We start from the raw sequence: 243,793 nt of genomic DNA, 5'->3' as shown, positions 1-243,793 counted from the left end.
AGTTGGAAAACACTGACTTAGGAAGGGAGTGAGTGACAGGAAGATCACTGAGCTGGAGGTTAAGAAATCACAATTGAAATCAGCTTAGTATTAACTCACTGTGAGAACTTGGACCATTTGCTTCCCTTTTCTAGGTTCCAGGCTGCCTTCAAATGTAAAATCATTTAGAATGAATGACCGTTTAGGTTTTCTCCCGTGCTGAGATTGTGACAAGGGTTTAAACTGGGGCTCCACTGAGTTATAAACACCGTACTATGGGAACTATGGTAATCGGTCAGGCATTCGGACCTATCAGACTTCACTTTTCAATAAAATAAAGGGGTAGCATCGATAGACTTTAAAGTCTGTCTCTGGCATCTTTCCTTTGATCTGTTCTTTAAGCTACCCACAAAGCTAGATTTCTAGAAATCATGCTCTAGTTCACTTTAGAAGATTCTTGAATGCAGCACTGGAGGCAAGGGTACAATGAAGTTTTGTCAGTAAGCTGTTCATCAGGTGCTTTGAAACCTGTCAACCAGGCAGGTTACTTCTCAGTTTTCACGTGATTTCTAGACATTAAAAGTCCCTTTACAACCCACCTGGGTTATTAGTTGAAAGAGAACGATGTACATGGTGTGCTGAAGGGAAGCAGGAATTAGCAGATTAGAGTACCAGGTTAAAAAACAAAGAGCCTGTGTATTTGTGGCGTCTGTAGATGACATCAGCTAGACAGCTTGTGCATAAAGTTTTTTGCTTTAGAAGTCCTTTGAGGACAGAGTGTGTCTTCTAACTCAAGCGTTTAGTGCTCAATTAGTATCCTGCACCTAAAAGGGTTATTGTGAAGGTGTGTTGACTGTGATGATCACATGCAAGTTGAAGAGAGAAAAATAAAACCCAAGCCATAAATCTTTTGAGTGCCTTAGCTTGGGTGATCTGTACTGATGTGACCATAGAACAGAGCACTTATCTTGTTTTCCTTCTGCCATTGAATCACCTCATGGTGTTTCCAGATAAGAAACATAAATGGCATCCATCACCTAACTGGAACATATACAGCTCATTTATCACAGGGCATCAATGCTCAAACAGTTGTTTTGAGTAACAAATTCAGCTCTTCTCGGATGAGTTATGATTGCACAGAATTGTTTTCCACTGAACAGCAGGGACTTCTTGAATGTTGTCAGCATTTGGAGGTAGTTGGAAGAAGGAGCTCTACTTAATGACAAATGGCTAACGATTCAGAATTTCAATGTGTACTGGGAAGATAATTCAACCTCTAGTTGATCCAAAGAATCTTGGAGTTGCTGGCAATGAGAAAAACCACAGAGTCTGCTTGAAAATATCAGGCGTGAAGGAGTTAACTGACTGTGTAAGCTTTATCTTATGTCCAATGGACTTGTGGTTTGCCGACTAAAGTCTCCAGTAAATGATTGTTAGAGACCTGTCATTGATAGCTGTGGCTGGTTGCTGTGTTTCAAAAGCCTGTTGATTCCTCTGCTAGAGGTGCAGTATCCTCTAGCCCTTTCCTCATCTCAGACCTACTTGGGTCTGCTTGCGAAAGGATCTATCAGATCAATAAACATGAATGACAAAAACTACAGCACCATCATCTACAACAGAGTCCAAACAGAGAGGGTGTACGAGAATTCAGACCCAGAAGAAAACGGAGGTCCCCTCTACGATGAAGTCCATGAAGATGTGAGGAGGGGAGACAACTTATATGTCAATGAGCTGGAAAACCACAAATATGACTCTGTGGCCGTGTACACTGTTGGGCATCAGGGGAGAACCTCGGCCTCTTTACAGCCAGAAACAGGAGAATACGTCCTGCCTGATGAAACATGTTCTAAGGCTCAGGACCCCCACCCAGGGGAACCCACGGAGGATAAGGACATCTCCTTGGAAGAATTGTTCTCACCAACCAAGGACCAGGAGTCTGACCCAGAGGAGCCCCAGGGGTCCGACCCAGAGGAGCCCCAGGGGTCCGATCCAGAGGAACCCCAGGAGAATGGAAGTGAGATGGAGGCAGACCTGCCTTCTCCTTCGAGCTTCACCATCCAGAATAGCAGAGCCTTCTCCACCCATGAGACCTCCCCTACCAGCTATTCTGCTGATGATGTTTCAGAAGGAAATGAATCGGCTTCCGCAAGCCCCGAGATTAACCTCTTTGTGAAGGTAAGGAATGCCCTGAAACAGGCACACCTGCTCCTGCAGATGGCATAACTGGTGCTTTATTTTGCTCTGAGTGACCAGGGAAAGATGCGTGGTGTTATGTTCCTTGGATGTCAGTATCTATTAAAGAGTAGGGCTGATGAAATGAGTCATTCCACGGTTCACCCAGAACGGCTCAAAATTACAAGAATTGGAAAGTACATTTAAAGTGTGTGTTTTATGATTGCTTCTCTGTACCATGGGCAAAGCCTTTTTTCAGAGTTCCCTTTTGAGGGTACTTGCCTCGTGGTACAGGGGTTGGGACTCCACCCTTCCACCGCAGGGTGCATGGATTGATCCCTGGTTGGGGAACTAATACCCTACATGCCATGGGGCTTGGCCAAAAAATAAATGAAAGTTTTAAAAATGGATGCTAAAAAAAATCCATGATGAGCAGAAAATCAAAATTAAAAAAAAAAGTTCGCTTGTGAGTGAGCAGAAATTGTTGCTCAAATCCTTTCCTTTGTGACTGACGTCAAGTGCCGTTTTTCTGTCTGGTTAAATTTCCTCCATCAACGTGATTTTGTAAAACAAAACTACAGTTTGTGAAAGTCAAGACTACAGTCAGGTACCAGTGTTTCCTCCTGAGCGTTTCTAAGTTCACAGATAGTACTTCATATATAGTCAATAAATGTTACCTCTGTTACTCAGCTTGCCCTTTCGACACCAATATAACTAAAATATCTGATGAGATAAAACGATTTCACTAGTAGTAAGACACTTAGCGTCGGTGTTAATGTTTAACCCGTGGGATATTTAAACAAAGAACTTTGATGATCTTTGTATTAGATTGATAGCCTAATAAAGATTATGATTATGAATATTATCAAGACATAAAAAGCATTTCAGGGCTAAACAGATCATCTTTATAGATCAAGATGATTTTTTTTCCCAACATTCCCCCACCCAAATTCATATTGACACAGTTCTTTAATGTGAAGACAGCATATTTGTAATCCTTCTACTTCTGGCTAACAAAAATAATTACTCTACAAATCTATGAAAACCCCAGTTTATACTCATTTCTCCCCTTTCTGGTTTCCAATTAACTCCTTTAGTGAAATGCACTAACTGTATGTATTGCTAATTTAATATGTAATTATTTCCTACTCTGTATTTTTTCCTAGTTGTTTTTGGTGTATAAATCATGTCTCTTTTGTTCAACCACAAGGTCCTTTTTTAAAATCACCAAGCAGAGTGTATGGTTTGTATTTAGGTACCTGGCAAACCTTGCCTGGGATTGTGTTGAGCATTTGGGAGGGAGATGGGTCTGTAGACAGAGCCCTTTCTCTCAAGAAATAACAATGTGGTATAAGAGACAGACTGGCAAGTTGTGAATTTTGGTGAAATAGAGGAGTGAGCAAGCAGAGTGCTGTGGGTATCCTGGGAGTGCCCGAGGGTGCACGAAGGAGTCAAGAGAGTCTCCACGGAGGAGGCAAAGTTCAAACAGAGGCATTCAAGCCGCCTTCCAGCCTTTATATCCACTTACCACCGTGTTAGTTTAAAAAAAAAGAAGCAATCTTTCAAAAGTGAGGACTGGGTATATTTTCCTCAAGACAGAGGCATCCATGTAACTTCCTGCAACCATCAACATCCTGAATCATTATTGTCCTGATCGTTGAAGATGAACTATCATTGTCATGATCTCCATCATTCCCGGCATATCAGACCATTATTTTTATATTTGGCAAAGTGTTGATTTCATCAGAAATTAGCCTGCCACCACCATTGAACCAAACAGAAATAGGAGGGAGCAGAAGTATTGGCATCTCTGACTGGTGCCAGCCACAGGAAAAACTATTTGATAGTAACACATGGTTTCTAAGTTCTTAAGATCCGTAGTTCCCTAAAGCAAATATTGGATCTAATTAACTCTAAGTTTGCTAAGGGGTCATACAATATAAAATCAAACTCAGCTCCTATGTGTGAACTCCTTTTAAGAGATGATACTCAGCATCATTCAGTGAGAAGGACAGGCTTAATCCCAGCTTCTCAACCCCCACCCCACCCCCACTGCAGTTCTTTATTCCATGCGGAGTGGAAATGCATGACATGAAGACAGGTGACTGGTCTTGCCCGGGAGTGGAGGGCATGAGGGTGACCAGCTCAAGCTCCATGCTCCTCCCAGCTCCAAGGAGTGGGTGCTGGAACCTCTGCATTGAACGGGGATCACCATCTTCCTAGCAGGCTTGCTGCTGGGGTTCTGGGGTTGTTCTCCTCCTGGGCTGCTTTGGGGTGGGTCACTTGGGCTGCTGATGTTCCATTAATGTTCCAGCTACTGTGAACCCAAAAGGCTCTTCACCCTCTTTTGATTCCCTGTATTGAATTCTTCTTGGACTTCCCAGGTGGCTCAGTCATGAAGAATATGCCTGCCAATGCAGGAGACATGGGTTCCATCCCTGTGTCAGGAAGATACGTTGGAGAAGGAAATAGCAACCCACTGCAGTATTCTTGCCTAGGAAATCCCATGGACAAAGTCTGAGCCTGGTGGGCTACAGTCCATGGGGTCGCAAAGAGTCACTGAGCAACTGAACACCTTGGGCTGCAACTATACCTGTTCTCCTTTGTGTGTGTTTCTACCTGTCTGGACAGATCAGAGAAGATGGAATGCAAGTTAATAACTTTGTATTCAACCAACCTCGTATTGAGGCTCAGCCACTTCCGGGTGTTGATCAATTAATTAAAATACATCATTTATTTATTCATTCAACAGATAGTTATTGGGCCAGGTTCTGGGTGTACAACAGGGAAGAAAACAAAGTCCAGGCTCCCCTGCACTTTGCATCATAGCAGGAGAGAGAGCAGATGGACACATAAAGAAGTAAATATAAAATATGCCCAGTGGACAGTGCCATAGAGAAACATAAAACAAAATAACGGGTATGTTAATTTCCTGCAGCTGCCCTAACAAATTACTTAGGAACACAGTGGCTCCAAACCACACGAATTTATTCTCCAGCATTCTGGAGATCAGAATCGGGAGTCAGTCTTGGGGGCTGAAACAAGGAGTCATCAGAGCTGGGTTCCTTTTGGAGATTCCAGGGAGAGTGTGTTCCCATCGCCCTCCCCCCCAACCCCCATCCCCCCTTGCTCCTAGAAAGGGCTTCCCTGGTGGCTCAGTGGTAAAGAATCCTCCCGCGATGCAGGAGATGCAGAAGATGTGGGTTTGACCCCTGGGTCCGGAAGATCCCCTGGAGGAGGAAATGGCAATCCACCCCAGCATTCTTGCCTGGAAAGTCCCAAGGACAGAAGAGCCAGGTGGACTACAGTCCACGGGGTCACGAAGAGTCCAACAGGACCGAGTACCTGAGCGCAGCACAGTACTCTTTAGGGGCAGTGTTCAAGTTTCACTCGTGGCCCACGTCACATCTCCCTTTCTCCCCAGCTTTCAGCTTCACCTTTATTTTTTTTTTCCTGGCCATGCTATGCAGCATGCAGGTTCTTAGTTCCCTGACCAGAAATGGAACCTGCGCTCCTTGCAGTGGAAGCATGGAGTCTTAACCACTGGACTACCACAGAAGTCCCCAGCTTCCCCTTGCCTTCCAGTCGGACTTCTCTGGTCCCTCTTATAAGGAAAATTGTTAGTTTGGGCCCGCAGGATAATCTCTTCATATGAAGATCCTTTAATTAATCACTTTCGCTAAGTCCCTTTTGCTACAGAAGTTTCTGGGAATTAGAACATGGGCGTGTTTGGGAGCTGTTGTTCAGCTTCCCACAGTGGGACGAGAATGATGCCGAGTAGGGAAGGGAGGAGGCAGTGTGGCCAGGGTGAGGTGAGCGAGAGAGGAAAAGAGAGATGGGAGTGGGCACTGGTCACCTCGGGGCCTGATGAGCCATAGAGAGAACTTTCACTTTTACTCTGAGTGGTAAGTGTTGGCGGAGGGGGGTTGTCATCAAAGGGTTCTGCAAGGAACATTCTGACTGCCTCTTATTGGTAGACTAGAGCAGAGAAAGCGCAGAGGCAGGGAGGACAGGCTGGGGGCGGACGGAAAACTAGGCAAGGAAAGATGGTGGATTGGACACTGGTGACATCAGGGCAGGGTTGAGGTGGTTGGGAAGAGAGAGCCCAGAGGTTTTTTTTTGCTGGTGGGTCTGTTGTGCAGCATGAAGAAGGGAAGGCGCCAAGGCTGACCCTAGGGGGTTAGACCAGAGCCACTGGGTGAACGGAGATGTTATTTCCATTTCACCTGTGAACTCCTTCTCCAGGAACAGGTGATCCAGAAAATGTGGATCATGCAGTCTTTCATATATTCCTCCCTCACTTCCTCCTTCCCTTTCTCCCTCTCTCCCTCCTGCCTTCCTTCCTACATTTACAACACACTGCATGCCGGACACTGGATATGAGATGAAAGCGGCACATCCCAAGTGCAACTGTCTGTTCTCTGGGGAAGACAGAGAAATACAATTCTTTTTTTTTTTCCTGGTCTGGACAACTCAGCATGTGGGACTTTAGTCCCTTGAACAGGGACAGAACTCATGCCCCCTACAGAGTAAGCCTGGAGTCTTAAAACAATGGACCATCAAGGAAGTCCAGAGAAACACAGTTCTTGAAAATAAGAGGAAACAAATAATTTCTTTGTAGTCACTGACTGAGATCCAGTGAAAGAAAGGTCTCTAGTGAGAGCTGCAATCTATGTCACAGGCAATCAAGAGAGACTGTCAGTTCAGAATTTGCTGATAGGATTATAAGAATTGTCTGATGCTTTCTGCTAAAATTAAAAGACCTCGAAGACATTGTTATAACTGTGTGTGTGTGTGTGTGTAACAGAAAGAAATAGAGAGACAAGAGGGACAGAGACTGGGGGAGGAAGGAAATAGAGATATAGATGGAGATAAGAGATAGACAGGAAGATGGAGAAGGGAAGAGAGATTAAAAAATTCTGGTATTTAATGCAAAGGGGAAAAAAGTATTCTGATTATGACAGTTGCAAAGAAAAAGGATACTAATGAACACCTTTTGTCCTGCACATTATCGATGTCATTGATTACGGAAGGCAGTGTATATATATATGTTGTAGAGTAGGTTTTGAAGTCAGGTTGTGTGGTTTGAACCCTGGCTTAGCAAATTAATTTCTGTTACGTTGTTTATCAGTTTTCTGTTTGGTAAAATTGGTGTCATAATGTTGTGTTCCTAATAGAGTAGTTATGAAGATTGAATAAGGGAATCCATGTAAATCACTTAGAACACTATCTGACATATGGTAAATGCTCTATATTTCAGTTCAGTTCAGTTCATTTCAGTCGCTCAGTTGTGTCCGACTCTTTGCGACCCCATGAACCGTAGCACGCCAGGCCTCCCTGTCCGTCACCAACTCCCGGAGTCCACCCAAACCCATGTCCACTGAGTGGGTGATGCCATCCAACCATCTCATCCTCTGTCGTACCCTTCTCCTCCTGCCCTCAGTCTTTTCCAGCATCAGGGTCTTTTCAAATGAGTCAGCTCTTTGCATCAGGTGCCCGAAGTATTGGAATTTCAGCTTCAACATCAGTCCTTCCAGTGAACACCCAGGACTGATTTCCTTTAGGATGGACTGGTTGTCTGAGTTATTATCATTTATTGTGATGAATTTGAGCCATCATAAAATAATAACTTTTATTTTAGGCACAAAGCCTTATAGTTAGTAGACATCGTAAACATTCTGTTTGCTGATCTTAAGGTGACAGTGTAATATTGTGGAAAGAGCAATGGTCAGGAAATTCTAACACTTTTTGGTCAATGATTCACTATGAAGCATTCCTGCGCCCCAGTTTCCTCACCTCTGAAATGCAGGCCCTTCCAGCTCTTACAGTCTTTGACCAGGGCATGTGGCTCCAGCTCTGTATCAGCGTCATGTGTCTGGCACATGTGTTATCCTCTCAAGGAGACTGTTTGACAATGATGAGGATCTCCCGATTTGGGTGTGACTGGCAGGGCCAGCAAGAAATCCACATGCCTTTTCACTCAGCTCACGCGAAGTCTGTTCCTTGGAAAGCGCGTCCTCAGGGTCTGTCTCTGACGAAACTCTCACAGGGCCCCCACGCACAAGTGTTGTGCCTCTTGTGCCTGGAGCAAAGTTGGGGAGCACCATTCACAGAAAATGTAAATGGTGCCCTTCTGGAGTCAGCCAACATACAGGCCCTAGCAACTGTTTCTTAAACTCATAGGCTGGTATCCAAAATAGAGTATTCAACCTAGTCCACAGGCTGTTAGAATGCTGTAATTAGGATGAAAAGTATTAAGCAGTATTTCTATTTGAGGTAAACCTAGTTTTCTTCAATGTTATTTTATGTATTTCATCACATGCACAATGTATTCTTGTAGTAGTACTTTACTATAATTTGTAAATGAATAAATGCATGTACATTGTGAATATATGGTTAAGTTCTGCATTGATAGATACGCTCAGTTTTTACAATCTTTTTGACTCACAGGGTTTCCATTCTTTTCTGTCACCGTCTGGGGTTTGAGACTCTTTCCTTGGCCAAGATCGGGGAGAATAGTTCCCCTCACCTCCCGGTTCCTTCCTGGCGGTTTTCATAAGCAACACACTGAATCCATTTGCTTTGGAGGCAAACAAAAATTCCCCATCAGAGTCGAGGAATTAAGAAATCCCACTGAGGAAATGAGGGACAGGCAGCTGGATTTGCTTATGGAGATGTGACTCAGGTGAGGCGCCATGGGGATGTGACAGGCCGTGGGCTCAGCAGACACAGGGCACTGTGGATACACACGTGTGTGCAAGGAGGTCTGTGAGGCTGGAGTGGAGGGAAGATGCCCATCGAGGCAGCACAGATGCTGAGGTTGAAGAACCAGGAGCACACTCTTTTCGTTTTTTAATTATATCTTTTATTCTCCTTCTGTCTTTTTGTTGTTGTTTGTTTGTTTCATTGGAGTGTAGTTGACTTACAATGTTGTGTTAGTTTCAAGTATACATCAAGATGATTCATATAGATCTGTTTTTTTCCCAGATTCTTTTCCCTTATAAACTATTACAAAATATTATGCATGGTCTTACATGGCATGCTGAGCAGCTTGGATTTTATCCTGAAGGCAACTGAGAGTAGCATGATATTGGAGGAGAATATCATGAGCAAAGCAATGTTTAGGGTGATGGATAAGCAAATTAAAAAGCATTTCCACTTAACCATGTAGGACAGGACCAAACAAACATCTACTTAAGTTTCATTTCGAAGATTAGGTGAAACTTTCAAATGTAAATATATTGTGTATAATGACTGTCTGCTTTTTTAGTTATTTATTCATTCAGCTGAGCGTCTGGATATATATCCAAATATTTATATCCTTGATTTCAACCAGATGAATTTCTGAGAAAAGCGACCGAGCATGTTGCTGATTTATGTATTATCTAAATGTGTGTCTTGGTACTTTATGTTTTGTTGGGGGAAAGTATAATGTGGATTCAGCACAAAGTTTTGATTGATGTTATTTTAGTATAGTTTGGACCTTTTTTCTCCAAAGGGACTGAAAAGTTAATGGCAGTCCCTGCATCCATACCTCATCCCACAACCTTGTGAGCTGTGTCACCAATTGTATGAACTAAAACTTCTGAGTAACTGAGATTTCTGCTTCTTTACCACGCAGTCAGTTTCACTGCCTAAAGTGTTCTCTCCTCTCCATCTTGGCCACCACTGGCCACGATCATCTTGGCCACAGTTATTCAACTGGTCACTCTGCCCCCAGACCCATCTTCCTCCTAAGAAGCCCCACACAGTCACCAGATTGGCATCTGACCACACCATTCCCTGTTTTTGGCTATGGAGTGGCTCCCCACTACCCCCAGGAAAAAGGCCGGCATGAGAGAATGTATCAAAAGGTCTTCATGCCCCATCAGGCTTTTAGCCAAGACCTCATCACCGACTACTCTTCACTCGCACTTTGCCTTGAAACTTGTTGACTTGTTTTACCCTGCACCTGCGTGCTCAGTCACATCTGACTCTTTGCAACCCCATGGACTGTAGCCCTCCAGGCTCTTCTGTCCATAGGATTGTCTCGGCCAGAATACTGGTGTGGGTTGCCATTTCTTCTCCAGGGGAATCTTCCCCACCCAGGGATTGAACCCGAGTCTCCTGCATCTCCTGCATTGGCAGGTGGATTCCTTACCACTGAGCCATCTGGAAGCCCTATTTTCCTGCACACTTCATGTCAGTTCATGACTCTGGGCCCTCGCCCAAGCTTTTCTTGGCCCCTCGAGGCTGGATCTCACCTCAGTATATCAGTCTGCTAACGCTGCCATAACGAAGTACCATAGCCTGGTGGTACACAGATACATATGTTCTCACAATTCTGGAGGTCAGAAGTGTCCTAATTTCCTCTTTGTACAAGGACACAGTCATATTGGATTAGGGGTCTGCCATAATGATCCCATTAGGCTCACCCTAAGGATCACGTTTTGACTCGATTACTTCAGTAAAAGACTGTCTCCAATGTAGTCACATTCTGAGGCCCTGGGGATTAGGATTCAACATACGAATTTGGGGAGATGTAATTTAACCCAAAACAATGTGATAATTATCTTTTTACCTCTCTTTCTCACATAGAAACAGGACTTCAACTCAACTCATGTTGAATAGTTACAGGTTTTGGAGCCCAACTGACTCTTCTCCCCTTTTGAATACATTTACCATTTGCACAACGCTTCCCCGGTGGTGCTAGTGGTAAAGAACCCACCTACCAATGCAAGAGATATAAGAGATGCTGGATGTCTTTGATACCTGGGTGGGGAAGATCCCCTGGAGGAGAGCAGGGCAACCCACTCCAGTATTCTTGCCTGGAGAATCCCAGGAGCAGAGATGCCTGGAAGGCAATGGTCTTTAGGGTCTCAAAGAGTCATACATGACTGAGTGACTTAGCACACACACACACCATTTACATGGTTGAAAATTTGAAAGGTACAAAAAATTGTCCCTTCCCTACCTCTCTCCCTCAGGCATTCCATTTCCATTTTCTGAGGTGGTTTATTCTATTCTATTTATTCTATTCTTCTATGCTTCCTGAAACATTTTAAACAATCCTGTCAAATAGATGTATGTTCATATATTTGAAATTATCTTTTTCCCCTTTTGTTTAATACAGATGGTATTATATTATATATCCTAGTATGTACCTCCTTTTTTGAGTGTCCATTTCGTTGGGACATAATTTACATACACTAAATTTTACAGGAATTGTAAGTGCACTCTTTAGTGAATTTTGAACAAATATATACAGTTGTATAACTGTCATCACAATCATGATAAGGGATATCTCCATAATCTAAGAAAATCCCCTCTTGACCCTTTGCTACGGGTCCCCTCCCAGCCACACCCTGAATCCTGGAAACCACACATCTTTCTATCATCATAGTTTTGCCTTTTCAAAAGTATTGTATACATTGAATTAATCTCTGTAACCTTTTGTGTGTGGTTTCTTTCACTTAGCGTAATGTTTCTGAATTCATCCATATCAGTACATACATCTTTAGGTGGTTCCTTTATGTTACTAAGTAATATTCCATTGTGTGACTGTACCACAATTTGTTCATTCATTCAGCAGTTGACGGACACTTGGGTTCTTTCCCAGGTTTTGACTATTATTAATAAAATGGCTATAAGTGTTCATATATAAGCTTTTGTGTTCATTTTGTTTTCATTTCTCTTGGTCAAATACCTAAGGGTGGAATTATTGGGGCATATGGTCAGTGAATGTTTAACCTTATTTAAAAAATCTTTCAAGTTCCTTTCAAAGTGGCTGGAAGAATTTATAAAAGATTTCTAATTGCTTCTTTCCCAGTACTTGATATTGTCCATCTTTTAAGTTGTAGGTGTACTGGTAAACGTATAATGATCTTTCATGGCAGCTTTGATTTACATTTTTTTTCTAATGACTAATGATGTTAAACATCTTTTCATGTGGTTACTAGCTCTTGTTGCATCTTCTCTGATGAAGTACCTATTCAAATATTTTGCTTATTATTGTTATGTTAGCATTGTCATATCAATATTATTGAATTTTAAGAGTTTCTTATATAGTCAAGATACAATTTCTTTATCAGATAAATATTTTTCACACAGTTTAGAGAGACTTTTCCTTTTCATAAGTGTGTTTTGAAGACTGAAATTTGAGATTATGATGAAGTCCTTGTATCGATTTCTTTCCTCTATGGTTTGTGCCTTTTCTGTTCTAAGAACTGTTTGTCTACTCCAAGGTCACAAAGATTTTCTCCTATATTTTCTTCTAGAAGTTTTTCAGTTTTAGGTTTTATATTTAACTCTAAGATCCATTTTGAGTTAATTTTCCATCAGGTTAAAAATATGGATTGCATCTATCTACCTATCTATCTATCTCTAACTCTATCACTATCACTCTCTCTGCACCTCCATCCTGTCTGTTATTTAGATCTGTGAATTCTAGCTGCCTTGGCCTTCTTTCTGAAATATCAGGCTCTGCTGTTTCCTCAACTCAGAGAGAATCAGTCTCTATTGGGGTCCTATGTCTCCAGTGTCTGAAAACCATCACTTCACATAGTTTGTCTGCCTTACCTGTTGTTTAAAGAAAGTTTCTATTGGTAAGTGGAAATCTGTTTCCTTTTCATCCATCTTGGCCAAAATGGAGGTTGTCAAAATTGACTTTAAGATCCTCATTTCACTTGAGTTGCTTCTCCTTTCTTTCAAATATTGGTCCCTTGAAGTCAAGTCTGAATTGGAGTTTGGAATATAGTCATAAAGTTCAACTAGACTAAAGTCTAATGATAATGACCTTAAAGTGATATTATGGGAGTTAGCTATTGCAGATATGTTGGCCTTCAGTCAAAAGCTGCTTGCTGACCTTCCATCTTTCCATTTTCTTTTAAGACTATGTTGTCTTTATTTTGCACTTTAAGTTCTGAGTAATGAGGGGACAGGAAAATAGATGTCCCAGCTAATCATTCATCAACAAAAGCCAAAATACAATGCTATCTTTTCATCTTTTAACTTCTTACCATTCAAGCCTCTGGTGATTCCATGAGTTCCCTTGAAAACCCGTAGGAAAAGAGGACTTCTCTACTCTTAAAAGGGAATGCTATTTTAAGCTGTCTTCCAATACCCAGGCCCGGAGAATCCAGGTTGATTTTGTGTGTAAATTATATTGTGTCCATTGGAAAATTCACTGACTGGCAGCTCTTCTACCAAATGACACTCCCTTAAAAATATGAGATGACTCCCTGTGAGTGGAACATGTTTTCAGCCCTGAAACCAAGTGTTCTGTGTAATCTTGTAGGGACAAAGATTAGAAACCTGGGCTCTAAGCCATGCCCCATGTTTATGCTTTATAAGCAGAGCTCTCTGCATCCTTTCATGAGCTATGGGTTTGTAAAAGTGCCAGCTCCTCATTATTGCCCAGCTTGGTGCACAACCGTAACATGGCAACAGCTAACATCAACAAGAGGATTCACTGTTTACGAAACCACTAATGTTCTGAGGTTTCAATGATAACAATTGCAGGGTAAATATGTAAGCTGGTAATGAATAACTGACATGAGGGCCTTTTGTTAATTGGTGTACTACTGCATGTTTTTTCCCATCTACAGAAGTATTTGTGTCCTGTTCTCTTATGGTGGCAAGAAAGGAAAGAATTTGGTGGATACTCTTTTTGTATTTATAATAGCAGCCGTCTGTTAACTGTCTTGGTTCTTCTAGAACTGTGCTGTTCAAAACACTAGTCACTAGCTCCATGTGACATTTAAATTTAAACTAATTTAACTGAAAAAAAAATTCCTAAAAATTCAGTTCCTTAGTCATGCTATCCACATTTCAAGTGCCAATGAGACATATGTGGCTACTGGCCACTATATTGAAAAGTACACCTAGAGAATATTTCTAGCATCTCAGAAGGTTGTATAAGACAGTACTACTGTAGGGTGACCTGGGTTCAGATGCAGCATGAAGACTCGTCAGCTATGTGGTCACAGGCCCTGCCTTGGGTCTTTATCCCCTTGTTTAAAAATAAAAGGTTCAGTGATTGGGTTTAGTGAAACAGAAGAGTGGTCCTACCCACAAAAGAAAGAAATCGCCAGTGAAAATTATTCTCCTCGATAAATAGTATCTGTGCTATAAGTTCATATGAATCAATTGTTTTCAAATGGCAACTGACTAGGCAAAGCTCTATAGCTCATTGTAGAGCTTGTGAATCTCAGTAAAGCTGTCAGCATCCACTGGCCACGCCCAGGCCCACTGAGGGTCTCTCTGTGGTGTTATCCATCAAAGCAGCAGTAACTTTGAGGACTGAAAATGTTGCCCCATTGGCCACTTGGACCAAGTAGCATTAAGTCTGGAAATTAGACACAGAGATCAAGGCACTTCTCCTCAGTCAAAACAACTTGCCATGTTAAAGCAAGGGGGATTATCTGGGGTGGGGCAAGGGGGCTGCTTACTGAGAAGATATGAGGGTGAAGGTTGAGTGATTTTCTTTAAGTGTAGTGAGCTCTTGATCCATCATAAACAATGTGTAGCTGCAAGAATGAGTTCAGGCCAATTGCCTGGTCCTTCCTGTGCATCCCTTTAATCCATCTCCAAACACACAGGCTGATGAGTCTTTTATGAAGCCTGTACTCCACACTTGGTGTGCAGGTGTTGTGAGCAATCGAAAAGCAGTCTAAGCTGGGGACCTTCACTGGTGAGGCTCTGCCCTGATGGCTAGAAGGAAGTATTAACACCCACTGTAAAGTATTTAGAAACTAACATGAGAACTGAGAGAGAATCAGTTGCAAGAATACGTGATACACATTATCAAATAAGCACCGAAGGCATTCAGAAATGGAAGAGGGCTGGACTTATCAGGGAGGGCTTTACCGAAGAGGCAGACTTGAAACTCTGAAGGAAATGTAGGCATGCAGGTGGGAGATGGGACCTGGAACCAAGGATGAGATGCTAGGCCTCAGCAATCACATCATCCTTCTCAATACTATGTCACTGAGAGGCCAGTTTGCTTAGTGGTTTCAGCAGAAAACCTGGAGCCAGACTGTGTGATTCTCATCCTGATCATGTCTCTTATTAGCTGTGTGGACTTAGGCAATTTATTTAACCTTTCACTGGATTATTATGAGGATGAAATAGGCTCCTATATGTAAAACTGAGGGTTTCTCAATATGAATGTGGGGAGTATACAAACATGAGGTCCATCACAGGCATGGAAATGGAAAATATCTTTATAGGGAACATTCAGTGATATAGTTTGATTGGAGCACAAGAGAAGCTGAAGGTAGAGGCACAGTAGAAGCAAAATTAAGCCTTGGGATTGTCCTGGAATACAGAAGGTCTGGAATGACACCTAGGACTTTTAGATAGCATTTCATCTGTAGCAGGGAGTATCTAGGGTTTTAAAACTAGGAACTTGCAAGGTCAGACTGTGCTTTGGGAAGATGATTTCAACAGCAGTAGGTTTTACAGGCAGCCTTGCCCTTATTATCCTGGAACAGAGAAGGAGGTAGAAACATTGGCAGATTACATACCTAGCTCAGAATCTCCCAACCAGACCTTATACCTGCCTTGTTTTACTGGCAAGAAAAGGACATGCAGTTTGGAACACAGACCCTGCTGGGATGCCCTTATGAAAACTCAATGTGAGGGGCATCTTCTCTGGACCTGCCCCCAGCTGAGACTTTCCAAGTATCAATCAGTCCCAAAGCACAACAGTCCCTTTTATTTAGCAAAAGATTTTGAATGGGAACTATTACCACCCCATCGACCAAAATAACTTTGGCCCATTTCTTGCTGACTGCCGGGTACAGAGCACAGCTACCTGATCTTGTATTTCGTGAAGGAGGCATCCAGTTCTCAGAGGCTGTAAATCCTCACATCTTATTAGAGAGTTCTTCAGGCTAAGATTACAGAAGGCAATGCCTCTCCCCTGGGTAAAGTTTTCACCAGCCCCTCCTGAAGCAATAGGTCCCAGCAGCCTCTGCGGACAACTAAAAATAGCCCCAGTATAAAACCCCAGCTCTCAGGACCTCTGGGGAGACCATTTGCCAAGAGAAGCGATCCAGCCTGTGATAAAGCATTGCCTCGGTCTCCTAACACATCGTAGGACAGATGGGATGTCCCCCGAAGTCACAAATGCCTGGTCTCAACAATTGCAGTGGTTCTTCTGGGTGGGATCAAAGCCTGCTTTCTAATTATGATGGACAGGGCTCGGGGATTACCGAGGGGAACTGCTCGGTTGTAGGTGAGAACAGTGAGGGCTGCCTTTCTCAGGGCCGTATCACTCGTCTATCCTCATTCTTTCATTCTTTCCTTCATTCAGCAAACATGGATTAAACGAGGCACAATTCCTTACTTTCTGCAGTGTCGCTTCTCAAATAACATCTTCACTCTACACAACAGAACTGTACTGCTCTCTTTCCTTATCCCCTGTTTGCTTTATGCTCCTGACATTGCACTTTGTTACGGCTGGTCTGCCCTATTATTAACAGAAGGTTGACTGGCTCCCAGGACAGGAACTTCACCTGTTTGGGGTCTTGCTCTTGCATGTTTGTGCTGAGTACATCACGTGTCAGGCGTGGCCCTGCCCTCTATTTTTTCTGTAATTCATCTTAGCTGGGTGTTGTCCTTCTGGATTTGACCTCTGCTTCTTGTTACTTCCCTCATGTTATCTCTCTCTCTCTCTCTCTCTATGTTTTGTCAAGTGAAAAAAACACAACCTAAAAATTGAGAATTATGTTTTATTCCATGGACTTTCTGAGGACTTAGGCCCAGAAGACAGCCTCTCAGGTAGCTCTGGAGGACTGCTCTGAAAAGATAAGGGAGGAGCCAGAATATATGCAGTTTTTGCAACAAGAATCAGGTGGTCAGAACATCAAAAGATGACCATTAATTTTAAAAAACAAAAAACAAAAAAAACTCCAGATACCTCAAGTGAATGAATTTAGTCTTTTTCTCTAGCCAGGCAGTTGCACGAGGCTGGGCTCACTGAAATCATTCCTTTGACATGCACCTTAGCTCTCTAGGGCCAGTATCTTGCTTTTCTCCATCCTGAGTCCTCTCAGGGCTGCAGAGGTTGATGGCATGACAGCTGCAACATCGTTTGTTTACTGATATGGCAGGCAGCATTTGAAAGGTTTCCTTTGTTTTCTGGCTCTTCTGTTACATTTTTCATCTTGACATTCTTAACTCCTCATAACTCTGGTTTGATTCTCTACTTGTGCCTTTTTCGAGTCTTTCCACGCTATCCTACGAGGGAAGAGAGACAGAGGAAGCCACTTCACAGTGAGTAGAAAGGAAGTGGATCTCCAAGAGAAGGATTGGGGGCAGTTCCACACGCACATTGGAAGCACCTTTCCCCAGCGACTCAGAGAGCTTCCTGGGGAGAAGAAACTCCCCAGGGAGCTTAGTTCCCCAACCAGGGCTAGAACATGTACCTCCTGCACTAGAAGCACAGTCTTAACCTCTGAACCCCCAGGGGAGTCCCGAGAACCTTCCATCTTCAGCCTGGAGGTAAACTCCACTGGGACAGCTGTTCAAGGATAGACTTCTAGTGAGTCACTCCAGCTGAGCCCCACATCACACCTCCCGCTCCCTGTGGATTTGGCCAAGTTCAAGCCCACAGCTTCTCTGGGGTCCTGGAAGAGCACATGGCCCCCACCTCCTCTGCAGCCCCCTTGGAGTCTGTTCTGTTCTGTACCATCAGTCACTGTGCTCCCAGCCGCCTTCTTACCTCCAGAAATTTGTCTAAATTCTATGTCCCTTGGTAGTCTTGTCCCATTTCCCTTATCCTTTTGAGATTATCCCTTCCGTGGATCTATACTGTTATTACAGCAGGATCTCAGGAAGGTCTGTGGGCAGAAACCTGTCAATAATATTTCATGCACAAAGGTTCTAAATATAGTTTTGAAACTATTGAATTTACAAGTGTTTGAATAGGGCTCTTTACCGCAGAACTTCTCAGCCTTTTCATTTGCAAATACATGGTGGAAAAGCTCTAAGAGAGGGTGCAGATGGAGTATTTCGCAATTATTTGACTGCAAGATTTTGTTTTTTTCAGGGAAATCACACCATGCTTCATGAAATACACTGTGGAAAATACTGAATTAATGTACTGGCATTATACCAGCTCTGGGACTGAAGTACATGAGACATTAACGATGTTTGCTGAATGCTCATGCAGAAGGGGGTTGAAAGTATGGGTCCTAAGTATCACCCTCACCCCTCTCCCCCAAGTTATAGATTTGCTTCCTGGTCATGATGCCTAAATTCAGAGACGGAGTCCAGGGAAAAAGAACCCTCAGGCTCAATTCAGACCAGCATAACTACTGGGTGCCTTTAGGCAAATTTACTTCTCTGAGACGCATTTCCATATCTGGGAATAATATCTTTCCTTCCTACTTTGTGAGGCAGTTGTGAGTATCAAAAGATAAACTACACGAGACAGTATTTATAAAATATAAAACACAAAACAAATACAGGGATTATTGTGGTGGTGAAATTCAGTTACCATGTCACGAGGGTTAGAACGTGAAAAAAAAAGTGAAAATGTTAGTCCCTCAGTTGTGTCCAACTCTTTGTGATCTGCCAGGCTCCTCTGTCCATGAAATTCCCCAGGCAAGAATACCACAGTGGGTTAGCTATTCCCTTCTCCAGGGGTCTTCCTGACCTAGGGATCGAACCTGGGTCTCCTGCATTGCAGGAAGATTCTCTACCATCTGAGCTGCCAGGGAAGCTCAATCATATGAGCCAGCAGGGAAGAACATGAAAAGGAAGATTTGCACATTCTCTAAACATATCCTGGGGCTGGTGACCTCTTCCTACATGTAGAGTCACGGGTCACAGCAGGAAACACTTAGGAAAAGAGAGAGAAATCCTTTCTTGTCTGTGCTGTGCCTAGTTGCTCAGTTGTGTCTGACTCTTTGTGACCCCATGAACTGCAGGCTGCCAGGCTCCTCTGTCCTTCCATGATTCTCCAGGCAAGAGTACTGGAGTGAGTTGGCCATGCCCTCCTCCAGGGGATCTTCCCAACCCAAGGATCAAACCCAGGTCTCCCGAATTGCAGGAGGATTCTTTACCATCTGAACCACCAGAGACGACCAAGGACACTGGATTGGGCAGCCTCTCCCTTCTCCAGGCAATCTTCTGGACCCAGGAATTGAAAAAACTGGGGTCTCCTGCATTGTGTGTGGATTCTTTACCAGCTGAGCTACCAGGGAAGCCCCTTCTCTGTCTGTATCCAGAGCTAAATCAGGATTTTATCCTCACTTTGCTGGTGAAGACCTTGAGGTAGAGAAACAGACTTGGGGGTATTTAGGTCCAGGGAAGATCATGGATCTAGGGAAGATCATGGATTCAACTTGCTTGTTTGAGATGCATAGAAACTATGATCCAGAGAGGTGAAAGAATTTGTCTCCAATCTCATGGAGATAATAGTAGTGAGTGCTAGCAAGCTGGTCTCCAAGTTCAACATATCTTACCCTGACAAACATTTATCCAGCCTCTGGTACAAGCTTGCCACTGCCCCAGGGACTGGGGAACCCACAAGTGGGAGCAAGGTTTCCACCCTGAAGGAGCTCACAAGTGCTCAGAGGAGAGAGTATCAGCAAACACTAGAGCAAAGGAGGGCTGTTCAGTTAAGTGTTCTAGGAGTTCAGAAAAAGGGCCATTGTTGATGGCTGGGACATTTGTTTGTAGTTGGTATTTTCTATTTTCAGAAATTCTACCCTCTACCTCAAAGATTCCTTAACGGAAGGATTATGTATTGTATACATACACACATGAATGGTGCTGCTGCTGCTGCTAAGTCACTTCAGTCGTGTATGACTCTGTGCGACCCCATAGACAGCAGCCCACCAGGCTCCCCCGTCCCTGGGATTCTCCAGGCAAGAACATTGGAGTGGGTTGCCATTTCCTTCTCCAATGCATGAAAGCGAAAAGTGAAAGTGCAGTCACTCAGTCGTGTCCAACTCTTAGTGACCCTATGGACCGCAGCTTACCAGGCTCTTCCATCCATGGGATTTTCTAGGCAAGAGTACTGGAGTGGGGTGCCATTGCCTTCTCCATGAATACATATGCTTTTATTTTATATACATATACAAATATAGATACACATTTTAATTTCACGTACATATATAATATATGTGATTTAGGAAAGCTATTCTTCTTATTTCTCCTTTTTGGTTATCTTTAGAAAAATTCCTTTGTGGCTCAGATGGAAAAGAATCTGCCTACAATGCAGGAGACCCAGGTTCAATCCCCAGGTCAGAAAGATCCCCTGGAGAAGGGAATGGCAACCCACTCCAATGTTCTGGCCTGGAGAACTCTATGGACAGAGGAACCTGGCAGGCTACAGTCCATGGGGTCGCAAAGAGTCAGACAGGACTGAGTGACTAACACCACCAGAATAGTTTGAGCTGGATACAGCTGCAAGTTGAAGAATCTGTTGTAAATGTCAAGAGAAGTTTCTTGACCTTAAAAAATTCCAAGAGAAATGGGGACCTGCTGGTGGAATCCATTCTCCCTAAAATATGTTTATTTCCACTGGAGCCAAAAAGCCCTAGAGCCCATGTTCCTTTTGTGGCAAAGAAATAGAAGAGAAAACACCCCTTTCCCTGGCAACAACGTTTATTTAGTATTGAAATACTATCCCTGTGTTTGGAAAGCCCTTGCATCTATTAGTGTTTTAATTTCTAAAGTTAACAGAGTGGCAAATTGGTTTGGCATCGGTTAGTAACTCTGCCCTAAAATGAGATGATTCAATCTCAGCAATTAGTGGGCCCTCTCTCCCATTAGGAGGCGTGATGACATGACATGGTTGAACATCTCAGGATGCCAAGTTTATTCTGTGTTTGGACAAATGGCATATTGTCTTGGTTTCCATTTTTTAAAAAATCTTTTTTATAAAGCCTCCCCCTTTTAAATTTATGTTGGAAAATTCAATTTAACAGAAGAACCAGGACAGGGCCTCTACATGGGCATGTGTAGTCCTCTACAGGGATGCACAGGGACCCAAAGAAACATGTAGACAGATTAAAGGGCAACTAAATAAACAGCCTGCAGACATCTACGTGGCTCAAAGATGGTTTGCTGTTGAGATACATGTGGGCAAGAGTCGTGGTTCAATCTCTTAAGACTGGGGATTCTTTCTGAAAGTATATCCCATAGAACACACATCCTTGACGTACCCCACCCAAAGATAGATCCTCTGGCTAAAGAAGTTTGAGGAACACAACGTACTCCTTCCTCCTCGTGCAAATCCACAGTGCACATCAGTCTATAAAAGCAGAAAAAAATCAGTCAAGAAAACTTGAACCTTGTTTAACCCAGCATTTTCCAATACTTTGGAAATAGTAACTATAACATCCCATATAGTAGAATCAATACATCTTAATCTTTCTGGCTAAAGCTATTGATACAAGCACACCAAAACTAATCAATGACAGAGAAAAGAACATTTAGTCTCCATGAAATCTATTTGAGATGATTTAGTCAACCCAGTGTTTTGTCTCTTAATAAAATTAGTTATGCCTATTCCTATGTCAGCTTTTGCCTGGATCTGAAGGCTCTGTTGAAAGTGGGTCTCATCCCCGGATCTGTTGGTTTCCAAAACCCATGCTTTTAACTGTGTGTTATTCTACTAGATATGTGGGTGCATTTAAACCTCTTCCCTCAGAAGATCATGTAATAGTTGGGCACTTTATTTCTCCTTCATTATCCAACTTCCCTGCTAGAAATGGAAAAAGAAGAGAGGAAGGAAGGACAGATGGAGGGAGGGAGGGAGGACTAAGTTCTTATAGAAGCATGGGTAGGACTTTACCACAGGACTACCTCTAAGAGCTTGTAACATATATTTCTTTATCATACTTTCCAGCAACTATCACAACTCCCTGGGAGATGTTATGCTTGGACATAAGTTAAAAACATCATTAGAAAACATCCCCAGGAAGGCAAAGATGATTATGAATTGAAATGGTCTATGGTGACTCTTGAAAGATTGTCCTGTGGAGCAGGTCCTAAGCCATTCCTCTCAGCCTTCATTTGCAAAGCAAAATAGTATTAATGTAATCAGCCTCTTATCTTTATCAAATCGGCCTTACCCTAGGACTTGCAGGGATTATTAATTCAGGAGGCCTTTAGGAAAATGACTTTGAACAACCAGCTTCTTTGTTTTCCTCCCTTGCCTCTGACCACTCTGGTTTTTGAATTCTCAAATTAAATTTTGTATGGCTTTTAGCATCATTTGCCAATCAAGAAGAGTCCATTTTTCTTGCTGTTGCGAGAAAAATATTTTTGCACCGAGGGTTAGGTTAGGAGCAAGGATAGATCCAGGGTTTGTGAGATCTGAAGCTTATGCAATCAGTCAGCCTCTTCAACAAGCAGCTCCAAGTTTACAAATATAAAACTAGGCACAGAAGTATTTATTTACAATGAGAAAGGAATTCAAAGAAATGAGAAGTTCAAAAGAAGCTGTCAGAAAGAGACTCACAGACTTCAAAAACAAATGTATGGTTTCCAGGGGGAAGAATGGGGGGAAGGGATAGTTAGGGAGTTTGGGATGGGCATATACACCCTGCTATATTTAAAACAGATAATCAACAAGGTCCTACTGTACAACACAGGGGACTCTGCCTAATGTTATATGACAGCCTGGATGAGAAGGGAGTCTGGGGGAGAACCGATCCGTGTACATGTATGGCTGAGTCCCTTCTCTACACCTGAAACTATCACAACGTTGTTAATTGGCTATACCCTAACACGAAACAAAAATTTTTAAAAAAGAAGCTGTCAAATACCACCGACATTTAAAAAAATTTGGAAAAGTAATCGTGCTTTAGTAAGTCCTTAACACACATCTGCAATACTTTTTTCTTTGCATTTTTCTGAGTACACACACTTTGCTTCCTTCTTCCTTTGACAACGACTTTGTAAATATCCTTCTTTTATGGGAAGGAAAAAAGATAATCTAATCGTTCCACCAGCACGATCAGTTGATATTTGATTTTTAGTATTGATAGTTGGAATGCAAAGATGCAACTAGTTGTAGAAGTACTACAGACTTACATGCTACAAATACATAAAGTCTGTTTTGGCTACTTCACCTTGAAAACGTATAGTGAATTTAGTATTGCATCTGCTGCTTTCTTGAGTACATTCCTGATGGGAGACGACTTCCGTTTGACCAGGCATTGGTGAGAACGAAGTCCTCTGTTTGCAAATTTACACAAGTGAGGACTGGGGCAACTTACCAGAGACGAGCTTGTAACTCTGTGCACCTCAAACCTTGATTCTCCTCCATCACCTGTGTACCTCTGATGCCTCCCCGGTTTAACTTTCTACTGAGTGAAGTCCTCAAAATGCCCATGGCCACTTCAGCATCACCTGGTACTGGAGAAAATGTAACAGAGGCGAAGCTGTCATGGCAAAACACTGGTCTTACCTAATTGCAGCTCAAATAAATATCTTACATTTGCAAATTAAAAAAAAAACAACAACACAAGATCAGGCGAACACTCCAGTAGGTCTTTTCAGAGCCTTGGAAGAGAGTAATGCAAGGAGGCAGGAAGGGAGGGTATCAAGAATTTTGAGTTTTGTTAATGTCACAATATCGGCTTCCCTGGTGGCTCAGTGGTAAAGAATCCACCTGTCAATGCAGGAGATTCAGGAGATGCAAGTTCAATCCCTGGATCAGGAAGATCCCCTGAAGAAGGAAGCGGCAACCCTCTCCAGCATTCTTGCCTGGAAAATCCCATGGACAGAGAATCCTGGTGGGCTATGGTCGATGGGGTCGTGAAAAAGTAGGGCATGACTTACCTCCTAAACAACAACAACTCAATAAAAACTGTGTGGGTTAGGTCACAGGGTGCTAAGGTTCTTCCTATACCAACCAAATATATAGACCCAAATTGCCTCTGCCCTGATCGTTCAACAATCACATACATGACAGCTGGCCACCACAGACTCCACACTTGCTCCAGACACTCGGCAAGGACGGGTGCCTCCCGCCCTAATCCGTGCTGTCAGGAATCAAGGCCTCCTCTACGAGAGATCTCACTGCCCTCTCTCCCCTCCCATCCAGGCTGTCACATCACATGGAGCAGAGTTCCCTGTGCTGTACCGAAGGACCTTGTTGATTATCCATTTTAAATATAGCAGTGAGATCTCTCACTGCTATTTAAGAAAATCACTGTGATTAAAACTCCCCTAAATGGTCTCTGTGTGAGTGTATGTATGTGTGCACTCAGTTGTGTCCGACTCTTCATGATCCCATGAACTGTCAGGCTGTCAGACTCCTCTGTCCGTGGAATTTTCCAGGCAGGAATACTGGAGTGGGTTGCCATTTCCTTCTCCAGGGGATCTTCCCCACCCCAGGATGGAACATTGTCTCTGCGCCTCCTGCATTGGCAGGCGGATTCTTTACCACCGTGCCAAATGGATTTTGCTCCAAATGGCCTTGCCTAGGGAATACACTCAACTGAAAACAGAAGACACAGTTTTCTGGCGAGCAGTGGGAGTCTCCGGTGATCACACTGATGACCACACGGGCTGATGTAAAACGTCTGATTGCGGGCCCGGCAGTCAGTCCCAGGTGGTCAGACAGTAAAGAGGCTTCTGACCTTCCACTGTCTTGGCAATGCTAGACAAGGGTCACAGGTTGTTTTGTGTTAATCCTTTATCCTATTTCCTTTGTTCCAGGGGTAAAATTTACGAGCCTGTCTTGCTGATAACTTTACCTTTACTAGGAAGGTTTGTAAGTGAGACAGAGAAGATGGCAGCAGAAGCTATCAGAGAGAAAGGAGCCTTGGAGATAGTCTTCATGGCACAGTGGAGGGAATCACAGTCCCAATGGGCAAAATTACAAGTCAGAGTTAAGAAAATTGGTACCCTTCTTGGGAAGTGAGGCAAGAATCCTCTCTGGAAATCAAGCCCACTTTGTTTCTTTACTTTCAATGCAAACTGATGTTCACTTAAAGTCTTTATAGAGAAGATAATTCAGGAGACTAAGGAGTAATTCTAGCATCGGCTTCTCAGCCCTATCTCCCATTCCCTAATCCCATGTACCTATCCCATAGTGTCTATACCTATCTTTACACAGTTAAGGTATAATATTAATAATACCAAACATTTATATTTATTGCACAATTATTCAGAGCTTCCAACGACTAGGGCATGGTAGAAATTTTCTGGATATTATTTAACAGGAAAGAAGAAGATGTGGAAGATAGTGGGATCTTGATACATACCAGTTGGTAATACGGTATGATATCAATTTTGCAACATGTAAAAAGATAAAAAAACTTTGTGTAGAACACAGAGAAGGAAGAGAATTGTTAACAGGGATTATATTTGCATAGTCAACTTATAAGCACTTGCCATTTTTTCTTCTTTATATCTCTAGTTTTAAATTATTTCCAATTTATAGATTGCTTAATTTTAAATATGAGATATATTCTTTGAAAAAGAAAATAGGATTACCTTAAATTTAAGTAATAATGAAATGAAATACATTTTATTTGGCTTAGTATTTTTTATTTAGTTTATTTTGTTTGATAGACAGAGAACCATGGACCCAATGGCATTAAGTACATGGACACAAAAGATCCCAGCATTGAGTGGTAGACTATCTTGTTGCCTAGAAGACTATTGGTTTCTTGGTGCCCAGAGTCATGGAAAATGGCCCCCTGGAGACCCCCACTCTGTGTGTATTTCATGAGGTCACACTCATTCAGTGAGTCAGTCCAGGGTGAGTCATGCTTCACACATCTGTGAGTGGAAGGAAGGAAAGGAAGCAAGAGAAATAATAATAACATGGTTGCTATTGTATTAAATAAATTTCAGGGTGTCAGGCCAGGTGGTAAAATTATAGAAACCAATGCTTCCTGAAAAGGAAGAATGTTGAATCAAGATTTTTACAACATTTAAAAAATATTGTCAAAATAGTTTATTTTCTGATCTCTTGAAACTGCCTGTTAAAAAGAGGCAGCTAATTACTCTGGCAAACTTTGTGGAAACTTGACACAGAGTCTTGGGAGTTGCATTAATAATGTAAGAGGGCATTTTACTCTGAGGCGAGCAGGGGTGGCCGGGTGCGGGGAGGGCAGGCAGCTGCCTCCCTACTGCTCTAGGTCAGCAACCTCGGAGTTATTTATTTATGGAAAGTGCGCTGGGTGCCAGTGGGGTTCTGGGGAAGCTGAAAAGTGAAAGTGAGTCACTCAGTTGTGTCTGACTCTCTGGGACCCCATGGACTGTAGCCCACCAGGCTCCTCTGTCCATGGAGTTTTCCAGGCAAGAATACTGGAGTAGGTTGTCATTTCCTTCTCCACGTTCCTTCCCGACCCAGGGATCGAACCCAGGTCTCCCGCATTGTGGGCAGACTCTTTACCGACTGAGCCACTGGGGCGTGACTTCAGGGGAAGCTGAGTGCCCAAGAGTGAAGCCGTCCAACTCAGCAGATGAATTCCCACAGCTTTGATGATTTAGGAGAGAGCTTTGCATTTGATTTTTCATTGTCCGGTGATTTTTTTTTTTTTCCAGATCCATTTTGAATTCCATCTGAAGATCTTGCAGTTTCTTTAGCTTCAATAGGATAAAACTTTGATTGTAGCTTTTATTCATTGTGTTGTAACCTTGGGAATGGCTAGAGATGTACTTTTATACCTTCAGTACCTCTGTGGTCCCTCAAAGACAAACCCTGTAGGATATATAGATGACTGTTTAATGAGAGAATCCAGTTCCCCAAAACACGCTCACTCAGGTCACCCGAAGGGATCTAGATTCCTAGCACCAACAAATAGGTGTGCGGAATGTCTCCATTTACATTTTACCTGTGCCCTGAAAGTTCATAACAATAATGAAGGCAAAGGATTCAGAATCACAGCATGAAATTTCCCAATTTATGTACATTTCTAGAGAGGTATATAAAGCATCTAGCCTGGTGCCTGGCACCTGGCACACGGAAGGTGCCTGGTATATGTAAGCCATCACCACCATCATTGATATTCTCATCACCATCACCATCCCACCCAGTAAACAGCAACCAGCTCTGTTAATGCTAATGAGGAAAATCATTAGGACTGATTTATGAGCTGGCCAGGTAGAGTCACAGGGCAGAAAATCCCAGTGAATTATACCTTTAAAAATATATTCTTGCCTATCAATCAGCAACTGTGCTCTTTGAAAAGGAAAATTGTAAAGCAAGAGAGATGTGCATCCAGAATTGTGTGTGCAGATTCCTCCTGATGGATATTATGTTTCTTCCCATCAAAAGGGGCAGGTGCTGGAGCTGAGAAGGTCTGGGATTGAGGTCTGGATTCTAGCTTTCTCTCTACTGCTAACAACTTTGCGACTGAACAACTAACACATAGCAGAGTGACCTTGGCCAAGCACCTTGTTCCTCTGGGACTTCTGCATCCTTAGCTGGGAGATAGAAACTTTGACTCCACACACTCATTCCCCTTGGGCGTGAACAGGCTCTGTTTTATGATGCACTATCTATTCGATACTTCACTCTTTTCATTTTCCTATTGAGAAAACAAGGGGAAAGTGATAACAAACAAGAAAACAGCGCCCTCTAGGGGTTTTCAGAGGCATGTCTGTATTGAGGATGGAGAGTAGGAAAAACACCTGGGTGGATATCCAGGCTCTGTCGTTCCTAAGGCCAATGTTATCTGCCTGTTTCTTAAGTGCTCCTTGCATCCCTGTTTCTATCTTGATGGAACTGAAATTGAATTTGTTTTTAAAAATTTGAAACATTTAAAAAAATTAAAACCATCAACAAAAACCCTAGATAAAATTTGGAGGTACAGAAACTCAAGTTAAGCAGGAAATTATTGAGAAAAAAATTAAGTCCAACTTAGAAAAAGAAAATATTATTTATTTCAAAGATAAGGAACATTTCAAGAGGAAATACAGTATTTTTCATGTTACCATTGAGTCAGCTAAGAAAATGTTCAGAATATTTAAGCAAGGTAAACTTTTAGTTCAGTTCAACCACTCAGATGTGTCCGATTCTTTGTGACCCCATGGACTGCAGCACACCAGGCTTCCCTGTCTATCACCAGCCCCCGGAGTTTACTCAAGCTCATGTCTATCGAGTCGGTGATGCTATCCAACCATCTCACCCTCTGTCGTCCCCTTCTCCTCCCACCTTCAATCTTTTCTAGCATCAGTGTCTTTTCCAGTGAGTCAATTCTTCTCATCAGCTGGCCAAAGTATTGGAGTTTCAGCTCCAGCATCAATCCTTCCAATGAATATTCAGGACTGATTTTCTTTAGGACTGGTTGGACTTGCAGTCCAAGGGATCCTCACGAGTCTTCTCCAACATCACAGTTCAAAAGCATCAATTCTTCGGCACTCAGCTTTCTTTATAGTCCAATTCTCACATCCATACATGACTATTGGAAAAACCATAGCTTTGACTGGACAGACCTTTGTTAGCAAAGTAATGCCTCTGAATTTTAATATGCCATCTCAGTTGCTCATAGTTTTTCTTCCAAGGAGCAAGCGTCTTTTAATTTCATGGCTGCAGGCACCATCTGAAGGATTTTGGAGCCCGCCCCCCCCTAAAAAAAAAAGTCACTGTTTCCACTGTTTCTCCATCTATTTGCCATGAAGTGATGGGACCAGATTTCATGATCTTAGTTTTATGACTGTTGAGTTTTAAGCCAACTTTTTCACTCTTTTCTTTCACTTTCATCAAGCAGCTCTTTAGTTCTTTGCTTTCTGTCATAAGAGTGGTGTCATCTGCATATCTGAGGTTATTGATATTTCTCTAAGGTAAACTTTAGTACTGTATTAATGCAATATTTAATTTTTTAGAAGTAAAAGTTTGAGGGGAAGTCCATTTGCATTTATATTTCTTGAGTTTATTACTCTTCCTGACATGAGGCAAAAAGACATGGTTCTTTCTCAAGCCACAGAATCATAGACCTGAACTAACCCTCTCATTGTATAAATTAGTTGGTTACTCAATGCTTCAATTGCTGCTCTAGAGCTTTCCATATTTTCTGGAACAGTATGTACAATTGGAATAGCAATGATTGTATTCAATACAAATAATAATAATCATTAACCCTCTGTGCCAGGCACTTTGCCATGTTTTACATGGAGCCCCTCACAATCCTTGCAACAGCTCAATGAATTTGCTACTTGCAAAGAGTTGGACAGGACTGAGCGACTGAACTGAACTGACTGACCACTTGTTACTATTACCAATTTGCTAATATTGTCATTACTATTTTATAAGTGGAGAGGTGGAGGCACAGAGAGATAAGTACCTCCCAATTTCACAACTTAGCAATATCTGTGGGCTTTTTACATTCAATCACAAACCTAACTCTAGGTACGTGATTAATTCAACTCTAGGTCTGAATTAATTAATTCAAATGAATAGATACATACTTAGATCAATGTGTATGTGTTAGTCACTCAGTCGTGTCCAACTCTGAGAACCCTGGACTGTAGAGCTTCCACCAGGCTCCTCTGTCCATGGAATTCTCCAGGAAAGAATACTGGAGTGGTTTGCCATTCCCTTCTCCAGGGGATCTTCCCAACCCAGGGACTGAATCCGGGTCTTCTGCACTGCAGGCAGATTCCTTACCATCTGCCCATTTAGATCAATACTACTAGGTTTTTTATGATCTCTGTTTTGGTGCTGGTGACGGGGGTGGGTCGAAACAAAATATGGTTTGGCTTTGAAAGCTCTTTCTAACCACTGTGAGAATAAAATAAGAGTCGGGATGAAGACTGAAAGAGAGGTGGTAAGTGGACTCCAGAATCAGCCAGTTAGGGACCAGTTATTTGGAGTGAGGTATAGTTTGAGTTCAATCATGACCCTTCCTAAATTAAGTCTGTTGAGCAAGAATATAAAAAGGGAAAAGCTTAATTCATAAGCCTTTATTGAGCTCTATGCACATGTATTAATCTTTTTTCTGTTCTTTTTTAGAGGCACACTGACTAAACACATGGTGTTGTGTGGGTCTAATATTGATTTTTTTAATATGCATATTTCCTTGTTTCACTTGAAATAGTTGCATAATATTATTCCATCATCTTGATGTATCATTATTTGTTTAGTCATTTCCCTGTTGTTGAGGCTTTGAGTTGTTCACAGTTTTAAATAGCAATGCTATACCACTTCCTTGTGACTCAGCTGGTAAAGAATACGCCTGCAGTGTGGGAGACCTGGGTTCAACCCCTGGGTTGGGAAGATCTCCTGGAGAAGGGAAAGGATGCCCACTCCAGTATTCTGGCCTGGAAAATTCCATGGACTGTATAGTCCATGGGGTCGCAAAGAGTCGGACACGACTGAGTGACTTTCACACCATTTCCAGATCATTTTTAATTTGGGAGATCTTTTCTGATGTATATTCCCAAGAGTTCAATTTCTGTATCAAAGTGTACCATATATTATATCTTCTACTATATATTACTAGATTGCTTCCCAGAAAGACTGCAAAATAAATTACAAGGCCAATAGCATTGAAATTTTAATACTTAATTTTTTCTGATTTATCCAAAGAAAATGGTAATTTTAACATTTTTTTGACCATACCACCATCATGACCACTATCCCCAACATCTCAACCACTACCATCCTCATCACGATATCCAACACAAGCAAAAACAGAACCACTACTATCATCAGCTATACTGATTTTGTCCCAGAGTAACTCTTGTAAGTATATGATAGCCTCTTGTTACTGATTAGAAAACTGATGTTGAGAGCTTAGGACCCTTGATCAAAGACACAGCTGAAAAGTGACAAGACCAGGACCCATGTCTACATCTGTCTGACTTCAAAGCCCATTCTGTGAACAGCCAATGCCTGTGCTTCGTTTAGTCTATGTTCTGTGGTGTTTCAAAATTCTTTTGCTTTCATTTCTTCAGTTGCTATTGAGTCTAAACATTTTTCCTTGTGGCAATTTATTGTCTGCATTTCAATGTGTGTAAACCCCCCGTTTATTTCCTGTGACTTCATTTTGAATGAAAGCTGAATACTGATCTTAAATAATTAAATCAATTTTCTATTTTCTATGGTAAGGATTTTCCTTCAACATTTATAATGTATAATTTTCTCACTTACTTTTTATCTTTTAAGCCCTTTTGCTTTTTTATATTCTTGTTGTTGTCCAGTCACTCAGTTATGTCCAACTCGGCAACCTCATGGACTGCAGCAGGACAGGCTTCCCTGTCCTTCACAATCTCCTGGAGTTTGCTCAAACTCATGTCCATTGAATCAGTTATGCCATCCAACCATGTCATCCTCGTTGTCCCCTTCTCCTCTTGGCTTCATCAGGGTCTTTTCCAATGAGTTGGATCTTCGCATCAGGTGGCCAAAGTTTTGGAGCTTCAACTTCAGCATCAGTCTTTCCAATGAATATTCAGGATTGATTTCCTTTGGGATTGACTGATTTGAACTCCTTGCTGTCCAAGGGACTCTCAAGAGTCTTCTCCAGCACCATGGTTTGAAAGTATCAATTCTTCAGCTGTCTAATTATATATTAAGAGTCAAAAATATTTCTTCCTTTTTGAATTAGAAAGAATGTGCTTATTCTCTTCTATTTTTCTTTTTATGTTAATTGTTTAACTTCAACCAAAATTTATTATAAGGTGTGAATCTATTGTGTTCTCCTCACTGTTACTTGGTTGCCCCAAGTATTAAATAATAATTATTCCTTGCATTTGTGTATTCCATTTGTCCATAGAATAAATTCTTATAATTTTATCTACTTTTGAAATATTTATTCTATACTATATTTTTCTTGCTTTTAATGCAATATCATATAGTTTTGGTAATTTTCACTTGTTTTATAATCTGAGAACTAAATCCTTTACCAATCCTTTAGGAAAAAATAAAATATTTTGATATTTTTTGTCACTGTTCTTCTGGAGGAATCTTAAAACCAGTATTTCAGATTTTATAAAATCTAAAACATAAAATCAAAAATGTTATGAAGACTTAAATTGTTATCATATGAATAGAGTTTGTTATCTTAAGGATATTTGGTTTTCCATCCATGAATAAGCTTTAATTTCTTATTCATTCATAGTATTCTTTTTTCTCTTGTAAGATTTTTTCCTTTCAAAGAAATTTTCTCATTTGGAGCTAAATTATTATCTAAGCGTTAAGTGGTATTTTTATCACCAGTGTGTGTGTGTGTGTGTGTGTGTGTGTGTGTTAGTCACTCAGTCGTGTCCGACTCTTTGTGACCCCATGGACTCTAGCCCACCAGGCTTCTCTGTCCGTGGGATTCTCCAGGCAAGAATACTGGAGTGCATTTCCATTCCCTTCTCCAGAGATCACCAGAGTATCTACTTTATCGCATTATTAAGTTATTCATTACCTAAGTATCAGGATACAACTAATTTTGGTGAATTTTCTTTTTCCCAACTAATCAACTTTTGCTGTAACTGCAAAATCTAGGGAGGTAAATGGTTCAGATTCTGAAATGGTTTTCTGTATTACTTGAAAAACAGCATTCAAATTAGTAAAAACAATGACATCTTCTTTAAAGCCAAAATATTTCAGAAAGGCAAGATCCCTAGATGAGCCATTCTGGGAAAGGGAGAGAGAAAGAGACTCCCAGCACATGGATACTCAGGTAAACAGCTCAGCCCACTGTAGCCGAGCTTTTATAACACAGTGATGAAAAGTAAGTGAAAGTCGCTCAGCCATGTCCAACTCTTTGCGACCCCATGGACTGTAGCCTGCTATACTCCTCTGTCCATGGAATTCTCCAGGCCAGAATACTGAAGTGGGTAACTGTTCCCTTCTCCAGAGGACCTTCCCAACCCAGGGATCAAACCCAGGTCTCCCGCATTGCAGGCGGATTCTGTACCATCTGAACCACCAGGGAAGCCCACAGTGAGGTGTGGAATTTTAATGCCAGTAAATTTCCCTTTCTCCAAGCATTGTCCGGGATGCCTATGTGCTGACTTTGGCAAGGAGTGGCAAGCAAGACTGGGCTGTAAGTTGGAATAGTTCCAGAGAAGGGCTTCTGAGGAGTCAACCCACAGCACCCTTGTCTGCCCCCTTTCTCTCAAAGATGGAGCACTGCTCCTGGGTATTAAAGGGACCTGGCCGCATGAGGTCCCACCTAGGGGGGCATCACCTCTCCTAAAGGCAGGGTCATTAAGTTTGGAGACTAGATTTTGCAGTCACAGCAAAAATAGATGAGTTCAACATCCATTCATGTATTCAACAAATATTTTGAGTCTAATATTTCCTAACTATGGATTCAATATCTGGGCTTCGTTTTTTTTTTTTTTTGTCATTGATAAAACTGACAGGGGGAAAATGAAGGAATTTTACCAGCTGAGTTCCTGGTCCCATTCACTTTAGAATTAGCAAGTCTGATATCTAACTTCATTCCTGGAGGAGGAAATAGCAACTCACTCCAGTATTCTTGCCTGAAAATATTCCCTGGACAGAGGAGCCTGGTGGGCTACCGTCCATGGATTCACAAAGAATCGGACATAACTGAGTGACTAACCACACACACACACACACACACACACACGTCTGATATCACAGAATGGCTACCCCAAGGGGCTGGATCAGTGGGTTCTGCCAAATAAAAAATGCAATTATTTGTAAGTGAGCCCTCTGAATACAGTCAATCCTGGACTCCGTCTGAAGGTTGACCTCTGTCTCAGGTCTCAGCCTCTAATCCCAAGGTTCATTGTCTCTAGCTTAATCTTCTCCGTACAATTTCAGTATCTTTCACCCACCCAGCAGTCTGCCTTTTGGTGAATCCTTGTCTGTAACCCTGTACCAGTCCTTCCTGTGATTCTCCAGTTGTATGGCCCCACTGTGCTTTCAGCCACCCAGCCATGACCCATTCCTCGTACGCACCCAAGATGAGCAAGAGCTGTTTAGCGACTAGGGGAGCCCTCTGACAGCTCTGTGGACGGTCCATCTGCTTACTTATTTAGTCCTTGCGTCTTCATTAATTTCTTAGTGAGCACAATCCATGTACCCACGCTCTCAGAACTTTCTGCTCAATGTTACAACTGAAGTTCTTTGTTCTTTCAAACTGGTCAAGCATGCCACTCAGTTGATAAACTGTGATCAAAAAGCTTGTGTTTTTGATTTTTGAACCACACTGAGGTTTGGATGTCCATATGCAGTAAGGATTTTTAGCACCGCTGTGAGTAAGGAATCAGGAGGAATAATTAGTAGTTGTCAACCAGAATGACTGGGCTGTTCTTTTGGGGGAGTCCCTTAGATATTCATGAGGGAAGCAAAGGAGATAAAATATAACATCTGAAAAATATATTAAGACCTTCCCAATATACACAAATATTGAATCATTGTGTCATACATCAAAATTAAGATGATACATGTTATGTGTAAACTATATCTCAATAATTTTTTTTTAGCGTCAAGACCTGAGGTTAGAGTTATACTAAGAATGGAAATTTTTTTTATATCCCCCCACCACTCTTGTTCTTCTGTAGGAATGTTAAAATCAGTTTTTCTGCTTTTATAGAATATACTGTGGAGACTTCAACTGTTGTCTTATTTTTAATTTTAAAGGGTAGGCAGAATTTGGAGGGCAGGGGTTCCTAAGAATATGACTTCTTAGTTTCAAAACAGGCTATCATAACTCTTGTACTGCAAAACACATACGGTTTATAAAACTTGAACCTTTGGGAATCCATCAATAAAATACTTGGTATTCTGCGATGCCACTGAATTTAATCAACATCCATTCATTTATTTAATAAATATATCCTGAGCATGATTCTAGCCCTGGGGGTGCTTCATGGGGAAATAGAAGGAACTGTAAGACATCACTCTAAACTCAACAACATTGCAATCTTGTTGGGGAGGAAGATTTACAGAGCGAAAGGAAAACTAATACTAGAACACAGTGTAGGATTAAACAATAAGGGTAAAAATAAATAAATCGCCAAAGGCTAAATAAATGAAACAATGAAAGTAACTCTGAGTTTCAAAAAGCATAAATCACCGTAGACCGAAAGGGTCAGAGAGGCTCCCTGACGAGGTGGAACTGGAGCATTTGAACTCAGGGAGGACACAGGCAAGCCTGTTTGAGTGGAAAAGACTCGTGAAAATGAACGTGTTGGTCCCTCTGTCGTGTCTGACTCTTTGCAGCCCCATGGATTGTAACCTGCCAGGCTCTTCTGTCCATGGGTTCTCGAGGCAAGAGTACTGGAGTGGGTAGCCATTCCCTTCTCTAGATATTCCCAACCCAGGGATCGAACCTGGGTCTCTCACACTGCAGGCAGATTCTTTGCTGTCTGAGCCACTGGGGAAGCCCAGATAAAGGGCTTATTAGGAGCTGACTCTGACTGCAATGCAACCAGCGGGTTGGTTGGTGCCCCCATCAGACAACTGACCCTTAGACTAATTGTGCAAACTGACCAGTTACGTCAGCCCAGGTGAGAATCCCAGGTTAGCCACAGGCTTGATGTAAGGTAAATCAATACTAGTTTTTCGAACACAATTCTGAGAGATTTAATGTCCAGAGGCAAATAGACCCAAAGAATGGTTGAGCTGGAGGCACTGAGAGGGGAGTTGAGGCCGAGTTACATCATTTAAAAGGAACAGAAGCATCAGCCAGGTGGTCATGAAACAGCACATTATTTAAACAATACATCTTAAACCACATGACTGTACTTGTCACTGAAAGTGCCTTTTACTTGAAGGAAAATATTCTGTTTCATTAGTTTGTCTTTATTTTTTCTTCTTCCAGTATTAGCCAATAAGTTGAAAATTCCTGCTGGCTTTTGAGGAAAAGGTCACAGCTCAGTACAAACTAGGAACAAGGAAGTGACTGCTAGGAGCCAAGAGATCCGAGTTCTTGACCTGGCTTTGCCATGGGTGCCCTTTGAAATCTGAGACCTGTCACTTTCTGGATTTGCTTTATACCCCACAACATGGTGACCACATGGACCGCCTTAATTGTCTTCCAGGGTTATTTGGGCTTGAAGTAAGATAAATTTGAAGTAAATTTTTTAATGTGTTGAGCACCTACTTCTAATCAAGTACTTTTACATTCTTTATGTCATTTAAAGCTGAAGGACAAGAGTCCACCTTAAACATGACTAGCCCTACTCATAGATAAGAAAACTACGAGCTGGAAAGGTTAAATGATTCATGCAAAGCCTCACAGCCATTGAAACCCCGGTTCTCCCAACTTTTCTGGTCACTCTTCCCTTTAACCCAAAGGACGCAGTTTGAGCCCTCACAACATGCCACGCAGCTGGGAGTTCCTCTTGCTCCAAGAAAGTCTAAGACAGAACGGTGAAAGGTGAAATGCTGAAAGAAGGTCTGAGACAGTCCTTGAGGTGGGATTGTCAGGTTCACACTGAACTGTTTGATGAAGCTACAGCAGAAAATGGGGGTGGGTTTCTAGGCTGTGACATGGAGTGCCCCAGCATAGGCTGCAACCACCTTTTTTTAATTCCCCAAATGTGTCCATCAGCTCAGCCTGAAACACCCGTGTTAGAATTGTCCCCTGGCTCAGGGACACCTGGCCGGGAGGTCTTACCTTCCTTCTGTGGAACTAAAAAGATTCTCTTAAAAGCAGTTGCTCCAACTTTGGCTGCAGGGTCTTCCCAGGTGGCTCAGTGATAAAGAACCTGCCTGCCAATGCAGGAGACATAAGAGATGTGGGTTCAATCCCTGGATCAGGAATATACCCTGGAGAAGGAAATGGCAACCAGTATTCTTGCCTGGGAAATCCCATGGACAGAGGAGTCCGGTGAATTATGGTCCGTGGGATTATAGAAAGTCAGCTAAGTCTTAGCGACTAAAACGACAACTTTGGCTGCATGTTTAGCTGAGGAGCATTAAGAATAATCTCAGTGCCCCAGACCACAACCTATATCAAGGACATCAGAGTCTCCGGTGATGGGAAATTGGAATAAATATTTTGACATGCCCTGAATGCATCCAAGTTTCAGAACCACTGACCCAGAAAACAGAAGAAGACTCTCCCCAAGGGCAAACCTTAGCGTCTAGTATTTTATGATCCAGACTCCCCAGAAACAGGGAGAAGTTGCTCTGACACCATCTCCATTAGTACCTTTGATTATTTGTTTGTTTCTGTTGTATTAGGAAGTGGAGAGTTGCAGTCCCAGGACTCTGTCCTTGGGTCTTCTCACTCTAAGATGCCACTGTTGCCTTTAAAACCTAATACATAGCCTCTTGTATTGTTGTTGTTATTATTCAGTTGCGAAGTCCTGTCTGACTCTTGGTGACCCATGGACTGCGGTACTCCAGGCTCCTCTGTTCTCCACTATCTTCCAGAGTTTGCTCAAATTCAGGTCCATTGAGTCAGTGGTGCTGTCTAACTGTCTCATTCTCTGCTGCCCCCTTATCCTTTTGCTTTCAGTCTTTCCCAGCATTGGGGTCTTTTCCAATGAGCTGGCTTTTTGCATCAGGTGGCCCAAGTATTGGAGCTTCAGCTTCAGCATCAGTCCTTCCAATGAATATTGAGGACTGAATATTTCCTTTAGGATTGACTGATTTGATCTCCTTGCTTTTCAAGGGACCCTCAAGAGTCATCTCCAGCATCACAGTTCAAAGGCATCAATTCTTTGGTGTTCAGCCTTCTTTATGGTCCAATTCTCACATCCTTACATGACCACTGGAAAAACCATAGCTTTGACTAGATGGACCTTTGTCGGCAAAGTAACGTGTTAGCCTAGCTTGTTATGATCATCCACTGGATTTATTCTCGAAGCTGGCTCTTCAGATGCCATTTAAGGATCAAATGTTGATTGTTTAAAATTTTATTCTTATTAAATAATTGGTAGCGATTAGTCCTTCTGGCTATTGTGATGGAATTCAGCACAGGAAGGAACATTCAGGCAAGGTGTCCCCCAGATGTGGATAAATCTACAGAGTAATGCATCCATGGATAGAAATTTAACTTTACAAAGTGATGCTAGTTGTCTACACTTTGGCATTTCTTCTCTCCAGGGTCTGTGTGGGACTCTCAGAGTCCAGACTTGAAGCTTCCTGGGCTGACACTGTCAGGACACAGGGTGGGTCTTCCTGCATGCTCAGAATAAAGACAGGAAGCTGAGAGGGGAGCTAGAAAGTTCCAGTTCCCATACTCTCCCCTCCTCTCCCCTTCTGCTGTGGGGGTTACAGAGCTTCAGCGGGCAGGAGAATCACAAGGGGAGATGGAGGGAGCTTATAAAACAGAGATTTCCAGGTCCCACCCTTGGATTCAGTGTTTGTGGGAGGGGCTCAGAGGAACCCTTTTTTTCTTTTTTCCAGAAGCTCCCTGAGTGATTCTGGAACACACTGTCCTAGGAAACTCTGTTGGCCCCATGCCCTTCTTGGAAGCCTAGCCTTTGTGCTATTTATTGCCATCAACCTGCATTGTCCTTTGAAAATGCAAATGTGATGGGACTGAGCCATTGGCTAAGTTCCTGTGTGCTGATGTGCTAAGAAGGGCAGTGGGAGGGTCTCCAGATGTGTTTATCCAGTGACCGAAGGAAAGTAGGATCGGCCAGTGTGACCGTGTCTGTGGGGGACGAGGGTCCCGAATCCAGGGCAAGGCTGTAGAAGAGGGAATTGGCGTCCCAGCGACAAACGTGAGGGACGAGGGACCCACATGGCCAGAGGGAGCTCTGACAGTCTCCTGACATGCCTGGAAAAAAAAAAATCAAGCAATGTACAAAGTAAAAACTGTAAAAAGTGAAAATGAAAAATTTCTCCCTCATCTCACTGTTCTGAAATAATCACTTTAGTTTTGTGTGTAGCCTTCCAGACAATAATGTAATATAAAATGACATATGTTTTTACAAAAACAAATACATGCTGTCTTCCACAATTTGTTATCTTTTTCTATTTAACAACATATCTTGGACATCGTTCCCTGTCACACTATCTACATCTTTTCTGTGATAGCCTTCATTATGTGGATGCAGCAAAATATATCCAGTCTCCTTCTGGTGGACATTTAGTTTGCTTCCAGTTTTTCCCTATTTCAGATAATGATGCAACAAACATCTTTGAATCGACACTGTTTACTCACATAAGAATTTCCTATCAGTGGCCCTGTTGGGTCTTTATATGACTCAAATTTGTTTTCAAGTTTGGTGGATAAAAGGCCCACCGAAAAAGATTGTACCAGTTTATACTCCCTACTCAGACTGCATATTTACCAACAATCTTTATGTGAGTCTTTAAAACATTTTATTAACTGAATAAGAGAAAAAAATCACTCAGTGCAATTTCCATTTCTCAGCTAAGTCGTAGGCCTTTTCCTGTATTTATTAGTTCTCGTGTTCCTGTTTTTGTGAGCTAACTGTTCAGATTTTCTACCCAGAGTCAAGGCTCACCTCTGTTTTCACACATTGTGTTTTCTTATTTTCACTATTGCATCTGTTGGCAACACTCATGTGTTGAAAAGAGTAAATGTCTTAGAGAAGGTGAGGGGCAAGGGAACCCTTTTCCACTTAATCAAGATATCAGGGCCTTCCCTGGAGGTCCAATGGTAAAGAATCTACCTGCCAATGCAGGGGACATAGGTTCAGTCCCTGGTGGGGAAAGATTCTACATGCGAGGGAACAACTAGGTCTGTGCACCACATCTACTGAGGCTTCGTTCTAGAACCCACGCTCCGCAACAAGGGCAGCCACTGCGCTGAGAAGCCCACACACAGCAACTGGAGAGTAGCCTCTGCTCACACTGCAACTAGAGAAAACCCGTGCACAAAAACAAAGGCCCAGCGCAGAGCAGCCAAAAATAAACAAACACAAATCAGAACCAACAGCTCGGTATTTAAAAAGCACTGTTTATATTACTTAAGGTGTAAGGCCGTTAAGAACCAGAGGAACATCTTACGTTCCGCAGAGCGCAGTGATGCCAGAAAATGCAAACTAATAAGGATTTGTTGAACAAATGGACAGATAGATCCAGACATAAGTCACATGCTGGGCATGAGGAAACAACGATAAGAAATGAGGAGACAAAGATAAGAAGCATCACCCTGCTTTCTGAAAACTTGAAGATCTGTTGGGACTGTGCATGTGTAAGGTGCTAAGTAAGATGATGAGAACAATATGAAAAGTGATGAACAGAGGGGTGAGATTTTTCCTGTACTTGAAGATCTTAGCTCTAGCGGGCAACAGACGCATAAATAGTTTCAATGGAGTAGAACAAGAAGAGAGATTTGCATAATGGGTTACAGAAGCACAAGTTGGAGGATGAGAAAGAGCTTGCTGAGTGAAGAAATGTACAAAAGTGTTAAGGAATGGGAGACAGGGAATAGCAGGTTGTGTATGTAGGAAATCAACCATTGTAGGCTTCCCAGAATCTTTAGGGCCTGAGGCCAGTTGAGTCCAGATGGGCAGGCAGGTCATAATCCATCACATTCTGGTCCATACTGAGCCCCTGGAAGATTTGGAGCAAAGGCTGGTGTGACCCTATAGGCCTTTTGATGGTTCACTCCAGCACTGGAAGGATGAACTTGAGGGCAAGGTGGGTGCCTGGCCAAGGTGGAGTGCACTTAAGAATATTCTATAACTGTTCAGGCAGGAGGCAATGCAGCTGTGGCCATGTAAATGAAAAATGGAGAGATTTGAGAGTAGGGATTTGGTGGCTAATTGGATTTGGGATGATGGAGGATTTAAACAAAAATATGGGTTTGGTTTCTGGTTTGGGTGACTAGATAGATGATGATGTCACCAGCCGGGAAAGAAAATAAAGGATAAGGAGAGGCTTGGGGGAAGATTATTTGTGTGGTGTTTTGGAAATGTTGACTTTAAGGAAACTGGAATGCCCATGGGATTTACGCAGCACAGTTACATATTAGCACGAGGCTGTCAGGGATGAGATAAATGGAGAGATCTAAGATCTGGGAATGAATGAAGGAACCCTGGATGGATAGGATGGATAGCCATGGAGTTCACACTAGGGACCTTCATGACCTTCACCCATAATTCACCCATAACCAGTCATCACTCCTGGAAGTTCCTTGTCCCTCTGACAGCCCATCACACTGCAGATTTAAAGTGAATTTGGTTCCAGATCCCTGAAGCTCTTTTCCTTTCTAAAAAGAGCGGAGGAAGTTTAGTGGTACATTCTTTGCTGTTGAAAGAGAATGAGCTGCTCATGGATCCTTGTTCAAGTTTCCTTCCCCAGAGCTCAATTCTGCAGCCCAGCAGCAGGTTGCTTCTGGTGAAAGGAAAATTGGGGTTCTCTTTTTTGTGAGAAGATGGGCTCCCCTGAGTAACAAGATTTGGAATGGGTGGCTTTTATCCTCGCCTGTCAACTATATCTGCATGAATTAATTTCTTGTTGAATATTTGCAAGTTTGAATGACCCAGAGCCTGACCTCAGGGGAGACATTGTATGGGATGAAGACAGCAGAGTATATCCCAGAGTTCCAGGGGCCAGTGCTGTCTCGGCCACTCTGCAGTGCAGGCAATTTGCACGACTTATCTTACCTGTCTGGATCTGAGTTTCCTGATCATGTTAAAATGGGGATAGTAAGAAACATACCTGTTCTGCTGTTCCTGACTGCTGGTATGATAAAGTAAGAAATGTTTTTGGAGGACCCATGCAAATGTTATCATTGTTTGATGATGCCTGAGGGAAAGCACTGAGTAGGTCTCTGTCCACAGTCACCAAATAAACTGCAGGAGCTACACTCATTATTTGCCCCTTAATTCATTTACTCAACACATACCATTTGAGTACCTGTTCTGCGTGAGGCTCTGTGCTCATTGCTGGTGAAAAGAAGAGAATGAACGCCATGAAAAGATATGGATAACATTCAGTATAAGAAGCCAATCTGAAAAGGCAGCTGTATATTGTGTGATTCCATCTACATGACATTTCTGGAAAATGCAAAACGGTGGAGACAGTCAAAAGATCCGTGGTTCCCAGAGGCTCGGGAGGAGGGAGGGATGAATAAGAGGAGCACAGAGGATGCTTAGGAAAATGAGACTATTCTGTATGATACTAGAGTGGTGGATACATGTCTTCATATACTGGTTAAAACCAATGGAACGTATCACACCAGGAATGCACCCTAATGGCAGCTATGGGCTCTATGTAGCATATGTATGTATGATCTATGTAGCGTCTCTGATTGTAACAAATGCACCACTCTGGCACAGGATGCTGATAGTGGGGAAGGCTGTGTGTGAGTTGGGGCAGGGAGTATATGGAAACTCTATACTTAGTGCTCGTTTTTTAGTGAACATAAAACTGTTTTTAAAAAGTCAGTTCAGTCACTCAGCTATGTTTGACTTTTTGCGACCCCATGGACTGCAGCACACCACGCTTCCCTGTCCATCACCAACTCCCAGAGCCTACTCAAACTCATGCCATCCAACCATCTCATCCTCTGTCATCCCCTTCTCCTCCTGCCATCAATCTTTCCCAGCATCAGGGTCTTTTCAAATGGGTCAGTTCTTCACATCAGGTGGCCAACATGTTGGAATTTCAGCTCCAGCATCAGTCCTTCCAATGAATATTCAGGATTGATTTCTTTTAGGATGGAGTGGTTGGATATCCTTGCAGTCCAAGGGACTTTCAAGAGTCTTCTCCAACACCACAGTTCAAAAGCATCAATTCTTCAGCGCTCAGCTTTCTTTATAGTCCAACTCTCACATCCATACATGACTACTGGAAAAACCATAGCTTTGACTAGACGGACCTTTGTTGGCAAAGTATTATCTCTGCTTTTTAATATGCTGTCTAGGTCGGTCATAACTTTTCTTCCAGGGAGCGAGCATCTTTTAATTTCATGACTGAAGTCACCATCTGCAGTGATTATGGAGCCCCCCAAAATAAAGTCTGTTACTGTTTCCATTGTTTTCCCATCTATTTGCAAACAGATCTTCAAATGTCATCAAATGAGAGGTGTAGATATGTGTGCACAGTGTGAGCAAGTTTCTTCCCTTTATATTGTTCTGATAGTTTGTCTTCATTTGCGGCAGGTTCATGCAGAGGGTCAGTACTGTTTATTATGCAGACAGAACCCCCTGCAGCCTTATTCACTGCAGGGTAAATGATCACCCAGTGGTGAGCAGCTCCGACTGCTGGGAGTCTCCCAGGATGGGGATGAGGGGTATTAAGCGGTTTCAGCATCCACTTAGCTGGATCCACACCATCCCTGAGACCAGATGGAAGGAGCAGAGGAGTTGGCCTTGACTGGTGAACGTGGCCAGACCATTTTGGCGTGGCTGTTTTGCATCCCTCTGCCCTTTAATTTGATGACTTCCCATGGGGAGCCGGGTGTGGTGAGGAAGACAGAAGTTAGGTCAGTGTTTGTCCCTTTGGGCCCTAAACATTGGGAGGCTCAGTTGAGGGCATTAAGTCTGGTGTCTAGTGACGTAATAACCCTGTGCTGTGTTGATGGAGGACCAGTGACTGGGTCCATATTCAGCTCTGTTTACTCAGAGACTTGATTTTATGAGAGGAAGAAGTAACAATGGTTGAGTTTACAAGATTCCAAAAGAGCAAGGTAAAAAAAAAAAAAAAAAAAAGAATGAGTTTCACTGTAATTAAATCAATTTCAATGCATTAAAAAAAAATCAGTTAGATAAAATATCAGCCTTTAGAAGTGGGTTTGTCATCTCCCCCATGACCTAGCCTGGTATGCATGTGTGCATGCTAAGTTGTTTCAGTTGTGTCTGACTCTTTGCAGCCCTACAGACTACAGCCTGCCAGGCTCCTCTGTCCATGAGATTCTCCAGGCAAGAATACTGGAGTGGGTTGCCATGTCCTCCTCTAGGGGATCTTCCTGACCCAGGGATCGAACCTGTGTCTCTTACACCTCTTGTATTGGCGAGTGGATTCTTTACCACTAGGGCCACCTGAGAAGCCTCCTAGCCTGGTGTAGATGCAGCCAGTGAGCAGAACCAAGTAGGTGGGATCTTGAAGTGAAAAATGGATATAGCAAAGGAGTCTTAAATTAATGTCTGTCTTTCATATAGAGGTGTATTTCAAACCTTTCCAAAGTGTATTTAACTGAGGAAATTATGCATCATTACAGAGCAATACAGACAGTGATTGGCTGCAAATCGATTGGACTGCAAATCCAGTCGATGGAGCTGTCATTATTTCTTCATGCTAGAACTTTGCACTGAATGAAAATCTCTGGGCAGAGTTTCTACTACAAGGTAGTGAAATTACAAAGGTTGCATAATGTAATTACTAGGAAAAAATGAAAATGTGACCCCACCATGTTACACAGGGATAGCATGGAGAATTTCAAGCTAGACCTTCAGTTCCTCAACATTAAATGCTGTGTTCTCTCTACCTCAGGGCCCTCACACATTCTGTTCCTTTCTCTCTTCCCTTCAGTCTTCACATGACTGGCCCCTTTTTATCAATCACATCTGGGCTTAAATGTCACCTCCCATAGAGGCCTACCTCAGGGACATCTTACAAAAGAGGCTCCCTCATTCCGCACTGTATTCTACAGCATTATAACCCAGATAATACTGATCAATTTTTATAACTATACATCTATTTATTGTTTATATGTTTATTCCATTTCCCACCATGAATTGCAAGACCCACCAGGCGAGGGCTATGATCAACTTTTCTGTTCCCCAAGGTACAGCCAGTATTTCCAAGAGTATTTGGTGTCTAATAAGTAGTCAATAGATAAAGGAACGTGAACGTGAAGTAACCCTGGCTGTGACTATTTCAATGGAAGAGGACTCATTTGTGAAGCAACTGGTGAAGATTCAAGTGTTGTCTGGTCACAAAAATGTAGACAATGAGCATCTTTTCTCAATATTATCAGATCTACTTCAATTCTATGTTCCTTGGGTTCCTTGGTGACTCAACAGTAAAGAATCCAGCTGCCAGTGAAGGAGACATGGGTACAATCCCCAGGTCAGGAAGATCTCCCGGAGGAGGAAACGACAATCCACTCCAGTATTCTTGCCTAGAAAATCCCATGGACAGAGAAACCCAGCCAGTAGTCACAAAAGAGTCAGACACAAACTTAGCAACTGAACAATAACAACAAAACACATTATATCTACTCAACTAGAAGGGCTGAAGAATGGGAGCATCCCCTGCACACACAGACACTTGTTTTAGGCACTGTGAGTTCTCTGGGACAGAGACTGGGTCTTTTTCAATAATTTATTCCCTGTATTAAAGGCAGTGTCTGGCACAGAAGGGCCAACAAAGGTGTATTTGCTGAATTTAACTAAAGTGAGATATTTGAAGTGCTTTCTGTCTTCTCCCTGGAAGAAGGAAATTGAAACAATTCAAGGTAATACTCTCGGATTTTTCTGTCCAGGCTTTGTGGGAGTAGGGTTAATCTTCCTGGAAGATTAAAAAGATTGCACAAGATTGGAGAAAATATATGACAAAAATAGAATTAAATCTTCCCCTCTGAATATAGATTAAAGAGAATCACTTATTACTGTGCTGCAGAAATAAATTTCTTCTGTACCTGCTTAGCTGTGACCAGGTAATTATGCACGGAAATATTATGTTCTATTTCTCTGAGTTCCTAAAGTAGAGAGAGTATATACAAGGAAATATATGGGAAGAAAGAAAATACTCACATACACACACATTCCTAGAATTCTAGGAGAGGAAATGACTTTTATTGCTGCTCCCACTTTTAAGACAGATGATGTTTAAAATAATAGTGTTATTTGTTCAGTCATGTCTGATTCTTCATGACTCCATAGATTATAGCCCACCAGGATCCTCTGTCCATGGTATTTTTCAGGCAAGAATACTGGAGTGGGTTGCCATGCCATTCTTTCCAGGCAAGAATACTCCAGGGGATCTTCACGACCCAGGGATCGAACCTGGATCTCCCAAGAATACTGGAGTGGGTTGCCATTTCTGCCTCTGGGGCATCTTCCCAGCCCAGGGATGAAACCCACAACTCCTGCATCTCCTGCATTGCAGGCAAATTCTTTACCTGCAAAGCCATCAGGGAAATCCTTAAAGATAATAATAGCAATTCAATTTGATCAATTCTGCTTATTTCCAAGAAAGAATTTGTAATTTTCTCAATAATATACTTTGCCTTTCAGAAAATAATTCTTTATGCAGCTTAAAGAGCTGATACGATGACAAGGAGACAATCAGATAAAGGATGAAGGCCTTCGAACATGGGTCAGGGTAATTACAGGGTACAAATTCCATTCTTTACCTGGGAGCATTGCTTTTTGAATGTTCTAATAGCTGATCTTCAGCGTTCACTTCTAAACTGGGCATTTACTTCCTTTTTCTGTCTGTTTCTCTCTTCCTCTCTCACTTTGCATTTAAATACAATAATAAAATAATTAAGTAGTGCTTAGTTATTGAGGGCACTAAAAGCAGACATTTGGAAGTCAAGCAGACCTCGATTCAAACCCCAGTTCTAGAGCTGTGTGGTTGGCTTCCTGACTGAACTTTGTGTATTTGCTTCCTCTTCTGCAAAATGGAATACTGATAGTAGCTGTCTTGTTAAGTGAAAGATCAAGTGAGAAACTGACTGTGAAATGTAGCACTGCCTTATGTACAAAAGAACTCGTCTGTCCTTTGTTTATGCGCAGTCAGTATGTTGGCTGCATTATGTATGTTCATAAATAGTATTATTAAAACTTTACATCAGGGTCTTTTCCAAGGAATTGGTGGTTTGCATCAGGTGGCCAAAGTATTGGAGTTTCAGCATCAGTCCTTCCAATGAATGGGTATTTTTTATTCTTGGTCACTTCTTGGTCCCTATTTCTTTTTTCAGCTTATGTCTGTGTGTCTCTTAAGGTTCCAGAGACCCCAAATCCAGTCATTCCTTACCTAAGATCAGCCAGTCACTGATCCTACCAATTCAATAAGCCATTTCTAAATCTCTATCAGCATTTCAACCTCGTCCAACCACATCATACTTCACATACTTAGTAAATCTTGGTGGTTAAGAAAATAGGCTTTAATGATGGAGAGACCTGGGTCAGAGTACCAGCTGTGTTGTTTATAATTATTTATGTGACCTTGGACAAGTTCCTCACCTCTTTAAGTCTTTGCTTCCTCATTTGTGAAATGAGACTAATAGCACCTGCCTTCGGTTATTATGAAGATGAAGTGAGCTGATAAGAGATTTAGAGTTCTCATACATGGTGGTCTCTTAGAAAATGTTAAATAGTATTACTGTTACAGAACCCTTTCTTGTGTTTCAGCTCAAAATTAGAATACTTATAAAGACTCCACACAGTAAGGCCCATTTCACTAAAGTCTGCCTTTGCATGATACAAACAGAAGTCCAAGAGGAGAAAAAGGCTGTGACTAAAGGAGGTGCCAGTTATTTATTTGGGCTTCCCTGGTGGCTCAGATGATAAAGAATCTGTCTGCAATGCAGGAGACCCGGGTTTGATCCCTGGGTTGGGATGATCCCGTGGAGAAGAGAATGGCAACCCAATCCAGTATTCTGGCCTGGAGACTTCCATGGACAGAAGAGCCTGGCGAACTATAGTCCATCTGGTCACAAACAGTCAGACACAACTGAGCGACTACAAGAACAACACACAGTTCTTTATTAACTGATTCCATCGACCATTATTTAATGAGCATGTACATTGTACTGGGAATATTATCAGTTTGTTTGCAAGTTTGTAACAAGGGGCCATTATGTTCTGTGGGTAGTGCAAAAGAGACACAAAAGAGGATTCTTGTCTTCAAGGAGCTTTTATTGTTGTGAGAAAGACATGACTCAACCCTGGAAGGAATTCCATGGAGGGATAGTGCAAGCGCTAAGACTGCTCATTGCTCACCTACACTGCATTTTCTCAAAGGATTCTAGAAAGAGCATGGCATTCCCAAAACCCTGGTGATAAGGATGAGTAATGAGTGAACCAATGGGATAAATGACAGCTGTTGACAAGGACTCCTGGCTTCAGCCCAGCCTGCTCCCTGGCCTCTCCCTCTGCTGTGCACAGGCAGGCAGACTGCTGTGAGGACAAAGATCGCTGGCAGTGTTGGGCGCACCCAAATGTTAGTTTATAAAGGAACAGAACTAGGAACCCACCCCATCCTTCCCACAGCCCAACCTGTGACCTCATGCAAGTGGAAGGACTCACCTCTCTCTGGCTACACTCACTTGGTCCTCCCACAAAGACACAATATGACTGGGGCTTTTAGCAGCTGTCATCAAAACCCGCCAGTCCCCTCAGCTTGAAACCGAAGCCCTTGAGATTGTCCAAAAGATCCTCTGCAGAGAATGTAAGGGTGAAACAAACCGATTCCTATGTAAATAGATACCTTGGGCAGAAAGAGTGGATTCACCTAAATATCATTAGTTACCTAAAGGTTTGAGCTTGAAACTAATGATATACCCTGGCATGGGGTAAGATATTGATATCCTTATAAAGATGATCGTTGTTTCATAAAAATACATACACTTTTTCTCTTGTAAATATAGCTAGAAGTTTATTAATTGTGTTAATCTTTTACAACACTTTTGGCACCAGGGACCGGTTTCATGGAAGACAGTTTTTCCATGGACCAGGGGTGGAGGTGGGGTTCCCTGATTTTCTTGCTTTGTGTTTAGCTGGCTACTCTTTTTCTAATTTCTTAAGACAGAAGTTTAGATTATTGATTTGAAACCTTTATTCTTTTCTAAAAAGAACACTTCTCATATAAATTTCTTTCTAAGTACTGCATTACCTGAATCTCACAAATTTTGATAGATTGTGTGTTCATTCGTGAGCTTCCCTGGTGGCTCAGTGGTAAAGAACCCACCTCCCAATGCAGGAGACCCAGGTTCAATCCCTGGTTTGGGAAGATCCCCTGGAGGAGGAGATGGCAACCCACTCCATTATTCTTGCCTGGACAATCCCATGGGCAGAGAAGCCTGGTGGGATAGAGTCACAAAGAGTCTGACCTGACTTGAGCAACTGAGCAGCAGCAGTGTTCGTTTGTAGTTAGTTCAAAATATTTTCTAATTATTTTTGAGGCTTCTTAACCAGTGAATTTCTTAAAATATATTGCTTAATTTTCAAACATTTAGGGGCAGAGCAGCAGCAGCAGCAGCATATATCTTCAGTATTGGTCTAATTGATTATTTTATGGCCAGAGAATATATGTGGTAAGATTTCATCCTTTTAAAAAGATTAAGGTTTGTTTTGTAACCCAGAATATGGTCTGTTAGGGTGACTGTCCCATGTGTATTTGCAAATGGCATGTATTCTGTTGTGTGGGAATGTTTATTAGGTCAAATTGTTTGATAGTGTTATTTTTATGTCTTCTATACTCTTGTTGACTTTTTGTCTTCTTCTGCTATCAGTTTCTAACAGAGGAGGGTTTTAGTCTCCAAATGCAATTACACGTTTGTCTTTTTCCTCTTTCAGTTTTATCACTTTTGCTTTATGGATCTTGAAGCTCTGTTATTAGGTACATACACACTGAGGGTTGTTATAGCTTTTGATGACTTGACTCTGTTTTCATTATGTAACATTCCTCTTTATCCATGATGAGTTCCTTTTTCTGGAGTCTATCTTGTTTGGTGTTAATACAGTGACTTTCTTTTGATTAGCAGTTGCATGGTATTTTTCCCCATCTGCTTACATTTGAAGTGAGATTCTGTAACAGCACATAGTTGGATCTTGGTTGGTTTGTTTTTAATCCAATCCAAAAATCTCCAGCTTTTTAGAAGTATTTATTTATGTGGCTGTGTTGTCAGGTCTTAGCTGCAGCACGTGGGGTCTTTCCTTGCAGCATACAGACTCTCTAGTTGTGGTGTGCGGGCCCCGGGGTCCATGTGAGGCCGTACATGGGCCCAGCGTGCGGCACACGGGATCCTCCCTGACCAGGGATCGAACCCATGTCCCCTGCATTGCAAGGCAGACTCCTAAACTCTGGACCACCAGGGAAATCCCTGATCTCCAACTTTTAGTTGCGTTTAGACCATTTAAATTTAAGTATTGAAATGGTTAGATTCAAGTGTGCCATTGTATGATGAGTTTTCTGTTTGCTTTCTTTTTCTCTCCTTTTAGATTATTTGAGTATTTCTTGCCATTACACTTTAACTTACATTTTTTTTTTTAAAACCATATCCTTTTGTGTAAGTTTTATAGCTGTTGTTTAGGAGTGGTTACCATATGCATACCTGACTTTTCTTAATCTGCTTAGAGTTCATAGTTTGCCACTTCAAATGAAGTATAGAGATATTACAGCTATATAAATTCCTTTGCCTTCACGTTTATGTCATATCATTGAATCTGGATATATTGAAAACCCAGTCAAATATAATTTTTTATTTTAACAATCATACAAAAATATGAGTGTTAAACAGATGTGCATGTAATCCTTTCATTGGGGCCATTCTCATCTTCACTGTGTCATTCCAGTTTAAGCATACATGCTGCTAAAGTAAGCATTGAATATGTTTTTGAAGTGCTTGCCTAATAAGGATTTATCCAAAACTTGCAACAAGTTTGTGAAACTATGATTACTAGAAGTTCAGTCTATATGATCAGGGAAGTGCTTTTCTCTGAAGAAAGTTAGAATTGCCTAACCAATTATACTTTGATGTAAAAGGGTAGTCATTTTATTAAAAAAAAAAAAAGAAGTGTTTTTATTGTGAAATGAAGCAGAATGTGAAATTAAAAACTAGAAATATGCCAGAAGTAGTTTATAACCAGACAGAATTAACAAATGTTGTTAAATGAAAGTTTATAATATCAAAACTATCAGTTATCTACAGGGATGTCCAAGTGAGAGGTATCTAGAAATTAAAAGGGAATGGTTTCATTTTTCAGTAGGTGGTAGATATTTGGAGAAGGTGAAATAATAGCTAAATCTCAGACTTCCTTGTGGTCCAGTGGATGAGAATTCGCCTGCCAACGCAGGGGGACACAAGTTCAATCCTTGGCCCGAGAAGGTCCCACATGTCTTGGAGCAACTAAGCCTGTGGGCCACAACTTCTGAACCCGCGTGCTGCAACTACTGAAGCTCATGCGCCTGGAGCCTGTGCTCTGCGATGAGAAGTCACCACAATGAGAAGGCCATGCAGCACAAGGAAGAGTAACTCCCGCTCTCCGCAACTAGAGAAAGCCCGTGTGCAGCAACAAAGAGCCAGTGCAGCCGAAAATAAAATAAATATATATATATATATATATATATATTTTTTTTAAAAAAGCTGACTCTGCTAGGTTTGGGATTAGGGGAAAATAGAGGTCATAACACATATTGTTAAGCTCATAGCCAAGAAAATATCCACATGTGTAAAGCATCTTCATTCAGAAAAAAAAAAAAATGCCCTCAAAGGCACTTTAGCATAAAATTTCATTTACCTCTGTCAATTACTATTGCAAATATTGTCCACAGTCCAGAATAGGAAAGTGATGAGTCTGTGTGGCATGCAGTGAAGGTAGCAGTCTCCCTCTGTAACCTTGTCTTTCCCAGAGTATGCAGTCACTGGCTGGGAATGTACAGCTGTGAAGGTGACAGCTAAAGGCTTTGGTGAAGTAAGCCTGAAACCGAGGAGGAGAGCAATTAAGCCTCACCTTGATTAGGCTGCAGGGTACCATGAGGGCTGCAAGTTGGGCTTGGTGACTGTATTCTTCAGTGAGCAGGAGATATTTGCACTTGGAGTTTATGGGGAAACAACCTGTCATAAGTGGTGGTCAGGACACCTTGCCATCTTCTTTACCAATCAGATACCTGTCATTCAGGAAGTTGCAGTTGTAGTTTCTTCTGCTCTGTGAGATCTTTCTTTCTGGTCACTCCAACGGTGATGAATAATCTCTTGACAAGCTGACTTACATAGCCCTTTCATCTACCCAATTCATGAGGCAGTCAGAGTTTTTCTTTACATGGGCATATGCTCCTGAAATAGATTTTAATCTCCATTAAGACCAGTGCAGTGCCTTTGTTTACCAAAGGGCCTTACCCAGTTTGGGAGTTTGAGAGAGGCGATTGGAGTAGTTGAGAGCATAGGCTTAGTCTGGGTTCAAATTCTGATTCCACCATTTCCTAGCTGAATGACTAGAGGCAAATTGCTTAAATATTAATAAATATGCCTCAGTTTCCCCACTTGTAAAATTGGGACAATAACACTGTCTATAAAGATGAAATAAGTTAAGACATGTAGAGTGTTTAGCATTTTTTTACCTGGTACCTAGTAAGTACTGCTACTTATTTTTATTAAGTGATTAATTTTTTTCTTAGAAAGTCATGGAACAAATATGTATTTGTAAGTCCAGCAGGACAGAGCACAGACAGGATCAGCTAGAGAAGGCAAAGAACACAAACAGAAGTTGACTAGATTCCAGATACAAAAGACTGAGCACCTGATTTTAAAAAGAAATGGAGGATGGAAATGTAAATTGGTACAGCCACATTGGAAAACCCGCTGGCAGTGCTTACTCGAGAACATTCTAGCACTCTAGAAACAAGCAATCCCATTCCTGAGTATACAGCCAACAAAAAGTGTCCACGTATTGTGAAGGGATGTTTGATAGAATGGTCATAGCAGCCCCATGGGAGTCATTAACCGAAAACTATGCAAATATCCATCAGAGGGCAAATGGATAAATAACTTGTGGCAACAAAAAAGGGTGGTTTCCAACTACACACTGCAGAATGGATAAATCTCACCAATGTAGTGGTGAACACAAAAGAAGCCAGACACCAAGGAGTATATACTGTGCTTTTTGTAAGATTCCAGGCAAAACTAACCTGTGCTGTTATTACAAGTCGGGATAATAAGTTAACTCCAGGTGGGTGACAGCCGTGAAAGCGGGGAGAGCTAGAGAGGAGAGACCAGGATGAGCTTCTGTGCAAGCAGCTAACATTTTACCTCTTTCTCTGGTGCTGGTTTCATGGATGAGTTCAGATTGTGAAAATACATTGAACTTACGTCCACTTAAGATATGAATATTTTTCCATATGCATATTCAGTTCAGTTCAGTCGCTCAGTCTTGTTGGACTCTGCGACCCCATGGACTGCAGCACACCAGGCTTCCCTGTCCATCACCAACTCCTGGAGCTTACTCAAACTCATGTCATCAAGTTGGTGATGCCATCCAACCCTCTCATCCTCTGTCGTCCCCTTCTCCTCCTGCCTTCAATCTTTCCCAGCATCAGGGTCTTTTCCAGTGAGTCAGTTCTTTGCATAGGGTGGGCAAAGTATATGGATTGTATAGTCCTTGGAATTCTCCAGGCCAGAATACTGGAGTGGGTAGTCTTTCCCGGCTCCAGGGATCTTCCCAACCCGGGGATCGAACCCGGGGATCGAACCTAGGTCTCCCGCATCGCGGGAGGATTCTTGACCAGCTGAGCCACAAGGGAAGCCCATGTGCGTATTCTATGTCATTAAAAAAAAAGAAGAAAAATAAAATAAAAATAGAAAACAAAGAAAAAAAAAGAGGAGAAAGCCAAAGAAAAAAACAAAATGAAAGAAGGAGAAAGAAAAACAGCCCAGAGGCTAAAGGACACGTATCCTGACCTGGCAGGCTCACCTCTCTACCTTACACAGCTCCCTGCCCTTCCCTGCCGCCTCCTCCCCCAGTCCCACTCTAACCTATCCCGCACGAGGATGGCAAATGCACAGTTTTCGGGGTCCTTCCGTTCTCTTCCCGGCTCCCCGTAGCTCCTCACCACTCTGAGCATCCCTAAGGCAGAAAAGGGGCTTTCCTGGTGGAAAGGGCTGGTAGGAGAGTTAACTTACAGGAGCTGATGCTTCATTAAATGAAACGTGAGGCTTAAAGCCATCTCTTTTTCTCTCTCATCCTCCCCCGCCTCCTCTCACACTTCCTCCCCCTTTATCTTTCCCAGAACATCCTCCTATCCCAGCGGTGGTGTCGCGGCGCGCCCCGCGGGGCCTGGGATGCGGGGCGGGGGCCGCTCTCGCCCGGAGCCCCTCCCGCCCGCCGGGTTGACCCCGCCCCGCGGCGCCGGCTATTTTGGGCGCGGGCGGCGGCCGCAGGATCGCCGCCCGCGCGGATCCTGTGACACCTCCCAACGCGCGGCACTTGTTGCTCCCGGGAACCTGCAACCCATCCCCGAGCCCACCTTTTCCGCCTCGTCCTCTGCCCCCTCCTGGCTTCTCTCCTTTCCTGGCGATTGCCCGGGACACCGATCCCTCAGGCACCGCTGTCACCGGCTGGGGAAATAGATTAAAGAAACTAGATAAATAAACGCCCTCCGGAGGCCGCCCCCGCCGCCCGGCGGCAGCAGCAGCGGCGGCAGGAGCGCTGGCCCGGGCGCCGCAGAGGTGGCGCCTCCCCGGCCCGGGACGCTGGCCCCGGGCGCCGACGGCATGACGGACACGGCGACGGCTAACGGGGACGACCGGGACCCCGAGATCGAGCTCTTCGTGAAGGTAGGTCGGCGTCCCAGCGCCGCCGCACCTGCTGCGCCTCCAGCCCGGCTCGCGGCTCACGTGCCCCGGCGCCGAGCGCTCTGCGACGCCCGACCCTCCCCAGGGAGCGCAGCCTCGCCCTGGCGGTCCCCGGGGTGGCGTTTCTGCAAACCCGAGCCTCGCTTCGGGGCTCCTGGGCGGGATGGAGTCAGGTGCATTCTGGCAGGTGGCTGTCTTCTCCGAGAGTTTGTCAAACCTGCCGCAGGACCGGCGATCACCCTGCCTAGGCGCGATTTTGGTTTGTCCTGAAGGGCATCTTCGGGTGCAGGATGAGGGCAGAAACCTGGCTGGACCCATGAAGCTTTCTTCTAAAAAGGCGGGGAGGTGAGGGGAAGGAAGAGGGAGAAAAGAAAGCATTACTAATAATATGATCTTTGGCAAAGTAGAAATAACATTTCTTAAAACCTCCTTTTTCTCTTTTACTCTGTTAAAAGAAAAGCAGAAGGGAACAAAGATTGTTCTTGTGCTGTGATCTGCAAGCCGGAAAGCAAACACTCCACTCGCCCACATTATTATTCGTGTCATAATCGTGTTTCCGCGGGGTTGTATCAGGAAATGCAAAGGGTGACCTGAGGCAGTCTGGGAGGTGGGGGCACGGGGCTGGGGGAATTCATTAAGTCCCCTCGCTCCCTGCGTCGAAACAGTCCAACGTCAACAGCTGCTTACACTTCTTTGCAACCTGGAGGAGGAAGGATGGAGGCTGATGCGCCGTTTCCCGGTTCTCCAGTGTAATAAGAAAGAAACATTTGATAGGTCCTCCAGAAGCCGAGAAACCTGAGCGCAGAAGAGTTGTCTCCAGGGCGGTGCGGAGTCGCCAGGACTTGGGGGAGGGGCAGCCGCCGGCAGGCTGCCTGAGCGCTGAGAACTTTCACAAAAAACCCCAAACATCTTAGAATGCAGGTTCCCTAGAAATATACAGGTAACTGAGAAGGGAAGAGAACTTGGTGCCTGTCGGGAGCCTCCTGGCTGAATTTAAGACATGTCTATCTCTCTTTATACATGGGGAAATGTATGGAAATAGACATGCCTTTTAAATTTGTTTTGGTTAAAGGATCCTTATCTATAAACTAAATAAACAAATAGATTTCGCAGGAAGTGTAAGATCTATATGACCCTGATAGCAACCTTTTGGTCTTCGGTAATTTTTATTTATCTTATTAAAAAATAATAAACCAGTTGTGACTTATCTTACACTTGAAAAGTACTCTCAGTTGGCCCAGCCTACCACAAAGTTTTGTTAAATATTTCGGCTGGGCTTTACATTTTGGGGGTTATTTTGCAAAATTATGTATAGACATTGCATTTGTTTTTTAGTGAGACAACTTTCCTGGACCTATTTCTCTTCCCCCAAATGTGACTTCTGTCTCCGTCACCCTCATTTGGTTTCTGTGACCCCTCTGGGAAGGATTTTCAGGCTCTCTGGCAGATCCAGGTAATGAAAGAGGTCATGTCCTCCCAGGCTGGGCAGTGTTGGACCCAGAGCTGGCCAGGGCTGCCCTGACCCCCAGCGTCCAGGCCTGCAGTTTAGGGAGCGAATACGGAGAGCTTTCACAGAGCAAGGACTCTTGCTGTTCTTCTTGAAGAAAGCTATTCTAGGACTTTCTCAGATTCCCTGGGAGCAGGTCGTTTCACAGTGTCAAGTTCCTGAAAGCTATTTGAAACACAAATTGACTCTTTTAGAACCAAAAGAGCCCTTTGCCCTGCTCCTGAGTGAGAAGTCCATTCTACCCGCACCTTCTGAGTTTCATGTTGGCAACTTGGAAGTTTTCTCCATTTGTATAAAAAGCTCACTTAGCAGCCCCCAGTGCCCACAGGAATTCTAAAGTACCTGTGTTGTCATTTTTTGTTTTTTTCCCTAAAGGAAAGCAATCCATGAGAGCCAGGCAGGGCTTCTTGGTCAGCACAGAAACCAAGTTGATGGGGAGCAAACAATCAGATAGGAAAGCTCTTTTGATTCCCCCACCCCCCTTTCTGAGCTTCTGGTTAGTAGTGATCATTTACAAGGGCAAGTAAAGGCTGAAAATAATTGTGAAATAAAGACACTGCCCAGGCAGCCAGCCGTATCCTGATTTATAGAATCAGGTATTTCCATGATTTACCATGTCTCGTAGCTGTAGGATTCCCATCAGAAGAAAGGCCTTGTGGAAGGTCTCAGGTATCCGAGGTGATTTCTGCAGGCCCAGCAAGGTTGGTTTCTAGGAAGCCTTCCAGGCAGTCTCTCCTCACCCAGTAAGTGTTGTGATGTGGTCATCTTCAACACTCCCTTGAAGGGACCCCCCCCCCAAAACCTGGCCTGTCCCCTGGGAAAAGTAAAAGCAAAAGTTAGTCACTCACTTGTGTCCGACTCTTTGTGACCCCATGGACTGTAGCCCACCAGGCTCCTCTGTCCATGGAATTCTCCAGGCAGGAATTTTGGAGTGGGTTGCCATTTCCTTCTCTAGGGGATCTTCCTAACCCAGGGGTCAAACCCAGGTCACCCGCATTGTGGGCAGACTCTTTACCGACGGAGCCAACAGGAAAACCTTCTGTGTGTCACTCAAAACCTTCATTACCGTGAGAGTTTCAAGGACTTACGATAGATTCTATGTCACATCGATTGGTGATCATTATCTGTCACCACTGCTGCTGCTTATTAATAATACTAAACGGTGGCATTTTAGGACTTAGGAAGCACATTCAAATACCTTATCTCATTGGATCCCCAGCTTCCTTGATCCATGAGCCTTGATTCACACATAAAAAGTGGTGAAAGCAAATGACATGTGGCTCCCAGGGACCTCTTGAGACATGTTGCTGAGAGAGCACTTTGCCAGCCGCAGTTTGCTCTCCCTGTAACAACCTCGGAAACTAAGGATGGTGGTTCATCTCGTTTTATGGTTGAAAAATTCAGGTGCTCAGAGAGCATCCGTGAAATGTTCAGACGTAGATAGCAGTAAATAACATTCAGATCCAGCCCTCAGCTAGCAGTTTAGACTCTAAATTTTTTATTCGTTCTCAAATACCCATATGTCAGGCCTTGTACCTTCTTTTGCCAAGTCAGCCTTTCACGTGTTTCTAAGATGACACTTACTGGCAACTTACAAATCCATTCTAATGTGCTAGTCACTCTGTTGTGTCCAACTCTTTGTGACCCCGTGGACTGTAGCCCTCCAGGAATTTTGTAGATCTCTGTCCATGGGATTTTCCAGGCAAGAATACTGGAGTGGGTTGCCATTTCCATCTCCAGTCCATTCTAATATGGTTATGCAATGCTATCAAGGCTCCCGCCCGTCCCTGATCTGTACTCCAAGTCTTTCCCTTCCAGGGAACATTTTAATGGGGACATTTTTTTAAGATTTATTTATTTAATTAAAAAGTTTTTTTTTGTTTGTTTGTTTAGCTTTGGTGTTTCGCTGTTGCTGCATGAGGGCTTTCTCTAGCTTTGGGAGAGGGGGCCACTCTTCATCACCATGTAAGAGCTTATCATTGCAGTGGCTTCTCTTATTGCAGAGCACAGGCTCAGTAGTTACAGTGTGGACCTAGTTGCTCTGAGGCATGTGAGCACATGGGATGCTCCTGGACCAGGGATTGAACCGGTGTCCGCTGTACTGCAAGGCGGAGTCCCAGTCACTGAACCGACCACCAGAGAAGCCATCTCATGGGGCTTAAACATCATGGGGATGTTTAAGAGATCATTGACCCACCGTTTTTAGTTTCTTCATCTATAATAAGAAAGGTTTGAGTCAGTCAGCTCTCATTCTCATTTCCCAACAAATGCGAATGGGGCAGAGGGGACAGACAACTGGGTTCAAATCTTGTCTCTGCCTCTTCTTGGCCAAGTCTCTGAACAAGTTCCATAACTTCTGTGAATCTCAGCATTCCCCCCTCTTCAAACAAGAGGGTGATTATAAATAAAGTGCCCTTATCTTTTATTGTCCAAACTCCTGAGGGAGAAAGGAGGTACTTCCAATAGTCAGGCTGGGACAGCAGGTGTCACCTGGGGTTGATGAGAACGTGTGGTCACCCTGGATATGAAAATACTGTCACCACAGACTGGCTGCGAGGATGCCACGGGAACAAATAGAGGAAAACGTTGTGTAAGCTGAAAATTGCTGAGAACACATTGACTTCGATAAGCATATGAGTCCCGTGGCAGATAGAACCTTTCTTGATCTGCAGGTCCCTGATTTGCCTTAGGGAACAATGGCCTGGCTGCTTCCTCACTCGCAGGGCTATTTTGAGAATAAATGAGATCATACACAGCTGGGACTTTGATCACAAAGGGAGGACAACAGGTTAGAGTTGATAGAGGCAGTGAGCGTGGTTTATTGAAAGAAAAAAGAACAAGGAAATAAAAGCAAAACAGAAAGTGATTTGGGAAGACAAACACAGGATGTGCTGTGTAGTTAGATCAAGGCATTCCTCCTCCCGTAGCGACACCTCCACCTTCAGTCCCCGTCCTAGACCCCAGAGGTAGAAAGTCACCAAAGCCACCCAGTTTGAAACAGACGTCTCTTGAGTTTCAACAGAAAACTAGTGGTTCTCAAATTTGGCTACATAATCAAATAATTTGGGGGAGATTTTTAAAACTTCATGGACGGAGGAGCCTGGTAGGCTGCAGTCCTTGGGGTTGCGAAGAGTTGGACATGACTGAGCGACTTCACTTTCACTTTTCACTTTTATGCATTGGAGAAGGAAATGGCAACCCACTCCAGTCTTCTTGCCTGGAGAATCCCAGGGATGGGGTCGCACAGAGTCGGACACGACTGAAGTGACTTAGCAGTAGCAGCAGTTTAAAACTTCTGATGCCAGGCTGCTCCCTGGTCAGTTACATCACAATTTCTGTAGGTGGGACCCAGAAGCAGTGTTTTTACCCCCACCCCTAGGCAACTCGGGTGGAGCTCTCGTGGAGAGTCCTGATCAGAGGCAGGTCTCTCAGCAGGCAGCTTTGCCATTACTGAGCTCGTTGGCTTTGCTAGCGGATGAATGTCTAGAACGTCTAACAGCCTCGGGTCATCGTGATCATTCTCATCAGGAGTGCTGTTGATAGAAAGCTCACAGCCAACAGTGCTGCAGTGAACAGATGCTGACGGACCATAAAGCCCTTATCTGCAGGACTCCAGAACAGTCTGTGTGTGGGGTCGGTCTAGTAAATAATGATCAATTCAGCCCCTGGGGGAAACAGAACGGAGGCCTGCTGATGTCTGATGGAAATGACTAGTCATTTCATTTATGGAGGGATCCAGAAGGCTCTGACAGTGGTGCAGAGCACAAGTCATGTCATGGCCACCCGTGGCGTGGTCATCTGACTTCCAGAACAGACCGGATCAAATTTTGTTGTGTTACCTCTCAGACCCCAGCTGCCCACTGGCTGCCTGGTCACCTGGCCAGTCATGGGTTTATCAGGTTTTGAAGTTCCTTTTGTCACATTATGCCACTGTTTTCTCCTGGTTTTGCTCTTTGGTCAGTAATGCAATACACAAATCCATCTGCCCTGCTATGTCAGCTGCGCATCCTTACCTGGTAACACATCCCTGGGAATACCGATGTCAAAGGTTGACGCATACAAGTCTCAGGTACCCTGGCAGGTGGTGACTGTGAGGACTGGAGGTCTGAAGATGTAAAAGCCCATGGCCAGTGGTGTCAGCCCCCGCCTCCCTGCTCACCTGAGCTGTCTCTCTAGAGTGGTCGGTAGCTTTCTCCACCCAGGGTAAAGAGCCCATCAATTCAGATAAGTCAAAAGCTTTTAATTCTTGACTTCTTTTGAAATTCAGATGCAGAGCCCATGTAGTGGTGATGGAAGATGCAGTAGAAGAATGCAGTTTTCGGTGCCCCTGAAGGTCACCTGCTATGTGAGCTAGGACAGGCTGCTTGACATCTCTGGGCCACAGTCGTCTTGCCTGTGCAATGCTGATCATTTCAATACCTGTTTCCTGGGGTTGCTGTGAGCATTGAACAAGCTGTGTAGAATCTGGGGTCTAAGTAAAGCCTCCTCTGCAGGCCTAGGATAGCCCCAAAAGCCAAGCCCTCGCACTTTCCTTCCTTAATGTGTCCCAGAAGTCACTGGTGCAGAGACGGAGTGATGGTGCCCGGAGCGCAGTGGTCTCTGGATCTGATCACCTCTGACGGGGCTGTTGCTCCAAGAGCCGGAGGCCCCCACCAACCACTGTCTGGAGGAATGTAACCCCAGGAGAGTGTAGATCGCTGACCAATGGTCAGATTCTTCCAGCTCAAGGGGTATTGATTCCTCTGGTAGTTGCTCCCACACAGCTCCAGGGGCTGGACTGCTGCTGCTGCTAAGTCGCTCCAGTCGTGTCCGACTCTGTGCGACCCCATAGATGGCAGCCCACCAGGCTCCCCTGTCCCTGGGATTCTCCAGGCAAGAGTACTGGAGTGGGGTGTCATTGCCTTCTCCGGGGCTGGACTAAGATGCATCAAATCACTGAGGGTGCTACACTGGCCCCTCCCTTTTCAGCTCCATGGGAGTGTTACTTCTGGGGTTTCATCCCCTTCTTGTCACTGGGTTCCAGGTGGAGCTTCCCGGGCTCATCCACAGGTGCTACAATTTTGACCTCTCAGCAGGAAAGAAGCTTCTGGAGTTCCAGGTCCTTTAGTTCCAAGAGGACCCCTGAAACCTCTATGCCATGTTCCCATTTGCTTGCAACCTTCAAGCTCTGCCTAGCCATGGCTACTGTCCTAGAAAACACTACACACGTATACATATTACCTATCTAGACTATAGGGAAAATGTAATAGACTCTCAATATCTGGTACCTTTAAGAACTGTTACGCAGGAGACACCCCCAGGTGTCTTTTTCATGAAGATGCAAAGTGGTTAATCATGGGTTTCCTGAAGGTGAGTCTCCACCCCAGGCATCTTAGATCTGACCCTGCTGGCATTCTGAGGGGTCAGCTCCAACTACCGGGGAAGTGTCTGCCAGCTCCCTGAGTGACAACCTACTTTGGAAACTCATATATTTATTCAAGGAATGTCTTAGATCTGAGATGTGAAATACTTAAGGGTAAATAAGATAGATAATCTGCTGTCAGAACTAAAATGAAAACTCTTTCTGGTAAAAAGCAATGGAGTTATTAACCTCTGGAAAGAGGTCCCCTCTGGTTCTGTTAGCACGGAGAGGTTCTTTGAGTTCTATTTATTGCAGTGCTCATGGTGAACAATGGCTAGGCCACTGGCGCTCAACCTTTGGGGCATAAAAAAGTCACTGCAAAGCTTCTTCATACAGGTTTGCCCAGCCCTGTCCCTGGGGATTCAGATTCAGGAGGTTGGGCTGAATCCCAGACATCTCCCCTCAGTGATCCTCAGATTCATCAAAGATTGAGAACAGCTGGCCCAGATTGTAGGTAAATAGGGTTGAACCTACTCAGGGGAGGATCCAAAGGGCAAGAGAAAGTTGACTCCCCACTGGAAGTATGCATTTCTTGGGATGGAGGCAGTTGAGGCAACTATGCTTATTCGAGTGAGTCACCCAGGGTTGACCCTAAATAAACCAGAAAAGGGAGGAAAGGAATGCTTTTGACCTCTCTTTTAAACTAGCTTCTCTTCCTCTGTAATTTTTTTTTTTATGATGTAGGAGTGACAAGTCATTTAAAAAGCTGGGTGTGAAGGAAATATTAGTAAGATAAAGAATGTGGGGAGTTAAGAGATTGGGAACAATCCATCAATCAGTTAACCAATTAACAAACATGTTTGTGGAACCACCTACTCTGTGCTAGGCTCTGTGGCAGCTGAAAGCTGGGAGGGGACATCAGAGATGATGGCATCTTAGCAGCCCATGAACTAGAAGCTGAGGAGTAAAAATGCTAACATCATGCCACATGCGTGGTAGGCAATGAAATGAGGGATGCATGTGGCTCAAATGAGGTCTCCTGGTCTAGTCTTGGGGAGGTAGGACCTGAGTTAAACTTTTTAAAAAATATGCATACATATATACATTTATTTATTTATTTGGCTGTGTCGGGTCTTAGTTATGGCATGCAGGACCTTCATTGAGGCACATGGACTCTCTAGTTGTGGCTTGAGGGCTCAGTTGTTTTACAACATGTGGGATCTTAGTTCCCCAACCAGGGATCAAACCCCCATCCCCTGCATTGCAAGGTGGATTCTTAACCCCTGGACCACCAGGGAAGTCCCTGAGTTGTGCTCTGAAGAGTAATGAGGAGTCACTAAGTGCCTGGGAGTGGGGTATACAAGGTGGGCTGAAGAGAGTGATAGGGAAGGGCACAGTGGGAAATAACATAGAAAGAAACACAGTGGTGAGAAAGGGCTTTGAATGGCAGCTAAGTGATTTCTGAGCCCTTGTGAGTAATGTGGAATAACCAGAGGGTTCTATCCAGAACAGGAGCTCGATTTGGCCCCCGCTTCGTTAGAATGGTTCCTATACTGCTTTGCACAATGTGGTGGGAAGACTAATGAGTTCAAAGTTAGAATACCTGGAGTCTAGGTCCTGCTGAGCTATGTGTGACTTTCTTTAAGGCCAGACTTCGTCTTCTGTAAGATGGGCTCAACGATCATAAAATCACAGAATTTTTGATTGGGAAAAACCTCTGTGGAGTCATCTGGTCTGACGCCCTCTTATCAGATAAATTCAGAGTCTAACATTTTGGGTTACGTGCTTTATGGGCTTAAGGAAAAGACGTGAGAAGACACAGGAGCTGCTGCTCTTCTTGCCTTTGCTCTTATGACTGTGTTCAAAGTGGTTATGAATAAGGAGAGCCTTGAGCGCTGGGAGGAGGCTTCTCCAGTGTTCCTTGCGGGGAGGCCATCATGAACCTAAGCCAGGGCTAAAAGGAGGAGCGTGCTGGGGAAGCATGATGTCGCTACAGGATGAGTCCAGGCCTTGGAAGAAGCCTGTGCAAACACAGGAGGGAGGCCCAAGCTTTGGATTCATGGTCACTTCACCTCTGGAGAGGCTGGTTTCCATGTCTGGAATGGTGGATGCTAGTGGTGGGCTTCACCATTATTGTCTAAATTGTAAGTGGATTGAGTGCAGATGAATGAATTGAGCTTCACGGTTCCTTTGAACTCAGAAACCTGATGGACCTAGGGTAGAAATAGAGCCATGAGGAATGGAGCTGTTGATAATGAGAGCAATCTTCAGGTTTTAGAACTGTTCTGTTTCGGATGACAGCGGGCTGGAGTTGAGGGCACATGGCCATTGGAGTGCTGGAAAACCAGAGCTAAGAATGAGAAAAAGGCCAGGCCAGGGTTGTGGACTTGAACTTGTGCTTCCTTCTTACCTGTTGAAGGAATGGGTTCCCTGAAAGTGGGAGCTTGGAGAAGTGGGTAAAGGCTGTACCTTAGAAAATGCCCATGTGAGAGGGAAAAACGAGGCACAGGAGCATTTAGCAAAGGTGATGACGAAGCAGAACGGAAATAAACGTGACGTCCCAGACGGAGGAAACCACATCAATGATGGCTGTAGAGGCAAGAAAGGGTTAGGACGTGTCTAGAAGAATTCAGCGTTCTGCTGGGCTGTGACAAAGCCTGTGAAGAGATGCGGGGAGGGTGGACAGTTTGAATCGGATCATGGGGCAAACTGAGTGATTTGGGTTTTGATTTAAAATGCAAAAGATTGCATGTGTTAGCCTCCTGCTTGTGGGACAACTGAATTTTAAAAGAGGAAGTACTTAATTATCTGTAGGTGGCCTGGCTGGCCCCAGAGAGGTATTCTGACCTAGGAGTTCATCTCCCTGCACCTTGGGTGTGTAGCAGTTGGTACTGGTTACCCTATACCCCATACCAACCTCCATGGAGCTCAAGGTGATGTCTTCCACTTCTATTTATCATTATTCTGCAGTAAGCAGGTAAGAATCAAGTATAAGACTAGAGATAACCCAGAAGATGTAGGAGGAAGGGTGTGTAGTGAATGGACTCCAACTGGGAATCCATTAGCTAGAACACAGAGGAAGTGAAAACCATGTCCCAGTTACTATTGCTTAAAAACTCAGTTTGGGAGGTTGGCATGGCAACTGATAAAGACTTCTTGACTCAGCCAAAGCTCCCCTCCCCTCCCTGCCCACCTCTGCTTCCTAAAGCTGATGGGAAGCAGAGGCCCAGGAAACACAGCAGGTGGGTGGTTGGGGGGAGGGACAACCTCACCTGCCTTTTATTCATTTTCACTTTTGAGTTCTTGGCATTTTATAGTCATATCATAAAATCTAGCATCCACTGTGTCTTTGTTTTTTTGCCTTGGAAACCAAAGGAGCCTTATGTCTATGGTCCTTTATCACAAATGCCTCAGATTTTTCCTGTGGAGATAAAGGGTTCTGGGCAGGGCTGGACCACAGGACTTTGGGGAGAGAGAGATGCCACGTGGGGAAGGTCATGTGACCTCTTCTCCCAGGAGTACTGTAAGAGTGTAGCAGAGATAGATCTGTCTGATGGGATTTCTATAAGGATCAAATGAAATCAGAACATGAACTCCTTTCGTAAATTAGAGCTTTCATTGTTTAAGACATTGTATTACTGGTCAGCATGTACCCATCACCTTGTTCACAAAATAGCTCAGTGCAGAGTTTGGTGAATGACCTCCCCTCCTCTGGCTCCTTCTTCTCTGTGGTCCTGCCCTCCCCCAAGGCTGCCAACTCCTCTGCTGGACTTTGCACTGGATCAACACAGGGTAAAGGATGGAGCATCACAGGGAAGAGGGGAGGATCACATGGAGAGTTTGCACGTTCCCTGCCTAGAAGTGGCCGAATCACTTCCACCCACTTTCCATAGGCTGGAGCATGTGTGTTATCCACTCTGTTTTCAGGAAAAGGTGAAGTAGGTTTGACAAACCACAAGCCCATCTCTACCATAGAAATGATTTATTTCCTTGTTTCCTACTGCTACATCATCTCATCAGCCCCTAAGATGGCATTCTGTCAGCAGCCCTTTCTTTCCTCCTGCCCACCATGGTTGATTGTTGTTGTTTTTTACTCTCTAAGTCATGTCTGACTCTTTTGCAACCCCATGGACTGTAGCCTGCCAGGCTCCTCTGTCCATGGGATTTCCCAGGCAAGAATACTGTCATAGGTTGCCATTTCCTTCTCCAGAGGATCTTCCTGACCCAGGGATTGAACCTGTGTCCTCTGCAATGGCAGGTGGATTCTTTACCACTGAGCCACGTGGTAAGCCCACCATGTTTGACACCCTGAGCTTACTCTTCCTGGAATAGTCTCTCTGTCATATCCACTCCTCTTCCGGCTATACCAAGTTTACCTGCTTCCACCTGATGATATTCCAACCAAGCCTTCGTTCCCTATCCTGGCTTGATTTCCTAGACTCTCCTAAAATGGCTCCTTTTGTGTCCATACAGTTTCAGAAGCATTTTTGAGTCTCTCATCTGATATCTCAGAGATGTAGATGATGCCACTCTAATGGCAGAAAGGTGAAGAGGAACTAAATACCCTCTTGATGAGGGTGAAAGAGGAGAGTGGAAAAGCTGACTTACAACTCAGCATTCAAAAAACTAAGGTCATGACATCCAGTCTCATCACTTCATGGCAGATAGATGGGGGAAAAGTGGAAACAGTGGCAGATTTTCTTTTCGTGGGCTCCAAAATCACTGCGGCTGGTGACTGCAGCCATGAAATTAAGACACTTGCTCCTTGGAAGAAAAGCTATTGGAAGAAAAGCTATGACAAACCCAGAGTTCATGTTAAAAAGCAGAGACATCACTTTGCTGACAAAGGTCCATATAGTCAAAGCTATGGTTTTTCCAGTAGTCATGTACGGATGTGAGAGTTGGACCATAAGGAAAGCTGAGTGCCAAAGAATTGATGCTTTCGAACTGTGGTGCTGGAGAAGACTTTTGAGAGTCCTTTGGACAGTAAGGAGATCAGACCAGTCAATCCTAAAGGAAATCAACCCTGAATATTCACTGGAAGGACTGATGCTGAAACTGAAGCTCCAATACTTTGGCCATCTGATGTGAAGAGCCGACTCATTGGAAAAGACCCTGATGCTGTCAAAGATTGAGGGCAGGAGGAGAATGGGGTGACAAAGGATGAGGTAGTTGGATAGTGTCACTGACTCAATGGACATGAGTTTGAGTAAACTCTAGGAGATAGTGAAGGACAGAGAAGCCTGGCATGCTGCAGTCCATGGGGTCGCAAAGAGTCGGAATGACTGAGAGCCTGAATAAGAACAATGTATGATTTTATCCTCAAGCAGTCCCTCGGAGAAAGGAAGAGATTTAATCCCCATGAGAGACAAGGTGACTTTCTGGGGCCTGTACTCCACATTCTTCTGCAGGAGCCGAGGGAGAAACCTGGAGGTCCTGACCCCAGGCTGGAGTGATCTCGACCAGAACAGGGTGTCCCACCCTTGTATGATCACATAGTCCACTTGGGACACTTTCTAAATTCCAGCACACACTTATGAATCAGGGTCTTCAAGGGAGGAAAGTGAGAGTGAAGTGAAAGTGAAGTCGCTCAGTCGTGTCCGACTCTTTGTGACCCCGTGGACTGTAGCCTACCAGGCTCCTCTGTCCATGGGATTTCCCAGGCAAGAATACTGGAGTGGGTTGCCATTTCCTTCTCCAGGGGATCTTCCTGACCTAGGGATTGAACCCGGGTCTCCTGCATTGCAGGCAGACGCTTTAACCTCTGAGCCACCAGGGAAGCCCCCACCTATTCCAATGGATAGTCCATTATGGGAGCACTGCCCATGACCTAACAAGGGCCTCTATGGACACCCTGGATCCAGGAATGTGAAGGATTGGGATAGGCACTGGAGAGAAATCTGAGGGTCAAGTGAGTCTACCAGCTGTTCCTTGGTCACCTCATTGCACATTATATTCCAGTCATCTTAAATATTGACCCTTGACTTTAGAACCTGCTCCATGGCCTATGGAATTAAAAGCAGTCATGGGTTTGTGGTTTTGGGGTTTTTTTTTTTTGGTACAGCTTTTCATCCCCATGCCCGGAATATAATGCATTTGAAGTGGAAAATGTCAGGAATTGATGGGGGGCCAGATGTCAGGAGGGGAAAGTGGGAGAAACAGAGGGGAGCTGACTTGATTTATGAAGTAGAGAAATCAACCCTCATTCCCCAGTCCTCTTTGGTCCCATGGTTGTCTCTGCATTTTCAAAAGTCAGAGAATACATTTGGAAACTGAATAATGATAGCCATGGCTGTGTGCTGTTCTGATTGTGTAGTGACAGCATTGGTCGCTCAGTTGTGTTTGACTCTTTGGACCGCATGGACTGTAGCCCACCAGGCTCCTATGTCCATGGAATTCTCCAGGCAAGAATATTCAAGTGGGCTACCATTTCCTTCTCCTAGGGATCTTCTCGACCCAAGCATCGAACCTGGGCCTCCCACATTACAGGTAGATTCTTTACTGTCTGAGCCAGCAGGGAAGCCCATGCTGTTCTGAAGCCCTTGCTTATTTAGCTCCTTGAATTCCATGGGGAAGGGACACTATTATTACTATTATTACTCCCAAGTTAGAGATCAGGAAAGTGAAGCTCAGAGAGACTGATCCCCTGTCCAAGGCCTCAGAGCTAGGACCCATCCCGAAGCAATGGAACTTTTGCTCCCTACTGCCTCATCGCACCCAGATCCTCGCAGCTGTGTGAAGAGAAAGTGCTTGTGCTGAGTCAAGAGATATTTTTTTAATGGCAACTGGAGTAGGATGCCCATGACTTTGCCTTCCCTTAACTCTCCGTAGGTCACAATGAATAGTCCAAAGCCAAGTCAGATCTCTACATTAGAAACCGGGCAATGATCACACAGGGAAGTCAGAGCTGCCTAGAGACCCACCTGTTCTCAAATCTTCTTCCTGTTTCTGCTGTCAGTCAACTCCTACCTTTTGATGTCGATCAGTTCCCACCTTTCCACTGACCTCTTTGCTTTCAGGTCTGTCCCCAGAGGTCCAATTTAAAATGTGTTACCCTGCATGGGCTATGTCTGGACACTGTAGCCCTTGCTGCCACATGGGTTCTCACTGCTTTATCAGATCAGGAGACAGGAGGAAGAGGATCAGAAGGAGGGGCAGAGGGAGATGAGGAGAGCAGCATGTGCATCGAGCTTGTTGTCCATCAGGCCGGGAGTAGAGGTAGTACCTGCTGTGTGATGTGTGTGGGTGGCTACCCAAGGCAGATCCTGTCCCCTTGCCAACAGATGGCCATTGGCCAAAGCGCCTCAGGATTCTAGGGTAAGCTTTGAAACTCATATCTGCAAGGAGGGACCCCTTATCTTGAAATAAACCTGTGTTTATTCCAGTTAATCTGCTCTTACTCCATTACAAAGAACTAGACTCCAACTTTATTGGAGAAGGAAATGGCAACCCACTCCAGTACTCTTGCCTGGAGAATCCCATGGACAGAGATGCCTAGCAGGCTACAGTCCATGGGGTCTCAAAGAGTCAGACACGACTTAGCAACTAAACCAGACTCATTTATAGAGCTACAGTAGGGTCCTCTAATGAAAATAATTACAGACAATTTGCCAGGGTACTCCAAACATGAACAATATTACATCAAAAGAAAGTTAACAGTGTTCTTCCTGGAATTCAGTGTGTTCCACTGAGTCCTCATGAGATTCCAGCAGCTTCTGAGGAGCCTGACGGTGCTTTTAATAAGAGGACACCGAGGCCCAGAGAGGTTAGGCTGTTATGTTGCCACACAGCAGTCGGAAGTGAGGAGGAAGAAATGAGCTACTGGCTGTGGTTTACTCCAGGGGGGCCCAGCCTCACGGATGCTCAGCCCTTTCTGAGTCATTCTAAGACACATGATATAGTCAAAAGCAGCAAGATGGTGGGAAGCTATGATAATAAACTCAATTTTTTGAGCATCTCTTGTGCTCCAGACATTGTGCTCAGCACTCCATTTATTTCAGTATCCTTAATGCAGCGAAGCCATGGAGTAGGTACACTGTGACTGATTTGCCAATGGGAAACCTAGGGCTTGGAAATGTTATGGCTTAACTTGGGGTCCCATGGAAAGTGGTAGAGTTGGGGTTCAAACCCAGGTCTGACTGACTACAACAGCACATCTTGTATGTTAGTAATGAAAAGTAACAAAATTAAAGCCAAACACGCTCACAATGCACTTTTCCATGTGGCAGCTGTTGAGTGAGGTTGACCAGGTGCCTGGCCCCGAGTCTGGAAGAGAGTAAGATACACAAGGCAGACACCATCGGCACAGACAGAACTTGAAGCCTGGGATGGAGGGGCGGGCAGGGCAGCCACTGGACATGCAGGAGAACTGGGACCAAGGGTAGGTACTCGGCTATGGGAGCTGGAGGCAAGGGGGCTGGAAGGCACTGAGCTGTTTTATGGCACGAGCAGATAAGGGCTTGGGTTTAAGTTCCGGGGTGGGTAGTGAGGTGGAGAAGGGTCAGAAGAAGCCATCCACATCTCCTCCCAGCAGACCTGTTGCCAGGGCAGATTCTGAGGAGCTGGTGATGAAAGGCCCCCTGTTTTCCACCCCCTTGGGACCCCAGGAGCTTCTTCTGACCAGGAGAACAAGGACACGCTGGAGAGAGCCAAGGCCTATCCCTCTGGCCCTGCTCCCACTTTAGGTCACTGTGAAGGGCACTTGGAGCTTATCTAGGCCTGATGCTCTTCAGAAAACATTTTTTGACTTGTGTGCCAAGAACTACATTATCAAGGGTGAGGCACCTTTCATTCCAGAGTGGAGATAAAGGGTCCTCAGAGGGAACGCCTGGCTGGTTAACACTTTGGGGTGAGGGAGTACCTCCTGATGTGTGATCAGACATCAGCTGAGGAGGACAAAGGAGCAGTTATCAGATGCACCTCACGGATGCAGGGCTTGTGACATGAGGGGAGGATGGTCTGCAAGGAGCTAGAAAAAGAAGCCAGGGATGGAGGACAACTATCACCCATGACGTGGCTCTGTCCCCTGAGCTGGTGCTGATTTCCCTCAGTTGGGTTCAAACAAGGAGGACAGTATCCAACTGGCACAGTTACCTTACTGGCACGATTACCTTGAAGTCACAGATTAGATAGAGCCTGTCCTCATAACTGGCTGTTTCCTACCAAGGAGCGTGTGTGCCATCATTTTATTATTGCTTCACACACACAGACGTATACACATGTATGTACATTATCATAATATTTATATGTAATATATAATGTACATACACATTTTTATATATCCACTTTTATATATATATTTTTATATATCCACTTTTCTCCCAGGGTTTGAGGTCCAAGACTGAAATGTGTATATCCATATGGTGTTTGACATATACCATATGCTCAACTGCTGATACTGCTGTATAGATCTGTATGTATCTTTGCACTTATTCCGTTTTTACTGGATATATAGTGAGTTTCAGCAATACAATGGAATTCAGGAAGGGTTCTATTTGCTTCTGCTTCCTGTCACTCTAGGCTTTTGGCCTGGTCATTAGGGTTTTTTCATCTCTAAAATGAGAGGATTGGAAGACATGATAGTCAAGGTCCCTTTCAGCTCATTGATTCTTGATAGATTCTTGGATAGTTTGATTCTTGGATAGATTCTCTGTGTACTGAGCTCAGCGTGAGGCCTGATGGAAGATTCCAAAGGGACCCTGTCAAGCAGTTTACTGTCTACTTGGTGAGGGGTCTTGGAGCTCCGTTAACCTAGATTGAGGTCAGCAAGCCTTTTCCATAAAGGGTCACATAGTAAATATTTTTGGCCTTGAAGTCCATGCAGTCTCCATCACAACTATGCAACTCTGTCACAGTAGCAAGAAAGTGGCCATGGACAATATGTAGTTGATGGCCATGCCTGTGTTTTAATAAAACTTTATTTACAAAAACAGGTGGCAGGCTGACCCCTGACCTAGGAGCCAGGCTGACAAGGAAATGAACTGCCCAAGGTGTATCGTCCAGAGTAGAGGTCTTGGCCTTTGCTGTCACAAGGTCAGGTTGGAGGGGCTGCCTTCCAGGGAGGTGCCCACGCTCACCTGTCACGCTCCTTGCCAATAAGTCTTGAGATCTGGCCACCCAGGGTGGAGCTGTAAGATGACACATTCTAAACTTCTACGAGGATGTTCCTGGGTGAATCCACGTTAGTAATATATCTATTCTTCATGTGATGAAATATTCCTGGAAACTGAGGCTCTAGACTTTGGTACCAGACTCAGGAAGAGTTTTCTGTGGTTGTGGACTTGAGTCCTTGTGCAGGAGAGTCATGTGGAAACAGAGCCTTTTCCCCACTCCTGCCAGCGTGTGTTGTGTCTCCTGCCCTGATCTTGGGGTGGTGTTCTGTCAAATGATCCCCTTGACGTTTACCGCTTGGCCTGCCTTCCACCAAGCCCCGTGCTGCTGACACACGCTGCTTCTCCGGGCAGTGCTCTGACATCTGTGAGCTGGGATGCAGCCACCTGGCAATGAGCAGGTGCTACAGGGTCTGCCCAGGCGCATCACCAGGTAAAAATACAATCATGACTGCATTTCCCAACCAATTCTGCACACCACGTGAGACAGGTAAGCCGTTCAAACAGGCAGGCTGGTCGACAAGGACTCGTACAGCTGCTCCAGGAAGTGAATCTCCTGAGAAAGGAGAATGTTGTTTTATAAGGCTAGCATTCCTAACAGTAAACACTTGGAATGGTTTCTGCCCTTGATTCCCCTAGGCCCTTGACCAAGACACTTGGCCTCTCTGGGGAATTTTTCAACTATGAAATAGATGGAACTGCATTCCGGGGCTGGCTGGATCCTGGCCTCAGTTCAGATTGTGTAAATTCGTGGAATCCACTTACAGTCTCTGGCTACTGTTGACTCATTTTGATAAACTTTCACATTGGCGCATTTCATTATGTGTGTTTGTGTGTCTGTGTATGTCTCCGTATGTATCTTTATGTCTCTGCATGTATGTCTGCATGAATCTCTGTGTCAGTGTGTGTGTCTGTGCATGTCTGTGTGTATCTGTGTGTGTATGTCTTATTTCCTCAAATTCAAAGACTTCTTTTTCAACAATTTCAGATACCATGGTTTGGCAGGAAATTGGTTCTTTCGAATGCCAGCAAAGTAATAACAAAGGCTACTTTTGCTCACTATTCATATGTTTATATTTTGGAGAGTATTTTCAGTGATTTCAGTATTGACATGTGTAGGGGACATTTGTCTTACTTTTTTGTGACTCTGCACCATTTGAGTATGCTTTTTCTGGGCCCTGCTTCTTTAAGGCAGAAGTCAGGAATTGACTTTCTAGCCCATTTCCTTTTCTGCTTAAATTAGCTACAGTGAGCCCTGTGGTTTGCTACCAAGGGCCCTTATCAGTATTTCCTTAGGAAGGATTGTGCAACAGAGTCTTCTTTTATGTCCTAATGATCTTATGACATTAATTATAATACCTAGTTTAAGTGCTTAGACTCTGCTGTTAGGATATTTAACACCAAATATTCTTTGATAAGTTCAGTGACTTCTTTGGGATGATTTTAATAGAGATTGACAAAAATGTAGATCTGGATCCTATGGAGTTCTTGTCATGAGTGTGGAAGCATCTGACTCACTGGAGAAGACGGGGGTCTAGTAGATCATGCTATGATTTCCTCCTCCCTCCTCATCCCCCTTTGTACCACCAAAGTAAAGCTTTTTCACTGAGTGGAAACAGGTTACAGTAATTCCTGAGAGCCTTCTTACTCCTCAGATATTATATGTGGTTTTGTTGTTGTTGCTCAGTTGCTCAGTTGTATCTGACTCTTTGCGACCCCATGGACTGCAGCACGCCAGGCTTCCCTGTCCTTCACCATCTCCAGGAATTTGCTCAAACTCACGTCCATTGAGTCAGTGATGCCAACACATGGTTTAAGTTACAACAAAACTGGGCTCTAAGACATTTGAAGGCAGAGTCATTGACCTTTACTTCCACACCCCTTGCAAGTCTTTGCACAGAATTAAAACATTAGACAGGGACTGATTTATTGTTCAATAAAATCTTGCCTCCTCTGGTGACCATACCTATAAAACGATAAATATGCTAGTGGTTCTTTTTTGTCCCAAATGTGTTTTGTTTCCCTTTAAAGTAGATGTATGAATATAGTGGTTTACAATGGCAATGCAAAAATTAGAATTTTAGGTATTTTCTTTTTATAAACAATCAGATTTGGAGAAGGCAATGGCAACCCACTCCGGTGGTATTGCTTGGAGAATTCCATAGACAGAGGTGCCCTACAGTCTATGGGGCCACAAAGAGTCAGACACGACTAAGCAACATACAGATATTTTCTGCTCGTGTGGTCTGTAAAATCTCTTCCAGCTCTGAAGATTTGGAGATCTAGAGACCAGATCATGCCCAGGGAGCTTCAGAACTTGCTACAGTTCCCTGGTTTTCTGATGGCTGGCATCCATTTCCTATGAGAATCCCTGGACCAGGGCTGCTGTCTGCTTTGGTTGTGATTGGTTAAGAGCGTTCTCTCTAAGTGCTCAAAATGCTTTGCAGGTTTCTCTCCCAGGAGCCAGCTAGCCTGTGGTATATGTGTGTGTGTGTGTGTGTGTGTGTGTGTGTGTGTGTGTGTGTGTGTGTGTACGGATGCACGTATAGGCCATGCATTCTCAGTGAGGGCAATATCTCTGCAAGGGGGATAAAATTAGGTCTTTGGGGGTGAAAAATCTTCCCCTTATGTAAAGCACAGATACACGCAGCATATAAACAGATTGTATATCTGTGGTATTAAATTTTCATGGGGAGGAGGTTAGTGAGGAAAACATTTCTAAGAAGTCTCCTTAGAGGAGGTGACAATGAAAAGCAGAGTTGAGAAACATGGAGATAGAGCAGATTTACTGACATGTGGATGTGGACATCCACATGTATACTACACCCACACGTGTGGCTATTAGGGGTAACACATGCTATAGCAGATTCACCCAGAAATTTGACTTGGTGGCAGGAGCAGGACTGAATTCTGTGTTCTTTGTGATGCTTTCTGCAACTAACAGTCTTCCTCCCTGAATGGCCATTCTCATTTTAACTGGCAGACACTTCAATTAACACGGCATACAGTCTTCAAATGCAGATAATCCATATTCTCTGTCACTCTCCGGAAAGGCTGCCTGTTAGGAATGATCTGGGTCAGAAATTCATCTCCCCAGTATCTGCTGAGTCCCTCCTTGGTGAGAGAGTTGCAGTGTCTTCCATGAGGTGTGCAAAGATGGAAGACAAAGGCCCTGAGTCAGGGACCCCAAGTCAGGGTCAGGGTGAGGGATGGAACTTACAAACATAAGCACCCCAGATCCTGTTGAAGGATGGCTGATGACTTGAATAGCCCAGACAGGGGAAGAAGCTTGCCTTACATCCTCTGAAACCCTGAATCTAATTTTCTTTTCCACCACTACATTTTATCAACCTTGTAATGAGGTCTGTCTTCCCTCTTGTTAATTATTTTTGTTATGATCATACCTTTTTTGGAAGTAGGTGATATATGCAAAATCCATAAAATAAAAGTCAAATTTTTAAAAATTTTGTTTAAAAAAACACATAGTTTCACTTAATACTTATGTTTGACCAGGCTGTCAAGCATCTGTCAAATCCTCACACTCTATCTCATGAACCTCCTTTACCATTATCCTGACCCTCTGTTCATATTCATCCCTGACTGCTACCTGGATGCTGTATGTCTAACCCTCCTTAGAGAACCCCTGGGAGGCCTCAACAAATCCCAGTGCCTGGCCTCGCTCTGGACCAATTAAATCAGAATCTCTGTGGGTGGGGCTTGAGCTTCAGTGTTGCTTTCATGCCTCCTGGGAGATTCCATATGCAGCCAGAACTGGGCATCCCTGGTTTAATCCAGTGAATCCTCAAATGACTGCACATGGGAACCTTCCAGGGAGCTTCTGAAAAATACAAGCCCCTGGGCTCCTTCCAGGAACTCCAGTGTTGAAATAAATCTGTATTTATTGTTGCCTTCGTGCTAGACTTTCCCATGACAGCCTCAGCCCCCGATGCACCCTGTTCTTTGCTTGAAATGTTCTTCTTCTTCTTTCCCCTTCCCCTTCTTAGAAACCAGCTCAGGATTATGTTATTTTAAAGAAACCCCCTTCTGATTGAAAAAGACTCTCCTGCATCCCGCAGGCTCTTGTAGCCTCTTTCTCAGTTAATAGAATATGGATTTGCAGTACTAGCTTTATGTATGATTAAAACAGGTGTGATTTCAGGGACACAAAGAGAAATCTTTGTGTTTTTCCAAGTGGTGCCGCTGCCCCTGGGAGACTTAAATGGTTTTCATACTTTAGTGTGAGTGAAGCATCTGAGTCAAATGTGGGGGGAGGGTGGGGGAGATGTGTAAGAAACAAGACCTCAAAGTTGGGGTGAGGTGCTCGTGGTTGTGAAACAGACCTGCCTGTGTTGGGTTGGTGAGCAGCTGCCCTGCATTGGGACAGGACAGGGGATGAAGGACATGGTCCCTGCTTGCTCCCTGTGAGGTGTTCAGCAGACGAGCCACAATTTCAGCAACCCCCTCACAGGGCTGCTGCAAGGATTACATGAGTTCAAGTTTGCCAAGTGCTTCAAACAGTGTCTGGCACGTGGTAAATGCTCAATAGACCTGGACTATTATTAGTGTGTGGCTTTGTCCATGACCCTGTGCTGCTCTCCTGTCTACAAAGCCCCATGACATCTCTCACTGAAATCATCTGGCCTTTACTCCTTCAACAGACACTTCGCTCCACGTTTCAGCTTATGTCCACAAAGCTTCATCGAGCACTTTCAGCCTCCCAGGTGGTCACCACTCTGGGCTCAGAAATGACAAAATGAATCAGGGTGCCTGCCCTTGATCAGACAGAAAATGCTAGACCCCTTCCATACCTGCAGGACGCTGGGAGATGGAGGGAGCCGGGGCCAAGGAGGAAGGCTGATGGAGTGGATCGCAGAGGTTCTAAGGGGAGAGCCGCTGCTTCAAGCCAAAGGGGGTTGGGGGAAGGCTTCAGGGATGCCTGTATTTGAGGAGAAGTCATGGGAAGAGCAGGGCTGGTATTATTAGTACCAACAGACCATGCTGTCTTTGCACCTAGAACTATGCTCAGGCATCATCTGCACTGTGGGTCCTCTTAGAAGCCCCACTTTATGGAGGGGAACACTGAGGTTTAGAGAGGTTGGTTGCCAACACTTGGTGTCTCAGAGCCATAGTCTTTGTGGTCTGCAGAGAGCAGTGAGGGATGGAGAAGACATTCCAGGCAGAGGGAGCAGCAGAAAATGTCACAAAGCAGGAGAGTGTAGGGCATGGGGTGAGGGTGGGGGTGCCCAGTGGGAAACACATTTTGGTTATGCCCAGGAGATAAGGAACATCTCCACTTAGAAAGCTTGGTTGTTTAGGTAATAGATGTTTTAAGGTTTGGTGTCAGTTACAGTGCTTGGGCAAGATGTGGGCTACCCCATGCCATGTCTGCCATTAATCCATTCATGCTGGGGGCTGGGGAATCAGGAGGGTTCTGAGTTGGGTGATGGGGTGGTGGCGAGGTACCCTACAATGGTGGCTGACCCACCAGTGCAGACAGGTCAATACTTGAACAACTGGTGTGGCCTGAATATCTGCTCTGTTTGCAACCAAGTCATGATAGTTCTTGAATATAAGAAAGAGTTACTGTTTTTGTTAATTGTTTTTGTTATAATCATTGCTAGTTTTGAATGTCCTTAAAACTTTTGGGGGGAGTTGGTGGGAACAAACTCAATAATATAAAATTAAGGGCTAATTTTAAAAGCCTTTCTAAACAATTAACAGCTACTATCTCTGCTTAGCTTTGAGTTACTGAGACCTCAGAGCTGTTGACCCTGACTCTCCCCTGTTGATGGGAGCAGGGGCTACTTGCAGGTTGCATTAGAAGCCCACCCTTTAAGGGGTCAGAAGTTGTCCCTCCCCCATCTTCTGAAGGATGATGCTGTCATTCTTTTTTATTTTAATTTTACAGAACCCATTTCTGCAGTGACTGCTTTATGTTATCCTTACAACATCCTTCTGATCCATTTTGCAGATGTAGAAACTAAGACTTCCCCCCCACAGCTGAGAATTAGCCCAACTTGATAGAGTAGGTCAGCAAACAAGAGCCAGGTGGCCACTGGGCAGCTCAATGGGGACCTGGGTGTGACCAGGGGGGCAGGGGCCAGGGGAGGGTCCGGAGTGTTGAAGTCTTCCCAGAGGCTACACCAGACACAGCCCTTGACAAAGGGACTGATGTGTCTGGGGAAGCTTCCTCTTCTGTCCTTCATTCCTGTACCCAACACTTCTATAGATGGAGAAAAGTGAATGCTGTCCTCCTTCCATCCAAGTCGGTCTCTAGCAGTGACTTTCAGAAGCAGTGGTGTATTTGTTTTCTATTGCTGTGTAACAGGTTACCACGAACAAGTGGTTTAAACCAATACTTTTTTTTTTTTTTTTAGTATCAGAGTTTCTATGGATCAGGAGTCTGGCTGCTTCACTGGATCCTCTTTTCATTGTCTCACTTGGGGCTTAGAGTCCTTCCCAGGCCCTCACGGGGGTTGACAGAAATAGGACTGGAGCTCCCAGCCCCTTGGGGCGCCTCATGGCTCCCTGCCACATGGGCTGCACATAGGCGCTTCACATCACAACAGCCTGCTCCTCCAAGGCCAGCAAGACAGTCTCTCTTCCATGAGTTTTTTCCCTGATTAAGTGAGGTCTGTCTACAAGTCTCTTTTGGTTAACTTACACTCAACTGATTTAGACCCTTGATTACACCTGCAAAATGCCTTCACCTTTGCTATATTCTGGTAGCTTGAAGCAAGTCCTAGATCCCATCCACACTCAAGGGAGGGGGCTGTACAAGAGCATAAAGGCCACGAGGCAGAGGTCATGGGGCAGTTGCCTTCGGGTCTGTCTGTCACAGGCAGGTTGAGCTGACTTTCCTCTACATGTAGTAATAATAGACCAGCACTTGACATACACCATCTTCTCATATCATCATGATTGCATGAGAAAGGAATCAATATAGACCCATTTCACAGAAAGGAAAACTGAGGTTTAGAGATCCAGTCCCTTTCCCAAGGTCACACAGCTCGAAAACACAGAACCTGGTCTTGAGTTTGCTTTGTCAGACAGCAAATCAATCACTCAGAAGCCTATGTGCTGTCTAAAGGTGTTGAGGGTCTTAGGTACTCAGAGAATGCTACTGCATTGGAAACTCAGGTTTTACTTGACCTTGCTAGATGCTCACCAACTTTTTGTTTCTTCCCAAGCTTAGAGAAGGTCACATCTATGACCTTACTACACCTGGAATGAATTTATTTTCTGAGAAAGGAAGGAAGCCCTTACTATGTGACATTTTTTTTTTTTTTTTTGCATATAGTCTCTTATAAACATTTTGTAGTGTAAATGTTGTTATTCACATTTTCCCTATGAGAAAACTGCCCTGCAGTCTCAGGGGGATTCTGTAATACTCCACTTACAGTAGTTGGGAGAGAGATATTAAACCCGCCATCTTTCTATCAAAGATAGATGATAGATTCTATCATCAAAGATAGATTCATTCCATTGAACACTCATGGACCAACTCACATGGCTTTCTAAAACAAAAAGGGAACAAAAAAATAAAAGTCAAGGTGGAAGTTTCCTTTTGTTTGTTTTAGACAGTTATATTTTTAGCCACTTCTTTAACTTGCTGACCCATTTGCTGGAATGGAAGCTGGTAACTTAAGCATGAATGGAAACCACTTTAAAAAATAATAGCCCAACACTGGTGCCACCTGCAGGGACACAAGAGGGTGAGGTTTGTAGAGGGGCGCAAAGAATCTACCTGGTTTTGCTTGATCTTCATCATACTTTTTGTTTGTAAAACAGACTGCGGCCTATAAAGGGTGTTTGTGTTATTTTATCATTGAATTGTCCTAACAACTCTGTTTCCAACCCCCAACTTTCCAGATGGGGGATGTGTTCAGGAAGAAACTCTGGGTCTTGGCCAAGATCACAGAGTATGTACAAAGGAGAGCTGGGTCTTCTGCCTAGGCATTTACAGCCAAGTTCCTCACCTCCATTCCCCTCTCATGAGCAAAGATGGATATTTCGGGGCGTGGGGGGCAGGGCGGCGGGAGATGTCATTGATGAAAGCTTGCAGATGTGAAATAAATCCCATCCAGATCCACAGAAATACCCCAGTTGACCCCAGAGCTCAGCCATCATCCTGTTGGTGGAACTCCTTAAACACTAGCCCAGGGCGGGTACTGTGCTACTGGCGCCAATCCTGAAGGCTATTGTGACTTGCCCTGGGGGATCCTTGGGGAATTTGGGTATCTTTAATGAGATGCTTAGCTTGCTCAAGCTAAGTTTTTGTGTATTTAATATCCCTCAGTTACAGAACAGGGCCAAGGCAGAGAATCCTTGTAGAGAGCAAGAATGACCTTTCTCATATTCCCATTCACTGAAGGCAGCACCCAAGATACTGGTCCAACAGTGATGTTAAGCACAGAAAAGTGACGGATCTGGAAAACTACTTACATTGATCTGCAGCTTAATCAGGCAATTTTTTTCTAATACAGTTTCCAAAATCTCAAAGGAGCCCTGACTTTTTCCAACCAAAATGATTCATTTTTCACAGAGGCAGTGTCAGGAATTAGGATATTTACAGAACAATACACCTTCAACAGGATTCAGCAGGATGTTGGGGACTACGTATAGGAGAACCTGGAAGGGGGTCTCTGAGGTCTTTCGATGACACGCAGGAGGGGGAACACAGTTCGTGTAAAATGACAGCTGGAAATCATCTTTGGGGGCAGGGAGAGTATCAAAGTTAAAGCTAATTATACTTCTGGAGGTTTGTGGGATCTTAGTTCCCCTACCAGGGATCAAACCCGGGCCCTCAGCAGTGAAAGTGCAGAGTCCCAACCACTGGGCTGCCAGGGAATTCTCCCAATCATACTTGTATTGCCTCCTCCTCCTGACATTTTGACAAGAAAGAAACAAGTTCAAATGGATGCCAAGTGTAGCCTAGGAGGGCAGACCAAGTCCCCCACCCACATCAGTACCTCCAGTTGGTAGAGCATTTCTAACCAGATGGGCAGGAGATTCACATTGCTGCCTGAGAGGGGTAGCCTCAGCCCTCAATACCAACCCCCTGAACTCACAGCTGGGGCCCTGTATACCGAGACTGGCCTTTGGCTTTCTCCCCAGTCGCTGTAGGTCAGACAGCCTCCGACCAGAGCTGGGGGTGTGAAATCACCCTGTAGAGCCTTGGGAGGGAGGGCTCAGAGCTGTGGGGGCAAGACTGCGGCCCCAGTGGGTCTGGAAGGCAGGACATCAAGCCAAGACGTTTACTTTTGAGACTTCAGATCTAGTTGAATTTTCTTTGCTAGGTTGGGGATATTTTTGGGACCCCATCATCCATTCTTCTTTTATATTTCTCCCTTTCTGGCACAGGAATGTCTATCCTATGCCTGTTCCACTCCTGTATTTTGGAAGCACATAATTTTCCTGGTTTCACAGATTCACAGCTAGATAAAATTTTGCCTTAGAATGAATCCTACCTGGAGTTGCTCTCATATCTGATTTAGATGATATTTAGATGAGACTTTGGACTTTAAACTTCAGAGTTGGTGCTGCAAGAAGTTAAGACTTTTGGAGCTGTCAGAGTGGAATGAATGTATTTTGCATGTGAGAAGAACGTGCATTTTGGGGAGCCAGGGGTAGATTGTTATGCACTGAATTGTGCTGCCCCCCCCCCCCCAATTCATAGTGTGAAGCACTAACCCCTAACTTGTCTGTAGTTGGAGATAGGACTGTTAGGAGGTAATTATGGTGAAGTGAGGTCATAAGTGCGGGTCACAAGTCCAATAGAATTGGTAGCCTTACAAAATGAGAAAGAGATCTCTCCACCATATAAGGACACAGTTAGAAGGTGGCCACCTACAAGCCAAGAAAAGAGCCCTCACCAGGAACCCAATCAGCTGGCGTCTTCATCTTGGGTTTCTCAAACTCCAGAACTATGAGAAGCAAGTTTCTTTTGTTTACACCATACAGTCTATGGTCTTTTGTATAACAGCCCAAACGAAACAGAAGCATTCTGTGAATCCTCTTCCGGTCAACTCATACCATCATCTAATAAATCAGTAAATACTGCAGAGACTATAGAAATGTGTACAACATGTTGCTTTCTCCAGTTGGCAACTCAGTTCAGCAGAAGAGGTAAGTAAGTGTGGATATATACACCCACAGCATCTAACTGATACTGTTAAATTCAGATGGATGAACAATGACTGCTGTCTGGCAGGGGCATTATCAGGACAAGTTTTGTAGAGTGAGAAGTGATGTTAGTAAAGGTCTTCAGGAAGCAAACTTTTTGCAGAGCTTCCTACATACCGGCGAGATTAATGGGGTCAAATGCTTGGGTGAAGTCCACAGTGCCACTCACGTTGCTATTCTCAGCATCTGCCATTGGCAGACAGTGGAAGAGTATCAGGTCTCCAGTTTCATGGCATCACAGGAGCCACATTGACTTTCAAGTAAGACACGACTGCCACTGATACGTATGAGTAGTTCATGGAAAATGACTCAAGTTAATGCTCTTCTGGAATTGTGTACCAGCAACATGGCTCCAGATTGTCTGTCTCTGCACAGGCCTCCTTGTTTTGGGTGAGGTCACAATTACTATCTCTTTGAAATCGGCATGATTAAGGGATGCCACCCATACTTGAGCTCCTGGCCAACATGCCTGTGGACTGTAGAGGAGATAGCATCCTTACAAGGCTCTGTACCCAATGAGTGAGCAGAGGGGGAAAATGTCAGCTCTAAAAATCAGAAAAGACCTCATGGCTTCAAGTATTTCCAGGTAGCAAGGAATTATTTTTTGGATTCTATTTTTTTTTTCTGGAATTCACTAAATCATATGTAGAACCTCATATATAAAAAAAAAGATAAAAGGACGGGCTCTCTGACTCACCCCCAACCCCAGAGGTCTCTGAAGCACCTGCACAGAACACTCAAACCCCAGGAACCATGGGCCACAATCTTCAGTTCAGTGCCTGCTCTTTCTCGTTGCAGATACCATTGCCCTCTAAGGCAGCAAAGTCCTTTCATCAGAATTGATGCTGAGCAGGATCTGTACTTGCCTGAGGTCACACAGCAACTCATGGGCCAAGATAAGATTGGAACCTGGGTTTCCTGACTCCCAGCCAGTGCTGTTCATCCTCTGGGTGACTTTGTCCAATGCTCACAAAGACTGAATGTTCTGGGTCTGCCCTTGAGACAGTCATGGGGTCAAGGTTGGCGATTACTGATCTTACTGCCCTCGTATTATGACAGTGCCTGAGCCACAGCCCAGTGGACATTTGTAGAAGGAAAGGATTTCTTGCACCCCAGTCTTCTCATCCTTGAAAACAAGGTATTATGGGAAACTCAATGAATTCTTCATGAGTGGCTTTGAGTGATGACTGGAAACAGAGGCACTCACCTCATAATTTTTTTCCTTATAAGTCCATTCTTAGAATCCCATTGAGTGGGTAACCAGCCTCAGTGATGGCAACAGGCCCTTGAAAGCCTCACCTGTAGTGAGTCCCAGGGGGAGGCCTCTTGGTGACAGTCGAATTGTGGTTGACTACACATGACGTCAGTGGCACCCCACTCCAGTACTCTTGCCTGGAAAATCCCATGGACAGAGGAGCCTGGTAGGCTGCAGTCCATGGGGTCGCGAAGAGTCAGACATGACTGAGCGACTTCACTTTCACTTTTCACTTTTATGCATTGGAGAAGGAAATGGCAACCCACTCCAGTGTTCTTGCCTGGAGAATCCCAGGGATGGGGTCGCACAGAGTCGGACTCGACTGAAGTGACTTAGCAGTAGCACACGTGATGTCACAGTTTATGGAGCACACGTGCTACTTTATCTAATATGTAGCCTTGAAACAAAACTGTGTGTGTGTGGGGCGGGGGCGGTGGGGAGACGCTTAGTCCAAATGTCATTATCCCCATTTTTCTGACAGAGGAGAACTCCAGAGTCACACATCTTGCCCAGAGTCACACAACCGGTTATGAGTGGAGGCAGGGCTGGGCTCCCTGGTTTCTACCCAGTGTCCTTTCCGCTTGAGTACAGTGAGTCTAAGGACAGGCTGGGCCACGTGAAAGCGTGGTGGCATCCTGTAGCTGAAGACGGTAGAGTCACAGGCCAGGAGGCCTGGAAGGTAAGGAACCAATACGTTAACGATGCGTCTGTCTTGTTTTTTTTGATGCCAAGAAAAAAAAAATTAAATTTGGTGAGGGCTGTGCGATTCAGTTTCTGCACTAGTTTTCCGTTTCCTCTACTGCTCGTCCATACTCTTTTAGAATCTCTTCCTGAAGGGCCAGATTTTGTTCCTCTCTGTGAGTCAGTCGTTCAAAAACCAGTTTTGTGAGGGCCTGTGATATGACTGACACTGTTTCAGGGGCCAGAGTACAGCGGTGAACGAAGTAGGCAGGGCTCCAGGCTTCACACGGCTTATGTTCTAGTGGATGAGACAAGACAGAAAGAAATAGATTACAAGTTATAGTCCATTTATATTATTGCAAAATACTTGCTATATTGCTCCCGTGTTGTACAAAATATCCTTGCAGTTTATTTTATACCTAATAGCTTGTACCTGTTAATCCCCCACTCCTATATCTTGCTCCTCCCCTCTTCCTCCTAGAAATGGAGTAGAACCTTTAAAAGTTGTGAATCACTATATTGTACACCCGTTCTTTACATGATATTGTACATCAACTAATACTTCAATAAAATTTAAAAAAAAATATATAAAGAGCTATGGAGGAAATAAGTAGGGGACTAATTTAGAGGAAACAGGGGCATAGAAGAGCATCTAGGAAAGGCTATATTTTAGCTCTGAACAGAGGGCTTAGCCCTTACTAGGTGCTGAGGAAACATTTGGTGAATGAATGCGTGTGTGTGCCTATAAGTGAAAATGAATAAGTGAATGGATGTGTGTATTCTCTTTTAAAATCAGACATGCCCTCAACCCACCTTGACCTCCCCGTTGCCTCTTGGCCCCAGCTGGTCCATACCTAACTCTTCCATGTGGCGCTTCACCCTCTCTCTGCCCTGTCATCCCATAACTCCCTGTGGGGCGCTGTGCATGAATGCTTCTTGTCCTGACCTCACGTATCCACTCCAACCCCTACTCAGAAGTATAAGGGACATCACTCTTTCCGGAACACTTAGGTGGCTTGGAGCATGACTGTGTGTCCCCCTTACGAGGAGGTGTGGCTTTTTACAGCTTCTCGGTAAGAACGCCAGTACAGCCCTACCCAGAGACTTTCTTCACTCCTCCCTTCCTGAGCTGCTATAGGAATTTTCCACTAGGTGAGGCTGGGCTGAGAGAGCCCCTGGTTAGAGGTCTGAGGATTTAACAGATTTATCGAGACTTATGGGCTCTCACTGAATATATGCTCAGCTCCTCTCTTGTATTGCTTTTCCATATTCCTCTCTGTCCCAGAATGTGTGGGCTTTCCCCTGGACAGTCCATAAAATTAGCCAACCAGCCTCAGTAATTCACCTTATCCTCAAATTATTTCTCGGTTTTTCCCAAGGCTGATTCCATCTCTGGATGTGTTGTTATCCTTTGCAGTTCTTCCCAACTCCAGTGGCTTGTCACTCGGACCAACTCTCAGATGAGAGATAAAAGTGTTCATCAGTGCAGAAAGCTAACCATTGATGTCTTAAATGTCCCTTATTAAAACCACTCAATCTACACGGCCAGGCAACCTGAGACAGAGTGGACCCGCGTCTGCATCTCCACATGTGAAATCTCTCCTGAGCTTTTGTGGATATAATGTTGTACACTCATCCACTGAAAGAACTGGAAAAGCCTTAGAGGTGAACTAGCTCTGCTCGTAAGGAAACTGAGTCCCAGGTGGGGGCAGGAGGGGCTTCCCTCAAGCCACCCAAACAGGTGGCATGGGGCTGGGACAAGAACAAAAGCCCCTGCTGGGTCTGTGGCCTGGCTTTCATTGCTCCAAGCTGCTACTTGTGCGGCCATCTCATCTCACATTCGAACTTTTCCCTGAAAACTCCCTCTCGTTGACTTTGCCGTCTCCCAGGGTCCTAGATCAAAGCCTCAGACTCAGTGTTCCATCAGATAGCGGGGCTTCCTTCAGAGCGGTCCCCTTGGCTGACACCCATCAAAGCTGAACAGGCAGGACTTCCCTGCGGGCCAGTGGCTAAGACTCTGCGCTCCCAATGCAGAGGGACTGGGTTCGATACCTGGTCAGGAAACTAGGTCCCATAAGCTGCCGCAACTAAGACTCAGCGCAGCCAAGTAAATAAACAGACAGTTTAAAAGAAAAAAGCTGAACAACTGTAGTGAGGTACAGCACCCCCCACAGTCCATGGTCAGAGAAACCTCACTGTATCACATCTGAGTGTCACCTGCATTCAGAAGACAAATGTCCTACATGGACAAACAAAAACTTCGACTCAGATTTGCCCACTACTTCAGATTCTCCCTGGTTGTAAACATAAGCCTTTAAGAAATGAGTGTTTATAATAGAAGCTGCAGTATTTAATTTGTTGAATTAAATGTTTCACCTGCTGTGGCTCCCTACTGCATTTTTTGAAGTCCAGAGTATTTTTAGAAATTTCAGAAATTGTATAGGACAAAAAGGTTCTACTTGTCTAATAAGTAAAAGCTTATAGTAGGAAATTGTAATAAAATTGAAAATGAAAATAAGGACTCTCAAGAACCTAAGATCAAGGAGTGTGTGTTTCAAATGTGATTTTGAGATTCTTGGAAGGCAAGGGGGAAAAAAAGAAAGCAACATCGGTTATAGAATTCTCTTTTTGAAAGTGGAAGAAGCCATCTAAATAAAATTCCCTAACACTGAATTACCTTGAAAAATAATTTAACTTTTTTCTATTTATGAAAGTAATTCATGCTCTCTGTAGAAAATTTGGAACAGATAAATATATAGACTATCACTCATAATCCACCACCCAAAGATAATTTCTGATAGCTTTTTTTTTCTTTCTCTCTCGCTTTTTTTTTTTTTTTAATATTAGGGATCATATAGCCCAGTGGTCCCCAACATTTTTTACACTAGGGATGAGTTTTGTGAAAGACAGTTTTCCAGGGACCAGGGCAGGAAGTCGGGATGATTTGAGGATGATTCAAGTGCATCACATTTTTTGTGCACTTTATTTCTGTTATTACATCAGCTCCCTCTCAGATGACCAGGCATTAGATCCTAGAGGTTGTTGTTTAGTTGCTCAGTCATGTCCAGCTCTTTTGTGACCCCGTGGACTGTAGCCTGCTAGGCTTCTCTGTCCATGGTATTTTCCAGGCAAGAATACTGGAGTGGGTTGCCATTCCCTTCTCCAGCGGATTTTCTCGACCCAGGGATTGAACCCTCCTCTCCTGCATCTCCTGTATTGCAGGCAGAGTCTTTACTGCTGAGCATTGGGGAAGCCCTGGAGGTTAGGGACTCTTGAGCTAGCCTGTACATTTAGCAGTGTGCTTTATCCACAGCATTATATCACTTGAGTTTTCCCTGAACATTAAGTATCCTTAGTGGCACTGGGTCCTAAGGCCATTTCTCAAATGATGCTTTATGTGGTGTGCAGGGAACACTGAAGAATATAATAATATCATCAATTGTTTAAAAATAGTAAATGCAGTAGAAAACTTTGTATGATGATTTCTTCCAGTGACAGCTGGCAAAGACTGAGGCCATGACATTAAAATAGAATTTAGTGAGGGTGATTTTTACCAGTGCTAATCTTGTGTGGTAGAAGTGTTTAATTAACTTTTGGCAATGCACTGTGATTCTAGACCAGGCAGAAAGCTGGAGGGGTAGACAGATTGCATACAGCCCTGAGCGCGTCTTCCCTAAATACCCCTTCCCAGAGGGACTCTCGATTCAAAGCTTCTTTTAAGGTTTTGAGTCAGGGAGTTGGGTCTTTAAGATACTAAATAATGCTTCAGTGAACTGGGAAAGAATGTGACTTGCTTAGAGGGATCTCTTCCATTCAAAGGGTCATTTTGGACTGGGAAAGGGGGTGAAAACAGCCCCTCAAGATATTGGCTGTATTCCCCATGTTGTATATACCATACATCCTTGTAGTCTATCTTACACCCAGTAGTTTGTACCTCCCTTTCCCCAACTTTTACTCCCCTTCCCCTTTTCTTCTCCCTACTGGTAGCCACTACTTTGTTCTCTGTGAGTCTACTTCTTTCTTGTAATGGTCACTAGTTTGTTGTATTTTTTAGATTCTACATATAAGAGATATCATACTATATTTGGTTTTCTCTTTCTGTCTAATATCACTTAATGCCCTCTTCTCCAAGTCCATCTGTGTTGTTGCAAATGGCCAAGTTGCATTTCTTTTTATGGCTGAGTAGTATTCCATTGTATACACATACCACATCTTCTTAATCCAGTTATCTGTTGATGGGCACTTAGATTGCTCCCTGTCTTGGCAATTGTAAATAATGCTTCTATGAACGTTGAGGTGCATTTTTGTTTGAATTAGTGTTTTTCTTTTTCCCCCAGGAATGGGATTGCTGGATCATATGATCATTCTATTTTTAGTTTTTTGAGGACTCTCAAAACTTTGCCCAAGATTACAAAACTAGTAAGTGGCAAAGCCCAGTAAGATTCCTAAGGCCAGGAGCTGACCTTTTGTTGTATGTAACCTTCCCACACTCTCCATCTTCCTGAGAACATCAGAGCTGTGGCAAATCCCAGGGAGAAATGCTGAGTGGAGACTCAGAGGACGGCTCTTGTACCCAGAACAGTACCTAATGCATTGTTAATACCTAATATGTGTCTAGTGAATGAATGAAATGAGCTATCCACAAAATAATTCTTATAAGAATGGCCACAAAAGGCTTTCCAGGAGGGGTGGGATCTGAGTTGGTATTTGAGAGTGGAGACCTAGGGAAAATGCCATCTAGAAGACACAAAGTGTACAGATAACAGGACAGATACAGCAAAACAAGTTCCAGTAGAGGTGGTGGGCAAGCGATTTGCCTGAAGGAGTGAGGAGAGAAAGAAAGGTCCTGAAAGGGGAACTCACTGATAAACCTGAGAAGAGAGGGCCTTCTTTGGCAGGCCAGTGGTTGAGACTTCTATTGCAGAGTTCATGGGTTTGATCCCTGGTCCAGGAACTAAGATCCTGCATGCTTCAAGGCACAGCCCAAAAACAGAAGAAAAAAGTGTAAGTTAAATCCCTACCTTGTACAAAAGCAAATGCAAAAAATAAAGTTGTAAAAGTACTAGAGAGGAAAATCCAGAAAATTAAAAAAAAAAAAATGAATTCCCTTAAAAACAAAATTGAGAGAGTGGAGCCCCTGAGAAGCAACCCACTAGATTTTGTCCTATTGTCAGTGAAAGGTCATCAGAGGGTTTGAATATGGCTTCTGAAGGGCCAAGGGAACAACTTAGAACATTCCAATATATCTGTCCTTTGTTTTTAATGTTACAGATGACAGAAGAAATGAACTGCAGCTGGACTGCAGATCTGGGGGGAGTTTGCTGGCTTGGCAGCAAGAAAGTCATCTTTCCAAAAGTCACATAGCCACTGTGATTCATTATAACTTGCATGCAGTGATAACAATGACAGTATGCCTGTCCGTAAAACTTGAAGTGGTAATTGATAAAAATGAAGTTTATAGTTCATTGATGAAGCCTGAAGGGCTGTGCAAGAAAAGAGGCATGCAAAATCCAAAAAACCCCAGGGTCAAAAATGAAGAATGGAGACAATGCTCTAATCCCTGCTATTCAAGGGTAGAATAAAAGCAATTACCCAATCTATTTATTTAAAATAAATATTTATGACAGATATTTTTTATCCATCATCATATTGCTTAAGCACAGCTTCCTTGCAAAAGACAAAGCTCTGAGAGGAAGTAGCTTCCTCTTTTGATATGTGGGCAGATCTATTTAAACTACACTGCCCATTCAGTCAAAAGTCAAGTGAACACAGCAGTACAATATGTACCTCGCATACACATGCCACACTTATAATTAATACCCCTTTGTTATTGTTGTTTTCCTAACTGCCTTTCATTTCTTCTAGTTATTTTAGGAAAGTTCATAGGTCTGAGCCACTGCAGTGTCCATCATTCATTTAAATAGAGTCACTTAAAAAGCGATCCTTATTTTCATTTTTGTATTTTCCATTTCTATTTTATTTTGGAGTATAGTTGATTAACAATATTGTGTTAGTTTCAGATATACAGCAAAGGAATTCAGTCAGACCTTTACATGTATCTATTCAAGTTTTTTCCCAGTTAGGTTATTATGGAATATGGAGCAGAGTTCCCTGTGCTGTACAGTTGGCCCTGTTGGTTATCTATTTTATTTATTTTTTTGGTCATGCCGTGTGGCATGTGGGATCTTAGTTCCTCAACCAGCGGTCAAACCTGTACCCCCTGCATTGGAAGCACAGAGTCTTAACCACTGGACCACCAAGGGAGTCCCGGTTATCTGTTTTAAATATAGCAGTGTGTACACATCAATCCCAAACTCCCAATCTCAATATTGAGAATCACTAGATTTGATCCCATGAAGGATAAAATTGTAAGATGATGAACCAAAAGTACTAAGAAGGGATTCTTTGAAATTTCCAAGCTGCTTGATATGAATAAACTCTTTCCACATACATGAATTTCTTTTTTTTCTTTTTTTAATGTTTTAAAATTTATTTATTTTAATTGAAGGATAATTGCTTTACAATATTGGTTTGATTTCTGCCACACATCAGCATGAATCAGCCATAGATGTGCATATGTTTCCTTGCTATTGTACCTCCCTCCCACTTCCCACCCTTTCCCACCCCTCCAGGTTGTCACAGAGCCTGGGTTTGAGGTTCCTGAGTCTACAGCACATTTCCATTGGCTATCTGATTTACATATGGTAATGTATATGCTTCCAAGCTACTGTCTGCATTCATCTCACCCTTATCTTCCTCCCCACCGCCCTTGTCCACAAGTCTGTTCTCTACATCTGTGTCAATGTTGCGGCCCTGCAAAGTGGTTCATCAGTACCATCTTTCTAGGTTCTGTATATAAATACACTATCCTTGTCTTTTTCTTTCTGACTTACTTCACTCTGTATAATAGACTCTAGGTTCATCCGCCTCATTAGAACTGAGTCAAAAGTGTTCCTTTTTATGGCTGAGTAGTATTCCATCGTATATATGTACCATAGCTTCTTTATCCATTCATCTGTTGATGGACAGCTAGGTTGCTTCCATGTCTTAGCTATTGTAAATAGAGCTACAGTGAACATTGGGGTACATCCACACATGTGAGTTTCTTAAATGTAAGCATCTATGTTTACATGTTCCTTTAAATCCTATTTTGAAAGTAGAAATGACACATATAGTGTTACCAACTTATCTGAGTTTGCCCAGGACTTTCCCAGTTTTAAGCTGTGAAGGCTCTGGAATACCCTCAGTGATGGGCAAGCTGGGATGGCTGGTCACCCTACACATTCAATAAGCAAGCATATAAAAAATAAGTCCAGATGGGAGATGGTGAGAATGGAAGGATGCTGTCCTAATCTCCCAACCAGAAGTAAACACTGCTTCCCTGGACATGTAGACCACATCAGTGGACAGTATTTACTGTTTATTCATTCTTTCTTATATATAATTTATGATTATTATTTAATAATAACAGTTTATTATATATTAAACATAATAATGATTATGATTATTATATTCATTTATTCATAGGTAGCTAGAAGCTGGAACCACTTCGTTTGACCAGAGCCCTTCCCACGCACATGGTCTCATTTGAACTCTAGTCGTCACTCTGAAAGGTGGACAGGGCAGATGGCAGAGGTTGGGTATGAAGGCAGCTCCCACTTTTAAGGGAGCATCTGGACCAGAATCTAGGATTTCTGATTCCCTGTCCAGTGATTTCCAATGGTCATTTTTATTCCCTTTGGCACATCCAGGCACTGATCCTTCACTTCCATAATGTAGAGAAACAGGTCATTTCTCACTTACAACATACATTAATCCAAAGACTTTGAAACACCTTTTAGTTTTACTGATTACCTTCTGGGTGAGGGTGTTAATGGTACTAACCCCCATTTCACAGGAAGAGAAATGAAGGCTCCAGCTGCCCTGGTTTAGACTATCCAGCACTTACAACTTGGAGACTGACAGTTAAAATATTATCTTGTTCTTTTTGATTTGGTGTAATTGGACGTTTGGTACCTTTGAAGATATTTTATAAATCAACAGAATGACTCTATATATATGTAAAAGAAATGTCTAGGGACTTCCCTAGTGGTGAGACTTCCCAGTGGCTGAGACTCCATGCTCCCAATCGGGCGGCCTGGGTTCGATCCCCGACCAGGGAACTAGATCACTCTCTTCGCTAGCCTGCTGAGTATGGGATGGGGTGACGTGTATCCTGTCACCTTTCTACATGCCACAACTAAGACTGGGCACAACCCAATAAATAAATAAATAAAACCTCTAGATTTCTGGAGACCCACAAAAAGCAAAAGCTTACCTGTCCAGTGAGAATCCAAGATCATCACCGAAGAAGCTCATGGTGCACTGGGGCTGCCATTGATATGTGTTGGCAGTTCCCCGTTGACCTCGCTCAATATGCATCTTAACTTTGGCACAAAGCCTTTGGTTTCAGTTGCACGTTGAATGACAGGAACCACATCTTAGGAGCTAGTTCATCCCTAGCACCTAAGTTGTTTTCTGTTTTGTTAAAACTGTTTTCTTTCACCTCTCATGTTCTCCTGTGTCTGCTTCACAACAGGCCAGCAGGCTTGAATTTGCTAACGTCTCAGATGCACAGGTCAACCTGCTATCTGAATGTGTGTCACCAGAGCTGTGTCCTTGGTCACTCTCAAGTCCCAAGTCAGAGCCTTTTGAAGGCACAAGTGCAAGTATCCAAGGGTACATCAGAGGGGTTCCCTTGATTTTTCCTTTCTTTTTTGTCCCCTCTGTTTTATTGTACCCTGTTTGTTTAAATTACAAATAGATGATCAGTATAACAAGTCAGACCCTGAAGATATGTATAGATCCAGATCTTTGGCCCGAATCTTGAAATTCAAAAATCTCTGATGCCTGAAAGTTCCTTTGTAAATTTGTGGCTAATTCATTTGGAGGCAAAACTGACCTAAATGTTTGGAGGCCGTTGGTTGTCTCTATGTGTCCCACTTTTTGCTTCAGGGGGGTTAATGGACTTGATTACAGGGTGGTGCCCAGAGCCTGCTGAGTGTGGGATGGGGTGGCATGTACCCTGTCACCTTCCTACATGCCAGAATATTTAAAATTTTCAAACATACCTGGCCAAAGGTTTTCAGATATTTCCTTGTCTGAGAACCATATAAAGAAACTATGAAGACTCCACTTTCCCTACCCCTCCCATGCCTCCTACTGGAGAAAAACTGATGTTATCAGTGTTAAGTTGGGGCTTCCCAGGTGGCACTAGCAGTAAAGAACCTGCCTGCCAATGCAGGAGATGTAAGAGACAAGGGTTTGATCCCTGGGTTGGGAAGATCCCCTGGAGGAGGGCATGGCAACCCACTCCAGTATTCTTGCCTGAGAATCCCATGGACAGAGGAGCCTGGCGGGCTACAGTTCATGGGGTCACAAAGAGTTGGACGTGACTGAAGCGACTGAGCACACATTGCAAACATCAGTGTTAAGTGCTGCCGTCCCTCTTTGACACACACACACACACACACATTTTTCATTTAAAAACAAAGCCCTGCATATGTGTTTTTATGTATCACAGGGTTTTTTTTTTTTTTTTTTAATAAAAAGGGATCATACTACTCACATCACTTTGTGACTTGCATTTTTTTCCCAACATGAAATTCTTTGCAGGATAAGACATAAGACTCCAATTCACTGTCTTCACTGTCTGTAGACTGTGGCATTAAATATGATCGTATTGCCCTATAGTCAACCACTCTGCTTTCAATGGGCATGTTGTTAGCAATATTTTGCTTTTGGGGATCAAATATTCATGATTAGAAAAGGACAACTTATCGACAGAAGTTAATTCATTTTCTATACATTGGCATGTTGCTTGGCCAAGAAACCTTTTCTTTCCATTATGCAGGTAGAAACCTTGTTAGTGGCTCTGCTGCTGCTAAGTCGCTTCAGTCGTGTCCGACTCTGTGCGACCCCATAGATGGCAGCCCACCAGGCTCCCCCATCCCTGGGATTCTCCAGGCAAGAACACTGGAGTGGGTTGCCATTTCCTTCTCCAATACATGAAAGTGAAAAGTGAAAGTGAAGTCGCTCAGTCATGTCTGACTCTTAGTGACCCCATGGACTGCAGCCCACCAGGCTCCTCCGTCTGTGGGATTTTCCAAGCAAGAGTACTGGAGTGGGTTACCACTCCCTTCTCCAGGGGATTTTCAGGAAGAAAATTGTTTGTTTGGTTTAAAAAATTTTTTTTGATATATTTTTTAAAGCTTCAGCATATTGGCTTTCTTGTTTTTCTTTACTTCTCTGTGTAAGCTTTCTACGCCCCAAGGGTTGCAGGCAGGCAGGTGGCCTGCACTACACAGCAATGGGCACCAACGTGGCACCTTCAGAAAGCTGAGGTCACCCCCGCCAAGGCTTGTTAGGTTTCCATAACTTCACCTCTCCTCAGAGGGTCCAACCTCTGACCAGCACCCCACCCCACTCCAGACAAAGAGGCAGGGGGCTCTAGGGGAATCAGGACCACACGGGATGATATGTTCAGTGACTCTAGGCTCTGCTGGCTCCTGCTGGACAAGCCACATCATGGAATTTCAATCAATAATTTAACCCTGGCTCCAGTTTCAGCCACAAGGTTTGCTTTCAGCACCAGGCTACCTTTGTTATACGCATGCAGGTCCCTCTCCTCTGCTCAAGGTCTGGAAATTTGGCTGAGATTCACTCACATTTCTAGAACCCAGTAGGGCCAGATACCTAGGTACAAGAGTAGAGGGTTTTTTCCTTTTGTAAACAGGAGTTATGGGAAATCCAAATGTGCAAAAGTGTACTTTTTTTTTTTGGTTTGTTTTGTTTTTTTAAAAGTGTACTTTTTTTAAGCGCAAAAAGGAAAGCTGGACATCACCGCTCTAGTGCATGGATCGTGAAGGTCTTTGCACTGTTGCTGACGCGGCCTTTGTACGTCCAAAGATTCTGAAGACCAGCCTTCTCCAACACCGGTAGACATAAATCACCTGGAGTTTTTGGTTTTAAATGGAGTCTCGGGTTCAGAAGGTCTGGAGTAGGTTCTCAGAATCTACATATCTACCAAGCTCCTAGAGGAGGCTGATGTTGCTGGTCCGTGGACCTAACTTTGAGTAATGTGGCTGTAGTCAACCTAGAATTTCCTCTTGTGAAGACAGCTATTCCCTTTAGGGCCATTGCTGGGAGTTCTGTGAGAAAGACAAGACGTTCTTAATGGGACTCAGTTGAGAGTTGGGTGCACATTCATTCCCTTCCTGTCGAGCTGTCAGGCACTGTGAAAGTAAAAGTCACTCAGTCATGTCCAACTCTTTCCTACCCCATGGACTGTAGCCTCTGTCCGTGGAATTCTCCAGGCATGAGTACTACAGTGGGTTGCCAGTCCCTTCTCCAGGAGATCTTCCCGACCTAGGGATTGAACCCGGGCCTTCTGCATTGCAGGCAAATTCTTTACTAGCACCGTATTCTAGCTTAATTTTGTAACTGAGTAGGACCCTATGGGGCCTTCCCAGGACAGGCCTTCCCGCACATCCTCTGCTTTAGCTCCTCTCTGAAGTACCTAGATAACAGTACTTGAGGCACATTGCCTGAGTTGTTTTGCAGATGTGAACACACCCTCCCCAACAACAAATGGAAGATGACTACTTGATGACCACGACCACATAGCCCCGGGCCTCCTAGAACCTAAGGACTGATAATGTTAACCCTTGTTACACCACTCTGTTACCTCACCATCAGCCAGTTAGAGAATTGTGCACAAGCTTATCACAGACCCTGCGATAGCCCCGGCCCCTACCTGGCCCTTAAATGTGCTTTGCTAAAACCCTTAGGGGAACTCAGAACTTTTTAGGGCCTGAGTCACTTCGCCTCCTTGTGTGGCCCTGCAGTAAACCTTTCTCTGCTCCAGACTCCATCGTCTCAGTTTGGCTTCATTGTACATGGGGCACGTGAACTTCCACCAACAACTTCTGAAGAAGGACCGGATGTGGAGTCATAATGTTAGTCTTATTATCCATCCTTTCAGGGCACTTGCATGTACAGTACCTCATTTGATCTTCACAGAGAACTTTAATCAGGAGAGCACCTGTTATTTTCCCAAGTTACACTTGAGAGGGGAGAGACCTTTGAGGCCAGTTCAAGCCATCTTTTATTCCCCTTTGGGTGAAAACTGAGAGAAGAAATGCCATGCTCAAAGCTAATTCCAGAGCTGCAAATGCGACAGAGCAAAAAAGTCTTGGATAATCACATCCTCTGCTCACATCACACTGTTCCTAAGATCAAATTGTTTCTCTTCAGTCCCACCTTATGTCTCCAAGACTGTGGTCTTTGCATATAACCTATATTTTTGAACAACTAGAATGTTACATTTGGCCCTGAACTATGTCACAAACTGAGAAGAGAAAAATGGTCATTCTCCTATGACTTGGTAAAAAGAAATCCTGTAAAAAGAGAGATGTGATAAAAGCCACTTGGGAGAACACAGAAGAAATTGATGCTTCTTATTTTAGCTTTGGGCTTCCCTGATAACTCAGCAGTAAAGAATCTGCCTACAATGCAGGAGACACAGAAGATGCCAGTTCGATCCTTGGGTCAGGAAGATCCCCTGGAGGAGGGCACAGCAAGCCATTCCAGTATTCTTGCTGGGAAAATCCCATGGACAAAGAAGTCTGATGGGCTACAGTCCAAAGGGTTTCAAAGAGCCGGACCTGACTGAAGCGACTGAGCACATTTTAACTTTGCCCCATTTCTTCTACCTCTCCATCAAAAGGTTATTTGAAGGGGTTGATTCTAAACATTAGATAAGATCCAGCAGTCTATCTGCTGTAAATTGTTGAAGGCTATTGCTTAGCATCATCTAGTCTAAACATAGCCCAACAATAGCAGGTTTCCTTCCTTAGATAGGTTTTACAAGTAAAGGGAAGCTATTGTGACTTTAGCTTGTCTTGGCCTCTAATGGTGGATATTGGGGGTTGGGATGTGGAGGACATGGCATTAGTAAAATTTTAACACACAGGTGCAACAGTTCTATGTGATACCTTCAAACTAAATGGAAATACAAATGATATGCTTTGGTGACTGTCTACAGTGACATGTGTCCATGGATTGAGCGATCTCTGTTAGAACTGAAAATGCTTCTTCACGTCCAAATGGCTGATTTGAAAGAGTGTCTCTGTGGATCTCAGTTGTTGTTGTTGTTGTTCATGCCAGGCTTCCCTATCTTTCTTTCACTATCTCCTGGAGTTTGCTCAAACTCATGTCCATTGAGTCAGTGATGCCATCCAACCTTCTCATCCTCTGTCGCCCTCTTCTCCTTTTGCTCTCAATCTTTCCCAGAATCAGGGTCTTTTCCAATAAGTCAGATCTCAGTGTTAGGATGCAGAAGCCAGAAACTGGGGTTTTGTGGTACTTGTGGACTTGAGTCCTGAGAAGCATCACACCAAATTCTGAGATGTACAGAAAAGATCCAGTAAAGGAGAAGAAAAACATCTGCAAAGAAAAAGAAAAGCTTCTGCACCTCACTTATTTTAGAGTTATTTAGGGGCAGTTTTGTATCTTTATGATGGCCACTATCAATATTTTCTCCTAGGCACATAGTGGAGAATTTGCATTACAGTTCTTCACAAGCAAGGGTCATTTCTAATTTCTTGCTGCCCAATTAATTCTGCTGAACAAGTGAGCATGGAGCGAAACAAAGAATTCAGAGCTAGACGTTGTCCAGTCATCTCTTCATCTAATGGGCGAGGTTGCAGAAGGTGACTCCTAAGGCCATGGCGTTCTTAAAGGCCTATTACCCTGCAGAACATCTGGCACCAGCCCAGAGGTTCTTCTGACTCCCATTGGCCAGGCAGAAGGTGGGATGGGTAATCTGTCTCTTGTAACTAAGATTTGTGATGGAAAATATGATGGGTCTTGGAACAGTTCCCTTTTGGGAGAGAAACGCAGACCCCCATCTCAGATTGTGGCTTCCTGGGTGATGACCTGGACTCGTGTGTGTGTGTGTGTGTGGTATAATTACTGGGGTCAATTTATTTTTTTATGGGAGTACAATAAATAGAACATTTCCTGCCTCAGGCTGCCATTTGGAAAAGCTTTTCATTTCCCCTTTGGGCCTCGGGGATTACAAAAGACAGACTTCTTTTCAATTACAGCTTGGCCTGTGCTTGAACGTGTAACTCAGCTGTGAGTGAGCTCAGACCAAGGATTTCAAGGCAGAGAAAATGAAATGAGGTCTCCTCGATGCAAAACCTGGCTCACTTTCTGTGTCTGTAGCTGGAAGATTGTAAACCCTCCCCCTACCCTGCTTTGAAGCAGGAAATAGAATCATCTAGAATGACAGTCTTCACAATAAGTTCTGCAGGAGCTGGGAGCTTATGGGACGGAAGGTACTTGGTGAATAGAACATTTTTCTCCTGCATGGTGGCAGAGAAGACCCTCCATCTGGGGCCATTGTTCCTTCCTGCTTCCACTCCACTCAATTCTATCATTCTTGCACTCCGCATATGACCAGAGCATCATCTCTTTTGCTGCCTCCATGTGGGACAGGGTCTCGTTCAGCCCTGCCCTCCCAGATCCAGCACCCAAGAGGCCCCCAGTGAAGATGCTGGTCCCGCTCCCCACCTGGCCAGGTGGCTGCACTTGCTTGGAGGTGGAGCTAAAGCCTCCTAAGTGCCCCCACAGCCAGTAAAGTCGGACATGGGATTTGATGGAATCCTGTATTGCAGAAGAAGTAAAGTTTCCAGCCATTGTTGGCTAGAGAAGGGTAGAGAATAGTGCCTGGGGAGAGGAAGGTAGCTGAGCACATCTGATCATGGGAGAGCTTCCGCCAAGAAGCAGGATTTCTGGACCCAATCAGAGTGCTGTCTCCTTCAGGGAGGACCCACCTGCAGACTTCTGTGTGGATGGGCAGCTGGGAAGACATCAGCTGGTGAGTGGAGCTCCTGGTTGTGTCTGTTGACTTGAGATTCTGCAGACATCTTCATCCAAAGTGCATTCCGCATTCCTTGAATGACTCAAGATGGTGCCCTTCTCCCAGGACGAGGACGGACCATGGGGAGGGACAGCAGTCACAGTGGGATGAGCAGGAGAGGGCGGCTCTGATCCTAAGGAGTTTGCAGGTTAGCTGAGCAAACAGGGAGCCAACGGATCAGGGAGGGCACCTCAAGTGTCTCCTGAGACGCTGGTTCCCTGTATCTCATGGGTTCAGGGAGCTCTTTTGTCAGTTTTCTGTTTTACCATGTTTCTTAGAGGAGTATACTGTCCATCCCTAATTTTAAGCTCCAACAGGCCAGCCCTGGTTATAAGTTAGAATCACTTTGAGAGTTTAAAAAAAAAAAAATCACTTGAGTTCTCTGTGTGTGCTAAGTCACTTCAGTTCATGTCTGTCTCTGGGCAACCTCATGGACTCTAGCCTGCCGGGCTCCTCTATCCATGGGATTCTCCAGGCAAGAAGACTGGAGTGGGTTGCCGGACTTGAGTTCTACCACAGATTAATTAATCAGAATATCTGAGTGTGAGACCTGGACGTGGCATGATTAAATGAGTATTAGGATAGACTTTTCAAGCTTTATAAATAATAATTTACTGACCTAAAACACTAATTTTGCAAAGAGTGTTCCAGAAGGGCCCTGGATTTACATGACCCTGTTTAGTAAATCTCATGATTCAGATTCGATTTTAGTGCCACGAGGCTTTTAACCTGTCTTATTTGACAGGTTTGGATAGATGAGAGCTGACTGAACCCAACAGAGAGGCCTGGTGACAGATTTTGTGATTTCTCTAAAGTCTTTGCAGACCAGTTTGTGATATGAAGATGCTCAATTTAAAACCTTCATGCAGGGACTTCCCTGGTGGTCCAGTGATTAAGACTCCATACTTCCACTGCCGGGTGCGGGGAGAGCCTGATTCAGTCCCCATGCCACGCAGCATGGCCAATAAATAAATAATATTGAAAAAAGATAATTGACAAAACAATTGAAATTTAAAACAAATTAAAAAAAAAAAAATCCACATGCAGACAACCAGAGTGGAGGGCAGGATGAGGAACAGTGGCAGAATTTCTGTCGTCACAGGATTCCAAACACCATTCTTTTTGTCAGAGAATCAGTATTGAGATATACCCTCATTCTGTATGACGATTATAGGCATTGTGGGCTCATTCCATGAATGAAGGGGGAATGGATGCATGATCAAAAGCTGGAACTAATTCCTGTAGCATCTTGAATAATAAAAAAATATGTCAAGGGAGGAAAGCAAAACTGACAGTGGGCTAATTAAGTTGAAGGCATGTTTCCTCCATTAGGACTGGTATCCTCCAGAGGAGGCTTAAGTGAGAAGACGTCGTCTTCAAATTAAACCCATGTGGGAAGGAGTTCTGTTTATTTGAGACTGTAGATTTGTCTTGCTCTCTGGTTTCCTGCACCGTGGTGCATTTCTGGTGGAAGAATTCCAGCGTTCAGATCTCCTGATCCAAGCGTGAAGAGCCATAATCAGGCCTAAAGAATAGCATCATGGTCCCGTTGATATTTGTGGCAAAGGTTCTTGGATATTCAGAGAACACAAAGGCTTCTACTGGGCTTCAACAGAAAACTGCCAGGAATCTGTCACAGACCTGATCCCTCAGCTTCATCCATCCATTTTCCTGGAGTTATACACCTTTGAGTCTGGTTCCTGAGCTACTTGAATACATTGTTTGGTGGTGGAACGTTGCTGTGCATGCGTCCATGGTTGTACCAACAGCTAACCAAACACGAATCACTTTCCGTTCTCCCCTTCATGGTCAGTGTGATCCTTCCCTGGCTTAGGAATACTTATCTCCAGCCAATGGACAGTGGCCATAGTTCTTCCTGTGTTTGCTTTCTCCATTGAATGTATTGCTCCACACCAAAAACCCTGGACATGGAGTTATTGTTGAATATTTGTGGCATCAAAGAGAGATCTCCTGACTCTTTCCTAAGGCATAGCGTTTCACAAATAGCGATGTTTAATAAGCTCTTCCTAAATGTTTGTCTTCTGTGCTCATGACAATAGCCAACATCATGTTTTTTACATATTATCATCGAGTCATGAAACAGCCCCTCGAGGTAGATGTTTCTTGCCCCCAGTTTGTAGATAAGGAGCCTGAGGGTAAGTGAGTATGTGAGTTATCTGCTGGATAATAAGCCACCCTAACTCAGTGCCTTTAAACAATGGAAGCATTTATTTTGTTCATGAACTTGCAGTTTGGCCAGGGCTTGGTGGGAATGACTCACTGGTTGTCATTTGGGTCAGTTCAAAGCCTGGGAATTAGAATTATCTGAAATCTCACTCATTCACGTGTCTGGTGGTTGAGGGTACTTGTCAGCTGAAACCTTAGCTGGGGATGTCAGCCGGAACCCTCCGTGGTGCCTCTTCATGGGCTCTGGGCTTCCTCACAACATGGTGGCTGAGTTCCCGAAGAAGACGCAGAGAGCCAGGCAGAGTCTGTCATTTACCTTTAATGACCCGGTCTCAGAAGTCACATATTGTGCCATTCTTCTGTTCATCTAGGCTGCCACAAAGGTCCACCCAGTTTCAAGAAGGAAAATACAGACTTTTCCACTGGGACTGAAAATTGTACTATAGCCACTTTGGAAAAATAAAATCTGCCACAGTAGCTGTTTGATATCAGGGCTGGAATCTGAACCCAGATCTGCCCAGCTCTACAATCAGCCCTTCACACTGTACCACAGAACTCTGTGAAGTCAAGGACACAAGCCTGCCTCTAGGGCAGTAGAATGTAGTTGTGTTAAATATTACACCCGGGGTCAATGTAGCAGAAAGAGTCAAACTCAGAAACAGAGGATTTGGACTTTGGGACCTTCTAAGGCTTGGTGTAGGTTTCTGATATGAATGAGAATCATTCTGTCTTCTGAAGCATGCTGGAGTCACTTGGAAGACTTATCAAGGCAATCAAGCTTGCATTTCTTTTTTTTTAAATTAATTTTTATTGGAGTATAGTTGCTTTACAATTCATGTTAGTTTCTACTGTACAACAAAGTGAACCAGCTATATATTTAATATACATATATCTCCTCCTTTTTTTTGGATTTCCTTCCCATCAAACTTACATTTCTTGTGTCCTTCCTGGGTTCCTAGGGTTTCATAAAATGAGATCCCCAAATCAAGTCACCAAGTCACATCCATGCTAGTTGAAGGCTTACCAATTAGATTATTGGACGGATAGATCATTTGATATTAAATAGCAATAATAAGACTATTACTAAATGCTTACTAATTAGTAAGTCTGATTTACTAATAAGAAAACCTCAGGTATCTAGTAACTGGAGACCTATTTAATTGAAATGAGGTGAATTCTACGGTAATACGTTAACACTGGACTGACAGGACGGGAGACAGAAGTAATGAGGAAGGATTAAGCCAAGCAAGCGCTGCAGCCTTTCAACATTCTTCCTTTTCTTCCCTTTTCCTTTTTTAAAAGCTCAGAGTAAACTGTATGTTTATGGGCCTAAAAGCCAGAGCTCTTGTTGTCTCAGGGAGGTTAATCATGTTCTCAGGACTAGATGAGTTCTCAAGAGCATACAAATGTAGCAGGGGACGAACTATTAGCTGAGAGAGCAAAAGCTAGGAAGAGGAAGGTGTCAGCAAAGAAATAGAAGAGTCACGTGTAGGACCTCTGTCAACTTGTGGGGCCCACTGCAACGTGGAGGGGTGGCATCCTTCCTTCAAAATGATTAAAAGGATTTCGAGACAGCAACCACAGAGCGTTAAGCCAAGTGTGGGGCCCTTCTGAGCTCAGGGTCCCGTGAATCCTCACCAATGGCACATGTGTGAGAGGCAGCAGGTGACAAGGCAGGTGGTAGAGGGCTGAATTTTAAGAGGAGGAGATAGACAGCAGTTCTAGTGACAAGAGAAAAGTCAAGTAGGGGTAAGTCAGAAGGAAGGAATGCAAGGAGAGAGGAGCGGAACAGAAAGAGGAAGGGAGGGAGGGAGAAGGAAAGGAGGAAACAGGGAGGGAGGGAAAGTGCTTAGTCCCAGAAAGTGGCTGAAAGAGAACAGTTTTATAAGAAGGTGTTAAAGGACTTCCCTGGTGGTCCAGAGGTTAAGATTCCACGCTCCTAATGCAGCCGGTCCAGGTTTGATGCCTAGTCAGAACACGAGAGCCTGCATGCTGCAAGTAATACCTGATGCAGCTACATAAATTCTAAGAAAAGAGGATGTTAAGTAGAAGCAGGACTGGCAAGAATTTTGAGAAACCAAGTCACTTGTTCGAATAGTTTGGACATGAAGCAATAAGAAGGAAAACACATAGAAATGGAAAGAAGGGGCTGGAGAAAGGGGGCATTGGCGAGGAGTTGGGCTGGAGGGGGCGGTTCTTTCTCGGAGGGTGTGTGTACAAACAGGAGGAGAGTAAAGGCTCGGTGCAGAGGCCATAAAGCTCAGGGCAGGCTGAAGGTCGCTCCCAGGAGGCCTTGAGCCCAGTGATATTACTCAGCTCCTTGAGTTATAGGCAGCCTTGGGCCCAAAGCCATTGTCGGAACAGACTGGTAACTCAGGTCCAGGGTATCTCTGGACTCTGTTCTCTTAGTCAAACACTTGAGCCAAGTAGCCTTCTGGGCATGGAGCCTACAAGTTCCTTTGGGAGGGGATATTTACATAACTATGTTCAGCTGTTTATAAAAACCATCTGGTGAGCTAAGGTGTTGATGACACATACTAAATTGATGGGTTACCTGTCTCAAGTAGTATTTTTAAATTCACCTGTTGTGATGTTTAATTTGCATGTGTCAGCTTGGCTAAGCTGTCATGCCCAGGTATTTGGGCAAATATTATGCTGACTGCTTCCAGGCAGATTTTTTTTTTTTTTTTTTGGATAAGATGCACGTTTATTTTTTTTATTTTTTATTTTTTTAAGATGCACATTTAAATGAGTAGACTTTGAGTAAAGCAGATGACCTTCTATCCTGTGTGCGGGCCTCATCCAGTCAGAAGAAGGCCTTAATAGAAATATGGCTGACAATGTCTGAGGAAGAGGGAATTCTGTCAACAGATTGTCTTTGAACTTGAACTGTGACTTTTCCCTGAGTCTCCAACTTGATGACATAGCCCATAAGGTTTTAGACTCACCTTCCTCCACAATCAGATGGAGACAATTCTATCTCTAACTCTATCTTTATCTCTATCTCTGTCTCTAGCTCTATCCACACAAATCCTGTTGGTTCTATTTCTCTGCAGAACCCTGACCAATACACCTGAAATTCTTCATATGACATTGTACAGGCAGCCTTCTGCATAGAGCTTATTTAGCCTTTGTAATCAACTTCAGATAAATGCTGACAATCTCTGAAGCCTCAAATGTACACTTATTGCCTGTTTAGGAGATCAAACCAGTTAATACTAAAGGAAATCAACCCTGACTATTTCTTGGAAGGACTGATTCTGAAGCTGAAGCTCCAATACTTTGGCCACCTGATGTGAAGAGCCAACTCATTGGAAAAGACCCTGATGCTGAGAAAGATTGAGGGCAGGAGGAGAAGGGGGCAACAGAGAATGAGATGGTTGGATGTCATCACTGACTCAGCGGACATGAGTTTGAGCAAACTCTGAGAGATACTGAAGGGCAGGGAAGCCTGGCGTGCTGTGGTCCATGTGGTCGCAAGGAGTCAGATATGACTTAGTGACTAAACACAGAACAACAATTGAATGAAAAATGCCTAGAGTGACCCCAGTGAGTTAAGCCTTATGTGACTGCTGGGAAAAAGAATGTTGTTTCTTTTAGGGTAGAGCTTACCTTCTTCAAGTGGGCCACAAATCACCAGGTCTCATCTCTATTCATGAGAGGCTGACCAACCAAATGATTGGAACGACAGAACATTTGGTATTAAAAAGATGATCATATAAGTCATACTATATGACTTATATGAAGAAAGTGGGCAGATCCAAATACTATATGGAAAGTAAATACTATAAAGAAAAATTCTTTCTCTTCCATTTGATATGAATCATTTTAGTGCTATATAGATGAATTGTTTTATATCAAAAGAAAGTCCTCTTCCTGTCGTCTTTGTTACTTCAACATTCTTTCCTATAAGAGAATAACTAGCCTAGAGAAAAGTTAGGAATCAAGAATTATATCCCCGGGAGTTCCCTGGTGGACTAGCGGTTAGGATTCCAGGCTTTTACTGTGATGTGGCCTGGGTTCAATCCCTGGTCAAGGAACTGAGATCTTGCAAATCACATGGCACAACAAAAAAAATTATATCCTTGATTCTGCCATGGGTCCAGGCTGTGCAACCATGGGCAAAACATCTAACCTTTCTGGGCCTATTTCCTTACAACCAAAAAGAAAGAGCTAGATCATATTATGTCTGAAGTCAACTCCAACCCCACTGCTATAGAATTTTTTTTATCTGAAACTTGAAAAGAATGTTTAACCACTTAAGTCCTAAGGGACAGTTTTCATAGGCTAAAGCAACAGAAAGTTGAAATGTGGCATTTAATTTCTTTGGAGAAAATTCAGGCTTCTTTCTTGACCTCATTTAGAACTGAATTTTGTGGGATTTTTTGTTTAAGCGATAGTCAAATAGCCTAGAAATCTTCCTGTTTGAGCTATCAGACATTTAAGCATCTGTTGTAGTCTGGGTCCAATCAGAACCAGAGAAAACCCACACAGTGGTTTTAGTGGGAGAAGTTTAACATAAAGCAATAATTAATTATGATAACAGAGTAACCATTACATATAAGGACACTCTATATGATATACTCTAGAGCTGAAGGGAATAGCCAAGGGGTGGCAGACTTGGAAGGGGTGCAAATCTCACTCGAAAAGGTGTGGTCAGCCCCACAGAAAGCATAGAAATTCACTCTTCTGGCAAGGCCAGAGGTGTTTTGGAATTGCTAGCCAAGCAATGGGCCACCCTCCTGAGTTCAAGAGGAAAGCAGATCATCAGCAATGGGAGCCTAGGTGAGCAGAAGGATCCAGCGACCGGTGGGTATAGGGGACCTTCAGGCCACATGGGGCTTGCAGAGTAAGTAGCAGATCTGTGAGGCCGCCTAGACCACAGGCAGGTTGTATGCAGGCGACGTGGGGGCTTTCACTTCTGTGTTCACAGGGCTGCAGAGAGGTTATCAGTAGGATGAGGCTGCAGGGGCCAGAGGGATCACTTCCTGGCCTGAGGCTGGAGACCTCACCCCTCCCTTCCCTCCGCCCACACCAGAGGCATCAGGAGAGCCCCTTCTTCCTGCAGGGTCCCTCCCATGCTCTCTCCGGGGAAATCCTACCTCTATGCTCACTTTAGAAATGCTGAAAGGAATTCCCACTGTTTCTCACCCAACGTTTATTGAAGGGTGCCTCTGGAGCTGGGAAAGAATAAATTGATAAGTGACACAACATCTGTCCAGTTTAAATGCCATCTCTCCTCATCCTGCTATTTCTTTTGGGGTCCTCTCTGAATCATTCGTCTCTCTTCTGGACCTTGGTGCCCGCAAATGACTTTTGGGCAATTATCAGCTTCCCTTTATTGTCTGGAGACGAAGCTCTATGTACATTGGTCTGTTTGTGGAGTGTCTTATTCCAACAGGTCTCAAATGTTGTTCACAGACTCCTGGGTCCCTGAGATCCTTTCAGAGCTCCTGGGAGGACACATTATTTTCAAAGTCATCGTTTCTCCCTCAGGTTGCTCTATTGTGGGTAAAATCTGCTGGGGTTTTAGCACAAATAAAGGAAGTGGTATAGAGTTGTCATACACGAAGAGAAAAAAAAAAAAGAGCTGGTTTCATTTATGAATGATTTTGACGAAGCTGTTAAAGTTATCTAATGTAATTAAAATCTCAGCCCGTGAGTACGTATCTTTTAAACATTCTGGTGGATGAAATGGGAAATGCATATTTAGCTCTTTGGCCACATTGCCAAGCACAGTGATTGTCTCAGGAGAAGTACTTGTGCAATTGAGCTGACCAGTAGCTTCTCTCACAGAACAGTTTTTGCCTGAAAGACAACCAGCAGACAAATTATGGTTTTTCCAGACATTTCCTGGAAAATGAAGGAAATGAGCTTGTCATTTCAAGACTAACAGCTGGCGGTATCCATTGCCAATAATAAAAGACAAACTTTGAAGAGAAAATGAGAATATTGGAAAATAGGTATTTGCCACTAGGAGTTTGACAACTTCTCCTTGCTTAAATTTTTCTGATGAACTTGGCGGCGGTATTACTGAATGAGATATTTTGCTGTCGTATGAGAAAATGTATGACCATTATGACCATTTGGAAGTCTGTGAAATGTTATTTTCAAAATGATGAATTTGTGATGTGACAAAACCATTCATGAGTAAAAGATCCATTCAAAATGCAAGATAGATGAATTTTTTTTCTTTTTAGGAGAATGGAAGAATTTCATTGATAGGGTTTTAAATTCCACCTATCAACTAAGTTTTAAGAAACTACCACTTGTTGAGTTTCGGTATGGAAAAATACTTGCAATTATCTGAAATTATTTGAAAAGGCTATTAAATTACTCCTCCCTTTTCCAACTATGTATCTGGGTAAGGCCAGATTTTTTTCATAGACTCCAAACAAATAGGAAAATACTGAATGCAGAAGCTGACTTCTCTTAAGTCAGTCAAAGATTTTGTAAAAAATATAACAATGCCACTCTTCTTACTAAATTTTTTCTAAATATATGGTCTCTTTATATTAAAATATGCTGTTTGTGTTAACATGTAATATATTTGGCATTATTATTATATTTTAATGAATGAGGAAATAAATATGTTTTAGCTTTAATTATAACACAGGAAATATCAAAAGCTATAACCCACATGAACAAAAGCTCTTTAGTATCCTCAACAATCTTAAAAGGCACAAAAGGATTCTGAAACCAAAAGAGTTTGAAAAATGCTGTCTTAAGCTGATAATTTTCCATTAGCTGCTTGATTTTAGAAAATTGCTGGAAGTTATAAGTGCAAAGATTGAGACTCAAGGTCACAGGGTGAATCAGAGGCAGAGGTAGGTCTAGTACCATAATCTGCTATAATGCCTTCAGCAACCCAAGTTTCTTTCTCAGGATGCTCTTTAGAGGGCCAACATAAAAATTTTAAGATACTCAAGTCATAAAAATGGAGCAATATCATCCTGCCCTCAACATTCATGCATTCTAACAGGCACTCAGTTTTAGGTACCTGGGCTTGTTGCTGCTGGAGGCAACGTGAATAAAACATTAGCTAAGCTTACCATATAGTGTGGGAGACTATGTCATAACATGTAATATGATTTAGTTGGCATACAACATGTAATATATAATCATACAACCCATATAATTGCATCCTGCCATTACTATTATATGTAGTATTACATAGTGTATAATGGTTTATGGTCTTAAAAAATATTTATTTTTATTTGTTTGATTGCACTGGGTCTTGGTTGTGGCATGCTTCTGTCTTCATTATGGCATGCAGAATCTTTAGTTGTGCAATGTGGGATCTCGTTCCCTGACCAGGGATTGAACCCAGGCCCCCTGAATTGGGAGTGCTGAGTCTCAGCCACTGGGGTACCAGGGAAGTACCAAAGTTTGTGTGTTATTACAGCTTAAGTGATATAGAATGTATTAATAATACAGTATAATATAGCAAAGCATAGTGTAGCATATCCACATACTAGTAAATAAATTTACTGTACCTAGGGAAGAGACAGTACTTTGGGGTCAGAGCTGGCTGGCAGTTGTGTTCACGTGAGGCCGTGGAAAAGTAGAATGATGAACTTGGGAAGTTTGCCAGCTGCTGTACACCATTCTCCTTTGACCCCACTGTTTGCATTCATTTCCTAGTGCTGCCAAAATAAATGACCTTAAACTGGGTGGCTTGTAACAACAGAAATGTGTTCTCTCACAGTTCTGGAGGCTGGAAGTCTGAAATCAAGTTGGTAGCAGGGCCATGCTGTCTCTGAAATCTCTAGAGAGGACCCCACCCTAATCTCCTCTAGCTTCTGGGGTCTGCTGACCATCCTTGGTGTCCTTGGTTTGCCAATACATCAATCCAGTCTCTGCCTCCATCTCCATACGACATTTTTATCTGTGCCCAAATGTTTAGGGCCCACTCGAATCCAACATGACCTCATCTTGCCTTGATTTTATCTGTAAAATTTTGCTTCCAAATAAGGTCACATTCACAGGTTCTGTGTGAACATGAATTTGGGAGGGAATGTTATTCAACCCAGTTCACCATGTTTTTGACTACCTCAGCCACCATTGCTCAGAGCCCCTTTGAACCACAGTCCATTGGGACTTTTCCACATACTTTTCAGGGCCTGGGCTCCCCCTGAGTCCCCCCAAGTTCTTGGTTGATGTTTCAAGTGGCTGCCACAAGCATACCACATTTAACCCATGAGTTTATCAAATGGTTTATATGGGGCACAGGACTGGTTAGTTGGGAAGGAGGAAAAGAGGAAAATGAACAACTCAATACTAAAAAATAATAACCCAATTGAAATACAGGCTAAGAACTTGAATAGATATTTCTCTAAAGAAGACATACAAACAGCCAACAAAAAAGAATTCTCAATATCAGTAATTACGAGAGGAAAGCAAATCAAAACCACAATGAGATCTCACCTCAGGATAGCGATTCTAAGAAAAACAAATGACAAGTCTTGGCCAGGATGAAATTAGCACCCTCACACACTGTTGGTGAAAATACTAAGTGGAGCAGCGACTGTAGAAAACAGTGTCGTGGTTCCTCAAAAAAATAAAAAATAGAACTACCATATGATCCAGCAATCCGACTTCTGGGGAGTCAGCTAAAATAACTGAAATCAGAATCTGAAAGAGATATTAGCACTCCTGTGTTCATTATGCCTGCGTGTGTCCTAAGTTGCTTCAGTTGTGTCCAACAGTTTGTGGCCCTGTGGACTGTAGCCTACCAGGCTCCTCTGTCCATGGGATTCTCCAGGCAGGAATACCGGAGTGGGTTGCCATACCCTTCTCCAGGGGATCTTCCTGACCTAGAGATCAAACCCATGTCTCTTATGTCTTCTGCATTGGCAGGAGAGTTCTTTACCACTAGTGTTACCTGGGAAGCCCTGTGTTCATTATGAGCTGAGCTGAAGCTGAGCTGAAGTCGCTCAGTCATGTCTGACTCTTTGCGACCCCATGGACTGTAGTCCCCCAGGCTCCTCGGTCCATGGGATTTTCCGGGCATGAATACTGGAGTGGGTTGCCATTTCCTTCTCCAGGGGAGCTTCCCGATCCAGGGATAGAACCCGGGTCTGCTGCGTTGTAGGCAGACACTTTACTGTCTGAGCTAACAGGGAAGCTCTAGTAGTATTTAAATAGCCGAGGTATGAAAATAGCCTAAAGTCCTTTGATAGATGAATGGATAAAAAAACTGATGTATACACACAGTGGAATATTCAGTTCAGTTCAGTCACTCAGTTGTGTCCGACTCTTTGCGACCCCATGAACCACAGCACGCCAGGCCTCCCTGTCCATCACCAACTCCTGGAGTCCACCCAAACCCCATGTCCATTGTGTCGGTGATGCCATCCAACCATCTCATCCTCTGTCATCCCCTTCTCCTCCTCTGTCATCCCCTTCTCCTCCTGCCCTCAATCTTTCCCAGCATCAGGGTCTTTTCAAATAAGTCAGCTCTCCGCATCAGGTGACCAAAGTATTGGAGTTTCAGCTTCAACATCAGTCCTCCCAATGAACACCCAGCATTGATCTCCTTTAGGATGGACTGGTTGGATCTCCTTGTAGTCCAAGAGACTCTCAAAGAGTCTTCTCCAACACCACAGTTCAAAAGCATCAATTCTTCTGCACTCAGCTATCTTTATAGTTCAACTCTCACATCCATACATGACCACTGGAAGAACCATAGCCTTGACTAGACGGACCTTTGTTGGCCAAGTAATGTCTCTGCTTTTTAATATGCTGTCTAGGTTGCTCATAACTTTCCTTCCAAGGAGCAAGCGTCTTTTAATTTCATGGCTGCAGTCACCATCCTCAGTGATTTTGGAGCCCAGAAAAATAGTCAGTCACTGTTTCCAATATTATGCAGCCTTAAAAAAGAAGGAAAGTCTAAAATGTGTAACAGCATGGATGACTCTCAAGGGCGTTATGGTGAATGAATTAAACTGATCACAGAAAGACAAATACTGCATGATCCTATTTATATGAAGTAACTAAAATAGTGAAAGTCATAATATCAAAAAGCAGAAAAGTGGTTGCCAGGGTCAAGGAGAGGGGAAAGTGGGGAGTTCCTAATAACAGAAATACAGTTTCATTTGAGCAAAGTGAGTAAGCATTGGAGAGCCGCTTACAGCACTGGATAGTCGACAATACTGCCTTGCACCCTGAAACATGTCTTAAGAGGGTAGATCTCATGTTAAGTGTTCCCAGCACAAGAGAAGGGAAGGGACGGTGAAGCTGAAAGAGAGGTGCAGAGACAGTAGGACAGACCCCTTGTGTCTTGTTTCTCTTGGTCTTTTGGCAATTTTTGTTTATTCCGTCTAGAATCCTAGCAAGACAATAGTGGACATGGGGGGAACTGTGACTGCCACCAGCCTCTACAGCCAGCAGAGCTGTGGCATATTGACTGCAGTCTGGGAGGTATCAGACATCCCCAGCGCCCTCACCTCCTGCTCCATGACTTTGGGTGACCATGCTACCTGTCTGGGCTGGGTCCTTAGGATGGAGTCCGCACATGGTGGCTAAGAGCTCTGGGTCTGGAACCAGATTGCGTGGGTACATCCCAAGGACTGTCAGGCCAGTGACGTCCCCTCTCTGTAATTTCCCCTCAGCTCCCATGTCTGTAAAAGGATGACACTATCTCACTACACAGGTTTCATGTGAGGAATAAATGCATTAATAATGTTATGTAAAACAGGAGTTGCCTGGCAGTCTAGTGGTTAAGACTCTGTGCTTCCAGTCCAGGGGCTTCAGGTTCAATCCCTGGTTGGGAAACTAATCCCACATGCCAGGTGATGTGACCAAAAATAAATAAATAAAAGGTTTGAATTAAACAGAAAGCTTGTTATTCATGATAATGCAATTAAATAAAAAGCAATATATGCAAAGCCCTTAGAACAATGCCTGACAATATAGATATTCATTGATACTATTAACATTATTATATGAATTTTGGGTCCAGCTAATAAGAATGCCAATATTTCTTTAGTTCCTGCTTCGATTCTCTTATGAGTATCCCCACTCCCACCCTCACCACCAGAGGTAAAAACAGATAAGAGTGTGTGGCTTTTGTTTTTGAATTCTCAGCTTGTCACTTACATCATAACTGACCCTGGGGAAAAATTCCTTTGTCAGGATGTTTTAAGGGACCAACAACCTGTCAAATGGGTGCTTCTTGAGAAAGATACTTTTAGGAACTGATGTCATCAAGTCAAGTTTTGCACCAGTCATTATTAAATCCATAGTTGCCTGTCTGAGTGTGGCTTTATCGGTAGCGTTAGCCCTGTGGTCAGGGTGGCACCTGCCCTATGCCCTCCACCTTTCTGATTTTCTATAACCAAGCCCGTGGTGTCTGAAACCCTCAGAGTGGATCTGTTTCCAGCACTAAGGAAAGTGAGACCTGAATAAGGATGGGGTTCCGGGTAGAGTTAAGAGAAAGGTGAAATAACTGTAATTTCATAGCAGTTACCTATGAGCAACACCAGCAAAGGCACCAGTTTTCCATTATAAACCTGAACCTCTGCTGGGAGTGATGGGCCAGGTGGAAATAAGCACAGCCTGAGGCTTATGAAAGAAGACATCCGCCCCCTCCCCGCCCAAACCCCCAGCAAACAAAGCTGCAGGGAAAAATAATGTGCTGAGCTTGGAGGGCAGTTTTTTCTCCTTCTCTTTTCAAAAAAAGAAAGAAAGAAAAGAAGTCTTAGTAAGCCCCCATTCCAGGATGTTGGTTGGATTGTTGTCAGCTTTTCAAGCCAGGCTATGGGCCTTTGCTCCAGACATCCTCCTTGTGGGTGGAGCCTGGTCCTTACGAGGCCACAGTTGCCAGGGTAGCCAAGGGCAAACTAGAGTGAGTGGGTGGGACTTCCCTGGCAGTCCGGAGGTTAAGACTGAGCTTCCACTGCAGGAGGCACAGGTTCGATCCCTGGTCAGGGAACTGAGATCCCACATCCCTCGAAGCTGAAACAAACAAAGACATCTGCAACAACAACAACAAAAAAACCCCTAAAGCAACAACAACAAAACCCAGAGTGAATGGGTGATTTCTCTCTCCAAGTACCATTTTGGGGCCAGTAAAACAGGCTCCTCTGTCCATGGGATTCTCCAGGCAAGAATTCTGGAGTGGGTTGCCATTTCCTTCTCCAGGGTATCTTCTCAACCCAGGGATTGAACCCGGGTCTCCTGCATTGCAGACGGATTCTTTACCATCTGAGCCACCAGGGAAGCCCCAAACAGAGTGAGTAGGTGATTTCTCCCTCTAGGTACCATTTTGGAGCCAATAAACCACTCAGTGAAAATAAATCACACAGAAATCAGTTCTCCAACCTTTTTTCTTCCTGTGTTTGCTAAAAATATACTCTATAAAATTCACATCTTTGCAGCCCACTCAGAGGTAAAAGTGGACTTGTCTTTCAGAGAAAAAAATTCTGTTTTGAGGAGGGTACTGAGAAGGGGAAAGTTGGGGAGTGGGAGTACGCAGGTCCTCAATAATGCTGTCTGCCATGATTATCTGTGTGTACCTGTCTCATCCCCTAGTCCACACATCAGAGGGTCCTAAGGTCCTGAGTAAATGCTTTTTTGAATCCTCTTTGTACAGTGCTTTGCACATGATCAATATGTAATCACTGTTCAAGAGAATAATTTAACAAATGAGTAGCTTATTGACACAAGGTCAAGTAGTAGTCAGAACTAAGTGGGACATTGATTAAAATCTTGAGCCTGCAGATTAGATAGAAAGAGGTCAAAATCTGAGGATCTATACTCATGACATCCTCACGGAGCAAGGACTAAAGGGTAGAGGATAAACTACAGAGGAACATACTTTGGCGAGGTTATTAATATAACTGAAGGAAAGCATTTCTGATGGCTAGAACTGTCCTCAGAATGGACTAGTTTGAGAGATATAAATTGCTGGTGAGTGGAACTATTCAAGCGTAGACAAGATGATTACTCAGAAGTATAGAAGTTGGTCCAACATTCTTGGTATCAGATTATGTGATGTTAAGGGGTGTCCTGGTGGCTCAGATGGTAAAGAATCTGCCTGCAATGTGGAAGACTCGGCTTCAATCCCTGGACCGAGAAGATCCTCCAGAGAAGGGAATGGCAACCCATTCCAGTATTCTTGCCTGGAGAATTCCATGGACAGAGCAGCCTGGCAGGCTACAGTCCACGGGTCTCAAAGAGTCAGGCATGACTGGGCAACTAACACTTTCACAACACTTTTCCTGTGATGTTAAAGGTCTCTTTTTTACTCTGAGATGCTAGGGTTCAGTGGTTTCAGAAAGTTATGAGTCTGCATAATCACCATGCTGGAAACTCACGTTCAGTTCCACAGGGTTTATTGAGCCCTTACCCTGTGCCCAGTGTCACCCTACATTAGGAAGACAATGATAAATATTAAAAGTCAACTTTAAAGGAAGGCTGGAGCATGGACTTAGTTCTGCTCAAACCGGCATCTAGCTGTTAGAATGCTATATGCCTTCTTGCTAATGTGCACAAGCCAACTCAGGACTCTTGTGCTTTTCTTTCTAGGCTGGAATCGATGGGGAAAGCATTGGCAACTGTCCCTTCTCTCAGCGCCTCTTTATGATCCTCTGGCTGAAAGGAGTTGTGTTCAATGTCACCACGGTGGATCTGAAAAGGTAAAGGATGGTGCATTCATGAGCAGTAGGTTTCGCTGTAGAAACAGAGGATCATCCATGAAGGAGGGTGACAACTTTCTAGCTGCCTCCTGCTCACACCTCTTTGGCCAGACCCCTAGTTGAAAGGGAGGCTGGGAAAACAAGCATCACCCTTGGGATAGAGCAAGTCCCAATTTGCAAGGAAGAGGGAGGGACTGGACACTGGGTATCGTGACTGAGTGTCTGGCACAGAGATGGGCATGGACATCTGAAAATCCAGAGTGAGCCGTTCCCATCATACTAATGCCCTCATCCTGGGGGACCCCAGCTAGACTCCAGGTGTGAGAGGTTGAGTTTCCAAGGAACTAAGATCCATACCATTTCTCCCACTATGTTCCCATCTTTAGAAGTCCTTAGTGTGAGAGCTCCGGATTAGAGACTGGGATGGAGTGTTACTAGTATTCTCATTCTGAAGTGCAGTTTTAATGACTTTAAAATTCAGGCAGCGTTCACCATCACGAGCCACACTCTTTCCTTCTTGCTTCTCTCCTCTCTCCTCTGCTTCCCCTTTAAATGGGGACTGGCTCAGATGCATTCTTCCGGGGTTCATCTTCCTCCTCGGTGAGCTTAGCCCACTCTCCCTGTCACCTTCATGTCAGTTATTCTGTACCTAGACCCCTGCCCTCTTCTTGCTGTTTCCACTTGCATTTTCTATCACCACTTTAAAATATCTGTTCTGAAACATGTACCTTCATTTTCCCTTTGAGTTGAAGTCCCCTCCCCCCAAAACCTGAATTCCTTTGGTCTTTCATTTTTCTAGGCACTGAAACATTTCCGGCTTCCTTCTTTGCTGCCCTCATTGTCCATCAGTAGCCCAGCACCCTCTCACTGGGCTGTTTCTTACGTCCAAGCTCTCCTGTCTATTCTTAAAGCCCATACTTGGTCCAGGTCCCACCACTGGTAAGTTAGACAGCGTCTTTGTTCTTCAAGCTGGTCTTCATCCATCCGGGTTCTCTCTGTCTGTCTCTGATCTGTCTCTGATCATCCTTTGTATTATCATAAGGATATTCTTCCTAAAACAATCCTTTGGGATATTTTCCGTAAAATAATCCTTTAACCATGTGGAGAGATGGTGCCCAACTCCCAGGACCAACCCTCTCTCCTGGGAAGCCTCCCCCTCCCACCCCGCTACTCAGGCATATCTCTCCCTCAGCCTCCCCCAGACTCACCCAGCATCTATGGTCCCTGCTGCCCGACTCCATCAATTTGCATCTCACCAGGTTATGATAGCTACAGTCCCAGTGCTTTACCATTAGCCTGCTTTCCCATTAAAAAATCACATAAAGTGTGATTTTTTTCCTTCGTTCTATTTGAGGAAACCTAGACACACATTTAAATGGCTTGTTTAAGGTGCCCATCTAGAGTTGGAGGGGCTTTCACCAAAAACCCCATCTCCTCGGTTCAGATACCATGCTCTTCAGGACTCATCAGTTATGAAGTTTGTTTCGTCATTCACGTGAGACCTTGAATCCCTCAAGGGCTGGTTGAGATCATGTTTAAGTTTCTTTGTATCCATCATAGCAGCTAATTCATTCATTCAGGGGCCCAACTAACCTCTGTCAAATGAATGAACACACACATGCAATGCAGACAGTGTCTGCGAGAGCTGACTTTTGTACAGTTGGGAGGATTGGCTTCCTTTAGTGGAGAAGAGGCGGTCTTTGGAATATCATCTGTGAGTGTGGACTTGTGTTTGGCTGTGGATCAGCCACCCCAGCATTCCTCAGAGCCTTGCGAGGCTCTTTGCTTTCTGTTATCACATCTAGTCCTGCCAACGCCCTTCAAGTAGGCCAGTTAAGTATCAGGACTCCAGTTTTATAGATAAGGAGACTTTCTTACTGGGAAAAAAAAAAAAATATATATATATATATATGAATTAAGGAACTTTTTAAATGCTTGATACAGTGAAGTTTAGCAATTCCCAGCAAAACTAATTTCTTATCCTGGCTCCATCATGAATTGAGTATCCTTGAACAAGTTACCCTCTCTTTCCTGAATCTGTTTCCTTACTGGTACAATGGGCATAGCAGTGGTGCCTTGTTTCTATCGTGAGGATCTGTGGAGGCAGGCCATGGACCACTTGCATTCAATGTTGTGCTGGCTGGTAGCAAGAACACCACCCGTGTCAGCTCTTCTTAGCATCATCTTGACCTCCAGTCAGGAAAGGAGGACTGATGTATATTAAATGATCTGTAAGTTAGACTTGGCAATAGGTAATTAAGTTCTAACTGTATAATTTCTTAATTGCTGAGAGAGTCAACAAAGAGACGGGGCCTCCCCTGACCAACATCCATGGGCAACGTGAATTGGACTGTAGCAGCCGCATGCAGTACCTCAGAAGGATGCCAGACTCCAAAGGCTATTGTTCTGCTGAGTCTTAGGAAAAAATAAATCATCCTTATTAATTTTACCAGGGCTTCCCTGGTGGCTCAGATGGTAAAGAATCTGCCTGCAGTGCAGGAGACCCAGGTTCGATCCCTGGGTCAGGAAGGTCCCCCGAAGTAGGAAATGGCAACCCACTCCAGTATTCTTGCCTGGAGAATCCCCATGGACAGAGGAGCCTGGCAGGCTACAGTCCATGAGGTTGCAAAGAGTCAGACATAACTGAACAACTAAAACTTAAATAATTTCTGGATCTTTAAGCCACAGAGAGTTCATTGCTAAAATATAAAATCAGTTGGATTTTTCCCACCCTGCTGAGAACCCAAGCATCATTGCCTTGTGTGTGTGTGTGTGTGTGTGTGTGTATGCAGGCTCAGTCATGTCTGACTCTTTGTGACCCCATGGACTGTAGCCCTCCAGGCTCCTCTATCCATGGGATTTCCCAGGCAAGAGTACTGGAGTGGGTTGCCATTTCCTACTCCAGGGGATCTTCCCGGCCCAGGGATTGAACCAATGTCTCTTGAGTCTCCTACATTGGCAGGTGGATTCTTTACCACCGAGCCTGGGAAGCCCATCACTGCCTTAGGTGAGCTCATATGAGCCACCAGGGAAGCCCTTAAAACACAGGAAGAGAAGGTAAAGAATATCCTTCCATTGTCTGAAAGGAGGAACACATAGGAAGTAAACACAGGGACTAAGGAAATTAGATTTTAGAAGCGCTTGCAGTGTCAATTGTCTGAGGAGTTCCAAGTGCCGCAGAAGGCAGCTGGAGAGTGTGTGCTTGGGCATGGACGCGGGAGGGACACCTTAATTGAAATTCCTGTCTTCCCCTCCCAGGCTGATTACGCCAGGAATGTGTTTTGTTACAGACTCCTCTTCCCCCTTATTTACTCTCTTGGTTCCTCTCTCTACTGTTTCCCCCCCACGCCTGCCTCCCACAGGGAGTGCTCATTCTCAGAGAGAGGGTTTGGGGTGACTCTGATGTCCCAGCCCTGCCCCGGGAAGTTTCCATCATGATTTCTCCTCCTCCTTCTGTTCGCTGTGCAGTCTTCTCCGTCCCCAGGTCCTCCATCCATCTGCTGGCCCTTCTCCCCGCCTCTTTGCTCCATCCCCACTCCCGCCTTCTGACTTGAATAAGGACCCATGTCAAACACAATGTCACTTCCTTCCTCTTGTGCAAACCTTGAAGAACACAGAATATCGTTCTTAGTGGAAAAGCATGACTGAATTCGTGAATATTCAAAGTTCGGGATTCTGCCTAATACATTTTTGTTAAGCAAATAAGTGAAGGACCTTTTGAAAGCAAACCCCAACTTCTGCCCTGGGTATTGGAAGCTTGGCTCTAGCTTAGATAGTCACCTGTGATCAGGCTCTGCTTTTTCCAAAGTCCATCCTGTCTTGCTCCTATTACTGAATGCCACCGGCCGGATTTCCTATATCACACCACGTTCTTCCAGAAACTTCACCCTTCTCTGCCCTACATCCCATTCCAGCTCTGTTTTTGCTAACGATACATAATGAACGATACACCCCAGGTCTCCATGTCCATGAAGTGCCCTGGTATAAGCCACCCCCTGAACCTTGCTCTCTCCTCTCTGCAGAAAGCCTGCTGACCTGCACAACCTCGCCCCTGGTACCCATCCACCCTTCCTGACGTTCAACGGGGATGTGAAGACAGACGTCAATAAGATCGAGGAGTTCCTGGAGGAGACTTTGACCCCTGAAAAGTAATGAGCTGCTTCTTCCCGGAGCTAATGACGGGGAGGGTTCCGTGTGCTTCTCTAGATCCCGGGAGTAGATTTCCAAAAGAGCCTCATCGACTCAGGGCTCAGGCCTCTCTTTGAAAAGAGAGAGTCCCATACAGCCCTCTTCACCCCCAGAGGGCTGCCTGTCTCTAGCCTGCCCTACAAAGCCCAACCCCCTAGAGCTGATGCCCCCTAAACACGCCCTCTCTCCAGGCCCCTCTGCCTGAGGTGGGGCAGAGGCTCCTTCATGGCAGAACAAGAGCTGAAAGGTCGACAAAGTGAAGTGAAAAGTCAGCCAGGAGAGAGGTAATCCCGTGACTTAAAACCACACCAATGTATGAATAAGATCCATAAATCTGACCCTGTCTGGTCGGAGCCCATAATTAAACATGAAAAAAAAAAATGTACTGAAAGCAGTTTGACTTCTGAAAATGAGGTCAGGGAAGGGAGAGACCAGAGCACTATGGGTTCTTGTTCTATAGGTAAGTTGCTCCTAATGGGAAAGAGGAGAGAAGAGCCCTGAAATCCTAAAAGCTGCTGGAAACTAGACATGTGCATTGTACCTGGATTGAAATCAGAGATTCAAACAATCACCTTTAGCAAAAAGAGAACCCGGGGCAATAATATTATTAACACACACAGAGGAAGACGTTAGCAAACTTAATCCTGCAGGCTTGTCCCTGAAAAGCTTTAAGCAAAGGTGTTGTAGAGTCCGTTTTCAGGTTCTTTGGGGGATGGGGGAATATAGGGAGAGCAGAGGATGGAAGCTCCTAGAAATCAACTAGGATGAGCCAGTTGGTGACATACCAGGTAAGACAGACTAGAAGGCTGGGCTCAGGCAGTGACAGTGAGATGGGAGCAGAGAGGCAAGAGGGATTTTAGAACATACTTAGTAGGTGAAATTCTAGCCTGGAGAACTCCGTGGACTGTATAGTCCATGGGGTCGCAGAGAGTTGGACATGATGGAGCGACTTTCACTTTAATAGGTGACATAAGTGGCCTGACAAGAAAGATGACTTTTTTGCATTGATTTGAAAGCTTTGTTTTTTACAGATATCGCTATAGCCCTCACTTGAAGCTGAAACATTCTCTCAGTCGTGTCTGACTCTGTGCGAACCGATGGACTGTAGCCCGCCAGGCTCCTCTGTCCATGGGATTCTCCAGGCAAGAATACTGCAGTGGGTAGCCATGCCCTCCTCCAGGGGATCTTCCAGACCCGGGGAGCGGATCTGGGTCTCCTGCACTGCAGTCAGATTCTTTACTATCTGAGCCACCAGGGAAGCCTGTATCATACCACTCCAGGTGGGACTAGAACCAACAATCCCTGGCTTAGACGGCCAGCGCCTCATCCATTAGGCCACTGGGGCTGTTACAGCCCTCAATGGTGTGCCTCGAAAGATAAGTGCTGTTAGCATCCTAATTTTGCAGATGGAGAAGCTGAGGCTTGGAGAGGTTAAGTAACTTGCCCAAGGTCACACATCTGTCAAATCACTGTTAAATTTAACTCCTCATTGTGATCTCATCAAGCCTCGATCATTTGTACATCCTTCCTAAAAGTGTTTTGTCATTCACATTGAGGATCTCCACTAGTGGCTCAGATGGTAAAGAATCTGCCTGCACTGCAGGAGACCTGAGTTCAATCCCTGGGTCAGGAAGATCCCCTGGAGAAGGAAATGGCAAGCCACTCCAGTATTCTTGCCTGGAGAATCCCATGGACTGAGGAGCCTGGCAGGCTGCAGTCCATGATATTGCAGAGTTGGACACCACTGAGTAACTTAACACTTTCAACCACTGTGATCTGATTAAGCCTCAATCATTTGTACATTCTTCCTGAAAGTGTATTCTTGGTCATCCCCGTTAGGACAGTTTATTTTCATACTGAGCATGGAAAGCTGCCTCAAGTCCAGAAGTCTTGAAAAATAAATGAATTGATTAAGTCAGCCCGTCAGCCTCATCTGGAACACCCAGCTTAGCCACACACATCTCTGAATGGGACACCAGCCAACCACTGTGCTGAAAGGACCCCCAGAGGGCTCAGGCTCCATCTTCCATCCCTTGGGACTTAACCTCATGGCTGGCGCTGGTTTGAGATGCAACAACAGAAAATAAATGCTATTTTCGACAACTACATAGAGTTTTGACTTTGCCCGGGAGACCCAGAGGGGAATGTCCACCATGAAGTTAGTGTTTTCCCTTTTAGAAGTAACACCTGCTTGTGGGAGTGCCTGCTTCTATCAAGGCCAGTAGAGAATGGGGAATTGGAACAGTTGGGAGGATGGATAGCCAGCCCAGTAGATGGAAGTGTGCAGGGCTGGGCTGAGTCTGGAGGCCCTAGGTCCACTCCTGGCTCTGCCAGTCATGCCCTGTGACCCCTCCATGGAGTCTCTTTCCTGCTCTCAGTGTCCACTGTCTCCCCTGGGAAAGGATGACCCTTCACACCCATCTTAGCCAGGCTCCCTCCACCCCCATCCAGCAGTGCCTTTGGGGGGGACTCTCCAGTCTACATCCCTAAAGGGACCAAAGGGCCCATGAGACCCCCTGAGAATCATATGCCCGTGTGTACAGGCAGATTCTTCCAGAGGAGGGCCGTCATCAGATTCATCATGGTATCATCAGCTACTGGAAGTTTTCCCTGGTCCAAATCGGGCTAAGCAGTGCAGGACATAGATGCTGCCTCTTCCCCTCCCTCTCCACCTCTCCTGAGTTCTGCTTCATCTGGTCCTCCGGATGCAGGCCTCCGGACTGCAGTCTATGTAGGAGCTTTGTACTCAGTCCATTCCTGACATATCAGAGACCCTATAATCCACCAAACCCGGGCAGCAGAACCTCAAAACTGTTAAAACGCACAACTCCAGAAGGCTACCAAGGTGGGGTCCTAGGGATGAGACCATCATCCATTGCGGAGCCCCCCGGAGTGTCCCTTCGGTGCCTTAGAGTGGGTCAGGCTGGGGCAGGTGCCTTAATTACCTCCCAGAAATGTCAGCAAGCCAGTTGTTCAGCCGCACAAGGAGAGACCGGCTGTTCGGCCCGCAGCGAAGTCATCCGCCTCGGCTGCCTTCCCACCGCCTCTAACTGGGAGGTCGGTTGGGCGGCCCGTGTCCCGGGGTCCCGGAGGAGGGCAGGCCGGCCTCCTGGTTCTCTAGGGGGCGGCAGAACCCCCTTTTCTGTTCCGCAAGCGCCAGTGGGCATGTGTTTCTCATCACACCACTGTTTGTTAAAGCTGCCAGAGAGCCAAGAAATTGTGCTTTTTCCCCTTAGTTTTATGTTTTAAAGGAAAAAGAAAAAAAAAACCACATACAAACACTCCAACAATCTTTTTAAAAGATTACATTTGGTTCCACAAAGCATTTGGTGTCAAAATGAGGAATCCAGGAGGTCTCAAGTAGTTTCTAAATGAGACTCGCTTCCATCCCCCTGGTTAGACTGACCCAGTTAATGCTCCACAGGGAATCATCGGGATTATAGTTGACGTGCTGGCCTTTGCCTTTCCTCCTGGTGGAATGGCCCGAGTTAGCGGGATCCATCAGTGAGGGTCAGGACCCCAGAGTCTGGCCTCCCTCCTACACAGTGCTTGTTGGATGACCTTGGGCAAACCTCGCCCCCTCTCAGACTTTCCGCATTCCCTCATCTCTGAAGATGCCTTTCAGCAGAAGTTCTGTGATTCCGTGAGTCTCTCAAAGCACTTTACCAGAGCTGGTTGTTGTTTAAAATAAACAGAGGTAAAAATTCAGGAGAGGGAACTAGTGGACTAGTTACATGTCTTGTCATTTAGTCAGTCAGCTGTCAGGCAGGTATTAACAGGGCTCAGAGCCAAAGTGGAACACACTTTGAGTTCATTATTTTGAGACATGTCTATGGATATTTCACAGTAGTAATAATCACGAAGGTTCTTGTTGGTTCTTTGGGAGGTGGAGCAGCAGCCTCAGTACCAAAGACAGGATGGCATAGTGGTTGAAAGTACAGCAGGTTCCCTACATACGAATAAGTTCCTTTCTGGGAGTGCTGTGCCCAAGTCCAATTTGTTCGTAAGTTGGACAAAGTTAGCCTAGGAATGAAACGGACACAATCGGCAAGATAGTACTGTACTGTAAAAGGTCTAAATGCTTTATACACAAATAATGCATAAAAAACAAATACAAAATAATAAAACATCTTTATTCTTACAATACAGGACCTTGAAAAGTATAGTAGTACGATGCAATAGCTGGCACTCGCTAGCAGTACCAGCTATATCACTGCTGCTTTTATGCTCACTTCCAAACATTCTGGGCTTTAAATAAAGATACTGTCCTCTATACATGACTATAAAGTACAGAAAAGCACAGCTACTTATAAAGGATGCATGCACAGACTATTTGTGCCAGACACGTGAACTAACTTCAGTTCAGTTCAGTCGCTCAGTCGTGTCTGATTCTTTGCGACCCCGTGGAGAGCAGCATGCCAGGCCTCCCTGTCCATCATCAACTCCCGGAGTTTATCCCAGCTCATGTCCATTGAGTCAGAGATGCCATCCATCCATCTCATCCTCTGTCATCCCCTTCTCCTCCTGCCTTCAATCTTTCCCAGCATCAGGGTCATTTCAAATGAGTCAGCTCTTCGCATCAGGTGGCCAAAGTATCAGAGTTTCAGCTTTAGCATCAGTCCTTCCAATGAACACCCAGGACTGATCTCCCTTTAGGATGGACTGGTTGGATCTCCTTGCAGTCCAAGGGACTCTCAAGAGTCTTCTCCAACACCACAGCTCAAAAGCATCAAGTCTTCAGTGCTCAGCTTTCTTTATAGTCCAACTCTCACATCCATACATGACCACTGGAAAAACCATAGCCTTGACTTGACAGACCTTTGTTGGCAAAGTAATGTCTCTGCTTTTCAATATGCTGTCTAGGCTGGTCATAACTTTCCTTCCAAGGAGTAAGCGTCTTTTAATTTCATGGCTGTGAACTAACTTACATGGTTGGATATGTGAACACAGGTTTGCATCTTTGAAAGTTTGCAACTGGCAGGTTCGTATGTAGGGGGCTTACTGTATGGAGTTTGAAGTCAGGGAGAGAGGGGACAACCTTCCACTTTTCAGCTCATTAAGAAATGCAAGGTCAACACTCAGGCTGCCAGGAGAGGCCCTGGAATCAGCAGAGGTCACCCCCTGAGGACGAGATGATTGTCTTCTCTTTTCTTCCAATGTATCCCCAATGTCAGGGACAGGGCCTAACCCCTGGCATGACTGCATGTTGGTTTAGTTGCATGCTGTTCTTTTGTTCGGGGGCATGGTGGCCTATGGTGAGTCAGTGAGACGTCAGTTGGAACTCTCAGCCAATCAGAGCATTTCCATCTGCAATCATATCTTTTCTTTTGCCACTATTTATAAAAAAAAAAATTGTTTTGATGAATGGCCAACTGTTTCGCTTCCCAGAATGAAGCTTAAGTGCATATCTAAAATGCATGCTTTGGAAATAAGATATCTTAAAAACAGAGTGGAGAGAAATTTCCATGAGTGAGGTCGCCCAACCTTTCTGGAAAGAATACTGGAGTGGGCTCCCATTTCCTTCTCCAGGGAATTCTTCCTGACCCGGGGATTGAACCTGAGTCTCCTGCATTGGCAGGTGGATTCTTTACCAGCTGAACCACCAGGGGAACATTTGACAAAGCAGCCATTGACAATATATACACACATGGATGTGGCTGTGTTTTATTTGTGAATGCTGAAATTGGAATTTCTTATTATTTTCACACATAAAAAATAATATCTTCTTTGGATTTTTTCAATCATTTAAAAGTGTATAAACTGTTTTTAGCTCCTGGGAGCCACATAAACAAATGTTGGGCTGGATTTGGCCCACAGGCCATAGCTGGCTCACCCCTGAGTTAGAGAAATTGCCCATCACTTTGTCACCTGATCACATTACAATCTTACTTCAAAGATATTTCTATAGATAAAGCACTATTTGTTAGCCTTTTAGAGAAACAAAAGGTACCCTGGAACCCGCTCATCTGCATATTTAAAATACAGTGTAAATATGGAGCTAAAATAAAAGTACTTAACATCCTGAATAGTAGTTGCCCCAAGTCTAGTTACCAAAATCTGTGAGGTTAATATTTGAAGATACACTTCTTACCAGAACAATCTTCAAGTGGGACATTATGCTATAAAGTCAAATCTCAATGACTCATACTATTTACAACACAGGATGGAACTAGCATAGTCTCCCTGGACACATGGCCTTTTGTCACCCAACTTAAATTTGGTACCACCCACTCATGTTTGGCCCACACTGGTCATGAAGAAATGGTTGGATGAGTGGAAGTCTGATCAAATAATGGCAGGAAAAAAACAACCAACAAACCCAAATATAAAATGCATTATCTAGTCCCTTCTGTTTTTATTATTTATCAAGCAAAACAAGGAGTACTTTGTATGTATTGATAATAATTTAAGACATTCAGTTCTAAGATTCAATGTGGGAAAGCCAAAATAGGGACGGATAATCCTAAATTCCCTCATCTTGGAAGGTTACCTAGCATTTGGTAGGGACAATCACTTTGTGTCTGCAGTCAGAGCAGATGAATTGATAATTCCCAGTGTATTCGGGGAGATGAGTGCAGAACCTGCGCAGAGCGCCCCCTGGTGGCGTCTGACAGCAGTTCCTTCATGGCGCTCAGCCCAGCTCCAGGGAGTGTTTGGCGGCTTGGGGGGTAAACAGCAGAGGAGAGGCCGCAGGACACGGACCTTAAGAGCTGGGCTTCCAAAGTGAAAGTACCTGGGTTGGATTCTTGCCTCTGACGCCTGGTCTCCTGAGCTTAGACAAATTGCTTAGCTTCTCTGCACCTTGGTTGTCTCCTGTGGGAAAGAAAGCTAATGACAGTAACAGTGGAATTGTGAGGAATAAATGATGAATCTGGCACAGAGTGGACACTCAGTACAAGTAAGCTTTTACTGATGTCAGAGAAGAGAGGAAGTGAGGGGATCGGTGCTCCAGCGCCCAGGAACCAGGTTCTCATGGCCCCTTCACTATTTATCATCTATGATAATAATAATGACCTCAAATGACCTCAAATAATAAATGACCTCAAATGGTCATTTAACTTCTCTGGTCTCCAATTGCTTCCCTGTAAAATTAGGGAGATAATGCCTCGTATCTGCCCAAGGGCAGACGGCTGGACCCGGTGACTTTTGGAAGACCCGTCCAATGGCAGTATCTGAAATTAAACAGCCACTCAACATGGTCCAGAAGTAGGTGGCCCTAGCTAATGGGTCAGTGAAGGAACAAAAAAAAAAAAACAATGAAAGAAAAACAAATACTTGTTAAAGATGTTTTGCTTCAAGTTATTTAAAACATTAAACCAGAAAAAAAAAAAAGAATTTTGTGTTTTAAACATAAAGTAGCCAAACAGCTGGAAGTCCACTCTTCACCCAAAGATCACAAAAGTCCACATACTTAGTGATTATGATGGTCAAGCAATTGCCCCTCCCCCACTTCCGTCCACTCTTGCCTGGCCATTCATGTAGAATGCTCATGAAATAATGTCTTTTGAAAATCAGAACGGCTTGTTTTGATGGCACCAATGGGGTCAAAGCCATGGATTCTGCTACAAACAAGTTTGCCCTCTTCGGACTCACATGCCCCCTCCTCCCACCCCAGCTCTGTGTCTGCTTTTTTTTTTATGATGACACCAATCATTGGATTTAGGGACCACACTAAATCAGTACTATCTCACCTTGAGACTCTTGACTAATTACATCTGCAAGGACTCTATTTCCAAATAAGGTCACATTCTGAGGTCCTGGGTGGACACGGGTTGTAGAGATAACACTCAACACATTACAGGCTCCAAATAGCAAGTAGGCAAGATCACTGAATATGTTTAAATGTTTCCCATGTGCTTCTCCTCTTTCTTGTTCCTAAAAGGCCACCCTCCCTGTGTGACTCTTCACGTACCTCTAACAACTGCCTTGCCCACGGGGTAAAATCCAGGCCCCTCACAGGCACTGTCGTTGAACTAGTGCCCACCCTCCCTACAGAATAGGTTGGAGAAACCTCAAAAGACTTACAGATCCTGCTGAAGACAAGAGTGTTTCATCATGAGGTGACTGAAAGAGGCTCTCCCTTAAAGGACCTCCGAGTTCTCACTCACCTGAGAACACATCTTGCCTTCCAGGTACCCCAGGCTGGCTGCGAAACATCGGGAATCCAACACGGCAGGCATCGACATCTTCGCCAAGTTCTCCGCTTACATCAAAAACACGAAGCAGCAGAGCAACGCTGGTGAGTGGCCCCCTTCCGCCCAGCCGCCCACCCTGGTGCCGTCCCCTGCCCAGGGCACCTTCAGATACTCACCAGAGAAGCACCTGGAACCAGTGCTTTTATCTGTTCATTCTGAGGCCTCTTGATGCAGTGGAGAGGGTGTTAGATGTTGCTTTCTGGCCAGTGCAGGAAAAGAGGCCGGTGGTCCTTATTGTGGAATCAGAAGAGGGATGCTGTTTGCGCTCTGAGCCTGCCTTGGTGCACATCATGATACACTGCGCACAGGGTCCTGCCTTGGCCATGCGTGGCTCGGTCGCTAAGTTGTGTCTGGCTCTTTGTGACCCTATGGACTGTAGCCCGCCAGGCTGCTCTGTCCATGAGATTTCCCAGGCAAGAATACTGGAGTGGATTGCCGTTTCCTCCTCCGAGATATCTTCCTGACCCAGGGATCAAACTGGCATCTCTTGCATCTTCTGCATTGGTAGGCGGATTCTTTACCTCGGCACTACCTAGGAATCCTACTGTCCGTTTATCCCCAGTTCACAACCTTGCTCTGTTCACAGAAGTCCTGATTAGAACAGCACATTGAGGCTGCTGTCTGGTCCCTAAAAGACTTCTCAGGGGGTTGACCAGGGGCCATGATGGGACAGAGCTGTCACCACTATGGTGACCGCTCAAGGCAGAGCCTGACCCTCTGCACACCCCACCCGCCTCCGCCACCACCACGGCCAGTGCAGAGAATGCCGGGAACCTCTTCTCAAAGCCTGGCTCATTTTCCTGCTGCTTCGTCGCTGCGATCCCATGGACTGTAACCCATCAGGCACCTCTGTCCATGGGGATTCTCCAGGCAAGAATACTGGAGTGGGTTACCATTCCCTCCTCCAGGGGATCTTCCCAACCCAAGGATCGAACCCAGGTCTCCCACGTTGCAGGTGGATTGTGTACCGTCCGGGCCGCCAGCCACCAGGGAAGGGCTCCTCCTCCATTTGCCCCTTAACTTCGGGCCTTGGCCACAGAGCTCAGGCTTGGTGGCCTCTGCTGCCTTCTCAGAGGGGTTTGAGCCCCTTGTTTAAGTTGACAGAATTTACTTATTTATTTTTGGCTGCACTGGCTCTTTGTGGCTTTTCAAGGGCTTTCTCTAGTTGTGACCAGCAGGGGATGCTCTTTGTTGCAGCTCTCAGGCTTCTCAGAGTGGTGGTTTCTCTTCTTGAGGAGCACAGGCTCTAGGCACACAGATTCAGTGGTTGTGGCCCCTAGGTTTAGTTGCCCTGCAGCATGTGGAATCTTCCCCGATCAGGGATCGAACCCATGTCCTCTGCACTGGCAGGCAGATTCTTATCTACTGTGCCACCAGGGAAGTCCTAAATTGGCAGTGTTTATATGTATGTGTGTGTGTGTGTATGTGTGTGTGTGTGTGTGTGTGTGTGTGTGTGTGTGTATATATATAAATATATATATATATATATATATATATATATAATATTTATTTATTTATTTATGGTTGCATCAGGCCTTAGCTGTGGCATGTGGGATCTTCGTTGCAGTGCACAGGCTTCTCTCTAGTTGTGGCGTGTGGGTTCAGTAGTTGCAACTCTCTGGTTTAGTTGCCCCGAGGCACGCGGGATCTTAGTTCCCCTACCAGGCATCAAACCCTCATCTGCTGCATTGGAAGGCATGTTCTTAACCACTGGACTGCCAGGGAAGTTGCATAAGTTGATAGCATTTTTAGTCCCTCATTTGACCTGGTCCTTTAGCTTGAGTTAAAGTGATTTGAATAGCACTGTCCCATTGAGAATGTGTGACCCTTGAAGAACTGTGTTAGTCCCTGGGAGGAGAAGGAAGAAGGATGAGGAAGTTTGCTGGTCCCCTGAATAGGAAGATGGAGCCTAGCCCTGAGCCAGGCAGAGCAAGGGTGTCACGAAAACTTTGTGAATGAATGAGTAAATGAATAGTGATTGGTTGAACAGCACTTCTGGCATCTTCAAGAATGAGTGAGAAATTGAATATACAACAGGTGATCATACAATGGATCCTGAAACCAGGTGGCCCATTGGCTTGGACCACCTTGGATCTTACTGCTCCACGAGCCCGGAGGAGAAAGGCACCTCTTTGGACCAAGGTGACCAGGAAAGACAGCCACGCATGAGATGAGAGAGAACTTCTGGCAGGAACTGTTGGTGCAGTGGGAAAGTAAAGGGTTCAGTGACAGCTCCTGCAGACCTGGGGGTGCCAGGCACAAAACTAGATTCTAGAAAAAGACACCAACCCAGTCTTTGAGGCCTGACTCGTGCAGAAGAAAAGGCTTACGTTTGCAACGATAACAGGACAAGAGGTGGGTGATGACTTCATCAAGGGGAGTCTGAAGGGCTGGTTAGTTGGCCTGTGAGCAGAGAAAAGAGTTATCTCCCAAGGGGTTCAGAGCAGCAGGGATTTACCTCTGGGTCATCTGAGAAAGCTTCCTAAGGGATTTCAACTGGGTCGTAAAGATTCAGGGGGGTCATTTGACCGGGAGCACAGGGTGGAGGATGTGGGGAGGGTGAGAAGACTCCAGTGACAGAGACCAGGAGAAGCATCTGGAGTTGGATGGCAGCCGGGGTGGGGAGGGGAGGTGGGGGGGGGGCCCTGGATTTTACCCTGTGGGCAAGGTAGTCATTAGAGGTACATGAAGAGGTACCATAGGGAGGGTGGCCTTTTAGGGACAAGAAAAAGGAGAAACACGTGGGAAATAGTTTAAATATGCTCAGTGCTCTTGCTTTGTGGCTCTTTGGAGCCTGTAATATGTTGAGTGTTGTCCCCACAATCCATGTCCACCCAGGACCTCAGAGAGTGACCTTATTTGGAAATAGAGTCTTTGCAGATGTAATTAGTTAAGGGTCTCAAGGTGATTAGTTAAGGTCTCACACTACTGATTTAGTGTGGCCCCTAAATCCAATGACGGGGTCCTGGCATGAAGAAAAGAGGACATACAGAGATTGGCGGGCGTGGGGAGGGAACGGGGAAAGTGTGAAGACAGAGCAGGGAGTGCAGAGTCTGTTTCTGCATCTGTTAAAATATACTTAGTGATGCTGTCAATTTCATCATCTGCCAAACAGGGCCATGAAGAACATATCCAAGGTTTGTCATGCACAGTCATGTTATTCATAATTAGATGCTTATGAATCCTTTAGCACAGTGCCTGACACAATGTAAATGCTCTTTAAATGTTCACTTTGATTATTCCTAAAGCAAAAATGAGATAAACACGAAAACTGGCATCAGAAACTACTGCTTCAGCTCTTGCTTCGTGAGCCCTAACGAGCATTCCAAACCTCCCAACCATTTAGTCTCTTTTTGACTTGTTTAATTCTGTTTCCCATTTCCTAGATGCATTTTCTTCCAATCCAAGGTAGGCAGTTGCTCTCTTGGTCCATGGATGTTGGAACCTGCGATGTGAAGGGACTTGAGTGTGGATTTCTGGTCCCTGAGGGAGTCCATGAGTGAGGAGAGGAGAGCTCTAGGGCCAGCAGGATCACCAGTAGGATCACCCATTAAGTGTGATCAGAGGGGACCAGAGGAAGAAGGAGCTGGGGAGGATGATTAAGAAGGACTAGCAAGTGAGGAAGGGGGCCCGGCGGTGGGGGGATCGTGAAGATGAGGAAGAAAAGCGTTACGACAAAGTTTGATCTGTGATATAAATCACCGCACAGCTCCTGGGAGACTTTGCTTCTTGTGTTCAGTTTTCTGTACGCCTCCTCAGGCAGCCTTCTCTGACTGTCTCTCTCATCTGCATCAGCCCGTTCTTCAGACCCTACTCAACAGACTGGCCAGGCTGACCAGGAGACGGGCCCTTCTCCCTTGGAAAGTGGAGGTGCAGCAGAAGCGGAGAGCCCACGTGGCCCAGGGAAGGGCGTCTTTGAGATGGGAGAGAGCGGCCCTTCATTTAGCTTTGGCTGCGGGAGTCCCTGCTCTGGGCCCCACACATCTGTCTTCCAACCTTGCAGGGAAGAGTTATGTGATTTGTTCAGCCTTGAAAGTTTATAGAGCTCTGAAGCAGGAGGATGGTGGGGAAGGGCAGGGAAGGCACGAGCTTCGTCCGTCTCTCCTTTGGCATGCCCAGTAACAAGCCTGGCGTTCTCTGCACTCCACTGCACCTTCACCCTGCATCCTGCCTCCGCCCGGCAGAGGCCATTTCCATCCACGCTGCTGGTTCTGTGCCTCATGGCCTTCCCTGTCTGTGAGTCCCCCTCCTGGCACTTCTCGCTCACTTTCCTCATAGACACAGCCATGGCACCCAGACCTCTGAGACTGGATGGCAACCCTCAGACTCAGCAGCTCCAAGTCCCCTCTCCCCCGGCCCCCACACTGGCTCAGCGTTCTGCCCACTGCGATGTCAGTGTGGCTTCTGGGGTGTGTCCATTCCCTCGAGGGGTTTCTTTGACACCTTGCTTTACCTGGTCACCCCTGCTCTTCTTGGTTATCTCATAAGATGACCTGGGCTTCTCTCTTTGAATATCCATCTTGCATTTTGCATTTCTTACCCTCAAACTGCTGTTTGAACATACTCTACCGAACCCCTTGGCTATCAAAGAACTCATTTTAGCTATTTACCGTAATCCAGGCATAAATACTATATTTTACTTTCTTTTTCCCCCAACTTCTCTTTTTCTTTCTGCTTTCGCCCTATCCACCTACTGGTTTATCTCACTTTTTGTACACACTGCAGGTTCCAGACAATCGACAGAGGAATCTCATGTGTGTTTTGTGTTCTTTATTCTTATTCACTCTTTTTAAAGTCCTTTGTTAATTCCTCCAGCCCTATCACATGTCCCTAGATATATTAATACCCCTGCCCCATGACTGTCTCATTTTTGGCTTGTGGCACATCCTCATGTACTTTTCTCCATTTCCTTCTTGGTTGGAGAGTGAGTGGACACGTACGTACCTGTGGACTAAGGATACAAATCCATCCGTCGTTTCTCCTGGTCTGTACATGTTTGCACATTCCTTCCTTTATCCGTCCACATCCACGGGGCTCTCTCCCTCTCGTAAGAGGTCTAAGAGTCCCAAACCCACCTGTTTGTGTCTAATCCAAACAGATCCTATGCAGCTTTTCCTTCCCACCTTTCCATATTCCTTTCTCACGTATCTGCGGATATGTGAGACTGCGGATCCCACCTCTTTCTCTGCTAAGTGCTCTTTTTCCAACTTAGCTGATTTTGGTCTTTCAAGACTCCCTTGGAATTCCCTCACCTCCTGCCGCCTCAAGTCTGGCTTTCTCTCTTATTTCCGTCTCTGTTTCCGTCTATCCTGGGGGCTTTCTTTCTATTTTAAAATGTATACTCCACTCGAACCAGAAAGGCTTTATAACCACTCACAGGGGCAACATATTCTAGAAGGAGGTGAGGAAGAAAAACAAGGTGTGTGTGTGTGTGTGGAGGGGTAGGGGGGGGTGTCATAAAACAAGCTCAGGGCGAGAGAGACAGCAAAGTCAACTCCCAGAGCCCTGTGCTGGAGGCGGGTGTTGGACCACAGCCTTTGGGCCAGATGAAGGCAGACCGGCCGCCCCAGAGAGTGACAAGTGTTCCTGACATGGGGCTGGAGATGCAGTCGCAGCAAAGCTGTTCTTGTCCTTCTCTTTGTCCATCCGGCTGTGGCTCCCTTCACGTCCTCCTGGAGTCGGGGCCGGTGACCCCGTGGCAGCGTGACACCTCTGTCTTCTCCCTCCTTTGGCTGCACCGCCCTCACAGTCCCCGCTTCACCCGCCCTTGCTGCACCTGATATCCATCTTCTTCTTCTTCGTCATCTTCTCTAGAAGACCCGGAATCGAACCCAGGTCTCCTGCGCTGCAGGCAAATTCTTTACCAACTGAGCTACAGGGAAGCCCAGGTTGTGTCCATTATGTGTGACTATTGTAGATCATGCTGCAATATATAGGAGGATGAAGATATCTTTTTGGGTTAGTATTTTTGTTTTCTTTGGATAGATACTCAGGAGTGGAATTGCTGGATCATGCTTATCCCTTTTTTATGAAGACTGATGGGCCTCTCTACTGAGTTTGCAAAGATGTACTCCTTCCTAACTATGGAAGACAGTGGGATAGCCTAACATACTCCTGCTAAAATAGTTGCCCTGATAAGAATTCTAACTTCCTAAGTAAAGTCCTAAGATCCCTCCCTTGGGTACCTATGATGTGCTGGCCCCAGGGATGTGTGTTTAGAGTCCCACACTTGGATTGAGTCGTCTCTCTAGCTTTTGCCCTTCATTAGTTGTAAGTATAGTAGCTGTATTTTCCAATAAGAAACAGACAAGTAACCAAAATAAACTTAAACTTTTGTTAAGATTTTGATGGTAAGACACAGTCTGATTTCAAAGATGTCAAGTGTGAAAAAAGTATGTATCTTAGTCTTGATGAAATATGGAAGGCGGTTCCCATAGTTCTTTCTTTATTTATTTATTATTTTTTTCCCATTCATTTTTATTAGTTGGAGGCTAATTACTTTACAATATTGTAGTGTTTTTTGTCATACATTGACATGAATCAGCCATGGATTTACATGTATTCCCCATCCTGATCCCCCCTCCCACCGCCCTCTCCACCCGATTCCTCTGGGTCTTCCCAGTGCACCAGGCCCGAGCACTTGTCTCATGCATCCAACCTGGGCTGGTGATCTGTTTCACCCCTAGATAATATACATGTTTTGATGCTGTTCTCTCGAAACATCCCACCCTCACCTTCTCCCACAGAGTCCAAAATTCTGTTCTGTACATCTGTGTCTCTTTTTCTGTCTTGCATATAGGGTTATCGTTACCATCTTTCTAAATTCCATATTTGGAACACATATGTGTTAGTATACTGTAATGGTCTTTATCTTTCTGGCTTACTTCACTCTGTATAATGGGCTCCAGTTTCATCCATCTCATTAGAACTGATTCAAATGAATTCTTTTTAATGGCTGAGTAATATTCCATGGTGTATATGTACCACAGCTTCCTTATCCATTCGTCTGCTGATGGGCATCTAGGTTGCTTCCATGTCCTGGCTATTATAAACAGTGCTGTGATGAACATTGGGGTACATGTGTCTCTTTCACATCTGGTTTCCTCGGTGTGTATGCCCAGAAGTGGGATTGCAAGAACAGTGTGGAGATTTCCCATAGTTCTTTTAAAATCTAACATTCTGTTACTTCCTAGAGGCTGTGCGTGAGAAATGTCAAACCCTCCTTTCTGCTTGACCTTGGGCTACCCTATTGGAAAGAAAATGAATTGAGGTCAATATTGCTTCCAGATCCCTCTGGGATGTCTGTCCTAACCCCATATCTAGTAAAGTGTCAGTTCTGCCATCAGTCTTTCCTGCCTGGAAACAAGTAGTGCTTATCTCTTAGTTTGAGGGCTTTCCTGGTGGCTCAGACATTAGAGAATCTACTTGCAGTGCAAGAGACCTGGGTTCGATCCCTGGGTCGGGAAGATCCCCTGGAGAAGGAAATGGCAACCCACTCCATTATTCTTTAAATGCAACCCACTCCATTATTCTTTCCTGAAGAATGCCATGGACAGAGGAGTCTGGTGGGCTACAGACCGTGGGGTCTGCAAAGAGTAGGACACGACTGAGCAACTAGCGCTCTCTTTGTTAGCTCCAGAGGTTGGCAAAGTTTTTGATCTTTTGGACTATCTAGGATGTCACTACTGCTCAGCTCCCCTGCTGGAACACTATAGCAGCCACAGACAATGTGGAAACACATGGGCATGGCTGTGTTCCAATGCACTTCATTTATGGACACTGAAATTTGAATTTCACATCATTTTCAGGGTCACAAAGTATTATTCTCTTTTGACTTTTGACTTTTTTCCCCAGTCATCCAAAAATGTAAAAATCATTCCTAGTTTGAGGGCAGTGCAGAAATAGGCAGTGGACTGAATCTCGATTTGGTCCTTGGACTATAATTTTTTAGTCCAAAAAGTTTGGGCTAAAATTATAATTATAGCTTTATAACAGTCCAAGCTCTGTTTTAGGTAGTCTCAGGCTACAATAGCAAGTTCCCTTAATTTCTATACCTCTCAGCTGCCTTGTCTCTAATATGGAGATTATAATAGTGTCTTATCTTGCCCTGTCTTATTGATTAAATGAATAAACGCACTGAAGCACTTCAGACAATACTGCTAAGTCGCTTCAGTTGTGTCTGACTCTTTGCGACCCTATGGACCATAGCCCACCTGACTCCTCTGTCCATCAGCTCCTTTGTCCACTGGAGTGGGTCATCATGCCCTCCTCCGGGAGATCTTCCCTACCCAGGGATCAAACTCTCGTTTGTTAAGTCTCCTGCATTGGCAGGTGGGTTCTTTGCCACTAGTGCCGCCTAGGAAGCCCCTTCAGGCAGTAGGCACCAAGCTATGGCTGTTACTGCTTCTGCTATTCATTTCAGGAGTTCTCCCCAGATTTGGGGGTGCCCTCCCTCTGGACTGGGCAGCGCAGCTTTCCGGGTAATGCAGAAGTGTGTGCTGCCCTCTTCTGGCAGGTGGAGGAATCCGCCCTAGAGACAGATAATCATGCTTCAATATAGGGAGACCGGTGGACTTTCAAGCATCTTCTCTGTGTTCCGGGACTCGGTTAAGCCTCAGCTTTAGCTGGGGGTTCCAGAAGAGTCTCGGTCTCCTTCGGGGGCTCGAAGCCACCTTGCTTTATCTGTGCCCGGCACCCAGAGCTGGGCAAGTGCCCCAGACCCCACGGATCCTCCAGAGGTCGCTGGCTGCCTGCTGATAAGCTCTTCGCCATCCACTGCTTCTTTTTCCCTTGCCTTCTCCCCCTCCCGTCACCTCTAGTCTTTGCTTTTATGAACTTCCTTGACCTAAAATAGGAAAGTGTTTGCAAGGAGTCGGAGCGGCCTGGGAGGGCTGTTAGCCCAGAACTAACAAGCCCGTTACTATCAAAGCCCCCGTGCTGTCTCCCGCAGCCTCGTGAAAGCCAACTTCTGTCGGGGGTGGGAGTGGAGGGTGGGGGGGCAAGAGGCGGGGTGGAGTGTTTTTCCAGATTCCCCAGGATGTGGTGAGCCGCGTTCAGAAGCCAGTGTGTGCATTTATTATTCCCAGCCAGCCATTTCCAGCGCAGGCCCTTCCTTCCTGCGCCTCTTCCTCCCTCCCGCACTCCGCCCCAGGTCAGAGCGGGCTCAGGCTGGAGGCCAGGCCTTCCCGAGGGGATGGGCACGACCTCCCGCATTCAGCCTCCCGCTCAGAGGTGAAAGCGAAAGCAATATGTCAGCAGTATTGGGAGTAGGAAAGTGCGTGGTAGTCAGCCTGCTGCAAGACAGAGGTCTTGAGGTGGCTGCGGGCTCCCAGATCTATTCTACAGGGGGACCCCGAGCTGTTCTTTTGGAGGAAGATAGCTGGTGGTCCAATTCAGGACGGGCAGTCACTGGGAAGAAGGCCTGAGCCCAGGCTGTTATCACAGGGCAGCTCCGGGGGTGGTCCCCGGACCACCGCAGGGCTGAGGATAACGAAGGGACTGTCTCCCCACTTCCTCACAAAGCAGTCACTGCTGTCTCATTTCAAAAAACGCCTCTGGTCATAAAGGAACCCTTCAGGCTGCCTTCCCTGGCCACCCTTGAATGCACAGGGCCAACTAGGGGTCTTTTGTTTATTTGTTTGTTGGGTTAACGTTTTGCTTTGATTAACATTCTTACAAGGAAAAACAACCTAGGCTCTGTGGGACCCACCTCCGAGGCGTGGAGTGCTCTGCAGAGGTGCTCAGCTGTCTTCTTACCCATGGGGGGTGGGGGGGTGTCCTAGAAGCCAAGAGCTGGAGGGCGGGGAGAGGGCAAGGAGCTCCTGCGGACCCTTGCCCAGAGCATCCCATCCAGAAAGGGTCTCGGACTTGGCTCATGATCGAGGCTGATGTGGCCCCGTCTAATTTCACAGATGCTGTGCCCCCGAACAAATCCTTGGGCAGTCATCAGGAAGGCAGTTGGGGCGTCGGGCTGTTGAAGCGGGCAGGCCCGGGGAGGGAGGAGGGGGGAGCAGGGCGGGAGGGGAGGGTCCTACCTGGGTGGGCGCATTCATTAGTGGAGGGAGCCGAGTTAGCTGTGTGGGCTCCCGGCAGCAGAGCCGAGACCACCAACACCATTCCATGTGCTGGAATTTCCCGCCGTCTGACCAGAATGAGCTCTCCTGGCCTGGCCTGGCCTCGGATCAAGGCCTGGGGAATAAAGGAACATTAAATGACTAATTCGAACATGAGGTCAGGGCTCTTTCACCTCTGGCTACCGTTCCTCCATCCTGTGCAGTGGATCCCTCTTGTGCAGTCTGCACGTGGGAACTCAAGCCGTCCCTCTGTCTCTCCCCCTCCATGTACACACACACACGCTCACACACACACAGCTTGTGTGTGTTCTCATATTTCTATGCACCAATAGGAGCCTTTACAGGAAGTCCCCTACATACGAAACTTCAACTTAACAAACTTTCAAAGGTGTGAATCTGTGTTTGCATGTCCAGTCACGTAAGTTCATTCACCTGTTGGGTGTACGTGGTCATGTGCATGCATCCTCTGCAGTGGTTATGCTTCTGGGTACTTCGCTGTACAGTACTATATAGACTACAGTATCTTTATTTCAAGCCCAGGATGTCAGGAAGCAAGCATAAAAGCAGCGGCAGACAGCCAGTTGTGTTAGTTGAGTACCTAGGCAAATCAGACTTATGAAGCACTCTCCAAAGAGATGGGAATACCAGACCACCTTACTTGCTTCCTGAGAAATCTGTACTCAGGTCAAGAAGCAACAGTTAGAACCAGACATGGAACAACAGACTGGTTCCAAATTGGGAAAGGAGTATGTCAAGGCTGTATGTTGTCACCCTGTTTATGTAACTTACATACAAAGTACATCATGTGAAATGCCGGGCTGGATGAAGCACAAGCTGGAGTCAAGATTGCCGGGAGAAATATCAATAACCTCAGATATGCAGATGACACTACCTTTATGCCAGAAATCAAAGAGGAACTGAAGAGCCTCTTGATGAAAGTGAAAGAAGAGAGTGGAGTGAAAAAGCTGGCTTAAAACTCAACACTCAAAAAACTAAGATCATGGCATCCAGTTCCATCACTTCATGGCAAATAGATGGGGAAACGATGGAAATAGTGAGAGACTTTATTTTCTTGGCCTCCAAAATCGCTGCAGATGGTGACTGCAGCCATGAAATGAAAAGATGTTTGCTCCTTGGAAGAAAAGCTATGACCAATCTAGACAGCATATTATAAAGCAGAGGCATTACTTTGCTGACAAAGGTCCGTCTAGTCAAAGCTGTGGTTTTCCCAGCAGTCATGTATGGATGTGAGAGTTGGAACATAAAGAAGGCTGGAGCGCTAAAAAATTGGTGCTTTTGAGCTGTGGTGTTGGAGAAGACTCTTGAGAGTCCCTTGGACTGCAAGGAGATCCAACCAGTCCATCCTAAAGGAAACCAGCTCTGAATAGTCATTGGAAGGACTGACGCTGAAGCTGAAGCTCCAATACTTTGGCCACCTGATGTGAAGAACCGACTCATTGGAAACGACCCTGATGCTGGGAAAGACTGAAGACAGGAGGAAAAGGGGACGACAGAGGATGAGATGGTTGGATGGCATCACTGACTTGATGGACGTGAGTTGGAGCAAGCTCCGGGAGTTGGTCATGAACAGGGAAGCCTGGTTTGCTGCAGTCCATGGGGTCATAAAGAGTCAGACATGACCGAGTGACTGAACTGACTGGCTGACTCCAAATGGAACTCTTCTGTATGTAGGGGACTTACTGTACACAGCTCCTTAAATACACAGGGTCACAGATCAATTAACCTGAAACAGAATGTGCTTGCATGTAAAACTGTATTAGCCACAAGACATGATGGGGGTCTCCCAGCATACCATTCGGGGGCGTTGTAGTAGGTTTATATGGTGACTTCATTCATAGTCCCCTCTCTGTGGTTGGAACATGGCTTTTGAGAGAAAAGTCCCCGTCTTCTCTGTTGACTCTTGGTGGGGAATGGCCCTGGGGAGATGAACCTGTAGAATGGCCCTGGGGAGATGAGCCTGTAGAATGGGTTCCCCATTTGTGGTAGATCTGGGGCTGAAAATGACAAGATGTAAAATCCAGGTGGTTGGGCCAAACCTTCTAACCAAAACTTCAAACACCCCAACTATGAACCCTCCTTGTCAAATCTGTCTCAGTCTCATCCAGGCAGGATTCTGGGCATCATTCTATCCATTTTACACAAAGAAAGCTGAAGGGTGGATAAACTGTTCAGAAGACATGATGGAGCCAGGGACAGATGCAGGACCAACCAGGCATTTCTCAGCTTTCAATTTTTTTGTTACAAATGAGTGATACTAAAACAAGAATTGAAGCCAGAGGTTAAATTCAGTGTGATATTTATCAGCAGGTTAGATAGGATAATTTATTAAAACAAAATAATGTTTCCACATAGAGATTTGAGTTTAAAACCTTTAGCTTTCTTGAAAACTCTGCTCTTGAACTGTCTTTCCAGAAGGTATCCCAGCCCAGCTCCAGCCTATTGGTGAATTTAGCCTGAGACGCCTCATCAGCTAAATAGATGCATATGTTTAAGACTTAAGAGAGAAATAGCACTTCATTTTGTTTGCCTCATTACCCGGACCATTTTCCAAGCTGAATGGACATCTGAATCCCCCAGGGGTCTTGTGACAATGCAGATATTAATGCAGCAGGTCTAGGGTGGGGCCTGAGAACTCCCAGGTGGTCCTGATGCCGCTGGTCCAGGAGGGAGCTTTGAGAAGTAGGGTCTAGGCAGCAGTCTCCATGGAGATGGGATGCCTGTATCTCATTCATCATCATTATCCCCAGAGCCCAGCTCAGCCTCTAGCCCAGAGCAGGTGCTCAATATACACTTGCTGAATGAATCAATAAACCATATCTTAAACACCCTGAGATGCTCCGATCCTGCCTGCTTGTTTACTGAGAGAGGATGAAAGGGCTGACCCTGCCTCTCCCATGTCAGGAGCATCTCCTCCAGGATGCTTCCTGCCCCAGCGCATCCAACACTCACCTTTAAAGCCTATCCCATTCTCCTGATCATCCCTGACACTCCCAAGTTTCCATTTAAATTTGATGATGCTCTATGGCTAGAACTGTCGCTCAGCTGAGAACATGTAAGGTTTATATAACCTCTGTTATATTAAATCCAGTCTCATGGTAGGGAAAAAAAAAGAACTTCATTTAAAACCAATCAATAAGAGTGTAAAAATCTGAACAGTTCCCCTCACGAACACTGTCAGTGTGGTGGTGGCGGTAGTGTTGGCTTAAATGATATTTTTCTTGTCACTGTCAGTTTTGTAACTACATTCAAGGAACATTATATTTGGTGTTAAAGGTGAAACGTCATGAAGAATCAGCAGAGTAAACACACCAGACTGAATTCTAGTGTTCTTCCAGCCAGAAACCAGGGGGCACCTTATTTTTCTAGGAACCCCTGGTCAAAGAAGCATTTAGTGATCTGGATCATAGTAAGTCATGGGTTTATCTGTGCCTCCGGTCCAGAACCCCTTCCACTCCTGAAAGTTCCAGGGGAGAGCATCCCACTTCATGATTTCTCAGGCCCCTGCACCCAGGTCTGACTCTGATGGTCACATGCCCATTGGCGTTTGCGTCCACAGTTATCCGTGTTTTCTTTCCCTGGTGGGGATGTCAAAGCAAGCTTTCTCAGCACTCTGCCCACGTCTGGCCCTGGTCTCTGTTCTGCCTGTGTCACTTGGCAGAGGGGTGCAGGCTGGTGGTGGCCTCTGCTTCTCGTTTGGCTCTGATGATGTTGCAGGAGGGCACGCCAGGCCAAACAAATGGAATCCCTGCATCCATCCTCCAGAAACCAAACGCTCTCATCACGCAGAGAAAGGAACCATCATAGGTTCTCTGAGGACAGGAGGCCCGTTGCATAAGCATAGGGAGATGTATAGAGTTACATTTTAGTGCCTTTCATCTTTCCTCAAACCCTACTGAATAGTTTGTTCTTACAACGAACACATGTTCAGTACCAGGCACTCCCCAGGTGCTAAAATAATAATGTAATAATGAAATATTGGCAATATGTGTACTGGCAAAGATTGTATTTGGCTGCATATAATAGAAACCTGATCACAGAAGCTAATAAAATATTTATGCTATTTTTACATAGTGAAAACCTATGTAGCATTTTCCTATATGCCATGCTCTGCTCTAATCTAAGCAATTTTTATAAATGTTTACTTTTTAATAGGTGTTTGCTTTTCTCACATTACAAAAAGTCCAGAGAGGAGAGAGTTCCAGGCAGCTGTAGTTCTTTAAGAAGTCATGAATCCAGCTTCTTGGAGCATCTGATTCTCCATCTTTGAGTGTGTGACTTGCATCCTCATGTCACATGATAGTTGCTTCACTTCCAGACATTACATCTGAGTTCCAGGCAGTGCCAGCTGTGTCTTGTCTTTTCTTTCTCAGAAGCATAGCCATCAATTTCCACTTGTATATCGTTGGGAAGAACTTGATCATTTGGCCTCATATAGTCTAGGTGTATGGAAAAAAAATAATTGTGAGCCAGCTTGTTGCTACTCTGAACAAATCTGTGTTCTCTTGGTAACAGAGAAGGTAAAAGTGAACTCTTGCATATAATCCACTTTCAACTTAAGATGATTTAAAAAAAAAAAACTGCAGTGAAATTATCTGATCTAGTCATGCCAAAAAAAGGCATACTATTTCAAATTCTCCCTTGGGCTTGACTAAATCTGAATCACTACCCCACTTAGATTTTAGGAAACAGAAGTATAAAACTGCATACTTAATCTGAGACACTCTTGGTTCAAACTTTAGAAGATGTAAGACTCGTGTAGTAAAAGCTGTTTAGTAAAAGTTATAATGCTCAGGGGAGAGCTTCTCCCCCTAGAATGTAATCAGTGTTGGGGGACAACAATGGGCACCCAGAGATCTGCTCTGAGTAAGGGAGAGGAGGGTGTAATTGTGCAGAATCTGGGAATTTCTGCAAAAGTGCCGGTCATCCGCAACCCCTGCATCAACTTAATCTCTTAAATTTGCCTCATTGCATGACTGCTAAGCAGAAGGCTTACTCTGGTGCAACTGTAATCATGGAGGCAGAGTCAGAGTGAAAGGACCAGCTGAACACGCACGAAGAAACTCTGTCTGATTCATCCGGTGTGACTTCCTCAGGGCAAAGGACCGGTCAAGCACAATGTTTATCTGGCAGTCCTTTTCCTTGCAGCTCTAAGAATTTATTAGGTGTTTTTTAGCTTTGGCCCTTACATGTCAGCGTTATCACACACTGTACATAACAACCACAGACTGCATGCCAAGCACCAGCCCGAGACTTCTGCAGGTGTTATTCACGGCCACCCTGTCAGGTGTACCGTGCTGTGATCTGTTCTGCAGATGAGGAAACTGAGACACAAGAGGTTAAGCTAGTACGTGGCCAATCTGGGATACCAACCTAGGCAACTTGTCCTGTGGTCTGTGCCCAGTATCTTTAATATAGTCCGTTATGGAAAATGCTCAACTGGGTTGTTTAACAGGGGTTTCCACTTTTTTTCAGACTGAGTTGTTGAATAAGGGTTGGGTAGGTCATTTAGGAAACTGGGATCAAATCAACTCATAAAACAACAAATACTGATTGAACAACTACCGTGTATATGTCGTTGTAAATGCCCAACAATCCCAGCTTCACTGCTGAAGTCCTAATTCAGCAATCCATGGGGGACTAAGAGTTCCAAACCTTGCCCATAGAGGGCGCTCCACAGATACCTATTTGACAAAGAATGGACCAACTATATAACCTAATATAGGATAGTCACAAAATGACTAGAACCAACAATTATTTAAATAGAGAGCTACGATGGCACTCTGGCCGTTTTTAAAATCGCTAATGGCTCTTATGTAAAAGATGTTGCTGTTTGAGGATGAAGAAGGCAGAGGGCGGTTAAATAATTTCAGCCTGTTTGGAGGGGTTTGAAAGTTGAAAAACAAAGTCTCTAGGTCTAAACTCTGGAACAGATGACCGAGAAAGTTATTCTCCCCCTTGAGAAGTTCATTCCAAATGTCTGAACATCAGCACTCCACCGAATCTATGGCCTGATACTTAAAATTAACCTGTCAGAAAGTCACCGTAAAAATACTCCCCGTTTTCAGCCTGATGCAGTCCACCGCATAAACTACAACCAGCATTAATAGCTTCAGTCAGCATTTACGTTGCTCTTCCTATTAGCACAATGGGGTTTACAACCATTTATGAGTTTCTGGAAAGCCTAATAGAAAACACACATAGAACGTTCGCTCTACACGTTGCGGGAGTTTTCTTTGCTGAAGGAGCAGCCAGAAGGGGGCGCCACATCCCCATCGCAAACGTCCGGGCCAGGCTCCCTAATGGGGACCACATTCTCTGCGGGCGGCTCCAGCTCGTTTTTTCCCCTCCCTGGTGAATTCCCGCAGTTTTCCTCTTCAGCTGGCTCTCTCTCCATTCAGTGTTTCTCTGTCTCTCGCCTCCTGTTCATAAATAAACATCTGGGGTATTTACATGGTACAGACTGTGTTCACACAAGGAAACCTATATGTGAAGAGCTAAGTGATAATCCTTCTCTTCAAATTTACTGTGGCTTTTAGGAGATGCAGCAGATGATTTGAATCTGGAATTGTCTCTGTGATCCATACCTCCCTTCATACTTTAAAATCATAGCTTATAAAAGGCATGTTGGATTGTCCTAAATGCTCTACCACGCCTGTGTTTTAAACACAGCCTAATAAATAATTTGTTTGAACTAACTCCAGGAGATAGTGAAGGACAGGGAAGCCTGGCATGCTGCAGTCCGTGGGGTCTCAAAGAGTCAGATACGACTTAGCAACTGAACAATGAATAGTAATTGGCAGAGACTTGTATTTCTTAGAGAAAAATATTTGTTGTCTTTGTTTATTGTTATTGGGAATAATACTTCGGAACAAAGGGCAAACATAAAGTTGATTTGTGGAGCTGTATAAATCACAATGATCCCCTACAGGGCTTGAGGAGGAAGCTATACAGAGTCTGTCGCTTCTCAAGGAAAATCCTTTGGCATTCTTTAGAAATGTATCAGAAAATGCCTCGTTCACTAGGTGATTCTCTCCACCAAAGAGAGGTAGGAAGCCTGCAATGATGACCTAGATCCCAATCCACCATCGTGGTTAGAGCTGAATCCTGCCTTGGGAGTAGAGAGTTATTTACTGGCCTTTTATTGGAAGAACCGTAGGAGTCTGTCATTTCAACTCTCTCCCATTCAAGGTCCCAATCCTTTCTAGAACCGGGAAATAATACTCATGGCAGCCTGAGCTGCAGACTCTTCCCAAGCCCAGCTGACGCCACGCAAGGGAACAGCAGGGGTCTGCTGAAGTTACTGGTGTTTTCTCATAAACCACTATGTTTCTACCTTTCCTGTTTTCACCAGCGCCTAGAGTCGAGGGCCCGGGATCTGTTTCCCACCTAAAAGCCTGTCACACACCAAGCCAATCTGACAGCATCTTCCTCCCCATGAGGCCAAGTCCACTCTTCGCTGGTCTGATGTGAAAGTGAACGTGGATTCTCCAAACTATCAGACCAAGAAAATTTGACACCCGGAGAGAACAAGGCTAAACCCAAAGAGATGATCCAGGCGACTTGGGGTCCTGAGCATGTAGGAGAGTGAGGGAGTGGGCTTCACCCTCTGAGCTCCCCTAGTTCTCCTTGCACCTGGGAAGTTTTGGGATGATCGGATGAGCATCACTTCAGACACCCCACTTCTGTTGCTCTTAATCTTCACTCAGTCTCTCCTTGCTCCATCTTTTCATAAACTTACGTTCCAGAGCCGTAATAATGATAATATGATGATGATGATGATCTTTAAGTTCCACCATGCACTGGATTCTGTAGAAGCAGTGGCAGGATTCAAATCTGCGCAGGTCTCCTGAACACTAGAATGCTGGGCATCCTCCTTCTGCCTGACATGGCAAGCCTTCTTGGGGAGCCTGGTGTGGGGCTGACACCCTCTGACCCAGACTCTGTCTGTCCTTTCCCTGATGATACCAGTGACCTGCCAACAGACAGCCCAGGCACCGCAGAGAGGGGCCCACCACACATGAAGGAAAGCCAGCCCTGATGCCATTTCCACCTCAGCGTGGCCTAAGGACCCTCCATAGATACAACTGATATACACGTGCCAGTGCCAAGTCACCTCAGTCGTGTCTGACTCTGTGTGACACTATGAACTGCACCCTACCAGGCTCCTTGTCTGTGGGATTCTCCAGGCAAGAATACTGGAGTGGGCTGCCTTGCCCTCCTCCAGGGGATCTTCCCCACCCAGGGATTGTACTTGTGTCTCTTAAGTCTCCTGCATTGGCAGGCGAGTTCTTTACCACTGGAACCACCTGGGAAGTGTGTATGTGTGTTTGACTGTGCCGGGTCTTAGGTGTGGCACACAGGATCTTGTCTTTGTTGTGGCATGTGGGATCTATTTCTCAGACCAGGGATGGAACCAGGACCCCTGCATTGGGAACGCAGAGTCTTAGCCACAGGACCACCAGGGAAGTCCCAGAGATACAGCTTTAAGAGACAAGAGAGCGTGGGGATCAGCCACTTCTTACCTGCTCTGTGTTCTAGAAAGGTCACTGTGGATCAGAGGGTATGGCCCCCAGTTTCTGCCTGTTTTATAATTTTACCTCTATGGGATCATCCATACTCATGTAACCCCAATATAACTGGGCAATCTTACTCTCTTTAAGGACTTTTGCAATAGAAACAAGCTACACGATTCTAATCCCCAAACCTGGAAGATGAATGTGGATCTTTACAGAGGGTGTTTTCAGTGGGAGGGAATTACATTGTCCATCACAAAGCTGAAAGTCCCAAATATCCCTTAGAATATCTTTGTCCTCAAAATTGTATTCTTTATGATAGCATCTACATTTCTGCCCACCTGGTCTGTACCTCCTCTTCCCCCACCGCTCACAACTTTCCTGGACCATTCTGCTGTTTCAGCCTCCTCCTCTCTCCTTGATCTTTGGCCCTTAGACATCTCACAGGAGCAATCTGACCTCTCTGTTTCTAAAGAAAACCGTCTTCCTCCAAAAGGCAAGAGGGAAGCAATAGTACAGTCTATTTGATTTTTTTCTTGTTCCCACCATGTTTTCATTCATGCTTGAAACTATCAAATATCAACAAGGTGTCGCCATCTTCGTATTTTCTCTCTGAGAGTATGTGATAGCCAGAAGCATCTCTGCTGTGGTCTGCCTCAAACCACAGCTGCATATTTCTTTTTGCATCCTTTATATCAACATGCTCTCAAATGACAAGATGAAAAGTAAAACCTTCATTCAGGCTCAGATGGTAAAGAATCTGCCAGCAATGTGGGAGATATGGGTTCAACCCCTGGGTGGGGAAGATCCCCTGGAGAAGGGAATGGCTACCCGCTCCAGTATTCTTGCTTGGAAAATTCCATGGACAGAGGAGCCTGGTGGGCTACAGTCCATGGTGTCACATGAGAGTTGGACGTGACTGAGCATACACACACAGTTGAAGCTAGGACATGAGGAATGGTACCCTGACAGCCACACTCTTGTTAGGGGGTAAGGGGATATGAGAAAGGTCTGCAGCATAGAGGGAAGATGGAAGTCCGAGTGGGCCCCCAAGCAGCTGTGGGTCCGTCCTTGGCACCCAGAGATGGCCTTGCAGAGTAGAAGTTTAAATTTTGGAATCCAACAGCCCCTGTTTTAAATCCTGGTTTTGCTCCTAAGTCATATAATAAGACTACTATTTTGAAAACATTTTTCTCTTTGTCTTCCTGGGTACATGATTCTAATATGTCCTAGGCATCAGCTTCAAGAGAGATCAGGGTTCTATAGAAGGAATTCTAAGAAAGAGAAAAAAAATTGAGTGCTTAGCTTCTGTTACTCAAAATAGCATTTGCAAAAGACAGTAGCCTTGCAAGCCAAGCTATTGTCTTAAAATGTTCTAAATGGCCTTTATTTCTCAAAGTTAGCACGGTTAAGAAAGAGGCCTGGAGGAATCAACTCTCAAGGAGGCTTGCTGCTCTGTGATTGATGGAATCTATGACACAGGAAATGGAAATGAGACAGGGGTTTGGAGGATGAAGGAGGAGAGGGAGCCAGAGACGTGTCTGGAGAGCCTCATGGGGCGCTGTGCTCGGGTATCCTTCCCAAGGAAAGTTCTGGACAGAGGCTAGCATCCCATCTCTTACCCCCACCGGAAGGTCAATATCTCCATGGTAACTCTGGAAGGACGTGAAGGGGTAGCATCACTGAGGAGGGACACAGCCCCTGCGGTAGGCAGCCCACATCTTCCACCCAGCAGACCCCAGGACTTCCGTCTCCCCTGTGCTGGGAGGTCCCAGGAGCCTCCTCCACCACCCCTCCCCATTAACTCAGGGGGAAGAGCCAGGGAGAGGGAGGCTGTCTGAGAAACTGAGCATTTTTATGCCAGAGAGACTGAGAACTCTCTAGAAGGACTATTTGGATCCTTACATCAACTAGGTTCTAATCCAGAATGGACTAAATTAAAGCTGTTGTTTTCCCATGACCCAAGGGTTGGGAGCTTGTAAGGAAGACCAGAGTGGTTAAAAAAAAACAAACCAGGTATGTTCTTCGTGGTCCATCCCAGGAGTCGTTCGAACAACCTGCTGTGTGCCTTGGATGAGACTGAGACTCAATTTCTTTATCTGTTCAATGGGGATGAATAATAGCTCTCATCTCAATAGCTTCGCTGTGTAGTTAAATGACCAATGGTGTAAACATCCCTGGTCCACTTCAGAACATCAGTGTTTTTCTTGCTGGTGCTGGGGAATCGGTTTCGAGCAGAGAAAGGAACACAGCGGGCACCGGTACTGGGGTGTGGGACCATCTCCCAGTGACCACCGTCTTCTCCATGGCAGAGGCGAACAGACCCCCATTCAGGCTGCAGACGACGGTCAGAGGTGGACCCCTGGCTCTCCTCTATCTGCAAGCTCACATGCCAGAGAAAATCCACATACGAGAAACTGAGAACAGAGCAATCTGGCCCACAGTCCTTTCACCTGTGACATCTGCATGGCTCCAAGTGAATTTTGAGCCCCCAGGGGTCTGCACGGCCCTTTTTGCTCCTCGGTACCCCCGCTGCATAAAGCATGTCAGCGCAGCACGCCTCAAAGCAGGGCTCAGCCGCGCTTGCAAGAGCTCATTGGAGGCTGAGTCTTGGCTCCCTGGTCTCCATTCAGCCTCCATGCCCGGGTAAAAGTATATTATTTTCTTAGCTCAAATTGCCGTTTCCAAGTCATTATTTCTCTACAGCTAGAAAACAATATTGGGTCTTATGTAATATCAACCTCAATGAATCTGGAAGTGATCATGGAATGGGTGGATTTTTTTTTCCCTCCTTAAGAAAGAGAAAAATAAATTTGAGATTGTTTGCATATGGCTGAGAATATTTATGAACTATTCCCCTTGTTTCCTCATCACATATTTTACCCAGTGCGTTTGTGTGTGGTACGGAATAAATCTTTACAGGAAGGGCGGGGTGGAGAGGGGAAGAAAGCCATTCAAGGGCTGGAGATCCATCAAGTGCCTGGGACGTCAGTGGTCGGGGGGTCTTGGGGTCTCCTGGCTTCAGGCTGGCTTGCTGCTGTCGAAGGGTTCCCCCCCTCCTCACTTCTGCTCCCCCTTTCCTCCCCTCAGAGGAAGTCTTTTGGAGGGAGAGTTTCAGATGCCAACACGGAAGGAATTAACATCATCTTGTCGCTCTGTTTTCTTTCACATCCCCTTCACTCTCACCAGAGCAGAAAGATCAACGGTTTCACAACCTGGGTGCCGTCAGCCAAAAGAGATCATTAAACTCTATGGAGGCCAGATTGAGCCAGAGTCAGGGGAATGAATGAGCTGGCGGGTGGAAGAGCAAAGAATTGGCAGAGAACGTATCAGTGCTGGCCTTTGTCATTCGGTAACACAGCACCGTGTTGGCATGCAAGCATGTGTGTCTAGCTCCCCCCGGCCCTGCCTCTCAACACGGCTTGTCACCGAGAAGGATCCCAAGGGAGGCTCAGGAACTGGACATTCGGTCAGCAAGAGAAGCCAGGCTCCAGCTGTTAATTTCTTCCTCTAGGTACTGGGGTTCAGAATTGGAGCTTAGGCTCCCTCACGCTCTGCTGTACCTTGGATTATTGAGGGATATACTGACCAATAGCTCAGCTGGTAAAGAATCTGCCTCCAATTCCTGGGTCAGGAAGATCCTCTGGAGAAGGGATAGGCTGCCCACTCCAGTACTCTGGCCTGGAGAATTCCGTGGACTGTATAGTCCATTGGGGTCGCAAAGAGTCGGACACGACCGAGCGACTGTCACTTCATCGCTTCATTTCATCCTGACCAAGGGCGTGGACTGAGGAACAGAGAGCAGGATGATTGCCTGGTTTGCCAACACAATGGCAGTAACTGTCATTAGCTGATATCCTAATAGGAGCCAGCTATCGCGTGGCTCACTTTCCCGGCATTGGCTGAGTTAATCCTCGCAGTGGCCTCATAAGAGATCTTTAGTCCTGTAGTTGAGATGAGACAAGTGATACTCAGAGGGGTTGAGGAACTTACCCATGCCCACACTTCAAAAGTGGCAGGATCGGGGACATTTTCAGGGTTTGTGGAGTAGAAAATCAGTACAATAAATAGGGAATTGGAAAAGTCATGTTCAAGAACTTGGAGTGTTAGCCTCAGCAGCATCAGTAAACTCACCCTTACGTGTGTGTGTGTGTGCTCGGTCGTTTGTCTGACTATGAGACCCCGTGAGGTGAAGCTTGCCAGGCTCCTCTGTCCGTGGAATTCTCCAGGCAAGAATACTGGAGTGGGTTGTCATTTCCTTCCCCTGGGGATTTTCCCAACCCAGGGATTGAACCCACGTCTCTTGTGTCTCCTGCACTGACAGGTGTATTCTTTACCACTGTGCCACCTGGAAAGCCCTACAACTTACCCTGGGTGGAGGTCTGAATTTAAACACAAGATTAGTTCTGTCATGTGGGCCCTTCTCTCTGCTTCATCTCTTTTCTCTACCGTGATTTTCTCCAATTCTCACCTTCACATTCCTGATCAAAAATGCACAAACAGGAATGATGCAACTGACATACACAGGATGTCCTCAGAGCATCCGGACATGGTGTATTACATGATGGGTCATAGTTGTGACGTAAGGAGGAGAAGGGGATGATAGAGGATGAGATGGTTGGATAGTATTACCAACTCGATGGCCATGACTTTGAGCAAGCTCTGGGAGTTGGTGATGGACAGGGAAGCCTGGCGTGCTGCAGTCCATGGGGTTGCAAAGAGTCAGACTTGACTGAGCGACTGAACTGAACTGAAGGCAATGACCCTGGCTGTTCTCAAACTTTACCCATCCACCTTGAGAAATTGCTGGAGAGAGAGTTTTAAATTTATCCAGAATCATCCTCCTAAGGAGCTTCAGTTGCTGTTCTAAGACTCTCTTACCAAATTTCACGATGTTTCCAAGACTGGCACTCAGGCAGTAACCAGCTCAGGGGTCCAGGGCGATTTTGGAGTTAAAACCTGCAATGTCTCCTACCCCATCTATGTCTCTTTCCCTCAGATGGTATCAGCTCATCATATTTCAACAGGAATTCAATCTGATTGTTCCTTTTTCCATTAGAAGCAAGATTTTGTTATCATCTCCATAACTGAAAGGGGCAGCAGGATTTGTGGAAGCAAACAGGCCCAATATAAATCACAGCTCTTTGGGTGGGGGTGGGGTGGGGTGCTAAGAAGTACTGTTGGGTATCCACCCTCTGCTGGTGCTCTTGAATAGGCCTGCAGTCCCATCCCAGTCTAGACAATTACTAAGGGGAATGCGAGCATTTTTCCCAGCCCCGCTCAGTCTTTTTCTCCCAAACTGGAAACACAAAGCAGATGATGAAGTCCAAGTTCAAATGCTGCACCAGGGAGAAGGAAGTGTTGGGAAACCACATCCAACCTCCAGCCTGTTTTCAAACATTCCAGTAAGTGTTCAATGGCCGTATCTTGGGCTGGTGTCATTTCATTGTCTCAGACAAAGGCTTTCTATGAAAAGACAAACATGGATTATGTGAGGAGGGGCTGACAGAAGGCACATTTGGGAAAAATCTGAACAAGAGCACAACCCTCTGGGCTCTTCCTCTGGGGGCAACTCCTCCCTTTCATCTGCTGGAATTAACATCCAGACTGATTCCCATCACCTCAATGTCGTGCTCTAAACCAGAGTCTGGAAAACACCGCCCTGGGGGTAGGGGTTGGGGGGGCGGAGTGGTGGGACTGATAACACAGATGCAGTGGCCAGTGACTCGCTGTCTCCTCTGGCTTTGTTCCCAGAGCCTAAGTAGACAGTTTCTAGGATAGAGAATGACTCTGAGTGATGGCGACATCCTATAGCTGCTCCTTTGAGTATTTTGTTCTGTTCATATATATATATAATTTTTAAGTTGATATGTTGTATTTTCCTTTTTATTCAGTTCAAGAAATTTTCTTCCAGGGAAGTCTCTGTTCTGTTGTTATATGTAAATGGATTATTGGCCAGATAATCACTGGGGCAAGGCTGGAAAAGTCTTCTGCCGTATTATCTCCCCTTGGATGTTCCCTCTTTGAGGGACAGGTTTCCATGCAGTCACACATTTCTGGGGGAGCCCACTGCCTGTGTTATTCACCCTTCCATTTGGACTGCCCTGGTGGCTCAAACAGTAAATAATCCACCTGCAATGCAGGAGTCCTGGGTTCGATCCCTGGGTAGGAAGATGCCCTGGAGAAGGGAATGGCTACCCACTCCAGTATTCTTGTCTGGAGAATCCCATGGACAGAGAAGCCTGGAGAGCTACAGTCCATGGCGTTGCAATGAGTCAGGCACAATTCAGTGGCTAACACTTTAGAACAGCCCCTCTAAATTAAACTCAAGAATGCCTCCTTGATATCCACTGGTTCTCTGAGGGCAGCCCTGGACTTGGGTACTCACTGTCCTATGTCCTGTCTTCCTGGAAGCCTTGACCCCTTTCCTTCTCTCATTGGGTTAGCCAAGGCTAAGGCTTCCCCCAAATTTGGTGCCTATCTCTGTCCTAGGATGTCTAGATAACTGTTATTTCCTTATTTAATAGCCTTTTCTTCCTACAAAATTATTATATGGGCTAATTGCAGAATATTGGCAACATTTGGATAAGCAAAATAAGAAAATGAAAGTTGATAATTATTATGGTATCTCCTGGAGATGAGAACTATAAAGGCTTTCAAAGATATCCTGATGGTTGTATTTCTGTGTTTACATTATCTTTTTAAAAAATGGATTAGCAAGTGTTTACTGTTTGGTTAAGGTTCACTTTTTCAGGCTGCTTAATACTGCCCTATGATGTGGTGTACTGGCTGTCAGATTCTCTTTGGTGTGTGTTCAGTTCAGTTCAGTTCAGTCACTCAGTCATGTCTGACTCTGCGACACCATGGACTGCAGCATGCCAGGCTTCCCTGCCCATCACCAACTCTCGGAGCTTGCTCAAACTCATGTCCATTGAGTCAGTGATGCCATCCAACCATCTCATCCTCTGCCATCCCCTTCGCTTCCCACCTTCAATCATTCCCAGCATCAGGGTCTTTTCAAATGAGTCAGTTCTTCACATCAGGTGGCCAAAGTGTTGGAGTTTCCGCTTCAGCATCAGTCTTTCCAGTGAATATTCAGGACTGATTTCCTTTAGGGTGGACTGGCTGGATCTCCTTGCAGTCCAAGGGACTCTCGAGAGTCTTCTCCAGTACTATGGTTAAAAAGCATCAATTCTTCGGTGCTCAGCTTTCTTTATAGTCCAACTCTCACATCCATACATGACTACTGGAAAAACCATAGCCTTGACTAGATGGACCTTTATTGGCAAAGTAATGTCTCTGCTTTACAATATGCTGTCTAGGTTGGTCATAACTTTTCTACCAGGGAGCAAGTATCTTTTAATTTCATGGCTACAGTCACCATCTGCAGTGATTTTGAAGCCCCCAAAAATAAAGTCTCTCACTGTTTCCATTGTTTCCCCATCTATTTGCCATGAAGTGATGGGACCGATGCCATGATCTTAGTTTTCTGAATGTTGAGTTTTAAGCCAGCTTTTTCACTCTCCTCTTTCACTTTCATCAAGAGGCTGTTTAGTGTGTGGGGAGCACTAATTAGAGAGGAGGGACAGGGTCTGGATACGCTTCTTTACCCTGAAGTCCCTGTGGCTGCATCCCATGGTAAGGAGGTTGACTAAAGACACTTTCCTTGCTGTTCCATGCCAGCCCTTGAGCGAGGCCTGACCAAGGCTCTGAAGAAGCTGGATGACTACCTGAACACCCCTCTGCCAGAGGAGATCGATGCCGACACTCGCGGGGATGATGAAAAGGGCTCCCGGCGCAAGTTCCTGGACGGGGATGAGTTGACCCTGGCCGACTGCAACCTGTTGCCGAAGCTCCATGTGGTCAAGGTAAGAGCGCTCTACCTGCGGGTGCCCCCAGGTCCAGTTCCATCGAAGGCCCGGGTCTCTCACAAGGATGAGACAAGGACAGGGCCACCTGCTGATGGAGAATCGGAGTTTGAAAATCTCGTGAACAGGGACCCAAAGTCAACCTCTGCTGCTTGCTGGCTGTGTAGCCCCTCTGAGCTCCAGTAACACAGGCATACATTGCTTAACCAGGGCTGTTGGGAGACTAAATGTGGTCTGAAAATGCCTGCCATGTTGGAAGGGCTTCTCTGGTGGCTCAGTGGTAGAGAATCTGCTGCCAATGCAGGAGACATGGGATCGATCCTGGATCCAGAAGATCCCCTGGAGAAGGAAACCGCAACCCACTCCAGTACTCTTGCCTGGGAAATCCCATGGACAGAAGACCATGGTGGGCTCCAGCCCTTGGAGTCACAAAAGAGTAGGATATGACTTAGTGACGAAACAACAACAATCCTATTATATGTAGTTACATATAGTCTTATCACTCCAAAGACCTCTTCCTTACCTTTTCATCATAGGTTTTCACTGGCTACCCACTACCCCACGATCTCTATTAAGCATGCTCTCATATGCGTGTTTTCTTTGTGGGCAGACCCACCTTCTGATTTCCTGTAGCCACTCCTTGGGACAGGCAGACAGCATCTTCCTCTTCTACCAGTTGAAGAGCTGGAGGTTGCAAGAAATGATAGTGTTGTCTTGCTACCATTGCACTTCCCAATCATGACTAACAGAGAGTGTAATCTTTCCTATACAGCCTCAGGATACAAGAGATGGGAAGAAGAGGTGAATTCTGAGGTCATCCCAATCTCCCGCCCCAAAGTGGACCCCTTCCTGTGTGTCTGTGACAGGCTTTAGTGCAGCTGTGACTACACATTTCTGATGACAAAGAGCCCTCTGCCTACCAAGCCAACGCTACCATTTTGGACGGCTCTAGTTGTTAAGAGCCATCCTGCCTTACATGGGGCCCAAACCTTGCTTGCTTGGTTCTCTGGAGCAACACAGAACGGGGCTGCTCTCTTCATCTCATTTGAAGACAGCAGTTTTGTCCCCTGCATTTCTCTTAACTGGGCTTCCCTGGTGGCTTGCTAAGTCGCTTCAGTTGTGTCCGACTCTGTGCGACCCCATAGACGGCAGCCCACCAGGCTCCCCCATCCCTGGGATTCTCCAGGCAAGAACAGTGGAGTGGGTTGCCACTTCCTTCTCCATCCCTGGTGGCTTAGATGGTAACAAATCTGCCTGCAATGTAGGAGACCTGGGTTTGATCCCTGTCTTCGGAAGATCCTCTGGAGAAGGAGTTGGCCACCCACTCCAGTATTCTTGCCTGGGAAATCCCATGAACAGAGGAGCCTGGCGGGCTACAGTCCATGGGGTCACAAAGAGTCAGACACTACTGAGCAACTGAATAACAACAACCATAACATATACATGTATATATGGTGTTTTTCAGATTCTTTTCCATTATAGGTTAGTATAAGATACTAGAGTATAGTTCCCTGTGCTATACAGTAGGGCCTTGTTTAGATATTTTATTAATATATATAGTAGTGCATTTATGTTAATTTCAAACCTCCTAATTTATCTCACCTGCTCCCACTATCCCCTTTGAGAACCATAAGTTTGTTTTCTAGCATATCCTTTTCTGACCCTCATCAGTCCAGAGAAAAAGACAGTGGGATCCTAGAGCTAGACTGCTCTCTATTTCTACACGTGTTGATATCTTACTGTCTCAGTCAGACAAAAAGCTCTGTGAGGATAGGTCTTCTCCAGGCCTAATGGTGGGTACATAGTGGCCCTTTGATTAACACTCATTGGTTGACCATTTGATCACCTAGCTTGTGATGCTCAGTTGCTTTCCACCCGTCACTAAGGAGAATCAGATGCAATCATTTATCAGCTGGATATCTGCCTGTTGGTTTTCAGCAGATGTCCTGAGCTGGAAATCAGAACCCTGCATTTATAGCACACACCAGTTGGAGTTGAAACATAGGCTGTGCTTGCCCTGGTGCTCCCAAGGGATGCATCAGGGCTGGAGACTGGGAGGGAATCATGCTCGCCAGGGTTGATGGGCAGAGCAAATGCAATCCGTTCATACGAAGACACTTTGGGGTTCAGGGCCAAGCCGATGGTGATTGGTAAGTCTGGCCAAAGTGTATGTCTTTGAAGTTATTAATAACTGCATGCTAACCCCACCTCCAAAACATCCTTTATTCCCTTTTCCTGAGGACGAAGTGGCACCATTATGGGTGATATGATTCTATCAGTAACACTATCAGAGTGAGGTCATGAGAAGAATGCCATTCTAGAAGTCCAGAGACTCAAGTTCTGTCGTTGTTGTTGAGTTGCTCAGTCATGTTTGACCCTTTGCCACCCCATGGACTGCAGCATGCCGGACTTCCCTGTCCTTCACTATCTCCCGGTGTTTTCTCAGAGTTGTGTCTATTGAGTCAGTGATGCCATCCAACCATCCCATCCTCTGTTGTCCCCTTCTCCTCCTGCCCTCAATCTTTCCCAGCATCAGGGTCTTTTCCAATGGGTCAGCTCTTCGCATCAGGTGACCAAATCATTGGCGCTTCAGCATCAGTCCTTCCAATGAATATTCAGGATTGATTTCCTTTAGGACGGACTGGTTTGATGTCCTTGCTGTCCAAGAGACACCACATCTAGCAGCAGGAGCTGGGACAAGTCGTCTCCTCTTTGGGGAAGTCGTTTTTCTCATCTCTAAAAGAAGAGGTGTGGATGATTATTTTCCTTCTCGCCTCTTCCCCTCTCTTCCTCCCCATCTCTCAGTCACACGTGGTTGGACCACCTAATCAAGAACCGTATGTCCAATCAGGTAGACAAATGGACCTCCCAGGCCCCATGCTTCATCCTCCGGTTCCTCCAGTTCCTTCTGGCCCTAGACTCCCAGTTACACCTATCCTTGAATGATGTTCAGTGTGTTATTCACTCGGAGGAGCCGGAGATCAGAAGGAGGATGACCCACAAAAGGACAAAGGCTGGGCCTTGCTTCCCATCTCCTTGGATTTCTGCTGATCCAGCTTATCAGAGCCCAGAGCCCTGGCAAACCTCTGAAGTGCAAAAAGCATGAAAGGAGAGCCAAGTCAGACCTCCAGTTTGGCTTCAGACGCCAAGACTTAATCTGGGCTGGGGGAGCTAACTGTTTTCATATGAAAGCAAATTCAGAACATGAGCATGGAGGTTCCTGCCGACGTCAGAGCTTCTCCCGCGCGCATCCCCTCTCTCTCTTTCATTGGCTTTCCTTCAGCTTATCTGCATCCTTGGAGGCCGCATTGCTCTGGCCCTGCTGCTCGCTGACAGGCTGGTTTGAACTTTCATTGTCTGGCTGACTCCTATTCTCATCTCCCGACTCGAGCCAACATGTGAAGAAGGAACCAGCTCTGGTCAAGCTCAGGGTGTACGGATCCGGGCAGGGAGGGGCATGTGGGACTCTTGTTGCCTCCCCCAAGACCCTTGTTCCCCACCCCACCCCCGGACCCTCACGTGGTACAGGGACCTGTTCAGCCCCTGAAGCAAACAGGAAGGGAGCTATACATATAAACACAAATATATATTCGTATGTTGCGTCTCTGTTGTTTTCAAGCTCAAATTATATCCTTTAAAAACCTGAAAATGAATTCCAGCCCCAAGAGACTCAAGGCCGCCCCATGGATCAGTTTTTTTTTTTTTTTAATGGATGTCTTGACCTTATTATGGCTCTTTTTCTTTCCTTTTCTCCATTTTTTAAGTTGAAGTATAGTTCATGTGCAATATAAGTTACAGGGGTACAACAGTGATTCACAGTTTTTAAAGGCTCTCCTCCATGTATGGTGGTATGGAAGTCATTCAGTCTTGTCTGACTCTTTGTGACTCCATGGACTGTAGCCCACCAGGCTCCTCTCTCTGTCCATGGAATTCTCCAGGCAAGAATACTGGAGTGGGTTGCCATTCCCTTCTGCAAGGTATCTTCCCTACCCAGGGATCGAACCTGTGTTGCAGGCAGATTCTTTACCATCTGAACCACCAGGGAAGCCCATACTCCATGTGTAGTTACTATAAAATACCGATTATATTCTCTGTATTATACAATACACACTTATAGCTTATTTTATACATAGTAGTTTGTGCGCCTCTTAATCTCCTACCTCTGTTTCGCCCTTCCCTTCTGGTAACCACTAGTCTGTTCTCTGTATCTAGTTTTCTTTTTTAGATTCCACATGTAAATTGTAACATACATTATTTGTCTCTCTCTGTCTGACTTATTTCACTTAGCATAATGCTAAGTCCCTCCATGTTGTTGCAAATGGCAGAATTTCATTCTTTTTCATGCCCGAGTAGTATTCCATTGTGTATATATATCACATCTTCTTTATCCATTCATCTGTTGATAGACATTTAGGTTGCTCCCATGTCTTGGCTATTGTAAATAGTACTTCTATGAACATTGGAGATAATGTATCTTTTCAATTTAGTATTCTCATTTTTTTTTTTTTAAAGATACCTATTCAGGAATGGAATTACCAAATCACATGATGGTTCTGTTTTTAGTTTTTTGAGGAACTTTCATATGTTTTCCATAGTGGCTGCACCGATTTGTATTCTGTGGGCTTTTTTTCATTCTCTCTGGCAGTTTCAAGCTACTTCCCTCATTGGACCCTCCACCCCTGCATAGATTTGCTCCTGACCCAAGACAGCCTCTTCTTAAGGCTGTGGGCAAGCCCAAGGCCCCTTTGTCTTGCAGTGAAGAGAGGGCTTTGTCCAAGGACCCTGAACCCATCACTTGTGTTCATTGGCCACACCTATCCTGGTGGCTTCGGTACTGACCTCCCCAAACCAGTTATTTTAACTGAGAGAATTTAATATAAAGAAGTGCTAAGTACCTAAGAACTAGGGAGGCAAAATGTACCTTTTGGTTCCTTCTTCAGGGCAGGGGGCAAAGGGAAGAGTTTGGAATGGTCAAAACTTGAACTATACCATAGCCAAGACATGAAACAACCTAAATGTCCATTGACAGATGAATGGATAAAGAAGATGTGATGGTTCTCAATGAATTCTGACATTAGATAATGTTTCTTCAGCACTTAAAGCCAGCACCTCCCCCAGATCACTTTATGTATATTAACTAATTTACTACTCCAAAATAGGTCATCTTATTATCTCCATTTTAGAGAAAAAGAATTTGGGGGTCAGAGAAATTAAGTAGCTAGTCCAAGCTCACACAGTTGTCAAGTAATGGGGTCAGGATTACAGATCCAGTCAACTGGGATCCAGAGCCCACACTTTTAACCACTGTGCTACTGTGTCTTTCAATACAAACACCACTTCCCCAGAAGGCTCAGGTCCACAGCCCCGAGTGTGGCAGATGAGGGAGAGAACGGAAATCACCATCTGTTCACCTCCACGTACCCTGAAGCTCCATGTGCATTCCAGCATCTAACTTGCATGTTTTTTTGCTTTGTATTCCCTTCTGTAGATAAGGCTGGATGGGGGAAGAAAAAAGTTGTCTATAATTCTATCAGTCAGACATATCTTCTGCTAACAGATTGGTGTATATGCTTCTGTTCATCATACATATTTCTCCTAATGCTTTATACTGTGCTTCCGATTGAACAGTCTCTTGAAGCGTTTTTCAAGTCCCTGCAATTTCCTCTGCAGCATCATTTTTCATGACTCTCCAGTATGCCACTGTATGTATATGTGACAACTTATTTATCCATTCATGTGTTGTTGGACATTTGTGTTGGGTACCTTTTTTTGCTATTTCCAAATAGTCCTGCAGTCCTATTTATAAGAAGCTAAACCTTCTTGTACACTCACGATGTTTCCTAAGGAAAAGAATACCTAGAAGCAGAATTACTAGATCAGAGGACAAATCATAGTTGCTTGGGAAAATGTAATACAACAAAATAAATAAAACCGCACAGGATAAATAAAACAAACAGTGTTGCATTAAAAAGGCAGCACCATCATCTTGCACAACAAGCGTCTTGCTGCTGGCCCCGGGGGACACGTGGAGGGTCTCCCCGCTGTGCACACACGGGGCCACGTCACTGACACTTCCCGGTGATCTATTTCACGCTTTAACACCATCTCTATTGCAGATTGTGGCCAAGAAGTACCGCAACTACGATTTCCCGGCTGAGATGACGGGTCTGTGGCGGTACCTCAAGAACGCCTATGCCCGGGACGAGTTCACCAACACCTGCGCGGCCGACAGCGAGATCGAGCTGGCCTACGCGGACGTGGCCAAGCGCCTCAGCCGATCCTGAACTTGGCCGTCTCACCCCATCGCTGCTGCAGAAGGACTCCACCGTCTTCCTGAGGACTCTGGCTTCACACACTCCTCTTCCATGCCGCCTCTGGAAACTTCTGTCTCCATCAGGCCACATCTCACTGGCATCATTGGAACCCCCCCCTCCCCCCGCCTGCTGGCTTTGACCAAAGTCAGCGCCAGCCCCCTCTGGTCAGACAGGAATCCTGCAAGCAGAAATGAGAGAAACGGTCAAGCTGTCAGCCTTTCGGACCTGGACTGGGTTCCATGTGTTTGGGGTCGGTGCCGGGGGGGAGCCCTGTCTGTGGGATTGTCACTGGCCCCTTTTGCCAATATTGAAATATCTCTTCAGATGCATTAGAAACCTGCAACATGCTGTCCTTGTCCACCCTCCTCTTTGTCAGTAACTCCAAGGCCCAACGCCGTCTTAGTTCTTATTAGAAAGAGGTGCAGGGCTGTGTTAGGGGAGGCGAGAGTGGATGGGGCAGACGTGAGTCTGGGCACCTGGCAGACACACCTCGTCACTCACCACTTTCTGGCACTGTATCACTTCGGGCACTGAAGGCCAGATTAGACAACTACTTCAGACAGCCTCAGTTTTCTGCAGGGCTGGGCGCAGTCTGATGCTATCACGTACTTGGCTTGATGCTGATCTCTATTCTTATCTGTCTAGGCCTTGCCAGGAAGGGAAATTAGCATGCCATTCCAAACAGGGGTGACTGGGAAGGGGAGGGGAGGGGAGGAGTGTTGATGCCAAAAGGCCCGTGGGGTCTACCAGCCATGGGGTTTGCTTGCTTATGGGAGTGGTTTCATTGGGGATTACATGCCTGGGTTTGACTATGTTTATCCATGATTGAATTTTGGTCTCTGAGAAAGCAGATGGGAGTGGGGGTGGGTGGGGGGATGGATGCACGAGGCTAAGAAGACCTTTGTATGAGGCTCAGTGTTCCCTGGGAATCTTTTAGATAGATCTTTTCTCTTATGATCTAAGTCTCGAACCAGTGATATCGTGTAGCTGCCATCTTCATAGCAAAATACCAACAATTGACCAAAAATGACTCTCCAGCTTCTTCAAGTTGTTCCTGGATGTGGGTCTGCTAGTCGGGTGCTCTCTGATTCAGCTTCAGCCTCTGACATGCAAGAGATACGTTTAGGAGGTGGCTTGATCGTGGAACCTTAGGAAGAAAGTCCATGGGCCTTTCTGATTGGGAAACCATGTGGTTTAAACTCGAAGAAAAAATACATAGGCATCTGGGTAACTTTTCCTACCATCTGACTCAAATGCCCGATGAAAAAGAGGAAGCTGTTTTTTAGCTAATATTTCACTCTGTAGTCATTCTCCTTGAGTTTCACCTCCTTAAAAGCTTACCCTGCCTGAACCCAGGGACCTGTGCAGAGGAAACGAAGAAAAATGAGCTAGTCATCAGGTCCCTCTTGCCATGAATGCCTTGGGAGAAAGCCCATCTGCCGCAGACCCTCACCGTCAACAATCCTTTCTTCTGTGTTGCCTGTTGATGGAGGCCGAGGCTCCCAAGTGCCCGAAAGTCCCAGGACTTGGCTCGCTGCTCAGTGATGGCAGGACAGCACGGGGCCTTCCTGTAGAAACATCACGAGGTTCTAACCCAAGTAACATCTGGACCTACCTGCCTCCAGGGATCTCTGGAGAGAAAGGGGATCCAATGATCAGAGCAGAGGGGAAGAAGCAGGGGGTCTCCTTTAGCCCAGGGAGGAAGATGCCATTTCTCAGTGGGGCATCCTATAAGCCCGAGACCTTTCATTCAGAAGCAGAGAGAATTGATTCATTTCCTCCTCTAAGGGAACCTTTGCAGGACTCCCTGATAACTTTGTCCCTGGAGATGTTTGAAAAGGCGAACTGATGAGGAAACAGTCCTTCTGACAATAGGGGAAAGTCCCACGCTGGTCTCATGGGAGATGAAAGCTTAAATGATCCCAAAGGCCTGTTCATTAGTGTGAAATCCTGTTGTCCTCAGAGATCCTTCCCTGAACATCACAGCATAAGGACGATGATCTAAGAGGCAGTTGACTTTCCCGAGACCCAGAAAGGTGCTGTTCTTGAGGTATGCCTGAGAAGCACAGCCAGTGAGCGACAGTGTAAATGGCAGGATGCCCAGGCAGAGAAGCTCCCCCAGGCGGAGTAGCACCCGAGGCAGAGTACCTCCCACTGAGGAGTTTTTGAACACTGAGGACACTGGATATTCAGAATCCAGCAATTGGCAAGTCTTTAAACACAGCCTTTAAAAACAAACAAGCCAAACTAAATCAATATTGTTGGTTCTAGCTGTTCCTTCTGTGGTTGACTTAGTTTTACATCAGTAACCATGTTAGGGCACAGGGGTGGGGTTGGAGCAGTTATATGACCCACCGTAACCATTTAACAGAGGGAGAGGAGTTATAGATGGATGACATTTCCTGGTACTCAATCCAGGAATATCTTTTCATTGCCACAGTAGATTATCATATGATGCAACCGACTATTGATTTAAAGCTTAAATGTCTATGACAGGTTTATCAGAGTATTTTTAAATAACATTGCCTGAGATGATTCTTTTCCAAAGAGATTTTTCTCCATATCCTTCAGTCTCCCTGGGTTTTGGCCATAACCTTGTCATGTCATCTCCCAACCACACTGTGTAAAGGTCCTCTGGTGTCCCCAGAATCAACTCAGGGAGTATTGAAGGTCTGCAGTTTGACCCTGAACTCCAGAGTGTTGAGACGGGAAATGGCCCTTGTTATTCGTCTGGCATGCATATCAATACCTCAAAAAGCATCTCAGTGGCAGTAAGAGGGGATTTACCTGGGTTGAGATTCTATTTTACTATAGATTTATTTCTCTCCTTTGGTTTTCACATCACTTTTTTTTTTTTGGTGGGTTGGCATAGTGTGAGGCAGAGGGAGAAATAAGAATCACATTCAGAACAATTGTGTTGAATTTACCCATCTTCTCAGTTCTGCCTGCCTCTCAGGTTGCCCTGAGAGGGTGTATTGGATAAGATTTTAACAGCTATAAAAGATGAGCTGAATCAGTAAAATCCAGGCTGGTCCAGCACATAGTTCCTTCTGTTGTGCACCTTTATTACCTGACACTTCAGAATCACCGGTATGAGTTTGGCTGTCTTGTTTTGAACAAATAATACAGTTACCTGGCACCAAGCTCATGAGTTGAAAAGTGAAACCCACACTCCATTGGTCTGTTTGACCACAGGTCTCAAACTAGTTTCGTCTTCCCAAGAAATGACACTGTCTTCAGTGTTCATTTATCTTGCTGGTGGGGCCATGGAAATGCTTGATCTTTTCATTAGAAAGAGGCCATGCCAAGAAGGAGTTTTCCTGAGCTGAATTTTCTAGCATTTGTCAAATGAAACAACGGAAATGCTTCGTAACACCTGTACCCACTGGCCGCTCTGCAGAAAGACAAGACCAAGCATCTTAGAATTGTTGTACAATGGATCACATCTGGAATGGACCCTGAAGATCTAAGATCCTAGAAATCAGCAAGGTTCGGACAAACAGAATGAAAAAGGAGGCAGTGTCAGGAAGATACAGGTCTACCTAGTAAGTTTTCCATCAGGAGAAAACAGTGAGAGTTTGTGTCTGAAATTAAGTTGGTCTAGGGGCAGGGGACATCCAGTACATAGGTCTTTGACTCCTATTTCCAAGGGCCAGGAAGCCAGTTCAGCAGCAGAGGGAACCAAGATGCTGGTGACTTCTCCTTGGAATGAGCAGCATTAACCCATGGTTAATGATTCCCAAGGGATCACTTCCTTCTTTTAATAATAACATTTAAAAGCCTCTGGAACATTAGAAAAAGAAGTGTGCATGGGAAGCATCCTGGTTCTGATGGGAGGCCCGAAGTGTTCACATCTTGGCTTTGGGACCCTCCTAGCACACACGGCCCATTGGTTTCTACCCACAGCTCTTGGTGTGTAATCCAAACAACATATGCCCTCCTATGAATACATTATCCTCTCCCTTTGTCATTGTTCTCCTCCCAGCTTAGTTTCAGGATCCTTTCATTTTGTGATTAGGTATGATCCAAAGTGTGCATAGTCTTACTTAATGTTACTTAAGGAAATGGATCCAACGTTCCCCTCCTCAACCAAAAAGAAAATTAAAATTGCCGCACTGTAGAGCTTGGGTTAATCTATTTCTATAAAAGCAATCTTTTTTTTTGGCAACATATAATTTTAAGGATACAGTCATCTATGGTATTTATGTATAGACATTTTGCAATACTGACTATGCATATGCTTAAAATATAAAGTATCTGACTGATGTTTGAACTTGTCTTTCTTTCCTGACCACCTGGCTATCCCATTTTATAAGCTGGAGAGTTAACTAATTTAGCAAAGAAGCCTAGCTTTTATAAAAGATCAAACATTTCACTTTATAAAAACACTCCCAATGATGGTCACTTGATTTTTCTCAAGACCTTTAACTGTGGTGATAAAATAACAGGACTTGCTTTCAAGCCTTAATAATGTAAAATTCCTTTTTAATGAAAACATTACTGAGTGTTTTCCTCATGAATCTGAACCAGTTATAAATTTGTTTTCCGGTCTTGATTGGTATTGACTAATTCAAATAAAGTTGGTTTATTTTCAAATAGTACAAAATCGATCATCAGATGTCTTATTGAAGGTGGGGATTTCCTATGCCATTTGAAAAGAGTATGAAATACTTCTTTTTTCCAAGTGTTATTTGATTTTCCCATTACAGAAGAAAATATGTTCATTCTTCTTAAAATACAAAAGCAAATAAAATTTTTTAAAAATGAAATAAGGAATTCTCTGGCTGTCCAGGCGTTAGACCTTGGCGCTTTCACTGCCCTGGTCCATGTTCAATCCCTTGTGGGGGAACAAAGGTCCCACAAGCCGTGTGGCGCAGCCAAAAAAACATGTAATAAAAAGAATGAAACAATGCCATTTGCAGCAACATGGGTAGACTAGAAATGATTATACTAAGTGATATAAGCCCAATCAAAGACAAATGTCATGTGATCACTTATATGTGGAGTCTGAAAAGAAAAAAGATACAAATGAACTTATTTACAAAACAGAAATAGATCCACAGGCATAGAAACAGGCCCACAGAAAGCAAGTTCATGATTACCGAAAGTGTAGGGAAGAGGTATAAATTAGAAGGATGGGATTAGCAGATGCACTGTGCTGTGCCTTGCTTAGTCCGATGCTTTGCAACCCAATGGACTGTAGCCCACCAGGCTTCTCTGTCCATGGGGATTCTCCAGGCAAGAATACTGAAGTGGGTTGCCATGCCCTCCTCCACTAGTGTATATAAAATAGATTAAAAGCAAGGACCTATGTATAGCACAGGAAACTCTACTCAGTATATTGTAATAACCTATAAAGGAAAAGAATCTGAAAAAGAACGTATATATAACTGAAGCATTGTGCTGAACACTTGAAACTAACACAACCTTGTAAATCAACTACGCGTGGCATGGCGTGTGCACCCAGTCGTGTCCGACTCTTTGTGACCCGTGGATTGTACCCCACCAGACTTCTCTGTCCATGGGATTTTCTAGGCAAAAATACTGGAGTGGGTTCTGTTTCCTTCTCCAGGGGATCTTTGCAACATAGGGGTTGAACCATCATCTCTTGCCTCTCCTTCATTGGCAGGCAGATTCTTTACCCACTGAGCCTCTGGGGAAGCCCATAATCAACTACATTTCAATTTAAAAAAAGAAAAGAAAAAAGAATAGAGGAATAACAGAAGGAAAAGCAAGAAGCATTTGACCCAGCCATCTAAAAATGGATTTTTATTTTAGCAAGTCTAGAAATCCTATTGTAGTCCAAGGGTCAGGTGAAAAAAATATACTGATGTTCCTTCATGGGTCTCATTTCAGTTTCCTACCTGGCTTGTACCTGGGGATGGGCCAGCAGTGGCAGTGCAGGGGTGATTAATACTTCAGAATACTGGCTTCCCTGCACTGAAAGGTCTCTCTTGGCCCTCAATGGCTCCACCCTATCAGCCTTCCTGACCTGAAATTCCCACCCTTACTATTATGTCACTGACTGTGGATTAAGGTCTCCAGAATCCTCAGGAAGATTTACCTAGAGTCAGCACATCACCCGAGGAGTACCTCTGTGAGCATTCACGTTGCTGGATGCTGCAACGCTCTTAGCAGTACCCTATGCACTCTATGCTGTGACAGTCTTCTCATCTCTTCGGAAGGGATCAGACCCTTGCCTCAGGGGATGAGTCCTGGCAGGAAATGCAGCCTGGAGCTCCGAGAAGATGCTGTTGCTGGTCCTCTCTCCATCTCGACCACCCCCATCTTCCTCTGGCCTCTCTGATGGGCTCAGGACTCTACTTCCATCTCCCGCCCTCCTCCCCACCCATCCACTCCTTCCTCATCTTTCTGTGACTCAGGTGAGAATGGTTCTAACCTCAGGTTCAAGGGTGAATCATAAATGGCCTGAGCCTGTCCTCCTGGCTGTGGTTGGTTTCAGAATGGGCTGTCGACCAAGTTTCCCCCAGTATTGTGAGGGGAGGTTTGTTCAGGAGATTCTTAGAAACATTCTTTAGGAAGTGAGTCCCCAAGTCACTGCCTCTGGTGCTGCCTCGGGATGTGGGTGTGCCGTCCGGAACTGCTGCTGCTCTCTGGTGACCATGAGGGCCGAGCCTCAGGCAGAGGCAATAGTACACCAAAATGCGGCGAGAGTGGAAAGAGCCTGGGTCCTTGATGGGCCCAGAGCTGCTGAATGGTCAAACCCTAAAATTGGTTCCAATCTTACATTTCCTGTCCTCTAACACATCCGAGACTGTCTGAGGGTGTTCATTGTTTATTGTGTTGAGTGGCCAAAAACAACCTACACGATACATTAGCCAAGTTTGCTGTTGTTGTTCATAGCCAGTTAGATCAATAGTTGGCTCACCCATTGTTTGAATGCGGAGGGTCTCCTCTACAGGTTGCCCAAGAGCTGGGAGCATGGGTCTTCACCTCTTTGTACCTTGTTTTCTTCCCTATTTGCTATGATGAAAGGGCATGCAAGTGGCGATCACTGTGCTTGGCATTGAGGAGAACGGAGCCCTGCTCCAGAGAGATTTCCAGAAGGTGAACTTGAAGTGAGAGCATCTCATACACTTCAAAGATGTTGTGCGCTGTGTCTGTTTTACTTTTATGTCTAGTAGCTAAGACCCCCAGAGTCCTCAGTAAGTTTCGCCTTGTGGGAAAAGACATGGGTATCAGTTTGGAGAGGTAAGAAGCTGAGGATTAAAAACAACAGTCAGAATTTTAATCATAGGTCCATCACTAACTTACTATGTGATTTGATGCAAGGCCCCTTTTAAGTCTCAATTTCCCCTTGGTGGGATTGGGAGTAGGTTACTAAGTCCTCTTGCCCATGAGACTAAACAAATCCAAATGATGAAGCTTGGAGCAGAGAAAGGTTTATTGCAGGGGCAAAGCATTTTTAAGAGTCTCATGCTCTACCGACTGAGCTAGCCGGGCTTACGCAAAGCATGTTAAAAGCCAGGTGGTGGCAGGTGGTGGTGGGAGGGTAGCAGGGTGTGTGATCAACTTGTGCCCAGTTCTCTGATTGGCTGATGGTGAGTTAACAGGGCGGGGTCACAGGGTTAACTTTATCAACTCTTAGGCTTCAGGGGGCTTGGAGTTCTGTGCTCAGGGTCATCAAGTAGTTAATATCTTCCATTTGGTGGTGGGGGCGGGGGGAGGGGGGGAGCAGGTTTCACATCTGCAAAACAACTCAGGAAATTTGCATCAGATACTATTATCTATTCAATAGGTTCTTCCCCAGGGGCTCAGTGGTAAAGAACCCACTGGCCAATGCAGGAAAGCCAGGTTTGATCCCTGGGCCGGGAAGACCCCCTGCAGAAGGAAATGGCAACCCACACCAGTTTTCATGCCTGGGAAATCCCCTGGACAGAGGAGCCTGGCAGGCTACAGTCCATGGGGTCACAAAAGAGTTGGACACGACTTAGTGACTAAACAACAACAATACAACAGGTACTTCAGAAAGGAGCTAAAGCAGAGGATACAAGGAAAGCCTAGTCCTGGGAAAGTCCCATAGGGTCCTGCTCTGTTACAAGAGGATGAAATCCCTGATGCAGAGTATTCATGAATAATACAGTGCTATTTCAAGTGGAATGACATTTCAGCCAATTGGTATCTTCAGTCTGTTGGAAGGTTTCACTGTGGTCGTTAATAGAAACAGGTGATCACCAGAAAGCACGTAGATACTAGGAATTCACGTGTGGAGTCGAGAGGGCAGGGCTCCTTCAAAGTTGTGTGTCTGTGTGTTAGTTGCTCATTTTCAACCCCATGGACTGAGGCTCACCAGGATCCTCTGTCCACGGGATTCTCCAGGCAAGGATACTGAAGCGGGTTGCCATTCCGTTCTCTAGGGGATCTTTTCAACCCAGGGATCAAACCTGGGTCTCCCATGTTGCAGGCAGATTCTTTACCATTTGAGCCACCAGGGAAATTTCAGGCTATCCTGGAGTTCATATCCATACCAGTCTCCTATCTTTCTTATCTATATTGAATGAAATCTACTTCTAAATGCAGAGTAAATTCCTGTGGGCCCTGCAATTAGTTTCATTGAGCTGCATTTATTTACCCAGAAAGTAAAGCAGACTGAAGTTTTGAAAAGACTTTCAATATAAAGTACAGAAATTTTTTAAAGTTTGAGCTTAACCCATCTTTAACTCGAATATCTCAATATCCCAAGCCTTCAAATCAGTGAATTTGTTATAGGACTTGGAGTCTAGATCACACAAGATGCATAATACAAATATAATAGAGACAAGTGTAAAATCAAGTCCTGGTCCACCTGGGGCTTGGTTTATGCCATTTTGTAGCTACTTGAAATTGTTCCCTGTGTGTCAGTCACTCCTTATAGCTCCCACTGTAAAACTAAGCTCTTTCAGGGACTGAACATAGGTTATTCAATTTTTATGCCATGCCTCTCCTGTCCAGCACTCAGAAAATAGTAGATGTGCCAAAAAATCAACTATACTCCAATAAATTTTTTAAAAAATTTATCAGTGGTTGATTGGAGACTCATGAGACATATTCTAGACTTCTGGTTCACCTTGGATCTTACTTTTCAATTTCTTGGAACCCCTGACCCCTCACTTTATCATCCTTCTGAAAATGGAGTGATAACAGAGTCTAGGTCAGAAATGCCTGTCTGTGTTTGTTAAAATATGCTTTCAATATACATCTGAAAAATGGATCCTTCTAATACAGTCTGTATAGCACTACTCTGTCTGTCTGAAAAGATTAAAAGTTGTCTAATGCATATTGAATTGCATGGTTGTGATTAGATAGTGATTTAGCCATTTTCTCAAGTTGGTAACAAAATTCTGCCTTGACTTGGTGTTATGTTTAGAAATGTATTAGAAGCTTTGCCATGAAGGCAATACTGGATACTATAGCCATCAATTACCTGGCTTAATATGAGTTAAACATATACTTTTTTCTGAGTACATGTTCATTGATAAAATTTAGAAAATACAGATAAACAAAATAAAAGAATCTAGAAGAACACCTATAACCCCTCTACCCAGAGACAACCACCTTTAGTTTATATGTAATTATCTTCCTAGACTTTTTCTAGTGAGATTGAAACATAAATGTGAATAACATTTCTAACAAAAAGAGAGCTACTATTGACAGCTGAAACTAATGTACTTTCTTGTCTCTAGGATAAACAATTGTGGGTACAACATATTTTCCTGTTTCTGTGCCAAACCATACTGGAACTAGGCAAAAATAAACTGCTATTTGCTCCAGAAACTACTGGCTTACTTATCAAGATCAACAGTTTGCTCAACAATGTGTGCTTCAAGAACTTACTGTGCCCATCAATCTAAAGCTGTTATAAATCATTCAATCCCCACCAGCTCTCTACCTGGTAAGACCCATCTTGTAATCAGTCACTCAGCTCTGACTTAAAGCACTTAAATTTCCTCCTCTAGCTTCCCCTTCCTGCTGTATTACCAAGATTCTGTGTTCATCTTTATTGAAATAAATCTAATAAACTTAGCTTTTCCTGATCAACAAGTTTTTCCAGTGTTTGTTTTGGCTTGCTTTTTAGCATATATCAATAATCTCAGATATGCAGATGACACCACCCTTATGGCAGAAAGTGAAGGGGAACTAAAAAGCCTCTTGATGAAAGTGAAAGAGGAGAGTGAAAAAGTTGGCTAAAAGCTCAACATTCAGAAAACTAAGATCATGGCATCTGGTCCCATCACTTCATGGCAAATCGACGGGGAAACAGTGGAAACAGTGTCAGACTTTATTTTTTTGGGCTCTAAAATCTCTGCAGATGGTGATTGCAGCCATGAAATTAAAAGATGCTTACTCTTTGGAAGGAAAGTTATGACCAATCTAGACAGCATATTAAAAAGCAGAGACATTACTTTGCCAACAAAGGTCTGTCTGGTCAAGGCTATGGTTTTTCCAGTGGTCATGTATGGAAGTGAGAGTTGGACTGTGAAGAAAGCTGAGTGCTGAAGAATTGATGCTTTTGAACTGTGGTGTTGGAGAAGACTCTTGAGAGTCCCTTGGACTGCAAGGAGATCCAACCAGTCCATCCTAAAGGAGATCAGTCCTGGGTGTTCATTGGAAGGACAGATGCTGAAGCTGAAACTCCAATACTTTGGCCACCTCATGTGAAGAGCTGACTCATTGGAAAAGACCCTGATGCTGGGAGGGATTGGGGGCAGGAGGAGAAGGGGATGACAAAGGATGAGATGGCTGGATGGCATCACCGACTCGATGGACATGAGTTTGAGTAAACTCCGGGAGTTGGTGATGGACAGGGAGGCCTGGTGTGCCTCATGGGGTTGCAAAGAGTTGGACACAACTGAGTGACTGAACTGAGCGACTGAACTGAACTGAACTGATGGACTGTAGCCTGCCAGGCTCCTCTGTCCAAGTGATTCTCCAGGCAACAATACTGGAGTGGGTTGGCATGCCTTTCTCTAGGGGATCTTTCCGACCCAGGGATTGAACCCACATCTCTTCCGTCTGCTGCATTGGCAGGCGAGTTCTTTACCACTAACACTACCTGGAAAGGACTTTGCCTTTTTTTTCCCAGAGGGTGGGGATGGGGATTGTGATAATTGTCAGCTAATACTCTTTATACAGTTTCTTTCAATGTTTTTCTTATATATCAAGAACATCTTTCTAAGCCCCTTTTCATCTACAACATCCTTCTTACGTATCATAATCCATTTAACCAGTTTCCTATTATTTGGTCTCTAAGGCATCACTAATTTTTTTACTCATACTCAATGCTATCATGAAGTCCCAAAAGGGGAGATTCTCTGTTAGCTCTATTTCTTTTTTTCTTAAAATAGATTTCTGAAGGTGAGATTGCTAAATCAAAAGTTTCAGTTGCAGATCTTTTTTCTTTTTCAGTTTCAGATCTTAAGGCTTCTGATATATACTATTGCTAACCTTGCCTTCAGAGTGTTTCACCTTACTCTCTCATGGGAAGAATATGGGTGCTTCTAATTTTACACCGTCGCCAGTATTGAGTTGTAGCATTTTTCAATTTCTCAGTTTGAGAGGTGAAATATACCTGACGGCTGTTTATTCACTTGCTGAAGATCTCTCCTAAGTGCACAATTCCACTTTCTTTACTGACATTAGGTGTCCTCTCTTTCAGAGGGGAATGTGTTTATTTCCTCCTCTGCAATTCATCTGCTGTGTACCCCTGAGGCTGCCCCTTCATGAAATGAGTTGAGTATAAGCTGGTTCTTGGGGAAGTTGTTGATCCCCTTTGGACTTCTTGGTATATTTTTAAAGTAGAAAGAAAAAAAGGGTGTATAATTCCTCCTTTAAACAAAGCACACAAAAAAATTTTTAAAAATCTTTACTTTAGGCCACATAAGATTAAGCCTTATGTGTACACCCTGCCAGAATAGTCTTAAAGGTATTGGGAACATAACATGGAAAAGTGTGTGTGTATGTTGATGGTGGGTAAAGACAGGGTCCTCTCTTATAGCTTCAGAAGCATTAATATTGGACATCTGAAGTGCTATTGTCTATTAGGAATATTCCACCAGAAATTCTCACTATTCATTGAACTTCAGAATAAAGTTGGGGCCATTCTTAAGGAAGATGAGTGTGGATAAAGTGAAGAGAGAAAAAGGCAAGTTGGCAGGTCCCCCACTGAGATTTATAAAAGTGTGATAGGAAAGTGGCAAGAGAGAACCTGAAATCCAAGTCTGTATTTCCATAATGCGTTCGTGCTCTGTCACTAAGTCGTGTCCAGCTCTTTGCAACCCAGGTGGACTGTAGCCCACCAGGCTCCTCTGTCCATGGGACTTTCCTGATAAGAATACTGGAGTGAGTTACCATTTCCTCCTCCAGGGGATCTTCATGATCCAGTGATTGAACTTGTGTCTCCTGCATTGGCAGGCAAATTCTTTACCACTGAGCCACCTAGAAAGCCATATCTCTAGGGTAATGATCTCCAAAGTATTGTGACCTCTAAAATAAAACTCAAGAGGTAGACAAAGCTTCAGTCTTAAATCCTAGATTAGTTAATGGAGACTTTCCTTTCACTCCTCCCACATTCTCACGACTCCTTGAGCACAGCCCCTTACCACAGTGTCAGTGATTCTCAGAGGAATACTCAAAAAAAAAAAAAAGAAAGAAAGAAAAAAAAGACCAAGATGACACTATCTGGCCCTTGATTTGTCAAGATGCCATATAACCTGAAAATACAAACTAGGAGAAAGATGAGGATGAAGAATGGGAACCATCATGAAACTCTAACTGAATCACTATATAAATAAAGACCAAAACAAGGCCAAGTTCAACATCTAAAAGAGACAAGGAGCCCAAAAGCTATCATGTGGTTATTTAATTCTAGAAAAGGGAACTATATGAGAGTGTTGAGGGGGGTAATGAAAGGAGCAGTTAAAATGTAAATTGCCCTCTAGAGACTATTTTAAAATGCTTTTTTGGAGTACCTTACAAGGAGCTCCAAAGTCAATAATAAAAGACCCTATAAAGGCATCAAGGCAGAAAGCCAACTAGATAATCAGTGAGACCAACTGACCCAGGGCTGCCCTGGGAGATGAAATGGAGAGAACATGGAGAGGCAGTTCTTTTTCTTTTTAAGACGGGAAAAGTGAAGGAAGACATGGGTATCCTCACTTCCTCCTTTAAAGATATTGTTATAAATAGAGATAATCATAAATAAGCCTAGTGGACTGAGGGCAACAGCTGGCAACAAGAGGCATCTTGATGGGGAGAGGGGGAGTCATTAGATACAATTTATGCTTAAAAATGAGAATAAGCTTCCCTAAGAGGAGCTGAACCCAGAGAATATTGAATTCTGAACTATTGTTAGTAGCTGCTTCTCTGAAATATAGACCCAAGGCTATTGTAGCCCCAAAGACCAGCCAAACGCTGGACTTCACAGTGGAAGTCTTGGGTCCTTGGAACAGCCTTGGCCATGGCACAACAAAGCCTTTCTTCTCCTGCTGCAAAACCAGGGTGTGGTTCCTCCTGTCTACAGTTCCCATCGCCACGTCCCACGGACTATTAATGATGGTAACAGCCACCATCCTGAAAAATGCCTACTCTTGGGTCCTCATGTGCTGGTTATTTCATCACTTACAGCATTACTGTAATGAGTTCAATTTTTCTTTTATGGATGGGGAATCTGAGGCCCAAAGTAGTTAAGTCATTCATGTTCACAAGCCAGTAGGAGTTAGGATTTCAACCCAAAAGACTAATATCAAGTCTTAGAGGTGGGGAAAGAAAGTCGTGTCTGACTCTTTGTGACCCCAGGAACTGTAGCCTTCCAGGCTTCTCTGTCCATGGGATTTTCCAGGCAAGAACACTGGACTGGCTTGCTATTTCCTTCTCCAGGGGATATTCCCAACCCAAGGGTTGAACCCAGGTCTCCCACATTGCAGGTGGATTCTTTTACCAGCTGAGCCACAAGGGAAGATGGGGGAAGACAGAACAGAACAAAAAACAGTCATCCTTGATTTGAAAGGCAGGGATGTGACATGTTCAAACCCAAAGTAATGAAAATTGGTATGGGTTGATCACCAAGTAGAAGTGATAGGTAACACAAAGTATGGGAAACCCTGAAGCAGTTAAAATTAAAACTACATGGTGTAACAATGTATCTTGGAAACTTTGGTATAAGTACATAAAAAGCTATCTTAGTGCAGTGCTTTTTGTACAAATATACTTTTATTTGTTGGTTTATTTTTAAATGTTTTTAATTTAAAAATGCACATAGTAGAAGTCATGTACTTCAAAAGTCATTACAACGAAAAATAGACCACCTTGCTTCTCCAAATATTCTCACCTCCTTCCCAGAAGCCACTACGGTGACCAACTTCTTATATTTCTGCTTCCAGAAATTTTCCATGTGTATACACACATGCTCACACACAACATAGAATATCAAGTTCTTTTTAATAAAAAATACAGGATACCTGGGAGGATGTGTGTATATCAAATTTATTTTACCAAAAATTGGAGCACAATGCTTTTTTATATCACATTTTTTACTTTATATATCTTGGAGAGTTTTCCATATCAATAAATATTTCACATTCTCTGGAATATCTGCATAATGTTTCATTATTTGAATGTAACTTAATTCACTTAACCAGTTTACATTTAATAGCCATTTAGGTCATTTCCAGCCTTTTGCTGTTGAAATTATCCTATAGTGAACTTCTTTGCGTGTATCTTTGAACATGTGTGAGAAATATTTGTACGGTAATTCCTTGTAGTATAATTATCAGATGCTGGGGATGTGCATCTAATTAATTTATTTTAATTGTATTTCTTATTTTAAAGAGAAAACACATTTGCATGATTCAAAAATTAAAATACTGTAACAATAAATATTGAAAAGTTTTATCCCCTTCTCCTTCTCTATCATTATACTTCCTTCAACATCTGCGAGTAAAGACTTTATTAGTTTCTAGTGAATCCTTCCAGATTGTTTTTCATTCTGATGCAAAAATGCAAACATTATCATTTTTGTCTCCTTTTTTCTTACCCTGAATACATACTACATATATTGTTTGTATCTTATTTACTTAATATATCCTATAGATCTTTCTATGTAAATACATAGGTTTTTTTTACAACTATGCATTACTTCACAGTGGAGATATTCCATCATTTAACTATTTCCCATTTGATGGACACTGGAGTTATTTCCAAATTTTTGCTTTTGCAAACAACACCATAATGAATAAGCGTGTATATATCCTACTTTGCCAAGTCACTTTAGTCGTGTCTGACTCTGCCACCCTATGGACCATAGCCTACGAGGCTTCTCTCCTGGGGTTCTCCAAGCAAGAATACTGGAGAGGTTTGCCATGCCTTTCTCTAGGGGATCTTCCTGACCCAGGGATTGAACCCACGTCTCTTATGTTTCTTGTATCAGCAGGTGGTTTCTTTATCACTAGAGTCACCTGGGATATCCCATGTACCCCATTTTATACCCATACAAATGGTTGTAGGAAGAAGCATATAGCATGCTATGTGGTGTGTTAGTTATGTCTGACTCTTTGCAACCTCATGGACTGTAGCCCGCCAGGCACCTCTGTCCATGGAATTCTCCAGGCAAGAATACTAGAGTGAGTAGCCATTCCCTTCTCCAGGGGATATTCCCAACCCAGGAACTGAACTCAGGTCTCCTGCATTGTAGAGGTTCTTTACGGTTTGAGCCATGGGAAGCCCATATAGCATGCTACTTTGATGTAAAAAAAGTAAAGGAAAATAGAATTGTGTATCTGCATTAGCTGGAAAATTTATAATAATTCCATGGAAGAATAAATACAAAACTACTAATAATGTTCCTTGCTGGGAAGGATAAGAATTGACCAGAAAGGGAAAAGGTAGGAAGGAGATTTTTTTCTCTGTACAGCTTTTCATATGTTTTATTAATTGAATTATGTGACTATGCTACGGTGCTGCATACCAATTTTGAAAATTATGTCATCTGTGTCAAAATCTGTTTATGGCAGGTTCAGATGAGGTCACAGGGTTTATTTTTGAAAGCAGACCATTCACAGTATCTTTAGGCTCCTGAAGCAAGCTTATAGATAGCCATCATACTTCTCTTCCAGATTCATCCCTTATTGCTCAACCTGGCTTGTAGCATAGCCATCTGTATTGATTTCCATATGCTTTCTCCTCCAGGTGGTTATTTCAATATTGCTAGCATTAGCCCCTTTTCCTAAAACCCTAGGAATATTACAAATGCCAGCTAAGAGAACCTTCTACAGAATTCAATGAAGAACTGTAATCGACAGGTAATACCCTGTATCACATGTAGACCAGATCCAAGGGCAGGTGAAGAGAGGATGCATGGCTGTGATGAATCCCTGGGCAACCTGGTTTACATGGTCCTGCCCCCTCAGCCCGTGTGTGACGTGCAACCGGGCACTACTTTGTGCTTCACGCTCCACGGGTGCCCCTGGGGAGAATGCCACCTCCCTCAATCCTCTTCTCAGCACCCCTACTTCTGTAAGCACCCAGTATTCTCCCACCACAAGGATCTTCTGGAAATGTGAGGACCGCACACTATAAACTGGCTCAGATGGTAAAGAATCCACCAGCAATGCAGGAGATGTGGGGTCTATCCCTGGGAAGATCCCCTGGAGAAGGGAATGGCTACCCACTCCAGAGTTCTTGCCTGGAGAATTCCGCTGACAGAACAGCCTGGAGAGCTACTGTTCATGGGGTTGCCAAGAGTCAGACACTACTGAGTGATGAAGTATGCATACACTATAAACTGGTGCTGCTTTGATAGTTTTTCTCCAACCATGCTGTCTCATCAACACGTCATGCTACGATCTGCCCAAGGTATTGGGGGATTTCAATTCATTAAGCTTCACTGATCACTGATCAATTTTCTCCCTCTTCCTAATCCTCCCCCACTTCTCAGAACACTTCCTGTGACAATTAGGTCCTCAGTAGCTTCCCTGCCCCTTAGACAGACAGCCCCCTTCTAAACTCGTATTACAATTTCATTATGCCTGAGTTTACTATATGTTATATTACATTATACCAGATTATCTCCTTTTAGAATTAAAGCCGAAAATAAAAAAGTCATTGCCGCTCTTAGAGGATGAATCCAAACTTGAAATGACAATAGATTCAATAAATCATGTGAATACCAACTTTGCTTTTTCACAAATCCATGAGGTATGGGTTGAAGTATGCTCCCCCAAGAGACATGCCGGAGTCCTAACCCCAGTACCCATAAGTGTGACTTTGTTTGGAAACGGGGTCTCTGCAGATGTAATCAGGCTAAGGTGAGGTCATACTGGATTAAGATGGGCCCTAAGGCAAGGTGACCAGCAACCTTATAAGAAGATGAAAATGTGAACACAGACCAACATACTGGGAACACGGCCATGGAAAGACAGAGGCAGAAGCTGGAGAGATGCTGCCACAAGCCGAGGAACATCTGGAGCCAGAAGAGGCAAGGAACGATTCTCTCCTACAGGCTCTGGAGGAGTAAGTTCCTGCCAAGGCTTTGATTTTGGACTTCTGGTCCCCAGAACTTTGAGGGAATAAACTTCTGTTGTTTGAAGTCACCCAGACTGTGGTACTCTATTACAGAAGCCCCAGGAAATGAAGAGATCATGTATTTGTTCATTTCTAAACACTTATATGTGTGCCCCTTTCTGTTTCCACAAATTCCAGCCAAAACAGGATGCCACGTAAGCATCTCAAGCATCAGCTAAGAGCATTTTCAAGCATCACTCAAGCATCTTCTGAGAGGCTGTCTGCTGCATCAAAGATGGGATGTTTGCATCCGGTGCTCTGAAGTCTGAGACCAGGAGGCTTGTTCGCACGACCTTGCTGGAAGCCACCTTATAAGCTGTGGAAGGTGTCTGCACTAAACGGGGCACTAGTAATGCCCCAGGAAGTCTCAGGAGGTCAGAGGTCTGGCTCCATGCAGTTATTTCATGCATCATGCCACATCCAAAGGGTTTCCCAACCTGTTGGAGCCCTGACTCCAGGCAATTTGGAAAATGTGTCTTCCCTTGCTTCCCTCAAACTCCTCCCATGAGGATGCACCCCGCAGCTTTGTCCACCCCAAATACCCTTGAGCTCTGCAGTGACAAAGGGCAGAAAAGACCCATTTTGCCTGCAGAGCACCTGGAAGATTTATTTGGCAGGTTCTTCCTTAGATTTCCTTTCAGGGGATCACAGATTTAGCCCTTGTGGGGCCCTTGGCGAATCCTCAAAGACAAATCAAGATGTGCCATTCTCCTGCCCCATAATTATGTTATCCAATCACTCCCTGTGAGCTGCTGATAAAAGGAAATCTACTTAGTAGGTGCTTGACAGGTGGCTTTAAAAGGTTTAAATTGCCACCTGAAGCTGGGCTGATGAAAGGGGTCTGTGCAGGTGTGACTTGGGCAGAAGAGGACGGGACACAGTTATCAGGGTGGGGCCTCTCGGAGCACACCCAGCCATGGAGGGGATGAACAAGTGTCCTCACTGGGTTCACCTTCGTTACTGACCTGGATGCTGAGCATCCAGAGCAATGGGCGGCACCTGGGAGAGGCGCTGGGGACTCTGCTTCCTTTGGTCATGTGGTACCACCTCGAACCACAGACCAATCCATGTCAGGACTTCTCCTGATGAAACCCTAAAGAGCCCTTAATGATGGCTTTAGAATGTCAAAAGGCTCAGCTCACGTGGGACTTAATCTTTTGGATTCCAGCCAACTGGTCCTCCTCCTAAGCAGCCATCTTCAGTAACGTTCTCCTACTTTCATTGTGTGAAAATCTGCAGACATTCTTGTGCTCTGTTGGTTTCTTTAGGTGAGGACTTTTTATCCCTCACAAAGCTCATGTTTTTATTACGTTTTCAGAATTTCGAGGCTCTCTCATCCCTCTTGGGCTATCTCCACATTTGAATGTTCTTGACACAGCATCCTATTTGTTTTTCTCTGAGCTCCTCCACTCTATCTTCCTAACGTCTGCTGCCAACTTCCAAGAATCCAGTGTCCCCTTGGTTTTCAGGGGCTCTGGAGTGGGAGAGAACCTTTCTCCCTGAGTTTTCATGAATTTCATTTTATCAGCCTTCCTTTGGTATGAAATTAGTTTCTGGGGATGTCCAGAGAGTGGCAGTTCCCCACCTTTTCATGTTTTCTTTGTCAAGTTTGTATCCCCAGTGGAACATCTTCCACACGTGTCCATTTTGGGGGGCTGAATACCCCCCAGCCTTTCAATCACAGCAGTTTCTTGGAGAAAAATGATCTTCTGTTGACCTCCTGGGTATAACATGAGTGAAATATTTAGGGGAGGGTGATTATTCTTGGTAGTGGGCAGGGGTGGGGTGGGAAGTCTCTCAATAAATCTTTCAAGTGAATTGTCTTTTTTTCCCACTCTTGATGAAAATTTTGAGGTTTTTTTAAAAAACTTATTTCATGAGACACAGCATTTTTCATGTATTTTTGACAGTTTATCACATATGAACAGTTACAAGTCATTATTAATCTCTGGAGAGATGAAAGACTGAGTTTCACCAGTAATGGCCAATACGCCCTCTTTTCCAAAAATTGCCATGGTTGAGCCTTAAATCTCATTTCTCACCCATGAGGCCATTTTGTCTTCCCTAGTTACTGGGCATTGGGATCCACATGTACCAGAAAAGGGATCCAACTGTGACCATCAAAAACCAGTATACCTCCGGGCTCAGTGACATAAAAGACGAATATTCCATTGAGGACACAGCCCTGCTAAAGTGGCTAAATCCTGAGTAGCTTCATGACTATTGCATTCTCCTTTGCCGGACACTGTTTCTCTGCCTTCCTTGTGCTGGGGGTGTCCATGTGACTAAATTTACAACTAGAAGGAAGGCAATTCTTTGGGGGCTGCCTGGGAGAATTGTCTTCCATGAAAAACGGAATGCATTTTTTTCAAGAGCTCTTTTCTTCCAAGTCTTGCTAGGAATCTGGTGTCAGGGTGCAATGCTTGTCTAGATAATTTCAATTCTAGACCGTCTGCTGCCTCTGTCTCACTTATCCCACTCTTGCCTTTATGTTGCAGTCAGTGACCTTAGAAAAAATACCTATGTGATCATATCACTTCTTTCTGTGGAAAAAAAAAAAAAAAGCCTGGCTTCCATTGCCTATTGGATATCTCCAAATGCCTGCATTAAAGGATAAGGCATATCACCTGTGAGAAATATGCCTGGTTCATGGATACCATCTACTGACATGAGGCAATAGCTTAAGGATGAGAAGCCAGCATGACGAGGAATAGCCAAGTGGAGGAACAGAAGGAGTTGACTTCTTATTACGAGAGATAATTAAGTCACCTCTTTCTATTGTTGCTGTTGCTACTGCTGAGTTAGACCCTTCAGGGTCTGGTCCCAACCTAACTCATCAATCTTCGTCCCGATGCATCTTGCCCTCTAGCCGCTACAAGCTGCTTACGCAATCCCGCGCTGTTTTCTCTTTATTCATGCTCCTTTTCCTTTCCAGACTGCTAGCCTCTACTTCTGGTCCAGACACTTAGATACACCTCTCCTTCATGATCTGTTTCCGATGTTTCCTCTGTGGGAAGCCTTCAATGACATGCACAATCTCCTTGGGGTACTTTTTTTCTACCTCAGTGGCCAGCCGTTTAACTGCATCTGTTTGTTAACACCCAGTCTTCTCTGTAGGTCTTCCCAGTAGCTCAAATGGTAGATCCCCCGGAAAAGGGACAGGCTACCCACTCCAGTATTCTTGGGTGTCCCTGGTGGCTCAGATGGTCAAGAAACTGCCTGCAATGCGGGAGACCTGGCTCCAATCCCTGGGTTGGGAAGATCGCCTGGAGGAGGACATGGCAACCCACTCCAGAATTCTTGCCTGGAGAATCCCATGGACAGAGCAGCCTGGCAGGCTAGAGTCCACAAAGTCGCAAGAGAGTCGGACACGACTTAGCGACTAAGCAACAACATAGCCGATTAACAATGTTGTGATAGTTTCAGGTTGTGATAGTTTCAGCAAAGGGACTCAGCCACACATATACAAGTATCCATCCTCCCTCAAACTCCCCTCCCATCCAGGCTACCACATAACTTTGAGCAGAGTTCCCTGCGGTGTACAGTAGGTCCTGGTTGGTTACCCATTTAAAATACAGCGGTCTGTACATGTCGATTCCAAACTCCCTATCTCTTCCCCCTATTCCTACCCCCTGGCAACCAGAAGTTTGTTCTATAAGTCTGTGAGTCTGTCTCTGCAGTGAACTAATATTACATTAGCCTAGGATATTCTAAGCTGTGTTAGGCATCTTTGAGAAAGGAATATAGTGACATTTCTCAATGCCCTGCTTCCCATTCCACCCCCTGCTGTGGAAGCCTTTTCTCTTGAAGCTTCCCCTTGGACTTGGTTCTGTGGAGCACCCTGTGGCTCACTCTGACCCACCACAGGCCCCTCACGCTGCAGGCGGGAATGCACTTCCTCGGGTCATAGCACCAAACCAGCAATGAGGCTGTCTGCCTCCCGGCTCTGTTCCTCCATTCCACTTCATGGCTCCATCTTGATTTTCTCCACCACTTCTGGCCACACCACTAATTTAGCACTTTGCATGGTTGGTCGTGTATGCACTTATGTCTGGAACTAAATTATAACTTTCCACAAAGGAGGGGCCATCTCCACACTCTTCTCATCTCCTCCCGATGGTGTGGAGAATCAAGCATGAGGCCCAGATGCTCTTACTGAAGAATGAATGGTGGGGAAAGGAGTGAGAGAGGTGAAAGTTTATCACAGTATTTTGAAAAGTGAGCATATGTTCCTCTGGGGACTAGGATAGATGCACTAGTATTCTTTTTTCTTTTTCTTTTAGCCACACGTAGAGGTTTGCAGGGTGTTAGTTCCCCAACCAGGGATTGAACAGTGAAAAGCAAGTGAAAGCAAGTCCTAACCACTAGACTGCCAGGAAATTCCTACTGTACCATTATTCTATGTACCACTGAAAAGGGAAGTGCTTTCTGTCACTTCACCATATTACTTTACTGTTATGGATTGTAAGGAGTATCCTAATTTCAGGGATGTTAAAAACAAACCTGTATCTTAAAATTAACAAAATAAGGACTTCCCAGAATTCACCTTCCAGTGCAGGGGATGTGCTTTCGTTCCCTGCCTGGGGAGCTAAGATTCCACATGCCTCGTGGTTCAAAAAAGGCAAAATATAAAACAGAAATAATATTGTATCAAATTCAATAGAGACTTTAAAAATGGTCCACATCAAAAATTTTGTTTAAATTAATGAGCAATGACATTTCCTCAAGGCAAAACTCAGTTCTACAGATAACCTCACTCCACTGTAAACACATTTCAAAATTTCCTGAAGCCTCAGAGTGGGCAGGGAGTGGGAGAAGGGAAGATCTGGAGTCACAAGGCTAAAGAAGGACGGTGGAGGGAATTCTGCCAGAGGCCAAGGTTGTGAGTGCCTTGAGGTTTCAAGGGTGGTGGCCATCACCATTGGGTGGGCTCCAGCTGAAACCCAACAGTCAGGGCACACAAATGGCATCAATTAATCTGAGATCGGTAATGACATGTTTGCTTTGGATGGAAGGGATGCTATTGTGGCTTCCATGCACTGGTTGAGTTGCTGTGGACGGAGGGAGGGGAAATGTGTGTTTTATGAACAGCTGTGCCATGGCCCTTGGATGCTAGCCAAGAGGGTTGAAGTGAAGAAGTGAAGTGAAAGTCACTCAGTCGTGTCCCATCTTTGAGACCCCATGGATAGCCCATGGAATTCTCCAGGCCAGAATACTGGAGTGGGTAGCTATTCTCTTCTCCAGGGTCTCTTCTCAACCCAGGGATTGAACCCAGGTCTCCCACATTCCAGGTAGATTCTTTACCAGCTAAGCCACAAGGGAAGCCCAAGAATACTGGAGTGGGTAGCCTATCCATTCCTGCTCCAGTGGGTCTTCCTGACCCAGCAATCAAACCAGAGTCTCCTGCATTGCAGGCGGATTCTTTAGCAGCCAAAAGGGTTACTGGGTGTTTTTTTTTTGGTAGTTGGGAATCTCTGGGTTAAAAGTATTTTCTCAAAGAACCTCAAAAAACAAACAAGCAAAAAAGCCTACAAGTAGTAATCGCTCATTCTAAACCTGTGAATCGGAAGATAAGGCTGACATGCCAGTGGCCACAAGGTAATACCCTAGAGTTGATCTGAACATCTTCACTTTTTTTTTTTTTTTTTTTAAATGGACGTCTTCTTTCTCTGGCTGTATAAACACTGGGACTGGGAGAAGTCATTTCCCCATTGGCAGAACACTGTTCAAATTCACGAGTTTGACATTTCAAACCAGACCCATGCCCTCAGTGGTCAGGTTGGTTTTCCTTTGGCCAAACACGACCTTCTGCACTTGGACGGGGCAGCCCGGGGTAGAAGGGCACTGACAGGGCTTCTTAAAAAGGGTACCAGAACAAGCTAGGAGAGAAAAGAACTCGTTCCAGAGGGGTATTCATGATTAAGTGCAAATGAATCTGAAACACATGGATCAAATTTCCCTGAAATTACACAGTTTTAAAAATTAAAGGGGGAAAGGGAATGGTTTTCCCAGTAACCCCAAAACATCTGAAGAAGCAGCACACACACTCGGGCACAGGAAAACAAACCCAGCGATGGTGTCTGAGGCCTCCTATAAATGCAGGCTCCGGCTGAACTCACACTTCCTTGGTGAGTGAGGCTCATCGGCTCAGAGGGAGACCCTGGGGCTGGGAGCCCGTCTGCCGCTGAAATGCCCTGCAGTTTTGAAGAGGCAGGCAGGGCAGCCTGGGCAAAAGCCCATTTTCTGTCGGTTAAGCCTCTCCATTAGTTACCTTTACCTTTATGAATGCTGCTAAGATTCGGGCTTTAACATACATAACTTTAAATCAGTAATATCCTTCATGGTCCCATGATTTGTTGACTCCATATGTAACCTCTTGGCCCGTTCAATTGGCTCCAACTCAAACCCTGTAGTTCCTTTACTTTCAGCTCTCTTTGTGTTGGGAAGGGGCATGGAACAGAGGAAGGAGCCGGCAGGAGAAAGGAGAAGGAGCTAGAGAAAGAAGGACAAAACGGAATTCTTTCTACTGAAATTTCTCAATGTGGAACTCATTGTCTGTACTGGCTTTGAGGCAGAAAAAAAAAAAAAAAAAGCTAAGAGTTTAAATATTTGGTGAAGTCTAGGTTTCTCCCTGCACCCGTCCCCCCACCCCCCTGCCATTCCCTCTTGTAAAATTAAAGCTGAAGCTAGCAGTTCACATCTCGCTCTTGAAATGTCATCAGCAACACTGCTATTATTCTGATGTTCTGGGCAACGCCCGTCGGTTCCCGGCTGCAGCTCAATTAAGCGGACTCCGCTTCTCTCGGATCTAGCCTGACAGCTGCATTGAATTTGGGTTCTTGGGGTGATTTATCGGGCCTGTTGATGTACAGCCGCCTGATTTAGGAGTGCAAAAAGCCCTGGAATGCACCAAAAAGCAATATATGCATTATTAATAATAATAATAATAAAGATAAATGTCAGCCCCAAGTGACTCTGGTGGCCCTTGCCACTCCATTTAACATTTTAACGGTGGCATGTGGCCCCTGCGTGGCACTTGGTTCTGTCTGGTGCCTTCAAGGAGACTCAGGAAAGGTTATTTGTCAAATGCTGGGTCAGAGCTAGGAGGCGGGGTGGGTATTTTTAAAGCTCTAGGTCAGCCCAGCCCAGCTGCATTCCTGTCCCTGTCATTGAAGGAGCTGAACTTTGTCACATTATTAAGCTGTCAGCAACACCAGGGCGTTGTTTAGATTTCTGGTGGGAACTCCTCACACATGCTCCAGGGCTCCATGGGGATTTTATCAACACTATTGTAAAACATGCACAAATGAGCTATGCTGGAATTGCCCTGGGAAGACCAGGCTCCCTTGGCCTCGTCAGGCAGCAGTACTAGAGCCAGGCTCTCCTGCCACCCACTGCACCCTCCCCGGTGCCCTCGGCAAACACCCACGCACGGTGGGTCCCTCGACTCATCTGGGTCCTTCCTCCCTGAGGGCTGACGGCCGAGAGCCCTGCTGTGGCCTCGACCAGACTGGAGGCTGAGAAGCTCTGAGTTCAGATTCGTGCAGATGGCTGAATTCCACCATATTCATCCAATATGGCTGTGGTTCAAGTCCATGTTCAGCCTCCCTGTTTATCCCTCTTTCCCCACCATGGGTCAGGTCCCCCCCTCACCTCTGAGAGCCAAACGTTCCCATATAGTCCATCTTCCAGACTGGGAGCTGGGAAACCTCTGGATACAAACTAGGGAGGCTGAATGGTCAAGAATTATGGGGTGCACTCTCTCGGTAAGGAAGGGATGCATTCACAGGGGGCTGGAATCCAGAGCCAGGCTTCACATTTTAACTCTCAGCCGTAAGACCCCAGGGAGGAGACTCAGGGCTGGGGGTTTCCAGCAGCCCTCAAATCACATCACTGCACGCAGCCCACATTTCATGTCTGCATGGAGCTGCCTCCAAAGGGTGCATCAGGGGGTGAGGAGAGGGGCATGGCAAAATCTGAGCAGTGATGGGGACCCCTGTGAGGATGCTCCAGGATCCCTGAGGTCTTTATAAAGCTAGGAAAAAGCATTGCCCCACCACAGTCAACCCCACTACTGGAAAAGAAGAGGGGAGGATAGCCCAGGACTCTTGCGATCCATTCATGTAGCAGACTAGTCTTGCGTGCATGCTCAGTGGGTCAGTCGTGTCCTACTCTTTGTGAGCCCATGGACTGTAGCCCACCAGGCTCCTCTGTCCATGGGATTCTCCAGACAAGAATACTGGAGTGGGTTGCCATGACTTCCTCCAGGGGACCTTCCTGACCCAGGGATTGAACCTGAGTCTCCTGCCTCTCCTGCATTGGCAGGCGAATTCTTTACCACTGAATCACCTGGGAAGTCCCCACGCTAGTCTCGAGCAGGGTGAAAAAACCCTGTTCCCCACTGCCTCTGTGACTTTGGGTCACCACCATCTATACAGCGGATATAGCAGCAGCAAGTGCCTTGTGGGCTGATGTGAGGACCAGATGAGATAATGCAAATCATAATGCTGATTGCTCTCCAGAACATAACAGGCAGCTCTGCCAGGCTGATTTTTCTAAAGAAAGCAGAACCCGCTCCCTGGTGTTCCTTGGTGAGTCTGTTTATTTCTGCTCTGACTTGCGGCTGCTGCAAATCCTGGGCCTGCCTATGTTGCTATCCGGCTGCGTGAACTTGGGAAGTGACCCTCTGGTCAGTAAGTTAGGTGCACTCATGACTCAGTCCTCCTGCGATTCTTTCTCAACTTACATGATCAAAACCAGAGCGAGGGAGCCAGAGCCACTGTTCAGAACCCCGGGGCCACATGGGGCTGAAACCGTGTAGGCAGTGACACTTGCACAACCAAGCACCTCACACCTAAGTGAAAACACATGGCCACTTCCCCGCCTGTTTCCAGGGCACACACCACGTGGGTGGTCCTCACAAGGAAGTGGAAAAGATCGTATACCTGCTCAGATGATGTTTTTTTTTTCCCCATATAAAAGGAGCCCTAGATTTTTCTCTTGACCGCCCACTGCTGGCAACATGGTCCATCACCTGGCAAAGAGTTCCCCAGGGATGGGAAATTTCTCCTAACAAGGTCCCTTGTGACCACTGTGGGGAGCTGGTTAACAACCTCATTAGACTGGGTTTGTCCAGGCTTTCAGACGGATGCTCTGGGCACATCAGAAGCCACAGGCCTCTCCCGAGACACGGAAGGCATTGCGATTTCCCCTCCTTCTGAGTCTGCGGTGGTGGATGTTGTTAATGACAATCACAGATGGTACCACATTCATTAACAAGCAAGGCCAGCAAAAGACAAATTGTCACCTGTGGACACCCCAGATGCTGGGATGGGTCACTGACACATCACGATTCAGACTTAAGATATATTTATCTATATTTGGCTGCGCTGGGTCTTCGTTGCTGTGCATGGTCTCCCTCTAGTTGTGGCGAGTAGGGGTTGCTCTCTAGTTGCAGTGCATGGGCTTCTCATTTGGTGGCTTCTCTTGTTGCGTAGCACGTGCTCTAGAACAAGCGGGCTCAGGAGCCGTGGCTCATGGGCATAGTTGCCCCAGTGCATGTGGAATTCTCCTGGACCAGGGATCAAACCTGTGTCCCCTGCATTGGCGGTGGATTCTTAACCACTGGACTACCAGGGAAGTCTCAGATCTAGGATTCAGATGGAGGGACACAGAGCTACTCCTGGTTCTGCCATCACATAACCCTCAGTAAGCTACTTCTCACCACGCCACCTCCTCAATCCAGAATGGAAAGAATGAAGATGTACCTGCCCTCCTTAAAGGGCTCAGGAGATGAGGAATAACTAGAAGTGAGCTTTTAACAGTACCCATCTCCAAGAGGATGTAATAAAACAATACACCTAAAGTTCTTAATACAGAGGTGGGCATGCTATAGGAATTCAGTAATTATTGGCCATTGTTACCATCATTAATCTGTCTCCTTCCTAGATGTAGTTAGTGTTGGATGTTGAGCTGGATACCATGAAAATACTACTTCACTTCATCCTCATACCTGACCATGCCAGTATTCTTTTGCTTATTTTACAAGTGAGGAAGCTGAGGCTCAAGAAGATGCTTCCCTTCCCCGCCTCAGGGCTTCTAGATGGGGCAGGAACTCATACCTAGGCCCTCTAACTCCAAAGCTGGTGCTTTTTCATTTCTAACTAAATGAAATAACCTAACACTAACTGATATTTTCAAGGTCACAAGAGCAATTACATACTGCTGGCAGGTAATTGACATATAGACATTTTTGTGCCAAGGGTGCTCTTTGGGAAACTTTGTAAAATGTTTTGGAACCTATGGACCTGGGTTTCTCAAAGCCTGGAACTTCACCACTTCCAAAATCTGCATCAGAATCTCCTGGGTGCTTACTAAAAGTTATGATCCCTGGACCCCATTTCAGATTCCCTGAATAAGAATCTCCCTGAGTTAGGACCACATCTGCTATTTGAACAAACTGTCCAGGTGTTTTATGAACCATAGGTTGGTACCTGCTGCCGGAGGGGGTGGCATTTCCTCCAGAGAAGGCTCACATGGACAAGCTCTAGGGCAGGGAGAAGAATTCACTAAGGACCCAGGCAGACCTCCATGAAGACAGGAGAACAGACAGGAAGCACAGGGTAAGAACCTCTTGGATCTATTTAATCACTGTCAGTCAGAGCTCTGTAGGAATGTAGAGGTTGAGAAATTTGTTCAATGATGTGAGTTTTCTCAAAGGAGTCATGTTGGGGAAGGAGATAAAGTGGGAAGGAACAACTTTTCTGAGACTTGGCTTATACTCATCTCTCAGTCTTAGGCTTTGTTTTCAGTATTAATTCCACTGAAAATATCACTGGGGAAGTCTGACAACTTGGAGGACAAATGGGCTAAAGACCCTTTATTTGTTTTCATTGATGTGTAATAGATTACCACAAAGTGTGGAGCTTAAAAAATCAAACATTTAGTATTTCATGGCTCCGGTGGGTTGGGAGGCTGGTCACAGCTCAGCTGGATCCTCTGCTTCAGAATTTCTCACAAGGCTGCAAGTAAGATGTCATCTGGGGCTGTGGTCTAATCTGAAGGTTTAACTGAGGAAGAATCTGCTTCCAAGCTTATGTCACTGTTGACAACATTTAGTTCCTTACCAGTTGATGGTTGAGGATCTTGGTTTCTTGTCAGCTATTAGCGGAAGACTTACAAGAGTTTCTGATCAAATGAGGAACTTCCTTCAGCAAAGTCCACAAAGGGGTCTGCTACCAGGAAGTGACAATCTTTGTAATCTAATCATAGAAATATACTGAGATCATATAATCAAATCAACATTGCTGTATTCTGTTGACCTGAAGCAGTTCACTCAAGGGAAGGGGATTATGGAAGGCTGTGAATATCAAGACGTGGGGATCATTGGAACCACCATATTGAAAATTTTCTCTCTCAACCAAAGTGGGTGAAACCCACTGTAGAGAATCATGGATAACACAAATCATGATGTGGGCAGGATTATATGAATCCCTATATATATCATCTCTCAAGTTACTTACTACATTAGCTAGTCACCTCATACTTATTCATGAAATATTATTGATGACAGTCTAGAGGTAGGTGTTTCCAGACAAACTCGATGTATAAAACAGGGGCCTTCCCCCAAGAGGACTTTAATCCAGGAGGAGAGATAAATTATTATAATACTTGTTGTTAAAATTCTTCTTGCTGAAATCCTCACTCTGAAGCCACTTCTGGGAGTGAGAACACAGGACCTTCTAAAGGTTCCTATTAAATGCAAATATATCATCCCCAGACAGAGAACACAAGTGATATATTTCAACGAGATTTGGCTGACAGTCACAGAACAGGTGGAAGCAGAAACACCAGCTCAGACATGGTGACAGACTGATGGGGGTCAGGCCTTGGGGGCTACAGAAGGGCCCCCTTCTTGACTGGGGAAGGGGCTGTGGTAGCAAACCCTGGAAAGGTATAGGCAAGCACTACCAAAGGGACATTCTTCACTGACAGTTCTGTTAGCAGTGGACTCCAGTCTCAGCCAACAAAAAGTTAGCAAAGAAAGGTGCTTGGTAAAATGTAAAATCGTTTAACCAATACTCTCCACTTCCAAGTATTATTAATGTGAAAGGAAGGATAAAAATAGGGTCATTCATTACTTTCATGCACCTAACATTTTATTTTATTTATTTTTGGCTGTGTGGAATCTTTGCTCCTGAGTGTGGACTTTCTCTAGTTTCTAGCGGGGGCTGCTCATCATTGTGGTGCATGGGTTTCTCATTGCAGTGGCTTCTCTTACTGTGGAGCATGGGCCCTCAGGTGCTTCGGCTTCAGTAGTTGTGGCCTACAGGCTTAGTTGCTCTGAAGCATACGGGATCTTCCCAGACCAGGGATCAAACTCGTGTTCCCTGCATTGGCAGGTGGATTCTTAACCACTGGACCACCAGGGAAGTCCTACACCCAACATCATTGTATTGAATTCTTTCTCTGGGCAAAGCATGGGGCCTTGTCTCTGCTCCCATGCAACTTTTTGTGGGACCGCAAGTTAGATAATTCCATGCTTCATGGTAATAGACAGGGACAGTTACCCTATGGCTCCCATGGGAGTCCTGCCAAGCAGGATAAAATATGGCCTCAGCCCTCCTTTCATGAAGCTGTCCAGGAGAGAACGATGAGAGAAGCCAGCCTGACATTTATAAGGTGGGAGCCTCAAGTGAAAAGCGCGTCCTGGAAAGATAGCAGGAAGAGAGAGGTACAGAGGTTTGGAGACAGTGGTTGATAACAATGGCAAAAGGGCAGCTCTTTTGAGGGATTTTCACATGTGCACTCAACTCTAGTGGTGGGGGGAGATACTGGGATGAAGACGTGAATGAACTATCTATTGGAAGGAAGCCCAATGTCAGGCCAGACAGGGTATCAGGCTCACTCCAGGTCAGAGTGTCAAGAGGGACAGGTCTCCAGCCAAGGCTGCTGAGGAGAGCCCACTGCTTTGTGATCTCCAAAAATCACTGTTGGAGGAAAAGAGGAGAATGTTTGCAATGCAAACACCTGACGCTTGTTCTATTATAAGTCTGAATTTGTTAACACTACAAGATACATACCACACACCTAATCATGTTTCTGTTTTGCTTTTACTTTTAAGGACCTTTTTAAAAATTAAATGTGGACAATTTTTTTTTTAAAGTCTTTATTTAATTTGTTACAATATTGTTTCTGTTTCATGTTTTGGTTTTTTGGCCCTGAGATATGTGGGAATCTTAGCTTCCCAACCAGGGATCGAACTTACACCTCCTGCATTGGAAGGTGAAAGTTTAACCACTGGACTGTCAGGGTAGTCCCCAGTCATGTTTTAACCTTGCCTATCCTGGTCCCATCACATCATGGGAAATAGATGGGGAGACAGTGGAAACAGTGTCAGACTATTTTTTTGGGCTCCAAAATCACTGCAGATGGTGATTGCAGCCATAAAATTAAAAGATGCTTACTCCTTGGAAGGAAAGTTATGACCAAACTAGATAGCATATTAAAAAGCAGAGACATTTCTTTGCCAACAAAGGTTCATCTAGTCAGGCTATGGTTTTTCCAGTGGTCATGCATGGGTGTGAGAGTTGGACTATGAAGAAAGCTGAGCGCCGAAAAATTGATGCTTTTGAACTATGGTGTTGGAGAAGACTCTTGAGAGTCCCTTGGACTGCAAGGAGATCCAACCAGTCCATCCTAAAGGAGATCAGTCCTGGGTATTCATTGGGAAGGACTGATGCTGAGGCTGAAACTCCAATACTTTGGCCACCTCATGCGAAGAGTTGACTGATTGGAAAAGACCCTGATGCTGGGAGGGATTGGGGGCAGGAGGAGAAGGGGACGACAGAGGATGAGATGGCTGGATGACATCACTGACTCGATGGACATGAATTTGAGTAAGCTCCGGGAGTTGGTGATGGACAGGGAGGCCTGGCGTGCTGTGATTCATGGGGTCGCAAAGAGTCGGATACGACTGAGCGACTGAACTGAACTGATCCTGGGTCCTCAAGTTCATGACAGCTCATGGAAACCCCTCATGTGAAGGAAGAGTGCTGGAACCAATGTCTCTGACCTAGTCTAGCCTTACGATGTTGGGGCCATTGTCCCAGTGTTCAAGGGATCTTGACATTCAGCTCATTCTGTGCAGCAGGCATAGGGGAGCTCCTCAAAGATGGACATTAGAAGCTCTGACTTCTAGAATGAACATCTAAGTCCAAGGGCTCTAGAGGGAAGAATTGGAAACTTCAACAGCTCTTAGAAACCTTGAGACTCTAATCATAAAACAAAACTCAGGGCCAAATGAGGTAAGAAGGTGTTTCTCTGTTAGCAACAGAATAACTTGTCTCTTTTAAAACACATCTTACCATCTTCCATAGATGCTGAGTGAGAAAAATGCATGGCATCTGGAGAGGACAGACCATCCAAATTGGTGGTGGGTCTTTCCTGAGACTGGGCTCATGGCCTTCCTTTATATTTTAGTTTCTCTCCTGATTTTAATATTTGTGATCTTTATACTGTCAGAGGACAGAGAAGTACATAAAATCATCGCAATTTACTATGTTGAGTTTATATAATATTATGATTTTCTTTCTTTTGCATTTCTAACATTTACTCCTTTCCTCCCAACTGTTTTTCTTCTAGCGCATGAGGACAATACATTAAGAATCTCCAGGGTAACACATATCAGAACAAAATTATAATTCAAAAAGATAACACATACCATTATTTTTCATAGCAACATTATTCACAATAGCCAAAACATGGAAGCAACCTAAATATTCACTGACAGACAGACAAATGGATAATGAAGATGTGATATATATATATATATATATATATATGTGTGTGTGTGTGTGTGTGTGTGTGTGTGTGTGTGTGTGTGTGTGTATACTCAGTCGGTAAAGAATCTGCCTGCAATGCGGGAGACCTGGGTTCGATTCCTGGCTCAGGAAGATCCCCTGGAGAAGGAAACAGCAACCCACTCCAGTGTTCTTACCTGGGAGTCCCACGGACAGAGGAGCCTGGAGGACTATAGTCCACAGGGTCGCAAGAGTCAAACGCGACTGAGTGGCTGCAGACACACACACCACCACCAAACAAATATATGCATATATTTACTTATATACACTTATACATGTATTTACTTAAACACACAGTGGAATCCTACTCAGCCATACAAAAGAAGGAAATAATTCCATCTGGAGCAACATGAATGGACCTAGAGATGACCATACTAGATGAAGTTAAGTCAGACAGAGAAAGACAAACACCATATGATATCACTTATGTGTGGAATCTAAAATATGGTACAAATGAACTTATTTATGCAGCAGAAACAGAGTCACAGACATAGAGAACAGACTTGTGGTTACCCAGGGGGCAGAGAGGGTGGGTGAGGGATGGGCTGGGAGTTTGGGATTAGCAGGTGCAAACTATTATATAGAGGATGGATAAACAACAAGATCCTACTGTACAGTACAGGGAAGTATACTCGATATCCTGTGATTAAAACATAATGGAAAGGAATATGAAAAAGAATATGTATATGTGTAACTCAATCACTGTGCTGTACAGTAGAAATTAACATAACATTGTAAATCAAATATACTTCAATAAAATAAATTTTAAAAAAAGGAATCACCAGGGTGGTAAGCTATGATAGGTGAGTACTGGGAGGGAGAACAAGGAAGCGAAGATGGAGAGGGATTCTCACCTATATCAAGTTTCTCCTGCTCCCTTGAAGCGGACAAGCTGGAGACCCTGGGCTGGGTAGCTCTGCCCACCAGGCCTGGGCTAGAATGGGTTTACCTTCAAATGGTTGGGAAAAAAAGTACCCAAAGAGTAATACTTTATGCCACATGAAAATCACAAGAGTTGCATCACGCTTCTGAAACTGATCTGGGAGCAGCCTTCAGCCCCTGGAGGGTGCTGGTCCTCCAGCGATGCGGGCAGGGTTGGTCCTACTTATGAGCTGGAGCAAATCTATCAGACTGCTGGAAAAGTTATTAGAAAATGAGGACTCTCTGTATTTTAACAGAAGGAGCCACTTGGAGGATCCTCTGCTACAATCCATTCTCAGAAGTCAAGAAAGAATAGGGAATGTGCTCAGGTCACAACAAAGAGCAATACTGGGATGCCAGGCCAGGTGTGTCTGGCTCCCAAGCCTGGATGCTCTCTCTGCTCAGCCACCCGTGAGAAGCTTGGACACTGACCACAGACAGATTCGTGCATCAGACCTGCTTCTCGTTAGGCCATTTGCATTGGCCACTTTCTACTTGAGAACATAAATCTCTGTCCTTCCCTACAGTGGATAGGAAACACATATAATTTTATCTCCTTCTTTCTTATCCCAATTCTTGCTGTGTCTCTTCCCTGGTGTTCACTGCCCCCCCCCCAACCCCCGCCCCATATATCCAGTCATTCTCTGGGCCCCGGTAGACAAGAAAAGGCTTGTCCAGTTGAATTGAGCACCGTGGTAGCCAAGGATCTACCCACCTCTCTTTTGTAAATTCCCTGAGGCTAATCTTATAATAAGATCTTCCCTGGTGGCTCGGTGGTAAGGAATCCGCCTGCCAACGCAGGAGACGTAGGTTTGATCCCTGGATTGGGAAGACCCCTTGGAGAAGAAGGCAGCAACCCACTCCAATATTCTTGCCTGGCAAATCCCGTGGACAGAGAAGCCTGGCAGACTAGGGTCCATAGTGTCGCAAAGAGTCAGACACCATAACTAAACACTCCACACACACAACCTTAGTGCTATTTACACAGAAATGAACAAAGATTAACATGTGGAATCTCAGTCAAAGGATAAGTGAATATTTAAAAAGCAAAGAATACCTTTCAGCTCATAGAGCAGGGCTGTTCTGGAAATAATCTGGTTTCGATATGCCTGTCGTGTAACCCTTAAAAAATATAAGACCCTTGCAGAACCCCCTATCTTTAATTTCTTTTGTTGTAATTTTCCAATAAAATCTGGCCAGGGCCCAAGTTCTCAGAGGACTAATAAGGATAAGAATGTCCCTGATTTTCCTTCAAAATGAGAAATCATTTCAACGTGAGGAGTCCAGCCACAACTGGCACAATCCCCCTGGGTCTCTGGATTTCAGGAAAATGGACCTGGGCCTCTTTCTCTCTGGTCATCCCAGCAACCTTCCAGACTTATAATTATTCAGTCAGCAGCCCAGAATTGTGGCCTACTTAGTTTTCTCTGAAAGCACTTAAGGACAGTTTAATGAAAGGAAGGAGCAGCAAAGAAGGAGGGGGGGGGGGATGCTTTTTTTAGGAACAGGACAAAATATCATGTTTTCTTCTCTCTCTGTCTTTTTCCCCCCCTTTTTGCAATATTTCTCCTCAGAGAAAATTATAGTCTTGAAAGCCAGCAATGTGCTCTGTATGTTTTGCTTATTACAGTGGTTAAAACGAGAACCATGGGTGATGGAGTATCATTATAACATTCTTGATACCCCTGATATATTTGTGCAAACATAGCTGTGGGAGAGGCCTGCCCAGCGATGAGCCCGTGTTGTCCAGAGAAGTCTTCCCTCCCCGCCTTTGTTCATTCACACAGCCTTCCGCCTGTCTCTGGAAGCCATCCTTTGTATTCATTTTTTCAGTTTCTGCCCCTTTGAACTCCCTTTTTCTCGACCTTACCTTCTTTCCCACCTCCCTTGAGGGACATCGCACTGTTTCGGTACCAAACAATTTGCAAAGGAAATGGTTCAAGTTAGAAATGGAGTGAAATGGGGGCTGCAATCACCAGTGTAAGATTTCGGGTGGTTGGTTACCCCTTCATTTCCTTTAGGTTGTATCTGTATCTTTCTTGATTTTCTGTTTCTGTCAGTAGGATCCCAGCAGGATGCCCCCTCTCCTAGCCAGGGGCGGGGTCTAAAAGTCAAAACATAGAAAAATCAAATCATAATACTATTCAAAGGCAGTATTACAGAGCACTGTGTGTATGTGTGTGTGTGTGTGTGTGTGGAGTCACTCAGTCATGGCTGACTCTTTGTGACCCTATGGACTATAGCTCACCAGGCTCCTCTGCCCATGGAATTTTCCAGACAAGAATACTGGAGTGGGTTGCCAGTTCCTTCTCCAGGGGATCTTTCTGACCCAGGAATTGAACCCAGGTCTCCTGTATCGGCAGGCAGATGGATTCTTTACCACTAGTGCTAAGTGGGAAGCTGAACACTGAGACAAATGCTATTGGGGCAATGAGGAATAATACCCTTCTCTATTCCATTCCTTGTTCTAAAAGTATTTACAGTGCACAGAAATGAAAGATATGAACCCTTAATAAGGCCAGACAGGTCAAGGGCCATAAGAGTTCAGAAGATGAGGGCCCTCTGAGGGCTGGAGGATTCAAGGAGGGCTCCATGGAAGAGCTGAGCCCTGAAGGATGGATGGGGAAAAGTGGTGAGAAGTTAGGAGAACTTTTCAAACAGGAGAGGCTGTAAACTTTAAAGTCAGCCACTCATGGTTGCCCCGTAGGTCAATCCAACTTGGGAAGGCTGGTGGTACATTTCATAAGAACACTTTATAAATTACTTATGTTCTAGATGGACTAATGTGCTCACTTTGTTGGACTCTGGTGCTAATAATGCAAATTTTATGAGTTTCAGTCTATTCTTAAAATCTAGTGTCAGCTTAGTTATTCAATTCTGGCTGTTTGGGACACAAGCATTTTGGGATTCTGACAAAAGTTATGGACTGTCTCCTTAGAAAAATTCACATAAACACCAAATGATGCTTGTAATTGTAGAGGTTTCCAGAAGCCTCTTTATAAAACCCAGGTTAAGATGCCTTGACTAAACCATCCCTGAGATAGAGATTGACTTTAATTTATCATGCTGGAAGCCCAATGAGAGGAGCTGGAAGCCCAGTGAGATTTTTTTTTTAACAGACTTTGAAAAAAAAAAAGGAAAGAAAGATGATCCAAAATTTGGAAATAACACAAAAGACAACTGAGTTCCTTTTTGGAGTCATATCAGAACACTTCTCCACAAGCCTTTTTAAGAGTGAGCTGATTTTGTCCTGGGGATCAGGACTTATTATTTAATATTGACTTATTTAATATTAAGAGCCAGACTTTGTAAAGTTAGATGTTAACTTATAGAAGATTGATAAATGACATATAATTTTTATCTGGTAAAGTTGTAAGTAAAGTCTAATAGAAAAGATAACTTCAGGGGATATGGTTTTATGGTCCTGTAGGACATTACCTAATTTTGTATTTAAAGTTTCTATCTTATTCCATCAATCTGTCTTTCATTGACTATATACTGCAGTCTCTTTCATTCTCTTGTAAACTAGTTTTAGCATCCTGTAGTTTTCTTGATTAATGAGTTCAGTGAATCTATGAACTCACTCTATAGTTGTATGGTGTTGGGTCCTTTAATGGACCGGAACCTTGTGGTACGGAGTCGACGATAAGAAAGTGAAAGAGAGAAAGAGAGAGAGAGAAAGAGAGAGAGAGAGAGAGACAAAAAAGACCCGGGGACCTAAGCTCGGGTGGAGCAAAGGTGCTTTAATGATTTTTCTATGAGTATATATAGGCTGCAGTATAAGAAACTTCTTTCGGGAATGATAGAGATCAGAAAACCAAATGTACAGCAACCGTTACCAGGGGAACAAGGGGTAACGTTAGTCACAAGGTCAGGAGACAATCTATATCTCAAGTAAGGGGAAGGAGATTAAGCTGTTTTGTCCTAAGGAGAATGTTTACTAAAGGAGACTCATGCTTGCCTCACACAATGACCTCAGTCCCTGGGAGCAGCGTGCTGTTCCGCTTGAAGAGGGACAAAGGACTCATGAGAGACAGCACGTAGGAATCCTCCGTCAAACATTCCCTGACAGTATGGGAATTCATAGTTTAATTTTTTGTAGACTATCTTCTCAATAACCTCAGATACGTGATGACACCACCCTTATGGCAGAAAGAGAAGAACTAAAAAGTCTCTTGATGAAAGTGAAAGAAGAGAGTGAAAAAGCTGGCTTAAAACTCAACATTCAAACAACAAAGATCATGGCATCTGGCCCCATCACTTCATGGCAAATAGATGGGGAAACAATGGAAAGAGTGACAGACTTTGTTTTCTTGGGCTCCAAAATCACTGCAGATGGTGACTGCAGCCATGAAGTTAAAAGACGCTTGCTCCTTGGAAGCAAAGCTATGATCAACCTAGACAGCATATTAAAAAGCAGAGATGTTACTTTGCCAACAAAGGTCCATCTAGTCAAAGCTATGGTTTTTCCAGTAGTCATGTATGGATGTGAGAGTTGGACTATAAAGAAAGCTGAGTGCTGAAGAATTGATACTTTTGAACTGTGGTGTTGGAGAAGACTCTTGAGAGTCCCTTGGACTGCAAGGAGATCCAACCAATCAATCGTAAAGGAGATCAGCTCTGAATACTCATTGGAAGGACTGATGATGAAGCTGAAACTCCAGTATTTTGGCCACCCAATGCGAAGAACTGACTCATTAGAAAAGACCCTGATGCTGGGAGTGATTGAAGGCGGGAGAAGAAGGGGATGACAGAGGATGAGATGGTTGGATGGCATCACCGACTCAAAGGACATGAGTTGGAGCAAGCTCTGGGAGTTGGTGATGGACAGAGAAGCCTGGCGTGCTGCAGTCCATAGGGTTGCAAAGAGTCAGACACAACTGAGTGACTGAACTGAACTGAACTGATCTGCTACATTTCAGCTGTGGGCAGAGGCAATGTCAGAGGCATTTTAAGACCCAGAGAGTTGTAAGGTAGCACTTCTCAGACTCTATTGGACACATAAATCACCTGGGAACCTTTTAAGATGCAGATTCTGATTTGATGGTTCAGGAGTCGGGCACTTCTTACAAGCCTCCCAGCGATGCCCGCTATGCTGGTCCTTGGACAACACATCAGTGAGGCTGCAGAATGTAAGCAGTCTTCACTAATGACTAGCTGGATCTGTATATCTGTGTCCAAGCCCCCCCACCCCGACCCCCCCAACCACTGCCTCTGCCCTGCGAAAGTCATAGCAGAACCAATCAAGACACAGTCCCAACTGCAAAGACATGGGCCTGGTGGAGGGTTTCTGGAAACTTTGGGGGGATATCCAAGTGTTGTGTAGAGGGGAGTGGGTAGGAGGGTGGGGCCACCAAAAGGAAATGAAGTGATTCATGTTCAACTTCGATTGCATGAGCATTAAATGCAATCAGAGGGAAACCCAATCTCCCCACTGCAAAGGGTAACGTCCAACTTGGAGTACGGCTCTCCAAGCATTACAGCCTCCTCCCTCTCCTGACAGACCCACCCAGCCTTTTCCCCAAGGAGCCCCGAGGCAGTACTCAGGCTGTGTTTTCCGTGGCAGTTGAGCTCTTTGCACCTCCTTTGGGAAGAGGAGAGGTGGGTCCCTTTTGTTTTCAGTGGGCACATTTCAGTTCGTTGGTGGCCTGCCTCCACTCTGCTACACACTCTTACATCATGGAGCACTCATATTTTTAATCCTGCACATTTCTTGGAAACGCAAGGATCTCAGAGACTCCAAGAAACACACAACTGGTTTAGTTCACTCTTACCCCAGGGCCTCTACCAAACCAAAGAAGGATCTGTTCCCAGAGAAAATGGAAAGCTTCATTTCTGGAGCTCAAAGACCTGCTTGTGGACTGCAGTGCACTGTGATGAGAAGGAGAGAGAGACAAGAGAGGAGGAGGAGGAGGAAGGGGAGAGAAGGAAGGAAGCCAGGGAGGAAAGGAGGGAGGGAATTGATCACAAACCTAGATTTATTCCATGAAAGAGCTGTCCTTCATTCTGAGAGTATGTTTGCCCTATCTTTTTGCAGGTCATGTTAGATATTTTCACTGAGATGATACTCGTAGTAGATGACAGATTTGGGGTTGTTCTGTGTTTACTTTTGTTTTTTATGTCCGTGTTCAGTAAAATTTAAACGTTGGCAATCCCATGTTAGTCCTCCAATTTGGGGGGAAATTATCCTGCTCTGCCGAGCCAGGTTCTTTTGGTCCACCAAAGAACCACTCAATTGGTGCTCTCAAACTACAGATGGGAGACCCCTGGATAACTGAGTCCCTTCTTCCATCTTTCTGGAAAATCAGCCTTTGATTCCCAGGGCTGGCAGCGTGGGAGTGGATACCCTTTTTCCAGACATGGGAGCCCTTCTGTTCCTCCCATCACCTGTCTGCGTAGAGGGCAGAAACACTGGACAAAGCGGACGATGGATTATCTTCGACAGTAGTTTAACATGAAGTGTGGGGACTGGATATGAGTTGGAGTTTGAATACCTGGGAGTGAGTCTTGGTTCCTCCACTTGAAAGCTGTGAACTTCTGCAAGTGGTGTAATAATTCTGAAGCTGAAAAAACTTTCAGAGTTGCCAAGAGAATAAAATCTGTAACATATATGAAGAGCTCTTTAAAACATAATAAAAAAGAGCTGTGAAAATATAATCTATTATTACAAGACACCGCCCTTCTACCAAATTTCCCCATACAAATGAAACATTGTTGGGTTGATAGCTAAGATTTCTGGCTCCCTTGTGCCCACTTTTGGTGTGGGGACAATTAAATGATCTCAGAGACAAGCAGTCTGATTTTCAATTATTTATTAGATTTTTATTATCTAGGGTTTGTCAAGGCATCAAGAGCTATCTGGGTAATTCAAACATGTATCCAAGGTCAATAACCACTGTTTACAGAAACTGGGGAAGAGAAAAAAAGATAACCTAACCTAACTAAGGAATTGATGGAGATGAGTTTGAGTAAGCTCTGGGAGTTTGTGATGGACAGGGAAGCCTGGTGTGCTGCAGTCCATGGGGTCGCAAAGAGTCGGACACGACTGAGCGACTGAAGTGAACTGAAACTAACTAAGTTGCAGTGTATCAAATGCTCTGACATAACCATCTCATTTAAGTCTAAAAGATGAATTTTACTGTTCCCAATCACACGTGAAATAGAGGTTCTAGTGACTAAATTTTTGCCCAAATTCACACTATCAGAGCGGCAAGGACAGGATGCTAATATATTTCAGGGCGACTCAGAAACCCTGCTCTTTACCCATCACTACCCCATGCTATCAGAAAGTCAACATTGAAGCCTAACTCACTCACCATGGGGGAATATTTTGGACAGGGTACCAACTTGGATAAATAATCCCAACTTGACCATTTATCAGGATTCCTTGGTGGCTCAGACACTAAAGAATCTGCCTGTAATGTGGGAGACCTGGGTTTGATCCCTGGGTCGGGACAACCACTTGGAGGAGAAAATGGCAACCCACTCCAGTATTCTTGCCCTGAAAATCCTATGGACAGAGGTGCCTGCCAAGTTACAGTCCATGGAGTCTCAAAGACTCAGACATGACTGAGTGACTAACACAACACTGATCATTTATCAAAAGTTTAACTGTGGACCCATTTCTTTTGATAGATCCTGTACCATTCAAATAAGAAAATAATATATTCTCAAATAATTTCCAGAAAGTGATTTCCAAAAAAGAAAAAAACAAACAAAATCAAAGTACTTTGCAATTATAAAAGTTATCATCATTAACTTTCTCTAATGAACTAATTTTCCACTAGTCAAGACTTGCTGTTTTTGCCATAAATGAAATATAAATGAAATGTCATTCATTTTTCTTGGTGGGGCTGGTAAACAGAACCACTCATATCTGAAGGGTTAAATAAAATATTTTATACTATTTGCATTGAAAATTAGTTAACTCTCTGGGCTAATATTGGATATTATCCCATAAATGTATGTTATATGTAGCATAGGCATCTGTTACTGATGTTAAACATCTAATTGGGGGAGTGGAAATATAATATAATAAGGAGAATGTATATATGAGGAAAACTGAAATCCAAAATGCTTTAAATTACAACATGATGTCTTCCACTTTATTTAATCAAGTCCTTTCTTATAACTCGGTTAAAATGAGAGGGAAGAGAAGAAAGAGGGAAAGTAATACTAAAATTTATTCCTAATTTTAACTCTGAAGTATACAATAATCATAGTGATTTGGTGAAATAGTTTGAAGTTTCTAAAGCAAGAAAAAAAAAAAAAGAAGAAAAATAGTTCTGTGTTTTTCCTTTAAAGAGTCTCCTGAAGAAGATAATTACAGAAACTTTACCTCAATTATTCTAATATTCTGATCAGGTAAATTTAGATGTTGGTAATGTTAACACAGGGGCTTCCCTCACTTGCACCGGGGTTTAGATCATAAAAAAAATCTGCCTACAATGCAGGAGACTGGGGTCCAATCCTTGGGTTGGGAAGATCCCCTGAAGGAGATCATGACAACCCACTCCAGTATTTTTGCCTGGAGAATTCCATGGACAGAGGAGCCTGGTGGGCTATAGTCCATGGGGTCGCACAGAGTCAGACACAACTGAGCGGCTAGCACACACCCACACAGTGTTAACACAGATGCCGTGGAAATAGACATGGACCAACGGTGCTGGGTCTGGGTGATAAGGGTCAGTGCCAGAAAGTTCCTGGGGTCCTTTAAACCTCAACAAATAGACAAAACCAAATTTGACCACATATTTCAGTTGAATCTGGAGAGGCGACCCAGGTTAGCCTTGAGAACTACAAGTCTGCTTCTATGAGTTAAGAGTATGTTTGACTTTAAAATGGCAGGAGGAAGCAGAAAATCAAATCTCTGTCCCTAAAATGTGCTTAATCTTGTCCCTCTAACAAGTCATCTCTCTTCTTTCCAATCCTTCCTGTCCTAAAGTCACCAGAAGATGGGGAACACCAATGAAGACATAGTAGCAGGGTAAGGCATGCTCCCCGCTTTAAGGGTGCTGTCCTACCAAGGGTCAGCAAACTGCTCCTTTTTTTTTTTAAACAAAGTTGTATTGGAACAAAACCATACTGTTATATATGTATTATAGAGGACTGCTTTTACACTAGGAAGACAGAGTTAAGTTGTTGCCATTGAGATTGCATGGCCCACAAAGGGTAAAATATTTACTACCTTTACAAAAAAGGTTAGACAACTCTTGTACTAAAAAGAGCACCAGCTACAGAACACCAAGATTGGTATTTTATCAATTCCCAAACTCTAGTTCTCAATCTTTCTGTAACCTTAGCACACCTTAGGGGGAAAAGCATATATCCATCAGTAATACCATTCTCCTCCTCTACGGAGGAAAGATTTTCCATGAAGCTAGTGCCATTTAAGCTTCATGTCAGTCACTTGCACAAGACCTTGGGAGGGACCCTAGTGGTGTGTTCACATGGCTAGATGTTTTTATAACATCTGTAAAAATAAGAGATAGAAGCTATTGTGTCTTTCCATTCCAGCTTTCCTTCTTTCTAATCTCCATAACTTGGGTAGTGATGGAAGGCAAGGGGGCATCTCATGGATCATATTAAGTAGAAGCTGAGACAGAGGATTGGGGATATACTTAGTTTTGTTTAATGAGAACGTGGATAGAGAGACAGACAGAGGCAACCTCATAGCCACTCCTCTTTAGGTTAAGTGTTTGCCAGTCAGTCCTCCCAAGATAGGAATAACTCTCAGGATTCTTCCAACTGCCCACGGCATCAGCTCACTGTTGGTGTGACATAAAAGTGCCGCCTTAGCTATCCTAGCGCAGTACAGATGTGTCCTATGGCCCCCATCATTGAAAGTGTGTGGCTGTGGGGGAGAAAAAGTTTTGAAATGAGTGAAGCCAGAAGCTAGTCTATGGGAAATTCTACCCAGGCTTACAGTACATATATGAAAAAACTTGATAGATTTTCCCCCCAAATATGAAAACGGGCTTAATATCAAATGACAATTTGATCAAATATCAAATAACAGTTACAAGTTGTGATGCTGCAAAAAAACTTTTCTGTCAATATTAAATTTTTTTTAACCAACCACACTAAAAAAGGTCAAAATATCTATTTCTCTTATAATAACCTATAATGGAAAGTAATTTGAAAATAGTATATGTATATATAACTGAATCACTTTGCTGCACACTTGAAATTTATGTGTGTGTGTGTGTGCCCAGTCGTGTTCCACTCTTTGTGACCTCATGGACTGTAACCCACCAGGCTTCCCTGTCCACTGAATTTTCCAGGCAGGAAAACTAGAGTGGGTTGCTATTTCCTTCTCCAGGGGATCTTCCTGATCCAGGGATCAAACCTGCATTTCTTGTGTCTCCTGCATTGGCAGGTAGATTCTTTACTACTGTGCCACCTGCAAAGCCTGTTGAAGCTTATACAATGTTGTAAATTATGCTTCAAAAGAAAGAAAATATCTCTTTCTGTAGGAAATGATATTACAACAAAGCAATTATGTAAAGAAATGATCAAAGAGTATGCAGCCAACACATATAGGAAAAATAGCATTAAAAAGTGCATCAAACAATTAATTAGCAAAAATACCATGTTGTCTTCTAGATTTTGTGATGTTTATGGTCTGTTTTTTAAAATTAGTAATTTATAATAAACTGTATATCCTTATAGGCCTCTAAATCAATTCCATTTTAGGCCCATAAATGCAAACTTACACACACTCATGTGTAATTAAAACAGATTTTCTTTCATTTCTCTTTTAATGCCAACCATTATAACCCACTACATTAATGCCATGATCTAGTAATACATTATGATTCTCAGCTGAAAAATCTTTCCTCAAAAATCTATACAAATGATCACTTCAAGTGAATCCATGACTGTTACATTATGGATGTCTCATGTCTCATCTCAAGCTGCCTTGCTACAGTGGTCTAAATGGGATGAAAGTGAAAGTCGCTCAGTCGAGTCTGACTCTTTGCAATCCGATGGACTACAAAGTCCATGGATTTCTCTAGGCCAGAATACTGGAGTGGGGAGCCTTTTCCTTCACCAGGGGATCTTCCTAACCCAGGGATCAAACCCAGGTCTCTAGCATTGTGAGCAGATTCTTTACCAGCTGAGCCACAAGGGAAGCCCAAGAATACTGGAGTGGGCAGCCTATCCCTTCTCCAGGGGATCTTTCCAACCTAGGAATCGAACCAGGGTCTCCTGCATTGCAGGAAGATTCTTTACCAACTGAGCTATGGATGGAAGGACATAAATTGCAAAGCTTGCTTGACCTGGATCTGAATCCCGACATCACTTTTTTTGCCCTATGTGCTCCTGAACATAATACCGAATGTCTCTGAGATTCAGTTTTGTGTGTTTTTTTTTCAGTCTGTCAAACGGGGAAATTGGTGCCAACTTCATAGGATCCTCATGAAGGTGAAATGAAGGAACCAGTATTAAAGATGCAGCTCAAAACCTGGCCAACAGCAGGTCCTCCACTCAGCGGCTCCTTCCCTTCACCATCAACATTTCTCTGGAAACCCCCAGTGGCTCCCGAGCAGAGAACACAGCTGGCAAAGAGACACACAGAGGAAAGCCTCTGTAATTAATGTCATATTCACTCAATTTCAGGTCTAGACAATATTTTTCTAAAACAATTGCTTCCAAGGGCCAGTAATAAAAACAGAACAATGTCAGTCATCAGAACTCAGAAAGGGGAGGATAAATACTGCCTGACGGGTCCATTCTAACTTTGATCCGAAGTTCTGCATTCCTCTGGGAGACTTGTAGTAAATGATTTCCACACTTCTCCACGGCTGTTGGTCCTTGCTGCACACGGCACTGTGTCTCAGGAACAAAAGACAGGAATGCAGAGAGAAGACGGCTTTGAGACCCTTTTAAGGGATTCAGAAGGCTCAGAGACTAGGGTGGCAGATGCTGATTGTCCTCCAGAGATCACTGTCCTAGATACAGTGTAAGAGAGGTCCCCTCAAAACTATGAGTGTGTTATTTGCTCAGTTGTATCTGACTCTTTGTGACTCCATGGACTGTAGAACGCCAGGCTCCTCTGTCCACAGGATTTTCCAGCCATGAATACTGGAGTGGATAGCTATTCCCTTCTCCAGGGGATCTTCCTGACCCAGGGATAGAATCTTTATCCCAGGCAGATTCTTTACATCTAAGCCACCAGGGAAGCCACGGGTAGCCCCAAATCTTTGACTTCAAGTATTTCCCCAACCGGCATGCCAGGGTCTGAAATCCCATCTGCTATTTTGAAGAGCTGCCTGTTGCCCTGAAGAAGCAGAAAATGAGATGAAAGGGAACTGGAACTGTCCCTGGTATTGGACCTATTGAAGGGGGTCTCTACTCTTCCTTGGCCCACCCCTACGCTCACCCCATCCTCATTCTCCCTAGCTAGTTAGGTGCAGGGACTCTGGAAGGCTTTGACCAGAGTCCCCATGGTATCTAGACTCTGAGAAGGTGCCATTTTGGTGGAATTCTCTGCAAATGGCGCCTCTTGGAAATGGGCCGGGTTGTAGTCCAGGTGCTGGCAATTTAGATCTTCAGTCCAGAGAAGTTTCTTCACATATCCCTCCGTGAAGAGAGAGACCAAGAGACTAGAAACAGAGAGAAAGGGAGAGGAGGACAAGAGGAAAAAGAGGAGATTCAGAGCGAGGAAACTGGAGACAGAGGCTGAGTGGCCTTTGTTATAGTCCAAGGGAATAAAGCCAAGGCTCTTCAGTAAATAGAATTCAGCAAAGCCAGCAGACATCCCCACGAACACAGGGCACAGACCACCCAGTGCTCAGAGTTCTTCACCAGATCCTGGGGTGTTGCTCTGGAAGAGTGTCTTGCTCTGCAAGTGCTCTAGGAGTCAATCCTGTCTACCCCAAATCGTAGACTCCTGTATTTGAACGAGGACAAGCCTTTGTGATTAAAGAGAAAAATCTGCATCTCTCCCCCTCCTCCCCCAACTCAGGTTCAATAACTCCTCATTGCAAGAAGGAGCATGCTGAGTCACTTCAGTTGAGTCTGACTCTTTTCAGCCTTCTGGACTGTTGCCTGCCAGGCTCCTCTGTCCATGGGACTCTCCAGGCAAGAATACTGGAGTGGGTTGCCATGACCTCGAACAGCTCAGCCCCAAACTACACATGGCCTGCACATGGCACATGGCTTGGCGCACTAAGCAGGCATCAGCAGCCCATTTTAAAGCTCACCTTCCACCTTTAGAAATAGGTCTTCCTCCTGTAATTTCTCCAAACCAATCAAAAATTCCCTTTCTCTGATGAAAGTATTCCCCACCAAGTCAAAGGGGAGCCTGATTTAATTAAACCTTATGTCTGAGTGACTGATGATCTTCCTCAATCTTTCCTGGAGCATTTACAATATCAAAAAGCAATTTATGACAAGAAGAAGCAAAGAACCATGGTGATGAATCTCCCATTGGTAGGGTTGAAGGGGAGAGTGAAGAGAAGGGATGAAGTTCAGGAAGAGTGGAGTCTTTGTGGATGGATGAGCTGGTCTGCCAGGGTCCCCTAAGCCATAAGTCACAAGGGCAAGTGTTTGCTCTACCTAAGTTGAAAGCTGCTTCAGCATCCAGAAAGCCACACCTCTGCTCGGATGAGAAAGCAGATACATCTAACACAGCCAGGGAGTACGAACTAGAGGTTCTTCAAGTGAGATCCCCACACCAACAACGTGGGCATCACCTGGGATCCCATTAGAAATGCAAATTATCAGACCCCTCCCTAGACCTACCGAATCAAAAACTCAGGGGTGGGACCTAGGAATCTGTTTCTACAAGCCCTCCAGGGAAAGCTGATATTCCTCAAGCTTGAGAGCAATCTATGCAGTGTGATAAACCAGGAGGCTATGTCTTCCTCCAGCCAGTCTGAAGCCCTAAGTAACTCAGTGAACTTCTGGAAACCTCAGTTTCCTCAAATATAAAATAATATGATGGGTTTTATTAAGTGTCCTAGGGAAAAAAGCTATGACAAACCTAGATAGTATATTGAAAAGCAGTGACATCACTTTGTGTACAAAGGTCCTTAGAGTCAAAGCTATGGTTTTTCCAGTAGTCAAGTATGGATATGAGAGTTGGACCATAAGGAAGGCTGAGCCCCAAAGAAGTGATGCTTTCAAACTGTGGTGCTGGAAAAGACTCTTGAGAGTCTCTTGAGCTGCAAGGAGATCAAACCAATCAGTCCTAAAGGAAATCAACCCTGAATATTCGTTGGAAGGACTGATGCTAATGTGTCAATACTTTGGCCACCTGAGGGGAGGAGCCTACTCATTGGAAAAGACCCTGATGCTGGGTAAGATTGATGGCAGGAGGAGAAAAGGGCGACAGAGGGTGAGAAGGTTGGATGGCATCACCAGCTCAGGGGTCATGAGTTTGAGCAAACTCTGGGAAATAGTGAAGGACAGGGAAGCCTGGCCTGTTGCAGTCTGTGAAGTCACAGAGTAGGACATGACTTAGCGACTGAACAACAGCAACAACGAGGGAAAACTGGTTTCATCAAATGCTCCATGAAAAAAAAAAGTATAGCCAGCTTATTCTGGGAAATCACACCTTAGACATCCATAATATGTATTAGTCTATTAAAGACTTCAAAAGCCCAACCATGCATAAAGAAGCTTGTTTACCTCCATGTTTGAGGACCATATTTGGGTATGGATTGAATGTGAATCAGCAGATGCTAGGTAGCATATTGGGCTTCCCTGATGATTCAGTGGTAAAGAATCTGCCTGCCAATGCAGAAGATGAAGGTTCGATCCCTGGGTTGGGAAGATCTCCTGGAGAAAGAAATGGCAACCCACTTCAGAATTCTTGCCAGGGAAATCCCAAGAACAGAGGAACATGATAGGCTGCAGTCCATGGGGTCACAAAAGAGTCAGACATGACTTATTGGCTAAACAAATCTCTTAGTCACGTCCATTAACATTGGGAATATGAGGGTTAGGTGATTGCCAGGGTCTTTTCCAAATACAGTATATTGTGGGTCTATATCATCCTGCTCCAGGGAGGCTGACTCTCTCTGGTCTGGCCCACGTCTGCTGCAGCACACATAAAATCAGCTCCAATAAGCAAAAGCTTGGCTTATACAGGACCTGGGCCATCTACAGCAGTTTATCTACATTATGATTTATGTGCATTCAGCAACTTTGTTAGTGTCATTTACAATCTTACCCGTCTCTGCCACCTACTTGAAAAACCACATGATGGAGAGGGGCATTAAATAATTCTGAGGGCAAGAGGTGAGGCATGTGGGGAACAGCAGGAGAGGTGTGGAAGACATCCCAGGAGGATGGGAGGGGTGGTAGAGGGTTACTTCTTACAGAGAATAGCACAGCCCTAGGGAAAGATGAAGCTGACTGTCCCCAGCTATCTGCAAGACTGTAGCACTCCACAGTTCTCTTTTTCTCCACATTGTTTTATTTTAGGGCTTCCCAGGAGACCATAGTGGTAAAGAATCTGCCTGCCAATGCAGGAGATGTGGGTTTGATCCTCAGTTCTGGAAGATCTCCTGGAGTAGGAAGTGGCAACCCACTCCAGTGTTCTTGCTTTGGGTAATCCCATAGACAGAAGAGCCTGACGTGTCCCTGCCAGTCTCCTCTGTCCATGGGGTCACAAAGAGTCAGACACAACTGAGTGACTAAGCAGGCACACATATTTTAACTTTTTACTTTATATTGGAGTATTGCTAGTTAACAATGTTGTGATAGTTTTAGGTGGACAGCAAAGGGACTCAACCATACATATCACAGTTCTCATCTCTTAACACCCTATCCATTTCGAGGGTAGTGATGAGTTATGTGCATGGAACACCCTGCTCTCTGAAAGCAGGTGATGCCAAGAGTCATGATGATTACTAACCAATAAACATCAGAATGTTCTATAATTTACAGAGTATTTGTTTAGATTCTTCCTTAATCTTGGCAATAACAAAGTTGTGATGTAGGAATTACCTTTTATTCCCATTTTGCCAATAAGAAAACTGAGGCTCAGTAGGAATTTTTCCCCCCAAGGTCTAATACTCTGTAAGTGGGAGTAAGTGGATTAGATGCAGGGACTCTTCCACCGTCCCCGGTGACAGTGATCTCCAAGAGCATGTGACCTACCCTTCTAAGTCAATTTCCATTCACAAGTTCTCTCTGGTTTGTGCGGTATTGAATTAACTTCACACCAGCCCTCTGAAGCCTTGACAATAGACAGTCCCTTCCCTGGAAGTGTAATGACTGAAAACATGATTCTAGGACTGATTGATCAGGATCAAGCCTCAGTTCCTCACACTGGTTGTATGATATGGGGTTTTGTGAGACCAGCAGAGTAAGGTTTTTAGCACAGTGCCTGACACAGTAAGTGTTCTCTGAATGTTGGTTGCTCATCCATCATTGTGAGAAGACAAATCTTAGCTGAGTTCAGGCACTAGGAAAGGTAGTAGTAAGCACTAGAGGGATGAAAATTCATGGACTATCTCAAGACCAAGGAAACCAGTAATGCAAAGAACAATAGACTTGAGACTGAAGACTTTGGCTGGAATCTTAACTTTGCCATTTCATTCCAAGTATCTTGAGCAAAGAACTAAAATGTTCAATTTTCTATTCTGTTTGTTGGGGATTGTCATGCCTAGCTTTCTCTTTTCTTAATTAACTAAATTTAGCTGTGCTGTGTCTTAGTTGTGGCACACGGGATCTTTCCTTACAGCATGTAAGATCTAGTTCCCTCACCAGGGATCAAATCCAGGCCTCTTGCATTGGGAGTGCAAAGTCTTCACCACTGGACCACCAGGGAAGTCCCATGTCATGCTTTGCTTTCTACACAAGGCTGTTGAAGGTCAGACAGAGCAGCCATGACCCTTCTAGCAGACACTCTTTGTTGCCTAACTAACAGCCCCTCACCCAAACTTCTTGATAATAAAACCCCAACTCTGTTCAGGTTTTGCCTCTTCCCCACAGTCCTGCCCTTGAGGGGATGTGCTCTGGTTGGTCTGAGCTCACAAAGGCAGCTCCATTCCTCCTGCCTGTGACTGGTGGAAGTCAGGACCTGTAACACAATGCCTGACTGGTCAGGGCATGTAACAGAATCCGGACCTCTGGGATGTGAAATCAGGTCCTCTGGGGGCTTGGGGAAAAGATTTGCTTGATTTTACAAAGAGGCATAAGGAAAAACTAATATTTTCTATCCCTGGACATGGCGTGTTGGGATATGATATGGGTCCTACCCCTGAAAATACCTTGCTATCATAGGAGGATATGCTTGAACATGATGCTAACTCTTGTGGGATGGCAGAGCAGAGAGATGGGAAGCACGTGGGTTCCTGCTGGTGTCTCTGAACCACTTAATTAGCCGGTCCTAAGAGGTCTCATCTCTGAAATTCTTTAAGGGCAGTGGAGTCAGAGTGCTGGGCTGCTGGCACTGAGACAGCCTGAGCGTCTCCCAGGTTATAGATCACTATAAGATTCTGTTTTATGTATTGATGGAACTATTACTTGCACTGAATGCTCCAAACTCTCTGCATAAAGAGGAGAATAACAACAAATGACCCAGAAAAACCTCAGCGGGTCATAGCACTCAGGTAACAAAGTGTAGATCAGTGATATAGAATAGAATCTTGGTACAAAATCAGCCTAAATGAGTTTCACAGCTTATTTCCCTATAAGGATGTTCAGGAATACACTCTGACATGTTTTTGTGCTCAACAAATGGGTGTCTTGGAACTTCCCGGTGGTTCAGTGGTTGGAGCTCACCACTTCCACTACCTAGGCCTTGGGTTCAATCCCTCAGGGCACTAAGATCCTGCAGGTCAAATAATAAAACTAAAACGAGCAAGTGGGTGTCCTAGACAAATCACATAAGATAAAGGAGCCAATCTGCTACTTTATAAACTTCACATGCCCTCTCCTCTGCCATTCAGATTTCCAACGCTGACAGTTACTGTGAATCAGGACATAGGCAAACCAACCGCATGAAATTGTCCAGAAGTCACAAGTTCATTGCTTCAGCTTTTTTAAAAAGTGAAATAGAGAGATGCTGGCTGCAGCAAGTGTTCCATTTTCTAAATAGAATGCTTTATTTGGCCAGACCAGCTATGACCTAATGACAGAGATTCAGTTGCATCTGAAAGGAACATAAATTAAGATATAAGTGGTAAAATTGCATATTCCTACTAAACTGAACCTATCACAGGATTTCTTTTCTTCTAATAACTGTTCATTTTCCCTGGGTTGACAGTAAGTGGTCAATATCTTCTGAATTATTTGAAATCCTGTGGAATTTTGTTTGTTTTAAATTTGGTATGGGAAGGCTGGAAACTTCCTGGTAAAGACCCAGGATAATGTCACAGGGACAATGTCTTGCTTGGATTTGTGACTCTCTGTAATGACAAAGCCCATGTTCATTCCCGGTGCATAGTAAGTGGTCAACAAATATATTTTTCAAGCCCAATACCCTGTTTATTCTAAGCAGGAGACTCTGAGCGTCCTCTCAAGGAGGCAGTTTAATATTCTACAAACAGGTCTGAGATGTAAATTGTCATAGAGTACTAGAATAAATGCTGTCTTTATTGGAAAACCTATGATTTTCCAAAAATATATGACAATGGTCATTGATGAACATGATGAACCACTGGGATTCTTAACCTCTGAGTACCTTAAGGGGGAGCATTATCATAAAGATGATGGAATTTAGAGTTCACAGAACTAGGATTCTGTGCCTGACTTCTCCATATAGTAGCTGCATAACCACAGGCAAGAAACCCAACATCTGCATCATAGCTTCTTCTTTTTCCAAAACAAACAACTTTTTATTCAAGTAAGTATAGTTGATTTATAGCCTTGTATTAGTTTCAGGTTTGCAGCAAAATGATTCAGGTATATATATATGTATATACATATGTATATTTCAAATTCTTTTCCATTATAGATTATTATAAGATATTGAATATAATTCCTTGTGTTATACAGTAAGACCTTGCAATCTCACACTCCTAATTTATTGCTTCTCCACCTTTCCCCTTTGGTTGCCAAAAATTTGTTTTCTATATTTGTGAGTGTTTCTGTTTTGTAAATAAGTTCATTTGTATCATTTTTTTAAGAGTCCCCATGTAGGTAATATCACATAATATTTGTCTTTCTCTGTCTGACTGAGTATAATCATCCCTAGGTTCATCCATGTTGCTGCAAATGGCATTATTTCATTCTTTTTTATGGCTGAAATAGTCTATTGGGGCTTCCCTAGTGGCTCAGATGGTAAAGAATCTGCCTGCAATGTAGGACACCTGAGTTCAATCCCCGAGTCAGGAAGATGCCCTGGAGAAGGGAATGACTACCCACTCCAGTATACTTGCCTGAAGAATTCCATGGACAGAGGAGCCTGGCAGGTTACAGTCCATGGGGTTGCAAAGAGTTGGATACGACTGAGCAACTAACAGTTTCACTTTCAATATTCCACTGGGGCTTCCTTGGTGGCTCAACAGTAGAGAATCCATCTGTAATGCAGCAAACATGGGTTGGGTCCCTAGGTCGGGAAGATCCGCTAGAGAAGGTAATGGCAAACCGTGGGCTTCATAGCTTCAACTTTTTAAAAAGTGATGGGGTGGGCTAGAGTCCAGGGGGTCACAAAAGAGGCAGACATAGCTTAGTGACTAAACAAAAACAATATTCCATTACATTTGTATATATATGTACATATGCAAACAGGTATACATATATATACACATACCACATCTTTATCCATTCGTCAATGCACATTTAGATTGAACTTTGGGGTGTATGGATTTTTCCAAATCAGATTCTCATCTTTTCTAGATATATGCCCAGAGGTAGGACTGTAGGATCATATGGTAACTCTATTTTTCATTTTTTAAGGAACTTCCATACTGTTCTCCATAGTGGCTGCACCATATTTTCTTTATTGGCCAAATGGATGATGAAAACAGTCTACCTTATTATGTGGTTTTGAGGATTAACTGAGCTAGTGTTTGAAAATTACTCACAAGGTATTTGTCTGGGTGATTTGTCAGAATCACCCAAAATATAACAAATGAATGAGTGAAGGAAGGAAGGCAAAATGAGCTATGTTGGTGATAACTTTCAAATCCAATCTATGATACCAAAGCCTAGTTCTGTATGACCAATTCAAGATGACACATAACAAGAATTCAACTAACCAGATTCTTTGATTAATCAGTGTGCACGTTTATTACTGTGCTTTCCTTATAGTGTCTTCACTATTTGTTTGCAATTATCTGTATAGCTCTTTTGTCTTTTCAATGCCAATACGTAGCCCAGAGTTTGGCACACAGTAAGTACTTAATAAACATTTGTCAAATAAGTGAGTGACTGAATGAAGAATTTTCCCTGGGGTCAGAACTCTCTTCTATAAAATATTAAGTGATTGACAGGGAATCCATTGGTAGCTGCTAAGACAAGTCAAGATGAAGCCACAAGCGAGAGCCCTCTCTGAAGGCTAAAAACTACACGTCCCCACTGCTGGCCCTGCTGACAGATGAAAACCACATCATGTGGCAATTTACATTGTGTTCTCGTAACAGGGAGAGATTCAAGACAGCCTGGCTCCTGCCATCTTAGGAACAATTCGGCCCCAACACACTGGCTACTGTTCTCTCTATTGAATTGCAGCTTCTTTTTTTTCCCTGGGTATCGATAAACAGCTGCAGCGTCAAATTAGTACTGTTTACTGTCAAATTAAGATGGAAACCGATCCTTTCTGTTCTCTGTTTACAGTGCCTGTACGGCTTGTCCCAAACCTCCTGAGTAACTAAATACAAACGGACGGCTTCTGACGGTGGATGCTGTCCCAGATCAAACAGAAGGCAGATTTTGTTTGTCTTCTAAAATAAACTATCTTTTCAGGTTCATGGGCTCAGAATAACAGCTATCATATTTCGCCAGCTGTTTTTTATTCCTTTGCTAATTTTACAGCTTGGTCTTTTAGAAGGAGTGCTCTGTCTTTGTTCCATTCCTATGGGGCTGGTTCTGTGCCAGGGGAAGAGAATATTCATAGACGTTTAGGAAGCAGAGAGAGAAGAGTGTGTTTGTAATTTGGACGCATGGATAATACTGTTCTGAAAGCTCATCCTGAAATAAACAGTGTTTATTGTCAAAATAAACTTAATACTGTAGCAGTCTCTAAACAATAGAGTTTTAAAAAATCCTAAGTTTTATTACTTAACATTTATATTCATTCCAGGGCCTTTTCTATTTGTGTATTTGATAAGCAAACCTTTTATATGTTCTTCTAAGTTCTTTTCTGAAAGTGTTGAGCTCAATGGGTAGCATGGCACTTAGGAACCATCTGCAGTTTGACATCACTTTGATGGATTTCATCACTTTGGAGGGCCTGTTTCCAAACCAGCCAGTGTGCACTCCTCCTCACCCCTTCAATCTTCTTCGTCAGCCTATTATGAGGAAGAATCTTGCAAAGTTGCCTCACTGAAATTCTGATATGCTACTTCCGCTGCATTTTCTGAGAACCCTCACACCGAAGGGAATGGTATTGTGTCTGCATGAAGGTTGCTCAGGGAACCCAAGCTGCTTCCTGGACATGACAACTTCTTTATTTCATGCTTGTAAACCACAAACCAAGTTCTCAATCGTTTGATCTAGAATCTCACCCAAGAACCCTACCGTGTCGATTCCAATAATTTGCCAAATTCATCTACCATTCACATGTCACAGAGTTGTTTCACATATGCTATATAATTTAATCTGCATGATGATTTTATAGGAAATATCTCCACTTTATTAAAAAAAAATCGCACAGGTTAAATTCTAGAGCAAGAGTTGATCCTCCTGTTTGCATCTCTAGTTCAAACCCTCCTGCCACCATGCCCTGCCTTCCCCTGCCTGGAATTCATAGCCTAAAACCTGGCTTTGAAGCCCTCTTTACTGTGACCTCACTCTTCCATTTCAAATTTCCACTCTTCTTCCACCTGAAGCTCCAATCAACCTGGATGGCTCCCTGAGCCTAAACATGTCTGTATAATCCCGCTCCATGTTCATGCCATTCCTGTCCTCTTCACATAGCCAGGTTCCAGTCAAAAGATCTCAGTTTCTACCATCCTTCACACAAGCACATAGAGAACATACTCCCTCAGAGCTGTTGCAATGGTTGCTCAATCATGTGACAGTGAATAGGAAGAGCATCTTGCTGGGAGGACCATGGGCTTCTTAGTGTTTAAAGTCAAGAGCTGAAGACTCCAAGTGACAAAAATACTTAAAAGTTTCCCCTGGGGCCGGGGCAGGTCATCCAGGAAAATGTGGTTGCATCAGTGGGTTGCATCACTTTTTTTCTCTCACCATATTATACCTGCGGATGCGGATCCTTCCTCCATTTTTAGTGCATCAAATACAGGAGGAAACGTCAAACTCATATAGTCTTTGGGAGAAATGCAGTCTTCTCCTGCTAGGAAACTGCAGAGGAAAAACTCCAGTTGGAATCCTTATTATTAATACAGTATGCACAGGTAGTCTCCCCGATCTGTGAGAAGCTGGAATTTTTTTCCAATCCACATTTTATTCCTTCAGTAGGAAAATATTAACCACGACTACTGAAAAATACTTAAGAGGATGAAAAGATGGATACGAAATAGTCTTGCACATCAAGGTTACTGTTTGGTGTGAAAAATAATCTCAAAGACCACAAAGCAAGGCAGCAGAAGGACATACAGGTTTTATGAAGTGTCCCAAAACAAGACACAGTCCAAGTTCAGAAGGGGAGCCATTCCTACTGGTTTTAGACACAGGCTGAAAATGGAAGCATGGAAAAGGGGAAGGAAGTAGGGATAAATGTGTGAAGGCGGAAGTTGCCAGATGAGTTCAGAGGATGGCAAACGGAATCTAGGCGTACAGATCATAGGGACCAATCACGGTGAGGCTGATGTCACCTGTGAGCACCAGGCTAATGAACGGGTACTCTTTGTTCGCTCCTGAGTGGGTGATAGCAAGCCCTTGAAGGTTTTTGGGCAGAGGCGTGACGTGGCAAACACAACGTTTAGAGAAGTTAATCTGATCACTCTGTGGGAAAGGGAACTGTACAGGTCACAGGCTTTAACTTCATCACAGTTGGAAATCCTGAATGTTCTGTGAAGCTCATTTTTTACTCTTCTACACTCATCACAAATTATAAGGAAGCCCAAGATGGAGTCCCAACATATTTTTTAAAATGCTTTAATGAACAATATATCTGTATTAACTCTAGTTATGAAAAACAATGACTATGGTCTGGTCACACAAGGTATTAAAAATTGGAAGAAACCTCAAGCTGAGGACCTGGATCTGGTACAGTATAAAGTTTGTCATCATTGTCATCGTTATCCATCATCATTTTCACCACGAACAACTATTGAGCACTCCACCAAGTATTTGCTATAGACTCCTTTATTCCTTGTCACACTATAAGCTAGAGGGAAGTGGCTGACTTTTACCCTTGATCATAACAACATTTTGATTCCCGATTCTGTTTGCTGTGTCCCTTGTCCAGGCCCAGAATAGAATTTTCAACCTACATCCTGGGAACCAGCTCAAGGCCCAAGCTGGTTATAATCTGGAAATCTTGTTTCTTTCAGTCTTTGGTCCTGATCAGTATTCAGATCTGAGTTTCTTTCTTTTATTCTTCAAATATTTCTTGAGCATCTACTAGGTGCCCAGCACTTTAGTGACCAAGACAGATGTGTTTCCTGCAAGTCGGGTGAGTTTTGCTCAGAATGAGTGAAGGTAGACAGCTTCACACCCCTCTCATGATAACAAAGAAGCCTGGATATAAGACTTCCCCCAGAGGCTAATTATCCTGGGACCTGAGCAAACATCTAAACCTCCCTGAGCCTCAGTTTCCCTGTGGTTAGAAAGACAGAATTCACCTGGAGACTCTCAGATCTTCATCAGAGTCTGGTTTCCAGGGTTTAAAAAGTGAAGTTATGCTGCCATCAGATGACTTTCCATCTCCCCGTCTCAGCCTTTCTGCTCTCCAGGGCTGAACAGCCTGGCCACCAGTGGCTCAAACGCGTCCCATTGCAAGCCCTTCCCCAGTGAGGTTAATTGGAATCATTCTCACCGCCCCCGACTCTGCATCCCACAAGAGTCTGAGAGGCCCAGCCAGGCTCTTTGCTCAGTGTCACTCCTAATCCAAACTTGCTCATTTTGAACATGACATTGTGCCTCTGTTTACTTTACCTAATAAGCAAATCATTTCCCTCATAAAAAGCTCATTTTGGGGATGGAGTGGTGTTCATAAAAAGGCAATACTGGTCATTTTTCCTGACCTCTTCCATTAGCTAAATTACTTGCTGAGAGGTGATGTCATCCCCTGAGACACAGGCTAGACATACAGGGATAAACAAAGTCACTCTTCTCCTCCCACTAGACGATACCATGCCAATGGAGTTATAGTGAGTTCTTCAGAAAAGGGCACCCAGGAACTCAATACCGTTCTCATTACATAGACCCCACAAAGTCTCTTCGAACGTAGGACTCTGTTGACTTAGAACATGCTGTTAAATTGGAAACAGGATTAAGCAAGGCAGTTGCAAATCACAAGGCACTTGAACTGTCATTTATTTTCACCTTTCTCTCCTTCCAAATGAGCATGCAATTTCCTTTGTTCAATGGCATTTGGAATCTGCCAACCCAGAGGCATTTTGATTTTTCATATTCACTGTGGTTTCAGCCATCCATTAGAGGCCTATATTTTGCCTTTATGCCCACATAAAAAAATTCGTAATAGAACACAAAGTTGATGAGAAGACTGGAACTCTTTCACTGAGAACCAAGAGGAGAAGTATAAAATATTCAAAGAAGTTATTTAACACTTTTGGCCAACCATGATGTTCTCTGAGCCTCAGTCTCCTCCTTTAGAAAAGAGGAATTGGTAGCAGCAACCAGAAAGCAGAGGGATTTCAAGTAAAACATATGTTTATTCATTCAACAGTTAATAAGTGCCTACTTTGTTCTTTGGGGCTTCCTTGGTGGTTCATATGGTGAAGAACCCACCTGCAATGCAGGGGACCTGGGTTTGATCCCTGGGTTGGAAGGATCCCCCGGAGAAGGGAATAACTGCCCACTCCAGTGTTCTTGCCTGGGAAATCCCATGGACAGAGGAGGCTGGTGGGCTACAGTTCACGAGGCTGCAAAGAGATACAACTGTGCAACTAACACACACACACACACACACACACACACACACACACACACACTTTGTTCTATACCAGGATAACTTTTAACTCCCTCAGAAATATGAGAATGCAGACCAAACTACCAATCCTATTAAAAAAAAAAAAAAATGCAAAAATCACTGCATTTGCATAACCTTTTTCTCTTTATCTTCTTCTCTCCTCTCCTGGCTCAAACTTCAGTGTAGAGAAAAACTTCTTCCTTCAACGACCCCAACTTAACTCCCTTCTCCATAAATCTTTCCTTGAATCCAGGAAATCAGACCTGCAGAACATGTCTTGGAGAACAGACACCTATGAGAAAAAAATGGGTGATTTTTGATTGATTTGGTTTCCAGTGAAAACTTGAAGGGTAACTTCATTCAATCCCACAAACATTTAGTAAGTGCCTGTTGGACACACTGCCATGCCATGTGCTAGCTCAGAATGAGCTGGGTTCTAGTTGGCATTCCATCACTAATTGATTCCTGACACTGGTCAATTTCAATGCCATTGCCTCTCTGGACGTCTTTCTCTATAAGAGGGGCTGGAAAAGATGATCATTAGTGACCTTTCCAGCACTAACATTTTATGATGCTGGTGAGTGCAGGGAAAGTAACCGAAAACTAGCTCTTGCAAAAATGGAACAGCTTTGCCATTTCTGTTCTTTTTTTAACCGCAGTCACTTAAATTATTTAGAACATATTTCCATGTTGAGGTCTAATTACAGAATTTCCTAATTTTTTTTTTTTTTTTTTTACTGTTGTTGCTGCTGCTTGAATCCAACTTGTTTTGTTCGTTGCCTCGGGTGGAAACTTTTAATGCTGGGCATATTTTTATGAGTGTCTTTAGAAGAGAGATTTAGATTCAGCCCTTCTGCCTTGATCCGGAGTTCCCTGAAATTTACAGGGAAAAAAAAAATATCTAGTCACTTCAAATCTAGGTCAAACCAAATTTTAATATCCAAAGAATTTAATCAGAAAGCTGGAGTCTACATTACTGTTTTAAGATACCAGATTTGGCAAGGATTCTATTTTGTTATGAAGGACACTACCCATATCAAGGCTAATGCAGTACATATTAGCATTCAAGACCTCAGGAAATCTCATTTTGTTTTAAATTTAACTCTATATATCCCAGCATTTACTAGATAAAGGGATCTCTGCTTCAGATGTAGTCTCCTACATCATATCAGATTTATTTCCCTCATTTATGATGTTCCAAGAGTTAGTTAATTGATTCAACACATTCCAGAAGTAAACCTTGAAAATATTTCATTAATTCAGACCTCACTAGTTTAGAATTTATGCACCTTGGAGGTGCAGATAGGCAAACCAAAGCCAGTTAGTGTAAATGACATTTAGGAAAATTTTAACATTCTTACGAAGGCACTGTTTTAAGTGCATTAAAAGAATGCTTGCATTAAAATAAAAAAGATGCTTATGGGAACTCTGCTCAATGTTATGTGTCAGCCTGGATGCGAGAGGGGTTTGGGGGAGAATGGATACATGTATATGTATGACTGAGTCCCTTCACTGTCCACCTGAAACTTATCACAACATTGTTAATTGGCTATACACCAATACAAAATGTTTTCTAGTATTAAAAAAATAAAAATTGAATTAAAAAAATTAAAAAGGTGCTACATACAAATGATCCTAAGTTAATCTCCAGAGCTAACACAGTAGCCACTCTTTGCACAATATATTTTTAGCTGTTATTTGTGATACAGTTTAGAGTAGAAGTCATTTTTTAAAATCCATTCTGCAACTCTTGCTTTTTCCTTTTTGGTTTGGGTGTACTGGAGCCACAACTTAGTAGAAATTAATAACATAGTTGCTACAGAATATGCCATGTTGGAAAATGTGATGTGTTTGATCACAGTGTGAAATTTGCTTTCTATGACTCACCCCAGGGTAATGCTGAAAGCATTTGTGGTGGCAAGAATATTTGATTTGAGTTTGGGTAAACACAGAAGGAAAGCCTGTCATCAAAGAATTGACCCAATCACCTCGTGATGAGAAAGGGAGGCCCAGAGAAAGAAACTGTTTTGCCTGAGTTTCTTCAGTTTAGCAAGGAGTGGAGCAAGACATAGAAAGCATGACTCTTGACTTTGGGTTCAGGCTTTTTCACTACCCGTTCTTCATTTGACGAAAGGGGGGAACCTCACTAGTGCCAGCATGCTCTGCCGTAAATGCTTTTATGCTGATCCAGCGCCTTCACACCAAACAGCCACAGAACCCCTTGTTGGAGGAACACCGAGAGCCTGCCTACAAAATTGTTCAATTTCCCCCCTAAACCATTTACTTAGCCTCTAGGATTTGTTTTGTTCCAAGGCATCTGATTCAGTGGCCGCCCCCTAGAGACACATTGTTGTTTGGGTGGAGGTGGGGAGGGTAGAGGAGACAGATCCTTATAAAGAGATCCTGCCACATTATCGAGCCTGACCCTTCTGCCTGTTTTCACCCCTTGCTTACTGGTAAACCAAGGGTAAGTGGGTATTTTAAGGAGAATGTTCTCACTGATCACCCAAGCAATGGGAACTCAAGCTGAACAGAGAGCCACAGGCCACCGTAACCTGATTCTCAAAATGTTCACCACTGACCTTGGCAGCTGTTTGCTCTCTGGTTTGTGATTTTCAATAAGATCTCAAACAACCAAAAGGAAGAAGAAAAAAAAAAAAAGAGCAAGCAAAAGGAGAAAAATCCCTAACCTTCCCAAACCAACCATTTATCACAGTCATTCACACAACGACCTCAAGGGAGGTCACCCGCTACTTAAGAACTGGCGACGGTGCTGTGGTGAGCACCGAAGGGCATTTTTGGCCTAACAGACCAATTAGCCAATGATCATATCCACTTCCTTGCTCCTTCCTGAATTTCTTAAACATGTGTTTCTTGGAATCCACCTCTATTGCCACATAGACCCAAGCGACAAATCATCAGCCCCCAAGAGCCAGCGCTCTGTAGCAAACCCACAGCACATGCCGCAGCTGCCAGAGGGCAGGAGGGAGTGATAAGCCAGAGTACCAAATTTGGTTACAGGAAAGGAAAGGCCTGTTTGCCTTGGCTGAGCGGTATACTCCAAAGGCCAGTGGTGGCACTAACTTCTTTGCAAAATGTTCTGAAATCCGTTACCCCGAAGAGGAAGTTTGGTGAGAGGGAGGGTGTCATTAGGGGCAGGCTGGCCGGCTCCCAGGGAAGCAGTAGCTAGATGAAGCTCCCGCAGTCCACACACTGGTCCTCACCCTTGTAGCCGCAGCAGTTAGAGTTAGCCCGTATGGACCTGGAGATGAAAGATGAAATTTCTTACAGGCAGGTGTTTGATAACCAAACACAGGAGGCTGATGCTCGTATGCATCTAGATGGATCTGGGCTACTGTGCATCTGTCATTGCTCTCTCCCCTCCCATCCCTGTCTGGAATGATCCTCCAGAGATGAGATATCTAAGTCTTCCACTTACAGTTTTAGACATGTGATGTTGGGAAGAACTTTCCAGAGATTGGTTTCTGGCTCCACACCTTTATACTTGGCTTCCCCTCCACAATCTCACCCTCCCAGGGTCAGGTGCCTTAGGACACAGTCAAAATCAGATGATTTTGATTTTGACCCTGTGCCTTTAGGCCAGGGTGGAGATCGAGGCCACCCACCAGGTAGTAGGATTACTCCTGCCGCTCCTACACCAGGAGGGTTTGCAAACACTTAATCGTGCATGAGTGTGATGACAATGCATAACTAACATACCCCAAGAAACCTGAACCTATGTATCCCCACCTCAACTGCCCTTTATCCAGATCACTGAAGTGCCTACAACCACTCCAATGTCACCTAACAGGAAGGGGGGTATTGGAGGGAAGGTGCGGGAGAAAAGACAGAAGTCTTGACTACCTTAAAATAGCTTGCGTTTGCCAATTTTACAAAGACTTATGAGCACCAGGGCCTCTTGCATGCAAGCAGGGGAGGGAGGTCCTGAAACTTAAGCCTCATCAGCTTCACAGTAAATCCAGGCCTTAAATCTGGACATGCCAGACCTGTTGATAAAGCTCAGTTCACCCCTTCTCCCCCCAGATGGCTCACCTGATGTCTGGGCCGAGGAACTGATCTTCTAGGTCTGCAGCTAGTGCATAGGGTGGGGGGCATCCCAGATAATCTTTAAAATGAATCCATATGTGGCTGGATTTGTCAGATGAGTGGGGAGGAGGGTGAAGAACCAAGACCAGCAAACATCTATATTCATGGGTTGATTAGCATCGTGAGGGAAGGAGACCAGGGAGCAGGCTGGCTGGAGTGTGGGAAGCTGGGGCTGGGGGAGGGGGACAACATGGAGTCTCTCTCTCACACACACACACACACACTCACACTCATACTTGCCAGTCCAAATGTGCAGGGCCAAGGGCTAGGGGAGAGGGTTGCTGAAGGACTTGGTGGGTTATGGGCATGCTGATCATCACCTGCTCAAGCCCTGGGTGACTGAGTGTGTGATGCAGAGTGAGGGAGCAGCGCTTCCCCATTCAAAGAGAACCCAGCAGGGCTCTAGTACCTTTAGCACCAGCCACTGTCTGAGAAGATGGCCCCGAAAGTGGACGGCGATACTACCATGGGGTTGCACGCAGCCAGGGGAGGTGGCTCCAGAGGCCAAGGCACAGTGGGCGCTTCATCAGGAGGGCCTCAAGTGGGAGAGGAGGGAGCTGGAGGATGCCACATTCTGATCACCCCTGGCACACGTGACACGTCCTCCCAGGATCCCCATAGCAATTGGGTGGGCTCTGCAGGCCCTGGTGAACAGGTAGGGGCAAAACCACACTCAGATTGCATGGTTGTTCTTGAGGCCTGGCAAGATGGGAGCTCTGTGTCATGGACACTAGCATCTCAGCCTTTTTTTTATGAATTTTTTTTTTTTAATGGATGGGCTATTTATTTATTTATTAAGATTTTTGGTGTGGACCATTTTTTAAAGTTTTTATTGAATTTGTAACAATATTGTTTCTGTTTTATGTTTTTGGCCATGAGGCGTGTGGGATGTTAGCTCCCTGACCAGGGATCAAACCTCCACCCCTCACAATGGAAGGCAAAGTCTTAACCCCTGGACCGCCAGGGAGGTCCCTGTTCATTTATTTTTATTGTGTTTTTATTTATTTGGCCACACCGTGCAGCACGTGGGATCTTAGTTTCCTGCGTGACGATGCGTGAGGGCTCAGTCGTGTCTGACTCTTTGTGACCCCATGAACTGTAGCCTGCCAGGCTCTCTGTCCATGGGGTTATTTCAGGCAAGAATACTAGAGTGGGTTGCCATTTCCTCCTCCGGGGCATCTTCCCAAACCAGGGATTGAACTTGCAGTTCTTTAGCCTTCTGAATTGGCAAATAGATTCTTTATCATTGTGCCACCTGAGAAACCCCTTAGTTCCCAGACCAGGAATCAAACCCACACCCTTACATTGCAAGTGTGGAGTCTTAACCTCTGGACCACCAGGGAAGTCCCTCAGCCTACTTTTTATAAGAAACCATATCTAGGCAATACTATTGCTCTGATTTTGAAGGTTGAGGAACCATATGGCAACCTCAGGTCCATCAGTTAGGAGTGAGAGGGTCAGATGAGCATAAAATTCTGCTTGTGCATTTATTCCTTCATTCATTTCCTCTTTGTTGAGCTTCTACAAGCTGCCAAGCATGATATGGGGTAGCATCTAGAGTTCCAGCTGATAGACTGCTGAGGGCACTGGCCATCTCTGAGTTAAGGCAACTCCGTCTCACGGGAGCTGGTGTGCAAACCAAGTGGGAGGCCACATATCCCGAAGGTCAAGGTCGTGGACCCTGGAGCCAAATGACCCGGGTTTAAAGTCATAGCCACTCTTTACCAGCTGCGATGACTCAAGCCAGCTACCTCGTCCCCCTGAGTCTCTGCTGTTGTGGTCCCTGCCTGTAAAATGGGAATAATAACTCTATTCGCTTCCAGGGTAATTTTGAGGATTAAAATGTAGAATCCACAGTAGAAGTGTCTGGCTTCGTGTCTGGTGGCACAGGAAAAGCAAGGAGAGTGGACATGCTTCAAGGTCTATTCGTATGAGTGTGATTCTCTCCTTGTCCCCCACTGGGTCTTATTCTGCAGCATGGAGCTGTGAGCCAGACCGGCACCCATTAAGATGCAGGACAGAAAGCACTGGCTTCTGCAGGTAGGAGCAGAGGACAGGACCGGGGCCGCTCTCACCCTAGAGCACGCTGACAGCAGCTGTGGGACCCAGCAGCCCGCTCCCCCTCATCAGAGAAAGGAGCTGACAAGTGCCACAAGGGAAGGGACCACTGCACACACAGGCACACGGATGACGTCTTCTGAAGACTTTCAGGAAAACTAGCGGAGGGAGGTTTGGAAGGACCAAAGCTCCCCTCCTCCAGCGCCTCCCCAACCCTCCTGTCTCCTCGCTTCCCCAGACACAGCTTGCTCCTTCTTGCTGCCACATCATGCCTTCCAACCTCAGTGACAATGGAACTGCCCTCTGGCTCCGACTTCCTCAATCCTTCCATCCAAGATCCAGAGCACTCTCCTTTTCTTCCACTGGTCTCCCCTAGTCAAGCCAGTCATCATCCCAAATGACAATAGCAGTAAGGACAGTCCCATGCTGAGGCCCGCCAGCCAGACACTGTGAGTGCTGGCCTCAGCTGAGCACTCCCTCATTCTGTAAAAAATAAGGAGCCCCTCTGACAGGCCAGGGACCAACCAGGAGCAGGCACTTGGCAGTGCATGAGACAGACCCTGTCCTCCCCAGGCCCTGTGGGGCTAGCATCACAGGGATCCTGGGAATAAGTAGGCTGTCCTGCACACACAGGGGGCTTCCCAAGTGGGGCTAGTGGTAAAGAACTCGTCTACCAGTGCAGGAGGTGTAAGAGACACCAGTTCAATCTCTGAGTCAGGAAGATTCCCTGGAGGAGGCCATGGTAACCCACTCCAGTTTTCTTGCCTGGAGAATCTAATGGACAGAGGAGCCTGGCAGGCTACAGTCCATGGTGTCGCAAAGAGTTGGATACAACTGAAGTGACTTAGCATGCACACACACACACATACATCCTGGGATGATTGTCAAGGAACTCCTGTATTCAAGAACTGCTAGTTGCCAAGTTCTGCCTTTTAGAGTCAGTGAGCCTATAAAAACTTGCCGGTTGTGTGTAAGAGCACTTATTTGATATTAACATGGTAGATTTATTCTCTGTCACTCAGAAGCATGGAACTAAAACTGAAAGGGGGACATATAGGAGGCAGACAGTGGCTCAACAGAGGCTACTTAATAAGAAAAAAGAGTTGCTGTGGTAGGTAATGAGCTCCCCGTCAGCAGAAGTGTTACAGCTCAGGCAGCTGCAGGCCAGATGGTCTATGCCCTGGGGACAAGGTGGGAAGAGACCAGTATTAAAGCCCCGTGCCCCTCGCCCCCAAGCCCTGTTAGTCAATCTCAACAGGTTTCTCCAGATTTGCCATTTCCAAGAAAGGCACTCAATCAGCAGGAGGTGGCAGATGAATCAGACCCGCCTCAGCCTCCCAAGAGTTTGCAGTGCGATCCTCAGATTTTCAAACATCATCTTCATAAAGTTTCTGGGAGGAATTTAATAAAAACAGCGAATGTTCATTCCTTTTGTCTCCTAAGAATAAGTCCCTTCTGACCTGCCCAGTCACTCTCTCTGTTCTCTGTCTGATTCCTGAGAACCCTATGGGGATCCAGGTTTATTTTGTAAAAAAACAAACAACCGAAACACATGTATCATATGTTCTATGTCGCTGCCTCCACAGAGGAAATTCTCTGTGTTACTGTAAATAATAATTTGCAGGTCAGTGAAGGTTGTTAAATGTCCCTGATGCTTTTGCTCACTTCCCTCTAGACTTTCATAATTACTACCGCTCTGAACGCAGCTGGCAGAGAGGCCTATTTCTCTGTCCAGGAAATGACGGCCGTGTGGTACCCTCTTAGCGCGGTGAAAGCCTTTATGTCTGTGGATTGGGCCTGTCCTGAACCCGCATCAGAGCCACTCACATCTCTGCATGAAAATAGCCATATGAGAACTCACGCACTGTGGCCCCAAAGAGCCGAGGATGCAGGTCATAATAGCTGGGTCCTAAAGCTGACCATGCCACTATGCGTGACTTCAGACCAGTCACGGAACCTCCTGGGCTTCTGTGTCTTCACCTGCATAGCTGAGAACACAGTAATTACCCTGACCAATAAATATCATTGCTAGGAGAATTCATGCTTTTACACAATATTTCATTCTAAATCCTTATATATCATCGCTAATGGCTGGGGGGCCAGGCACCTTTGTGGTCCCTGGGGAGAGGAAGATGCAATCATGAAAACTGCTATGCTTAGTCATTCAGTCATGTCCAACTCTTTGCGACCCCATAGACTGCAGCCCACCAGGCTCCTCTGTCCATAGGGATTCTCCAGGCAAGAATACTGGAGTGGGTTGCCATGCCCTCCTCCAGGGGATCTTCCCAACGCAGGGATCAAACCCTGGTCTCCTACATTTCAGGCAGATTCTTTACCATCTGAGCCACCAGGGAAGCCCAAGAATACTGGAGCGGGTAGCCTGTCTCTTCTCCAGGAGATCTTCCAGACCCAGGAATTCAAGTGGGGTCTCCTGCACTGCAGGCAGTTTCCTTACTAGCTGAGCTACCAGGGAAGCCCTTAATCATGAAAAAGGTGAACAGTAATCTCTCTCCTCCTGCAGCTCCACTGGGGAAAACATAGAAATAAGGGAATAAGCCAAACATACAGAATTTCTAGTGGTGCTAAGCGCTTTGACAAAAGGTAAAGCAGAAGAGGGAGGTGGGAAGTGCCAGGCAGTGATCGGGAGGGCATCTCTAAGAGGCTGCAACTAGGATTGGGACCCAGAGGAGGTAAGGAAGTGAGCCCAGAGAACATTTGGGGGAAACACATTACAGGTAGTGGAACAGCAGGTACAAAGGCCCTGGAGCAAGGGGTAAGATGGCGTTCACAGATGGGGAGGCCAGCATGGCTGAAGCAGAGTGACTGGGATGAGTGGTCACTCTGAGTTTCCAGGGAAGTGGGACCAGACAGGGCAGGGCCTTGGGAGACTTTTAACTTGGACTCTGAGCGAGATGGGAGTCACTGGAGGGCTGGGAACAGAGGAGCGACATAATCTGACTTAAGTTTGAAAAGAATCTCTCTGGCTGCTGTGTTTAGAAAAGAGAGTGCAATGAGAAAATATTTGCAAGTGTTTTCAAAAGTACAAAGCATGACAGGAAGGTGACGTACAGGGGAACCTCAGCTGTCTATGGTTCTGGAGACCTGGTGTGGATGAGATATAACCACACAAAATCATTGTCACTTTCCCTTTTGAGAAGGGGAGAACATGCCTCTTCCTTTCAGTCTTGTTGGTCCTGCAATGACTTATCAAATAAGATGCAGTGGGATTGATGCCAGGTATTTTTCAAAGGACCAGCAATACAGAAGCAGGACACAGGGCTCTACCTTCCAGGCCATTGTTCCATCATCAGCTTCTCTGAGCATAATCCTCCACTGTGATCTGTAAGCCCCCAGTGAGGCCAGGGAGCCCCGGAAACACCTTCCTATGAGGGATGGTGAAGCTCTAGGGGAAATGTTTTACTTGGCCCCACTACTCATCAGCCTTATGAGACTGCATGAGTCGCTTAGGCTGTCCAAGCCTAGTTAATTCAGAATAAAAATTCCACTATCCAGGATCTCTATGAAAAATCAATGAGAATACATCCGTACCTAGTGCGGGATCTGGCATTCATTTAATTACCATCATTCCTCACAAATGTGGAAAACAAACATGGTTACCAAGAGGGAAAGAGGCAGGCAGGAATACACTGGGAGATGGGGATTGACGTATACACTTGGTGTGTGCTCGTCACTTGGTCGTGTCCGACTTTTTGAGACTCCATGGACTGTAGCTGGCCAGGCTCTTCTGCCCATGGAGTTTTCCAGGCAAGAATACCAGAGTGGGTTGCCATTTCCTACTCCAGGGAATCTTCCTGATCCAGGGATCGAACCTGTGTCTCCTGCACTGGCCTGCAGATTCTTTACCACTGAGCCCCCTGGGAAGCCCCACTACTATGTATGAAATAGATGACTAATGAGAACTCTCTCTACAGCACAGAGAACTCCACTCAGGACCCGGTAATGATCTCTATGGGGAACGAATCTAAAGAAGAGTGGATATATGTGTATGTATGACGATGTCATCTTGCTGTGCTGCAGAAACCAACACAAGAGTGTAAATCAACTGCACTCCAATAGAAATTAATTTAAAAACTACCATCATCTCTTTATCATGTCCTGTGTTAGGCTTAGCCCTAACACGGCGTGTGAGGCTTCCTAGATGGCTAGATTAAAGCTTTTCTTCTTGTGACTTTACCTACTTGATTGGACAATTCCACCTCTAGACCCTCCCATCTGGGAAGGGATCGCAGAAAGCAGGAGACTGTCCAGGAAAGGCGTCTGCTGAGATGTGTATACACGGTGGGAGGCATTATGGAGAGAGCCCAGCCAGAACAGAATCCAGTTTTGCTGAGTCCTGTTTATAGGACCCTCTGCTGGGCAAGGGCTTCCCTGGGGATGGGGAAGAAGCCTGGTGTGCCAGAAAGTGGATGTTTAAAGAGGGGCTACAGCCCTAGGAGCCAGCGATGAGATGTAAATGCCTCCCATCGCACACCTCCCCCATCAGTTCCCGAGGATGGTGAGGCCCCCAATACTTGTTTTGGAGAGAATTTTAGTCTGTGCTCAGAGGAAAGAGAGAGAGAGAGAGAAAGCCAGTAAATCAATAGCAGATTTTCCTTCCCATCAGTTGGTTTCAAGGTTTGAGCCAATGTCAACCAATCTAGAATTTCGAAGTTGTAAATAAAAAAATGAATGGTAAGATTTTTATCTGAGTCGCCTCATGAAAGGCACTATTCAGAGTCCTGGTTTATCACACTCCTCACGTAGTCCGAGCTAAGCTATGGTGCCACACTGCACGCCGATCTAGGAAATGCCGTGTGAACGTTTTCACTTCTGCTCGTCTTGGGCTGCCCGTGCTCAGATGTGGCCCTTTTACTGGGTCTTCTTGTTTCCCTTCCATTAATTTCTTGCCCCCTGAACTAATCATACAGAAATGGTCAAAACCAAAAAAGGACATTAACAGGACACAACCTCAATGTTCAGGATTAAACAGACGTTCAACTTACCCATCACTGTACCAGGTACTGTGGAAATTAACAACAACAATAATAGTAGCGATGGCAGCTTACTTACTAAGCTGGCCACTCTTCCTATCTTATTTCTGATGCTTCTGAAAAAAGTGGATCAAGTGGGTGTCATTGCATGTTTTATGTGCTTGTCAATTGGAAATTGGCACTTGCCACTGGTGCATGCCACCTACCTCCATAAGGATTAAATCACGTGCTGTTGCAGCTGCTGATTTTCAACACCCCCTGAAAGGAGTTTAGGGTGGAGAGTAGAAACGAGGCACTCTCTGTGCTCTGGGAAAACCAGCAGAACAGGTCTTCATATAGTTAGATATTTTAAGGAACTGATTTTATGAGCCCAATTCTTGTATTTCCTCATATCTAGAAAAGCACTAAAATCCTTCATGGTGGCGACTGTTCCTTGTGGCTTTTGCCAAAAATATGTTTTTGATTGCATGCACTCTCCCTTCACCAAAATCATATCTATATTGACCTTGACTCTTACCTCTCTGGAGCAGTTTCGCAGAGCTATATGAAGCGCTATCTCCCAGGCTATAGTCCTTATTTTGCCCCACATAAAACTTAACTTGAAACTCTAAGATTTTGCATTTTTTCAGTTGGCATACTGACAAACTGAGACTTTGAGAACTTAGGTAAGTTGCTCAAGGTTGCCCAACTAGTGAGAATAAAGAAACCATATGATCAATTTCTTGCTCCCAAAGAGTTTTAAGAAAACCATCTTTTCATCAATCACCCAGAATTTTTCTCTCCTTCTAGTCATTTGCTGACATGCCTTCAGCAATAAATATGCATAAAGCACTTATGTGTATCTGTGAACACAGCACTGGCAAAAAAGAAAAAAAAATACAAGAAATGATTATTTTTTTCAATGTGGTAGAATATAATGGAAGGCCAGAGTAATAGGACAGTGTGGGCCAGAGACACCAAGGAACATTTTACAGAGAAAATGAGGCTCAAGTTGAGTCTTAAACAGTGGGAAAAAAGTATTCAAAGGGCCTTCCTTGTCAGGGGAACTGAATGGGATAGGCAGAAGCACTGAGGCTTGGAAAGGATGACAGGATGAGGAAGCATCCTGGAAGGAAGTCTGAAGTGAAAGAATGACATGTTTCCCACTCCCTTGAAGGACTGAGCTGGGGGTGGGGAGGAGGGCATTTGACTACGAATTGAGCTATAAAGGTTGCAAATGGTAATTCCCATGCTTCACATTTCTTATCCTCAGAAAGTTTGAGAGTCCTTTTAAAAGTCAAAGAAGAATGAAAAAAACAACCAACCAACCAACACTGATCATTGTTGATACTTGAATCACTAACTCTACTATGAGAGCTGCAGTCTACCAAACATGGGGTCACTGAGAAAGTGTTTCTGGGGATTTCCCTGGTGGTCGAGGGGTTAAGACTCATGCTTCCACTGCAGGGTTCATGGGTTTGATCCCGGGTGGGGGAATTAAGATCCCACATGCCTGCAGGGCAACTAAGCCCAAGAGCCACAACTAGAGAGAGCCCATGAGCAAAGACACAGTCCAGCCAAAAAAAAAAAAAAACTAATTACTCTAAAAGTCAAAAATTAAAAAAAAAAAAAAAAACTTAAGTGGAAAACAGACCTGATCCCTGCCCTCAAAAACTTTCAGTCCAGATATAAAGAAAGTTTTTTCTTGCATCATCAACAATCCTAGTAAAGAAGAGAAACCAGGGGCCCTGTGTTAATTTCCGCCTAAACCACCAAAGGTGATTTTGAGACCCTTCTCAATCCAAGACTTTTAGTAGCATCGGATAGGGTTTCAGTTCTGAGCCATCATCCATGGGGGCTCTATACACACAAAAAAATTGGCAAAGACCCGTGGTCTGTGTGGAAATATGGCTGAGAGGAACTCACCACACATTTATGGCATGGAGAATAATTTTTGCTAAAAAAAAAAAAATTGTTTAGAATGAAACACAAGACAGAGTGGAACAAATTCCTCTAAAAATTTATTTTTAAAAATGTTTTTTTTTTTGCTCAGTCACTTCTATTGAAAAGTCATTCAGCAGGATTTAAGTAGCGGACCCTACTCAAGATGATGTTTCACTTTAACAAGGGAAAGAATTTGAAGCTGAAAAGCCAACTGCTACTTCATTACTTGAATGGAAATCCCCTTGAATTCTATGATCTACTCAATCCTAGGCTCCTAGGTTGAGTCACAAAAAGGTAACCAGTGGTCAGGAAGAAAGGCACTGAATGTGAAAATCATTTCCATTTGGCTTTAGCGCCTTTGAACATGTTATTGTAATGGTTCTGGTGGAGGTGGGGTAGGGGTGGAATTAAACATCACTCCTTCATTCAGCAAATATGTATTTAGTGCTGCTACATGCCAGGTGTTTTTAAAAATGGATGTCAATTAGGGAAAGAAGTATTTCTCTGACATGTGTATCCTGCCTGTCCTTGTCCTTGGTGTGTGGGGGATCCAATTTACTTTATTAGAAAAATTGTTCCATGGGGTGCAGAAGACCTGAGTGCAAGATCCACTTCTGGGTCTAGTTGTGTGGACCTCAATCAGTTACTTAACATCTCTGGGACTTGATTTCTCCATCCTCAAAAATGAGGGAAGGTCATGTTACTGGTTCTCAATAATGGCTTTCACCTGGGGAGTTTCAAGGATATATCAATTCTTGTATCCTATTCGAAACCAGCGGTCTCAGGATCTCTGGAGTTGGGTCTTGGGAGCAGGTTTTTCCTGGAAAAGCTCTCCCTGCCTACCCACGGTGGTTCTTCTGGTTCTATCCTCTTTGCTAAAGACTAAAGACAAAATGCCAGAACGTGGGGTCCCCCTAAAAACAAGGTGGCAGCTCTGACTTCCTGACCACCACATTTCGTAATGAAGAGGTCAAGGCTTAACTTTTCTCCTTCCACTTCTGGTTTTCGCACATTTATGCTTTCCTTCCTCCTTTCCACCCCTATTACCACCTGTTTCCTGACTCTCTCTCTCCCCTGAGCCGCTTGCTACGGCCTAGTGCCTGCTGCACTTCCCTTCTGCTGTTGGTAAACTGTACAGTAGTATCTGGGGCTTCCCAGGTGGTTCAGTAGTAAAGAATCTGCCTGCCAATACAGGGGATGTAAAAAACACAGTTTCAATCTCTGGGTCAGGAAGATCCTCTGGAGGAGGAAATGGCAACCCACACCAGCATCCTTGTCTAAAAAAATCCCATGGACAGAGGAGCCTGGCGGGCTACAGTCCAAGGGGTCGCAAAGAGTCAGGCATGACTGAGCACCGTATGCACCCACAGTAGTATTCATTTGAAGCTAAGAAAGAATTCATCTCAAGAGTTCTTGCTCTCAGGAAGGATGACCTGTAACAGGAAAATGAAAGGCCCTCTAACCCTGAGAATGCAATTATAGTTCTCAAGAAAATAGGACAGGACACTTCTAAGAGTCAGGAGCAAAGCTAAAATCAAACCCTGTAAAATAGTACCTTCCCTGATTATGCATAAGAGCATATGACTTTCAACCAGTGGAAAATTAGACACAACTGGACTTCCCTGGGAGTCTAGTGGTTAGAACTCTGCACTTAAAATGCAGGAGGTGTGGGTTCAATCCCTGATCAGGGAACTAAGAGCCTACATGCTGCTCAGTACAGCCAAAAAAATAAAATAAATTAAAAGAAAAGAAAATTAGATGGAATTTCTCCAGGATTTAACCCAAAAGGCTAAAAAATTGAAAGTGAATTGAGAAGTCTTTGGGTCAAACATTTCAGCCCCATGCTCAGGCTTTCAAGCCCATGAAAGAGACTTCACTAGATACATTTCAATTTGTGGGTGTTCCCCTTTTAAAAACGAAAGTACCATTAAATTAAAACATGTTTTTAAAGATATCTATACACTGAAAACCGCAAGGGGCCCCTGTAAAGTGCAATTGTTTTATGTGCTTGAAGACAAGCAATGGGTTGAACATAGAGGGTATTCAACAGGTGTTCCCTTCTTCTTATGAAAAAAGCAAAATTTACAGTATTAAAGTTAACAAGGGACCTTTTCGCTCAATGCCTTTCTTTTGAACCCCAAACCAAAACCCTTTGGAGGGATGAGAAGAGCACTCCCAATTCAATTTTCATCACTTTGCAGAGGTTTTGGTACCAGGATGAATGAATGAATGAACAACTCCCTCAATGGAAACTTCTCCTGCAATTTTTCTCTTGTATAAACCATTCTCCTTTGCTTATTCTGCAAATGGCACTATTTGCCATCACAAGATTTAGACTGATTATTCCAAGATGAAGTGACAATGCCTAAACGCTGACCACACCACACCATCTGTACGGTGACCAAACGTCACCTTCACCGCCCTTCTCAAGTACCTCAGAAGCTGTTGCCCACAGTGGTGGTGTGGCATCACTCAGACACTCAGAAAGAACTTTCTACTCCGGGTGTTCCATCTGGCCCCATGAAGCCGCCTTGAAGTTTCAGCGGGGAGGTTATTTATTCACTCATATCCCATGTAATAATCTATTTTTAGCTTTGTATTTTGAAATACTTGTATGGTCATAGGAAGTTGCAAAAAAAATGTACAGATAGGGCCCCAGATACTCTTCACCAAATTTATCTAATTCACCAAACTAATAATGCAGTTTGTCAGAATCACTTTTATCAGGCCTTTTTACATGAGGGAATGGGAAATAGAGTGACTGGCCTTCCTGGCTTGCCCAGTATGTGGGTGGAGGGGGCTTTCCCAGAATATGGGGTCTTTAGATTTAAAACCAGGACAGCCCCAAGCCAACAGGGACAAGTGAGTCACCCTAAAAATATCCATATTAATCTGCTAAGCAAGCAATGTTCGGGATCCCCATTGCTCTTTCTGTTCTTCTAGAACTGGTTTCCGTCACCCGCTCCGGGCTCCCCACTTCTCTGTGCCACTCCGTTTCTCCTGTTTGCAGGCTCTCACCTCTCACTAACTGGGTCTGTTTCTCTTTCCTCTGCTTTAGAACTAACCCCTCACACTGTCCTGAGCCCCCCACTAGCTATCAAAATTTCCATTTTCTCAGCGCACACCGCTGATTTCCAAAAGTTTTTCATTCCAGTGCAGTGAAAAAAGCCCTGGACTCAGAATCAAGAATCAAGGGTTCACATCCCACTCCTGCTGTTGGTTGAGTGACTTGGTAAAAATGATTTTCCAACTCCGGACAGTTAGTCTGAAAACAGGGTAACTGGTCAAAAACAGACTTTCTCATCTACTGACACTATTGATTTCTGGCCCTGATTATTCTTTGTTGTTAAGGTCTATCCTGTGTCTCATATTAATAGGATGATTAGAGGCATCCTTGGCATCTGCTCTCTAGATGTCAGGAGAAGCCCAAAGTTGTAACCAGACATGTTTTCAGACACTCCCCTGGGGAGTGAAATCACCCCAGGTTGAAGACTGCTCTAAAATATTTTCCAAGTCACTTTCAGTTCTGAAAGCACTTGCTATCATTGAGTGAGTGAGTGATAGTCGATCAATGGTGTCCAATTCTTTATGACCCCATGGACTCTAGTCCACCATTCTCCTCTGTCCATAGGATTTTCCAGGCAAGAATTACAGGAGTGGGTTGCCATGTCCTCCTCCAGGGAATCTTCCCAAACCCGGGATCGAACCTGGGTCTTCTGCATTGCAGATGGACTCTTTACCATCTGAGCCACTAGGGAAGCCCTTTCACTATCATTAATCCCCTGTAAATTAGAAGTGATTAATAGTTTTCACTTCACCTCCCTAGAATATTTGCATTTTCAAAGTATTACCTGTTTGAAAAAAAGTCTAGAAGCATCTTCACCAAAACATTAAAAACAGCTCTCTCTAGGCTGTGTTTGTAAAGGTTTAATTTTTTTTCTTTTCTTCTTTTCCTTCTCTTCCTACCCCTATTCTTCCTCTTCATTTTATTTTTTTTTATTTTTTGGAGGGGTGGTTAATATCAACATAATCTTGTGTTATCTGAGTTATTTTTCAATTGGATATTTTAAAATCCAGATGAAATCAGTAGGTTTCAAGCCAACACTATGAGTGAAACAGGAGAGATTACAGGAAAAATAGGGCCTCACTAAGTCACCTCATTCTGAGTTCTCATACCTTTTCATATAACTGTATTTACTTTGAAATTTTTATGATATATTATCTGAATCAGATTATTTTGGCAAGCAAACAAGATTTCTCAAAGTACTCCTCATACCAAAAGCATCCTTCCAGTTCAGGGTCCCTCAGCTAGAATGAACAAAACCTCATTAACTCTCCCCTCTCAGAAGCATGTGTGTGCGTGCTAAGTTGCTTCATTGGTGTCTGACTCTTTGTGAACCCAGGGACTATAGCCCATCAGGCTCCTCTGTCATGGGATTCTCCAGGCAAGAATACTGGAGTGGGTTGCCATGCCCTCCTCCAGGGGATCTTCCTGACCCAGGGATCGAACCTGAGTCTTTTATGTCTCCTGCATTGGTAGGCAGGTTCTTTACCATTAGGGCCACCTGGAAAGCCCCTCTCAGAAGCACAGTCCACCCCAAACCCTCAACCTCTGATACTGGGACTGTCTGGCTGAGGGAGGGTTCTAAAAAAACAGACTTCCAAACCTCATGGATTATCTACTTCATACAAATGTGCTAAATATTTGATTGAATCATGTAAACTTACTGATAGCTGACAGTTTCTGACGTCCAAAAACTGCAATCTTATATGCTGCTGCTGAGTTTCCCTTAATAATATTCAGGCAGTGTCAAGTAGATGAATCTCGCTTATCAGAACCGGTCCTCCAGTCAAGTGTCTTGACATGCGAAGTGGGTAGAAAGGGTAGGTGGTAGAGTGAAAGCCTGGAAGGAGAAGACAGAGGAAGCTAGGCCTCTTATGAGTGATGGAGGACCCCTGGGGATGATGGTGGTCCCCCAACTGACCTGATCCACGATTTCACCAAGACAGGTTGAGAATCATGGTTCTGTCCTGTGCAGAGTGTAAGCTCCCTGGGGACAGAAACCATCTGCCAGTATGTGCACCTGTATGTCCCATTCTGTGCCTCTCACTCTGTTACACACGGCAAGGACCTGGTAATCGCCACTGGATGGTCATGTGCATAGGAATATCCAGATCATATTGTGCTCCGAAATGATTCATTCAGGCCTTCACTCATGTATGGGTTCCTCCAGCCACTGTATTTATTACCTAAACTTGCAAAGAAAAATGTTATTTCATGTGGTCTGATCAAAAATCTTGCTCCAGCTCTCAAGATATTTCTAGCCCATGCAAATTAGGCCTAAAAAAGAAGTGGTTTCCATGTTAGAATCCAAGTTCAGTGTGTTCCATCTGAATGGTTTCATCATTAAAGCAAGTGAACCCGGGGAACTCCCTTGAAGTTACATTTATGACCCCAGTCTCTCTGACAAATGACAGTACCCAGTTAAAGCAAAGGAAAAAGTCTACTTGGAAGACAGAGAAAAAAAAAATGTTTACTTCATTAATGACCAAATCTTCTCATGCTCACCAACTCATTTTTGGATTCTCAAAACCCAGGAGTTTTCCTGTGTCATCAAAAATACACAAAGGCTCCGAAAAGATTCCAATATGCAAAAGTCAGATTGAAGCAATGATGAGGAACTCATTCAAAATCTTTCCGATTATTTTTGAGGTGCTTTTTCCCCTCTAGAGCATTTATAGTTTATGAACAGAATTGACTAGGATCAGGCCTTCTGAGTCATAGAAAATCAACTAGATTTATTCCAAATGATTAGGGCTACTAGCTCTGACTTGAGGTCAGTAGAATAAATGAATCATTCATTCAGGGATGAATGTTCTCACATTTTTTATAAGAAGTTCAACAAAGTCCTCAAAATCTGACAAACTCCTATGTTTGGATCGTTTTCCTGTTTTGCCTTGATATTTGCACAACTAACAGCTCCTTCCAACATGGCTTTGACTGGTGTGAACTGACTGCCAGAATTTGGACAGGACCATCCGTAGAAGGTCCAGCCACCTATCAGCAGCATGTGACTGCCCCCTGAAACCCACTGACTCTCTTGGTTACCATGATGGAAAGACTGGCAATTTCAGATTAGTCCAGGTATTTCTTTCCAGGAGCACCTGACCCATCAAATCTTGCTTTCCTGACCTCTGATTTAGGAACGCAGGATTTCCAATGGAAAAGGAAACTACCAGAGGACAGAAGAAATTTCAGCACAGGGCAAAGGTCAACAGGAGCTGTGAACCCAGCGACTGTAGCCCATCAGGTTCCTCTGTTCATGGGATTCTCCAGGCAAGAATACTGGGGTGGGTTGCCATGCCCTCCTCCAGGGGATCTTCCTGACCCAGGGATCGAACCTGAGTCTCTTATGTCTCCTGCATCCCACATTTCTGCTTCCTATGGTACACAGAGTCACTCACGCATCCATTACAGAGATGAATTAAACTGGAAATTGCTTCAGGGTCTAATTCTCTATAATTCTATGGCCACTTAGGAAAAAAAGTGTTCCTCTCTTCTGCCCTTGCTCCTTCCCTTTCTCCCCCTCCTTCCTCAATCCATCTCTCTCTTTCTTTCTCCCTCTGCCTCCCACCCCCTTCCCTCCTTCCTTCCTCCTTCCCTCTCTCCCTCTTTCTTCCTCTCCCCCTCTCTCTTTTTTCCATAGGGCTTCTAAGGCCTGGCAAATGCTTCCCGGCAGCCAAATAGAAGTCATTACCAGAAGCACCGCAGCTAAACAGAGGGAAATGTTTAGGTAAGCATTATAATGGGCATGGAAATAAAGAGACCACAATTCAAAGCATAAGTCATCGTAGATGAGAACGCACACGTCTGGGTCTTAGGTTTATGAGAAATGAACGGGATGAGGCTGGGCTGGCGAATCCCTGGGCTGGTGTTTTCTTAATGCCAGGAGTGATTTATTTTCTGGTAAACAGTTTTGCTCAAGTAGGGCATCCAATTACTACAAACCTTGTTTGGTATAAAAACTAACTGCATAGAAAAATATTGCCTTAGCAAGGTTTAACTGGTTGTTAATCCAAACATGTGGCAGAGCCTGAATTCCAGGGCTCAAAATATCCTCCCGATTCTTAGCAGCATCCGAACGTCCAGAGGAGGTCATAATCATCACTCTTAATGAGGCGTGACGCGGAGGTAGCCTATGGAAAGAGGACATTTCCATAAAAACCATGGTATGGAAACCGAGCCCGCCGGGGGAGGCAAGCGGTCCCTTAGGTAGGAGTTCTGCTCAGCTCTTTTGAAGTAAGAGGCTGGGCTGCTTCGGGAAGATGAAAAAGTTTCAAAAATCCTCCTTTCCACACAAATCTCGTCACATACAGCTCAGTTCCCGGGGATGTTTCATCACCTAAAGAAATATATTTAAAACAGACACGAGTAAAAGTATCCTTTTATAAGGAAAGCAAAGCTCTGAGCTTTTATTTTTTAAACAACAACAACAAAAAAATGTAATTGCCTCCTTCAAATTCTCTGGGTTTGCCTCTCAGCATCCATGAAACCTAATTGTCATACTTTAAATACTTTGTTTTTAAGTTAAAAAAAAAATCTTGAAAGAACTCAAGAAAGGAAAATGAAAGAGAGAAAGAGAGAGAGATCTGGTCATCAAGAACATTTAGCTTCTATGTTAAAAAAAAAAAAAAGTTTTAAAAAGAGAAAGAAAGATAAGTTAATATCCAAATCTTCCCAGCTTCCCACATCTCATTTCCACGGGGTTTCCTGCTGCGCTAATAGCTTACAGTTGCCTCTGCGAGGTGTCCGGTGACCGTGTATTCTGAGCATGGCAAATACACCCCTCCGCCTGCACGTCCTGGAGGGTTTGTTTAAAATACTTTTCCTATTTCAAGGTGGCAGTTGGCAGTCAGAACGGTCCTAAATGACTCTGGAGCCATTCGAGTCGAAAGGATCGCGAAGTGTCGGCTTACTCGGCACACAGACCAGCAGCTTCGCCACGAGGCAGCAGGCTCTGGCTCCACGCACTGGGTTCGCTGCCACATGCAATACACTCAAGACAGCGGAGTCGGGGCGCCCCAGGGGGACTTGGCCCACAGAAGGCCCTCGACTCAGCCATCCCGGGCAGATAACTAAACCAATCCACCACGCTGATGCACGCCGATCACATTCATTTAAGAATTCGAAAGATGGGGATTTCATAATCTCCCCTGGTTATTCTTTCCAATGTCTTACAACCCTTCAACCAGGACCTGCTCCTCCATCTCCAGCCCTAATCTCCCCTGATGCAATTCCAGCCCCTCCAGGTTTTTTTTTTTTTTTTCCTGTCTTCACTAGAAATGAAAAACAGCTGGACACCATCTTCTGCATAAAAACCCTCCATAAACTAGGAGACCATTACTAAATCAACCGGGTCTTTGTCTTCTCCAGGTTACGCGATGGATGCCACTGCCTTCAGAGTTTCCTCTTCATGCTGGCTTCTTATTATTTTCCTGACTTTCTGTGTCACTCAAATCATCAAGGCCCAGGCTAGACATTTTGTGAGAATTTGTCTCATTATAAATGCGTTCAAGTGTGCATGCATGTATAGGAGGAAAGTTAATTCACAGTGCCAATGAGTTAATTTTGCAAACTCTTCTGTTGTGAAAAATAGTAAAAAGAGTTTACATAACATACACGCACAATTTAAAAAACAAACACAGTCAGAACTCACACACCCAGCACAAGTTATTTCTTCTATTAACAGTGACCTTGTGTTGGATTTGCCTTATTTTAGAGAGGAGGCTGAGAGTTATTTCGCCATTGTTTGTATTTTAAGTTACATTTATGTTGAAATAACACTTTGTTTTAAACCCAATGATGCTATTTTACCACCTTCACACACGTTTGTTATAGCGTCTTTCAAACCTGACAATATTCAGCTAAGGCTTCAGAAGCTTTATAAGATGGCCCATTCTAAAAAAAAAAAAAAAAGCTGAATCCAAATTAAAAAAAATCTTTAAACTGGAATGTTTTCAATGAGCCAAGTTTACTAACAGTCTAGTTCTCTATTATTGAAATACTCATGTCTGATCTAAAATACAATGTTTTCGTCAGTAAATGTCAGGAAACAGGCCATTTAATCATGTTTCTAGCAGATGATATTTGATTGTATTGTTTCCACCATCCTAGCAAACTGCTGAGAATCAGATGTGCCCAGCTTTTGACTGAGTTAGATATGCAAGCCCCTGTAGATGTAACATCGTGGCTTTTCTACTTCTATCAGTCAAAGATGTTGCTTCACGAAACCAATTGAGATGAAGCAACATGAACAAACCACTATCATTTTGTATATTTAAGGGGAAAAAAATGTGTGAATCAGATCTTCCTTTATGGTCATCCTGAATCTCTGCTTGAGTCAAAAGCCAGAAGCTTCCTGGACATTAAGCCACAATTCTCAGCTCAGCAGTTGTGAAACCAAGTGCGTGTTCTTGTTCTCCAGAGGTAGCTGTAATCCCCTCTCCCACCCATAGGTGGCCCCTCTTCTTTATTTTTTATAGAAGTATAGTTGATTTACAATGTTGTGTTATTTACTGCAGTACAGCAAAGTGATACATTTATATATATACATACACACTCTTTTATGTTCTTTTCTATTATGGTTTATCACAGGATATAAATATAGTTCTCTGCTATACTGTAGGACCTTGCTGTTTATCCATTCTATATATAAAAGCTTACATCTGCTAACCCCAAACTCCCACTCCATCCCTTCCCCAAGGCCCTCCTCCTTGGCAACCACCAATCTGTTCTCTATGTGTGTGATTCTGTTTCTGTTTCATAGATAAGTTCACTGTGTCATATTTTAGATTCCGTATATAGGTGATATCATATGGTGTTTTTTTCTGATTTACTTCACTTAGTGTGATAATCTCTAGGTCCACCTATGTTGCTGCAAATGGCATTATTTCATTCTTTTTTATGATTGAGTAATATTCCATTGTATATACATACCACATCTTTTTTGTATATTCATCTGTCAACGAACATTTAGGTTGCTTCCGTGTCTTGGCTACTGTAAATAGTGCTGCTATGAGCATTGGGGTACATCTATCTTTTTGAATTATAGTTTTTTCCAGATGGAAAAAGGAAACCCTCCTACACTATTGGTGGGAATGCAAATTGGTTCAGTCACTGTGGAAAACAGTATGGAGGCCTTTCAGAAAACTAAAAAATAGAACTACCTGCAATATATGTCCTGCAATCCACTGCTAGACATATATCTATCTCTTCTTAATCATGGAAGATACCTTGGTTTTTCCACCTTGGCTCTGCTTTTTCCAGAGTTCTCCATTGTGAACTTTTCCTGTCCTAGAAAAGGAGCAGAAGTCAAAGCTCTGTTCTCACCGCTTTCATATCGATTTTACCTCAAGCAGATCAAAGAAAGCATTTCTTGCTTTTTGTTATTTTTATTGTTGCTGTTGGATTTTTTTTTAATTGACCTCTGCTGCCCACTGATTCACTACAATGGTTTGGACTATATCATCTCACTTGTTTTGTGTTTACAGGTCCTCCTTTCATGACTAGATCAAGGTTTGTGACTTGGCAACAAACTTATTTTTGTTTCTTTCAAGATTCCGGATCCGTTTTGAACGCAGACCTCGGTTGGCTTCAGAGCACATTCCCACAAAGCTGTGTGGAGGCTGGCTTCCTGCATCCAGTCTCTTTATCCAACACCAACCTTCCCTTGGCTTCAGGTTAAATAGTTTTAAACCATCGCCACGCTCGCTGAGAATTTATAAAGACTGTTCGCTTCCATTTTTTTTTTCCCGAGCTAATGCCCATGTTTTATTCTAATTCCCTTTGCTAAAAGTGAGAAACATGCAGGGTGTTTGATTTCTCTTTGGTAGCAACTTCACTGTGGACACCTCTTGCAAAGATTTTTCTCCACCTGTCAGAACCATGGCCAGGCTATTTCCCATCCTAACGGTTGCTCCAGGTTCCAGAACAAGGCTAGACCCACCTGGCAGATTCTGTGTGAGATCCAAGGTTGGGATGAGCCAGGATACCTGTCTTGGAAGAGAGAAACTTCACCATTAGGACCACCCACCTGATACCATCCTGGAGCTTTGGGCTGGCCTTTAAAGAGGGAAAGGGGGAAAAAGAGAAAAAATAACATAGCAAAATTGATCTCAGCACTACCCGTGGAGTCATTAATGTGGTTTCTTGCAAACTGCTCATAAAATTCATGGCAGCAGCTAATTGCCACCATGTTCTTCCTCATATACTCTCATATTAAATTTGAAAGAAAGAAAGAAAAGCCCTTTCAAAGCCATATTAATCCATGCACAGCAGTGGAATGCGTGATCTAAAGCGAGCCTCTCACATCGCCACAGCTATGTAGACTGGCTGGCAAGCGGTAGATTGCATGTCACTCACAATACAATGAACAATGCCTTTGCCAGCTGCTGGCTCTGCCTGGACCCGGCTCCCCTGAACCCCAACAGGCCCAGCCAGCATGGAGCGCCTTGTGAGCGCCCACACGTGAGCCCTGGCACATGTGCCTGAGTGTGTGTATCAGCCTCTGAGCCGACTCAGTGGAATTCAAGCTAAACTTAGCATCTGTCTTTCTGCCTCCACCCCCCACACATGCTTGCTTGAAAGTTCTCAACAAAAGAGAGGTGGCCCGTGGCCAAGCTCGGGCTGCCGCTTTACCCTCATAGAGAAGTTTCACTGCGTTTGCCATGCAATGTGCTAAGAAGACCAGCCTTGCCTCGAGGCACCTCTTGCAAGAATTCAAAGAACCGCAAACTCCCCAAGCCACTCATGCTTTCTGAAATTCTCACTCGTAGAAGGCTCCTGTTGGAATTCATTATTCCAAGCTCTCCTGGGAACCGGGCTGCCCCTCAGCTGGTCTGCACAGGTGTGATGCTATCAGTTTTGATGGGTCGTGGCATCCCTTCTGATTGGGTGTGGCATCCATCCAACTGGTTCTGGCACCTCTTCTGTTTGCTTGAGCCAGTGCTGAACTGATTTGTCCATATTTTAAGTGTATTAAATGCCATAAATCTAGCTAGGAAACCAATATGTTCAAACAATATATCACAATAGCTGGGTGAAAACTCACCAAAGACAATGGCAGTTCATCTGAAAATTTCCTGCTGCTGTGTGAAAATATGACCGTCTCCCAGGTCTATCAGAGATGGCATTGCAGAATTGCTACAGATGAATTTCTTTTCCCAATCCTGCCTGAACAGTAAAGCTCAAAGAGGACTAATGTGGGTCTCCATGGTCAAGAAAGATCAATCCTGTAGCATCTTATGAACGACCCTTTGATCCCCCTGTCTTGTCCCAACCTCTCATCTGACAGGAACTGAACTCTTTTCATTACCATTCCAGACCCATTGTGGCCCCAAGTCAGCCCTAACCAAGCCAGTCAGCAAGCCAGAAGCCCCATTCCAATCAATGGGTATGTTTGGTACTAGTCTACAATTAGTCTTGGAAGCTGATGGAAATGAAGCAACTGTTCTGTGTCCTGTCCACAGGTCTCTAACCTTAGCCTCATCTTCACAGGCATCCTCTCCCTGTATCCCATTATTTCCATGGCGATGGATGCCCTGCTCTTCATCACATCCACTGATGTTGAATCTCCACACTAACATAATAATAGTGATACCCTCTGGCCTCTACAAGTAGCCCAAAGCCTCCTGCTTCTCTCCAGGTGGCCTCCCCAATCCTCTCATCCT

The 243,793-nt window shown here is 44.4% G+C and overlaps 1 protein-coding gene, 2 long non-coding RNA genes and 1 other non-coding gene across 5 annotated transcripts; 2 read left to right on the top strand and 2 right to left on the bottom strand.

Moving 5' to 3' along the window:
* Positions 1-1,412: 1,412 nt before the first annotated feature.
* CLIC5 (chloride intracellular channel 5) lies at positions 1,413-164,065 on the top strand. 2 transcript variants are annotated; one of them, XM_043449464.1, is made up of 6 exons: positions 1,413-2,154; positions 114,183-114,292; positions 118,315-118,440; positions 126,613-126,719; positions 152,966-153,150; positions 159,267-164,065. In XM_043449464.1, exons 1-6 carry the CDS (start codon positions 1,561-1,563, stop codon positions 159,432-159,434), a joined length of 1,290 nt encoding a protein of 429 aa, XP_043305399.1. In that variant the 5' UTR covers positions 1,413-1,560; the 3' UTR covers positions 159,435-164,065. The 2 variants fall into 2 exon arrangements, with proteins under 2 accessions (XP_043305399.1, XP_043305400.1); XM_043449465.1 differs by lacking the exon at positions 1,413-2,154 and adding an exon at positions 53,992-54,404.
* Positions 16,859-24,171, bottom strand: LOC122429215. The gene is made up of 3 exons (XR_006265950.1): positions 24,064-24,171; positions 23,373-23,511; positions 16,859-17,373 (listed from the first exon to the last, which is right to left on the bottom strand). It is a non-coding gene; the product is annotated as an uncharacterized LOC122429215 (long non-coding RNA).
* On the bottom strand, positions 50,351-50,457 carry LOC122430202. The gene has a single exon (XR_006266281.1). It is a non-coding gene; the product is annotated as a U6 spliceosomal RNA (small nuclear RNA).
* Positions 164,066-192,446: 28,381 nt separating the features above from the next.
* LOC122429450 lies at positions 192,447-202,979 on the top strand. Its single transcript, XR_006265983.1, has 3 exons — positions 192,447-192,569; positions 197,138-197,140; positions 202,950-202,979. It is a non-coding gene; the product is annotated as an uncharacterized LOC122429450 (long non-coding RNA).
* Positions 202,980-243,793: the final 40,814 nt, after the last annotated feature.

The sequence above is a fragment of the Cervus canadensis genome, chromosome 28 (assembly GCF_019320065.1).
Source record: "Cervus canadensis isolate Bull #8, Minnesota chromosome 28, ASM1932006v1, whole genome shotgun sequence".
Classification (NCBI taxonomy): Eukaryota; Metazoa; Chordata; class Mammalia; order Artiodactyla; family Cervidae; genus Cervus; species Cervus canadensis.
This window is presented reverse-complemented; position numbering and strand designations above follow the sequence as displayed.

Coding starts and splice junctions, on each gene's coding strand:
- CLIC5 (XM_043449464.1), top strand. CDS start 1,561: ATGAATGACAAAAACTACAGCACCATCATCTACAACAGAGTCCAAACA. Junction 114,293..118,314: donor ACCACGGTGGATCTGAAAAG/GTAAAGGATGGT, acceptor TCCTCTCTGCAG/AAAGCCTGCTGACCTGCACA. Junction 118,441..126,612: donor GAGACTTTGACCCCTGAAAA/GTAATGAGCTGC, acceptor CTTGCCTTCCAG/GTACCCCAGGCTGGCTGCGA.